Raw genomic sequence first — 281,153 nt, forward strand, 5'->3', positions numbered from 1 at the left:
AAGTGGAATTGTTTCCAGCTGTGGCTATAGCCTGACCAGGCTGTGCAGTGGCATAGTGCACATGATGCCAGAGAGGCCACTCCATTGCTGCCCTGGGGTATGAGATGTAACACCATGGGGGCACCTTGGGGATGCATGATCAGCTGCTCTATCACGACCTCGTGTGTGTCCCACTCCGCAGCCACCACAGCCTCTCCTCATCCCCCTCTCACCTTCTGAGCCCCTCCACAGTGCAGTTTTTTGCCTGAATTTTATCAACTCCTGATTGGCAACAAGACCAGCCTGTGCGAGGGCTCTGAGTCTGATTGTGTGCAGATCCGGGGGCTCTTTAGTACCCTCTCCGCTGTGCCCACCCGGGAGCAGGCAAGGGTTGTTCACCGCGGGGTTGTGCGGGTCTCGGGACGGGACTGGGGGGGATCCTTGACACTCTCTCGCCCCGCTGCTCCTGGGTGTGCGCACGGGGTGTTGCTCTGCGTGGGGGCCGGGGCTGGTGCCCGGGGCTGGTGCAGAGTGGCGGGGCGGGTGCGCGGCAGTGGGCGGTGCGGAGCCGGGGCCGCGATTAGGGGAGGTGCGGATGCGGGGCCAGAAAGGGCGCACGGCGGGGGATGGCGGCGGCGGAGCTGCAGGAGCTGTGGGCGCTGGTGGAGCGGGCGGGCGGGCGGCGGGCAGTGCTGCTGGTGGCCGAGGTGGCGGAGGGGGCCCCGGCGGCTCCCGCGCTCGTTGCCTTCGCCCGCGACCTCCTGGGCGACGAGACGCCGCGCGCACCGTGCCCGGGTCCGGTGCCGGGGTGCCGGGCGCGGCGGCGGGCGGGCGGCGGGCGGCGAGCGCTGGGAGCGCGGCTGCTGCTGGTGCTGTGCGGCGGCGGGGCGGCGCGGGGCCGCGGGGCGCGGACCCGCCTGCGGGAGGTGGTGCGGGACGTGTGCGGCCGCCTGCCCGCGGGGCCGCCGCCCGCCGTCGTGGGCGTCCTGCTGCCTGGAGGAGACGGCGAGGATGCGGCGGTGCTGGACGCGGCTCTGCGGCGGCATTTCCCGGCGCCCGGCACGGTGCAGGCGGCCCGGTACAGCCCGGGCAGCCCCGGCGATTGCCGCGCCGCCGCCTGCCGCGCCCTGCGGGCCGCCCTGCAGCACCCCGCAGGTACCAGGGTCGGGGGACCCCTCCCTCCCTCCCTCCCTCACCCGGGGGCCGGGGGTTTTTACAGTGGGATTTGCTCTGTTTTCTCGTGGGAGCTTCCCCTTCTCAGTGGGATCCTCCGCATCCTAATGGGTTCTGATCTCTCCTCATGGGATCTCCCATGCAATGGGGTCAGGCTTTTCCCATTAGGATCTGACCATTCCTTAGGGGATTTTCTCCTCACCCAATGGGATCTGACTTTTCCCATTGGGATTGGACCACTCACTACTGATGGGATCTTCCCACACACAATCAGATCTGCCTTTCCCCAATGAAATCTTTCATGCTAGTGGGATCAGAGCCTTTCCAATGGGATCAGCCTCTTTCTGATGAGGTTACCGGTCCTGGCAGCCGGGGAGGATAACTTCCCAGCAGTTTGGGAAACACTAGAATAGCTCATGGATAACACGGATGTGGCAGCTGATAGCTGTGACATTGTGGCTTTCCATGACACGGTGGCCTTCCCATGCCTATGGATGTGTGTTCTTGGGGGAGGCAGGACTGGGATGTGGCCTGTGCTGTAGGGTGCAGGCAGGACGTGACCTTCCTGAAGGAGGAAGATGCTTGTGCTGATTTTGCATAATGACTAAGTAACAACAGCAAGTCGTTGTTTGTGTGTAAAACTGTATGTCAGGGTGAGGATGGCAGGATGAAAGGTGCGTGTCAGCCAGGTCTGAGGAACAGCATTTGCCCTGGTGCAAGTTCAGGTTTGTGTGTCAACACAGGGTGATGGCAACTGGTGAGATGGTGCGAGCAGAGCCTGCCCAGCTGCCACACAAAACATTTCAATCTTTGGCACTGCTTGTCTTGGGCTGTTTCCCTTCCCTCCTCTCTTCTTTAATTTTTTCCCACTTTCACCTTGCTTCCCAGCATTTCCAGGGGCTTGACTGCTTTCCTGTCTCACTGCCTTTACCCTGAGAGATCCTGGCACTTGCCTTCAGCACCACATTGACAGGGTCCTCTGGGATCCCTGGGACATGGGGATGATTGGCTGCAGCTCAGGTGCTTTCCATCAGCTCAGCCTAGAATCCTGGATCTGAATGTTGAGGAGCTTCGAGATGGCTAGGACCCATTATGAAGGCACAGGGCTGTCTTCTCCCACCTCTGTACTAAGACACACACAATCGTCTTTCCAACTTCTCTCCTTTTGCATGCTTTTGTCTTCCTCGCATTGTTCCTGCTGCAAGAATTTCTGGTGTCCTCCCAGACTCCAGTGAATCCACCAGTTCTGGTCACAGCAGCCTGGAGGGACAGCAGCTGCAGAGGCAGAAAAGCATCCCTGCATACATGACCTTTTTCTCCTTTGGCACATTGCTGGTGCTTGGCTCAGTACGTGTATTTTTGTGGCTGGCTGTGGAGAATGAGGAGCAGGAGGAGGTGGATTGGGTGTTAGAGCCTGTTTGTGTGTGTGCTCATTCACTTCTGATGCTGTGCCTGGTGATCTGAGCCATTAAGTGTCCCAGGACCTGTGTGTGTAATGAGGACACTCATCAGCTGCAGGGTTCAGCCTCAGACAGGGACAGCTTCTTTCCATGCTTCTGTGAGCTTTGCCTTCCAAAATCTCCACGTGGACAGAGGGAGTCCAAGTGTAGCTGTGCCTCCAAAGAGCAGCTGAAACTCCAGGCAGTACACTGGAGATTTTGTTTGTTGACTGCCAGAAAGACACCGAGCCCTTTAGTGTTGCAATGGCTCAATAAACTGAAGGACACTGAAGGGGTTTATCATTTGTTATCTGATTAGGAGGTGAAAGGCTGGACGATATTTCAATGGAGTGCTGAACTGTTGCTGTTGGAGACCATATAAAATACGCTGCTGTAGTATTCTACAAGCTGCTGTAGTGTTTTACTATAATGGCTTGAAAGTCTGTAGTAACTTTCTTGTCTTCCAGAATAAATACCATACATCGACTACATGCTCTCTGCAATCTACAAGCAGTTACAGCTGCAGTTTTCAGTGTGCTGCTGTAAGACTGTGTGTCCAGCAGGTCTCCATGAGAGGGAGGAATTGCTTAATAAAGCGGGGAGCAGTAAACAGGTTGATGTGGTTGAAGCTAGGTGACAATGCAAAAGGAAAACTTCCTTCTGTGGGAATTCCCTGTGTCAGTCCCCGGCCTCACCTAGTGTGCCAGCTAAGCTCCTGCCAGATTTCTTGCTCACTCTCAGCTGCCGCATCCAGGTTGGTTTTAGCAGCAAGGTGGCAAAGAAGAAACTGACACCAGGGACAAACTTTCAGGGTAGCAGAGAGGTTTCAGCCAGATATAATGTACTAGTTTGAAAACAAACCAGTGGGAGGCACCAAGTCAGAATAACAATTTAACAGGAAAATTTTTAAAAAGGCAGAAAACACTGGTTCAAACGGACAGAGTCAGGATACAACCTGACACCCTCTTAGTCAGGGTGGTGGTAGCAGTCTGATAAGATGGTGGCTGCAGTCCTCCTGAAGTGGTGGATGTGGTTCTGTTGAAGCAGTGATCCTGTAGAAGGGGTCTGCTCTTCCTTGGAAGGTCCAGTGGTGGCTATGTAGCTCCTGTCCTCTGGGAATCTAGTGGAAAGGTTGTCTGTGGTGTTCGGAATCTCAGATTATATTCAGGATGGAATGCTTGGTTCCTCCTTCTGGGTGGAGCATCTCACAATGTGATGATGAGTCATGAGGCAAGGCATTGATTAGGCTCATTAACAGAAGACAGTTTGGAGGGAGTTATCTATGCAGGAAGGCATTGATGGGCCATTAACAGAAAGTCCCGAGGGAGGAGGCAAGGAAACACTGCCCCACCTGGTTTCAACAGCTCATGAGGATGGTAATAGAATACACTGCAGTCCAGGACATACAAGGATTGCCAGGAATTGCTCTGTACTTTCTAGTGGTGGGCTTCGTGGAGTGGACCTGGTTTTGTTGCAAGGCTCATGGAGGGAGAGGTGGGGAAGCAGCAGGGCTGACCTGCTACCAGTCTGAACTCATCTTCTCTGGTTTATTCAGAAGACATGAAAGACAGGGAGAGGTGGAGGCTCCCATCCTTCTTGCAGTGCATTTCTTGGAACCAGAGGAGCTGGAGAAAAGATTATAAAGCAAAAGCTGAAAACAACATTCATGAAGGTATGCCCAGCTTCCTCCCCTGTACTCTGCTGTGATTGTCAGAAATTCCTCATGATTCCCTGGTGTCCAAACCCCTTGCTGGTAACCTCTTTCAGCTATTTCCAGTTCTGCAGTTGACATCACCTCCCTTTAGCCCAAACCTGAAGACAACCAGCACATCTAGCTGCTTTGTTGCCATCTCCTTGTTTTCTGACCTTTTGCTTGTCTAAACAAAACCACACTGGGTCCAGTGCCCAAATACACCCCTGGAAGCACTGCTGAACTCAGCTGCATTTTGCTTGAGTGTTTGAAAGCAGAACTACTGTCTAAGCAATGAATTGGAAGCACCTTGATACTATGTGATGTTTTCTGCAAACATGGTTGGAAGGAGGGTTCCCAAACCATTTGCCGTTGAGGCTGGCAGAGAGAACGGAGAGGGCAGTCAGCTGTGGGGTCCTCGATTCTAAAGGAAATTGTTCAGGTAATGCATAGCACAGCATTCAGCCTTTGTGCACAGTTGGCACTTCGGCTTGCACTTCCCAGCAGTGATTTTCTTTTTGCAGAAGTGCCTCATGCAGGAGGCTTCAAGGAGTGTGGTGCGGAGATCCAGATTGTATTATGAAGCACAAAGAGGAGGGAAAGCTCCTTCACTGTAAAAATAATAGAATGTTATATTTTCACTTGAAACCAACTGCCTGACCACTTCAGGGCTGACCAGATGTTAAAGGATGTTATTAAGGGCCTTGTCCGAATGCCTCTTAAATACATACAATCCTTAAAGAGCATAAGAGTCAGACAAAACAACTGAAATGCCCAATTTATGCAGCTTTGAGACATGTGAGACCCACTCTCTGTGGTCAGAAAACCAAAGTGCCTGATATTGCTTGTCAGTGCCAGGCAGGTGATAGCCTGTGGCCATGGAACTTGTTCTGAGATTGCTGAGACTTCGGGAGGCCAGGAGCTGGGCCCTGTGCTCCTTTGCTCTATTTACTGAAGCAATGTTGAGTTTGTAAAACAAAATGAAAATCAGTTTTGAAAAAAAATCAGCTGTGCTTAGGTTGTGAGTATGTATCAATTGCTTCAGCCCATGCTTTCTTGTCGTCTTAAGTAGCATTTTCCAGGAGGAGGGGTTTTCTGTTCAGGTCTCCCTTGACCTCTCTCTGCTCCCTGCAGATGACCTGCAGGACCCTGAGGAAGAAGTGGCTCTGGCCAGCCTGTCCCCCAATGGAAACTGCGAAGAAGCTGCTGGAGGCACAGGCACCTAGAGGTGCTAGGCATCGAGCACAGTCCAAATTCCAGATCTGCACAGTGGATTTGGAGCAGTGGGAAGAGGAGCTGGTGCAGGCCCTTTCCTCCAAGGACCCACAGCTCCAGGGAAAAGCTGCTTGGCTGAACTCATCAGGGTCTTCTGCAGCTGCCAACAGCCCCTGGGGTCTGTGCCACAGAGCCATTCCCTGCTGTGCCCTGCTGCCCCGGGGCACCTGGAGCTGCTGCTGGCCACTTGGCTTCTGAGAAGCCCTTTGGGGATGTATCGCATATCCCATACCCTGACGTTGGGACTTTTGAGTGTGAAATGCAGCCACCTGTTTGAAGAATGCGGAATGTTTTCTAACTCTGAGCAAAGTTCCCTGCTGAGGCTGCTGGAGCTGGCCTCCCTGGCAGACTGATTCTGCTGCCTTGTTTTCCTGCTTCATTGGGGCTTGGAAGTTCCCACCCTCTTTGTGATCAGGAGAGGAAAAAAAAAAAAAAGACAAAAAAAAGTAACACAGTGGCTTGGAGACTGCAGTGGGACTGAATGTGAGCTCTCCGATCTACGAGCTACTGAAAAGCTTGAGTGTAACAGTGTAACATGAAGAATGCAGTAACAGCCCAGCTTGGGTAGCAAGAATAACATAAAAGATACTGATAGTAATGGCATCTAGAGCAGAGTGGGGTTTGGGAGCAGGGTCTGTCCCTTTGGCTTGTCCTGGTGCTCAAAGACTGACTGAAGGACTGCCTGGGTTGGAGGGGTGGCAGGTGGGCACTAAGGTGTGGCTGGTGCTAGATGGGGCTACAGGAGAGGGCCATCTTATCTGGGACATCTCCACAGGCATGGTGGCACACCTTGGAGTGGCCTGCAGCACAAGAAGATGTGCCCGTTTCATAAATAAATGTAAAAGTACAAAAATTATCTATTTAAGTATTTCCAAAGGGCTGCCTGTAGCCTGTGGGGAAACACAATTAACTACAAATCCTTGGTTTATGGGGAATATTACTCTAATGCTAAGAATATCTTTTAAATTCTTTATGCAACATAAAACAGGTCTTGTTTGAGCACAAGCTGCTGGGTTTTGTTTGGGGCTGGCTTTCCTTTAGGAGTTTCCTCCAGCTCAGATCAGAAACTTCAACCTGCCTACCTCGTCTCTGGGTTGATTGCCAAAGTACATCCTCAGTGCATGTCTGTCCTCTCTCTGGCTCCTTTTTTCCCACTGGCAGCTGAAGTGTCTGGAGTCCTGCCAGCTCCGGCCAGCACTCTCTCGGCAGTTTGCCTTTGGCATCCCTCTTGCTCTTACCTGGAGCAGAGGATGCTGCGCTGCAGAGAGGGCACTGACCCACTCTCCTTCCAGCCTCCAGGATTTCTGTAGGATTTCTGTGCTGATGACCTGAAAATACAAACGTAGCCAAGTGACTTGGTGTGGGTGGCTGTATTCCTGATCCCAGGTTTCAGCACCGAGCACTCAGTGCATCTTGGCAAGATGAAGGTTCCCTCCTGCTCCATCCCTGCACAGCCCAGGTCGCTGGGCAGGTCTGTATTTCCCAATAAAACCCTGGGTTAGGTGGGTCCAACAGGACTTGCCAGTAGGAATCTGTTTTCTTGCAACATTTGGCCTTTGCTGCCAGGAATTCACCAATGAAGAGGTCGCCCAAGAGCACAAATGGGCAGTTAAACCTCCCTGAGTGCTGCAAATCCACTGGATTTATTTTCTGGTAATTTTTAGGTAAATCATGCAAGTTTACCCTTGCAAGGAAATTTGTGAAAGTGGATCAACTGCCTGGGTTTTAGGAGGTGTGAGCAAGAATATATTTCACCAAAAGTGTTGTTTTTCTTTGACTGAGGAATAAAAGGGACTTAAATACTTTATTTTTCTCTTTTCTTTTTTCACTATCTGTGCACTTGGAGTTGTAAGCAGATAGTTTTACGTGTTTAATTGATTGAATAATCTAAGGGCACTGTTAGGTGCTTGTTGTAAAGAATAAAGACATTTAATTTCTTAATTGGAATGTGCTTATTTGTTTGCCATGGTGTTATCCTTAAAAAAACATTACGCATGGCTTACCTCATATTTATCTTGGTTTGAAAAAACTGGATATTGGGATGGGATGGGATGGAATTGAAGTGACCCCAGCGTCTGATATGCAGAAGATCAGCAGAACTGAGTGCAGCCCAGGTGGGGCAATGGAGAAGGCTGGAGATCTTCCCAGTTATCCAAGAGTGCAGCAGCCCCTCTCGGTGTTGTGGGTAGGGCTCTGATAAGCTTTCATTAATAACTTTAATTAATAACTTTCACTAACTGATACCATTATGCATCCTCAAGGAATTCAAGCCCTTCAGAGGAGTTTTTTCCTATTCAGTAGCAACAAGAAGTGAATCCTGCTGAGATCTGGGCACTTTGGTCTCTTGTGTAGCATCGTTGCTCCTGAGCTGGACTTTCCCTGGTGCAAGTCCACCAGCCTGTGTGTCCTGTCTGTCCATACCAGAACCAAAGCAGGAGCCAAAAAACTCCACACTCCTCCACAACTGGGGCACTGTCAGATCCGTGTCTGTGCGGATCTGGACACTGCCCTATGCTCTGACGTGATGGATGGGGTCTGTCAGACTCATCTGTACCTGTGCTTCCCTTTTAAGGGACAAATGGGGTTGGGTGGGTGAGGCCTTTCCCCATGGAAATGTGAGAGGAGTCGGGGCCCGCAGAGGCGTTAAATCCATGAGATAAAACCGCTGATGCCTGTACTGCCACGGGACACGCTGTGCCCCCAAAGATGCCCCTCTCCCCCCATTGCGGGCGGCCTGTCCGGGCGGGGGAAGCAGCCGCTTCTGTGGGCACGGCGCAAACGCGGGCACCGGCGGGGGCACTCGTGGGGAACTCACAGCTCCGGCCCCGCGGCCCCGCTCGCCCAGTGGTGTGGGGTTTGCGCCGTGGGAGGCCGTGAGGAGCCCGCGGGGGCTGTGGCGGAGCCGCGAGGCTCGCGGGGCGTCTGTGAGGGGCCGAGGACGGTACGAGGCCCCCGGCGGCAGGGCTGCCCCGCTCCTGCCTGCCTTTTTCTCCGCCGTCCCGCGCAGGCGATCACACGGGCACCTCTCCCGGGCGCAGCGCAGAGCCGCCGGAAGAGGCCCTTGGCAGCACTTCCGGGCCGGGCAGCGGCGGCAGCGGCGGCACCGCGGTTGGGCCGGACCGGATCCGACCCGACCCCCCCGGACCCTTCGGACCTTTCCGACCCCCCCTCCGAGGGCAGCCGGGTGGCATCATGATCACTTCGGCCGGTGAGGCAGCGGCGCGGGGCGGCGTTGTCAGCCGCGATTTCGCTGAGTCAGGGCCGTGACTGGGCACCGCCGCAGCTCCGCGGAGCCGCCCGTCACGGGGCTCCCCGGCCCCGCTTACCCCCGGACGGCAGAGAGAGGCCGCCCTGGTGCCCGGCGGACCGGCACGACCGGCTCTCGAAGCCCGCTGCCGTGTCCGTCTCGTGGCGCTGTCTCAGGAGGGCTCCGGTGGCTTTGGGGGTCCCCGGGCAGCGGTGCCGGGACCCCGCGGTGTGAGCGGGAGGGTTCAGCTGCGTTTTCGGTGTAAAACCAGAGGGCTCTCGGGAGGTGCAGCCGGGACTTGAGAGGGGGAAGAGGAAGGAGTCTGGAGTTCCGAAACGCAAATGCCTTGCAGAGGAAACGTCAGTCTAAGGAGTGCAGGATAATGAAGCGTGTGAGGAATTGGATGTTACGCAGTGTTTGTGCATCTGTGAGGAACTTGATAGTGTAAAAAAGTATGGGAAGTATTTCTAGAAATACTCAGGCCAGAAATTAACTTGCAGCTGGTTGTGGCTTGGCGAGAGAAATAGTGCAGAGGGTTACAGTGTCCAGGTAACTTTCTCTTCGTGAACGCTTTGCTTTGTTTAAGTCTTTATTTTGATGGAGGAAAAGTAGGAATTCATTTTAGAGGCATTAAAAAATGTAAAAAGGGTATGTTGGAGCAAGGTATGCAGGCAGTGTGTAAGAGTGAGATTGCTTCCTCCTCATAGATTAGGTAAATGGAGGAACTTATTTAAAATAATAATAGTAATAGTAATAATAAACAAAGCAAACATTTGGTGTAGAGATACAGAAAACAGCTGGAAGGAGCACAGTGGGATGGCTGCTGAATCTGCCTTCTTTGCCTAAGAGCCAGATTCATGTTCCTTCAATTCCTGTTACTGATGGATGTGTGTCTAACCTGTTTTTTAAAAACAATCCCTGATAAGGGAGGTTCTGCGACTTCATTAGGCAAAGAAATAAATGTGTTTCTGTGAGAAAACTTTTCATATCATCAAACCTGATTCTTTGAGGCTTCACTAAAGTTTAGTCTTACTGTTCCTGTTCATATCTGACACAAAGATCAGCTTATTCCCTTCCTGCTGGCAGCTGCCCTGAACTCTGCACCTTTCCCAGGTTTCTGTAGACCAGCCAGTTACAAGGCTCTAGTTCAGGAGCTGACTGCCAGAGCTCCCTGTTCTTTCTGCCCAGCTCTAAACACACTGGTTTGCTCGTGACTCAAACACAGTGCCCAGCACTGGGCACAGGGTCTGGCCAGTGGGTGCCAAGGAGAGGGAAGGTGCCTCATGGATCTGCCAAGAACTGCTCTCACTTACACGTCTGTGTGAGGTTTGGTTCTCTGCCTCCCACTGCAGCTAAAAGATATTATTGATGATATTTCATCTTAACCCTCTGTACTCTTCAGATTCTATATTTGTACATTTTGGTTTGGACCTGCACATGCACCTTTTAGATTTGTCAAGATCTTTTGGAAGCCCCATTCAGCCCTCCATAAGCTTGCTGGCCTTTCCAGTTTCATGTGGTTTTCTCAGATTTAAAGAGGTTGTCAAGCTGTACAACAGATAAAAGATTTGAAGCAGTGAATTGTGTTGGATTTTGATCAGATCATATTCCAACCCTTTCCGTTGCATCTTTGGAGTCTGACAGTGAAGCAACCTATCCTTGTGCTTCAGATTGAGCTCCTGTGAGCCTCTCAGTCGTGTCAGTTAAACAATATTTCTGTAGCTGTTTATACAAATGTTCTGGGACAGCATCAGGAGTTGCTGCTAAATCTGTGAGGTACAACATCTCCTATGCATGAGGCCAGTTTCCTTGGCATGAAAAAATTCTGTTTTCTCTAAGAATGATCATGTTTTATAAAGAATGTACTTTTTCAGTTATAAATTCTGAACTATTTTACATCATTTAATACAAACTTGAGTCTGATCTTTGAAGTTTTATACTTAAGATTTAAAATCAGCATTCCAGCCACAGCCTTCTTTCCTGTTCTGTTGGATTTGAACTAAATCACAAGCTTACTTTTGATACAGAGAGACCAGAATTAACTATGATTTTGTTTTTCAGCTGGAATTATCTCTCTTCTGGATGAAGAAGAGCCACAGCTCAAGGTAGGCTCTTACATCTGAGAGAAAATAACAGCAAATGCGTTACTTGGAGAGCTTAAAATCAAAAAGGAGCAGATCTCAGTAATTTATGGTTGGACAGCAACAGATGGGCACCAAATTGTGCCTGAAAGCTGAAAGAAAGGGCTTAAATAAATGGTAACAGATTGTAAACTTCCTTGTTTTGAACATGGATCAAACTGGAACTTCAAATGCAAAAATCTCTATTCATGAAAGCTCCCAGCTCTCTGATGATAATGGGGCTTTGTAACTTAAAATTATTCCAGAGACTGCATTTTGAAAATTCAAAGCTGAAGAACATCTCAAGCTTTTGGAATAATTTAATCAATGTAGAACAAAATCACAGTTACAGTTTTCACTTGGGAAAAAATCACAGTAGTAGTACGAGAAGAAAATAGCAACACAGTCTTTCCAGTGCACGGAGGGTGTGAATCCACAGAACACCGACACTCAAAGTGGTGGTGTGTTGATGGTTGCCAGTTATTTGAAAGGTGGCCCCTTTTAGGAGGGGAAGGTGCACTTTTTAATATTTGTAATCCCTAGTTGTTTTTCTTGGATACAGACATAGGTAGTGATGGATCCGAATGGTCCCTGCTTTTGCTGTGAACTGATTATAAGTGGGCTGATTCCACTCTGGTTTGTTTATCAGCTGAAGTACTGTGGCCATATAAATAGAGTTGGCTGGTGTAGACTGCAGGCTGATTCCATGTGCTACACAGAGGTCATCACAAAGACTTTGAAATCTCTGTATTTCGGGGAATTTAATCTATCAGACACTTCAGCCAGTCATTCATCAAAGAGAGGCCATGGGAAGGAATGCTAGAGTTGTCTTACCTGTTAAGTGAACAGCTCTTTATTTGCAAAGGACTTGCAAAGATTAGTGAATGCTCACAAAGATCTTTTAAAATAGAATTTGCTGTTGAAATGGGTCGGTGTTCATGATATCCATCCTAGAATGTACTTTATTTTTACTGAGGAAAGGTGGTAAATGCATTCTCAATGTAATATAACTTTTTTATTTTTTGGTAGGAGTTTGCTCTTCACAAGTTGAATGCTGTTGTCAATGACTTCTGGGCAGAGATCTCTGAGTCAGTGGACAAAATGTAAGAGAAGACACTTAATACTGCTTAAAAAGAACGTGACATACGAAGTGGATGTAGTTCTAGTTTCTTGACAATGGCTAGTACAGCATGTAGCTCCATATTTCCTAGAAAGCACTAATGTGTGTGGATGTGGGGTTGGAGCTGTGGTCCCAAAGATGCAAGTTCAGTCAAGCCTGTACTTGTCATGTGGTCTTAAAGAGATCTGAGCACACAGAGCTGATGCTCTTCTCTCTCTCCTCTGCAGTGAAGTTCTCTATGAAGATGAGGGCTTTCGGAGCCGCCAGTTTGCTGCTCTGGTTGCTTCTAAAGTTTTTTACCACCTGGGAGCCTTTGAGGAATCCCTGAACTATGCCCTGGGAGCTGGTGATCTCTTCAATGTCAATGACAACTCAGAATATGTGGAGACGATCATTGGTAAAGAACTTGCTGCGAAAAAGAAGCTCTTGTGTTGTCAAAGCTGCTGTAACTTTGAAATTTTACTTGGTGTAGTTTTTTCTCTGTATTTTTCTGGTGTCTTTGTGTTCATTTAGACTGACGCTGCAGCTAATTTTACCCAGTTTATTTGTGCTTTCTTTCTTATGATTTGGGATTCTGTGATGGAATTGACTTGGGAGTTCTGGAATTTTTTTCCTGTTCTTAACCCTTATTCTGTAGTGAATTCCTAATAAGAAAATTCCTTTGGTTGTTTATTGTCCTTTCTCTCATTTGTGTGCTGATGTTATTATCAATTTCAGCATGACTTTGAAAATAATTGGCTAGTAAGTGTAGCTACACACCTAACTGAGGGGGACAATTGTGCTTAAGCACCCACAACAGCAAGTCAGCTGTTGACTGCAGGTATAATTTGAATGCCTTTTAAAAATCTCATCTGCTGGATATGATTGACCTGGGCTGGCTTCCAGTCTCCCCAGCTGGTGCTTGCAGTGGAGCTAGGAAGTCTCCTACTGCTGTTTTCTAATTTATTTAACATGACCCTTGAACAGAGATCATATCCTTGGTTTAATTTTTAAAATACCTACTTGATTTCAGCACTAAAATCAGAGTTTATTAGGAGATAATAGAAGTATTTCCCCGTACTCTCTGTATACAACTACACAAATGTGTAATTTCCCATACACTGTACTTGCTGGTAGAACATGTTCATGCACATGCTGGTCTCTTCACCTGTACAAAACTGCAAAAATCTGGGAACTTGACTATTTCCCCCATATTTATTCATTATCTCTTCAGCAAAATGTATTGACCACTATACCAAGCAGTGTGTGGAGAATGCAGAGCTGCCAGAAGGGGAGAAGAAACCTGTGGATGAGAGGCTAGAAGGGATAGTGAACAAAATGTTCCAGCGGTGCTTGGATGACCACAAGTACAAGCAGGCCATTGGCATTGCTCTGGAGACACGCAGGCTGGACATCTTTGAGAAAACCATCCTTGAGTCGGTATGTGCAAGAGGCAGGAGGTGCCTGTAGCTAGGCTTTTCCAGGTATGGATCCAGAAGTCAAGTGCAAGATCCATGTTGCTGTGGAACTTGCCCTGTTTTGTATGAACAGAATAAAAGATCCATTTTATTTAAACTCGGGGGTGTTCAGTTTGACGTGTTCGTAGAAGGCAGAGCCACTCAGGGCTATCAAGTATAGGAAGATCCCCCCTACCTTTAGGAAATCTTTGAACTACAAGTTGATGGGAAAATATTCTCAGGAAGCTTGGCTATGTGCCCTCCTCTTAAGGTATTCCCTGTCAGCTACTGGCAGAGATACTATACTGGCATAATGTAAGAACAGCTCTTTTATTTAGTTGTACCTGTCATCTGCTGTAATTCACTGTGGGAAGGGATCCTTAGGGCTGGGTAAGTGATTTATTAGTGGCAAGCAAAAGAAGAAACTCCAGTAGCTGGGTGAGCTGCTCTAATTTTCAGTAGGTGTCTGTGTGCAGTCTTAGCTTGCCCTGACTCTGAGGCAGTGCAGCTTGGCTTTAACATCTTTCACTGAGGGTTTAAGGTAAGTCATGTTACTGTTAGTGGCAGTAAGAGAAGGCCTGTAGTCATTTGCAGCAGCTCAGCAGCTGTGTGCAGTCTTGTTATGCTGTAGTATCTCAATCATATGCCCAACACATCTCTTGAATCCTTTAAATTTTACTGCTTTTCAGTTTACATCTTCTACGTATGTTTGGATGTCTCCCATTTCTGTGTATGAGTGATAATCATAAGGCATCCATCTTGCTTTTTTTGTTCTCTTTGTTGTCCTAAACATTGCATTTACTGACTTGCCGATTATAGATCCCTCATTTTGAATTACCTTTCTGAGGTCTAGTAACCAAATCTTTTTCTTAGGCTTGATCTTTTCTTGGTGCATGGTTTGTTGTGCTGACATTTTATGTTAGTGCAGTGAATTTCACTGCATTCAAAACCTATTGTTTGAACAAGAAGGGTGAAGGGGAAATAGGTATTGTACTTTTAAGTTAATATTTTGTATGTTTTAACTTCTGAATTAAATATTGGTCCTGCATGTTTTTTATAGTGGTTTTTTTTTCTTTAAACTTCAATACACCTGTATATAAGCTTCTCAGGAAATGGGAAAGGAAACTGTGAAGATTTATATGCACATATTTGCTCTGCTTTTTTAAAATAGAAAAGGGGTAGCTTTATTTTCCTTTCTAAATCCTGCTTGTCAGTCTAAACCCATGTTTGATATCCCTGAATTCTATTTCAGAATGATGTTCCTGGGATGCTGGCCTACAGCTTGAAGCTCTGTATGTCTTTGATGCAGAATAAACAGTTTCGTAATAAAGTCTTGAGAGTTCTAGTTAAAATCTACATGAATCTGGAGAAACCAGATTTCATCAATGTGTGCCAGGTAAACTTTTCAAAGTCATGTTTAAAGATAATAAAGTTACTCTTCTTCAGGTATATTTGGCTTGACATCTACCTGTTCTCTGTCCTTTGTTCAGTTAAATGAAATATCTTTTCCTGGTTGCGTGCTTCCAACATATATCAGAGTGAGATCAGCTTGAAAAAGAGATGTAAATATTGCATATTTGGTCAATTTATAGAGAAAGAAATGCATTCAAAGGCAGCTTGAGGACACAGACAACTCTGACAGAATATTTTAAGCCTATGTAGGGAGTATCAGATGGTAGGTTCACAGCTTGGAATTTTATTTATTCGTCATAAGAACATTTCCAGTGCTTTGTTTTTTTTGGTAAGCCATTGTCTAAAAGTGTTTAGACAACCAGTTGTGAAGTTACTCAGATGTTCTCAGGTCTTTGCCAGTCTTGGTATGCCATGGACACGTGACTCAGTATTACGCCTGTTTCATTTCAGCTGAGACATCCCTACAGAATGACTGGTGCTTCTTCAATGTGCTTTCGAAATTTATGTGTTTAGTAGGACAAGTCTTGTTTTTCTATGAAAACTCTTCTGAGTTTTCTGTTGTCTTCAATGAAAGAGAAATTTTCTTTCTTTCAAGAGGACGTTCTGTGGAAGCAACAGATGTGAGGGATTTGGAGTGTGGCTTTGGGTAGTGTTGCTTTCTTGTTCTGAAGTGTCTCATGTTTTCTCCTGGTTTTTTTTTTCTGTTCTTCCCTTTCTCCTGCTCAGTGCCTGATATTCCTGGATGACCCACAGGCTGTGAGTGACATCCTGGAAAAACTGGTGAAGGATGATAACCTTCTCATGGCCTACCAAATTTGCTTTGACCTGTATGAAAGTGCGAGCCAGCAGTTCCTGTCTTCTGTCATCCAGAATCTCCGCACGGTTGGAACTCCCATTGCCTCCGTGCCTGGATCCACCAACACCGGCACTGTCCCTGGATCAGAGAAAGACAGGTGGGGGGATTGACTTGAGAGGAGGTGGAGTTGTTTGGCTCCAGTCCGGCTCTATTGGAGCCTCCTATTCCATGTATGGATGCTTTTTACAAGCTGTCAAGTTACTCCCTTTATTTAAGACAGAGTAATAGGCAAGACAGGCTATTTGCTCAAAATGAAATTGTGTATTACCAAAATCTACTGGTTTTTAAAGGGATTTTCCTTTGCAGTTGAGATAAGCACGGAGCAGTTATACTGTGGCTCAGCTAATGAGCAGTAATTCATTAAGCCATGGCATGAGTTGCTTGGGAATGCTGATGCTATGTGGTCTTTGCAGCAACATGCAAAGCTGAGGTGAGAGGGGAGTTCAGGGAAAAAGCTCATTACAGCTATGTGCAAGTTTGGTTTCACATCACAGCTTGTGGGAAGAGTGAGCTCAGATGATACTGTGGTGTCAACAGACCCTTTGTAGTTGCAGTTCAGAAGAGGTAGTTCAAATCTACTTTGAGTTTTTTAAAACATGTTCAGTGGTCAGTATCGTAGATCTTAGCTGCAGGAAACTGCTGTTTAGAAAAATCAAAGTTGGCACTAACCATTCCATCATCTTTATTTCTTCTTTTGGTGACTTACAGGAGAGTTGACCAATCTATGCTAAGGCTGCTGCTCAGCTCAGGGGCAGCATGGAAGAAGTTTGTTCTCCATCTGCTCTGTAATCACCATGGAATACTTACTGATAGTTTCACCAGAGCTCTTATGTCTGTGCACAACCTGCTCCCTGCACTGTCTTTGATAGTGTGTGGTGGAGAATCCCACCTAGATCCAGGCTGGTTAAATATAAGGGTTTATCCAGCTGTGGAGCTGAGTATAAATACTTTTGAATTGGTGACACAGGCATGGCAAACATTTTCCTCTTCCTCTCTTCTTTTCCGGTGAAATTAAGTGAAAGACACAGAAGAATTTATGTCAGCCTGTGTAGCATTAGAACAAGGTGCTAACAACATCTTAATATGTTTCATTTCCGTGTCAACACTGCAGTACCCATGCTAATAGCGACAAGCACAAGGCTTCTGGGGGAAGATAAAATTATCCTTGATGCCTTGTTTGTTGACCTTGTTTGCTCATCTGTGTCTGTTCATTCCCTACAAGCATCTTTATTTTTGTTGTCTCTCTAGATGGAATAAGAAAGTAGGATTTCCAGGCCTTTGTCCTCAAGTTCCCTGAAAATTGAGTGGGGGAGGAGTTTTCTGTTTAGCAGTGAGCTCCAGATAGTCAGCCCTTGTTCTATCAAAGTCCTCTTTTCCGGTCATCATCTCCAAATCCCAGGCTACTCCTTCAGGACAGTGTTCAGCCATAATTACAGTTCTTGACTAGTTGCAGGTGATGCATTTTTCATTTTTATTTTATTTCAGTGATGCTATGGAAGCAGAAGAGAAACCAGGAAGCACTTGTGCAGCAGGGAAGTCTGTGGAAATTGTGAGTGCTGTTTCCAAAATAGACCTTACTTAGTTTTTCTTATGTGTTCTCTTTGGATCTCTAGGATTGCTAAATTGGTTTGGCTAATAAAGAATGGACTTCCTTTTCTGTCTTGGAGACAGATGATGTCTGAGGGCCAAATATCTGACTTAAAGTCCAGCAGTTCAGATACTGAAAGCTGTGTGAGACTGGGAAATGGTCAGAGTTCAGCAGGAATTACTGAGTTCTGAAATAGGAAACAGAAGGATCTGGCTCATGTGTTTGCCTTTTGATATTGAAACAATTAATTCATTCCAGAAGAAAAGGCCTGAAATTTAACTGCTGCTGAGAACCTTAGGAAGTGAATTAGCTTGATGTATTTTTTTTTGTTCTTCAAAAATCCAACTGTAGTTCTGGTTGGATAGAACTGATGCTGTTCTGCAGGAGTGGCAGGAGGGGATGCTGATGTAACAGAGTTTCTTTTCCATAAAGCCCTAAAGTTGCCTCGGGCCTGCGTGGTGCTGTGTTGCTGGGCCAGTTGGTTGGAATCTCTTTGTTTAGTTTCTTTCCCCAAGTATTGGAGAAAGTGAGTTCACTTCTAACATGAGCATACAGTTGCATTTCAGCATGTAGAATAGAATAGTTGCATGCATGCATTTCAGCATGTAGAATAGTTAATGCAATTCTGACATTTCCAATGCTGAAGACAAGAAGTGCTACCAGAGAGGAAAGTAAAACCCAAGACAAGTTGTTGGTTTTTTTATTTCTTTTTCCCCATAGTAAATGTTTGCAAACAAAACTTGGGAATCTTTGAAAGATTCTTGAAGGTCACTTAAAAATTAATTAAGGGCAAATTGAAGTGTTTTCTTCAAATGATATTTCACAAGGAAAACAAAAGGGGTTGAGTTTCTTGCCCCAGCAAGGAACCTCGACAGTGGTTCTGTGCAGGAAAGGTGTCTTGAATCAGTTTCTGCTGCATTGGCTTTGCTGATTGTACCAAATACACAAAAACGATCTGTGTGGCCAGAAATGTTCTTTAGCTTAATCTTACACAGTTCAGAATGCTGGCTACAAAGAAATAATTGAGGGAATTAGTTTAAGGGCTGAACTACTCATGCTTGGCTAGTCTGTGAGCTGCTAACAATGTCAGGACAAAGAGCTGCACTGTACTTTTCACCCTGCTCAAAAGGAACTTGAGTTTCCACAGATCCATTTTCAGCTGTTCCATCATGAGGACGGAGACTTTTTCAAAGAGCTCTGTAAGATGAATGTATTAAAGTTTCCTAGTTCTACTAGCTGTTGTTCTAAATAAAGCTTGTAGCTCACAAGAATGATGCTGCAGCTCAGCAGGGTCTTGCAAAGTATTGTAACTTTGTGGCCCTGTCTATGAAACCTTCCATGGAAATACACGTTGAAATTTATAAAAGGGTTTGCCTCTAGCAGGAGACTTACTGTCTCTGTAAGGCCAAACAGCTGCTTGCAGAATGTCAGATGTCATCCACACCCTTTTGCTTTCAATGCAACAATACATTTCTTTTTGAAGAGTCTCTTCTACCACCTGCACTGCTGTGCACAAAAGGTTTGATTTCTGGGAGGTTTGGGCTTGTGCACCAAGGACAGAAACAATGTCTTTTTAGTCCTAAAACCTGATAGGTTTTGGAATATGGTGATGGAAACATACCAGAGAAGCTTCTCATGGATTGTATTTTAGCAGAGCTGTAGTTGGGTTCTCATGGAATTTTTTTCTCCTTTGCTTGTATGTGAAGAATCCAGAGCCTAAGGACCAGATCTCAAAAATGATTAAAATTTTAAGTGGGGAAATGGCCATTGAGTTACATCTGCAGTTTTTAATACGAAACAACAATACAGACCTCATGATCCTCAAAAACACAAAGGTAAGAGACTTTGTTAAATATAAAACCGTAGTCTTGGATTTATCTGATTCATTCTGTGTTTGTTTGGACCATGTTCTATTGTTTTTAATGATAGGCTGCTATTAGCGTGTTGATATTTTAATTGTTTTTTGTCTGATTGGTTATAGAAACTTATGTTTTTCTCACAGTTTTTTTGGGGTTTTTTTTTTTGGGTGGGTGTGTTTTTCATCTGTCCAGTAAGATGGGCAAAACTCACCCTCCAGCTCCCTGTCAGATCCATTGCAAATGCTGCTGGTTGGGAAGGGAGGAGTCAGCCAGGGCTATAGGTTACAGTATGTTGGTATCTTGATTGAGGTGTTATGTGAGCCCACACCTTCAGCTTGGCTAAGGGAATCCTGGTATGTAGTAAAAGACCAATATTTCCACGTTGGAGACAAAACCAATCAGATACCGTAATGTAGACAGTGCTAGTGAATGGCGTGACTGGTTTTATTTTGGGTGGTGTTACTCAAGAGTGGGTAAATTAAAACTTACAGGTAAACTGGACTCTTAAATGATTACTAGAAACCATAGGAGAAGTTTTTTATATGTGAAATAAGATGCACATCCTCAGTGTTAGTGGGTTCATCTATTTCAGACAACACTTCAAATGTATTGGAAAGTCTTTTCCATCTGCTGGTTAAGTGCTCAGGAGTGATTCTGCAATAGAGTTCTGGGAATGGCCTGGAAACAGCAGCAGCACACGCTGTGCAGTGCTCAGTTCTGGGAAACAGAGAGGGGGGGTTCTCCAGTTAAGTGGCAATTGGAGTAATCACATTTCTGAAAGAAACTCACAGAAAGGATCATTTTGCATGGGAAAGATGGCTTGAGGATATGTTAGAGTGTATTAGCAATCTATTAGCTGATTACAGGGAAATTGCTGGTTAAATTGAGGATCATTATAGTCCATTTTTCTAGTGTACTGGCAAGCATGTTAAGCGACCTTGGGCATATCTTTTGCTGAGTGATGATACTGATTGTTCTTGTTCTTCCAGGATGCAGTGAGGAATTCTGTGTGTCATACAGCAACTGTTATAGCAAACTCCTTTATGCATTGTGGGACAACCAGTGACCAGTTCCTCAGGTAAATCTATGGCAAGGAAGCTCCAATGTCATTTAGAGGTGTTTGAACAACATTGTTGCCCTCCTTTAACTTGATACTTCCAGAATGGTAGCTGCAGACTTCTAATGCTCTGAGAGAATTGTTTCCTTTTCTCTATCCTCACGAACTGGCTTTGTTTGACTGATAGCTATATGAGCAGCTTGGAGGGTGGAGATCTGGAGTTTCTCTTCTCTTTGTTTACCAGTTAGAGAGTTTCTGAAATGATGTATCTTTTTATGGTAGAGACTGACAGTACTGAATGACTCTTGTAAGGGAAATCCTAGGGCTGACCTTACCAGGGACTTAAGGAAAGCTGCAGAAACTCTTCTAAGTTTCTCCCAGAGTGTTGGTGGGCTGCATATTGAGCAGTTGTTCTCTCTCTTTCACTGAGATCCCCCATGTCTAGAAGCTTGACTACAACCAGGCAAAAGTCAGGACTAATGAAGGGGAGAGACATGTAAAGTGGAAATGTGTTTAGCTGCCTTCCTTTCTGGAGCTGCTTTCTAGTTTGAAGCAGTCTTCAGTGCTCTTAAATCCTGCTTGCAGGATGAGGAACAGGCTGTGTGAAAAACTTCGTATAACCTTTCTCTTTTCATCTAGAGACAATTTGGAATGGCTGGCCAGGGCCACTAACTGGGCTAAGTTTACTGCTACTGCCAGCTTGGGTGTTATACACAAGGTAACATTTCATTCATTTGCCTCTGCTCACTGTAAATGCTTGACTTGTGAACTTGGAAAACGTGGAAATGGGAATTCTGAATGGTGCCTGCACTTCAGTGTGCCTGGCACAGCTATAACATATTTTGTGGTTTTGCACTAAAAAGCTGTGCTTATATTATTTTGTCTGACATCCAATATAATTTATGGTACGTTCTGCTGAGAATCAAAAAGGTGCTAGAATAACATGGCTCAAGGAGAGAGTATTTTTTCTAACTCTTCCTTTGTGAGTTGAACAGATTTTATAACTTCTAGCTATTAAAATTGCAGGTGTTTCTTAAGTGATTTTGGGACATAGCGAAGTTCCCTACTGTAGTAAGTTTCAGTAAGTGTGAAAGGTGGCCTGTGTGGCACTGAAACACAGATTTTTTTTGAGAAAGTAATTGCTATAACACATTTAAATATTATTTTGCTGGTTTTTCACCTTTCCCTTCCCACTGTCTTCCCTTCCTGCTGGACACTGGACATCCAGGGCCATGAGAAAGAAGCATTACAGCTAATGGCAACTTACCTGCCCAAGGACACCTCTCCAGGGTCAGCGTACCAGGAGGGAGGAGGTCTCTACGCTTTGGGTCTCATCCATGCCAACCATGGCGGGGACATCATTGACTACTTACTGAACCAGCTGAAGAATGCCAGTAATGATGTGTGTACTGGGCTCAGCAATGAGCCTTTGTTTTGCTGGGGATATACAGGAGGATGCTGGCTGGTTTAGAAGTGGGGGGTAGAGATAATTAAGGTCATGGCAGCAGTGTGATACTTAGACCTCCTCTGGGCCTTAAAGATTGATTAAAGGTTGGTTTTAATAACCTGTTGCTCAAGGTTTAGGTAAGATTTTTAGGAAATTCTTGCATATTTGACAGTGACTGTAGCATCATCATATTTACTACTTGTTATATTTACTTCGTTTTGCTAGTGGACCTGCAGTATTCAGGCCCTGTTATTGTTTACAGCTTAATTGTCAAGGAAATAAGCCACAAAATGTTTCTGCTGACCTGTAGTTTTAATGCATCTTGCACAATAAGAAGTGTTTTTACTTCACCACTTAGTGTTTGTAGACCTCTATGAAAAATACGGTTTTAAGTTGGGAATAGATCATTGTCCCAGCGTGTTCCCTCTTTCTCCTTGTGGAAACTCAGATTACTTTTATTTAAAATTCTGTGAACAGATCCCACTTATCTTACTGCAAATGTATCCGTTGTTAGAGCAAAAGAGGTTATAGACTGTTTTTAAGTGGGTACTGATTTACCTTTTTATTTAAAAGCTCTTACTAGCCACCAGTTTTTACACATGGCGCAGATTTATGGTTTTACATAAATCATTCAGTGGGCGAAAAGATCTTGAAGTTGCTAGAAAGTCTTCTGTGCTATGTGTAAAGCTTCTGTTACTTATTGGTTATGGGCTTTTGAACTGTTTCTCTTCTATTTTCTGCCTTTTTCATTGGACCTGATGCTTGAGACTGTGAAAGTGGTATTTCTAACAGATCAGGAGATCATTTTGGGTTGGTTTGGGGCTAAAAGTCTGCAGATTTATATTGATGGAAAGATGTCTACTTCACCTGAAGCCATACTGTTCCCTGTTGTATGATGACTGAGCTTGCATATGCTTCTCTAGATTGTGCGACATGGTGGCAGCCTGGGCTTGGGGCTGGCTGCCATGGGGACGGCACGTCAAGATGTGTACGATCTGCTGAAAACAAATCTATACCAGGATGATGCAGTGACAGGTAAATGCTCTGCTTTCAAAGCAAATAACTATCTGAGGCCTTATCAGGCACCTGGAGGTTTTTGTTGTGGTTTTTTTCCCCGGGTTTTCTGTTAGCAGCATAGATTGTTTCTAGCTGTGTTTTATTTACTGAGCTTCTCCTGATCATTATGGTTCTTCAGTTGTGTCAGTAATGTTCAGAGGTCCTGTCATGACTGGCACTGTACCAAGTTTTGATAAGACTAGGTCTTTAAACAACCCCTTATTTTGCTCTGTTCTTTTCTTTGTCATGTGCTTTTTATTTAGTGTGGCTGATCTCCAGAGCCATGTGCTTCTTTGAGCTGAGAGATAGGCTTGGAGAAGCTTGTGGGAGCCACTGCTGCATTGGTAGGAGCTCCTAGGAAAATGATCTCAGCAGCTCTTGGCCCAAGGAAGTGATAATTGAACTTGGTAGAGAAAAGCACTAAATTGTGGTTACAAGCACATTTGGCCATGAATAATGGAGTTGCTGGGCATGGTGACGTCCAGAAGTGATCTGCTGGCCTACATCTGGCATGATTCTCTAGATACAATATTTACTACTTTTGGGAACAGAGTTGAGTTGACTTTTTTGCTTGTCTGTGCTTTTCAGGTGAGGCAGCTGGCTTGGCACTGGGGTTGGTTATGTTGGGATCTAAAAATGCCCAGGCTATTGAGGACATGGTTGGCTACGCACAGGAAACCCAGCATGAAAAGATCCTGCGAGGCCTTGCAGTTGGAATTGCTCTGGTCATGTATGGGAGGATGGAGGAGGCAGATGCTCTCATTGAGAGTCTCTGCAGAGATAAGGTAAATTAAGCTGTGACTTAATCCCTGACTCTTGTGTTACGTGGCTGACCTTTCTGTCTGTCTGTGGATCTCCAGCTATGGTGGGTTGGCTGTTTTGAACCAGAGAAGTTCTTACATAGCTCTGAAGTGGGACTGTTTCACAAATACGAATCAAAAATGCAAGAACAGCAGTGCTTAGTTGTGTATTTCTTTAGCCTTACACTTGGTCTTCATAGTCATGTGAGCAGCAACAGGGACTAGAACAGAGTGTAGTGTTTAAAAACAGATGAGGCTTGCTGTAGGTGGATCATCTCTAGGCTCTAGTAGTGGTCACAGCAGATAGCAAGTAAGAAGCAGAATGACACCTCTGCCCTATATCTTTGGCAGCCTGCAGCATAGCAACAGTGTCCCCCTGAAATTGGTAATGACAACCCTGCTTTGGTGGTTGTCCTGTTACTTGTCCCAAATAAACGATTAAGCAGTGAGGCTGACCTGTGACCTGTTTGCAGATTCAAGACACAAGTGTGGAACAAATTTAAAGCTAGAATTACTGAATCACTGTTTGAATGGATGTTAAATATTGATGATTTCTCTTCCAGGATCCTATTCTCCGTCGTTCTGGCATGTACACTGTGGCTATGGCATACTGTGGCTCAGGGAACAACAAGGCTATCAGGCGCCTACTGCATGTGGCTGTGAGTACTGAGGCCTTAGGAGCACATAGAAATTTGTGGTGAGGAAGCAAGCACGTCACTTTGCCAGGCTTTGTGTCTGTAGTGTTAATATTCTGGTCCAAATCAGAGATTATGAAGTGAAGAAAGCTTTTCTTAGTATTATGAATAGAACTAACAGGCCCTTCCGACATTAGGGTAAGTAGACTTTCAGACTTTCAACCTGGTATCACAGAAAAGGAACCTATTAAAAATTAAAATGTGAACCTTAACTACCTGGGTAACAGGTTTGCAGTGAGTAGTCTGTGTAATGATGGGCTGGAGAAAAAATAAATTAAGCTCTAAAGGATGAGGTCTGTCTGGTCAGTGTGTGAACACAAGTGAGGCTGTTTGGGCTAAGGCTGAACATGGTTTTAACTAACTTCCTCTATAATCCTGTCTTCTTGATTAACTGACACCTAGCCTGAAACATTGCAGAGTTGTCAAGTGCTTTAACTATATTCTTCTGAATGTCCTGTTTTCCCTTTTGTAGGTGAGTGATGTGAATGATGATGTGAGGCGGGCAGCTGTGGAGTCACTTGGTTTCATTCTGTTCAGGTAAGGTGTCTTCTTCCTTGGTCACTGCTGCAGCCTTCAAATTAATGTCTGTTACTTTTTCAGAAAATGAGTATGCTACTGCTTTCACAAAGTGACTGAACTGCTAATTGAATGGATTTTGAAAAGTTAAAAAACTGAGAGATTGGTTTAGAATTAGAAGCCTTCCTTAATTTTCAGCAGATGTTTAATGAGTCTTTCTGTTGGTTTCCAGACTTGTGGCTTAATTGTCTGAACGGAGGTAGAAGAAGTTGACAAATAGAATAAAAAATTAATATTTGCAGGATTGAGAGTTAATTAAAAATTAAATATATTGTGCTTGTGCCAAGCCTCTTAAGGGCAGCAGTACTCTGACATGATATAGCTGCCTAATGGCTGTCTAAAATGTTGTGACTTGGATTAAAAAAAGACTGAAGGAGGATCTTGAAATAATCTTTGTTTCTTAAGTATCCACTGTTAAACCCTGAGAAGTTACTGGGCTTACATTGTAACAGGAGTTAATCACAACATCCTCACAGTGTTTCCTTTGGGTGTCTAAAGTGAAACCTATGGCTGAAATGGTATTTTGTAGTGCCCCACAGTTCCTTGGCTAAGGGATGTTTGAAGTGGTTTTTTTCTTTTTAATTAGGTTGGGGCTTTAGAAGGCTCCCCAAGGACTACACCTGCATCTGTTAATACAATAATCTGTGTAATCTAAGCACTGAGCCAAACTGCAGCCTTTGAGTGTGGCTGAGAGAGGAGTTGGTGCATACTTGGGTCCATAACTGTAATTTAAAAATCGTTGTTCACATCTTCTTTGGGTTGGTAGCTGTCCTTAAAAGCAGGATGAGAGGTTCTTAAAGATGGGGTTAAAACTTGGGTTACTGAGCTCTTCTGTAACCGAGTTGTTCCCCACATGAAAGTGACTCTGTGCTGTTCCACTCTATCTGAAGGATAATTGAATGTGGTTTGCAAAGAGGACAGATTCTCACGGTGGGCAGCAGGCGTCTCCCAAGTGCTTCTGCTCTGTTACTTCCAAGCAGCACAGCTTGTTCCTTGCTGCATGGGGAGGGATCTGTGCCTCTCCTGAAGCCAAGGGGTCTGTTTAACTGACTTTTGTATATGTATACATAACAAAAATTCCATGCACTCCTTCCATAGTTTCAGGCATCTTTTTTCAAAACAGGTTGTGACAAAGCCCTTTTGTCTCAGATTTCAGTGTAATTTTTCTTTTCAACAAATGCAAAACACAATTGCACATGAAAGCTCCTACCAAAATGAGAAACTTTCAAGGATCTGAGCTAAACCATTTACCATGTGCTGGCATCTTGCTGGAGCAGCGTAGTTCAGGGCTTGTTTTCTCCATGTCCAGCAATGAGGAAATGAGTGACACCATCTTGGACTCTTTCACCTGCTGTGCAGTGGTTCAGATGTTATCCTGCCTCTTCCCTTCCCTTTCTGGAGACTTGCAGTCCAGAACCTACTTGTGCAATAAGGAGGTTCTTTGTAAATTCCAGTGTCCACCTTACTTGGTAGTCAAGGACTAAAACTTCTTAGCTGATTATCACTGGCTTCTGGAGGCAAAAGGTTTGTGTTAGGCTGTGGTAGTTGCCAGCACTTTTCACATGATAACTAGTTGTGTGCTCTGGCCTAGCTCAACAATGCTGATGTACAGAGACACAAAGACCAAGTGGGTTGTGAGTTTGTCAGATTTCACGGCTAAAATGACATTTCTTAGGACTGTTGTTTGTTGGTCTAACTGGATTTACTTGTAAAGGCCACTAACACATCATTGAATACTGGCAAGAGTCAGTGATTTGTCAGCTGCTGGGTATACAGAGCTTTTGAATGAAGTGTTTTGTGATGGGAGGTGGGCAGGTCTGGGACACAGTGGGCTAAACCCCAGAAATTAATCTCCTCTGAAATGAAGGAAACATGACTGAAGGTCCTATGAGAAGAGTTCTTATTGAATTCTTTGTATGTGGTTCCAGAAAGGGAACTGTGAAGTCAGGATTGAAATAAGAGAATACATTTGTTTAATGCAGTCTATGTTTTTCTTGGGGAGTTCATGGCATTCATGTAAGGTTGAATATGCTGGAGGTGTGAGTTTGTCTGCTGGATTGTACACTTTAGCAGGAGTATGCTCAGACTTGTGCTTCTGTCTGTTCCTCCTATAGGAATAGTAAAATCCAAATAAGGGTGGAGGTTACAGTCAGAGGATGGTAATTTCCTTAAAAGCACCATTGTTTGAACATGACAGAACTATAACCCACAAACTCAAGTTGTGTCATAAATATCCAGTTTGTTTTCTCCTGTTGTTACAATTATCTGTGAATAAATGTTCTTCTTCTTGGATTTGAACTAAAAGTGTCATAAACGTCACAAAACTGCTAATTTTAGGTAACGCATCTGCATAGCAGAACATTCTGTAGGGCTTTGCTGTCCTTGTTTTCCTCTGTGAGTCTTCCTTGCTATCACATACATACAACCCTGCATACACTCACTGAAGAGCACATCTTGACTTTTATGGCTGGTTAATGAAAACAGCACAGTATCAAAGTAAAATGTGATAGAACATCATGTAATAAAACGTGACATTTAATTTTTAGACCAGTAACATTTTGCTTGAATTTGAAGATTACCGCTTTTATATTTTTTTAAGCATGGAAATTCTTTTTTTTTTTAATTGCTCTTTTGAATTATTGCAAAAATCTACAAAAGAATATATGTGCGTTTTTTCATTATTCAGGATTCATGAATCAAGGTTTAGATAGAATGTTCTAGTCTTAAGTTTTACCTAAGAATTGCAAGATTAAATTTTCCAGTGTGTTATGAAATCACCCAGTTATTATCCCCCAAGGGATTGGGGGAGCAGGGGTTAGTGCTCCTGTAACAGTTTCACTCTGGGATGTTGGATGCACACTCGCCTGGCTGTGGGAATGTCTGCAGCCAAGCCACCCAAGGGAGCAGAGTAGTAGCAATCATACTGCTTGAGTGCAGAATACACTGCAGGTCCTATTCATATAGCACAAAACTTCCTTGTCCTGTTCTTGGGCTCCCCAAAGCTTTCCAGGGGACCCTGTATGTAGAACTGAACCTTGATCAGCAGTGTTGCTGCTGTTAATTCTGATTTTGCTGACTGTTAAAAGCAGTCCACAGGTTCAGACAGGGGATGGAAAGCACAGCCTGCTCGCTATAGGGCTTGGTGTGGCTTTTTTCCCCTCTTGGCTTAGTGCTGTACAAAAATTAGGCACTAGTTAAGTATTTTGGAGCAGATAATTTTCATGCCACTACATTAAATGATAAGAAAATGCTCCTGTGCAAGAGAATTGTTTCAAAAGTGCCTTCTCTTTTCTCCCTTTTCCCATCTAAAAAAACCAGTCAAAATTATGTGTGGTGCAAAAACCTGAGATTTACATCTTCTCTCTTTCTAAAAATGGCCACCTCTTACAGGAGGCACTTCTAAGTAAAATGTTGATTGTAAAGTGTTACAGAGGCATGAATAAAGCTTGGGATGTTTGGAGCTTGCAGTGTGGGTGCAGATACTGAAGCTGTATTGTGAAATAGGAGGAAGAGAAATGATGTATTGACTTGGCTGCTGTAAGGTGTCTCTGTTTTCCCAGTCCTGATCATTTTGCCGGTGATCACAGATAGCAAACTTACCTTATTGTTGATGTTTATATACTGGTGGTTCTTTATGCTGAAGTGGCTATGAAATATTTATGACTGTTGGAAAACAGCATTTAAGGCACTTGTGATTTCTGGTCAGCTTTTTTTAAAGACTATTATGATGAGATGGAAAGCATGATAAATTTAAAGTGTTTTACTTTATAAAAATGGAAAGACTTTATTTTAATCATAATTTTTACCACTTTAGATGATGAATTGATCTTTGTTGGTATTGCAGAGTGAGATGTGATTGGATTATGTAGTCAGCCTTATTTTTATATTGTTAGAGCAGTGCTGCAGGGTATCTAAACACTTTATTTTATATACAAAATAAGGAGGTAGATGTTTTATGGATAGAACAAATCTGGTTAGGGAGAAAGCTTCAATGTGGGATGCAGCAGTGCTTGCAAGCATGAACTAAAAAGGTTTAATGCTCTCATAGCAGTTGTTACATCCAGGGGAATGGGAGTCAGCAGGAAGTGGGACTTGAGTTGTAGGATGCTGTTTTTGTCTTCATGCAATACTGTTGGGAAAAGGCTGAGGGCAGGACAGGGAACAGTGCAGCCTCTAGAGAGTCCCAAAAGGAAGATGTAGTCTCAGCTGATAAGTGTAGGCTACCCAAACATGAAGAACTCTGCATGGCTTCTGTTCAGTTTGTCATTTTAGGGTGATGCAAGTGAAATAGTAATGTTTCCTGCTTTTGTATTCTTTGTGTTTTCATAGCCTTTGGTATTTTAAGGCTATGTATTTGTTTTAAGGCAAACAGATCAGATACTTGGATTTTATTCCAGGAAAGCTCAGACAGTTTGTTTCCTTAACATGCTCTAGCCTACCTTTATCCAGAAGGCAGATGGCAGATGATCTGGGTAATTGAGTATGAGGACAGTCACTCTAATGAGATCTGTGCCAGTGACTTTTTCAATGTTTTAACTGTGAAGAGGAATTTAGTGAAACATATCTGCTTGTTAATTGTTGCATAGGAAAGATTAAAAGGGTTTTGTTTACAATCCAGTACATTATATCTTTGTCTCGGTCTTCCTGGGAGAGGAGAATGAAGGTCTCTTTCAAAGAAATAGTAGCAGAAGTCTTACTATAATCAGGAGAAGCCTTAGACTTTCACTGAAGTTGTACAGGGTTTAGTGAATTCGAAAATGAGTTGCCATTATCTGTGTAGAGCTTTTGTAAAGAGGATCCATTAGGGAGTAAAAAGCTCTTCATTTTTAAGAGCATGGTGTTGTTTTTCAGAGGTTGGAAAGGACCTGAATACCTGGATGCAAGGAATCGTAGCTGTGGCTTGACAAATAGGATTGACATGAATTATAAAAAATAAGTAAAAATGGACACATCTTTCCTATTTTTGTACACAGATTCCCATTGCAAAATGAAAGGGCTTCTTCTCCTCTGCAGGGCAAAAGCCTTCCTTTTCCACTGGAGAAAACATTGTTTCTCATGGGAATGGAACTGATAGTAAACACCACGTTGTTATACCAAGGCAAAATTATGGAAGTTACTTCTCTCCTGACTGTTGTTTCTGCCATGTTAATGGTTGCCTAGAGAGCCAAAGGGGAAGTGAAACAAAGAAGGGCTTCTGAGCAGTTGTACATAGGCATCTTTTTCAATATGAAGAAAAAATCTAGTGCTTCATGGTAATATTAAGTTAGTGCTGAGAACTGTCCAGAATTCTGGGACTCCTGGCTCCAGCTTGCAAGGCAAAAAGCCAGAAGAGCTCTGGCAAATGTTCTGCCTCTTTGGGCTCCAGTGTCCCAGGTTGGTGAGTGTGCCTTTACCAGGTTTACTGAGCTTACATTGGTTTACTTTTTAAGTCTGATGTTACATACAGCAGCCTAGAAAAAGATTTAGGGGAATAATGCATTTGTTTTCCTATACCAGCTTGCAGTGATGTGGATTTTTTCCAAAGTATGAAAACAGTGTAGAAAAGCAACACTTTCTGTCAAGCACTATAAAAAAATTCCATGTGCCTCTTGTGTGCAGGTGATACAGCACCAGTTTATAGCATCAGCCTCTCTACTCAGTGCCTTCTGTTTAACTGTTGATTTTAACTGTATTTGCATTTGAAAATTGATACTAGTATGGTCTAGTGTGATATAGTTAGGAATATAACTGTATTTTGTACTTGTAGGATACAAGATAACTGAATAATACATTTTTCTAGCTACCTGTAAGTTTCTCGATAGCTAAAGGCTTGCAGCTTACAGAACCTCAGGTGGTTTAGGACTGGCTTTACAAAAAGCATTCTATATCACATCACTATAGCTGGGATTAGCTGAATTTCTTGCTTCTTTGTTTCTCAGAGTGACTTAAAGGTTGTGACTTTGGTTGATTTTTCTGGTTTTGTCTGTTTTGTGTGGGTTTTGTTGTTTTGTTTCGTTTTTTGTAAGGTAATCCCTTTATTTGCATTTCAATACACTTATTCTATTAGGCTTTGAACTCCATTATTTTCCTCTCTGCAAGACTGCTGAGTCCTTATGTCCATGTCTGTGCTGTAATTTTTAATTAGATAGGCAGACAGAGCACTGACTAAATATCTCCTAATGTATTTTAAATAATTAAACAACTAAACAACCACCATACTTGTCCATTGTTGTTCTAAAGTGTTCTTCCCATAGTGCTTGGATGTTGTGGGTCAGCTTTGACTTTTATCTTGCTTTTTGGTAGTTTAAAAAGAAATTAAATATGCCAGGTAAAGGTCTTTGTCATAATGAAAAAAGTTGAACTAGGTAACTCTTAAGTTATTATTTTATGGAGATTTTATTATTTTATGTGCAGAGACTATAGAGCTGGCCATGTGGCTGATTTGTTGTGGGTCAGATTCTGAAAGAATTGGGAATGTTTTGCTCCAGAGAAAGGAATCCCTCTATTTTTGTTTTGTGTGTTAAATGGGAAGTGCATGACCCCTTCCTTCTGTAAAAATGTCTTGTGTTCTACAGCCAAGTGACTGCAAAGCTTTATCAGTTATTATTTACGCTGCTATCTTTATGAAAAAGGTGGTAAAATATTATAATGCTATGAAAATACTCTCACTTTGCAGACAGCATATAAAAATATATTTTATAAATTTGTGTTACCTAAAGACAATGCTCAGGATATAGTCCTGAGTCTCCTGTCATGCTTGTTGATAGCTGACGAGCAGTGTTGTCCTTAGTAACCATACAACAAACTGGTGCTTTCTTACAGGAGCTTGCAGTGACTCTCTCCTCATGTCTTACTAATGAAGGTGATGTCTTTGTTCAGATCTGTTCTTGTAGATACAGTTGCTAAAACAAGAGCTCTGCTGTTCATGGTTTTTTATTTCATAGTTCTGCATCTTCATCTTTTTTCTTGCTCTGTCCTGCTTTCCAAGGCTGTTACCTGAATTCTCAGCTTTTTTGCTTTGTAAGTGGACAAGCAATGAGCAATGTCTTCTTACACTTAGCATGCTAAGTGGAATGTTTTCCACTTGGAGAGTGGAAGCATGGAATGTGCATGCTTTCTTGCTGGTGTGTTTCTGTCCATGGAGAAATTTTCTTTCCCTGTAGGAAGACTGGACTTTTAGTTAGGCACTAGTCCTTTAGATTGAGGTTTGTTGTTGCTGACTGAACTCAGTAACTGGAACATGCTGAGCTTCTGTTTACAGTTACTAAAATTCAGAAACCTGCATATTGGCTTGAGAAAATACATCTCTGTTGGGTGAGACTTTTTCAAAGACTGTTTCCTGTTGGTGGAGGTCAAAGTACTGATTACAAAGAGGCCTTGGAATCTTTCTTTGTGGGACATTTAGGGCAAATTACTTCTTGAGTAAGACAGATTTCAGACTTGACAGCTATACAAGAGCAGGATCAGACAGAAAAGAACTAAGTTACCTCTCAGTTTTTCTAGATGCTCTGAACCAGCTGTGATGTTTCTGCTGGAAAGGGAAAATTTAAATTGTGGCTGAAAGTAGATGATTGCTGCCTGCTGTATGAACATTTTTTTGTTTAATTAATATGGATTTATTTAAGTATCAAGAGAGTTTTCAAAGATGACTGCTTCTTGCTTTCTGACTGCTGGGCAATAACCCCTCAGGAATGGTGTTTGCCTTTTGGTGTTACTCCTTGTGAATGCCAGTTCCTGCATTGCAAGAGATGCTTTTAAGTTTTTTTGCTGTGATCACTCTGTGCATGGGTATGATTGCACCTGCACCTGGTTCCAGAGCTCTGGGTTAAATAAGGCACTGCTCTGGGATGATTTCAGTGACATAAATGGAAGTTTTTAGGGGGCTTGGGGTTTTTTTATTCCTATTCCCTTCCTGTTTGAGCTTTGAAGTAATCCAGGTCTTATTAAAAGCATTTGATTCTCAAATATTTTTTAGTGTAGATGTCTTTCACAGCTATTGCAGTCCATCCATTCTGGCTTTTAACTACAGAATCCTCTTAAACAAATTTTGGTTAAGGGAAGAGGAAGGAGAGCTGTTAGAATTTGCTCTAAGTGGCTAATGATCATCACCAAAAAGGGGAGGAAGGAGACAACTTACTGCAATTTACCACAGATGTATTTTTAATGCTTTCTCTTGAAACTCTTTGGCAGTTGTTATAGTAGGCTCTGTTTTGAGCTTGCATATGTTTTAAATTAAATATAGATAGATAAATCTTGGAAGGACATGTTATCTTTAGTACTTTCTGTTCTGCAGATGAAAAAATTCTAAGCCCTTTGCTGTACATAATTTTAGTGTAACTGAAGAATGCTGAAAACATTAAAAATGAAAACAAAGCCTAAGCTGAAAATTTTACTGTAAATGGAAACTGGAAAAAATAGTGAGCTGGGTGCTTGCTGTAAGAACTCCAGTACTTTGGGGAAATACAATTTCCTTTCCCAAGGAGTCTGGAGCTGTTGGAAGTTTCTAATTTCCCAAATGTCACTCTGATAGCTGTTATGGATTGTGAGGACCGATTCTTTCTGTTAATTTTGTGCTCATATGGAAGTCTTGAGCATGTTTGAGAGAGCGCAAATTGGGACCTGTAATTGGCCATTAGTCCAATTAAATAATTTTGAGTTAAGATAAACTGTGAATATGTGCAGGTGTAGGCAGTACTGTTGTCTCTGCTGTCTCTTAAATATTTGCTCTTGTTTTCATGTGAAGTAGCTGTTCTATCTGTGATTTCTCTACTTTCTGTGAACTACATTGGATGAGGGGAGGCTTTCACTGAAGTTCTCATGGTCTTTAAAAAGGAAGCTTGTTCATATATATTATAGGGATGTTCCAGGCTTTGTGTATCCTGTTTTGCTTATGATCATTGATTGTGTATTGTCCTGTTTTGATTAAATAATTCATTTTCTTAGTATGAAAAGAAAAAAGGACAGTTTTCTTTGAATAGTCTGGCAACACTGATCTCATGAGTATGTGAATGTAATGGAAGTGAAATTCAGGTGGGTGAGATATTCTCTCCACCCCTACAGGAAAGACATCATTTCCATACATGGAATTTTTAATCATGCCTTATGGAACGGGCATGTACATTGGTCTCTGGAGCGAGTGATTCTGTGATTTACACACCCTCAGAGAACAAGGAAAGCTCCTATGTGAGTACACAGTCTCAGCAGAGGAATGTGTCTGTAGGAGGGAAAGCAGTGAGCTTGTGTGCTGGTTCATTTACAGAGATTTAAATTAAAACCAATGAGCTTATATCCCTCTGCTGCTTCCACTGTAGAGCATCAACCTACAAAGTTTTGTCTTCTTGCCAGAGTAAATGTCAGAGTAGTGTTTGTACAGAAATGCTTTTCTTATAAAGATGTGCTTTGAAGAGACTGAAGGTGATGAGAACTGAAGTCAGATACTTAAACTGATTTAGCTTTTATTTATTTCCCTCTTCCTTAGGCTACAGTTCTGCACGAGTCATTTGTCATGGAATGAAGTTGTGTGCCACCATGGGGTTGGGGTTAAAGTAGAGGAGACTTTGAAGGAGAGGAATTAATAGAAATTTATAAGATATTGCTTGCTTAAATAACAGGAAACAATAGTATTTATACCTTCTTACAGCAGTTATCTAGAATAATACATACAGTAATGCTGTATGGACATGGCTGCCATTCCACTATACATAGCTGACTTGTTCTTCTGTTTTATCAACCTCATTCTCGGTGAGCAGCAACGTATCCAGCAGAATGGCTGATGATGCTTGGATGGGTGAGCTCCTCAGCCTCATTGGGCTCTGGTATATAATGGGGTTAATCCCATTTCTCATCCCATTCATGACAAAGAGCTTGGAATTTTCTGCCACAGAGCTTCTGAAAGAGATCCTGCTGGAGCGCTGCCGAAGGGCCTTGATACGCTTTGTGGTCTGATAGTTGCAAGTGATGTACCTGCTGAAAGCCTCCCTAAATGTTTTGTTGAAGAGTGTATATACAAGAGGGTTCACTCCTGAGGATACATACCCTATCCAAACAAATATCTCCAAAAGCTTTTGAAAAACCTCCTGGTTGCAGGAGTTGCACAGAACTGAGCTGATGTTTGTTATGAAGAATGGGCACCACATCAACAAGAAAAGAAAAAATACAATCCCCAGAACTTTTGACGCCCTTTGTTCATTGGTTATCGTTTGCATGGACTTCCTCCCGATGGTGGATGTCCTGCAGATAGGCATGTCACTGGACAAAGTCTGGTCCTTTCTGGAGCCATTTAGCATGGCCACCTTTTCTGGTGAGGAGGCAGGTGTTGTGTCACGCTGAAAGACTGTGGACACTGTTGACCAGGTGAAGCGCTGGGGCGGCTTGTTGATCAGATAGGCCTTTTTGCGCAGCACTTGGATTGTCAGGAAATAAGTGACGATCATGATAGCGAGGGGAATGAAGAAGGAAGCCACTGATCCGTACAGAATGAAGTCATGAAAACGATCAGGCATCAGTGCACACGTGATGTTTTTAGAGTTGCCATTTCCATCCTCAATGCCTCTGATAGGGATCGGAATTGCAATGCCTGCAGGAAAAAAAACAAGTGCTTCAGCAAAGGGTAATCGCTTGCAACCTCAGGGTTTCTAAAAGAAGGTAATTCCTGAGCTCTGGAGCACGCATGGAGTGACGGACACAATGTGAGTTATTGAGAGCATCACGTGGGTAATTGGGCAAACAGTACTTTGTAAGACTTGGCAAGCTGAGCTTTAACACAGTGCCCTTTCTAAGGAGATTGGGCCTAACCCATAGTGACTGAGGAAGCAGTATAAAGTAGCCAACTTTTCAAGTGTAAAACACATGAATTGCTTTGACTCTGGTTGTTAGAATTAGCATGGCTTTTCCTCCAGTGAAATGTGTTTCCCTAATGCCATCTGCCCTTTTTTTTTCTCTTCCCCAGGGTAACCTTTGCACTTTTTGAGGGGCAGTTTTGTAAATACCTAAGTCTTGTCTTTCCCTCTTCTGTTAACCACATCAAGTGACTGGACACAGCTGATTTTTTTCACCCTGCTTGACTCTTTCATATATACAAGTAGCTAAATAGTTGCCAGAATTATGCAGTGTGTGTTTGAGATGGATTTGTTGTTTAAAGTCTCCTGCATATTTAGGAGTGTTTAAATGAGGCTGGCTAGCTCTGTAATTCACCACTCGTTTAAAAAAAATGTTAGCAGTCTTGTCTTTTAAATGAATTTTTTATAACCACTAAATTACAGTCAGGACTTCATTTGCCAGCAGTCTGACATTACAACAAAAACAACAGGTTCCTTGCTGTCTGGTGAAGGTGATTTGTGCTGTTTTCTGATACCACTTAATGAGATACAGGGATTTACTGTATTCCTCTGCTACTCTGCCTACAAGTTGGTTGAAAGCAGCAAGAGCAAAATGGGTTACCCTTCAGCAACTCGACCCCTTTCGTAATTAGAAGCGCACCTTCAGATACAACAAGCATTTAAAATGAAGATTGAATCAAATTAACCTTTGATTTGGAGAACCTGGCTCAGCTGCAGAGTAGTCTTATGTTAGATAGAAAGAAATTGAAAAGTACAGTGCCGGTTAATGGCAATAAATCACATATTAAAAGGTCAACTTTTAAGTGTCTTATCATGCTAAGTTTTTTTTTGGGGGGGTGGGGGTGGTGATAGAATAGAGGTAGCATCTTTTCTCCTATGATCAAGGCTCTTCCAGAATTTTTTTGAAGTTGGAAATTCAGGGTTTAGGTGCGTTTGCTTCAGCCAAGAAGGTGGATGTACCCATTCTTCTATGCATAATGGTCTTAATAATGCAGAATAATTTTGTTTGGTCTTGCACACAATGCATACAGCACTATGGCTATCTGCAGCATGTATTAAGTTATTTGCATTAAATGTTTTCCCTTCCTTAGCTCATTTAACAGATTTATTTTTTTAAGCATTAAAGACAGGTGAGGTGCCACATGCACATCACAGAGATACTGATATCATAGAAGTTTGTATGTTGGTATCCTTTATATAAACTGTTCAGGGTTTGTTGTTTTGGTCGGGGTTTTTTTGGTTATATATTAGCCTTTCTATGTGCTGTCTTAGCCTTCAGTGTTAGCCTGGATGTTACCAGCCACTCATTTGTTTCTTTGCTATAAGTAATTAACTTTTTTATACTTCCTTCATGCAGCACAGAATTTACCAATATCTACTGAAGGCTTAAAATTGTGTTTGGGACAAAATATAGCACCACAGGAACATGAAATCTTGCTTTCCCAGGAGACATACTATGCATGCAGATACTGTCTTCTGTTTTTTGAACTTTTAGGAGCATGAAGAAGAGTGATGATTATCAGTCTGACTCAATCTTTGGCCTTTCTAGTGGGCCTAATAAGGAGCAGTGGTTCATGCAGATTTTTATGGTGTAGTTGTGTATGATCCAAGAGGTGGACTTCAGCCAGCCTGAGTGTTACGGTCTTCCAATCAATAGTACTTGGCCAAATTTTCCATTTTCCCCACCTGTCACCTATTTTGGACATAAAAAGCTTCTGTATTCCTTTTCTAGTCTCCAGGTCTCACATACCTATTGAAATGAGCCAAACCACGATGATTTTGATGATTGTTGTAGCCCATGAATTGTACTGACTGGCCTGGATTGGCTTTTTTATCGCAATGTAGCGGTCTAGTGAGATGGCACAGAGGTGCATGATGGAAGCTGTGGAAAAGAGGACATCAAGGAACAGCCACATAGGACACAAGGCAGTTGGTAAAGGCCAGGTATTGTCTGAAAGAGAACAAAAAATTCATTAGAATTTAAGCTTTTTGAGAACTTTCAGTGTGTGATTTTATTGTGGCGCCAGTATCTTTGAGAAATCCATAGTACTACAGGAGCTGAGCTTTGCCCTCAGATGGGTTCTGTCTTACATTTTAGTTAGCTCCTAACTGCTATGGTTGCTGCCATCACATTGATCAGGCTATTTGTGTACTGTAAACCTTACCCTGTCTTTTTGTCCTTTTGTGGCAAGGACTCTGGATTAAAAAGTTATAAGAAATGGACCATGGCTGTTTGGTTCTTGCAAGCCTGCTGTTAAATGATTATTTTCAGCTGTTTCTCCTTGATAGTACTATGATTCAAGATTATATTAAATGGAGGAGATAATGGGTCATAACCAAAGTATTAGTTTGTCATTGTAGAACCACTGTTGAATCTTAGGAGTGATATTGAAGAATCTCGTTCACACATCTTTAAAATGAGTTTGCTGCGTCATTTGGCCAGATACAGTTGAGCACTAATGTGACATAGGGCTGTTCTGTCTCAGTAAGGATTTTATAAAAATTGAAAATTTTTATGCGTGGCCTTTTTATTTTTGGTCTGTTTCCCCAGGAGCAATGGCTTGGATTTTAATTCTGGCATCCTGTTTCTTAGAGTAGTTACCTGTCCTTAATGTTAATCTTTATAGCAAACATAGGGCCTGTCAACTGCACTGTATCCAAGATGAAGGTTTTGTAGTGTTCAGATTTCCAAAAGGCTTGTATTTTTGAGAGCTGTGTCTCCCATATCAATGTCTACAATACCAAATGAACCTTAATGGAACTCTGATTATTTTTTTTCTAACTGGTGTATTTTCACTCGGAAGTAGCTTGTACTGCAATCCAGTGTAAGCAGTGCTCAGTTCGAGGTGCACTTAAGTGTTGTGTGTCTATAAGGATGTTCTGTAGTCTTGGGGAAGAATGTGTGAATGAGGAAGATTTTTCTGTTTCTAATGGTAGAAGTTGATCTACTAAATGTATTTTCCTCCCTTGTAAAATTCAGCTGTGCTCAATCAGTAGGTACATTAATGGTATTGCCAGGGAAATCCGTTCTTTGTTGAGTGACGATTAGGGGGGGAAAAGACATTTCTAATAAATCAGATTGGTTTTAATTTCCTTGGTCAGCATAAATAGACCTGCATGCTGAGAATGCCAAATGAGCTGGACTTTTGTAATGTCCAGTCTTATCAATGTGGTAACATTGCAGTCATTTGAGATTAAAACATTTTCTCGTAACATGACTGAGAGATGGAAATGATAATGGTGCAGCTTTGACTTGAATTGTAAACTGCAGAGGATGGAAAATTTTATGAAGACAAACATAGCAAGTACTTGTCTGCACTCTTACCTATGCTGGGAAACCTTCTGTGTTAAACAAAGAGAACGGATGGATGGAGCCCTGAACTGAACTTCAGCCATCCCCAAAGCAGAGGACTCCAGGTGAGGATATGATGTAGGCAGTGAGGCAGAAGGAATAGAGGCAGTCTGTTTTCAATTTATTAACCAGTAAATTTTAGTATCTACCATAATTATTTCCTAAAATAGGTTCTATGGTTGAAATTATGCTTCAAAAAAATTAGTCTGTCAGGCAGGTATGAAAAAGTTGTAATTAGTAGATTATGAAACATTTACTCATCTTTAATTTTCGTGCCTAGACTTTTAGCTGGCAGTAAGGTATGGTGCATTACTGAAATGGATCAGAAAAACCAAAATGTATTGTGGCTCATGTAACCAGCTGTAATTAAAAAAAGATATAGTAAAAGAAGTAACTGATTTGATGGGCTTGAAATGTTTTTGCTCACTCCAGAAAACTGACAGCTTCTTTTGACTTCATGATAAAGGATTAGTTCACATAAAACTTGAACAATAGAAAGTGTGTTCTACAACTTAAAGGATGGCAGGTAACACAGCTGGATTTCAAGTGAGCAGCTAATACTTCTTTTGGATAGTACTCACGTGCCATTCCCTGGATTATAACTGCTTTGCGTCCTGGAGAACCCCAGTGTAAAAAGTCTTTCCTTTTTTAGTTAATTTACTGTTGGCAGAAGAAAATACTTTGCAACAAAAGGCCCTTTTGCTTCTTTGAAATAAAGATACATTTAAACAGCGGCCTGATACAAAGCAATCTTGTACATTTTTGAGTTGTAAGAGCTTTTGTGAGTTGACAAGTGCAACTGAACAGAGAAAGCTTTATATTTTCTTTATTTTTGTCTAGCTTTGAACTGGGTGCAGAAGGCAGTAGGTTATCACATTCATGATTGTAGCATTATGTCCTGCTGTATTTGTGTGGAAGAGATGCTGGGTTTTGTCCAAACAAAATCAAAGTAAACTTCAAATGCAGTAACTGATAAGAACTGAAGATGATGGTTATTATTTAAATGAAACAAATATCATGAAACTGATACTTCAAAGTCCAGAAGAGTCACACAGTTGTCTAGGATTCATTCTGTAGTGTATTCTGCTATAACTTGGTGACCTGACAAAGGTGCCTGACTGAAAATTTGTCTGGTTTCTCCAGCTGTCAGGTGGTATAAGTTAAAAAGAAATTCTTTCTTCCTACAAACCTTGCCTCGGGTCCTCCCAGCACTGCAACAGTGCTGCTGTTGCAGATTTTGCTTATTTTGAGTCTAAACAAGACAGAGTACATGCTTTAAGATTTATCTTCAACCTTAAGAGAAGTAAAATGAGCTTTTACTGCAACTGTCTACCTTTGATTAATCTTTATTTAAGAAAAGCTTTATTTATAGGAAATACCTTGGAAATGTGTAATTCTTATAACAAAGTACAGTATAGAAGAGCTGCTCTTGCTGTAAGCCAAAATGTTTTTGGAAAGCTTAAGAGAAAGCACTGCTTGGGTACATGTCTGATTGCGAGAAATCTTTAAATAGACTTGGAAACCATTTGTTCTTCTGCTGTAAGGGCTGCAGAATGTGTTACCTGTAAAGGGCTTTGTTGCTGTTATATAATGATGCTTTTGCTGAGATGGAAATGGATATTTTCAGTCACCAGCCCATTTAACCCTGAGTTTCAGTCTTCACACTGATGTGTGTGTCTGTAGCTGCATGTGGGGTGTTCACTCTCATGGCAGTACTTGACTCTCTGGGCTGCCAAGGCCTGGTGTCTCCAGGCTGTTCTCTAGTTTTTTTTATTTAATCAAAGTTGGTTTTTTTTTAATTAGGCTTGCCTTCTGATAAATAAACCTTTGTTTTCTTACTTATCTTTAGATTTGAGATTTTGGAAGTAGTCCTTGATTAAAGTTTTCTCTCGCAGTTTGCACAGGCAAGAAGTGAAGATTTGTTGTGGTTCATCATCACTAATGGGAGAAGATTAAGACTGGTGGTTTGTGATAGGTTAAGATAATGGTTTGCAGCCTAGGATGATCAGCATTACTTTCTGATTTTAAGTGGATGATTATCCAGAGTAGAGAATATATTTTAAAAGATGGTACATGGGTTGTCTTCAGGTAGCCCATTGCCCACCAAGCTATGGACATCAGACTTCTTCCTGCTGCAGGCTTTGCAAATGGGAGGATTACTCAAGTTTGTTTGCTAATTTCACAACCCAATGAATTTCAGTAGTTCTGAGTGTTAGAAATTTGGGTAACTGTTTTGAAAGCTAGATTTCAGAGAATGCAGTTATCTCTTAGTGGGCCCTCCTTGGGTTTTTTTAAGAAATGAGAAGAATTTAGTAAGCTATAAAAGCTACAAAATGTTTATGTATTCTGACACACACTCCTAAATCAAAATTGCTGTGTATGCTTGTACCAGAGTACATTTTGGTTGCTCTGCTGAGAAAAAATCATGTGCTGCTCATGGTATTATACCTGGAAATGAGTTTACAGATTCATTTATTTACTTACATTTAAAAGGTGCAGCTCTTTATTACAGAAGCATTCCATTTCTGAAGATTTTTTGGTGAGTGTTCTGTCAGGGTGTGGAGCCAATGTCTGTAGCAGGTTTTGATTTTGAACACCCTGTGACACATTAGTTTGTACAGTCAGGATCTTAATGTGACTGCACTTCAGTTCACACCTTTTCCTCCAAATCTTCTCCGCATAATTAGATATCAATCCCAAATCGGAAGCATAATATTTGTACTCTGTATCTAGAAGCTGCACGCAGCTCTTTCATTATTATGGAAACATTCCTGTGTGGAAGTGCCAGAAGGCTGGATTTAGTTTGCTGTTTGGCTGTCAATGACTATTCTTTGTTCAAGTAGTTATCTGGCTAATGTAGCTTCAAGATTTAGACTTATGTATTTAAATGTCTGTTCTATATTCATTCCAGTAACTCTTCATGTTTTGCTCATTCTTTGAACTTCCATAAACACCTCAGCATCTTCTCCCAGTCAGTGAAGAGGCAAAGCAGTTTTTCTGGTTGGCTGCCAAAGAGAGTAGTTGTATGCAAGAAATTTCAGTTTTAACCACTGTTGTGTGGAAGGCAGGTTGTGGTCTTAATTAATTATAGCTGAATTTATTACTTTCTGGTAAATTTCCTGCACCATGAAAGATGTTTTTGTTTGATTTTTGAATTAAGATTCCTAGCATGCTTTAAACTGTTGTAACCAGGGTTTAGCTGTGGATTAATTGTGAGATTAAGGAGCAATAGACTCTTTATGAAGTTATAAAGAAAAGATTTGTTAGTCTAGTAGAATGAAAATAATAATAAAAAAAAAAATCGAAACAGGAAAACTCCATCACTGCACAAAACCTACTCCACAAAATCCAGAATTTGCCTTCCCTTTATATTAGTTGCTAGTCAATACTAGTACTTTTTATGGCTAGTAGTTTTTATTGTTGTTATTAATGAAACCTTTGGTAGGAACTAAGCAGTTACAGCATCTGTGTGTAAGTATGGAGATGCATATCTGTTTCTTGCCTCCACACACACATGTGCACATACATGACATACCAATGTATTCTATAATTGACTAGTTTTTTGAGTTAGAAATCACTGTCTCAGTTACGTATTCAGTTTTCTTTCTACAAACTGTTGCTTGAAAAAAAAGCTCTATTCTGTGATCTCAATGCTGAATTCTGACCTCCAGTTCACACTTCTGTATAGGGGCAAGTCTGTAACACACAGAAATTCACAAGGCATTTAATGAATAAACACATTTGTTAATAAAGTGATACCAGTTTTCTGCAGCAAACAGAAGCTACTGATGGCCTTTCTGAAATAAAGTTTATGATCGTGTTTGCTTGTTGCTCAGGCAACTTCTAGAGTCTAGCCTAGGAAAAGTGAAGTCCTGCAGCCCTTCATAGTACCCAGTGGTATCTGTACCTTAAAAATAATTATATAAATCTTTAAGTTTATTTAAAGATCTGTATCATTGATTTTTTCCATTTATGAGATGAAAATAAACAATTTAAAGTGTATTCTTACAAGTAAAAGAGACTTTCCCGTGGAGTTGCCTCTAATTAGTTGTCAGAAGCAGTATCTGAAATAAAGCTCGGCGTGAGAGACTGTGGAAAAATCCTGCTTGTTCTGTAAGGACTAATGAGACAGAAAATGCCACATCCAATGTTTGTTCATGTGAAAAAGACCTATTTTATTTCATATGAAGCAGACTAAATGACAAATCTGTATCTCAAACATGAGGTACATGGATTGAGGCTTCCTTGGCTTACAGATGATTTAATTCTTTGTGATGCATTATGAACCTGTGGCTTTCCCCAGGTGGGAGAAAATCAGTTTCTCTGAAACCAGTACTGGTAAAGTTTGTTGTCTCTGATGGTGCCAGGGACCAATTCTGACTGACCATATAAATATATGACTGCTCATGGAGTCAATACTCAGGTAAAATCAGGTGCACTAATCATAGAAAGTTCAAAAGATGTTCAGTGTACTGAACAGATATCTAGCCTTGATTTCAAGTTCTTTAAGAGAATACTGCTTGCAATTGGTGTAATATAATACAACAAATACCAGCATTGTGCTGAGGTTGTTAAAAATTGTATTACACTGTACAAAATGTAATTCCCTGTGCTTCAGCTCCTATTTGAATATTTTTAAGTCTTGGATGTTTTTTGAATGGTTTGTTTCAAAGGAAAGAATATCCACATGGTTGTACTTCCCATAAAGACATGAAGCTGTATTAAGGTGAGAGGGAGTGAAGATTTAGCAGCCCTGATCCAAGTGATTTTTAAAATTATAATGATGGAAAGCAAACAACTTTTCTGTTTAAATTAGACCTCCCAGAATTGTACCCCATATGCAAACCTGACGAAACAAACATGCTGCACTTACCAAATAATATTATGAGAAGGGCAATTGGCATCACAAACAGACCCACGAGCAAATCTGCCACCGCCAAGGATGTCAGAAAGTAGTTGGTAGCATATTGCAACTTCTTCTCCAGGGACACCGCCAGAATGACAAGTATGTTCCCCCCAATGGTGGGGATTATCACCAGGAGGATCAGCAATGCTGCCCAGTGCACTTTGCTTCCTTGTTCCTCACTTGGGTAGTCCTGCTTGGGTGCTCCTGTTACTGAGAGAGGCGACAAAGATCCATTGCCAGCTCCGGACCCGTTCAAGGACTGTAAAGGATGGGACATTTTTGTGTGCAGCGGAATGTATTCAGGAGCTGTGTTTTGCACAGGAGTTGCGTACGGCGTAAGAGTTCTCTGTTCCTCTCTGGTCCAGGATGGTCCTGAAGAAAGGCCAGCATGGTCAGTATAGTGAACTGGTCATCTGCTATTTTGAGATACTGTAACCATGTCCGAGCTGGTATCCAATTTTTTTATCCTGTGCCTTGCTGGGCGCAAAATAGTTTTAAAAATGAAAGTCCTGTCTTGTGTCCATCTCTGGTTGGTAGGGTTCAGTGATCTGGTCTCCTCTTTATAGCGACGTTCAGATTTCAGAAGATTATAAGAAAAAAATCAATAGCTGTCAAAAATAAGCAGTGCATTAGCTTCCTTTTATTTTTTTTTTTCTACAGCAGTAAAGAGTGATAGACAAATCTGAATGCCAAACGATTCCCTTTAGGTACAGTCTATGTAGATTTGCTCCTTCTGAGTACAAACTGATGCAGAGGCAGATGCTCGAGTTGTGTATGTGCAACTCCTCCTCTCCCGAGTGTCTAGTCTCCAGCAGTGTGTGCGTAGGCAGACAGCAGTTCCCATATTTCCCCTTATTAAGAATCCTATTTCTCCACAGAGGGTAACCCCAAAAATATCTTCAGAAATTATGTATGAGGTTTCCGTTTTAATCTCAGCACTTCCTAATTTATCAGGTGAGGGTCAGGAAGCTGCAGACAATAAAACACTGGTGACAGTCTCAAGGGGACTGTAGAGATTTATCGAACTGAGACATCTAAATTTACCCATTACTTGAAGAGGTAGAAGTGAGTAAAACGCTTGTTTTTGTAATCTGAGCAATGCTTTTAGTAGGCACAGCCTGTTCTCTCTCTCTTTCTTTCTCTGTCAACTCTGCTAAAGACTTAATGCTTGCATTTCCCACTTCAAGCAGAGACTCAAACAGCTGTCCCGGCATTAAGCTGATCAAATGCTCAGTTACTGAGAAGATTTGATGTGTTGCAGTTTTCAGGTGAAGAAAGCCTTACCTCTTTCTCGTGCATTTTGGTAGAGTTCACTTTGCATCCAGGAAGATCCTTTGTAATTTTCTTTTTGATCACTTGGTGAATGTTGAGATTTTTCACTACTTTCTGGAAAACAAGTTGTTCATTTGCTTTTGAGTTTTAAAATATTTCTGAAGCTTGTCTCTTTGCGTGCTTTTGTTTAGCACATTTCTTCTATCAACAAGATTAAGAATTTCTGTTTTGGGAAAACTGTATTTCTTCTCACCCTGGTATTTTCTCCAACTCTGAAATGAAGAATAATTCTCACCATATGTGAAAAAGGATAGAAATAAGGTTGTATTCTCTTTTGCTGTCCTTTCTCTTCCATTCTTTGTTGATTCCACTTAGGTGATCAGAGTCTGTATGCAGTTCTCTTTGTTCATAAGCAAAGCTTGCCGTTTGCTGCTACCCTTGTTCGTTGATCGACTCATTCCAGCATATTCAGCTCCAGTGTTTGAAAAGCAGGGAAGTGAGTGGGTGGGGGCTTTGGCTGGAAAAGAGACAGAGAGGGTTAATTGATTCACTGCTCCAGCACTATAAAGTGCACTCCCTGTAGCTGTATCAGGATGTGCGGGTCCTGGAAATGACCCTTCACGCTACAGCATTGTGTCTCTGTGCACCGTAGCGTGTCTGTCTGTCTGTCTGCTGCTTGCTCTCTGGGCTCTTTTGCTCACTTGCTTTCTGGACGGAAGCATAGTTAACCCTAAAAAGTTCTACAGCCCTGTAAACACTCCAGGTTTTTTCTTGCCTAACTTTATAAAAGTATTGTTTAGCACACTTAAAATAAGTGTGTGCACTGTTACTTTAAAACTTTCCTTCTGCAGCTGCTTTTTATTATCCTGAGTGTTCTCTTTTGTTACCTTCCAACTTTCAGTCAGATGTGTGTATAGCCTCAGTGTCATCTTACAGTTCTGCATTAAAATGGAAATAGAGTTCACTTCCAAGGACATTAGCGGCAAAATTGTGTAATAAGTCCTTGAGTAAAGCCCAGAAGAAACCATGAGATCATGGTCTGACCCTCTGTATGACACATTCCATGAATTGCTTCTGCTCACCAGCCTTGAGCTGGAAATCAGGTCGTCACTGAACTGGGCATCAATTTATATTTCTTTAAAAAAGAAAAAAAATCGTGTCTCTAGAATGCCAGTAATGTGGGGCCAAAGAGAGAAGGCTGCTGTCAGAAATTAACAGAAATACTCGAAGTGGATTCAGATCATACAATAGAATTTTCAGTAGTTTTCACTTGTTTCTTATTTTTCCTGTTTAAAGGAAACCTTCAATAAGATTCCATGCTGTATTCATTTACAATCGAGTGTTGATATCTTTATTCATCAGAGAAGTATATATTACAAAAATAGAGATTAATCCAGGTATGGTTATACTGTTTCCTTATCTGGCCACCTTCCTATTGTCACCCCTGATAGTACTGAGAAAGTAGAGCACATGAAAACATACAATTGAGACAGGACAATACTTTATTTGGTTAATGAGCATTTGGATTCACTTTTTCTTAAGATCCACTAAGTCTAATCAACTTCTGGTTTATATTTTATAAATCTTGAAGGATGTCCTGGCATTAATCTAGCTGTACTTGAAGTTTTTTCTGCAGATTGTTCTGATGAAAGCTAATGAATACATTTTTAACTAATTGAAAAGGAAATTATTTTTAAAATACAGATAAAACCAGTTATCTTAGGAACTTGCAGAAGATGATACAAGTTTAGTGGTATGTTGGCTTGCAAGTATTTTTACCTCTTTGGTGCATTTTTTAATTTCAGAGAGATAAAAAACGTATCTGCCCTTTGTGTTGTTTTCTGAACTTTGCCAGGTTTGAATCATTTGAGAAACACATCCTCCTCTGTATCTGTTACAGATCTGCAGCAGGTTCTTCACTATATGTTGTGGCCAGGCTTTTTCTGCAGGCCACTGTCCTGTCCCCACTTCCAGCTCTTCTCCTTTGTAAATGATGGTAAACCTTAAATATTGATAGACCCCACTCCTGGTCCACTGTAAACAGAATATTTGAGCCATACAAAGATATTATTTTTATTTCCCATCCCTTGCTGTTACTTCTGTTTTCAAATTGCCGGTGCTATTTTATAGAGCCGTGTCTCCGTCAGATCTGAGCTGTCTCTGGTGAGTGCTACTCAGTCAGTACATTTCCCTCAAGTTCACTTGCTGTGCTCTACATGACTTAGTTGCAGGAAATTCCTGGTTTGGGAATAGCTGGGATCATTTTTTTGTCCAGAGAGAGAGATGGGATGTTTAGTCTACACTGAATATATTGGTTTGTTGCATTTTTCTCTGCAGGTTTTCTGTTTTCTATATATTCCCCTTTCTGCTACACACCCCCCCTCCTCCAGAAATGACTGGAAATTGTGCAGTTAATATCTGCATTTCTCCTTTGTTAACTAATTCATGGATGAAATGAAACTTCTGTTAAACTTGGGGGGTTTTTTTAATTGCCACTACACTGCTAGAACAACTTGTGGAAATAGTTCTGTATAAAATGATGAATTAATGACCAATAGTTTAAAAAAGTTATAAATATTTAGAATAATTTGAAATATGACTGGGGACACTTAATGAGGAATTTAGAAGATGTATTTGACATTGTTCTTCCATTCTCTGACGTTTCAGTGAGTTGTATAGTCCTTAAATATTTAGACTGAAAAATAAGTGCAAATTAGTGATGCTTCAGATGCTTCCATTTTTAGTCTCAATCATGAGACCAAAGTGATGGGGTTTTTTATGTATATTCTGTATATTTACTTACTGAAGTTACCATATATATATATATATATATATATTAATGTGGGGTTTCATGTTTAAAAATTGCTGAAATATAAAGAAAAATGTCAGTAATGCATTAACCTTGAAAATGTGCAGCTTACAGGACTGGAGATAAACTGCTCAAAGGATGTGGTTTTAGCTGGTCTGTGATCTAAGACACTTGACGTGGAATGTGCTCCAAAATATGGCAGTCTGAGTTTTTAGTTTATCTTGTTGCATGCCTCTTGGGGAAAAAAAGATTACAGTGGATTGTTAAGAGCCAATGTACCTGTGATCCTCAACTTTCAGTAGCCCAATAAGGCTCTTGCAGGCAAAGCCTGCTAAGAACTATGATATCTGCAGATGTTGCAATTGTAATGACCTTCAGAAAAAAAAACAGTTTAGGTCAACACCATGGATAGAAAGGGAATCTGGCCACCTTCGGTGTCCAGCTGACCTGGGCGGTTTTTTCGTATTAGTCTGCGTTAACAATCAGTATCCTGGTTTTCATTCTGTTAATTTTTGCACTGGAGGCTTAAGAAAAATTTTCTTTCTTCTCTCTTTGGAAGTAATGAAGAATTCAAAATTATCTTTGGTTTCTCAGAAATTCTAGGCTACTTACAAGCTACGTATCAGCTTTTTATGGAGAGAATATGACATTTAGATCTATCTATCGATCTATAAGTGCCACGTATATTTAATTATATCCAATAAATGAACAGTCCCAGGAAGGAGTTCAGAGTTGAGGCTAAGGCAAGTGGGCAGGAGTCAGGCAGCTCCTCTCTGTTTTCCCTGGTTCTGGTTTCTGGGAAGATTCAAAATCCACAGTGCTGAGTGTTTGTTTCTTGTGGAGGTTTCAAGAGCAACCAGTTGGTGAGTAAAACTAATAAAATGCCAGCTATTATGTTTTGCTGAGAATCTCTTATTGCTGTCTTGATGCATCTTTGTTTTTCTTTATGATTTTGTTTGACTTCTGAAACAAACTGGATCTTGGAGGAAGTCCTTTATCTGCAGCCCATTTATCACAACAGTAAAACTTATCCTGATGTAGGGTGGAAACAAAGCTGTAGCTGACTACACTGTTGAAGTTCCATGGAAGAAACTTTCAGAGATTTTTGGCTTCTTTATTAATTTAGTTTCCTTGTAACAGACCAAAATTGAAGCTAGTTGTGATGTTGGGTTTTTTTGTGTACAGGTCTGAGTTCACTGACGTCTGTGGTTTCATGGCTTATGTAGGAGCAGCTGAGCAGTTTTCAGATGAAAATGAAGGAAATAATTGGGCCATTTTTTTGTCATCATTTTGCTGTTGTAGTAAAGTGTAATTGCAAAAGCAAACTGCTTGAGTAAAACCAGTGTTAGGAAAAAAGGAAGGAACCAGTGCATTAAAGATAATTTGGTTTTCAAAAACAGACATTGCCTAACTTTCTAAGATACACAGCCCAGTTTAGAGACATGCCTTAGGCTTTAATGTAGGAATTTTAAGATGAAATTACTGGATTGTGTTATGGGAAGGTCATGCTAGAGGACTATGGTACATTGCTTCTGTCCTCAAAATACATTAAATCTACGCCAGGTTTAGAATTTTTACTGTGACTTTAAAGAGGGGAGGAAAAATTTGTGTCTGGAGATAAAACTTCTGCCCACTGAATCTCCAAATGTTATTTTGGTATTTCATGTGATGTTGTTTTCTGTGTTTAACTTGCAGTAATGACAGATATCTGTATTAGGACTGAGTAGGAGCAGCCGGTTGCTGAGTGTGAATTGTGACAAACCACTTCTCTTTTTTAGTACTGTTTTTAAGTTTTCTCACACTCTTCATTATTTCTCTCCATCTCCCACCAGAGGTTTCTACTCTGTCACCACATTGATTCAGCCATCAGCAGTCAACAGAGCGGAGGAGGTCTCCAGCAGGGAGCCAGAGGGGTGGACTTGGTTTGGGAGCCTGTGTGGGTCTTGGTACCAGTGAAGTGGAACCTTCCTCCATCAGCAGGAGGACTGTCCCTCTGGATTGTGCTGAATGTCAAGTCAGCAGCTCGAGGGGCTGTGCTCTCAGTGAAGGGCCAGGGGAAGGAGGACATGGTCATGTTTTAAACATATTCCCCAACTGGAGTACCAGATGGAAGTAGTGCCATGGGAGCATGATTACAGCCTGTGACTGCTTATGAGGGCTTTTTAACTTCTCTTTTGATCACTTGACAGAATTGTTTTGGGTTTTATAAATTTTATGGAGTGTGGATTTGAGTTTATACTGACCTTTGGCAACACCATGTAGGACTTTGTAAAACATCTCAGCAATAAAGGAGTAAGCAAATGTTACTGCTTCAGCATTGATGCCAACAGTGCTCTTGTGCACTGAGGTCCTGTTCCTCTGATACACGCTTTAGCAAGACTCTTTCCCACTTGTTGATCTGCCTTCTGGATCTCTGTTATGTGAGAAGACACTTTTTGAAGATTAAGGGGTTGAGAGAACTGCATTACTGAGGAAAGTAGTGGGACCCGTTAAATTGCTTCAACTCCCAAAGTGAATTAATGGAAGGCCTGCTGTCAAAATGTTTCACCATTTTATGGATAGATTTGAGATAAAAGTATTTCAAATAATGGCCACAAATAACTTAAGTCTGGCCAAGAATTCCAAAATCAATTAATGTACATTCATCCTGATTTTATAATAAAAACTGTGGTATAACTTCTGAGCCTGCAGACACAAATATGTGTCCAAGTTAATGATTCTATAAAATCCAGCTTTCTGAACAGGAATTTAATGATTAATGCTTCAGAGTGCCTAATCACATCTTTGCCAGAAAGTGTTTTTCTCTTCTTTGGCTCACAATCTGCCTGTTTAACATTATCTGAAGTAAAGCAAACACAAAGGTGTTAAGGGTCTTTGTGCAAGAGCTGAAGTCTTCTGTGCAGCTGAATGCTTGGGCTCATTTATTATGAGATTTGTGTCTGCTAGTCTCCACATCAGTTCATTTTTAAAAAAACGTTGTCAGCATCTAAGCTGTTAGTTGAGCAACAGACTGATAGGTAGTTTTAAATGTGTCTTTTAGTTTGTCGTATTCACTCATAGGGCACGACAGAATTGTTCTGTTGCCCAGCTTGTCTCCCTTTCTTAACATTTGTTATCATGGCTGCATCTTGGAGGCAGCAGTTCCCAGCAGCTTTGTGTTTTCTTCTCTCTTGTGGCTTTTTCTTTTGCTGCTGTTGAAGGCCGGGGGGGTTGTAAAGTGATGTTGGTAGGTGGGATTCTTTCCCCATGTGGCTGCTTTGGGAAGACTCAGATGGAAGTGGTGTGGGGGGAGGAGGGCAGTGTGGGTGCTTGCTGCCATTACTGCTGAGGCGTTGAGTAGCCTCTGAAGCCTGGGTGCCTTTGGGTCCCTTCAGCAGTTCTGGAGGAGGACTGGAGCCTGTGTGGTAGTGCTGCCTGTCTGTGATCAGCTGGAGTAGGAGAGAGGAATGCAAAGAAGAGTTCAGGACTAGTTATTGGAGGAGAGCGTGGGAAAGTGTTGAAACGGGAATAGCTGGAGTAGAAATTAATTGATTATGTGTGTAGAGTATAACTGAAGTATGAGTGTGTCATTATATGAACATGTCTTCTGTCCCCTGTCACAATGAAAGAAGAGAATGAACTAGATTATTGCTAAAGTCTTTTTTATTACTATTTTCTATGATTCAGCTATTCATTTAAATAAAACCCATGCTGGAGTATACTCTGTAGTGTTTTTTCTCTCTCTTGAGTTGTTGAGTGCCTTGGCAGACAATGATCCTACATAATTCCTGTGTACAAACAGGTACTGCTGCCACCCTCCAACTTCCATCTTTCAGTGTAGCAAATGTAAGAAAGGAAGCTAAAACTAACATGCTCTTGGCTTCTTCCTGTGTAAATTTTAGTCTGAAATCAGTTTATAGTAGAAGTAAATGGCTTGCAAGACTGCTTTTAGGATTGTGAACGTGACAATTAAAATGCTAGTCTGGGCTGCAAGACACCATGAGATGGCATGAAGAGCCAGATGATGTTCACTCTATAAACAGATATAATGAAATCACAGTTTATAGTTTTACATCTTTCTTCTTCATGAGCATGTACTTACCAACTGCATTCCTGCATTGCTCTTGTGTTCGTGGTGTCATGAGACTGGATATGCTGAAACTGGCAGTGCTTGATATTATGAAGTGGTTTGTGTGGCATCAAAATTAAAGGAGGGATAAATATGACCATGAAGACAGGAAGGAAATTAATATATCAACACCTGTGAGTTCTGTCCTACTTTAGAAATACTCAATATTGACAAAGCTGTTTGCATTAGCAACATGTGCTTCTGGCTGTGGGAAATTAAGGCTCTCTTTCATCTTCCAGCACTGGGCTGGAAGTTTTGTTGCTGTAATGAGCAGCAGGACACTGGTTCCCAGCTGGCAAGGCATGGAGCATATACACCCATCTCAGATCTCTTAGAAGGCAGCAACAGTCACAGTATGACACTGTAAGGAGGCAGCAGTAGACATTGCTCATAAACTGATTGGAAGTGTGTGTTGTGTCAGCATTTCCTCTTGTGCTGTGATTTACAGCAGGAGATGGGGGTGAGGAGGAGTTGGCAGAAGCCATGATTGCAAAGGGGAGTTTGGGACCCACCAGCCTTGAAGGTTGATTGAGTACTGGTGGTGGGTTTTGTGTCTGCTGATGGGAAATTTATTACTCTGTGTCTTGTGGAGGGTAAACCTCTACTAGTGGAAAGCCTGTCAAAAAAGCGTGATTTCTAGATATAAAGACTTCAGCCTCAATAGATTTATCATTCTGCTGGGTGATCTTTTAAAGGCAGAAAATAAGCACTAAAAAGGAAGACTTCAGTAGTGGGAACTGTGTGTGATTATCTGCAGTGATAGGAAAGTTTATTAATTTGTGCACATCGCTGTTCTCTTAGCCCATTTGTTCCTCCCATCTGGTTAAGTTTTGAGAAATGCAAAAACATACAGCGTGGAAGAACAATTTTAAATTTTCGGGTATGAACAGAGTGAAGTCTCCACATTTTGAAGCACAATACCATATTTTGAAGAACAATATTAATAATAAACAACATTCTTTTTTTGCCTTTCTCTAGGACTCCAGAGCAGTGTCCGAGTGTGGTTTCTCTGCTGTCAGAGAGCTACAATCCCCACGTGCGTTATGGGGCTGCCATGGCTTTGGGAATCTGCTGTGCAGGCACTGGAAACAAGGTGAGGGCCAGAAGCATCTGTGGCCAAGACTGTTCCTGCTCCTTCCTGCCACAGACACATTTGTGTGCAAACATCACACGTGCAGATGGGTTTCTCACACATGTGCACTGCTGGCCAGCTGGAGTACAGCACTACTTTAAATTCTTTAACTGTTCTGGGCATAGAGTTTCTTTTCCTGCTTGTACAGAATAGATAAAATAAAAGAATGTTTTTATACATTATTGCCACATTCTTGGAATTTTGTCTTCAAAACTTTTCTTAGAGTTTTCTTACTGTCAAGTTGCCACTGAACTTTAAATGTATGTTCAGGACTCCAGAATCAATACTCCTTTGCCCTTGGAGTGCCAGTGACAGGAAAACAGCAGGTGTTTTGCTTAGCTTCTAGCTCTTTTCATCTTTCCTGCGCTACATGATTCATGGAAGATCCATGTAGTAAAGCCAAGTGCAATGAAATTTAATTAAATTTATTGTAGTTTCAGGAGTGTAAGTAACAACCAGTAAATTTTATTCTCACTTTACAAGTATCAGTGAAGGTTAATTCTCATGGATGGTAACAGACCTTTTATAGCAGAAGGATTCCCACTTCTTGCCATGGGAAGTGAGCACTCACTGGAACAAGCAGCAAGTAAACTTGGGAATAAGCTCCCTCTGCTTCTCCCACATGTGTATAATAATCTGTAGTGATACAGAATTGCAGTTTCAGAACAGGTGCACAGACAAAGCAATATGTCATGCTTCTGAATCTATGATAAATCTCTTGCTTATCTGTCTCATCTCTTCCAGTATTAAACACTTCGTGGCTCTTGCGTGAGCACTCCTGAGTGTCATTTGTGCTGCCAAAAGCACAGAATGCTGACGTGCACTGCCTGCCATCTTTAGTAGCTAAAGCATGCAGATCTGAAAGCAAATCTGAGAGTCCTATTTTTATCCAGGTCGCTTTATTCTCAAGTGGAAGGTGGAATCAAGGAGTTAGTTATTTTTAATCTGCTGCATCTGACAAGTTAATTTAAGTGGAAATGCTTTTAGTCGCAAAAATTAGTCTTGTTTTATTTCCAGATGCATTGTGTGTTGACCTAAACCATCTGATTACACAGACACATGCCTTCCAGAGCTTCTATTAGCAGGTTTTGAAGGCCCAAATATATTCAATTTTGGAGATCAAAAAGTTCAGCTTTTTGTCATAGTGAGTGTTTCATCCATGGTACTGAATGCTTGCCAAAGAGTGAATGAGTCACCTTCAGGTGAAGAAGCACAGCCTCCAACATAGCTCAGATGACAAAAGCAGTCTTAGTGAAGGCATAATGTTATTTTAGAAGTGGTTCTTTGAAATAATGTTCTGTATAAAATGAAGTTGTTTTTAAAAGCCTCACCGTAATGGAAGTAACACCAAGAGGGGTCTGAACTGGGAGTCTCTTGCACTCTGCACTCAACTACATTTGCTCATGTCCTCAGTTTAAGTATGGACACGAGAGCACTCTGAACGAGAGAGTACCTAAATGATGCTAAATGCTACAAGTTCTAACAATTAAGGCCAAGAATTTGAAATCTAATGTGATGAATGCATCTGTTGCTTATACCTATTGTTTAGCTGTTGCCCTGTTTCTGCAGGTAGATCTTGTTCCACCCATTCATCACTTGTTTTTAGTGTTTATTTTCTTTTTCTTCCCAATTTTTAGATTAAAATCTACAGAAATACAGGTTTCTGCTTCATTTGCCAAGATTAGGCAAAACATTATAAAAAGTGTATCTGATAGCATCAATCTGATAACCTTCCACTGGAGAATTGAAACCTGGCATACTAAAAATAGTAGTATTAACTGTGACTTTGTATTTCTTCATTTCTCTTAGGAAGCAATCAATTTGCTTGAGCCAATGACAAATGATCCCGTGAACTATGTGCGTCAAGGAGCTCTCATTGCATCTGCCCTTATCATGATCCAGCAGACTGAGATCACCTGCCCAAAGGTAGTGTGTCACACCTCACATACCAGCCTGTTAGGTGGGAAAATTGTCTTGGATGCCAAATCTTTAGTGCTTGGCACTGCATTTAAGCATTGGCAAGAGACTGCACATGTCTTGTAAAGAGCCAGAGCTGAATGTGCAGTGGAAAGCTCCTCCTTGGATCAGAGCATGTGCTCTGAATGATGGGAACATGCCTGGTGGATGGCAGCATTCTAACCCTGGGCACTACAAGAATAAATGCTCTTCCTTGAAAGCCCTCAAAGCATCTTGTAATGATAGGAAAGTGACTGTGAAGACATTGGTTTTGATGGTAGTAAGCTTAGTTTTGGATGTGGTCACCATGCAGAGAGGTCCAGTAAGAACAATGTTTCCTTTGTAGTTAGTCTTACATTTTTCAGGTGAAACAGCTTCAGAGCTGGCTTAGTGAGTTTATAGCAAATACTCCATTTTTAATGGAGTTTTCTGCTCATAAGGCGAAAAGGTTTGCATATGCTGTGTTTAGCTTTTAAAAGGAGGTTCCCTGTGAATGTGTGACAGGTGATGATATGCAAACATTTGTACAGACTGAAAGTCCACATTAGGAGAAGCTCTGAGGTTCCACATTTCACCTGCTCTGGTGAGTGGTGAGGCACAGCAGTAGATGGTACTTTGCTGCTCATCTGCTGTATATGGGTTGCTTTTATTGATGTCATTTTAGAAATTGAACTGTGATAAAAACAGCCACTTTTTACTTCATTTAGATGAGAAGAAGGAAAAAAACCCTCTGTGTCCAGTGGAAAATTTTACTTGGGAAAGTCAGAGAAGGAAATCTACAAATACAGGTGTTTGGCTATTTCCAAGTCATGGAACATGAAAATTTGCTGGCAGACAGTTTGTTCCTTCAAATTATTTAGAAAAAAAAAAGGAAGAAAAATGTTAGTTTTCACTGAGCAGATTCTGGGAATGTTGTTTATATTATCAGAATTGTAGTTCAAGTGAATAAGCCAAGAATAGTAGTTCACTTGAATAAGCCAGTGGAGGACACTAGACTTTTGTTGGATCCCCTTGTCTTCCAAAATACAGAGTTTCTGTAATGTGAAGTTGAATTTTCATCTCTCTGTGGAAAGAAATTAATTGTTGTTTTTATTGTTTGTTCCTTGGTCAGGTGATTGGAATGCCAGGCCTCAACATAGAAGATCAGATTTAATCATTCTGTGTCGCTCTAATACTGGACAAATTGTATAGCTCTGCCATGCCTCAGTTTCCTACCTGAAAGAATTAAGGATGATACTTCTATATATGAAAGAACATTATGAGAATCCATTCATTTTAGTTTTCAAAGCACCCTAATCCTCTTGGAATGGGCATTGCAATCTGCTCTGAATCAGTCAGACATCCTAAAATGTGGATCACTTGCTGAGGCTGCCTGTTGGAGTTTCTGGCTTTTTGAGATAATAGGTGAAAGACTCTGTTTGTCCTAAAGAAATATGTGAGTAGGAAAACAGCTAGTGAAAACACAGATTATTTGAGGTGTGTAATAAGGCAGATCTCTTTCCCCAAAGAGGCCTGGAAACCTTGGCTTCCAAGTTATGTGTGATGCTTCTGCTTGATAAAAGGGTAGTTAAAATAGTTGGCCAGCAAATACAGGAGGAGATGTATAGTGTTGGGGTCAGTGGCTTGTTTAAAAATGGGGCCAGAAACTGTAACGGCTTGATGCCAAATTGTTACCTGATATAGCTACAGAAGGCAATTCATTGTCTAGTCATAGAAGCACTACAGATATTACAAAACAAACAGAAACTACCCCCAGAATTCCAGATTACAAAATAATAAATAAAACCTGAAATATTCTGCCAATTTAAGAACTAAACACAGAATATACAAATTTTGCTTGTTATAAATACCCCAAAGTTGATTATAACCATTATGGTTTCTTGCTCAAAAGTAAAAGGAATATTTTGGGGGATATGCTGCCAATTAAGTTGTTTATTATCCATGGGAAACTTTTTTTGGAGCTCTCTGCCAGTCTGAAAAAAAAATTACTCAACTCTGATGTGAAAGGGTGGAGTTCAGAAAAGGAGCCATTTTTGGATTGCAGGGACATATTTTGATCGGATTAGATTCCTGAGTGACACGTTGGACACTGTGTGCCAAAGGGTCTCATGTGATGGATGTGGGTATTTGCATTGCTGAATAAGCAGCTAGGAAGCGGAGTGTGATGATTTTTGTATCCCACAAGCTGTATGGTCTTGATGGGTTACAAAGAAGCTAAATTACATGTATCATCATCTCACTGCTTGTAAATCTTTGGAGATGCTTTGCGTGTGAGAGATGGTGATTTTAATAAAGAGTGGGTCATAGAGCCTGGCCAGCTTCCTGTCATTGCTGCTCAGTTTTGTCTGTTCTGGGATTTTATATTTTCTTTTTAGTAAACTTCTTACTTGTGAGCCTTGGGTTAGAAATACTTTCAATCCTCTGCTGATCGTTTCGGGTGAAGACGGTAGCAAACAATCTTCCTTAAAGAGTTTAGGATTTTTTCGGGAATTAACTGCTATCAGAGTTTTGAGCATTGCAATGCTGAAATGCCAGGAATAAACAGAGATTTAAGAATCAAAGTATTTTGGTTTTAAAATAGCCATTTTTGTTGTGAGAAAAGGGTAAAAGTATGCCTTTGAAATAACTTCACTGTGATCTTCTCAATGTGTTTGTCCTCCTCTTTGTTGTGCTCAATCTTGTTTAAATAAATAATTCAAAGAGTTTAAATTTAAATTAAAAGTTTAAATAAAGAATTGTGAAATAAGGAATTGTAATTACATGAACGCTCCTTGAACTTGAAAGTTGTTTAAAGTCCATAAAGGGGGTAGCAGGTGTTGAGTAAAGGTGGTTTGGTCTCTTTGGAGTTGAAACAATTCCTCCATGTGCAGCCAACAAGATTTTTCCTGGCCTCTGTTGATACATTTAAGAACTGTATTAGTGCTGGATATAAAATATTAACAAGTTTATTTTGTGAAATGGAATCCTAAATTACAGATGTGATGAGGTCATCATAACAGAAATCAATGACAACTTCATTAAGTGTTTGTGACCTGCAGGGCAATTAAGTCAGCAGTTTTGGAGACAAAACTAAGTGTCGAACTACTTGAAAAAGTAAATCCAATTCCTGGTTTTGTGTTAGGATAGTCATCTTGGCAAAATGAGAAAATAATAAACAAGGTCAAGCCTTTTCTTCCATCCTCCTTCAGTCATATTGGCCTATTGTCTTCAAGATGTGAAGAAACCAGGACCAGATTGTTGTTGAGAATTTGTTTCTGTGGTTTAGATGAAATGCTAGGTCTTGCTAGGGTGCAAGAATGATTTTTGCAATATTCTAGTTGCACCTTTACTTTACAAAAGCCTGATACTGTGAGATGTTTCTGCACACTCCTTCAAGAGGGCAAGTGTATGCAGAATAACTTCATCTTTTGAAGAAGATAGATAGAACATGCAAACAGTTTAAAACCTTTTTTATTAGATTTTATTAATGCTCTTATTCTTAAGAGCTTGCATTTGCCAGAAGCATTGTGCACATCACCTGCCAATATTTCCTGTAATTAACTGTTTATAAAATCTTGTTCTTGACAATCTCCTGGGCTTTATGTGCATGAATATTGACTGGTGGAGGGAGAAGTGGTAAACAGCCTGATAAATGACAGGCTTTGAGGTAGGAAATGGTGTTGTATCATTCTTATATCTCAAAGTCTCTGTTGTTTCCTCACTGTTTCCAAGGTTCTGTGTTTGGCTTCATTTGAACTCAGTGCCATGTCATTTTGGCCAGCACAAATTATCAGAATGGGATGTGTGTTTTGTTAGAAAGATGAAATTAATCATTGTCTATATTTTAGTGTTCCTCCTGGAAGTTGCCCAAATAAATTTCTTGGTAGCATTTCCAAATGCTGTAGAATTTTTGAAGTGCTTGAAGATTTCAAGGGAGAAACAAAGCTTGTGGGTTTCATAGCATATGAAATAAACTTACACAGTACTTTGGGTTGTGCTTGTTGCTGTGGTTTCAAGGAAAAATAATAGGGGACAAAAGGGCTTTACTAGACAAACTCTGGCAGGTTTTGCTTCAACAGCTTAAGAAATGGCTGGCTGTTGACATCTTGCTCCATTTTGTGGGAGATGAGTTGCCCCATCACTTTCTCCAAAGAGATGGAGCATTGGCTCCATATGAGGTTAATACCTTCCTGAACCACTGCAGCCATAAGCAAAGATTTAGCAGTTTCCTTTACTGTGTACTTAAGATATTGCGGTGAACATACCATGGCATAAACTGTTACTGTATTAAATATTTTCTTTAATGATTCTCAGTTAAAAGGTAGGAGTACAGTAGCAAAATTTGCTGATGATGCTTCATAGGGGCGTTATCAATACAGCAGAAATATTGTACAGAAATAATGGAATAAGTTGGAGGTTTTCAGCAATAGGAAATGGAGGAAATTTATTAAAGTGCAGTGTCAGTCACCTAAGAACACAGAGTAGTTCTTGCTACAAACTCATCAATTGGTCTTTTATTCCAGTGACACTCCAGAGATTCTCAGGGTAGTCCTATAAGCTTTGCAAAATATGGTTTGGAAATGCACGTCCATCCTGAATATTTTAAAATCAGTATATGGATATCTTCAAGTGGGGAAAATCTCTGTAATTAATTATTAATGGAGTGACTTGTAACACCAGTGACTAAAGCTATTGAAAATGTAAATGTCATTGTAGGATGCAGAAATCGAGGATGCTTCCCTTAAAGATGGAATATTTGACTCATGCAGTCAGTTTTATAATCTCTCTCTCTTTTTCCTCCTTTTCATTATTTTTATCCAGGTCAGCCAGTTCAGGCAGCTCTATTCCAAAGTGATCAATGATAAGCATGATGATGTTATGGCAAAGTTTGGAGCAATCCTGGCACAAGGCATTTTGGATGCAGGTAATTCCCCAAACATTTAAAGCTGTCAAAATTTCTTAAACTTGTTTGGTTGCAATCACTGTAACAGCAAATTTCATTTGGGAGATGAGGTGCTGGTTTTATGCCTCTCATGTCATAGTAGCAAGAAATCTCAGATTTCAAGGAATTTCAGCTAATTAAAGAAATAAACCCTGTTTTGTAGTTTCAGCTTATATCAGCATGTTTCTGTTAGGAGAGACTCAGCCCAGTCATTGGGGCAGAATTCATGTCCAGAAGTCTGGACAAATACAATAGTTTTTCTTTAAGTCGTTTTGTCACCCTGAATGTTGATTTATTATAGCATGATAGGTTGCTTCTTTATTTTTTTAAATCATCACCTGCTCCAGAAATTTGGAAATCTGCTGAGGTAACACCTGTACAATGCTGTGTCTGTCAATGGCACCTCTTTTCCGAGTTTCCAATCACAGTTTTTCCCATCTGGTCTCTTGTGCTGAGGCCTTCTCTTGCCATGCACATCCTTATCCTCTGTGATAGGCAGAAACAAGCTGTTTTTTCCTGTACTCCTGAGATCAAGATTAGTCCTGCCATCCATAAGCAAAGGAGCCCCAAATTTGTCTCTGTGGCGTGGCTTAGGCGCAGCGCCCTGCAGTGTGGGTACAGTGTCTGTATGAAAGCTCTGCATCTCCAGGCTGTGTGGTGGGGGAGAACAGAGTGCTGCCTGCACCTGTCTGCATGAAAGCAGGTTCAAAAAGCTTTCCTAGTGGGCCTGTGACTGTCAGGCTCCTCTGTCACAGATGACCAGGCCTGCTCAGAGAGGAAAGTAACAGGCACTGCATTCTTGCCTGCTGGGTGCCCCTCCTGGAGCTCAGACTGAGCAATGTTCTTGGCATGAGACTGTTAGAATAATTTTGGTCATTCCCATACTCATACTCTTTTGCTGGGAAGGCAGACACTAGCTGCCTCTGGGATTTTTCTCAGCAGTGCAGACCTGTTCTGAGTTCTGACCCTTAAGATTAAATCATAAAAATGCAACTAAAACCTTATTTGCTTTCTGTGTCACTCATGTATTGTATAATGACTGGGAAACCAGAAATGTCCAGTTTTAATAAACTTCATGGGAATTTGTGCCAACTTTAACCTCTTTATTTCTTGCTGAGAGACTCCAGGAAGGCTGTGAACTCCTTTTCTTAACCTATTGCCACTTTCATTAGAGCCTCCTAAAAGAACAAATTCTTTTTATCTTTCCTATACAACTGGAAGTGCTTATCTGAAACAATGAGTTATAGAATTTAATTATCACTACCAGGAAGAAAAGGTTCTTTGTGTTATCTGCCACAGTTGGGGCAATTGAATTTAGTTTTTTGTTGGGTCTTTTTTGGGGGGGTAGGGGGGAAAGAAAAAAGTCCAATTCTCTTCCAATGACAGTGTTTTATTATAAGTGCAAGATTTCCAGTGCATGACTGGGAAATGAGGCACTGGAAGTGGGATTTTTGCTCTGACAATGAGGCAACCATTTATGCTGGTAGTTTAATGGAAGGAGTGGGGTACCTTGGGAGCACTAAAGTGGAAATGAAGAACTTGGTCATTGCCTAATTGATAAGCTTCAGCAGCTACATTTTTACTTTAATAAAATAAGAAAAAAGTAGACACTAAATTTAACTTAGGGTTTGGGGGGTTTCCCCAACCCCCCCTTGCCCCAGTGGCAGTGTGAATTTTGGGAGATTGACCTTATAGTACTACCCAAAGATCCCTGCATTTTTTTCTTTTGTGCTTTTTGAATTTTTTTTTCCAGGCATCGTGTCACAGCTTTTATTCATCCAGCCAAAGATCTGGAATGTGTTCCCTTTCAGGCAGTCAGGGATGTTATTTAATCATGAAGATAAATCACAATTGTGCAGTATTATGTCTCCCCACCTTTCCTGCTCCCTGCAAAATCCTGGGAGTGAGGGTGGGCTGTTTGTGGGTATAAAACAGCAGAAAGAAGTAGCATGACAGCATCTTTTGAATATTAAATCTGTTGCTTGTTCAGGAAATACCAGAGATTGGATAATTATAGGTTCTAATTCTGAATTATAGGTTAAAATTCTGAAAATTAAAGTGCAAAAGTTTGATAAAGCCCAGTTAAGCTGCTTGTGCAACATTCAGTCAGCTGCTTGATTCAGAATATCTGCAGATAATCAAGGCCTGGTCCTTAAACAGTGACGCAGTAAAATAAATTTCAAAGTGAAGATGGGGGAGAAGACCAGAAATTTGAGTGTGCTCACCATGTTTAAGGATAGCACAAGACCTCAGGCAATCCCTCCACAGTGCTGTGGCAAATTCAGGTGAAAGGGCAAGAGATTGCTATCAGCAGCAGAGCAGAGTAGCAGTAGAAAAAGACAAGACCTTATCTTTGTCTTTCTTCAGAGAAGTAGCAGGAAGGAGTTTTCCTGTCAAACAGCAGGAGATCTATTGCTACCACAAAAGGAAGAGGAAGGAGATAGAATGTATGCAGAGCATCCTACAGACTGGCATCAAAATGCCCCACTTTCCACTGCCTCTCCTGGGACTAACCCTGACAGATACCCAAGATGACAGTACTGCTTCAGTCAGGGCTTTCATTAGTTTTGGCAGGAAAAGAGAATTCTGTTTGTCTTTAAAACTCAGACAGCTCCATTGCTGCCTGGCCCTGCTGAGGTGGCTGTTTGTGTGAGGCAGGGAAAAGCTACTCCAGTTTGGGATTTTCAGCTACAAAGTGGCCTGACTTTGCAACCAGTGGGTGTTTGTATTTTAACAAAGTTAACCTCCCTGCCCCGGGTCTTGTCAGCGGTAATGGACTTGCCTGGTGCCCTCTTCAACTCAATTCACTGTGTTCATCAGAAGATGGAAGATCAGATTAACACTTTCTCAGTCTGTCTGCAAGTCCAGTCTTTCAATTTTGTTTCTAGCTGGATGTTTCTGCATTACATCAACATATGGAGCTGTTTTGGTCTCTGCTTTGCAAGTACAAATCTAAGACTTGGTTGTCTGGCAGAGATGTAATTTTGCTGCAAATACTGCAGGAGCTTGTCTCTGTGCAGCTTAGATTGATAATGTCTAGAAACAACTTCTGAAGTTGCTGCTGTTTACATTTTTTTCTACTGAGATGGTGTAGAATAAAAACCTAGGCATATTTCTTCTGCATAACTGATAGTTCAGGGAGGCAGTCACAGAAAGAAAAATCTCTATATGTTCTGCTGTATATGTACTGTGTTCCTCCTGAGCCTTGTCTTGAGCATCATTTATATGCCGTGTTTTAAAACTGTTGATGGCAAAGGTTTGCCTTTTTCTCCCCCACTCACTGCCTGTACTTTTGTCTAACCTGTGTCCTGGCAAAATGAGTGTGGAAGAAAGATTGTGTTTGGGTACTGTAGAGCACTGTGGTCTCTGTGCTGTACATCTGTTTTACTGAGTAAGCTGAGCTCACAATAAAGGAGGGAGGTGTGTTCCAGAGGAGGAAACTGGCAGCATTGTGGCCTGGCTTGCCACCCTTTGACAGCAACTGTTTGAGATGCATTGCTCAGGTATCTCTGTGGAGCACCCAGGAATGAATTCACTAACTTTTATGATTCCTTACAGGGGGCCATAACGTAACCATTTCACTGCAGTCAAGGACAGGACATACTCACATGCCTTCTGTGGTGGGGGTTCTGGTCTTCACCCAGTTTTGGTTTTGGTTCCCCCTGTCACACTTTTTGTCACTGGCGTTCACCCCAACTTGTGTCATTGGCCTTAACAAGGATCTTAAGGTACGTAACAAGAAGAGAGAAGAGACACTGAAAAGCTGCTTGGACTCCTTGAGTGGTCTGCAAGGCGTGTGCATGGATTTGTTGGTTTTCTTTGCATTTTCCACTTACTTGTGCCAGAAAAGGTACTAAATAGAAGAAATCTGAAAAACAGGCTTAAATTGCAGAGCTGATGGTGGGAATGGGGACAAGAAAAATGTAGAGAGCAGACACGGACCTCTTTACTTCAAAGTAGCTTAAAAAGAAAGGAACTCTGTTCAGAGTATTTGGGCAGAGACCGCCCCATTATCACTCTTGAAGGTCAGGGTTATTTAAAAAAAAAGCTTGTTGCCCCCCGGCCTCCCAGATAAATTATGTGATGTTCTCCCCTAGGAAAGCTAGCAGTGGGAAAAGAGGATTTGTTTGGATTCCTTGGGGAGTAAACATTAAACTGAGCGGCCATGGGTACTGGCACTTTTCTTACGCATCTGTTCTTCCAGCTGTCAGCTGTGGTACAGCCCCTCTAAGCTGTGTACTATGCTGGGTCTCCTGTGCTGAACAACTAAGATAGGAAGTTCCACAAAAAATCTTCTGGGTGTGGCAGCATGGGGGTGTTTAAGAACTTAGGTTGGCTGTCAAAAGATGCTTTCTACTCTTGCTTAAGTAGCTAAGAGTAAGAGAATGTGTGACACTGGTAACTCACCCCCAAATGTACAGTCCTTTGGCAGGAAGGGAATGTCAGTCCTTGGTTTGCCCTCGCGTGCATTGACAGAGCAGATCTTCACTTAGATCTTAAACCAATTTTTTGTTGATACACACAAACACAGCAACAACATCAAAACCACAAAAGCTTTGAAGCAATGGAAACAAAGCATGGTGTGAATAGGATGGAGTATATGGAGAGGGCTAGGAGAGCTTGCCAGAATCAAATTATAGAATAATTAAATAACATTGTTCTAGCTGAACCACTGCCACTGATAACAGTTTCTCAGCTTCCGGAGAGGGAGAAGGGGAAGCTTGTATTCTTTAGAGGATCTGTGTTTGTCTCTGCTGGAAGGAAAATGAAGCTGAAGTAATTATTCTGCTGTGGATTTTTCCCCACTTTTCTAATTTCTAACATCGTTTTAAACTCTTTGTCTTAGATGCCAAAAGTCCAGTACAAGTCCAACTGTAAGCCGTCCACATTTGCCTACCCCCCACCTCTTGAGGTACCAAAGGAAAAGGAGAAAGAAAAGGTATTTGAGCTGGTTTTCTGTGTAAAGACTAAACCCTTCTCCCTCCTAGTATAAACATTGACTTTGGTGGTACTACCAGGGAATCTAAAGAGCAAAGGAAAAATTGGCAGGTGCTGTAGTCTCTGAAAGAGAATTCTAAGTAAATTTTCCTGCTGTGCCTGGGACTGTTGCTGATTGTGGCATACAAGTGATTTGCTACTGAATTGCTGCAACCTCCCTTGTCTGAAGTGGTCAAGCAGACATATTGAATAAAAAACCGCTTTCCATGCCCTACTGACTTGTATGTGCAGCACCCAGAACAGCAGGGTCCTTGTCTGTGACTTGAGCTCCAAAGTGCTGCTCCAGTGCAGCCATTGAGAATATTAGGTGGGACACCTCTCAAATTGTCCCATATGGAAGGAGCAGTGGGCCCATGTGCTAGAATAATAGCTGTCAGCTCCATGGATTGCAAAAAGGTAAGTGTGGCACTGGGAATATCTCGGTATTGAAAAGGAGAACATAAGACCTGTGGGATCACAAGCAGGACAATAGTGGAAGCAATTTGTCTCCTGGCACAGGATGGTAAAAGCTGTTGAGCAGAGCGCAGCAGCGGGCAGAGCAGCTCTTAGGGAGCAATTGCAGCAGTGGGGACCTCAGGCATGTCATGCTGATGAATGACAGGGTGTGAAAACTGTAAAACATTTTACCAGAATTGAGTGCTGGGCAGGACAGATTTCCAAGCCACTGGGGAATCCAGAAATTAACTCTGATGAAAGGCAAAGCTCACTGCTCATAGCTGTTTTCTTGCCTTTGAATGGGATGTGAATTGGGCAAATCTTTTCTCTTTAAACTTCCCTGGCCAAAAGTTAAAATGTGCCAAGACCCCACATTTATTCTCACCAGCAACGTGACAAATGCTCTTGCTCCCTGACCCTCTCAGAAAGCTGCTGCCATTTGTTCCCAAAAGTCTCCAGCCTGGGGGGCTGAAGCTTAGTATACAGTGCTGGGTCACACTGAATGCCTCATCTCTTGCCATATCCAGGTTTCTACTGCTGTGCTGTCCATCACTGCAAAAGCCAAGAAGAAGGAAAAGGAAAAGGAGAAAGAGAAGAAAGAAGAGGAAAAGATGGAAGTGGTGGGTGCACACATTGAAACTTAAATTTCCTCTTCCCCCCCCCACCCTTATAAATGTGGAAGGTGTCTCATGAAAGTTGGCACCCACTCACCTCTGTCCTCTCGCCACCTGTGTTATGAGCAAAGCACTGACACACATTGCTGCAGACACTGGTTAGCACCTTTACTCTGTGTGTGTGCACTGTTAAAAGCAAGAGGTGCTACTAATTGTGAATCTGTTATTTCTGAGAAATAAATCTTCTTCAGTGTTGTTAAGTAACTGACTTCCTTAATGGCAAAAGCTTGTTTTGACAAGTTTTTGTGCCTTTAACTGCATGAACCTTATGAGTATTATTTCATTACTTGCTGTTTTTAGACCCAGAGGAATTTTATCTCTTATCCATGTAATTTTCTTACTAATGTAGAAAAAGTTGTAGTAATTTCATGTCCTTGGGACCTCTGGCCTTTTAAAAAGGAGTGTTGTAGCAGTTGCTTGATCATGTCTAATTCACCTTGAGAGCACTGGAGAGTTTAAACTTTCTGGTTTTGCACATGCTTAACCTCCTATTCTGAAATGTTCACCATTTGGCAGCAGTCTCTTATGTGCTTTGGCCATCTATCAAAATGCCAAACATTTATCCACACCCAGCTCAGAAGCAACTGAGGTTTGAGCACAGGTTCCATATGCTGCTCAGTAGTTCTGGTGATTGCTTTGGTCTTCTGATGATTTCTTTCAGCTCATAGACCTGACACTGGAAGTTGTCATCCTCATCTGCGAATAATGTGGCAACCTGGAGCAAGCTGAGTAATGGAGAAATGAATTTTTGGTGGTTGCTGTAATTTGGAAAACATATGCCAGCTAAAATTCTTTCAGTACTAACAGAAGACTCTTTCTTTTGTGCCCTGCTCATAAATGCAAATATTCCAAAAACAACTGTAAGCTGAAAGTGCATTATGGACCCATAGAATTCTTTAGGTTGGAAAGACCTCTAAGGCAAACTTAACCCCAGCAATGCCAAGGTCACCACCAAACCATGTCCCCGAGTGCCACATCTACACATCTTTTAAATACCACCAGGGATGGTGAGTCCACCACTCCCCTGGGAAGCCTCTTCAAGTGCCTGACAACCTTTTTGGAGTAGAAATTTTTTCTAATATTCAATCTAAACCTTCCCTGGCACGACTTGAGGTCATTTCCTCTTGTCCTGTGTCTTGTTACCTGGGAGAATGACCCCCACCTATCTCCACCCTCCTATCAGGGAGTTGTAGAGAGTGATAAAGTCCCTGTTGAGCTGCCTTTTCTCCAGGCTGAGCCCCTCCAGCTCCCTCAGCTGCTCCTCACAGGACTTGTGCTCCAGACCCTTCCCCAGTTCTGTTGCCCTTTCCTGGACATGCTCCAGCATCTCAGTGTCTGTCTTGTAGTGAGGGGCCCAAAACTGAACACAGGCTTTGAGGTGTGACCTCACCAGTCCCAAGTACAGGGGACAGTCACTGCCCTGGTCCTGATGGCCACACTATTGCTGACACAAGGCAGGATGCCACTGACTTTCTTGGCCACCTGAGTACATGCGGGCTCATGGTCAGCCAGCACCCCCAGGTCCTTTCCCTTCTGGCCTCTTCAATTTAAATTTTAGTCTAACAAACCCCACACATGTTGTGTAAGATCAAAGGTTTATGTGTAAAATAACCTTCCTAGACCTACATAGGTGTGGCCATGTTGTAGGCACTGAGTGTCATGCAGCTGGCCCAGAAAATTAATCATCTCATGCAAGCAAGGTATAATCTCTGGGTTTTGGGGTTTTTCTCCTTTGTCAAGTTTCCTTGTCACCAAACATTGCCTTTTCTTTGAATTATTCTTACAGTTCTATGTACTAAGCAAAATGTGTTGAACATATGCATATTTCTTCTAAAATTGCTACAAACTATAGTTAAATGCAGGTGTTGAAGCAATATATTAGAAAGGGTTCGCGTGTTGTGTCCATGTGTGTCCAGACTTTTTAAAAGTTTCCTTGGCTGAATCAAGCAGAAAAACAAGGATAGCAAAAAAGGAGCTTGCTGCCACCTGCTGTGGTTGAATTGAGTGTTTTGTCATTGTCCTTATGTTTTAGAGGTATCATTGCTTTCCTGTTTTTCTCTTATGGCTGTTATATGACTAGTAATCCATAGCTTCCAAGGGATCTGCACAGCAACAAGCAGCTGCTGTGCCAGACAAAGTCCTGTCTGCTGTTACAGGATGTGCCATGCATTCAGTGGTGTTCCCGATAGTTTCCTATTGGTGGTTCCCATCTTTTCTGTGGTTTTGTTTGTTACTCAGATGTTTCTGAGCAAGAGGGAAAACATGATCCACCTTCTTAAGTATGTAAAGGATACTGGGTTTTTTCCTTCTGCTTTTTCCCTCTAGCTGCTGAGTCATTGGTAAGGGAGGGATTCACTGCAATTCCCTATGGAGATGCTGAGGTCAAGGCATTTTGGGTGAACTGCTGTCACTATCAGTAGTGTGAAATGTCAGTGATAGCTTTATAGCTGCAAAAATACAAGGGCAGCTTTTGGCAATTTTCATATGCTCGGTAATGATATTAAAGAATCTTCAGTTGTTACAAAAAGTGGTGAGTGAGTTTACAGAAAATGTATGAGAAAGGGAAAGCAAAGGTTAAACTGTTCCACTGCCACCTCTCGCTGAACTTGCTTTCATCTGCAGCTGAGAGTGAGGCATTGCCTTGCTGAGAGCACTTAGATCCACGCTGGCATTTTCTGTGCCAGCTGATAGATAAATATTAGCATGTTCCTCAGCAGAAGAATGGTTTCTCACCACACTTTGGAATTGCTGCCTGACTGTACCTTACCCTACTAACTGTGAAAGGTTAGAGGTTACTGCTAAAATCAGGTTGATCTTCTCTTCTCCCTCCACAGGATGAGAATGAAAAGAAGGATGAAAAAGAAAAGAAAAAAGAGCCTGAACCCAACTTCCAGCTTTTGGACAACCCAGCCAGAGTCATGCCTGCTCAGCTCAAAGTTCTCACTATGACAGAGAGCTGCCGGTACCAGCCTTTCAAACCAGTAAGTGTCACCTTCCCAGTCCATATGCTTGGCAGAGCCTTCCTAGTGCTGGGCTTGTGTGTAAGGGCCCAGAAGTTCTGTGTGTTCATGAGAACTCACAGCTGGTGCAGCACTGGAATGTGTTGCAGAGATTTGCAGCTTTGCTGTTGTCATATTTCCTTTTTTAATGTCCCTCTCTCCAAATGATCCCATGCAGTTCTAGTTGGGGGAAAGTCAGAGCCACTGCTAACCTTTTCACCATGTTAATGCTGCTTTAATTTTGTTTCTTCTTGTACATATGTCAAATGCACATCATGAAAACCAATCAGACATACTCTGTGTATTAATGATGTTGCTGGGAACATAAAGACTGAGCCATGATCTTTAAAATAGGCTGAGAAGTTGTATAGCTTCATTGTCAAAGCAGTGAAATACATTAGGGCTTGTGCTGTAGCTTTATTATCCTGCAGTGGGATTTATACCTAAATAGAGGGGTTTTTCATTGAACATATTTCCTATTAAGTTATATCTGGCCTTAGAAAAGTGCCTTCAGCTGTGATTGTCAGATGGAAAATGAAGAAGTTCTGTTAGCACTAAGCCCAAGGGGTAACTAACTTCTTGGTGAGATGCTCAGATATATTGCAAATCTGATAAGCTGGCTCCTGAACTGTAAATCTCCTGAGTCAAAGTCTTCTGCCTTTTATTTTTGTTCAAGAAATAACACCCTTGATTTATCCCATTTCCAGGATTATGCATGGGAAAATGCTGTTCAGTAGTTGTAATACTTTTTCCAGGAAAACAGTAATGTTTTTAATAAATGGATTTCCTGGAATTCCATCAGCACATTGGAATTCTCTGTGCACCATTGCCTTTTGAAACATCTCCTTTAGCAAAGCTGTGGAAGGGTTTTTTAGTTTCTACCCTTCAAAAGGGGGTGACCCAACTGCTGTTTGGGTTGGGACGATCTGCTGTGTGTTCCAGAAGTGTCCACTCACTGAAATGTGGACATACACAGCTCTTTGCCTCAGTTTCAGAAGAAGCTGAGTCCTTGGGGGGGTTCAGTTTCCTGCCTTAAGCCCCATAAATAGGTTTTGAAGAGAACAGAACAGTGCAGTTTTTGCTGGGATTAGGGTGTGAACCAAGGAACCTCTTGGAATGGAGCCGTTCTGGACCTTTGCTCTGCTTTGGGGAATGCCAGAGTAAAAGACCTCTTTGAAATGCTGTTTATAGCCTGAAATCCTGCTGTGGCCAAAGCCCTGATCCCAGCCAGGCGTGACACAGCACTGCCTCTTTGCGCCTTGTGTTTCAGTCCCAGAGGTGCTTCAGCCTGCCAAGATGTTTGGTTGTGATCTTTGTAATTAATTCCCCTTTGTTTTTGTGAGGTTCTGCTAATGGGATTCCTCACTCGGTGGAAGCTGGTGATCAGATTAGTCTCTGTTTCAGAGAATCTCCTGGGAAGCAGCTACACAGAGAGGCTTCACTAAGCATTGTAAACCTGAAAAGATGAGCCTTAGAAAGCAATTACAGTTCAATTAGTTTTCATGTGGAAAGCCCCAGAATGGGACTGGGGTAAAGCTGTGAATCCAGATGTCACCTTCTATTGAACTGAGACCTAGACAGAAGAAATAAAAAAAGTAACCTGGATAGACTCTGCCTGTTCCATGCCCTTATCAGACAGAGATCCAGGTGAGTGTCAGATGCTTTGCTCTCTGACACTCACTCCTGCCGAGGAGTCTCATATGGCCTAGGATAGACTCTGTGGCCACAAACACTCCATCATGAGGCAGAGACAAGCAGCTCGAAATGCTCATGGCACTTGTCTTGCAGCTTTCCATTGGAGGCATCATCATCCTGAAGGACACCAGTGAGGATATGGAGGAGCTGGTTGAACCCGTGGCAGCTCATGGTCCGAAGATCGAGGAAGAGGAGCAGGAACCTGAACCACCAGAGCCCTTTGAGTACATTGATGATTAAGACCTGAGGTACAGTGTAGTGTGCAGAATCACCTTTTTTAATCCCAATAAAGGAATAACCTCTTTGTACCAACTGAAGCAGTTACCAGCACCCAGCACTCTTGGTTTAGCTCTTTGACAGCTTGTGTGTCAGATTTAGAAACATACTCTGTTCTAATTTTAAGCGTTTGGCAGCTTAGGAGAAGTTCACAAGTTCACCCTTTTGGGTCAGGCCTGACCCAGTTGTTCTGGATCTACTCTCTAATCTGGCAGGCTTGACTACTCTTGAGTAGAGCTTGGCTGGGCAGAGAGCAGTGCAGGGGTCACAGGGACTAGTCAGCTCCTGAAAGATGGTTCCAGAGGGGCAAGTAGTTTACATAACAAAGCTATCATCTACTTGACCTCAGGGTGCCAGGATTTGTCAAAACAGAGCTACTGCTCTGCTTCCTAAAGTTGTCTTGTCTTCCCAGCAGTTCTTAGCAGAATTTAAAGACACTCTAGTTATGGGCTCTGTGGTGCCCTCTGAGCCCAACACAATGATAGTAGTAGATCTGTTCCAGGCAATAAATGGTGAAGTTCTCAGGTTCCTTGGTTAAAGTGCCTGAATGGATGTACAAGTTTCTCACTGAGAGGCAGAAATCCAGTTGCTGTATTTCCTAATATGGCCTGGCATGTCCCAGGGCTCCCATGAGCAAAGATTATGCACTTGAATTGGTGGATGGGCAGGAAAACAAACTCCTTGCTGAAAACTATAAATGTTGCGTCAGTGACAGGCTCGGGGGAGTGTGTGGGGCCAGCCACAGGAAGCCTTAGTTAAACACATTTGATTTTCTGGTTTCTCTCTCTCCCTCCTCCAGGGTCATGTCATCTAAAGAAGACATTATGTTTGACATCAGAAAGACAGACATGACGACCTTCCTATTGAGATCTGATGTTCAGTGCATGCAGCCCCAATCTGTGCTGAGCTAAAGCTGACAGTCCATGTTTTATGGCTGAAGAACAGATATATGCTATTTAGTGTACTCTTTCACAAAACCTTGTTTTCAAATAAATATATTAAAAACTCTTGACAGAAAACTTGCTGCTTAACAAAAAAAAAGGAAACCTAACAACTTTTGCTCCCCGCAGATGTTAAAAACTAGACTCAAATTGTGCATCTTTGTTCAGCAGAGCTTGATTGACTGCTCCTCTGTACAGTCATTGGGATCTGTGCACACCTCTGCACTTGTTGAGGCCGAGCAGGGTCACAACTGCAGCCTGGCCCAGCCATAGCAGTGATGCCACAGAGGGCAGGTCGCTGCTTGCCAGCAGCTGCACAGATGAGGTCTGCTTCCAGATTACCTCTGTGATCTTCCCCCTTGCTTATCCTGGTATTCATGTGCTGGTGTGGGGCTGACAGAAGGGCTCTGGGTGTTAATGATGGGAAAGTGGGGGCATGTTTCTCCTCGTTTCACAGAAACCTTTTCTTTTGTGTGTGTGCTGTTTTCACCAAATATGAGCAAAATAGCTGATACGAGCAGGTTACATTGCAGGCCTGGATGGGGTGGACCCAGACATGTAACTTGTCTCACTGATGTGCATCATTAGCTGAGGGGAAATTTTAGTCAGGGATACGGAATAAGGAGAAGTCAGAAGGAAGGAATGGTGCTCCACCGTGCACTATCCAGCTGGCCCTTCACCTTTTGGGCTGTAACGCTTCAAAGGGTTTGCCAGAAGCAAGCCAGAGCCCTGGTCTGCTGCCAACAAATGTTGGGTGAAGCTTCATCGTTTGAAACAGCACATAAATGGAATGAGGTTTTTATTGTATGTGTGTGTGTGGAGAGTATTTGCTCCACATGAACATAGCACAATCTCATGTGCATCAGTAATAATGGAAGACGAATCTTGTATGTAGTGCCTGGGAGCTTCTCCAGCAGATGGTTTATTTTGGTTATTGTTACTATAGCAGTAGGATAGTCTGCCTTTGTTCTCTGCAAAGCTAAGGAATATTGAGCAGAGATGAGGGACTGAAAACCAGTTTTGAGTCCTAGGCTTCAATCAGAAGTCCCTCAAGTTGAAATGTCTCAGTAAGGTTGCTGGTCAGAGCTTGCAGTTCTCAGCATGATCCAGATCTGTTCTCTGCTGGAGTGGAGCCAAGAATGAACCTGAAAAGGCTACAGACAGTTATTGTCAGTAAAGCTGGAAACAAAGAGGGAACCACTGCTTCAATCCCATGGTCAAGGACCTGGTATTGTGGTGCAAGAAACAGAAGCTGGACAAATGTACATTGTGTGAGTCTTCTGGTGCTGCAGTTCCTTCCCTCTGAATGTATCCCTTACTCCAGCATGTTCTGCCAATGCTGACCAATATGGTGTGTGGTGTGATTCAGGTAATTTGACACAATGGCTTGTGTCATAAAATACAGTGGAGAGGGGAGAACACTGGGAGGAGAAGAAAACTCTCAGGTTGTTCAGCAACCTGCCAGAGGCCAGATATTGGTGGAGGATTTCTAGAGTCCAAGTAGAAATGCTGGGAATAGCTGGCTGAGAAGGACCTAAAGTCCTGCATTGGTGCTTTGGCCAAGCTGTGAATGCTCTGCTGCTTTTCACAGGACTTTTGGCCGCACTTTTCATATTGCAACAGATTTTTCAGGGTAACCAAAACAACCTGATGCTTGCTACAGGTTCTCAGTGAGGCTGTGTAAATCTCTATGTGTAGAGCAGCTCCCACCAGCGACTGGGTACTGCCTGGGGCACCACGGAGGAGTCCTGATTCTTGTGCTAAATTATTCTCTTGTGCCTTCGAGATCCCTACTGCCTCTGGCAGTGATGTTTCCCGGGAGCTCCCTTAGCACAAGCAAATGTAAAAACCTCAGCCCCAAACTGATTTTTCAGCTGCTATTCTGGGTCCATGTAGTAAGGTTACACACAGGCAGCCAGACTCTTAGAAGAGGTTTTGGTGGCTGTGGAAGAAAAAGGCCATGTGTGCCAGGCTGGGGACACCAGGAGGGAACTGGGAATTGGCCTGTCCTCACTTCCCCATCTCTGCCACTCATTGTGTTTTCTCTCCACTGTGTAAACGCATGTGGGAAGTGTGGCTTAGGTTTGAGAACACTTACAGAAAAGCATCCACTGTTTTTGCTTTCTCCTCCAGCTGCTGTTTTTTCCTCCTTGGACAGGAGGATGCTAGTCTGTGCCTCATGAGACACATGTGTAGCTCAGGCTGTTTTCTTGCAGGACACTGCTCAAAAGACTCCAGACAGGATGAGAAATGCTCCTACAAGGTGCTTTTGAGAGCTTGTGTCACAAAACATGTTCAGACTATAGAATGATCCCATACATGCAATAATTTTTTCTGATGTCTACATAATTCTTCAGTTCACTAATCAGGCTGCTGAGGGTGCTGCTCTGTGACCACTTGAGGTGTCACACGGTGCTTGAATGAGGTGCTGAGCTTTGCTCAATTTCCAGGGTTCCACTTGGGAAATTTGGAAATGGCCAACCTGTGAGTGTCAAAAACAAAACGTGAAGAGGCTTATCCAGCCCTAGAGGATTCCAGTAAACCTTTAGGAAGAGTCTAGGAATGTTCTGGAGATACAACAGGAAACCTCCAGAAAGACTAGAAAAACATCAAGGGAATGGCCAGGAAATGTCTAGAAATCTTCTGGAAAGGTGCTAGAAAACCTGAGAAGGTTCTGGAAACCTGTGGGATCCTGCCCCCATACTAAGGGGTCTGACCAGTTTCTCTCAGGCAGATGAGGCCAATAACCTCAGGACTGACTCAGTGCTTTGAATAATGTCATTTCGTTTCAGTGACTCATTAGTGCTGATTTCTGAGGAAGTGCTGCTCTCCTGGGCCTGTCTGGGGATGCTGTGGAGGGACCCACCCTGATTGCTTGCCAGGGGCTAATTGGACCTAATACTCCTGGCTTTGCTAGAGGGAGAGGCCGGGGTGGCAGGAAGCGTCCCTCCTGACTAATGGGTTTCATCTCAATTAACCTCGGTGGGAGTTAAATCACTTCTAAAGCATGCTGCTTTGACAGATCCCAGAGTCCCTCCAGGAGGCCCTGGATATTTCTTTAGCCTCCCCTTTCTACTCCTTAACTCAGGTGCAAGCCCCCTGCTTGGCATCATGCTGTGGACTGAAGTGGTGATGGAGATGTTGCAGGTAAAGCTCCCAAGGCGAGCAGTCTTCAAGGAGGGGCCTGACAGCCCTACAACCCCCAGCATTGCTATTCCTCCCCTGCAGGCATTCAGTGGCCTCATCCTCTCACCTCTCCCCATCACAGCAGTGTCACCCTCCCTATCTCTCCCCTTCCTTCCGGGGCCAGGCAAAGCTCTTCCTCCTCGCCTTTCAATGCAAAGGGTGGGCACCGCTGATAATGGTGATGGTGTTGGCCATTTTTCTCCTGCATCCTGGTGGCTGGAGCACCCTCCACCCTCACTCCTGCCAGATGCCAGCCTGCCCCAGGCTCTTCCCTTGCTTGCTGCTCTTGGCGTTGGTGATGGGTTGGGTTTTCAGCCCAGCTCTGGGGCCACCTTGAGCCTGCAGCAGTGGCAGGATGGGAGAGTTCATAATCACGGACATTTCAGGAGTGTGCAAGGCTTGTGATGTTTACTTGTAACCTCCAATGGGACCAATGGGCGTGAAGGCCATCACCCAAGTGTGCTGATCTTTCCTCAGGGTGGTTTCATGTGGAAGCAAGCGTCTTTGGTCCCTCAGTGAAAGTAACTGGTTGGGCAGACCTGGTTCAATGTGTTTCTCCAGCACCTGTGGGATTAGGCTGGCCCATGCTCTGTGTCTTGGGAGGAGATGCTGTCCCAGCCTCTGAAATCCTGTTCTGTGTGAGCAAATGTTCCAGCTGGCAGCAACCCAGGTCTGGAGTTTTGTTTTGAGGTCCATACTCCAGTTCCAGGCATTGGCTGCACAGCTAAAGCTCGGGGTTTTGCTCAGAAGAAATACTCATGCAGGTGCTCAGGTGAGCCATCAGTGTCTCTGCCACTGGGGAATCAGTGTTACCCACATATGGCAGAGAGGTGACTCAAGGCAGAATCTGTTTCTGCCCAAGCCCTTTGGAGATCAGTTTATCAGAGATTCTGGAGACCATAATCGCAGACATCTCGACCCTGTGCATTTGGTCTGATGGGCCCTGCTGCCTGACAGGGTTTGGTTAAGCAACGTGTATGTCTGGGTTTTTTCTTTGTGTTTGCAGAGCATGAGCAGAAAATGGGCACAGGAGGGTCTACACTGTAAGGGTCCAGGTGAAACAGGTCCTGGGGAGCAGGGCAGGGTGCTTGGGGGGCACCCTGGGGCTGTCTGCCCACTGCCTTGGTGCAGGGTTGGCCAAGGGGCAGGACAGTGGCAACAGCATCCCTGGCCAAGGGTATAAATAGCTGCTCTGGTGACCCAGGGAAGAATGGCTGCACAGGCGAGGTTAATTGTCAGCAAAAATTATGGGGACATTGTTCTTCCCAAGATAACCTACAAGGAATGAAGCATGGAGCAAATTTTTCCCCTTCAGAGTGAAGGAAGAAGGACCTGAAATATTGGTGCAGTGTCTTTGTTCTCAGTTTTAGGGTGGCTCTCCCATTTCATTGTGTTTTTCTATTTTGTGTCAATGAGAACCAAGATAGATTAACTTTTTGTTTCCCCACCATGCCCTCCCAGAGGAGGAACTGAGATAGCTCCTGCAGGGCTGGGCAAATTCTCTGTTTACTTTAACCTCACATGAAGATCTTTTTTATTTTTAGCTTAAGCATGAAATCTGGGGTTCAGGGATGGACAAGAAGCAGCTGAAAATAATTTGCTGGAAACACTTGCATTGGACAGTAGCATTCATGGGCTCCTTCACAGATGAAACCTGATGCTTGCTCCTCTTGCAGGCCTGGAGGTTTTGCAATTTGTCCCTGAGTAGTCAGGCAGGTGGCCATTGGCCTGTGTTGGTGGCAGCACCAAAGCTGTGCTGATGTGATGAGGGCAGTGAGGGTCACTGGGACTGGGGATGTTTCTCCTGATGATGAAGCTCTCTGTCCTGCTGTTTCTGTGCATCCAGTTCCCAAACTATTTTCTCCATATTCTTTTTTTCTAATGGACCATCTCTAGCTCTTCCTTTCCCCCAGCTCCCTGCCATTTTTGCTGGAATGCCTCGCTGTTACTGCAAACCAGCCCTCTCACACACTGGTATTTGCCTTGGTTGGGAGTTTAATGACCCATGTGTGAGGTGGGCACATGTCAGGAGGCCCAGCTGGGGCCCCTTTTGGGCCCAGGGCACTGAGCTGATGTCATTCTCCACAGAGGCACCCCCAGCCTCAAAAAAGCAGTCCATCTCCCCTGGATGTCAGCTCTTTTCCTGTAAGGAATCTCTGAAGGGTGATCTCTGCTGGAGAGGTACCATCAGCTATTTTGTTGGGAAGAAGGAACAGAGAAAGTGCTGGAGAACTCCCTCCTTCCAGACCAGGGTGGTGGCACCAGCAAGGTTTTGCAGAGGTTGGAGAAAGCAGCATCTCCTCCAGGGGGGCAGCTGAGATACCCAGGGGGCTGATATTGTAGGGGAATAGGCTGAGCCCTGGATGCTCCTGTCCTCATCTGTGAAGTCCTGCTGGGAGAAGAAAGCTCTGGCTCCTTCAGCACTGGGCTGCAAGTGCCTGGGGCCTCCTTCATTGTTTTGCAGTGGAGCTGAAAGGAGCTTTTTGGGGACCCACCAGCCGGTCCCTCCTCCCTCTCTGCTCTTCATTGAGCAGGCCAAGAGCTTTCTGGATCTTAAGAAGAGCTGGGTTGACCCTGTCACCTCCTTCATGCATCCCAGGACACAAAATCAAAGTTTCTGTTGTGCCTCTCCTGGTCAGGACTTGGACAGGAAATTACTGAAGAACGGTGGGATATAAATAGCCTGAGTGGGCTCACCGAATCCTCCTGGGGAGAGAGAGGAGAGCTGAAACCTGAGGCTCAGCAGCAGCTGAACAAGCCCTATCCAATGGAGACAAAACAGCTTTATGGCAGCCTGATACTGGGGAGAGCAGAGAGGTTTTGCAATTCCATTGCCTTGGTTTTCTGTGCAGAGGGCCCTGGGGAAGCGTTGCTGTGTAATTCAGTGTGTGAGCAGCATCTCAGCTGCATCAGCACAGGACATTGGTCCAAGCAAACCCCTCTGCGCCTGAGCCAGTCCCAGTAGGGGCCAGTTTGTGCTCCAACAGAACCAACAGTGTGTCATCAACTAAAATCTCAAATAACTTCTTATTTATTTATTGCCCCAAAGCTCATTCAAAGTATTCTTTGAAAATCCAAACTAAAATCTTTTTTGGCAAGTAAGGGTTGAAGTTTGACACAGAAAATACGAGGATGCTTAAGCTTTGAAAAATATTCCTCTCTTCCCTGACTGCTTTTGTTTTTAATGCAACCACTTGGAAAGGCTATTGCAAGAAGAAATTTCCTGCAAAATCTTCCACTTGGGCACAGAGAACAGCCTCCTCTTTTCAAATCAAGCAACAGATTATGATCCAGTCTGGGATCTGCAGCTGACAGAGCCAGTGGCCCAGCCCCAGGAATGCTCAACCCCTGGCAGAGATGGCAGTGACACCTGCCCCAAGGAAAACCTAAACTGTGGAGCTGGGGTGATGCCCCAGGTGATGGTGAGTGTCCTTCTTTGGATACACAGGACAGTGGAGTCCTGCTTTTCAGGTTTGAGGCACAAGCTTTGCATTTTCCTGAGCAGCCCAGGTGCTGGCCAGTGGGTGGATGTCCCCCTCCTTGGGCAGCACCTCCCTGAAAAAGTGTCCCTCCCCAAGAACCCCAGGAGTGTGACACGAGGCACAAGAGCCTTGCCTGCTCACTGGAGGAGAAATTCTGCCAGAATGTGAGGAGAAAAAACAAAAAAACGTGATCAAGCAAAGCCCGGATCCCACACAGCCCTTCCCACCATCCTGCCGAGGGCACGACATCAGTTCTGTTTGGCTTCTCAGAGGAGAAAGCCAGCTGGATGCACATCAGGCTGAAAATGAGAATTTCTGTAAATCCCTCTTTCGCCATGGACAGTGCCTGATCAACACTAAAGCAGGGGAGAGGGAACACAGGGGAAAGCGCAGCTGCCTTTACGGAGAAGGGCAGCTGCAGCTGGTCTGCTTCAAATCCTTGGAGCCACTCTCTAAGGTGAGTCTCACTCCTTAAAAAAGTTAGAGGGACAGGTGACAAACAGGAGGAGGAGTTTACAGGGTTATGGCATTTCTTCAGCTGGAGCAAGGATCCCAAAGGCTGCACTCACACTGGAGGTGAGGGGGCTATAAATGGCCAAGGGACCCAGTCCTTCCTCCTGCAGGGATGAGCCAGGAGTCTGATGGGCTCAAGCAGGGAAAACCTCAACGTTAATAGTTAAAGTTTGCTATTGTGGGATCTCTGGAAGAGAAGAGGGAACAGAAAGAGGAAAACTCTGGTGTAGAGATACTCTCTAGATGCAGAGTATATCCACTGTTTATGTTGTTAGAAGTTCAGTGTGTATAAATGCTATGCTTGTTTATAAACATATAAATTTGGTATTTAGTATAGAAATTTCCAAACCCAGAAATCCCAGTAGCCAGCTCAATCACCACCATCCTGACCACTTAAGAGTACCCGCAGCAGCTCCAAAGCTAATTTGAATGCTAATTGTCACACACCCAGGGAGCATGAGAACACAAACTAATGCTTAGAATAGAAATTTCCTGTTGCTTCCTAGGAATTCCCTGGTGCTCTCTTTAAAATATCCATGGGTTTTCTAGAAATTTCAATGAGCTTTCTGTGGCTTTTCAGTGAGCATTCTAGAAATTCAGAGTGGACTCTACGAGCTTTCCATTACTTTTGGGGTATTTTTTTGTGCTTCCCAGGACTATCCTTGTTCTTTCTAGGAATTGCAGAGAGATTTGCAGAGATTATGGACAGGAATTCCAGGGTGCTTCTTGAACAGTTTGATATGCTTCCCAGAAATTCCAGCCAGCTTTCACACTCTTTCCTTCCAGCACTTCCTAGGCCTTTTCCTCTGCTTTCTGGAAGTGCTGGGGAAGGAGGGAGACCAAAGAAAACTGGCGATGTTTCTCCTAATTTCCTGGAGAAATTCCTTCCACAGCAGGATTTCTTTAACTGAGGACACCTCTGATGGATGATAAATTGGGGAATTAGATGTTATCATGGGCAAAGATGCAAGCCTCTGTGTTCAGCGGCTCACTTTAGGAGAGTTTTAAAGGAAGCAAGATGGTGCTGCACTGTGTCTGGTTGTGGAAGATGCAGAGGAATGGGTCTTTCTGGTGGAAAACAAGACTGTATGAAGTGGGACCGAGACCCTGGGCAGGACATAACTGATCATTCGGTGTTGTTTCACAGTGTGGAGCTGATGTTTGCTGGAGACTTGATGTTAAAGGGAAGAGGTTCATTAGCACTGTTAACTGGGAAAGGGACAACGACTCGATAAGGGGCTTGGCCAATCCTCCCCTTTGCTTCGGTGGGGCTTCCATCAGGCAACGACTTGTCGGACCCGTGCGTTCCTGGCATGGCTCTCCCCGGCCGTGCCAGGGCTGGGGTTCAGCCTCCTCCCGCCGTGCTGCGTCCCAGCAAATCTCCGCCCCCGTCCCCCGACATCTCTTCCAAACGAGCCTCCCAAGCTGGGAGGTTTCAAACGAACTTCCAAGCGAGAAGGCTTTTCCCTGCCCAAGGCGGAGAGGCGGCACAAGAGCCCCTCTTAAGGCAGTTCTTCATTTAAAAACCCGAACTCACCCCAGACCCTCCCGGAGCCTCCTCAGGGCGCTGCAGCTCCGCCCGCCGCGCGACAGGGGGCGCTCTCCACCCGGCAGCCGCGGGCGCGCCCCCGCCACGTGATGCGCCGGTCCCGGGCGGCGATTGGCTGAGAGCGGTCACGTGCACGCGGCGCGGGGGAGGGGCCGCGGTTGCCGGGGCGACACCGGCGGCGGCCGAGGGGAGATCGGGACCGCGGGGAGTGGGGGACAGGTGGGAATGGGGGACAGGGGAGCGTGTGGGGCAGGAGGGACTGGGACAGGTGGGATTGGAGCAGGGGGGTTGTGAGGCAGTGCGATGTGGTGCAGGTGGGAGTGGGGCAGGTAGACTTTGGCGCCTGTATGTATCTGTGTGTGTGTGTGTGTGTATCTGTGTGTGTGTATCTGTGTGTGTGTGTATCTATATGTGTGTGTGTGTATCTATATGTGTGTGTGTGTATCTATATGTGTGTGTGTGTATATCTGTGTGTGTGTGTGTGTATCTGTGTGTGTGTGTATCTGTGTGTGTGTGTCTCTCTGTGTGTATCTGTGTGTGTGTGTGTATCTGTGTGTGTGTGTGTATATCTGTGTGTGTATGTGTGTATCTGTGTGTGTGTGTGTATCTGTGTGTGTGTATATCTGTGTGTATATCTGTGTGTGTATATCTGTGTGTGTGTATATATGTGTGTGTATCTCTGTGTGTGTGTGTGTGTATCTGTGTATCTCTGTGTGTGTGTGCCTATGTGTGTGTGTGTGTATATCTGTGTGTGTGTATCTGTGTGTGTGTATCTGTGTGTGTGTATCTCTTTGTGTGTATCTCTGTGTGTGTGTGTGTGTGTATCTGTGTATCTCTGTGTGTGTGTATCTATGTGTGTGTGTGCCTATGTGTGTGTGTGTATATCTGTGTGTGTGTGTCTCTCCTCCTCATGCCCTCTGGAGATGCTGTGGCTGATGGGCTGTGCTGTGTGAGTCCTGTGCTGTACACTAACACCTCCCTTCTTTGCCATTTCCCAGCTTTATCAGCGATGAGAAGTAGCAGCAGCCCTTAGCGATGGGTGATGTTTTAGCGTACGAAGCTGAGTTACTTGGACTAGTGAAAGAGGTTGGTTTTCTCTCTCTTTGTTGTTGTTGTTGTTGTTGTTGTTGCAATGAGCAAGCAAGATTTCACAGTGTTTGTATTCAGAGTCAGGCATTGTAACTGAGGTCTAAATTCTGGAGTTACTTATCTGGCTAATGTTGCTGCACTCGGAAATCTTGCTGACTCCTGTCATGCTCTGTAGGTTCAAAAGGCTCAGTGTCCATTAAATGCCAGCAGTAAAATTTTCTTGTTTGGTTGAACAAAATTACTGGCTAAACCAAGGGGCATCATTCTTTCAGAGAGGGTGTACTCAGTTGTCTCTAGGATGCAGGAGGAATTGTAGATGTTATTTTCCTACCACAAGGTATCAGTTCGTGGTTTATCACTTTGCATTTATGGACCATCCTACAGAGAAACTTTGGCATTTCATGGGTCATTCATTGAAGCATTAATAATAAAGGATTAATCACTTATTGAAGTATTAATCATTTAACAAATGTCATTCCTCTATGTTTTTGTCTTGTAGTATTTGGATTTTGCCGGATTTCAAGAAACGGTGAAAGTACTTAAAAAGGAATGTAAAATAAAAGGGAAGCCACTGCCTCAGCCAGCAGATGTTTCCTCAAAAGATTCATTGCCTGTTCAGGTAATGCATCATTTACACTTATTTTGAGTAATAATGAAAATAGAGGCCACTAACCACCCTGTGAGTTACTACAACAGTGAACTGTCTGAACAGATTCTTGATTATTTGGAGAAATCTCCTAGCAGTCTTCTTCCAGCACAGGAACCTTCAAGTTTGGGGTTGGGGTTATTTTTTTTTTCCAGAACTCCAGTCATTTTGAACTCAAGACACTAGTTTTGATTTACACTACTTTAAGTTTTTACTGATATGCTTGAAAATTTGGGCTTTGCTTCTTGTATTGATGGTTGATACAGGCTCTCAAAGATATTAAAGATACGTGAAGAAAGAATATTTGGGTGGTCATTGAATGGTGGGAGATTTTTGAATGAAACTTTTAATTCTAAGTGTTCAGATGGCACTGGAATTCTGCATTCACTAACTTACTGCTGAGAAAATGTGGCTCTTCTGTGTTTGGGTTTTCACTTGATGCTTTTCCCTTTCACAGGAAGATCTACTCACAGCATTTGAAAATGGTGATCAGAAAGTTTTCTTCCAGCTCTGGGAGGAGCATATTTTTTCTTCAGTCCATGACAGTGATCCAGCTGCTCAGAACCTGGAGTTCTATCTTCACATCTACTTTGCCACCTTCCTCTTGAAACAAACTATGGGAAAGCCTGTAAGTTTAGTTCACAATTCACCTCACATTGCTGTTTGTTTTACTTCATTTATTTGTCTTTAGTGTGGATGAGGATGGGGTGTTCTCTAAGAATCATTCCAAGAATATGTTTCCAGTTTTGGGCACAGTCTGCATTTTAGATCAACCAGATCCTTTGTATTGTGAAGTACAGAGATGGAAGTTGGAACTGTCCTTAGCCTGCAGTTCCTGAAGTATTTCAAGTTGGAAAATACCCACATGGCAATACTTTCACACTTGTAATTGTAGATCATAGCAGATTCTTAAAACACTTATTTTGCTTTGAGTTTGGACTGAAGCTGTGAGTTGAAATATAATAATTTCTGATGAAATGGCAAAGCTCAGTTTTGACCAGCTCCGTATATAATGTTGAGAAATATAATCCCAAGATGTTAAAAATTAAAATCTCTGTTACATGGAACTTTTATGATGAAGAGACATTTAAGTAGCCTGGACTGAGCCAGATCAGCCAGGGCTTAATAGCTCCTGCCCTTCACCTGTCAGCTGCTGCAGGAGTATTTGGATGCCTGCAGTCTGTTTTCCAGCCTCTAAGGAGCTTTTGTTCTATTCTGTGTGCCAGCTCCACTTCCCAGTGCTGTGCAGGTGGATTTTTTTGTTTCTGCACTTACCACTGGAATAAAGCATGTCTACAGTAGGTGTTTCCTCTCTGCCCTGGGTGTAGAAATGGCATTTTTCTTTAAAAATCTAGCCTGAAGTGAGCAGGAATAATTTACATGCAAAAAGCAATTGTCTGTCTCTTCTTTCTTTGGACCTGGATGACAGAAACAACAATATTGGTTAACATTTTCCTTTATGACTGGTGAAAACATACAATATGTTCTCTAGTTAAATAAATACTGTTCTTTAGATAACAAATATTCTGGAATTTCAAACTTGATATTAATATACTTGGGTCTCTTCTTTTATTTGCCAGCTTTACAGTGCATTCAGAATGGTAGTTTTCTAAATTAAAGCTGCTGCTTTATTTCCTAGGACAAAGCTGAATTTGAGGATAGGATTTCTTATTTTAAGGCATACCTGGAAACAAAAGGAACTGCACTGAGCCAGACTACAGAGTTTCTTCCCTTCTATGCTTTGCCTTTTGTTCCGAACCCCATGGTGCATCCTTCATTTAAAGAACTTTTCCAGGTAAGTATCTGTGTTGCAGAGATGGTGCTTATGATGACTTACACTGAGCACCCTCTGCATACCGTGCAGGTGGCAGGTTAGGTGATGACTTCCAGAGCTGTGGTTTGGTGTTCTAAAGTATTGTTGGCAATTCCTGTGGGGAAGGTACAGCCACCATTTCATGTGCTGATGGCTTGCTCCTGCAGTGCAAAACTGCACCTTCACTTCTCTGTTGTGCTGGAAATGTCTGGTTGTGTAGCTGCACTTGGGCTGGATCAAGAAGTTGCTTTCTTGTCTGTGAATGTGTGTGTAAACAGTTCCCACGTACATATACCTACACAAATTTGTTTGTAAAGCCTGTACAGTATTTTTTAGAGTTATTTGCTCTGAATGCTTCCCTGTCTGACCACGTGGGCAGTTATGCTGGCCTGGCTGAGCAGCTGTGGGCAGCCACTCCAGTGCAAGGAGATGCCTTCAGCCTCCATTGCTGCCACACTGCTTTTGATATCAAACCAAAGCTGAAGTGATAGTTGCCCTAGGGCTGACTTCGGAAGTACCAACTGAAGAGGAGCTCCAGTTTAACACCAAAAAAAGGCATATCCTGCCATTTTCCTTCAGGACTGGCTATAAATAATGAGACAGACTGGTTGACCTCAGAGATGGAATATGACTACTCTTTTTAAATTATACTTAGCAGCATTTTTTTATAATGCCTTATCTAAGACGAGATCCTCAGGTTTATTCAGAGTAACCCAGTGTCCAAGCTCTTAGTCCACACTCACTCATATTTTCTTGTGGGAATTATACAACTCATTCCATGGTAGTGTTGAAACACAGATTGTTTTATGTTTGAGAAAGAGCAGCAGTGAGTCACTGGTTTACTAAGCAGTGTTCTTATGGCATATATTTTTCTCAGGCATCTGATGCTTTATATAGCTGGAGTTCCTGTTGGTTTGTGTAATAACGTCTTGAAAAATAATATGCACTCCTCTCTGTAGGAGGCAAGGTTCCTTTGGTAATACACAGCATGCTGTGGTACACCACTGTCTGGATACTGAGTTGGTAAATGCAACAAGTCAATTCTCTACACTCTCCAGCATGGTGAAATAAGGGCAAATCCGAGCTGTGAGGACAGCTTGCAACATATATGTATACAGCAGTAAATTTAGGAAGCTCCTGCTGCTTGTTGGAAGACAGAGCTTTTTCTAATGTTGGCTGGCTCTTCTTCAAGGAGAAACCAGCTTCACTGAAGGCTTGAAATAGAAGACATGAGTATTTGGTGGATTCCTAGGTGTAGTTTGACTTTTTTCCTTAACTGTTATTTTCCTATGCATATGAGACACTACGTCAGGCAGAGGACAACATTCCAGTTAATGCTGTTGGTCTGTTCTGCTGGTATGTTTTTCCTGCATGAGCTGTTTTCCTCCAAATCCTTATTTTAGAAACATTGTACCCTGATCACCAATGTCATGTCATGACACTTGCCATAGTTATTGACAAAACTTACCATTCCCAGATCTTGTTAGGAGCAAAAGATGAAAACTGAGCAGTGCAAAATTATTAATTTTGTACTCTATTTAATACATGTGAAATTAATTTTTTATCTTTTTCTCAAGTTGCTTGTATTTTAAAGGTACTTCTACTTTTGGGGCAGTTGTTGCATGTGCACATGAGGCACACTGTGTGATAGTTTTGTACTTTAAATAAAGCTACACTGTGTTTCTAGAACTCTTGTCTAGGAATAATACTGAACTCCCCTCTGACTTCAGTATGCTTTTATGGGGAGTGAGCAAACACATTCACTTCAGTAACAGTGAAGGGAATATCTTTTCAATCTAATGCTGGCTGCCTTGTTTACTAGTGGGAAGTTGCTGTGATCCAAGCAGTACTTTCTGCAGAGTGTACATATTTGGTGAACAACTGTCATTATTTGTTTTTCTTTTCAAGGATTCTTGGACATTGGATTTAAGGACAAGATTGGAAAAGTTCCTGTCTCTGACTCTCAAAGCCAGACAGACCCCTCGGCTTCTCACTATATTTGTATCCTTCTAGGAAAACACTTTGCAGATAATTAGAAACGCTGTAAAGAGGCAGAATAATTTATTGCAAGACTGTGCTGCTAATATTTATTGCAGAATTGCAGTAATGTTGCACTTCAGTGTTTCTATGATAGGAAACACTGTTTATATACCACATTCAAAAATAAGCTTTTGAAAAAGTCATGTACAGACCATGTACAGATCCACATGAACCTACATGTTTATCAAATGATCATTCTTTGCTTCCATGTATGAAGTACAGGATACTCAAAGGCACCAACCTGACCTGGCTTCTTTCTTAGCATTTCTAAAGCTGTTAGTATTATTTTAAATTAGCCATTTCAGGGACTAGCTGAAAGTTTTTCAGGGGTTTTAAGGGTTCTAGAAATTATTTGGTCACTCAAAGGTCAGCAAAAGGTCTCAAGTCTCTATGCAACATTGTGAGTTGTGCGCTTACGAGATTTTTATGTATTTGTTGTTGATTTATGTATTCTGGGGCACATCAGGCAGTGCCTGTTGGCTGGGACAGTAGGAATATTTGGCTTGGTCAAGTTTCTCATTCTGTGTCTCTGGAACAAATGCTGAAAAGATGCACATTTTCCTGAACTACTCCTACTCGTGCAACAGAAGGAGAGTGGACAGTGCAACAAAGGTAAATGCTGGGCTGTGGTAAGGATGTTCTGTAAGATTGTCATGGGCTGTGAGAGTAGTGGGAGGTTCTCCTGCAGGGGTGGGGAAACCAGTGATGCATGGCAGAAGGTCCTTGGAAATCCAGATCCCAGCCTTGGCCATAGCTATTGATAGACTTTTTGAGCTCAGTCAAGTTCAAGCAGTCAATAAGTATCAGTAAGTATGACTAGAAATGGGAAAGGGCCTAGTAGTGGGATTTTTATTCAACATCTGTTCTGTCCTGAAATATGTAAAAAGAAGTGGAGAACTCCATAAAAAGTGCATACCAGCTCTCATTTTTTAGTTCTGATGAAAGTAAGTTGCCTCAGATTCCTTTCCCTTACCTGCTTAGGCCTATCTGCATCTTCCAGATTTCAAATGTCATTCAGTTGTTCTGATGACTGTCTGATGATCTTAGACAAAGCTGATTTTTGTTCCTGTTTAGTCATTCTGTTTAAATAGTACCTCCTAAAATAGAGTATATTAGTACCTCCTGAATAATAATGTGTTCATTTAAATGTGACTGGCTGATGTGTCGCATTTTGAGGTAAGCTGCTTCTACACACTTAAGTGTGTGTGTGTGTCTTGGGACCTTTAGAAATAATAATTTCAGCACAGAATCCTGTTAGATGCTGATAACACTTGAAATATGTGCCTTTTAAAAATCAGTTCAATGAATGGAGCTTGGGTTTCCAAATACCTTGCATTAATTTTTTCACTTGACTTTCTGCATACACTTTCTCATATAGGGATCTGTATGAGACCAGTTGGATTCTTAAAATTACTTTTCCTCTTGAGTTATTTTAATCTGTCAATTTATCCTGAGGATTTACTCTTTGTAGATTGAAGTAAGGAGAAAGTTAGGTTTTCTCCCAGTGTGAGTTCCATGTATTTTTTTTGTTATTTTGTGCTTTGTGTTGTTGCATTAGACTTTCACTGAATAATAGAAAGGTCTTCTGGATTTTTATTTTCCAGAAGTTACACTTTTTCCTTGTGGAGGACTTTCCTGAAGGCAATAATTCCATGCTCTTATTAAAAAGAAACAGCTACGCAGTTGGGCCTGACTTACTTGGGGCCTGATTATTTTTAATTTGGGGAGGTTCTGTGCTTTTTACAGGGACTGTCATGGAATTGAATTCATGCAGGTCATCCTTAATTTGCAGATCTGTTACGTGCCCTGGAGGTTGAGTCAGTTTGGACTTTTCATAAAGGTTACTTGAGGGCTGTCTCATATGAAAGTTTTGGATCTAAGAGGTTATTTTTGCAGTGTCCTGCTCACATCACATGGGATCCACAGCACTTACTCGCTGCTGGAGAATATTTACTTTATCAGTGAAGGGGAAATGCAAAGAAAATTTATAGACAACACATGAATGAAGAGCAGTGTGGCAGAGTCCTGAAAACAGCCTTTTGTAGATAGTTGCCAGTCATCAGTCTGACATGCTGAAGTACTTCAGGTTTGGGTGGGGTGGTTGTAAATGCTCTTGAGGGTGTCCTGGAGTGTTCAGTGTGTTTACCTTGCCTGATTTACCTGCTACAGTCTGGCTTTTCACCCATTTGCTAAAAAATTTCAGTTCCTATATGACTTCCAAAGCTATTTGTGTGGCAGTTGTGCTTAACTTACAGTTCTCCCATATGTTTTCAGTTTGGCTGGAAAGGAAAAAATTGCAGAATGGTTGGCATCTTGCACAGGGAGCTTCAGACCTTCTTTGTGTCCTCTCTGCTAACAGGAACTGAGGGAATGAAGTCTTTGGAACTGTGTTCAGCTGCTGTTCCCTTCACTGCCTCATTACAAATCTGTGGATGAGTTCACAGCCACTCTTCCACCGTTTTGGGGAGGGGGAGAGTGGAAGAAGCGTGTCAGGCTGCTGCACTAGAGAAGGTGGAGTGTGACCTACCTGTCTGTCAAGATTTGCCAAAGTCTAAATGACTATGTATGTGGAAAAGTGTCCATTTAGAATATGGATAGTCATTTTTAAGCAAGAAGGAGACTGCATTGAGTTTTGGTTATGTAGTTTTTTCCTGCTGACTGCAGTTGGAAGACGTATTTTCAACATTGGAAATTTTGCCCACTGGGCTATGAAAAGCAAGCAAACTCTGAGAAGGTTTATGCTTTGTGATTTGATGCTTCCAACTTTCCTCTGAGTGAAAGTCACGCTCTACATACATCCATTGGAAATTTTTGAATTGAATGTGTTGTGTCACAGTTAAATAAAAATTCCCATTTGCTCATCTAGGCAATAGAATAAAGTGCTGGAGTGGCTAGTTTTGTGCAATGGTTGCTCTCAGAATCTTTGTTAGTTTAGAAAAATGTTCTTGTTTTGAAGCTGTATCATATTAAAGCTGTGGTCGCAGTTTAACAGTAATGGCTGTGAAATAAAAACAAGATCAAAGTTGAACTACTGTAATCAAGGCTGAATAATTTGGTTGTCTTTGGAAGTTATCTTAACTCCTCTGATTTTTAAGTTAATGTTGATTGGAGTTATTTTAACAGCTTACAGAATTGTAAAAAGCTTAGGACTTTCAGCAGGGTTGCTTAATGTTACTGTTCTAGTGGTGTTTTGTTTATTGGTCTGGGTTTTTTTAAGTGCGTTTTGCTGGGTTTGAACAGGATCTGTGGCTTGTCACAGCTTCTGTTGTTTCACACCAGGTTTAGCTCCCTCCTAGGAAGTGTAAGAGAAATATCATTAAGGTGGCTTGGTTTGCAGCCTGGTATGAGTTGTCAGTCACAAACCCTGCAGGTGAAGAATGCTGTGGTTCATGAATGGTTCTCAGAAAGGAGCCATCCTTAGGGGGGAAGAGTCTTTGAGAGTAAAATAACTGTCTTTTTTTTTTACTTAACTTGTAGAAGTAAGAAAATGTGTCTTCCTGTACTCCGTGTTTTATTTTAAGACTGTCAGTTTATAGCTGTCTTATAGCTAAAGTCTACCAATGCACATATTCTCTAAAAGATCCCATTAAAAAGATCATTTTGTTATATTTTCTGAAAGCAAAAATAAGCTGTTCTGCCACCTACTGCTTTAAATATCAATGAGATAAACTGTGTTGTATTGGGCTGTTTAGAATGCTTCCTTTAACCCAGAAAGATTTTAGATCTGTGAGAGGGAATCCTACTTTTGTCTGAAACTCCATAGTGAAGCTGATTCCTTCCCACTGTTTATCAGAAAGTCCTATGGTAAATATTCCATCTGTTCACAGATGGGCCCAATGCCATTTTCACAACACTAAAGCAGTACTGGCTTCTCAGCAAACTAATTTAAAACATAATATTCTAGCAAAATACAAAACATCAGCCGTAACAATGGAATTATTGTGCCTTCCTTCATGGTTTTGTCTGGTCACAGATATGCACACTGTTGTCCACTGCTCCAGGTTCTGTGCCCAGTTCCATGCAGAACACGGGCTTGGCTAGGTCTGAGAATGGGGGGAAGGATGCAGATTCTGGTACTCAGTTTGCTTTTGTCTCTAAAGTAATTGAACCTGAAGGAGCAAAATGTATCAGAAATGTAACTTTTTTATTATTCAGATAGAAGTGAAAGACAAATTTGAGTTATTTTCAGAAACTGAGGATATTAAAAGTAAGCAATATAGTTTACCATCAACCAGTAAATGATGGATTATCCTCTTCACAAATGTATTCAGTGATGTTTACTGCCTTATAGTTGTGCTGCTACTGTAGCTGTGAAGCAGTTGGTTCTTTGGACAATTAAGGCATAATAAATACTCATAGGTATTGGAATGAAATGGAATCATGCTAGGATTCGTTATCCTTGTAGGCAAATTCCACACCTCAGAAATGGAGGTTGTCCCTTCAGAGCAGTAAAAATGCTTGTGGGTTCTTTTGTCCTTTAGTTTGAATAGGTGATGCTATTTCTTTTTTTATTATTCTCTTGACAGAAATGATGCAACATCTTCATCAACAGTTAGTGAAGTGCGAGCACAGGTACATGACCCACCTGAAACGATTTCACAAATTGCAGGTGGACTACCATAACCTCCTTGGAGTCACTGCAGAGCTGGTGGATTCTCTGGAGGCCACAGTCATTGGCAAGACGGTAAGAGATGATTCAGATGTGCACTTTCTTCCACACCCCCCCCAGAAAATGGAGACCAAAGGGTGAATTAAGCTTCATAGTTAAGAGCATTTCTGTTAGAACTGTGGCTCTTTACTAATGAAACACAGCACTCTGGGATGAACAGTTCTCCCATTGCTCTGGTGAAGGAGGATAAAAGAAGTGCAAAAAATGTGTTGAACTGTGCTGCCTCAGAAATCTTGAAAAAATGATCACCCTCTCACAAGACACCTCAGATCTCTTGTGAGAGTCCCCTTTTGAGCTCTGCTCTCTCTAATCAGCAGTGATTAGAGGGTATTTCTGTGATTACTGACTGCAGTCCAGCCCATCAACAACTGTCATATATTTAAAACTTCAGTTAGGTCTGTTTTAAATTCCATGGTACTGGAAACAATTGTCTTACCCAAAATTTTGGTTAGGGAAAGCTTTGCTCTCTGTTCTGCTAAACTGGACTTGTTAATTTAATTGGTAAAGGGAGCAGGGATAGGAGTGAATGAGCTATTCATCATGTGAAATGGGCCACATGTATGTGACTGAAGAAGGTACCACTTTCTTAGGAGTATTTTTTATAGGAAGTTGATTGTCTGTTTCGTGTGTTGTGCTGTCTCCTCCGGGAGCATAACTTCTGTGTACACTGAAAGCTGTTCTTAAAGCAGATGTTAGTGGCCTCTGGGTGCTTTTAAGAAACTGTGAATTTATAGCAGGGAAAATGACCTGGCATTTCCTGTGCTGCCTGCTGAGAAGCCAGTGTGTACCTTCCTCCTGTCATCAGCATGAACACCCTGTGGTTTGTTACTGCGTCTGGGATCACTGCTCTGTATTACTACAAGGAAGAATTTGCCCATAGGGGTGGATTATGCTTTACAGCAGATTAGGGAAGGTATCTGCTTACAGGAGCTTCGGTAACAATAAAAACCACAGTCAGTGGTTTTCTGCTTCCCATTTCACACCTCCGTGCTCTCCAGGCGATATCCAGTTACCCTCTGTGGTTGGGAACCGGACGCTGGTTCTCTTCTGTTTGGATATTGTTCCGTTTCCTTTGTGAGCCTTGTGTGGGGCGCTCGTTTGATCCTTCCCAAGTGTGTCCAGCTGAGGGTGCTCTTCTGTTACGGATCCTGGATTCTGTCATTTCTGAATCCAAAGTGGAGCTGGGTACTGAATAAAGTGATATTGAAGTTAAGGTGTTCTGAATTTGAAGGGGTTTATTGTCCTGCTGAAGGTCTGGGAATATCAGAAGTGTCCTCAGTTGCATTTCTGTAATCTTGGTCCTCTCGTCTCTCTTCTGGGGAAGGTACTAACTCTCCTGAAATTAAGCTGTTCTGTTGTGGTGTAGACTTCCCAAAACAAAAAAAACTAAACCCACTGAGATGTTTTGCATTGAAAAACAAAGTGCTGTAATGTGTAATTCTTATTTATTCTTTCTGCTGTACAAGACAGTTGTGTAAGTTCTGCTCTTTAGGTAAACAATACATCAGCATTGTTTAAAGCTCAGAACTGCTTCATTTTTAAATTTGATTTTGAACCTTTTGATTCATGAAAATCTGTATGCAAAGAGAGGGGTGACAAAATCTGTTTTTCTTCGAGACTCTCTGAAAGTGTTTAGCACTAGTCTTGTGAATACCATAACAATTCCCAGATAAAGAGAATTTACAATTTTTAAAATTTCTGAACAGAATGATAGTTACAGTATATACCTTGTGCTTGTGTCAGTGAGCCTCAGGTGTGTGATTCCTTACTCTTTAAAAAAACCAAACAAACAACCTTTAATATAGAAACACTTGTCTAGTAGAAAGTGTGAGTTTTATGTAATCCTGTTCTCACTTTGTTTCCTAATTTTTAGATTACACCAGAGTATCTTCAAAGTGTTTGTGCTTGCTTGTTTAGCAGTCGTACGAAGCAAATGGTAGCACACGGCATTGACTTCACAAGACCTGGAACTGTAAGTATAAATGTTTGGGATTTTTACAGTAACTATCTTAAAAGACAATACTATTTTAGCTGTATATAGAACAATAAATGTTCTATAATGGGAAAGATAAAACTTCATGTGTTCAAGCTTGTATAAGAATATGGCAGTACATTGTTTTGTTGATCTCAGGTGCTGGTCAATGACATGGTTGTGCAGTTGTAGCTGCATAAGTATGGTTAATTCTGTTATTGTGAGGACAGTAAGATTTGTATCTCTTAAAATGCTAATAAAATGCTTTTAAAAACCCCAAACCAAATCCTAAAACTAATGTTCTGAGTGTGGTTTGATGGTACATCTTAGCCAGTTTAGTTTAGCTAAAAAAAGGGAGTGGTGTTGCTCAGCTCTTGACTCATACTCTGTTCCTTTCTGTTGTCAGTGATGCTCCTATAACTCTACAGAGAATTGGCTTAGCCAGCTGAAGGAGAAGCATCACACAGGATCATGAGAACAAATGTGGAAAAGAGGAGGAAGAGCCAGTTTTAGATGAGCAGTTAGCTGATACACCTAAGCTACCTTACTGATTTATGTGATGGTCTTTTAACATCCTATCTAAGAAACTTTGATCTTATGGATAAGCAGCTGAGGATCCCTAGGGTTGGTTTTTGCCCACTTGACCATTCTCTGGTTTCTTTTCAGCTGACTGCAGTACACCTTGCTCATTTATGTTCTGCTCAATCTCTTCTGCCTAAGTGGAGAGAGAGTTTTGGGGTTATTTTTCAGCAGCAAAAACAGCTTAGGATAGTTTCTAGTGTCTATGAAACTATTCCTGTGAGATTTTAAATGACTTAATGATAGTACAAAAGCTGTTTTAAAACCTAGCTTGCTCAAGTTTTTCAAATAAGCATTAATCTTAAAACTACATCAAAACATTTTACTAAGAAAATATTGTGTGCCACTGTTTTACAAAGACAAGCCAAAATCATGAACTGTGCTTATTGTTTTTGCCATGGCAGGGATTCATGTGTACTTAACTTGGTAGCAGGAGAACTTAGTGAAGTGTCAAAAGAAAAGCAGAAGAAAATAAAATTCCTGCTCCTTATTCTAGCCAAGGTTTTTAATAACAAGGATGCTATGGGTACATTTTGTTCCTCTTGAAAATTTGCTACAGAAAGATAAGGAGAAAATAAAAATGCTTCATTTTCTTTTCTATGTACTAATATTTTCAGAGATAAGTGTAATTCCTAATTGCTCTTCAAGCTGTTTTAAATGCCCTCACTTTCTGTTAATGGTCAGAACTCCTTTCTCTGACCTGCTATGAATTTAGGAGGTGCACTGTTACGCAGCCTACAAAAGCTGCTATTTTAGGGTTTCAGGAAGGAACCAAGATCTGTTTGTCTGCTACCTCAATATTAGGTGCTGTCTGCTCCCCTCAGATTTACACCATGTCCATAGCTTATGTCATCTGCCATCCCGTAATGTCCCTCCTCCTGCCCCATCTTTCTTCCAACCAACAACTTTCAGAGGTCTTTCCTCGCCAGTGGCTTTTTTAGATAATGCTTTAGGTACCCCAGTAGTTTTCTGTAATTTTGCCATCTGATGTTGAGGTTGTGTGTGTTTCTCCTTCCCTGTACTGAGATCATCCATTCTGTACAGCCACATGCCATTTTGTTTCTGTTCCTGCTCTCTGATTGCATCAAGACTTCTCTTTTTCTGCTGTGCTTTCAAGGTTTTCCATTTGCCCAGGGTTTTGCTCATTATTTCTATTCTTCCTATCATACATTGATCCTCTGGTCTCTTGAACCCTTTTAGGAATGGGGCAGAGGGAAGAGCGTCATCTTTATGCAAGGTTCTGATTTCTGCTTCCCTAAAAGTGTCTCTAAAAGCATTTCTGCTCCAAAAGTGTCTTTGCTGCTATGCTTATGGCACTGTGGCCATTTTGACAGTCTCGAGCTGTGCAGATAGGTTAGAGAAAGAGAATGTGTTGGTGGTGGATTTTTTTCCCTGCTGCAAGTAAATTTTTGTCTCCCTTAACTGAGTAAAGCTGTGTATTTCTGGCACAGTTGTATCTATTTTTATACTAGGCTTTACTAGCATAACTATTTCTGTGTGACTTTGTGGCTCATTTATCCACACTATTTGAGGTAGTTGCTGTGACAGCCAAGCTCTCTAGTGAAGGACCAGTCCAGTTACAGCCCTGAGACTGTTTAGATTAAGGGTTTCTTGACTGGTTTAGGTCACGCCTTGACATTGAGGTTCTAGCAGCTACTGTGGTTGAACTCTCATGTTGTTTCTAGAAGCAGATTCACACAGGCTCTGTGAGGCATTAGCCAAGTTTTGGAGGGCTAATCAAGTTTGTATGTAGACATTCACTACATCTTAATCAGGTTTCCTCATCTTCTCCTTTTGTCCCCTCTTGATTGATCATATTTTCTTGTTTAATTCCCATGTAAAGAGTTCTGTTTTTATATATGAATAGCAAACATGTAGAAACACAAATAAATGTTAGAAGGAAAATAGAGATTATCTTCTGAAAAGAAAAATGAGACTCCTTTCCCATCATCCCAAAATATTTCTAACCACTCCCTGGCTTTTTTGATGCAGGAAGCCAGAGGAGATGGACTAAAATTCTGACTGTTTGCCACTAGGCCATTCAGGCATGCCATTACTTTTTCTTAAGGATTCATCTACTTCATTGTTATACACTCAGATGTTATTGTTCTACCCTTAAGTGGTTTCAGGTTTTGCATAAGCTTTGGAATAAAGCTGGAGGCACTGTGACCCAGACTAAGTAGTAGCACGAGTTCACAGCATCTGTGCTGGATTTGTGTTGGAAGGTTCCTTCACTTTTTGCTCATAACCACTTAGAGGCACTAGAGTGTGGTCTTTCCAGCTACTCCACAAACCTGCTGTAAGGGGCAGCCACCTGCGTAGTTGCAGAGGGAAGAGACTAGCAGAGGGGCAGCTACTTTGTTCATCCTTACCTTTAGGTCTCTTTGTAGGCAAGATAAGTGAGAGGTTTAAAAAAACCCAGTTGTTGTCTAAAGGGTTTTATCAGGCATTAAATATGGTGGTTTGTTGGTCATTGGTTTTTGGGGTTTTTTTTCCCCCACCTCACCTTAACTGTTTAGGATGATCCTATCTCACTGACATCACCAACGTCAGGACAAGACCCTGAAATAAATTGGTTCTGCTGGATCAATATCTCTAAATAAATTAGCAGAAAAAGAAAATCATTAGCAAGGAAATCACTTTTTTGTTGAACTGTCATGCAACTTTAAATTTCTGTTATTTAGGGTATGAGTGGATGTGCGTTACATAGTTTGGAAAGAGGAGGTTCTTGAGTTCACAGCCAGTTATACTGATGCAACTCGGGACAATCCAGGTTTTGGGTCAGGTTCTGAGGGCAGAAAATGCTAAAACTGCATCATTCTCTGAGATCTGCACTTGGGCTTTACAGTATATTTTGTTACATCAGCTACACTATACTGGTAGGTTTTAGTTATGCTGGGAAGGAGGATTATATGAGTACTGAACCAAAATGAAGTATGGCCCAAGGACATTAAGGACTATACCTTGGATTATATCCTTGGTAGCATTATTTGTATGCAAACTTGATTTTGTTCCCAGTACATTGTGCTCAAATTTTAATGTTGGGGAAAGTCGTATTGTGTAGTAGAAAGCTGTGAGGTCTCAGGCTTTGAAATTACAGTGAGGGTGACCTGTATCTGTTGTTAATGTGCAAACATCAGCTTCTGGGCTTGCCCCCCACCATAGTTGAAGGCCTGTCCTTTTAAACTGGAAGAAATTTGTATCAGGACAAATCCCAGAAGCAACTCTTACTTACCAAACTGGCTTTGAGACCTGAGGCAATAACACCCAAAAGAGTTTTCCATTGTAATCATACCCTGAAATCTTACTTAGCAAGGGCTTCTGATGTCAGCTTTGTGTTCTCTGGTGAGCTGGATTGGATATCATTCTTTTGCAGAGCAACTCCATGTCTCTTGCCAGCTCTGTGACCTCCTGGGTCAGCTCATGAGCCTGATGTACAATCCATTAACAGGATGCATCTGCTGCATGCAGTGGGAGAGAGGCCACACTACTGTGTTACAGTTGGGAGATGTTTCCAAAGCCTCTCTGAAGTCCTGTTTTACCGTAAGGTTTTTCTCTTAGCTGCCAGTTGAATGTTATCTTCCATCATGTCATTTGACATGTGTGGTACTGAACTGGGAGATAAGAAACCTGAGAGGATTGTCAGAGCAAAAGGTCTGGATTTAAGAATAGAAGGTCAGAGCAGCAGGTCTGACAAGCTGAGGAAACATTTATTTGAAGATTTAATCAATGCCTGACTATCTAGTGTTCATTTGGATAGGGATCTGATGTGGGTAATGGTACATTTGAAAAGTGTAGTTTCAACTACAGTAATCTACTACAGGACCATAGTCCCTTATATTTTTAACACTCCTGATATAAGTTTTACCTTTTTTTACCATTTTCCTTTTCTAGTAGTGATTTGTCTGGTGGATAAGAAGCAGGGGTTGTAGTTTTTGATGCCTGCAATTTTCTGCTCAATACACATCCTGAAGCCAAGACGATTCTGGCTTTGTATCACAAACACAATACATTCACTCTCCATCAAAAGTAGCACAGGCTCAAGTCTGAAACCCACAAATAGGTTTTTTGGATTGAAGTAAGGTGTACACCTTCCTGGAATATTTTGGATTAGGGATAAGGTAATAAGATTCTCTAAATTTTGGATTTGGGGTAAACCAGAAACTACTTCAGATGTGCAGTTTCTGTCAGTAGTAGAGATGGGTGTTAACCACTGGAGAATCTTTCTGTGACCTGAAAGCTGTGAAGTTGTTTGCATGTCTTATATACGTTTGCATATACTGCACCTGTGTAGTGAAATAGAATAAATACCCATTATGTTTTTATTGCTATTCAGTCTGATTATATCCACCTGTGGCTACAATTAGGTGAATTGATGTCCCTCGCAAATTTTAGGTCTCCACCTAAAATGAGTGACACCACTCTTGAAGCTGTAGAAAAGTAGTGGGTTAAGTTCTGTCACTGGACAAAATTACCAGCTCCTCTGTAAAGTTAAACTGTCATTTACAAACTGTGAACAGGGAAGAATTTTTTTGGGGGGATAGCTGTAATGACGACCACAGGCTCCTATTTTTTTTGTACTCTGTGCTTTTTTCCCTCAAACATGCTTTTTCCTGCAACTGTGCATGTGCCATCAACCTGTAATAGTTGGTGGCAAGTATTCCACTTCTTACTTGTGAAATTTCTGCACCAGCAGACTGCATGAAACCTAACATCAGGGTAATAGAAGGTTTTTAGTTTGGTTTTTTAAATCAGTCTCTAAACCATTCAGAGTGGATTCACCAGGCATTATGTGGATGTTTGCTCTTCCATTTAAAAGTAAAGTGCTCATTGCAGCAAACAGCATCTACCCTAAGTGAGCTTTGCTTTGGATGAAATATATCAGTTTTCTGCATCTCTGTCCATGGGATGATTTTTGTATTTTTCCATTTATGTATGGAAAAGAAGAAACAAGCCTACCTCTTCATGTAAGTGAGGAGAAGTTTTTCTTTTCCTGCTGATACAGTATATAATGCCCTTTACACAAGTTGCTGCAGGTTTTTTGTTTACATGAGCTCTTTAAGGGTAAGGTGTTGCTTTCTATAGGGGTTTCCACAAACTTTTCCTGTTACTGTCCTCAAATCATAGAATAGCCCAGTTTGGAAGGACTTTGAAAGGTTGTCTGGTCCAACCTTTTGTGATTTCCTTTAATGTTAAAACTTTCCTTCAGTGTCATCTTTTGTCTTGATGCCTACATCCATTTTCACTGGCTCAGGTCATGCATGTGTTGAAATGTCTCTCATCATGATAAAGGTTATCTGCTGGTTTCTTTTGCTCACTTTTTGGTGTCTATCAATGTCATCCTTTGTCTTTAATTTTAAATTGTCTTTGCCAGGACCTGTGTGTATAGCACTGTTAAAGTAATCATTCACATCAGGGAATTCTAAGTGTCATGGTAATAAAAACAAGAATGTCAGATTTGTAAAACTGGTTAAAGAATAAAAAGAACTTTATTTTCTACTCACAGTGAAGAGTGGCAAGTTTCTTATGTCTTCTGTGTAAGGCTGTATATTTCTGTTAAAGAGCAGCCTGCTAAATAGGGTATTTATGTGCTTATTCATCTGTACAAATATGTCCTCTAAAGTAAGTACTGGCACGTTTGCACAAAAAGATTGGAAACAGAATAATTAATGTTGGTCTTATTTCATTGTGTTGAACTGTGTACTTTTATTTTAAATTAAGACTGTTCTTTTTAGATACAAAGCTGTTCCAAGTATTTTCGTCTACTTAAAGAGAACATGGCATATTTTGTACTAAACTACTCAAACCGTGAATTACCACCGTTCTTTACTTTAGTAACTACATCCTAGGTTTCCCTTCAGAAACTTTCTTAGTTTATCCCCTGGAGCCTTTTGGGATGAAGAATTGATAACATTGCTGAAACACCTTAAATTGTCTCTCTCAGCCTTTGTTATGCTGTGGTCAGAAACTCCAGTCGAAGTAAGTGTGGAGAATAGTGGCAGGTGCTTTCTCAGAAGCTGAGGGCTTCTGATCCACACCATGTTCAGGGTATCTCTCTTAGCTGCCTCAGTGGAGTGAGCAGTACAGGTCATATATTCCTGTAAATTTGTCAGTGCTTTGTGTGTAGCTGTTCTGACAGTGACAGTGTGGAACAATGTGCAGACTAGGTGTGTTTGCCAGGTGTTGAGAGGAGAACTTCCAAATACATCACAAGAGAGACACAGCAATTTCAGTTCTAAGATATACAAGTATGAGGATTGGGAGAACATGTTTATACTTTTCTTTTCAAAGCTAATAGTCTGTTAATTTTTAGCAAATTTTTATTGGTTTGTTTTTTAGAACTGTGCATTTCTCTGTGATTTATTTCTGTTAACTTATTTTTTTTAATCTTCTTTATTTTAATGTGTGCCTGTTTGCCTATAAAGGGATATTACTCTATGAGCCCTTGTGATGACGGATATGTAAGTGTCTCTCTTTATTTCCTTTCACGTTGCCTGCTCAGTCTGTCACAGTCTGTATTTCTCTTCATTTCACAACGTGCAGCAATTTTCTCTGCATTTTAACTTGTCACACCATTAACTGTGTGGTTTATGAAGAGCCAACAAATGTGCAGGGCTTGGAAATTGCATGGGGAATGGAATAGATGTTCTGGCTAACCTTATGGCTTCATAATGCACATAACACAGCATGTCAACATGAGAGCAGCTTTGTCCACAACTTCTACATGAAACACAGCTTCTTATAGCATGCAGGAAGCAATTGTTTCTTCCATGGAATCATCTGTATATAGTATACATTCTCTCTGAAGTGTGCCAAAACCAGCTGACCCCACAACACCTTTGACAAAGCAAATAAATATTATTGCTCAAGATAATTCAGCAAGTTGAGTTGTGCTCTTCAGAGGGGTGTTGTATTCTGTGTATTTGTATTTTTCATTCCTAAAGTCAAACTTCCTTTCGGTAGTAAAGATTCTAAAATTCTTTCACACAGTTAAAATGATCCTCTCTCACTGAAAACACAAAATTATATTTTGTGTAGTGCCTGTAACTTGTGTAACCCAGATGGAAGTTTGTATTCTGGCAATACTACAAGTGCACCATAAGTATCTAATTTTGCCCATAGTCAGTGCATTCTTTGTGAAGAAAGGAAATGAGTCTACTTCTAAGTAACTCAGTATGTAATCAATTCATAAAAGTCATTGACACAAATTCTGAAAAATGCCAGTCAATTTAAAATAATACATACTTATATTTTTATCGCTTTCTTTAGGTAAAACAAGATTTTGCCTTTCAAGAAAAGCTGCCTAAATTTCAAACATATATATCACCTGGAATTACAGTACACCCTTGTGGGCATTCAACTTTCCACTTAAAACAACATTTTATTTTGAGAAATAGTCATAGAAGTATTGAATGCAATGGACTATTCCTTACATACTTCTTTTTATCTTGATGTAGAGAACACTACCCACATCCACCTATGGTGAAAGATCACCTGTATCAATCAACCTATTCCCTTTGATGACATGAATGTTCATAATGGACACTTTTTGCTTGATGTTAAGCATTTTGTTCCCTCACATAATGCTCTATTTTGAGATTGAGAAAGGTTGATTACAGATGAGCAATTATGAATCAAATGATTTTTGCTAAGGAAGAACTTTTTTCTTACAGAGATTAGTATAAAGCATTAGTTAAATGTAACTTTATACAATGTAGAATGTAAAAACTTACTGTGCAGAGTTGTTTATAAAATTTTTGTAAAGCTGTCTGACTTGATTCTGAGGTATTTCTTGAATACATGGGTAACTTTCAGCTCCCCTCACTGTTTATGTATAGTATTTTATACTTTTTTCTGACATTTGTGTTGTCATTACATTATCACACAGTATTGCTGTGTGACTTTTTAATGTACACATCAGATGTCTTAGAGAATCTGTTTTATATGTCAAGTGGGAAGTTTTCATAACAGCATATCTCTAGTATAAGTAAGAAAAAAACATAATTTAAAACATTTGCAGATCTTCTTATGAAATAATACTTTGCATAGCGCCAGTAAACCTGCCTGGTTACACAAGCTCAGGGTCTAATCCCTCACAGGCTGCATGGAGCAGTCTTCTTGTTATTAGTGTGTAGCAAATGAACTCAACATAGATTTGTGAGTTCTAATGATTTGTAGAAATCTGCTCAAATTTTGGTTTTACTCTTCACATATTCATCACATATCTTTGATTATTGATTCTGAATCTGCATTGGATTTACACTGAATTCTTACAGCACATTTTCAGAGTGGGAACTGAGGACAGAATCTGGCTTTCAGCTTTGCCTTCAGCATATTATGAATATATACATCAAACAGCAAAGGGGATATGGCTTGAATATAGGGCTGCAGTATTTGATAAAAACAGTTGTGGTTTTGGCTTGCACATGAAGTGCATCTGTTTTCTTTTATAAATATTGATTTTTTTTTTTTCCCTTTGAACTTCTTTGGTTTATTCCATGCTGTTTGTATTCATGCCTGTCTTTGTTCAAAAATAAAGGGATGCCATCTGTGGCTAATGTGCACTGTGACAGAATTATTTGACTTAATGTGGCACCTGGTTTGGCTTTGGCAAGAACCAGCACAAACATAAGTCTACCCCATGATCCTACCGGAATGAGCTATGCTTGGGCTGTTTTTCTTCTTGTGTTTCTTTTTCTTTCCTTAAGACACTGAGATTCTGTATGCCTTTCAATTATGACAAATGATCCTCTCTCAAGATAGGCTTTGCATGAAATAAATTTTTTTCAAGATGAAGTCTGTGGGTGTTGGGACATAGGAACATGTTCACCCTGGCTTCTTCACACTCTATTTTTCATAGGCAATCTAAGGTATACCGTTACTCAAACAGTTACAATTATGTTTAACCTGTTTCAGGAAAGGTGAGACTGGGGAAAGGACTTGGGAGAAAATGCTGAGGAAATAAATCTTGTAATCAAAGAAAAATTATAGTGAAGAGGAGCTACTAAATCATTTCTATTTATGGTGTTTGTGCCATAAGTATTCGATTGTTTAATAGCAAAATAACTTTTAGCTCTTGCACTCTGCCATTCATTGCTAGATCTCAAACCCCAGCTTGTTCAAGAGATTGATGCCTGTATCTGCTTTCCAGATGAGAAAAATTGAGGCCCAGAGATGTGAAATGACATTTGGATTCTGTCTGCAGTTGTTGGCTGAATCAGGACAATAAGTGTGTCTCCTGAGCCAGTGCCTTACTCACCATGCCACAGTTAAAGATACAGATTAGCTTACTTATGACTAATTGCAATAATGCATATGTAAAGGAAGAAAGGAAACCTCTGCCTGTGACATGGTTGCATTCTTTCTGCTTATCAGTGGTGCTGACCATAGATTGAGAAATGACAGTGCAGTGAAGAACAAACCAGCCCCCCAAAACTTTCTCCATTCCTGTTTAGCTTTGATGATTGAACCTGATGTAATAGGAACTTTATCCTTACTGTTTTCCCAGAAAGACCAAAAGCCTGAAAGAGCTTCCTTCCTCCTGTGCAGGTTCTAGACTGATAAACTGGGTCTGATCAGCAAAGTGACCAGAAGTCTTTCCAGCTCAGTGTTTCTGCCCTCAGAGCCCCAGTGTAGGGCCTGCCTCGCTCTCTGGTGCCTTTTTGGTGTAGGTGGAGTGCAGAAGGAAACCATACTAAATACTTTGCTGTGCTCCATCTGCTGGCTTAAAAAGTAATTTGGGAATTAGTAGGACCTTGTCCTGTTTGATATGAATGTTTTTCCAGTTGAAGTTTCTGTAGTTTGAAATTTATAAAAGCTTGCAAAATCCTACACTTGCCAAGAAGTTTTACTTGTGCAGAAGAGTGATATGTGTATCTTAACCAGTTATCCTCTGGTTAGATTTTGGTTGGAGCATGTTTTTCTTTCTTAGACAGCAAAGAGGTGTGTAAAAAAGACTTTGTTGAGAAGCAGAGAATCCTTATATACATCTATATATCCCTAGTGCCCTGCTCTGTTTCTTTTCTCACTGCTATTCTCTGTTTGACCTTCTCATCTCCAAGGGCTCTGTAATTTTTTTGCATTCAAGTGCTATAGTCACTTTCTTCCATTTTCTCTAATGGAGAAAGGAGAAAGGTGCTGACAGAGGCAACGAAAGTGATTTGTGATTTCATTGCACATTCAGCTACAAGGTGTTAGGCTTTGACTGGGAAAACAGCTGTGTTTAAACAAAATTAAGTCTTTATACTTATCAAAAATGCTAAGGAAAATGAACGAGGGCAAAACAGTCTAGGGGCAGATACGATACTTTGAAAGACTTTTGTTCTGTGTAAGATAAACTATGGTATGAGAACTGCTGGTCAAGACAGGTTACTTTTGAAGTGTATGACTTGTTAATTGTGTATTGTGTACAAGTCATTCATTGACAAAATATAAAACGCTTTCCAGTGTGCATATAAGCTTATTTCACATCTAAGAGAGCAGTTCCTTGTATTGCAAGGATACCCACCAAGTTGTGTTTTCAAGAATATGTCGGTTGGTGTAATTCAATATTCTCTATGGTATTTCATGCTTTTTATCTCCTAAATCCCACAGTTTTACATCTGACAATAGACATTGATTATATAGCTCCCACTGAAAGAGGCTTGGTTAGGAGAGAAGACCAGTTTTACAGGATAAGTGGTAACAAGAGATTTTTAGCAGAGAGATCAGCACAAAGAGATGACATTGAATATTCTGCAAATACAGCATGTAGTTGACATCAGAATGCATGACATGAAGCACTCTTATGCCAGAATTGCTGCTTCTTTGCTCACCTACAATTAACTCCAGCAAAAACTATTTACTGAGGCAGACAACTTTCATGTGGAACTTTTATATGGTTGCTGTTCCATGCTGTGTAGTGGTGCCTGTATATTCACTGTGTCACCCTGCATCAGAGAAGAAATATCCAGGATTTAATTATAATATCCTAGGCAGAACCACTGAGAAATGGCATGCTATTTCATATTGGTTTTATCCATACTAGAATACATAGTCCCGTCTTTACATATTAATAATTATACAAAGGGGTATATTTTGGTAGCAGCAGGCACTTGATAACTTTAGTGTTGAAACAAAGAATTACAATAAATTTATATGTAGGAATGCATGCTGGGTCTCCAGTGAAATATTATTGCAATTTCAAAGGTATGAAAATTTATGAAGTCAATGAATGTGCTTAGCAAGTTCTTCATCTTCCTCAGTGGGCTTCAGATAGTTGTTTCTATTCATTTTTTATTATTACTTTTTTAAGTGCTTCAAGCATAGGTAATTTGTGGACTATGTGGGTGAGGATAATATAGCCAGATCATAACAAAAGAGATTTTTACCTGTGAAACACTTTAAGGGAAAAGAAAGATAAACACTGAAGTGCTTTTTCTTTAGCTGTGTTTCTGATTTACAGCACAGGCTTTATAGGAAAAGAACTGCAGAACCTCAGTGAAAAAATTCACTTTGGACCTCATTGGGAACATTATGTGAAATTTGGACTAATCTGCTGTAATTTCTTTTTTTCTTTATTTTTGTGATCCAGGCTTCCACACTGTTAAGAGCATCTTTAGCCTCTATGTAAGTATTTGTTGCTGAGCTTCATTTCTATCTGTAAAGAGGAGGAGGGGTTTGTAAACTAAAGTACACACTGCCTGTTGTGTGCAAATGGGAATCACTCCTCCTCTGTGCTTCCTCTGACCTGAGTGAATGTTGATGCAAATATTGTGTGGTCTGTGTTCTTCTGCTGAGCAGCTTCAGTAACATTCTAATTTCAACAGAATGTTGTTAATCTAGTAAATTTGCCATTCCACACCTGTGAGGTTGTTGCTGTATTTTTACTGTTTCCACATATTTCAGTCCTGTTGTTGTAATTGGTTTGATTCTCACAAATCCAGGAAAAAGGGAAGTCACTAATATGGATTTTTGGGTGCTTTGACTTTAATTTTTTTGTGTCTGACTTAATAAATTTTGGTTTATAGTATTGAATAGAGATGGTATATTCAAGGTGAAGTTTTATTACAGTTTTTGAGACACTGTTTTTATCCTGTTGTTTACAAGATAATGGGACAATTAGGATTAAAGTTTGTTTTGAAAAGTGGTAGGATGGGAAGATATTAAAATATTTTAGTGGATTGTATTTAAATATTAAGATTAAAACATTGACTGGAACCAGTTTTCTTAAGGGAAACTTCTATTAAATTTCATAATAGCAAGATAGTATTGATGCATAGAAAGTAGTCCTGTATTAAGTCTCATGTTAAGCCAGCATACTCCAGCCTGTAAAAATCCACCTTTGCCTGGGAGAAGACATTTCTGTGTGCCTGAGGGCTCAGAGGTGGAGTTGGAGCTGCAGCTTTTTACTGCATCTGTTTCTAATTGTGTCAAGAGCCACGAGTGCTGCCCTCATGCCCTTGTGGTCCAGTAGGGGAGGGGAAAAAAAGGATGTTGCTGTACTGCTTTGTACCAGTAAAAATCTCAGATGATCAGCTGGCTGGTTGTCAGTTTACTTTCTGCAAGTTATGATGGTAAGTGAGCTGCATGTATAATTAAAAAACAACCCTGAATTTAACAAGTCTGTTGCCCTAACACTATAATGGTAATAAAAGTGTGAAAACGTGGAAATTCTTTTCCTGAAGCAGACTTCCTGTTTTTGCTCTTCTCACCTCAGTAATATCAGCTGCACTGAACAAGGAGAGAGTTTTGATGAATGTCTTTTCCGTTTGCATTTAGGAAGACACAGGAGGTGCCATTGTTGCCCTCTTTGGATTATGAGAAGTTGAAGAAAGATTTGATTACAGGGAGTGACCGTCTCAAGGCCCTCTTACTGCAGGCTCTGCGCTGGGTAAGGACAGGGCCTCTGGAGGCATCCAGAGCTAAGATCCATTTTGCAAACAAGATGGTTGTTCTGGTGATGAGTTCAACATCACAGGCAGCTTCACTGTTGGTGAGGCTTGCTAAGGCTGTTGAGATGATGAAGGTAGCCCAGGCAGGAGGTGTCTGTTTGTAGTGTAGCAGTGCTCTTCTCATCTGAGGAGAGACAGATTCCTCACATGAGGAATTCCCAGATTTCTGAGATATTCAGTGGAAATAATTTCTGATGTGTTTTCAAATAAATTGTTGTTTTAGGCAGTTCCTTTTTCCATATATCTTTTTTTGTTTACATTTATATAAATACTGCTGTATCCAAGACATACCTGACTCTAATCACCAGTTTTCCTTTATAATCAAGGTATTTTACAGGAACCTACTTTTTGGTTGACTTGGATCATGTAATGACATTTCAGAAAAATTACAGGTGACAACAGGAAGTTACATTTTCCTGCTGAAAAGGAAGCTGATGTGTTCAAAGTGACAAACATGAAAGATGATAATAGTGGAATTCTGATCAAGTTTCAGTGTCCATTTTCACATAAAAAACAATCCGTTTGTTCTGACCAGTGCTAGTTTCTAGTCCAGTGCTCTGTCTCAGATGTTTAAGAAAAGCACCACATCTGTAGGTTTTTTAACTTTATGGGAAGTAATGCTGTATCCTTCCTGTATGGGCAATGATGACAGCTCCCAAGTAACAGTTTTGTAATGGATCACAGAGCTGAGGTCAGGTCAGTTCATTTCATCTCTTTCCCTTAGATGAATTACCGCTCCCCATGAAAGAGGATTCTCAGCTACAGAGTATCAGCACCTTTAAAATCTCCAGGAATCATCAATCCACAGTTTTGGCTTTTTGGGGTTTTTTTTGACTTGTTTATTTATGTTGTTTTTTATTTTAGCGCTTGACAACATCATATCCTGGAGAACAGAGAGACACTGTCATGCAAGCCTACATCAGTAATGACCTCCTAGATTGCCACAGCAACTGTCAGGTCAGCTGAAACTGAGAGTTGTCAGTTGTCCAACTTCTGTGTGATACTGCTCATTTGCGTCTATAAAGTGCTGATCATAAAATTTTATTGCTGTCTAGAAGGGGAGAAGAAAATAAAGGTAGTAGTGGCAAAATGGGGTGATACATTTAGCTTCTGCATCCCAGTCTTTAAATGTTGATGGCAAAGGTTTGCATTACAAGAGCTCTTAATGTAGACACAGTTCTTGTAGACAAATGGAAGTTTATCACCTCTCTGTGTTTCACTTCTGTGAGTTGAACCGAAGCTTGGGGCCCTTTGCCTTCCTTATCAGATACTATGTCTCCTTTTGAGTGATTGTGTATTGTTAAATAATACACTCAATTCATTTCGCTGATCTAAGATAAGAACTAAATTAGGACTTCAGTCCCAATGCCGCTATGGAATGTGTCATTGTGCACCTGTAATAGCGTAGTCAACAGTGTTTCTGTGAGTTTGAGGTGAATTGGCACCTTTCTTTAGAAAGGGGAATTGCTGGTGTGTTGATTTTGAGTTGTTGTTTCAGCCCCTAATAATTCTGTACTGTTGCTAACAAAAGCACAACTTTTTTCATTGGTTGTAGTGACTTTTGTGCATAATTGAGTTCCCCAGGGGTTCGAGGCACTGAGCCTACTTGGTTTATTGTGGCTTCATTGTCTTTGCAACAGTCACTTGTACCACTAGGAAACGTAAGGGATTATTAAATCAACCATCAGTTTTTCTCCCTATAAGTTTCTGTAAGAGGGAAGTTATAGGTAATGCCTGAAATAAAACAGATTAGAAATAATTGCAATGTGGTGGTGTTCATAAGTTACTGAGCTGCTTCCCACGCTCTTCGTTGTCAAAGAAAAGCATTCCTGTTCAGGTAATATTACTGCACTTTAGTTCATCAACAAAACTAAGCTGTTTGGTTTGTGGGGTTTTTTGTCACTGACTGAATATTAATTTTAGGTACCAGCTTTAAATGGACTGTGTTGGCTCATTATAACTTCCACTCTACACCATAGAGCTTAATGGTGTTTTAACAGACTCAGCTGGGAAGCTGTAATTTGCCTAGTTGTTCATTTTCCATCTCTTCTTCAGCCCCCTGGCAATAAAAAAAGAAATTGTACATCATATTGACAAATCAATATGCATTCAAAGGGGGGTTTTTTTCTGTGTAAGTTTAATGAAGCTTTTAAAACATTATGGAAGACTAACTTTTGTGTTTTCCTTCTTTGTGGTTTATTAACATTTGCTTTCTTTTCCAGAGAAGCGTCCTCCAATTGTTATATTCTAAGAGTGAGGTAGTCAGACAGTATATGGCAAGGCTCATCAATGCTTTTGCTTCACTGATGGAAGGTAAAAGATTCACTGCAAAAAATAAGATAGCATTTTCATATAATGCTGTCTTACAGGTGCTTCACCAGTGCGTGTCTGTGCATGTAGAAATTTAGAGCCTTATTTGCACCCTTTTTCTAGGGATTCACTATCTTTTGTTACATGCATTCAAAACAGCTTTTCAGTATCTGGAAAGTTTTCATTTTGACACTGTATATTCAGCATTTCTGACTTGTTTTGATGGTTTGTGATCTGTGTGGGAACTTACTCAGATACTGCCTTTAATATAGTCTTCAGTCTCTTCATGAGGGTTAATGAGAGAAAAATCCCAATTAATTAGGGGTCGTGGGCAGACCTGCTACCAGGCTGTGCAAGAGTAGCTACTGTGGCTCCTGCAATTTCCTGATCCTCACCTGAAGAAATCTTTGTGTGCAGTGCTAACAATCTAGATGCATATAAATCCAGCTTTGTATCTCTGCCTGTCCCAAATTAGCTCTTGGTTTGCTGCTATTTTTGGAGCTAAGTATTGCTAGGAGATGAAATCTCATTTGAAGTCAGTAGCAGGAGGGCATCTGATTTTCCCAAGCTCCTTGGACATCTCTGTTCTTTTCCTTAATTGTACAAAACTGATAGATCAGAAAGCATATACTCACAGTGGATTCTGTGTGGTACTAATTTGGCAAGTGTGCACCTCTCATACCCCAAGCGTCTGGATTGAATGCAACTGGTCTGCTACATGACTTTGTGCAGGTTTGTTTGGCTCTTGGCACAAGATTGTGGCTTGTAAAGAGGAAACTAAGGTCAATCCTGCTTACTTTTCCAAAGAGAGGGTGCTTTTCTGTCATAGCCGCTATCTCAGCATCTGTTCTTTCATCGCTTTTTGCACCAGGTCGTGCCTACCTTTCTCAGAACCCAACATTGCTGCAAATGCTGGAGGACAGACTGAAAGCTGAAGACAAGGATTCCTTTACATGGGAGAATGTTCTGGGGGCTCTGCAGAAATTCAGCCTCAGGTGATGAAAGCACAGCGTGTGGTGGTGACAGCAGGAGAGGAAATGCAGGCTAGTTAGGCTCTGTTCAGGGAGGAAAGAAGAGCACTTGATTTCCCCATAACAATCATCAGAACCCCTGATGGCTGATGAAAGCAATGTCACTTATTATGGAGGAGAACTCAGTTTTGCTGACTGAATTAACCTGACTTCCTACCAGCTGTCAAGGCTCAAGTAAATGTACATCTCCTGCCACAGCCTCGTGTGCTTTGTATGTGTTCCTTAACTGAAGAAAGTGAAAATCTTAATGTAGAAAGCTCTGATGATCCTACATTGAAAGAAATAGTTGTGTTACATTCCAAAGCATAAGGTTTTCATTTTCCTTTCTGCAAACATTTTTCAGGGATTTCGTCTTCATTCTGTTGACCCTCTTTCCTGGAGCTGTCTATGCATGGACTGTCTTGTTTGTTACTTTTGCATTAGCAGTCTGATTCAAATGCCCACCACAGAAGAAATAATGCAAATGCAGTAAAGGGCATGATGTTGCTCTATTTTTCAAATAAATATGATCTTAGGAATTCTGTTTTCACAGTAGTCAGGAGGAATACTGAAAATTTGGAAGTTTTTTATTTTCTAGAAAGTAACAATCTTATAGAAGGTTAATTCCAGGTACTTGACATAAGGAAAACTTTTTTAATACGTGGTCAGATCTCCCTTGGTTTCCTTAGTCCATGCCATAGACTTGCTGCAATATCCAGCACTGAGAAACATATGAGCTATCAGGACCAAAGCCAGGAAAACACCTGCTTTGATGTTTGCAATTTAAATTTAAATCCTCTTGGAAATAATGTTATTAAAAATGCTATTCTTCGCTAAGACTTTTCTACCAGTATATACTTCTTTTTTTGTACTGTAAAGTGTGGAATTTCTATTGTAGATCACAGTTGGCCACCTGGCACTTTATTCAGCATAGTCTTTAAGGGCAGCTACAAGTTGAGTTAAAAGAGCATGAGATTTAAGAATGTCTAGAGAAAACTGCAAATAGGTTCAAGCAAAAAACCTCATTTGTCAAATCAACAGTACAAAAGTGCTACAGTGCTATGGCTACCTATGACAGAAGAAGTAATTAATTTGTTTTCTGGATCTGTTGTGTGTAGCTGGCTTTTTAAACTAATTTTAAAAGACAATTGAAAATGCCATTTTAGCTGGAGTAAGAAGCCTTAGAAAACAATGAAGAAACTTACCTCAGCAGTTCACATGTTTAAAAAGAACAAAATAAAACAAAAGACAAAACCCCCCAATCTATCCAACAATGTTTTAGTCCTCTAACGATATGGGAATCTGCATCTTCAGTTTCTTCAGGCTTTGTTAATTACTTCATTTAATGATTCTGCCAAAATGGGTAGTTTAGGGATTTTTTTTTTTTGCAGGCTAGTGTATTTTTAATGTGCTTATACTGGCTATAAATATATTTGAATGCTGTTTGTGTTGTGATCTGACATTTGTGATTTGTGATCTGATTTTGGTTTTTAATCCTAGGCGTTCACTGCAGTCGGCAATGATCAAAGATGGGCTCATTTTCTGGCTGGTTGATGTTCTAATAGACCCAGATTGCCTGTCTGATTACAACCTGGAGTATTGTGTTGCCTTGCTCATGAATCTTTGTCTGCGGAGTGCAGGTGTCTTACATTTTGAATTACAACTTTGTTCCAAGAAGTAGATAGGGAAGATTGTGAATCTTTTTTTCTTGTTATACCAGGATTCTTTCAAGTGGCTACAATCAGAAGCAGGGACCACAACCAGAGATATTTGAGTGTTGTAACCAATGCTGTTGGGCACATCTCTTTTCCCAAGAATCCCAATTATGGGAGGTTAGCTTCACCAAATTTTAAAGAATTCGCAAGGAAATAAGCAATGGCACCCTATAAGATTTGATTCTTTTTCACATTAGTTTGTGAAGGCTGCCACTGCTACATTCCAGGCCCACTTTTCAAAGGACACGGTGTGTCCACTTACACACTGTGTGTAAGAGATTTCTTTGTAAACAGAAAGAACTGGGTTGAGGAGTAATGGTGAGGAGCTTAACCTTCACCTTGCCTTCACTTCTAGAATGCAGAAATTCTCCCCAAGAGACTTAAAAAGAGCTTAAAGTAAATTTCCTTTTAAAAAGGAAAGTAAGGCAACGGTGAAAAATCGTCTGCTTGTTGTAAGCAAAAAAATGCCTTTGTTAAAATTTTTAATCCCCTTTGTGTTGTATCCTGTCCAAAATTACAACTGCATAAATCCAGAGTAACTTCACTGATTTCAATTCAGTTATGCTGAGCAGCATTTGTCAGGAACAAGGAACAGTATTGCTCTGTGCAAACTATATTTAATACTGATTCTAAAAGGTAAGAAAGAAACTTGCTCTGACCTGTTCTATTTTTTCAAGCATATTTATGTGTTCTGCCTTTGCAGGGAAGAAAATATGTGCAAGTATCCCAAACCACATGCTCAGAGTTCTTTCTAGTCTTCTTGGCCATGAGAATCTTAAGGTATTTGTACAGCAAACTTTGGGTTAATGAAAAGATGGAAAGAAAAATTAAAGAAACAAGAAAGGAAAAATTGGGAAAAGTAAATTGGTTTTGTTTCCTTTATTAGACCCTCATGTAATTAAGTTGCATGAATTTTTCCTAAAATTCACAAATGTGTATATTTTATTTTGTTGAGTGGTGATTTTTCTAGACAGAAGTATGTCTTCCTTTAACAAATGTTGGCAGCTAAGAATGGAAGCTTTTGGATGCAGTTACCATGCAGTCCATGTGCCTTGATTGCAGTTTCTGATGCTGCTTAAATGTCACCTCAAGCTTAACTCGTTCATGAGATGAACAATGTGTGATGCAAATCCATTCTGCAAAACATCGGGTGCAGGGAAACACATTTGCTGTAGTTTTAAGGAATACTATAAAAAAGCTGTAGACTTGTGACATTCAAGCCTTAATATCTTTTTATCTTCCACTTCGTTTGACCTGTCACTTTAACCTTTTGTGGTTCCTTTCTTTTCTGTCTCAGGGCACACATGCATCTTAGATGCTAAATTGAACTACCCCAGAGGAAAATGCTAAAAATTATTAGTTATTTCTACCTGATACTTGTCAGCACATCACTCTGATACCTGCTGTCTGATATATAAAGCATTGCTTCAGCTGTCCCTGCAGAGGGGCGTTTCTTTAACCATGGAGTAAAATTTAAGGCAGAAAGAAATGCAGACAAATATTGTACAAAGCTGAACTCGTGGAGGCAGATTTTTTACCAGGATATTCTAGAATAATTCCGTTACAATTGTGCAAGGTGTTAGGAGACTTCTAATAAAAATGAAATAGAAATTCTGGTGTCTTGATTTATATGCAGTGACTGTATCATCAAGGGGTTTTGTTTATAACTTAAACTAAAAATAGAGAATATACTTCAATGAAGTGCTTTGTCCACGTGTTATGAATTCATTAAAAGATGCAGATCAGTTCTTCACTAGCATTGTTTTGATTAATTTGACATACCTTTATTGGATTCTTTCACTACCTTTATTTAGTGATTGATGAAAGTTTAAGACAATACATACTAATACAAGGCAAAATACTAACCCCTAGAGCTATACACTTAGAAAATGCTACCATATTGTTGAAGTCTCTGCCATAAAATTACTTTGAAATTTCTCTCAGAGGGTGCATTCTTACAATGTACTTTACACTTAGTTTGGCAGAAGTTTTATTATCAAAGTCAAAAGTGGACTACAGTGCTCTTGGGTGTGAGGAGAGCTTCCTGAGAAGCTATGGAATCCTTGTGTGAATCCCAGTCCCTTACTTTCCCTGGCTTCCTCTGCTCCCAGGCCTGCTCATTGTCCACTTTTCCAAAGGTACAGACAGAGGATGACTGAAAATCTTAGTGCTCCAAAAGTAACTGGCCCATAGAAAGGGTCACATAAGTGTTGGTAAAACTAGTTTGACTGATCTGGTGGCTTTCACTAGCCATAATTCAGAGCTTTTATGCTGGCAGGTTTTGCCTCTCCTGAGGGACAGTAACAGGCAACAGAGTGAGAGGATGTTTGAAGCTACTTTGGCTTTATCACCCTGCCTAAGGCTAGAATGCTTGAAGCCTGTCTTGAGTTCATGCTGGCAGGGTCTTTTCCCTGTTCTTTGGTTTTTGTACTGCTATTAGTGTTTGTCAGAAACTAGCCTTCTTTTTCTGCTTTTCTCTCTTAATTTTTTTTTTTTTCCCCTCTTGTGGCTAGGTCAATCTGCAAGAATACCTTAGCAGAAGCAGTGGGGCTGTTTGGGAAATTGGCATGCAGCACACTGGTTTAGATCCAGTTTAGAATCATATCACAGTATATTTGCATCCTAAAAGTTCTCTGCTTCCCATGTGAGAATTTTTGCAAGTCCAGTCTAGCCTGGTTAAACTCTTTGAAGTATAGTTGTTCTACACTTTCCCTCTTATATTTTGCTGATAGTCCGCTGGGATGAATGTAAGAGTTTTTCTTCATGGTATGACAATTTCTTCCTCTTAGATCCAGTCATATGTGCATGGAGCACTGTACAGTATTCTGGCCATCCCTTCTGTCCGAGAAGAAGCCAAAGAAATGGTAAGAAGTGCTGCTTTGCATAGCATGAAAATCAACAGCTCTGCCAGAGATGGCCCAGACAGGGACCTGCTGAGCAGGGCACAGCAGGGCTGTGAGGTGGGAGCCAGGGCACTTTGAGAAGCAAACCCACAAGAGGCCCTCCCACTTTGATCCTCAGGGAAGTATGAATGTATGTGTCAAACACTTCTGCCATATTTTCAGGTCTTTTTCCCAGGAGTGGAGCCTCAGTAGTGTGAAGGATTCTGTCTGAATTATAAATTAAACGGGTTATTTTAGAACTGTGTGTCCTTCCAGCATTTTGTAGATTCCTTGTGGCCCAGGAGATGCTTTCATCTCACCTGCTACTTCTTCCCCTTATGTAGCTCATTCTGCACCAGTGAGTAGCTACTAAAAAGAAGAGTTCTTCTTGCTGCTTTTCCTTCTGCCTGGTATAGACATGGTTATTTGGGAAGGCAGCAGGAGGAAGGTTTCAGAACTTGGAACTGATCTCCTGTGAAAGTGTAATGGTAATGACTGTGTTTCAACTTCTGTGTTTGAGGAAGCTGCTCCTGGGATAGCAGCACATCTTTGTATCTTAAGAACTAACCCAGAGAGTTATGCAGACGTGATTGTTGTCAGATGTTCCACCTCACAGAGCACAGAGGATTGAAAGTGATCTTAAATGGTTAAAGACACAACATCAAGCCTGTAAGGAGCCATAAAGAGAGAGACCAGGTTTAAAGTCAAAGCTGGTTCTGCTTTTTGCTTTCCTGCTCTGAACCTTGCACTGTTGTCTCTGTGGATGTAAATTTTACCCTGTTCTGATGACTATTGGTTACTGAATTCAGAAGGCAAAAACAACAGATCTATTGTAAAAATTTGGTGTTCATCATGGACATGTCTCTGTTTAAGCCTCGAAGCAATGTAGAGAGTGTATTTCTTTTGTCTGTGCAACACTTGGAGCTGGATACCATGGTTTGCTTCACACTGCCTGATTTTCCTGACCAAAAAAATATATATTTTAGCTAACAGATCTCTGTCACTGTGGTCACATGAAATACTGATCTACCAGTGTTTTCTGCTACATCCAGGGCATGGAAGAAATTCTGCGCTGCTTTATCAAGGAAAGAAGTGAAGAGATGGTTCGACAGATTGAATATGTTATCAAGCAACTCAATTCAGGTCAGAACACATGCAGCTATCAGAGCTTTAAATCTTTCACAAAAGCCATAAAAAAGTTCATGTATTTACTTGGCATTGGAACCTTCAAAGAATAACAATAGTGTGATGGTCTGAGAGAGGGTGAATAGGATTTGAAAGTCATGTGTTTTAAAATTTCATTTATGTTGTAGTAAGAAAGAAGAAGTTAAAGGCTGAGTAAATCTCAATTCCAAAGTTTTGGGACCGTAAATAAAATTACCTTGGCTGTTTTCTTTCATACCAGGGATGAGAGACTGCTGCCAACTGCAAAAATGCAGTAGAAATTTGTAAAACAGGATTTAGGGACTAGGTCTGTCTGTGCTCATCTCTTGCTCCATTGAGGTGTAGTTTTATGTGAAATGGTTTATCCTGAATACAGAGCAGAGACCATTCTTTTTGGAGAGTATGTTGATGGGTCACAGGAGGTGTAGATGCTGTGAATACAGACAGAGAAGGTGGAATATTTATTCCATTTTCTGTTGCCTGTGACTGAAAGGAAGACTGAAGAAAGAGAAAGCAAATATTAAAAAGGAGATTAATTCTGGTTGAATCTTTCTGTGCAGTAAACATAAAAAGAGTTGAACTGCTCTCTTTGGCTTTTGGGAAGAGAACACAGCCTATCTTACAGTTCTAGCTTGTAAAAGAACAAATAAAGTATTCAAGCACTGTATTGCCACTATGTCATATTTGTTCTTCAAGGTTATAGAATCTCCTCTTCTACCTGAGAATGTAATTTTTAAGAGGTTTTGTCTGAGTTGATGAGTACAAGTTGTGTTTTCAGATTTCCAACATAAGCCTGGCCACTTTTTCGTGAGGAAATAATTTTGTCTGAAAGTTAAAATAAGTATTCTGCATGAGTACTAATGTTTTATGTACAAAAGCAGTATAATATTAAAGTATGTGTAGGGAGAAGTAGAGTTTCTTATTAAAAAATGTTTGAAAAATAGACAAAGTTGCTAGTGCACACACTTTCATTCAAGTCTTGTCAGTAAATACAGTGAGATGTCACCGTGGATTTTATGGGAATGTAACTATTCCAGAATGTTTCTATTTCTGCCATTTCCCAAAATATGAATTGATTTCAGTGATTTCTAGAATGATTATAGGATCAAATTATTTCAATAGTTGCCCTGAAAAGGACATGTCTATATGAGAGGCATGTTATCTTTCTTGCTCTTGTAAAAGTGAGGTGATAATGAGATTCTGTTAAGTTGTACATGTGCAGCTTAACTGACACCATTTTGTTTTGCTTCTTTCTAGAAGAGCCATTCAATGACAGTATTGTGTCTGATGATGAAGATGAAGAGGAGTATGAGCAAGTAAGTGTAAAGGCTTTCTGATGCCTTTTAGAAAAATTCTTAACCTTCTAGGAAGAAAATATTTGTGTCAATAAACCAGACTTCGTTTTTTGGTGGGTTTTGCTTTTACTTTTACTTAATTATTCTTGCATTAACAAGAAAATTGGATCTGTTTCCATTACCTTTTCTTCATTTCTTCTTTAATTTTGGCAACTCACCACCTTTGTGATAACTAAAGGAATTATAGCTTGGTGTAAGTGAAGAGATGAGGAGTTGCTGTAGCAGTAGAAATCTTGCTTTCAAGCAGACCCATTGGGTGCAGTTAAAAAAAAAAGGAAGCAAATGAACCAGTATGTTACCAGAATAGTTTATAAACAGGTTGTCACTTTTTCTTAAGGTATCATTATCTATTCAGGGTATGACTTTATTTGCGGTTTAGAAACTTTGAAATGTATTAATAAATTGCTGGAGTGTAAGAAAGGGAAACAGCTATTACAAATAAGGAATAAATCCCATGAGCAAATAAAATAAGCATGAGAAACTATGTCATAGTAAATATAAGCTGATTAGCTGTGTATTTCCTTCTTTGCTAATAAGTGCATTTTATACTAGTATTTCAACATCTTTTAAGAAGCTGTTTTCATAGAGCCATGGGTGTAGACAACACAACATACTTGATCACCTAAATTAACAATCAAAGCAAGATGTAAATCATGTGGGGGAAATGTCATACCCAGTCTTCACTGGTGGTGTTGCCATTTCTGCATTGCCATAAATGCATGGTGGGGGCTTGAAAATACAGTGTCAGCAGTTATGTTGGAGTTTTTTCTTAAGGAAATCTACCCCATTGCATTTTTATTTTATTGAGAAGCCTTGCTTGAGAAGTTTAAAAGAACAGCTATGGTAGATGTCCTGGAAGCAGTATTTGTGCATACTTAGGTGTATGTATGTGGGCACATACATTCATAGTATGTGTTTTGCCCTGAAGAAGTCAGTGACATGGAGAGTTAGTGAACTGCAAAATGTTCTTGTATTGGAAGTGTTACTGCAGAACATATTTAGTGAAAACCATGTTTTTAGACAAGATACAAGGTTTTTGTCCTGAACCAACAAAGAGTAAGACACATAAAACTTAAGTCATTTGTGTCCACATTCTAGTAGCTCATTGCACAGTAATGGGAATGACAGTGACTGGGGAAAACCAGGTCTAAGATTTGTCCTGTTACTGCAGCCTGAGAGAGTGCATTTTCTAGTGCATGTTGAACTTCTGATGTTTTGAGAGCAGATAAAAATGCAAATATTGTGACTGTGTAACAGGTGTGGTGTGCTCTCAGTCGCTGTGGGGTGCAGCACCTTGCAGGATCCAGCCTTTTCCTGGCAGTGTCCAGGGAAGCCTTGCACTGGTTGCATTATTTATCCAGTTGTTGCGTTGTGTATACCTTTGTCTTGTGGCACAATAGGTGGTGAACTAATCATCCCTTTGCCTAAAATTAGAGCTATGTGGAAATTCTAAGTTTAGCGCTACAAAGAAGTTTTATTTAATGATCAGCTCTCCCCTTTTTATTTTAAGGGAATACAGTAAACCTCTTTTTCTAATAAGATTAGATTATTGTAATTGTTTCACCTCCTACAGTCTTGAAGTCAGTTTTTGGTAATCTTTCCACTCCTCCAACCCAAAATCAATGCTTGTGGGCTTCCTGGAGATTAACCATTAAAACTTACCTTTGCTTAAAATGGTACTTTAACACCTTTTAACTAGTGTTTCAAGGCTTCAAGTGTCTTGGGTGTATGGTGAGAATCCATGGTGATAATACTTTTACTTGAATTTCAGTATACTTTTTTAAAGGATAGTGTGTTTGGTTGGGAAAACACATAGATAAGGAACTCCTTCCTGAAAGGTGTGGCACTGAGTTGCATGATAATGTTGAACACTTCCATCACTTTACCTGTTCCTGGAAATGAAAGGAAGGTGAATTCTGTTCAGTCCTACCCCCTAGATATGTTGCTGCTGCTCACCATCAAGGACAAGGCTCTAGGTCAAGTAATTTTGAAATGCATTTTTGCCACTGGGCCATAATGTGATTAAAATGGACTTCTGACATTTCTTATTATTTCACTCAAAAAGTAACAGTAGGCTTTGAAACAGAGAACTGTCCAATTCCAGTTTTTCATTAGTTTTGCCATTATATTAAAAAGAAAAGCCAAGTTTGAAACTTTTTAGTGTAACGTTAATTGCAGCACATTCTGAATCCTTATTGCTGCTGGGAACTGTAATTCTGTTCTGCTACAAGGACATCTGGTTTCTTAGTCCCTCAGTTTAGAAAATATAGTTTACAAATATCAGGGCCATAATGCATAATGTTGTTACTTTGTTAAATAAACAAAGATTTGTTGACTCACTACCTCAATGCTTGGAACCCTTTTGTATTTTGGAATTGCAGTGAGGTATTGTTCTCAATGGTGTTCTGTGATAACATCTGATGTTGTGATCATTTCCAAAACAGAAAGTTTTGGAAAATTTTATCGAAAGTCTTGCTTTTATGTAACTTTTAAACTACTACAGACTGAATGCATTTCAGGATATGCCCATATATTGCCAGTTTTGCCAATTTAGTGACATGCTTTCAGACTGCTTGCTGATGTTAGAATTTGTTGCTCAATACGTTTATTTATACCTTTATAACTTAAGAAACAATAGAAAGACACTCTCATGCAGCCTCAGTTTGCAGGTTTTGCTCAAGCTTTTATTGTTTACAAGAGCATGCAAATATTCCCAGTGCTGTTACAATTATCTTTCATGGGGCTTTTTTTGCTTTTATCTGTGTTTAATTTAGAGTTGATGGATTCTCTCCTGGCTTTGAGCAGATCTTGTGGTAATGACTACTTTCTCCTAAACACTGTGGCCAAGATGCAGTTGAGCCTGTTGGAGGAAAATTCTGGAATTTCTAAGGGCATCTTACATTCAGAAATTTAAGATTCTGTACTGTGCGACTCTGGAGCATATAACCATCTGAAAAATGCCTCTGTGTGTACTGTTATTCAGAAATAAATTGGCTTTTGTGTTTGTCTGGTGAGCTTTAAATTAACTAGTGTAGAGCTTAGGATACACTGGCTCCTGGAGTACATACCCAGCCTTGAGATGTCAGCCTTCTGGGGTGTGTTGACACCCACAGTCACAGTGTGTGTTTCCTGGTGCTCAGTATTCTCTTGACTGGTCTGTTAAATACTAACTTAATTTATCTTCAGTATTTGATCTTTGCGTTTGCTTTTTATTTGACTTGGACCATCTTGAAAAGCTGCTTGTAAAAGTGAATATGTGATATTGTAGCTCTGATTTAAAAGTTTAGTTACAAGCTGGAGCTGTGTGCGGTGACTGTACAGTGACGATTTATCAGACACCCTCTGATCCACTGTCACTCAGCACCTGGCAATAAAATCAGAGAGCTGTGGTGTGAAAATACACTTCAGCCACAGAGTACATCAAAGGAAAGAGCTTAATCACAGGGCTTCAAGCCATTACATTACAGGGCTTTGCTGCCAACATCTGCTGCAGCCTGGGAGCAGTGGGGAACAGGGCACCTATTGTGTTATTTCAGCACTGGAGTGATGGCACATCGGGAAAAGTCCTTATTTCGTACAAGGAGACAGATGAGGGACACTTTCAGGCTCGGTTACCTGGTAGTAAGTAATGTCAGGGAGCAGGATTGGCTACATTAACAAATCATGTAAAAAAAATCCCACCAGACCTGTTTATGGAGCTCATCTTTGCAACTTTGTCTGCTCCCCCATCAAAATACAGTATATTGTGGACTTTGGAGTGTGGTTTCTTGGTGGTGAGGGAGTTTATTTTTTGCTTGATACAGGTGATCGTTGCCCAGTCTACAAGTGTTCATCCTTTTGCCATTATCTGGGTTGTTTTTCACACATACCCAGCTTTCCAGGTAATTAAGAGCTGATTGTGACTATTTAAAACTGAGTCTAAATCTTACTACAGTGAAACTGCTTTTCATTTTCCTTGTGCTCTGGAGTTCATCAGAGTCCAGTGGCCATTGTTTTTAATGGAGTTTATGCCAGGCTCTCTACATAACTTTACAATGTACCTTTTTAGAATGATTCCTTTACTTTTTCTCATTTACTGTTTTTGACAGTCATTTACATTTACTGTCACAACCTGTTTCAAAAGCAAATAATGTTTTCTTCATCTGTAGTGGGTCTGTCTTAGGATATCTTGTGCAGGACAGAAGAGTATTCTTTTTAGTAGTAAAACACAAGCAAAAATACTGTCTTGTTCTTGTACTACTGGTTTTGGTTTGCTGGAGGAATCCCTTAAACTTCAAAATTTCCTGGCTTTTTGATCTGTAGAAGCTGCAGAGCTTCCATGAAAGATGAATCATCCATAGTTATTCTAGAAATAGGCACAGGAGAGTGAACTCTTGGTAGTTTTTACTTGGTTACATTTGAGGTTTGTGGAATAAAATGAACAGAGGATTGTTGCCTTGTTGTATGCTATTTTTATCCTGAAATATTGATTCCAATCTTTTTGTACCAGCCTCATATTACCAGCTTTAAAGCTTCCTTGCACACCTGAGTTTCTTGTTGCCTTGCAGGAGGACCGTGACATCCTGGAACCTGATCTGGACAAAGATGAGGTTTTGCTGCCTCAGCTGGGGGAGCTTTCAGGAGAGAAGCTGCTAACAACCGAGTACTTGGGAGTGAGTACCACTCCTTAGAATCTTGAAACAAATTAATTCCTGGGTTAAGTGTTTCGCTTCAGTAGTTTCACCACTTTCTTCAGTTTGTTGCTTGAAGAGGCAGGTGCTACCTGCAGAGCAGTCTGAATCTTTCACAGTCTGTGTATGAGCTGCTGCTCAGGAGAAGCAGAGGCAGTGTGAGAAGGGAGCGGTCAGGCTGTGGCTTAATAATCAGCTACAGGCAGCCTTAGGGTTCTAGTGCTACACCAGTGACTCTGTGAGCACACAAAGCAAAGTGCTGAGCAGGTTAATACTGGAACATTCTGCTGGTCTGAAATTATTTTAGAAAAAAAGAAAAGTTGAAAAGTCAACTGCTCCTGCAGGCGTTGTGCCGGATCAAGTATTGTCTGTCTTACTTCAAGCAGCAAAAAGCTATTAAGTAAAAAACCATGAAGTTTGTATGAGTGCCATTTAGTGTGCTGTGACTAATTTGAGATATCCAGAGGGCTGGAGCACCTCTCCTGTGAAAACAGGCTTAGAGAGTTGGGTTATGCAGCCTGGAGAAGAGAATGCTCCAGGGAGACCTTGTTGTGGGCTTTGAGTCCTAAAAGGGGCTACAAGAAAGCTGGAGAGGAGCTTTTTCACAGGAGTATGTCATGATAGGACAAGGAGGAATGGCTTCAAACTGAAAGAGAGTAGGTTAGGTTAGATATAAGGAAAAAATTCTTCCCTGTGAGGGTGATGAGACACTGGCACTGGTTGTCCAGAGAAGCTGTGGCTGCCCCAATGTTTGAGGCCAGATTGGATGAGGCTTTGAGCAACCTGATGAAGTGGAAGGTGGCCCTGCCCATGGCAGGAGGGTTGGAGCTGGATGGTCTTTAAGAACTTTTCCAACCCAACCCATTCTGTTGTAAATGTGACTTATGCCTTCTGGATTCAAGAGTCCAGAATCCTGATGATGAAAAAGTGATGTGAGAGAAGATGTCATGAAAGAGCCTACAGTGATTCCAGTCAGTTTTATCCAGTGACACCAGAATGCGATTTAGTTTCTGCTGCAATGTTTCAATAGAATTTTCTCTATGGTTTCAGATACTTGTTTTTCCACTGCATTATTTTTTTTCCTTTGTTTCCTGTGTATCAGATAATGACTCACACTCCAAAAACTAAGAAGAAGCAATTTGCTGGTGTCCATCAGAGTACAGATGAGCCTGTCCAGAGACCTGTGACACCAGGTTATCACAGAGCTGCATATCTAATGTAAGTCCAAACAAATGAGACCAAGTTGGATTTTTTAAGCTCTTTTAAAAAGCATAACAACAACAAAGAAAAGAAACCCACAACAGTGCCTAATAACTAAACCTTCCCTACCTAAAAGTGCATTGCCATTGTCATTCATTATGGATAATTTCAAAAAAAGGAGTGGAATATTGCAGGCAGAGAAAGGTCCATTGGCTGAGGTCACATACGCGAAGTAGTTGAATAAATATTTACTGATCAGGTTGATTTAAATTTGCATTATATCCCACATGTTCTTGCATCTTCTTGTATATATTCCATTGGAAAGTTGCACAAAGCATCCACAATGCTCCACTTCACAAGCAACAAAGGATATTGCTCTGGGGAGGTTTGTTAGCCACCCATAAGAGACAGATGAAAAAGAAAATGGGAAAGATAAAAATCTTGTTATGTTGGGTTTTCCTGCTTTGGAAGAAACACATCTTTCATCAGAAGTGTGTGTGACACTTTGCTCTTGGTGTGATTTGGGTCAGAGTAGAAGGCGTATTGTAAATGGAATAAAGGAGTCTTACACTGTAGAGCTCCTTGAATATTCTCTGCCTTCTGTTAGAGCAAGTATATCTTAATTTCTGAGATGAGATTTCTCCTGTTCACTGTCCTGACTGAGGAAGTAAAATATCAATGAGATCCCAAATTTAAATGATTATTTTACTTTCAGTTGCATAGTTTTGGATTTGATCAAGTCTGGGTAGCTATGAGACAGGCATGTTCATTGTGAGGATTTAATGTTTTCATTTCTGTGGATACTTAATCTGAGAGACTACAAGACTAACAAAGTATAATAATAATACTCAAAACTCACAGGGTTGGTATAGGCAAGTATGTTAAAAGGAACGGGCACCCTGAAACACAACAGTGTAGTGAAATTACACATCAGTCCTGAAGATTGTCTCATGTCATCCCCTGCCACTCTTTGCTTTCCTGTTCATATTTTCTATTTCTTAACATACATTTCTTCCTCATTTTAGTGTGGAAAATGGGTACAGAAGACAGTGAGAACTGATTTGGGCTGTAGTTGCACAGGTGTAGTTGACTCTGAGTGAAGTCTGTTGTTTTGGACACGGAGTGGTCGCAGCTGTATCTTGCCTCCCACTGTCTCATGCTGGCATTAGCATTCCTACAAGCAAGTGACCCAACTGGGAGCCCTCCTGAGTCATCCAAACACACCTTTTTGGCAGGTGTACCATTCATATGGGATTATACATATCACATTACCAGGGTGTTAGAACAGACAAGTGTAACATATCAGATCTGGGCATGGACAAAGCCCCAGAAGACATTTATTTTTTTAAAAAGCAAGATGAAGGAAACACACACTTGCAAAGCAGAAGAATTTTTGGCTATCCCAGGGCAGAATTTGCCTTGCAATCTTATTTTTTCTTCTGAGTACTGGCCTGAATGAAATGGCATTTGGGTGAATATGGCACCTACTTTGTCTGCCAGAATGTGGATTTGGAGTTCTGACTTTGTGTCCTTTCTTACAGTGGCCAACTTTTTGCACCATCATAACATCCACACTATATCTCTCCCTATATATATAATGTGTGTGTTTGTGTGTCAGAAGAAAGCAGCAACTAATTAATATATTAGCTCTTATTAGTAAAATAGTGATTATCTAATCATTTTCATGCAGTTCTCTAAAAGAACTGCAGGCCTTAAAAATCTAGACTGGCTAATGTATGTCTAAATATACATTACCACTTTACTGTGGAGTCAGTGTTAGAATTCAAGGTCCCACTTCACCTGCACAGTATTTTACCCGTGGTGGGCTTGGAGAGCTGTACTGGTTGTGTGGAATTGGCTGTTAGGGCAGTATTACGGTCTGTTTTATAAAGTTATTAGAAATGCCTCTGCCCCAATTAAGGTGCTAAAGAGACCATATGCCAAAGTCAATAGTATGGATTTTATTTGATTGTAAATATGAGAGAAAGAGAGAGAAAAAGGAAGAGAAAGAAATAGAAAAGAGGTGGGAGTACAGAAAGAGAGTGACAGAGACAGACTAAAGAAAATATCACCACTCCGTGGATCCCAGGGACGTTCCATTGATCCTCTCCAGCTCTGGTCTTCTGGGTGGTGAGGGTCCCCTGAAAAGCACAGAATCCAATGGATTAATACAGGCTCAGGCCAGGTGGGAATGCCCAGATACCTCCCCCCGGGTGTGGGGGCAGTTTGACACAGTCTCTAGCAGCAGACTCTAGGTCTGTTGCATCACTTTGCATCGCGTGCAGTGCTGTGCTGCAAGGCCTCAGGAATGAGTCTGGGGAGCACTTTGGGGGGTCTTTGATGGATTATGACACCCCCTCAGCTGCCTCCCACATCAGTGTCCTGTGGATGTGGCCTGTGGGGTTTCACAGCTGGGCCGGTTTGTGTAAGGGAGGATGGATGTTCACTGCCTCTGACCAGAGCTTACACCACAAACTCAGAACCTCCTCCTCCCTCCTCGGTTGTGGGGGAGTCTGTGTAAACCTGGCCTCTGAGGTCTGTGGTCTCCCCCACCCCAGACCCAGGCAGGGATGATTCTCTGCTGCGTTTGGCTTTCTTGTGGATGCATTTGTTTGCCTCAGCCTTGTTTGCTTCTCCCTAGACCTGAGAGATTGAACAATAGTGTCCCCTTTATCTTATCTAGGTGGCTTAGCTCACAGCCCAAAGTTCCAGTCAAGCATCTTCAAGGAGGGGTGGGCTTCTGTGCTAGTAGCTTCTTTATACAGTTTTTACCATAATGGGCAAAACTTCTTCCTTCTTCCTGAACCATTTCAGTCCCTGATGGGCAGCCTTGCAGCCTATTTAGAAGATATATTTTCAGGAATAAATTGTCATTACCACTGGGGTGTCTAAGCATTACATTCTTGCTTTATAAGTGGAGAGAAAACCAAGCTTGTGAAAATGAAGTGACTTTCCTATGGGAAGTAAAAAAAATGGTGTTAAACCTGTGGGAGTGGTACTGCACTGCAATTCTTGCATCAGAAATAATCTCTGGAAGCAATTGCTGCCTCTCTTTAGCACCATCTACCCAGGCAGGGTGTTTGCTTAAGTGTCCTGGGATCCTGGAGTGACGCGAGTCTCGTATTTTGGCACAACTTGAATCTTCTCAGTTGTGCAGCTTGTGCCCTCTACAAGATGGCTTCACGTCACTGCTGGATACAAATTAAAAACACATTTCCATCATGCTGGTTCTGGTAGCTCTTGGTCTAAGAGAAGTGTTAGTTTGATGGTGTGAAGGAGCCTTTACAGATTGCCTTGCTATGCAAACTACAGAGGAGAAATGTAAACAGCAGAAATCTAACACTGTGAAAATATGTGAAAATTAATTTCCCTCCTGCTCTGCCCAAGTGGTAGAAATAATATAAATGTTTGGTGCTCCCATGTTTTAAGCAGGAAACAAGCGGTACCACCCTGAATGAGAAGTTTGTCCTTTGTATCTAACTAATTTGTGTGCAGGAAACTGCAGTGAGTAGATGAAGACATTCTTAAACTACATTTTGCAGCAGAAAAGGACAAGCTTTGATGGCTTTTATGCTGTTCTAATTTTAGTACAAAATCATTTACTAAATAAGGAAATACTTGCTTGGAAATTATTGCAAGAGGAAGACAATAAAAGCTTAGCTAACTTAATTTGAAAGCAGTATCTGAACTGGATGTATTCCATACTTTAAATAATTTAAGTGGCTTGTATCATATGAAATGTCATGAAAAATGTTATATACTTTTGCCCTGGATACAGCTTGTCTACAGGATACAGTCCAGGACAGTTCATCTGAATTATCTGAAGTCTTGTATTCAGCAGAGTGGTTAAAATATATAAAAATTTTTGTAAATGCTTCCATTCAAAATTGAAGTGAATATAACTTGTTTGAAGTTCTTCATGTGAGACTCAATGTAATATATTCCATTTAAAAACATGAAAGAGGAAGCAGTTGATGAGATACTGTAACATATCTCTTTGAGTTGTTGGTTCATACCTCCAAAAGGAGGGGGGAGTGTGGAGATCTCTAGTGCTGAATAGAAGTATTCACACAGAAAATTAATGCAGAATAGCCACTGCCCATGTAGCAGCCATTCCATGCTAATTTTTGTATGACTTCCCAGTGCAGACAAGGCTCTAGTTACTTCAGATGAATTGTCATGGGATCCCTGTATGGACAAGCTCTTGCTGTATGGAGCTGAGAGAGTCAGGAAATACTGGAAAGCTGCCTTCTTTTTCTTTTTTTCGTTTTTCCCTCCTTCTTTAAAGACTCACTGGCTGAGTTCACTCAGGGGGGGCCTAAACTGCTTAATATTCTGCTAGCTATTTCCTTAGAAACTGATTTAGCTGTGAAATCATTAACTGCTTCCTTGGACTGCATCCTTTTTACTAGAAGTATAGTTTAGTTACCTTAACCTGATATTGGGCAGGGAAGCTTTCCAGATCTGCCAACTTCTTTTCACCCACTTTTCACACCCCTCTCACTTCTGTTGTGTTTTATTGCTTACTACTAAGCAATTGTGTCCCTGCCCTGTTCTTCAACTGCTTCAGTCTCCCATTGATCCACTTCACTTGTGAAATCAAGAGTTCTATTTGTTGCCTACTTTGTTTAAATTTGTGTTGCATATTGCTCTTTAAAGTGAAATCCTTGTAATATTCAGAAGCAAATCTTAAATCCTTGGACAAGCTAAGTATTGAAGACCTCTCAGGCCCATTTTTACAGTCTTTTTCTCTAAGTTTCATGGTGGTATTTTGAGTCTTCAGACTGCAGGGAGTTATGGTTTCCTTTCCTTGGTTCTTTTATTGCAGTAGGAAAAAAAGTTAATTTCAAATAGGTCTGATGTCAGCTGGTTTGGGGGAGCTACAGTCAAGCAGTTAAATTATGCCCTTAGTACTGGTTTCCAATGTGAAATATAAAATAATTTCAGTGTGTACTGTCTCATTACAGGCAATTAGAAGAAATTAGAATTTACTCTGATGCAACTTTTTATACTGTAAGCATTCACCCTGCATTCTCCTTTCTCCTCCAGGCAAAAAACCAGTACTAATTCTTGTCACAATAGGGATGAGAAGCTGCAGTCTCCACCGAGTGGTCCTTCTTCTGTTTGTGGTGGGAGCCAGTCCAGCATTTCTGACCTCTGCATTTCCCCTTCATGTAAGGATGGTCTGTGGATGCTGTTCTTAATTGCTGATGTCTTCCTTGACTGGGGCAGGTGTTGGGGGCCTGGATTGTGTGTTGTAGACTGGGGATTTTTTAAGTGCAGTGTGGAAATGGCCCTCTGTTTATAGAGCCCGTGTCAATCTGCAGGACCTTGGGGCACATGGCTGACTTTGGCTTGAGCTGAAGGAATGGCCACAGAAGGTAACATGTGGTCAGCAGACACCAATGGTCTCACTTGCCTTGCTCCATCTTGCTTCCTGTGGAAGTGCCAAGGATCAAGCCCAGGGCTTCCGATGTGTGAAGGATACTCTGCAATGTCCCCTGCCCAGGGAAGGAACTGCAGCCAGAGACAGTGCACTTCCCAACAGGCAAAGCCCCTTGCTTGATCAAATATACCCTTGTTTGGATCTAAATGAATCACTGTCTGCTGGCACCTGCAGGCTCTGTTGGCTGTATCTCTGTGGTAGAGCTGGAAGCAGCTGCAGTTATCTGCTGAGATTTGCAACTGCATTCAGACCATCCAGGGCTGTGGAGGATGGGCAGCCCGGTACTGTGTGGCTGCATTGTGGGTGATGCTGCTAAAGATTCTGCCCTTGCAGCTTCAGCTGAAATTAATGCAAACTCAGCTGGGCCCGAGAGCTCGGAAACATGTGATGGAATTTGAAAGGTTATAGCCTTCTGAAATACTTGATTGCTGAACTTCTGATATCCACGAGATCATGGAACTTTGGATGTGGGAGTTTGAATCTTCCTGCAGGGATTCATTAACATTTCCAATTACGGTTCTAAGGCAAAATGTTCAGCAGTCTTAGATAAAGGATCTTGCAGCATATCCGGGACAGAATTATTAATAAGTTCAGGCAAAGTGTGCCTTTTCTTTTCTGAAAAATATGCTTTGAAGCAGTAAAGGAATAGCATACTTTTTACTTTCTCTTCTACTTTTTTGAATTTCCTAAAGGAAATGAAAAGGATTCTGAGAAGAGTAACCGAGGTCTTTCAGACAGGAATTCGCTTGCGTAATGCCCAGAACTGATAAATGTAACATTCTGAAGGAGAGAAGCTGTGGGATAGGAGCAGGAGAAGCTCCTGTCCAGGATGGGCACTTGGGTTCTTGCTGTTGTGGAGCAATGAGAGCTGCTGTTCTCAGCCTCGCTGTGCACTCTAACACCTTGAGTACAGCTCAGGGGGTTTGGCTGGCCAAGGGCAACAACTCACACCAGCAAAGGTTGCAAATCAAGCAAAAGCATACTGACTTGGCAGTTTTCCTGTAGAGAGGGGAAAAAGAACGGATTTTTACATAGCCATGCTTTGTAAAGGAAATCAAGCCAAGCACGTATCAAAGGTGTACCTATTTGGTGTTTTCAAGTGTAATTGGATGCAATTTCTAAGGCGTTATGCAGCCATCCAAAGCCCAAGTGAACCAGATTTTTATATCTTTCCAGTGAGATGCATAAACTCACTTCTGTCACTTTTGCTATGCTGCTGATGCTCTGATAGTTTGCTTTGTAGAGATTTGTGAAGAGGTTTAAACAGGCAGCCTGAGTCCGTCAGCAAAGTAAATGTTGTTAATTTTTGATGAATATTGATTTAAAGCCTTCGTGCTGAAGAAATTTCTGCCAGCTTAAATGTTTCATTTTATCAGAACTTCGCTTGTAGCCTCTGTTTAAAACAGTCTTTTAACTGTATTCAGTCAAAATTATGTAGCAGGTGGCTACTAATAAGACTACTAGATTATATTCTTTTCCTGTAGAAAAATCTTTGAGATCAGAATATACAGCATATTGCAAGTTCATATGCATTATACATGAAAAAAGACAAATAATTTTTGTGTGTGAAGGAGGAAATTCTTCCTAGCATTAATCCGGTCTATAAAATAACACTGAGCTACTTGAAAGATGGCCTGAGGTTTGTTTCAGGCTTTTGCAAGTAGCTAGTGGCATATGTACTTGTCTTTCTTATCTTTTGGGATTTAGAAATGAGGTATAGGAGAAGAGAAGAGAAAAGAGAGACTGCCCTGCTGGACCCCCTGGTTGTTATGTCAGTGACAGGACTTTTATTCTGCAGGATGATAATTGAGCTGGGTCTTTGAACATCTCATCTTCTCCAAAAGGTGGTGGGGATTGTAATATTTAAATTGAAAAGGCTTTAATTTATAGCAGTGGAAAATGAGCCCTTTCTCTTCTATTGCCTTCTAAGATACAGCAGGGAACAGAAATGTGTAAAAATAATGGTACTGCTTCTAGAGACTCTCATGATGCTCTGCCAAACATCTCTGCTGTGCAATAAATATGCTATTTAATGACTTCTGATTTTGGTGTTATGGTCATCCTGCAGTACCAGGAACCTGCTTATTTCAGAATATGTGTTTTCCAGTATCCCATGAGTACTTTGGGACTCAGTTTCATGGAGCCAAGTTGTGAAACGAACAGTAAGAGACAAAGAGTGGAAAAAAGAGAATAAAAGCTTCATGTGAGCAATTAGCCTCGTCAAGGTCATATCTATCTCAAGGAGGCTAAGTTTAGCCTCTAGAAAACTTGATCCTCTTTTGTTTTCTAAAAATGAGCATCGTTCTAATGTCTTCCTGGAAATATTTGGTTGTTCTTAAATTGGTCTGACTTTGTCTGGGTCCATCCTCTTCCCCTTTATCACTTTGGTTAAGAATCAATAATTCTTGCACTCTTATTTTTTGTCTCCTGTGAGCAGAAAACTTGTAGACCAGAGATGAACCCTGGTCATCTTACTACGCTTATTATGCTGAATGCCAGACAGAACATGTGCTGGGCAGCAAAATGCCTGTCTGAGAGTGACCTGATCTGCATTCTTAACAGCATGAGAGAGCAAACAAGGACAGCAGCCTCTCCTGAGCATGGCAGGAATGGAGCTAAGGATTTTCCCTAAACTTTCATTGAACTTGCACATCTCAGTAGCCTTGTGATTCTAAGCAAACTGAGTGTCCTTCACTTCCGTATTAGTGTAAGGCAGAAAGTGAGTCTGACAGAAGTGTAAACCACTGCTTTTTGTGTGCAGTGGCCCTGTTACTGTGGATATGTACAGACAGCTGCAAGGGCTTGTGTTTAATGAGATATTGGACACAGCTCATGTGCATTTACTGGGAGTCTACATGCTCCTATCCCACTGCAAGTGCAAAGTGTAGTCAGTTTTATTTTCCACCTGCAAGGGGCTGGAGTTATCACAACTTGCAGTTGTTCTGTGCAGGTGATGAGCCATAATACACTCTGCCACATGAACTCAGTAGCCTGGCAAAACCTCATGGTTTCCTTCACACAGCAGGAACTGTGACTTGATTGTATTTCTAATAAAACTGTAAAGAGACAGCTCACTGAACTGTGTTTCTTTTTTAAACAGCAGTTGAAATGAAGCCATCTGAAGTATTCTCATCAGGCCATAGAATGGACCAACACATCCCAGCTGGTGATACTTTGTCTTCTCGATCTGCTGACTTCACTGAGGACAAAGTAAATGGTCAATCACACAGGTAAGATCTATCCAGAGGATACCTAAAATTGTGAGAGGAGTCTGACAGGATTTACCAGCTAATTCCATGCTGCTGTAAAGACAATCTGTGAAGTCATTTGATGTATGATGTAGTCTGGCCTGAGACAGCTGTAGTGGCGCTTGCCAAACAAAATACCCTTTGCTGTGCCAGAGGCAGCTGTTCAATTTCTAAGCATCTGGTTCAGAATGGGAGAAGTCTCAAGCAAGGCATTATTAATGAACTTCACATGCATGCTCAATGCAGTCTTCTGAAAATAAAACTTCCTGATTGCTTCCTTAGATGACTCAACACTAGCCCATGAAAAATAATTTATTAGTAAAGAAATAGGTAGGACTGTGGGAACAGGACAGGAATTAACGTGCAGAAGGAAGAAAAATGAAGCATTTAAGTGGGTTAAGAGTGTTTAAACATGCTGAGTTGCTAGCACTGCTGACCAGAGTCCCTCATTTATCCACTAGATAGGTGTAGCAAAGGAGGCAAAGTTATGAGATCACCCAGCAATGGGTTTCAACTCTTCCTTGAAATTATTCCTGTAAAATTAAAGGTCTTGCTCTCCTTCCTGCTCATAGCTTGAGCCCACTGTGAAGCCTTTGTCATGTGTACAACTGTGATGTTATATCTTGGATGAGAACTAGGAATTCATTAGCAATTGGACCAAAGTCTACCAAAGTTTTCAGGGCCTGCATGTGTCCTTCAGACATTAACAGCTTTTTCCTACAGCTAATTAGATTGGGCCAAGTTTTAAACAGTTAGTGTAGACAAATTTTAAAAGCAAAAACGTTCCAGAACTAAAACACAGAATGGGTGGAGATGTGTTAAAGAAAAGGTTTTAGCAGCTCTCTATGCACCTGATTTTTCAGAAGTGCTTGGTTATTTGTGTCAATTACAGCTCTAGCACTTCTGGAAGATTCTAAGCCTAGAACTTTGTTTCCTTCAGGCCTACACATGCCAGTGTGTGGTTTTGGGGTTTTTTGGGGGGTTGGTGTGGCTTTGGTGGTCGGTTTGGGTTTTTTCTCCAGTTGTGCTGTTTCCATGGTGAGATCTGAGAAATTATACATTGCCAACAAATTATCACTGGTTTCAGCTGAAGTGCTTAGTAGTCATACCTCTGGCCCAGCATTAATGGTTTATTTCTGTTGTCTGTTGTAAGTAGCTAAGCACATAATAGAAATACAAATAGACCATAAAAATTTATGGCCAAATTGTTTGCTTTGTGGTGGAGAGAGGGATATGATTTTTCAGGCTTTCCTTCCAAGAAGCAAGTCAAATTGGCAGCACCTTGTCCCCCACCTTAGTGAGATGCTTTGATTCTCTACATAACCTATTATTAAAAAGGTGTGTTCCCAGTAATTTTTAATATTTGTTCACAAATGTATGTCTGAATCTCAGGATGGATTTTATAGAAGTGAAGGCACAGGTGCAGTATCCTGCAGAGGAAGATCATATCTTTTCATCACGTGTTTCCTCAGCGTGCATGTAATAATTTGGATTTCCAAATGCAGCTTCGAGTTACAGATATGGGAATGCAGCCATTCACAGTCAAAGAGAGCACAGGGTTTTCTGTGTCAAGGGTCTTTTGTTAATATGTTGGTGTTGCAATAGCTAGACCTGCCTTTTCATTCTTTCACTCTTGGATGCAGACTATAATTTGTTTGCAAAACAAACAGGACTAATAAATCACTGCTTTGCTCATAGTTTTGTCCACTGTAAGAAATGTCTCCTTCCTGGAGGCAAAAACTATTAGGCAAATACCAAGACCTTCCTGGAAGAGGTATGTATGAGAAAAAGAGGGCTGAGTTGGGCTGTGGAAGTGGTCACTTCTCTTTCCCCTCTTTATTAGTAGTATAAATTGGGAATTTAACTGCACAGAGATGAGCGAAATGATGCAAAATCAATCTGAGAGCAGAATGAGACCCTAGTGGTGACATTTCTGCTGCAGTTGTTTTATTTCCACAGGAACAAACAATTGTTCCAGCTGATGCAAGTCAGACTGGCAGCTGGTCTTATCTTGATATTCCCTGTTGCATTTTGGTCATGTGAGAATATAGCTCTGTTGTGCTTTTTAGCCAGTCGAGGATGAATTTGTAACAGACTTCAGTCTACAATTGTGACTGACTGAAAAAGCAGGCTTTTTTGTATTGTGACTATGTCCAGTATCGTCATGATAAAAAAGAGTTTAAACTCTGCAGGACATTCTTATGTCTCTATTAGCCTTGCTTTTCTGATAATCTGGTAAAAATGGCCAAAAGTCCAAGTGTATTCTTGGAGAAAACGGTCTAATTCATCATTATATGTTCAAGTCCTCTCATCTCCTGGTTGATTACCTGAATCCCAGTCTGTGGTGCACTTTTTTATAGACAATTATTTCAGTTTTTCCAAGTGAACAGTTTTCTTTCTTCTCAATTGTGTGAGTTTGTTGTGGGTTTGGGTATTTTTGTTTGGTTGTTTTTTGTTTTGTTTTTTCTTTGAGCACACCTTGTCATCAATGACTCCTTTACCAAATGCTGAAGAACATTTCTCACACTAGAGTTTGCTTCTTCTTTCTTCAACTCATCAACTTTTAAAGGATAACAAATAGGAGTTTTAGGGGTTATCCTGAGGATTAGTTATTTTCTGTTGATCTTAACCTATTTATTGATGCAGTAAAAGATGAAGTGGTTCTGTGATACTTGGACACATGGGGAGCAAGATCTGCTCCGCATCCTCTCAGAAAAACAACTGAATTTTTTCAACTTTATATTTTTTGCTACCAGCCTATTTCATATAATCCTTTCCTGAAGAGTTTGCACAGATGTGAACCATTTTGGGTGACCACTGTGTGTCTCTTTCCTTGGTAAAGTGATGTGACTCTGGTTGCATTGCTTTGCTCTGTCACCAGTCTGGCTGCCGAGGTTACTGCCCTGAAACTGTGGAGATGGCTGAATGGCTATAAGAACACTTTTTAGTGTATGGAAATACAGATCCAAGGTTTTGTTATCTATTGTTGAAGAAGGAAGAAAAAACCTCTCAATTGTGGCTCAAAAACTGCCTTGAGGCTGGTGAATCTTTCTTTTTAATCTGCCTAAGAAACACATAAGATTATGAAGAGCACTAGTGAATTGAAAACCCAATTCACTTGAACTAACTCACTTTACCAAAGTGAGTAAAATAACAAAAAAAAGCAGTAACAATGAGACTACTTTATGGAAACAAAGACGTTTAAATATCTCTGTGGTCCACGCCTTGAGGTTTTATCTAGCCAGTCTTATTTTTTGGTGTTGTTTTACCAGTATGTTTCTGCTGCCATCTGCCACCTCCTCCTTTGAAGCTGAGACAAGTGTTAACATTTGTAATATTCCAGGTAGAGGGCTGCAGAGATAGTTCTTAGCAGAGCAGTTAGCATGTCTCTGCCCTTAATAGTTAGCATATACATATGCAAAATACAGACAATAATGCTATTTAAAATACAAAAGGAACACTTGCTCAAATCTCCCTGCAAGGTGAAGCAGGGCTATCGAAGGGCTAATCACACTGACTCAGCAGCATTCCCAGGGAAGGAGGGGAGATTAAATATCTTGAAAATCCTCCTAATCACCCATTCTGATGGTCACAAAGGGTTCTTTTGATGGAGCTAATAACACGGACTTTCCATTTTAATCGCTGATTTTTAGAGGGCACCTATTTTTTCGAAGTCCTGCCTTTGGCTCTTTTATTTCCCTTTTTAAATATGATGACGTTTTCACGTAGCTGTTACTTTAGTTTAACCTTTTCTTCTTTTAAGAGAAAATCGACTCACTAGTGCAAACATTAGTATAGATTCAGAATTATTTTAGAGATTTGCTATTTCTTGGTAGCATCCATTTTTGTACCTGGGAAAAACTGTATTTATGCTGGGGGCAAGGAAGGACAGTGTAGCCTCACACAGTTATTGACTAAATTTTAAAGAATGGTGTTTTTGCAGCACATGCAGGCTGTGAAATAGCAGCACCTGGTTTATGTTCTCAGTGTGAAAAAGGAACCTGTGTGTTTAGGGAATTTATTTTATAGATGCCATCACAGCTTTTTGCTCTTTTGACAAAGCCTTCAGGGAGTTCTACAAATCTTATCTCAGACAGGAGCCAGGGAGGGTGCCCATGTCTTCCAAGATTGACCTATACCTGGAAGAAATTATGGTGTCAGTGCCCTAGAAGGATGTATTCCTGTGCTGTAGCATATCTCTGTAATTTTTGCACCCCAGAATGAGTCACTGCATGTGATAAACACAACGGAAAACAAGCTAAAGATCAATTACTGGTTTGCAGGGAATTTAACTGTACCTGTTCAGTTATGTTGCACAGAGAGTGAGGTTTGAGTAGGATCACAGGTCACTAGAGCCAGGTTAGAGGCTGTGCAGTGAGCACACGTCCCAGGCAGTACCTGTGGTGCCTTGTTCCTTTCTATTTGCAGTCTCTCCCTGAGTTTGGAGCACTGGCTGTGCTGTCACAGCACATACTGCAGGTCTCACTTGGTTGCAGACTTACTATGCATACATATTTCTCCATGCATTGCTAACCCTTTCCCTCTCCTCCTACAGTGAGTTTGCCTCAGCCTTCACCAGCAAACCTAAGATCCCTCGTACTCCTGACGGGCAGAGCACCAGCCCTAGAAAGGGAAAGGTCCCAGCCATTGCCCCCCAGTTCTCTCAATCTGAACCCCAACAGACAAGCCATCCAAGCTCCTCAGGATCATCCACAAGGAGCAGACAGAGTAAGTGGAAAAAGTCATCGTTCTGTTTGTCATTCCTTGGGGTGGGAAAGGAAGGAGCATTGTAGAAAGTCTTCAGGAATGAAGCCGTAGGCTACAAATGTGCCAGGAGTATATGACATTGTGCTTGTCATCTGCAGGATGTACAACCATGTAGTTATATCCTGCTGAACATTGCTCCTATTTCCAGGCTGTCATGTGAGCAGTTAAAAGACATGCTTTTTCCTGTCCCTGGGTGGAGAAAAGCGGCCCAAATTCTCAGAAGTTTTTGGGGAAGCTTATGAGTCTCAGATTAGACTTTCTCTAGATGTCATCAGAGTTTTTCCTTTTCTTTAGACACTTGCTCATCCCACTGTGTAACTTGAAGTCGGATCCCTGTGTGTGTCTACACTGCAGCTGAATGTAGAGCAGATGTCAGGCAGCTCAGGAGATGGCTCAGGGCAGCCTGGTAAGCAGAGAGCCAAGCATGGTGTGCTGCTTTTAGCAGTCTCCTTTCTCCTGGAGACTGGTACTCAAGAACCATATGGCCATGCTGTGGCCTGCAAAAGCTTATAAGAAGTACTTCATCTGCGGGGGGGGGGGTGGTTCAGAAGAGAGGATGGCTTTGACTTGAGGATGGAGGAAAAGGATGGACACTTGTTTTAAGCCAGGCAACACAAGCTCAATATAGTGGAAAAATTGATCTTGGATGCTCACACATCAGTAAACGTGTGGTGTGTCAGCTGTGGAGGTTTTTTGGGGTGGAGAGGGAAGAAAGGTGCATTCTTTAGTAATGAAAAAACTTTTTCCCGGGAGTGTGGATAGGAAAAGCTGGATTCAAATACAACTCTGTGTCCATCATCAGTGAAAATGGCAGGAGCAAATGCATCCTAACAAGTTTAGTGATGATTATTTGATCACAATGTAACAGCTCTATTCTTTAGCTGTAACTGTTACCTTGAAACATTTGACAAAAACATAGTATGTCTTAATACCTTCCCAAGAAACTTGAAATATGTGTATATCATTAGCTACTCATTACAGATGCAAAAAGTGAAATGGAGAGAATTTAAATACCCCAGTAAATCAGTAACAGAGCTGGAAAGAGCATTCCGAGCCTTCTGTGTTGCTCACTCATTGTTCCCCACAGTTGCATGTGTAGGGAAGTGGTGTGGTTTCATTGGTGAGGCACTGGAAGGGAATGTTCTTGGTGGTGAAGGGAGGTTTTGACCTGGGGGCTCCTTGCTTCAGCACTCCTGTGCCGAGGTAATACAGCTCTTTCATCTTTACCTTTGCTGTGTGTGCCCCGAGTTTTACCTCTGACATCAGCACGCTCTGTTTCCTGTACCAGCAGCACTGTTCTGCCCTGACTGGATGTGGTGTTAACACCCAAGAGTCTGTCCCTGGTTCCTGTTTCGATTCATTTCCAAAAGCACTGGCCCATTGAAAAGAAGCCCTAGTGAAGAAAGGAAAAGCATAATGTGTGTGTGTTTGTGTACACAAAAAATCTTCTGCATGTTCTAGTTTCTCCAGGGCAGCTTTGTATTCCTGGCAGGGAGTGTCATAGGAAAGATGTGACATACCAGTGTGTCTTTCAGGAGGCTCTGGAGCAAGATCCTTTTCCAGTGGCACAATGTTAAATGTCTTTCATTTTTAAATTGCTTTAAAGTAGATCACATGGGGTTCTCCGTGGATATGTGATCTGTTAGTCCAGATACCTGAGCTCTTCTAACTTTTATTGTTTTATTTGTTCTACACTTTGCCTCTTCTCTTTGCTGTGTCTGTGCATCCTAAAGCTGAATGTATAACAGGCATCCCAACTTGCTCTGTGTCCATTTACAGTTTCTCCCAGTTTTTCTCTTGGGGTTCCAGGTTATCATTTTCTATCTGTCCACATGTGCCACGAGACAGTGTCAGCAATTGAATGTTAAACTCTTCCTGCTAAAAATAGCAAAGAAATTATTTTGCAAACAAGTCATCTTCCACTTACTCTGTGTACATGTATCCAGCCTTGTTGTCTGCTCTCACAGAGCACCTATTAGTTCTTGTCAATCCTGCAGGGCCTCTCACACAGGTATTTGCAGGTGGGAAGAGTTACATGAAGGTTGTCGGGACCAGATTTTTAAAAGACTAAAAAGGGCTTTAGGCACCTACACTGAAACTTGAGGTTCTCAAAGGTAATTCTCAGCTGTTACTTAAAGAAGCAGTCTGAACTGCTCCTTTAATTTCCTAGCTGACTCATCTGTAGGTCAAAAATGGTATCAGATGCACAGATACCAGCAATCAGTAGATTCCAGCAGTTGCTGCCTCCCATTTGCTTGCTGCATAGGTATATAGGTTTTTACATATCAAGAGACTCTGTTCCAGTGGAAGACTAATTTTTGGGTTTCTTGATATTTCTGGAGAAATGCAAGTTTTTATAGCTGATGGACATGATGAGAAAAAGCTGACTTTCTGATTTTGCTTGATGCATTCACTTACTTTAGAGGCACATTTTTAGCTTGATTTTAGTATTTATTATAGGTGTGTTTTCTGGAAACAAGTTGATTTTATGTAAACGTACCTGAACTAGCTGGACTGCTCCTCTTGGAGCATGGAGTGTGTGGAATGCCTGAGGAATGCAGAGGGAGCCCAGGTACTTAGTGCAGCTACAGGCCTGGGGCCAGATTCCTGCCTGAGATGCAGCCCCTGCTGTTAAGCTGAACTCTAGAGCAGAACCAAGCCCTTCCAAATAAAACCAGCAATGCTGGGATCTTCTGTGACTCCCACTTCCAACCTGGCACAGGGATGACACTGGCAGCATGGCTGAAACATAGGGTTCTGTAGGGAGCATAGGCACCTCCAAATTTAGACCTTTTCAACTGGGCTCCCTGTGGACATGGTTGCATGGTTTAATCCACTCTGATCCTCATTCTCTATCTGTTCCAGGCAACTCTGCATGGGCGTGCTGAAGCTGTTTGCAGTGTACCAAGTTCTGTCTAAGGCACACTGGAGCTAGGGCAGTACAAAAATCTCTACCAGAAGAATGGGGAATGTTTTTTGTCAGGAGTGCAACTGGACCCTGGTGACTCCCTTTCAGTTCTTTCAATATCCCCTGAAAAGGGATTGCCACAAATACATTCTGCATTTTTAAGTTGCAGCATCAGGAGTTAAAGTGCCTTTCTGCATGTTTTTTGTGATGTTTGTGTCCCTGTACAAGTTGAACAAGTGTTGCCCTCAGGCAGCTTCTATCTTGTAATAAATCCTGCCTTCAGCTGACAGACCCTTTCTTGCTGTTTTTCTGCAGGCAGCCAGTCCTACAGGAAGTGAGAACAGTTCCTTTCCTCAAGAATCACCTGTCACATTGCTGAAGGACAGAGCCAGCTTCCTGCAATGAGCTTTACTGGTGACCTACAGAGGAGAGTGGGGTTGTTGACATCGCAGGCCTTGCACGGGGATTCGGGATTATCTGATGGGATGCGTCTGTGGTCTCTAAAGCTGCCTAAGACAAGGGCCTTGTTATTACAATTCAAGGTCTCAGCAGCAGCCCAGGACAACATGGGAGATGGATATTCTCTGATAGTTTACTCTAAAGTGACATTGCCACCTTGACAAGAAACTCTTGCTCTCTGCCTTCCTTGCCAGAGTAAATGGCCTTTGGAGACAGAATGTAGGCTCAGCCCAGGAGTCTTACCAAGCAACTGTCTTTTTTACATATTGCTTGCTGAAGCAGCCTGCCAATTGCTTTTTTAAATTTTGCCTTTATGACTGGGTTGGAGGTATCTGTGTTGAAAGGATCTGCACGAGGAGGGACAGTGTCTGCCACATGTGCAGAGCCTTCCTGCCCGGAGCAGTGGGGGCGAGATCTGTCTGGCCTCCAGACCCTGGAGAGGAGGTATTTTATCAATTTCTGGTTGACCTGTAGCAGATGAAAAACACTGTTACAGTGCCCAAGGCGGTATCCAGGCTCACCTCTGAGGTCTTTACCTGCAGCAATTACTCCTATTCCTTCTTTCTGCATTTTTTTCTTAATTCTACTGTTAAACATTTGTGGAATGAAAAATCTATTTTTTTTCCACTGGAATGAAGAGCTTTGCTTCTTCTTCATAGAAGAAACCATGAGAATGTGAACAGATCAGAAGCAGCTTTCTCTTTACGTGTAATTGTGTTCCGTCTTCTTTGGTCTTTGTTGCTTTTTTTATGATCTTCAGGGCAATGGCTGTTTATGTCTTTATGGAATTTGTGCTGGTCTTTGGTGCATATGAAGTGCGGGCTAGGCAAGAGAGATCAGGAATACTTCCACTAAATAAAAACCAGCAGTTAGTTCTGCGAGTGAATTACAAAGCTAGTGCTGTTTGTTGTTTTTTCTCTCAACAGTAAGTGACCAGGAAACACTAAAGCCTTCACTGGGGGCTGGCTTTTCAGTAACACCCCCTCATGTGACAGTTGTTAGGACACATAAATGCAGTTTACATTGGAACTTGGCTGCTGCTGAGGCAGAGATGCACAAAAAAGCAGAGTGTATTGGCATAGGCTTCAGAAACAAATGCTTTAATGAGTACGAAAAGGGGGAAGGTAAGGCTTTGCTTTTGGAGTTTCACCTTGAGAAACAAACAAGTGGAACACAGCCTGAAAGGTAAAGCAACTCCTATAGTGACACTGCCTTCCCCTAAAGTAGAGTTGTAAAGCCATTTCCATACAGCCAGAAGAAAGCTTTGTGCTTGTGACAAGACCTTGAATTGGGCCTCTTGCTATGTGGTGGCAACTGAAGAGCCCAAGGCCACTGATGTCGTTGCTTCAGACCCACTGAGATCAGTGATGCTGTGTCAGATGTTTGCAGAAAGGGCTCCCGCACACAAGTTCAGGAAAGCCTTTTGGATAGACTTTAAATTGGAATGGGGGTGTTTTGCAGGAGAAGACCTCCTGTCGCTTAAAACCCAGTCAATTAATACGGAAGTTACAATTTACTGCTCAGTAACACCGACCTAACACCAAGCAGGCAGAGTACAGGTGCTGCTTTAACTCCCAAACTACCCAGGACATGAAGTGACTACAGACACTTGATAGCCCCTGTCACACAGATCCCCATGCCAGACAAAGAAGTCACAGAAAATCTCTGACTTGTGCTTAGATTCATCTGCCCTCTCTCAGAGCTGATAAACACAACTAATGGGAAAATGTCCTCTGGTTCACCAAAGGGCAGTACTGGCAAACAGCCATAAAAGCTCACCAAGAGGCTTTCCAGGGTAGGCAGAATTTCCTCTGAAATTCTGGTTTTTTTCCAGCATGTAACTTCAACGGCCAGGTTGTTAACACTGAAGTGCTAAGCAGTTCATTTGCATACATGGATATCAGAGAATGCTCCAGCAGCTGAGTTTTATTTATCTTACAGCAGTGCTGAGTTTCGTGTTGGATCTATGCTATGTTCATGCTAGATCTGATTCTGTAAGATGGAGAGCAGCTTTTGAAAAGTGTTGAGTGCAGACTAATTTTTTTGGGTGTGTCGAGGGGGGGGGGAACAACAACCCCAAAACCTCACTGATTTTATGAGTTGAGGTAAAAACTTGTTCACCCCTTGCCAGACACCCAGAGGTGGTTGGTAGGTGTGGCTACAGCTGCTCCAGCAGATCAAGATTCATGAAAACCAGAATGCATCTTGCTGAGTTGGACTGAAAGGAACAAACTGAAGTGTGTGTGCTTGTGTGTTTCTTACTCAGGCCTGTTGCAATGCAGAACTCTGTATTTTCCCATGTTCAACTCTTAGCTGTGTGAGTATGGAGTTGGAAATCCAAGACTATTTTTATATTAATGCATGAGAATCTTAATTTTCCAAATACCTGAGAGAAACTATGAATATGCTTAGGCTGAGGCAGTAACATATCCTCCTTTCCTCTGTGTTACTCACAAAAAAGCCCCTGTGATGCCAGTCAGAAGATTTGAAGCTAATGAAAAATGTCAGTTCTGCCTTTGTTCATAGAACTCCACTGTTCGGGGTGGAAGGGTCCCTGAATGGAGGTCGGTAGCACACACATAGCAAATTTGGCACCTTGCTCTGAAAAGTTGTTGGGTATCTTTTGTATGTGCAATGAAGAGGCAGCTGCTAGATTCAGCAGCCCCCTGGGGAATTCATAACAGGAGCAGTGGAAATTGCTGCCTCGGTGGGGAGGGGTGTGATTGCACTTAGAGTGGCCGTAATTTCTTTCACAGAAAGCAGATACAATTATTGCAAATGACACACGGATCTGCAAGGAAAGTTTTTCTGCGACCAAAGTCCTAAGTGGTGCTACCATAACTTCTGTATCTTCAGTGTAATTTTGTTTATGCACAGTGTTATTTGAGACTAACTGCATAAGTCTATTGAAGTTTGCATAGAGGGCTCATTCTGTACAAGTGATATAAAATTATCTGTCAGTGACTAGATAAAAATGCTCCTGAAGAGTTTTTCTTCTTTCTCCTTTTGGTATATTTGTTTGGAGCGTCATGCAACTTCTTTGTGTGCGTCTCTTTACATTTCACTCTGGTTTATTGTTGACAAATTCTGTCCGCAGCAGTTTTTATCTCCATCTAAGTGGAAAACACAGCTCCCTTCAGTTCAACCTGGCCTGCCTCTGCAGAGGTAACGTTGTTTACTCAGAAGTGTTGCAAAGCAGGCATGAACCACTCATTGTTTGTGGTCTCTCATGAGGAGAGCCCAGGCATGTGGGATGCCGCCAGCGACACTGGGTTGGTGTCAAAAGTATTATTTGTTGTACAGTTTAGGTGTGTAAGGGAAGATAAGCAAGGAAGTCCTCTGGAGGGAAAATACTGCTGTGATGGGGAGGGACAGTGGTTGCGTGGTTTGACTTTGAGTTGTTTCCTTTAAACAAAGTTTCACTAATCTTTATCAATCATGGTGGAGATAGCAGTTCAGAGATACAGAGCTCTGCATGGTGTTCATGCATGTCTTGGCACAGTGGTAGCAGAAAAGCAAACCTGCTGCCTTCCTTGCAGGTGTTTAAGTACATCCAGACTTACTCTTTAGCTGGGGGCTTGAATATATCTTTGAGACACAACTTCTTGGCAGTTTGGACCATCCTCACACTTGCTTTCAGTCTGACTGAATATTGGAACAAGCCCTTTCCCAAGAGAGGAGATGTGGGAGAGTTGGGGGGGTGCTCCTTGCTTGAATCTAAGGAAGGAGTGTGTGAGCCCTGCCAGTCACCCTGGACATCTCCTGCGCTGTGTGGCCCCCTGAGCTCAGGAGGTGTGTGGGCATGGCAAGCAGAGAGGATTTATGTAATTATAGCCTTGCAAACCTCCACTGATCCTGTGGGAACCCAGTACCAAAATACCTCTGTGACTGAGCCATGTGGACTTCTCTGGGCTATGCTGCACTTTCCCACCCTATTCATAGAAACTTGTGAAAGGAGGGAGACTCTTGAGAGTTCATTGACAGGTGAGAAATAGCAACGTGTTTCAAGACAAACAAAAAAAACAGACTAAGACCAGACTGTTCTGGCCAAGCCATGGGAATCTGTTGCTAATGGACTTTAAAAAGAAGTCAGCTTCTGGGTGCAGAACATAGAACATTGTCCTGCTATGTTATCAGACCAGTAATTCTGTAGCCTGACATCTTGTCAGGAGTTGGGATCTGGTATTTCAAAGCAAGTTTCTTCCCAACTCCAGGCTGCTTTCTACCCTGCAGTGACATTGTATTCAGTTACAGGATCATGATCCAAATTTCCACTTTTTGAGGACCTGGTGCTTTCTGAACAACAGGCTCAGTGGCACACCCTAGGACATCTAATAACTTTCTGGAACATGTCCTCCTTTTAGTACAAGTTCTCTCAGCAATCCTTGGCATATGGTCCAAGTTTCCAAGAAACTAGGGCAGTAATTGATTGCAGTGAAAGTGAGAATGCTTCACATAAGCAGTAAGAAATCCAGGTGACAACTTTAGTGTTTTGTTCTTATCTTCTTCAAATATGGGAAATGCTGTTCTGATATAATTTTAAGTCAACAGATTTGAGGAGTATTAGTTATTTTTTTTCACTCTGCATGTGAGTGACCTAGCACTGCATTTAATTTCAAAAATGGTTTTCAGTATGCCTTGCTGGTTTTCATCTTAAAAGACTTTTAAAGTGTTACTTTATTTGTTTTTCTTTTAATAATACTGAGAGCTAATTCTTCTGAGTAAGCAAATAAACAGGACAAATAAAAAGTAGTGGAAACCTGAAAAAATAAGGTTTATTCTGTAGATGTTTAAGGTGCCTTTTACATTAGGCTGTAACCGACAGCTACAAATACTGAGGCCTTTTGAAAATCAGACCACCTGCAGAGGGATTTTAGGAGTTTGAGGACTCCTCCCTCTACTGATGTCAAGGGAAAGTTCTGGCCTTTGTAGATCCAGATTTAGTTCTCCTCCTCTGAAGAGTGAAAAAGTTGAGCTGGAGTGAGGATGGGATGAAAGTGCTGGAAATAGCAGCTGTGTGCCAAGTGATACAGTTCCTCCTCCGGGCTGCCGTGTGCCGGTCTGACCGTCCGAGCCCTTGCCTGGATCCGGCTGACTGCTGGCAGAGGTTGAATCCTTCCTGAGAACAAATCACTTTATTGTTCGTGTCTGCTCATGCACTGCCTTTTGGGAGCATGGTTCATGTTGTTGCAAGAAGCAGGACCATTAGCACCAAATGAATTCTTTGTCAAGCAGTACAGTCTCCCTGAAATTTTTACCCTTTCCTCCAGCAGCTTTCCCCCAGGATCGAATTTGCAGTATTGTAGGGGACTGGCTCCTGTTAAGCAGATGACTTTTTTTTGTTAATTCTGCAGATCGTGGCCTACCACGATTTTCCATGAAACTGGCTCCTTTCTATTTCTCCTCTTCCAAGTGAGCAGCTGGGAAATGAAATGTGGCAGCTCTGGGACTTGAGGAAAACAGTTGTGTTTCGATTAAGCCCCTTTCACCCTCAAGGACTGTGGAAACTGGGCTGTTTGAAACAGCCAGAATTTCCACCCTGACTAACTGTACCAAAAGCTCTGTGCCAGGGAGCTCCTAGTCATGACCCACCAGCTCAGGGGATGATCCCCTGGCAAAGCACAAGGCAGTTCTCAAGGGTCCCGTCATTCCATGCTGCAGCAGCCATTGCTGTCCTGTTCCTGCCCAGATCCAGGGATTGGGTCTGTCCAGAGCAGCTGCATTAGTGTAACCACACTGCAGCTGGGGGCAAATCATGGGTTGTGAGCCATCAAAACTGGTCCCCTGGCTCATAGTCAGCCTCAGTGCTTGTGTGACACAAGGCCCTGAGCAGCTTGGCCCACAATTAAGGCTTTTAGCCCCTAACACAGTACACAGTAACAGCAAGAAGAATTTGGCTTGCTTCTCCCAAAATTTAAAAATTGGGCCAGTTGAGTCCTTAGTCATGCATGCCTGGAGCTGACCTGACATTTAGTGTCATCATCTTGCTCAAACTCAGGACGTGGCCATTGCAGAGAGAAATAACTGACTTTTGGTTTGTTTTCCACATAGATTAAAAACTTTGAGTGGCTGAATGGCTCTTTCCTGTGCTGTAGTTTAAAACCTCAGTGTGTTTTGGGCAGGGGCAAGGAGAGACCATGGTAAGGCTGTTTCTTCTCTAACCCTTGTTATCCTCGTGACTCTGAGGTGGTGAGGATGCAGGTTTTCACAAAGCTGTGCTGAGCATCGCAGAAAGGTGGGTCTGAGCCACTGTGAGCTTCCACAAATCTCAAACCTTGTTGAGGCTCCCAAGGTTCTCTGAAACCACATTTACAGCAACTAAAGCAGTGTTAGCAATTGCGTCACTGCCCAAGTCACCCAGAAATGGCAGCAGTGAGAACCAATTTCATCTCAAGTGATTTGGCTCCTGGGTCATGTCCATGAACAGGGCAGAGACCAAGGCTTTTAAACCAAAACCAATCCAGGTGATCTGACACCTTTCTGGTGACAGTAACACATCTGTATCTGTAAAGTCCAATCTGAAAAAGATATTTCCTTGCTCTACATCTCATTAGCTTCATTATTTGTTCCTAATGAGATGGAAATATCTCCTGTGTTTCAACCCAGTCCAGCTTCCCCCAGGCAGCTCTGAAGAGGCAGCTACTTTTCTACAACACTTGCTCCTTGCTGGCAGCAGGGGATTGTTTGAACTTTTGTGCAAAGCTGCTAAGTTTTGTTCAGGTCCCTAAAATAAGTTTCAGAGGGAACCTCAGCACATTCATAAAACTCTGTCCCTTTATCCTGCAGCACTGGCCTCTCTGAAGAGCGTCCTTGTAGTTTCCTGTGTCTGCTTCCTTCCCTCCCTCTTTTTGTTTTGTTTGGAGGGGGGGTTGCCTTACTTTTTCCTGCAATTGGAATTATTCCGTAGGGCTGGATCATGTTCATGCATTACAGAGGCAAAGGAGGCTTTGAAAGATGCTTGTCCCAGGTTGGAACTCTGTGAAAACTGGCTGGATGTTTGGTGTTTGCTGGTTGTAGCCCCTTTCCTTTCATCTGTACCACAGCCTCTTCCTGCAAACAGATCATAAAAAGATCCCAAATTAGAGTCTCTGGTACTACGCAGGAATCGCCTTCGTTTTGTGCTGGGCCTGATTAAAATCTCTCATTACCTTTACCTTCTAACGTCAGTACTTTATGCAAAGCCATTTCCTAGTAAGAAAAGTTCAGGGCAACTCAGCCCTGAAGTGTTACTTGTCCAGAGGTGAGGCCTCTGGTCTTCATTAGATGCCCCTCAGACCATTCCTGGGCAGTGGGAATGGGACAGTGTGATGACAGATGAGCTGGCATGTTTTGCTTCTTTCTCCCAACATGGACAGTTGCTCTGGGCAGAGAAGTAAGTCTCAAGCTGCCTTATCTTCTGCAAAGCTGACTGGTCCTGCAGCTTGGCACAGTGACTGGTGTGACCCACGTGCTGCCTTGAATTAATTTTCTCTGGGCTATGAGTGTGGTTTGTACCGGGAATACCCTGTCCTTGCTAGGAAATCAGCTCCTGGGGAAATATGTCCTTGCTTAGGCATGTGGGAGATGATGGAGGGGGCGTTACCAGCACAACCTTTGGGGTGTGTGGTGAGTTAACCCCTGGGGGGCAGCTCAGCCACACACAGCCCTCATCCACTCCCCCCCCAGAGCAATGGGGGAGAGAAACAGAAAGGTGAAAGTGAGAAAATCTGTGGATTAAGATAAAGATAATTCAATAGGTACAGCAAAAGTTGTGTGCAAAGCAAAATAAGGCATCAGTTCTGTGCTTCCCATGGGCAGGCAGGTGTTCAGCCATTTCCAGGAAAGCCAGAACAGTTACTTCATCATGCATAACTCTTATTTGGGAAGACAAACATTGTAACTCATTCTTTCTCCCAGTTATTGCTGGGCACTTTGGCACGCGGTCTGGGATATCCCTTTGATCAGCTGGGGTCAGCTGCCTGTGCTCTGCCCCTCCCATTGTCTTGTGCACCCCCAGCCTGCTCACTGGTGGGGCAGCGTGAGAAACAGATCTGGCCTTCGTGCTGTGTAAGCAACAGCTAAAACATCCCTGCCTTATCAGCACTGTTTTGGTCCCAGATCCAAAACACAGCACCACACCAGCTACTGGAGAGAAAACGAGCTCTGTCCTGGCCCCAGCCACGGCAGGTGTGTCTGTTTGTTGTGCTTTGCATGGGACTGGCCACAGCATGTGAGAAGTGGAAGCACAGTACAACTTTGGAGAGGGAAAAGCTCCTCTGAGCTCAGCTGGGCACCACAGGAACTGGGTGGGTGGCAGCAGGGGCTGGTGTGGGGCTGGCACCCAGTTACTGGACACAGACCAGTTGGAGAGTAGAAACTGAGGGTTCCTGAGCACTTGTGGGGAGATCTGAGAGGATGTGCCATACAACCCTGAAAGGAGAGAGGGCTCTTGGTCATCTGCTCCGTCTCCAGGGAATTGCTGGCAGGGACCTTTAGACTCCCAGTTGAACAGGATGGAGGAGAGCAATACTGCACTGGGAGCTGGTGCTCGCTTCTCACTGCAGCAAAGGTTCAAGCTACTGCAGCAGCTCTTCCAAGTCAGGATGTCACTGCCTGACTGTGCCGGAGCTGTTGCAGGCTCCTTTTCAGCCCTATGGATTAAGATATCAGTTTTTTAATCACGAAGAGCTTTTCTTCTGTGTCTCATCATGAATTGATGCGGTAGAGCTGTAACTGCCCCAAACGGCTGCTGCTGCTGTGCCTGGCTTTCTGTGCAGATCTGGGCTCTGAAACAAAAGGGTGGAGAAACCAAAGAAGCTAAAAGCTCTGGTTTGCTAAAGTAGCACCAAATCAATAAGGAAGCTGCATTTCAGCCTGGTTGATTATTCAGAGCCTTTTGTATGCAGGATTCTCTCACAGCAGCTCAAACCTGGAGTTTGACCTACGTTCAGGTGTGTATGTACCTATTAGTTTGTGTTAGGCTTAACCGTGGAGAAGGTCACACAATAGTCTTGGTGCAGGAAAGGCTGAATCAATATGAAATTGAAGTTGTTCCTGTAAAGATTCAGGAATGGAAGCTTTACCACCACCCCACCTACTTTCGGAACTTGCACATCACAAAGAAGTTGAGAATTCCCTTTGTGGCGGGTGGTTGTCTCAAATGCAAATGTAATAGTTTAAAAGTGTCTCCTTATTTTAACTCCTTCCAGCGAGAGAGAGCTTTGCACCTGCCTCAGGGGAGATGGGGAGATTGCAAGAGAGAAGGAGGGCAGATGTGGGGCTTCCCCCTGAGCCTCGCTGGGGTATGGGCAGCAGGACTGGGCAGCTGCTGGGGACCAGCACCCCAAAAAGGTAGAGTGAGTTTTAGGATCAGTCCTGTTTTAATCCTTTTAATCCTTATTATTTAAATCTTATTATTTAATTTATTTTTCATGTTGGTAGGGGTGATTCTTATGATCCCTTTAGTGCTGTCTTGTGTTCCTGCAGCAAAGTGAAATTATTTGGGCAGGGTGAGGGTGCAAGGACTGCTCTGTGCATCGGGAGGGTGCAGCTGGGGGAACAGCAGCAGTGTTGTGCTTATGGAGATTGTCTGGAGACTTAAAATGTTAACATGATCAGTACTAGCTTCTTATTATTTTCTTCTCCACGCACAGTTTAAAGCTAACGTGTATGACCCTGAGGGTGACAAATAGGTGGTGTTTGTCTGGACAACCACCTGTCTCCCTCACTGGTGTGGTTCAGGAGGGAAACTCTTACATACTATTAATTTTACAGTGAAATTGAAACAGTTTTGATCCTGCTTCTACATAAACTTGGCCCATGCTGCGCCCTCATCAGCTGAGAGCTTTTATGTGGGATCTGACTTTTCCTCCACATCCACTGAACAACGTGCAACCTACGCCAAAGACTGGGGCTGTGCACACCCAGCCCAGGTTTTTCTTTGCTGTGCCACCCCCAGTTAATAGGGTGCAAAGTGCCAGTGCTACACATCTCCTCAAGCACCTTCCTTTTGCTCTAAACTTGAATTTTACATTTCCTGCCGCATTGTTTTGCATAGGCAGCATCTGGTCAGGTTTCTGTTGCATCAGTGAGTTTGCTGGTATTGGGTTTTACTCAAACAATATATTCTGCCGCAAAGGAGCGGGTTCAAGCAGGTTTGAGCTGTCCAGCCTGGCCGTGCAGGAGCCAGTGACGAATAAAAGCTCCATAAATACCTTCTTCTGCCTCTCCCCTTCCTCCACACATATATCAATTGCTTTTCCAGATTATTGAGAAAAGAATCTCTGTGTTTCCTGGGTGTGAAATATGTTGGTTCTCCCTTTGCAAGCAATGAAGATAATGTTGCTGGCAGCGCTGCAGCTTGGCCCAAGGCTCTGCTGCTGGATGGGTGACCCCACAGCCAACAGGAGCAGTGGAGATGTTTGCGTCAGCCCTGTGAGCAGATTGCTCCAGTGGACGAGGACCCACCTGGGATTTGGGACCAGCCCAGAACAGAGCTGCCTGCAGGGGCAGGGCTCCTCTCCTTCCCTGCTGACCCCAGCACACAGTGCCCTGCAGGGCTTGGGCATGGGAAATGTTCACTGGCCCTTCCTCCACTTCAGCAACACTGAGCCTGGGAAATGGGGTCCCTGTGGGCTCTAGGAATCTCAGGGATCCATATATATTTCAACCTCATCTGGGAACTGTCCCCTGTGGCTGCCACCACGCCCCTTCAGCATCATAGTATCTGGCACAGCTGCCATTGCCCTGAAAGCTGGGTCTTGTCCTCCCCACACACTCCTTGGGCTGTGTTAAGGGGTTCATAGGATCCATCCCCCCGATCCTTAACAAAACCAGGCCATGTTGGAAGGATATCTGAGGAGAGAAGGAGTGGAAAAGGTTTCTGCAGCCTGATGCAGCAGCACTTGCTCTCTGCTCCAAGGCAGTTGGAGTCCATTGGCTGTGCTCACCACAGCATCGTGCAGTGTCTGGTGATGAGACACGTCCTTCCCCTGGGGCAGCCAGTGCTGGTGTCCACACATACATGGCTTCACCCCACAGGCAGGAGTGCAGTTTCCAGGTGACCTTTCCCAGGTTAAGCACAGCTTGCAAAACCCTCATGCCTCTTCCCAGGCTTATAAAACTCACTCATTTGTTGTGGTGGTTTCATTTGCGATAGGAGCTGAAGAGGGACTTCACTGCTACCGAAACCTGGCGAATGCCCAGAGGGGAGGGCAGCTGCGATGCCATCTCAGCCCTTCAGCTACCGCATTCCTCCCACCAAGGTTTTGAGATTTCCCTTCTCTGGCCCTACTTGTGGAAGAGAACAAAAAACCCCTCCAAGGAGAAACACCTGGGCAAGAGCGGAGGTTTGTCTGACCGTCAGTAGCAAAACCCTGGTGGAGATTCCCCTTGAGCCTGTTCAGCTGCCTCTTGCAGTGTAGCACAGTCAGGGTTGTAGGTTTTTCCCGTGAACCCTGTTCCCAAACCCAGAGCTGAGCTTGGTGTGGGTCCAAATGCTCCACAGGTGTAAATCAGCACAGCTTCAGCTACACTGGTGACTCTGCCATGCTGCCCACAGTGTGAGGGTGAAGTGAGACCCCTTAGTCCCCTGCACTGAGAGCTGATCTCCCTGGACAGATGGATGAGAATGTTTTATCAGGTATTTTGGGCGTTCTGGCAAACTGAGCAGAAAATGACAGATGAAAAACAAAGCAAGAGGCAGGAAGGAAAGAGGCAGAAGATCCTCATGCAGTCTCATGCCCGGAGTTTGACGCTGTGTTTGTGCACATCCCACTGTATCACCCAGGGTCACAAGAGTTCACCTTGCTCTTTGTGTCCCCTGAGGCATGCATGCTTTGCTGGAGAGGCCATACTGCTGAAAAGCCCTGGTGTTAAGCTGTGATGAGGCTCTTTTATGGGTACACCTGAGCACAACCCTCCCCTACAACTCCATGCATGGACTTTCCCAGCCTCCAGCACCTCACCCCTGGCCATTAGACACAAGACTCTGGGGAGGGCAGCAAGTCCCCTTGCACAAGCAGGACCCAGAGCAGCGCAGGGGTTGGTGCTGCCCTGCAGCAGTGTGGCTCCAGCCCGCTCTCTGCACAGCCCTGGCCCTGAGAAAGTGCAAGTGGCTTTTCCAGCAGCTCCTCTGATGGAGGATTTTGAAAGGTTTCCACGTGAGGGGGCAGTCTGGATGGTGGTGTTCACCCCCCTGCTAGTTTGGGAGCTGGGGAACAGAGTAGCCCCTTCTGTGGCCCCATCCCCACACAGCAGACAGAGCCCTGCTGTTGGTCAGAGGAAGTTTGGTGAAGGTAGAAAGGAGGAAAAGATTCCTGACAGGTTTCATCTGTCCAAGCCAAGAATGATCCCATTAGAAGCTTGTAAACCTTTTTCTTCTCAAATACATCTATTTATTTTTTTTAACTGCTGGCTGTTGCTCAAAGCGACCCAGGCTGCGTGTCCATCCCATTCGGTCGAGCTCTTGCCTGTGCCTCATCCTGGCCTCGATTACTCCGGGAAGGTCTTAGGCTTCGGAGCCATGAAAGGCTCTCTCTCAGGGAGGGCGTGGATGTCTCCCCTTGGCCAGGAGCCTGTGCCGGCAGCGGGCGCTGGGGGGGGGGGCTCGGCTCGGCGGCGCTGGAAGACTGGGACAGTGTTCGGGCCGAGGGCTGCTGAAAGGGCTCAGTGTGTGCTGAGCGTGAGTCACCCGGGCCGGAGGGCAGCTGGGAGCCGGCGAGGAGGGCAGCGGAGAGCCGCCGCAGGAGGGGCCGGCTTCCCAGGGAAAGGTGGCGAAATGGATATCATTAGCGTGGAGTGGAGGCAGAAGGGCCTGAGGAAGGAGAGAGGCTGGGAGGTGCTGTTTCCAGGGGTGGAGGGATTTGAGGGAGCCTTGTGTCACCCACATCACCTGGGTGTCTGTGTGGGGTCAGGGATGAGAACAGGAAGGGGACAGTGGAGGCTGGGTCTGTCTGCACCCATCACTGGACCTTCATGTGACTTTGGGTGCCAAACAAAGCGTGGGGAAGGGCTGGGAAAGCCCTGAAAAGATTCGTGGGGACCTCGAAACAGGGAGCTGACTTGTGTCACATTTTGGTGCTCCAAGCACTGGCTTGCAGGGCTGAGGCTCCATCCTGGCTGGTATAAAACATCCCTGGAGCTGCCGGTTTTCTTTGGCTCACTTTGACTGTGCACTTCCCAGTCTGGCTGACACACACCCAGGCGGCTGCTGGGCTGTGCCAGCGCCTTACACATCCTCAGCATCAACTCCTGGTCCCCGGGGATGTAACCTGCAGTGGCAGACACAGAGAGTGGCTTGTCACTTCCTGGAGCAGGCAGCATTGCTCATAGCTCTGGGGCAGTCCCAAAGGGAGAGTGGCTTCCTGGTGGTCCCAGTTAGGACCTCTGTGCCTGGCTGCATGTGAGATGAGAAGCAAGGAGGGTTTTCTGGTTTAAATTGAACACAGGCATGTGTGGGAAGGTCTGGTTTTATCTCAAAAGTAAACAGCTCTGCACATAGTGGTGTCACCACCCAGAGAGGTCCCCCATGATGTGTCTGAGGATTAGGCATGTCCTACTGTCTTCTGGAGGCATCATATGCTCATGTAAGACACCAGCAAGAGAAGAGTAGAAGCCCCTTGGGGTTCAGCTTTCCCCTGTCCTGGAGCCCACAGCTGCTGGGGAGAGCAGGAGGGTGCCACTGGTGCAGAGGGTGTGCAGAAAGCGCTGCAGTGGTGGTTGATCAGGAGATGCATCCTAAAGAGATATGCTTTTTGATGGGGATTTAGCTGACTGGACTGTGAGGGAGTTGATCTTTGACGAAAAGTCACACTAAGATTTCCCTTTAGCACAAATAGCCACAGCCCAAAAGCAGAGGGTTTCACCAGTGAGCAAATGGGAAGGGCAGCTGATGGCTCTGGGCAGCCCGGCCACATCCCTGTGCCTCCAGACCTGCAGAAAAGCACCCCAGAGGCTGGGAATAATCCTATCAATTTACTAGCTGACATTACAGGGCCAGTTCACCCACCACACCTCTGCTTTGTTGATCTGTGGAGCCCCATTGCTGAACCCTGCAGCCACGTGCTTGGTGTTGGCACCGTGAGCTGCTTGTGCCAGGGAGTGTCCCTGCCACCTCGACCAGAGGACTAATGGGCTTTCCATCCTGCTCCTTCCATGCTGCCCAGTTCTCTATCCTTCCTCACCTCTCTCTAGTGTTGGGCAGATCCTCAAAGCTTTGGCCTTGCAGGAATGACCTCTTCGGGTGGTGCATTTCTGTCCTGCTGTCACCAGTGACAGCAGGAGGATGAAGGGAAAGTAAAACATGGGAGCACAGTGTGATGATACAAATGGGCTGGAAGGACCCAGGAGAGCCATCAGTTTGTCCTCCACCCTGTGCAGGAGCTGGTTTCCCATGGTGAGGCAGGGATCAATGCAGTGGTGTCTGGAGCCTCCCTGCACCAAGACACTGGAAATACCAGAGCCACATAAGAACAGCCCAATGGATGGCACAGGGCTGTGGCTGCGCCTGCTGTGAATCAGGGAAGGAGCTGGATCCATGCATTAACTCACTGGCCATCTCAGCCCACAGCATAGAATGACTTCACCGTCGGGTGAACATCCCACCATGGAAACCAAACCTCAGGAATGCGTCTGGGTGTGCCGACTCTCTTCTCCTCTCCGGAGGGCTCTCTTATGTCTCAACTACTCCCAGGCTAGCAAATTGCTGTTGTCACCTCTCCCACCAGCTCCTTGAGCTGGGCTGGGGAGCAGTGCCCATGCAAGGGTCATCCCCTGTGCCCAGCAGGTGCCTGCCCAGGGGTGGCACTGCGGGTGCTGCCCTCCCTTAGTGTGCATGCAGAAGCAGGGAGCTTTGCCATGGCTGCAGTCCAGTAGCCCCAGCCAAAGAGGGGAAGTCTGCACTCCACATGCCCTCCTTCTCCCTCTCTCCATCTCTTGCTGGAGACAGATCCACCAGTGGCTGTAGCAGAGCCCAGGTTTTGGCGATGAGCAGCAGCAGCGTGATGATTAATGCTGTGCAGAGCCACAGAGCCAGGGATGTCTGAGTTGTCTCTGCCTCTCTCCTAAACCAATTTGGCCAAAAAAGGCTAATGTGAGCATTTCTGCATCTGCCAGCCTGGGAGGGGGCCCAGCCAGGGCTCGGGGTCTCAGCAGGCATGTATGGGGCTGTACGTTTTTCCACTTGGGCTGGAGAGGGGCCGTGGGCAGGCAGCCGCCGGGCTCAGGTGATTCCTGAGCCGCCCTTTCCATCTGACTCATGAGAGACGCCGCGAGTGCTCCCCTGCCCAATGGAAAACACGTCTCCATGCAGCTCATGGCTTCTGGGTCCATGCCAGTCCCCAGGCAGCACAGCTTCCCAGGGCTGTGCTGGCACCCTGAGCCCGGCTCTTCCCAGGCTGGAGCTGGGAGAGTGGCTCCATGGGCTAATGCCCAACCAGGGCTTTACCTTCAGGCTGTGCCCATAGCTGGCATGGCAGAACAGTCAGGGTGGCAAGGGCTGGGCAGGACAGGCCCATGGTCCCTGCGATGGGCAGGAGCATCTCTGTGGGCAGGGCTCCTGATTTCACTGTTGGCATGACACTGCTTTCCCAACACTCCTGGTTTCCTCTCCTCCACCTCTTTGGAGGGTCCAGGGTGGAAGTGGTGAGTCCTTCAGCATCAGGACAAGTCTTTCCCTTCCCAAGGCCAAGCACCCCATCCTTCTCCTTCCTTTCTGGCTTTGGGCAGCATGAGAGTGTCTCCCTCCTCAAATCCCACATTCACATCCCCTAAGCTTTTTCCATCTCATGTCCTCATGGGTTTGGTTTTTTCAGTGCCTGGATGCCATCCTACCACAGGTTCTCAGGAAAAACGCAGACCCTGGGGCTTTCTGCACAAGGGAAACTGAGGCACGCTGAGGTCAGCACTTCTTGCTGGGGCACACTGGGCTGGGAGAGACAAGCTAGGGCCTGTGGCTCGATGTGCCCAGCCTCAGGCTGTTTGCATCACGTACAGAGGCAGCCCCAGAGCCTGCCCCCTCTGTGCCCGCTGCCCAAGCCACAGCATTGGGCTCCCCCTGTTCCTCTGGGAAGGGAAATGTTTTCCCTTTCCCCTCCCATCCCTGCTTGCCAGCAGCGAGTGAGTCCGGTTTCCCCTGCGCGCTGCCGCCAAGCGCCTCTGGAACCACTGGAAAATGCATAAAAGGCCTGGGCAAGGCTGCGGTGAGGGTTACTTGCAGTCACAGCTGGATCCAGCTGCTGCTTTAAAGCAACAGCACAGCCACACAGGGCTCCCCAGGAGACCCAGGTGTCCCAGGATTTAAATCCCGTGGGAAGAGAAGGCAGCATCCTCACTGGGCAGCAGCCCCGAGGCTGGAGGGGGCCTTTTCACTGGGGAAAATGAGGAAGGGGCAGCCCAAGGACACAAACTCTTGGGTGGGTCTGGGCCTGGGGTTTGCTCATGCAGGTTTGCAGAGTGCTTTCCCCTGCCCTGCTCCTGTGGCTCTTGGCACAATGACCAGGAAAGCGCTTCCCTGCCAGCCCCAGCTGCATCCCACAGTTGTGTCTGCAAAGGGCAACAGTAGCCTGGGGACTCCGGAGCAACGGGGGCTGGCCCAGCTATCACTCTACAAAGCAGTTTACACTTCTCCCCTATTTTTAGAAGAAATCATGCAAATCCCACAGTGTTTGATTCTAGGGAGGACAGTGGGTGTGGCCTTCAGCTGTGGCTCAAGGTGTTTTGGCAGTCCCCAGTGTTTCAGTGTGTGAGATGCCGAGGCTGATGGAGTGGATTGGAGCAGCCAGCTTTGGGAAGGCAGAAAACCTCCTCCTGCATCCTGGGAGCCAGCATGGTCCCAGTCTGGCAGAGGCACTGGGATGGAAACAGCCCCGGGGCACTGGGGTTAATGAGTAAAATAACTCACCCCCCGCCCGGGGTCTGGTTTATGGCCCTGTTAACGTGGGCAAGTAGAGGCAGCTTTCTGTGGGGGTGGAGGTCTTTCCTGGTGTCCCACGTCAGACTGGTCAGTCCATGACGTCTGCTTCACCTTCCAAGATGCAGCAATAAATCAGGTTAATAATTAATCCCAACTGCCTGGGGGACCTTCCCTGGGACTGAGGCAGAGCCGGTCCTGATCACAGCTCCCAGCATCCCACGTGAGAGCCATGGTGATGGGAGTGTCCACAGGGTTGCTCTTTACCGCAGCATCATGAAAAGTGCTTAGAAAACAAATGTGGAAGGAGAAAGGAACATTCCCTGTCCTATCACATCCAGGATGTTTGCTCCTGAGTGTGTGCAAAGTCTTGATGTGGTGCGAGTCTGGCTCAGCCAAACACATTGCAGCCTTGACCTCCCTCCCTGCTCCAGGGTACACCACACGTGAGTGGTTTAACAAGGAAAAACCTAAAAGTGTGGCCACCCTGTGCAGCTGGTCTTGGGTCAGGCTGAGCCCCTTGGTCCTGCTCCAGGCACTTAGAGGTCTGGGGAGGAGAGGGCTGGTTTGTGTGTCTCTGCAGGGCAACAGGACCTTGGCTTGTGTGGGAAACCCAGCCCAGGGACCACAGTGTTGGCACAAGTGGTCAGGAGGGGTGAGAGTTCCTGGAAGAAGTGAGAGTTTTTTCTGTGTATGTATAATTTGCTGGAATGAAAATAAATCAGAAAACAACACACACATCCCCCAAAAAAGAACCATATCAAAGAAACCCGTGCAGCTTTCCCCAGTGAAACAAACTCCAAACCATCAGTGGGAAAATGCTGGCTGGGTCAATCTGCCACTAGCCAGTCTTCTGGGATTACATAAACTTCATAAGAAAAGCTCACTTCTTTCTTTGTACTATTTTTTCTAAAAAAAACCCATTTTTGTTCAGGTCCACTTTGAAATTAAAAGAGGATTCTTGAAACAAAAAAAGTATTGTGGTTCACTTTGAGAACATCTAAATGAACCACTTGGGCATCACCCCCGTCCTTGTCCTTTCCCTTAACCCAGATAATGCCCTGGAGCCCTGTTTGATGCCAGCTCCAAAGCCTTGTGACCCCACAGGTTGCTCCTCTCCATCTCCAGTGGTGTCACCAGTTGGCATAATGCTGGGGTGGGGGGGGCGAGGGGGGGTGAGTGTGTGGCACAGGGACTGGCTCTCTCCAAATGGGTCCCAGGAGCCATCAGATGCCACCAGGAGCTGGCGTCACCCTGGCTGTGACTTGGGTGTCACCCAGGAAGGTCTGTGCATTGTCTTCCCTTCTGCATCCCCATCCAATGCAAAGACAGTGTGTTCAAGTGCTACTCCTCACAGGTGCCCTGCCAGCTCTCCCAGGGCTGCAGTGGCCTGGTACACCTCAAATGCCACTGGTGTTGTGCAAGGCAGAGGAACTCGGCTTTTCCATGCCCAAGCAGCACCTGCCACCCAAGAGCACTTATCCAGAAATCCTCAGCTCCGCCCACAGTGCCAAAAAGGCACCTGGTGCCTCCAAATTTCAGTCTAATGGCTCACACCTAAGAAATACAGGTGATGGGTGCTGCAGAGAAGGAGGGGCAGGGCTACAGATCCAACTGCTTTGCCGAAGGCCAGGCTGGGCAGAAATGGCAGGGATACGCTGCTGGCTGAGTCTGCTGGGGTGAACACAAATATTCAGGTTTCTCTTTTTCATGTTTCATTCTCAGAGTGGTTGTGGCTGCTCATGTAAAACCTGTTCTTGCTGGGTGCTGGAAAGAGGCAAAGGGAATGTGTGTGGAGTAAGACTTTTTTAAAGAAATACGCTTTCAGTTGCATTTTGTTCTTCCTGCTGCCTTTCTGCTTTCCCAGGGCAAATCTGAAGAGCGTGAAAACTTAGTTTTGTCCTAAACTTTTCTATGTAATGATGAAAAAAATCATAAACAATTCTGCTTCATTTTCAGATTCATCCTTGGAACAGGAGCTGGCGGTGCCACAGATGCCCAAGACAGCGCTTATCCCAGGCATCAGGAGCCCCAGACCTGACAGGATTTGAGTCTTTAATCAGAGGTAAAGCTTTGTGCAGCCATCACACCCCAGGCCTGCAGTGCTCTCATGCAGTAGGATGTGCATCTTTCCCACACAGGGGGGGTTATTTGAGCCAAAACTCTGCAGAGCAGCATGGAATCATCCGGGAAGTCCTGTGCTTGCAGCCCTACAGCTTTCCTGCACGGAAGCAGCTGTCAGAGAGGCGGGAGGCTGGGAGCAGGGCTGGCAGAGCTCCCTGCCCCAGGCTGCCAGGAGGCCTCCTTGCCCTGCAGCAGTGCCACTTCCATGCTGGAGCAAGCACAGCCCTCAGGCTGCAGCACAGCCAGCCCTGGGCTTGCCAGCTGGATGTGCTGATGCCAGGGGATCCACAGAGCCCTGGAAGACTGTCACGCACCCACAGCTGCTGGGTGCCCTGGAATGGCAGCAGTCACCCCAGGGTTGTGTTTTGGGATTTGCTGCAGCTCCCCATGAGCGGATGCTTCCATCTCTGTCCCCATCATGGTCCCAGGGCAAGTTGCAAGGATCTAATGGTGGTTGCACTCTCAGGGCTTTCCTGTTCGCATCCCTTTGTGCCTGTTTGTGCAAGGGCCATTCTCCAGTGGGGTCCTCCTCCACTGTGAACCCCTCTTTGCAGAGTGAGGTGAATTCCCAGCCATGGGCTGGCATGCATCTACCATCCCTGTGCTTCAGGGATGAGGTGAGTCCTTACAACCTGTTCTGGTCAAGATGATGCTCAGTGAATCTCATGGCCATGATTTGCTTGGGGCCATGGGCGCAACAAGTACAAACTTTCCTATAGGCACTGGGAGTAGGCTAAAAAGGTATCAGGGAAGGTATGTAGGGACTTTCGGTGGTGATAAGGACATGGGATGCTGTAGAGCTGGTACAGCCTGTTTGGGCAATGTTTCCTGGGGAGCTTTCACAGCCCCCAGGACAGAGAGCTGCAGGGCACCTGGGAAAGCGATAAGCTGAGATAAGGACAGAGAAACAGATCTGGAGAAAGCAATGTAATCTTGCTCTCCAAACTGAGCTGGATTTGGAGTTTTCTTGGTGCTGTTTGAGTAGCAGAGGTTGTGTGGGTTCCTCTGCATGTCCAGCCTGGGAAAGAAGAGCCTTTCCCATGAGAAGCTCAGTGTATCCAGGGGGTTGTGAGAGCTGTAGGAGACCCTGACCCTCATCACTTACAAAAAATGCAGAGGAACTGTTCAGAAGGGGACTGGGATATCTCTGCTGGGCAGGAAAGAAAATATTGCAAATTTCCTGCAGGCTTCCCAGGCTGGCTTCATGGTGGACATGAGCAGCTGGTGGGATTGGGAGGGTGACACAAAAGGGAGATATCAGAAATTACAGGGACTGATTTTTATGGCTGAAGAAGACCTCCAATTGAAATGATACATTTAAAGGGAAAGGAACATCTTAAATCTGCTTCTTAATGGGCAATGGGATGTCTCATACTGATATGGCTGTAGCAGGAATACTGGTGAAACTGCATCTGAACCAGGACTAAAGGAACGGTTTGGAAGGACACCTCACCTGCCTGTGGTGTTGTTGGAAATTTGACCCATGAGAGGTCCTAGCATGCCGAGCAGGCACCTTCCTGCTGCAGCAACTCCCTGCCAACTCCCTACACCCCCGTGAGCTGTGGGTCACAGGAGATGTGTGAGTCCTGGACAGAGCATGGATGCCTGGTGAGACTGGAGTCCTGGGCAGACTGTTGGTCCTTGACAAGGTGCGGACCCTAAGTGAGATGTGGGTCGTGGGAGAAGGGTGGGTCCCAGGAGAGGTGGGGATCCGAGGAGGTGCATTAAAGGCTCTGGGGCAGAGCTAATGCACCCCAGAAAGGGCACGGTGCACGAGGAGTTGGGCTAGGACACCGCCGAGTTCCCAGATCCTGGTGAGTGTCCCATCAGCAGCGGGGAGGGTCCTCAGGGGAACGTGTGGGGTGTCACCTTTAAACTCCTTGCCCTGGGAGCACTGGGGAGGTCTCTGCCTGCTGGGGCGGGCGGGGGGACGGGACGGAGGGGCAGGGCAAGAGTTAACCTACCTGCTCTGCTATCCATCTCTAGGCTCCACCTCGGAGAGAGAGGGGAGGGAAAAGAGAAAAAGTAGGGGAAAAAAAAAGAAAAAAGAAGAGGAGGAGGAGGAGGAAGAGCGCAGAGAGAAGCGCCCGGACCGCGGGCAGCCCGGCCAGCAGCGGAGCGGCCGCCCCGTCCCACTCCCAGCATGTTCCAGTGGTGAGTGATCTCCGGAGAGCGCGGAGCCCGAGCCCTGCTCCTGCCCCGCTCCCTTACCGAGTCCCGGTGTCCCCTGCTCCGCCGTCCCGTGTCCTCCGCTCTTGCTGCCTGGCACTGCCGTCCCGGCACTGCGTCCTGCCCGGAGCCGGGGGACTGCGAGCTCCCTTCCCCGCCGGGTCCCTTTCGAGAGTCGCCTCGGGGGTGGCTGGCCGGGAAAGGGCAGCTCTGGTGGGGAGGGTGGGCATGGGGAAGCGACTAAGGACGGAGTTTGTCATTTGTCCCGTCCGTCTGCCCCCACCCCAGGAGCGACCCTCCTGCCGCCCCGGCTCTGCGGGGCTCCCAGGCGGGGTCTCCCTGGCCGCGGTACCCCGGGCAAGGCTCTCTGGGGGTCCACTCCCGACAGAAATTTCTCTCCATCCCGGGCACCGGAGCTCCGACCCGGTGGGAGGCAGGATGGGGGCAACGGGCAGGGGCGGCCGGTTGGTGGCCCCCATCCCTGGGGATGCCTTTCCCAGCTTTTCCCTGAAAAGGGCTGGTTTCTGTGGTGGGGCCGGGGAGAGCAGGGCCTCTAGCCCTGCCCGGTGGGGTCCCTGTCCCACGGCGGCGCCAGCCCGGGGGCAGATGCCCTCGGCGGGGGCAACACCCGAGCTTTCAGCTCTTGCCTCTTCCCCAGAACCGTGTTTTTACCGCCTTGTATTTAAACCAGACAGCTTTTATGAGGAGGGGACGCGTCTCCGGGCACCCCCATCGCGAGCTGCGGCCCCACTTGGTGCTTGCACCCAGTTAATGTACAGGCTATTTCTGGGGTCATTTGGGTGCTTTCTGCCCAGCATCTGCCCCTTTATAGGATCCCTTCTCCAAATCCTTGGCACTACCAACAGACGGGATTCTATATTGGCCGTACTTCCAGTGACTGGGTCTAACTGAGGGACCAGAAAAAACCCATTCACATAAATAGACAGCGCTGACGGATCAAAGAGGTTTTCACGTGAATCCAAAGTGAATGGGATGGGGGTAGAGAGCCCCTGTCTCCCGGGGCCTCATCTGCCCTCGAGCATCAACACCTGAAAGGGATACTGCCCACCTCTAATTAGGAGTTTATGTTTAACTGCCTGGTGGCGCAGCCACCTCACAGGAAGGCTTTTGAAGGCTTTTTTGAAGTTTCCTTGGTGGATAAAAGGGAGGAGAAGGAGCAGGTTAAGACCCTTTCAAAGCTCTCTTGATGGCACCAACACCAGCAGTTGGGGCAGTCAGTCCTGGTTGGTACCGATGGGAGCCCCACCCCAGTGGCTGCCACCCTTGGACCCTGCAGTGCTGGGTGTCCCCAGTTCCGGGGGTTGCTATGGAAACTGGCCGGGGGCTGTGCCCCAAATGTCCTGGGGCTTGGCAGGGTGACTTCTCTGTGATGGCAACAAACCCAAAGCACCTCCCTTGCCAATGCATCCCCAGAAAGCAGGAGCTACTTTTACACCTGAAGTACTTCCCAGCTGAGGAGACCACAGAGCAAAAAGACTCACGACCCAAAAAGATGCACGAACAACTGTTGCTCTTTTGCCCCCCAAACCCTTGATGTGGGAATTGCCTGCAGTTGTGACTCAGGGTCCTCCCAGTCCCCAGCAATTTCCTGGCAGTGCAGGGTCAGGGTTTCTGCAGGGCAGAGGCGGCTGTGGGGCTCCTGGTTCCTGCTGGACCTGGTGGGGCCCCGTGGTTTGCAGCCAGACCAGTAGGAAAAGTCCCAAATAGGTTCTTATAACAAAGCAGGAGTTGCACTGGTAAGAGCTGGGAAACTGAAGGGAGAAGGAATAAGTTTCTGTGCTGTTGTGCAACACCTCACCTATAAACATACCCAGGCCACTCGACACTCCACGTCTTAATAAAAGCTGGAGTTCTCCCCTCAGCCGTGGGTCAGTCTTCTGTCTGGACCCAAGGAGAGTAATGGGAGTCGGTGCACCCATGCAGCTCCTCTCTGTTAAGCTGAGTCTGCCAAGGCTGGGACCCATCTGTGCCAGTTAGTGACAGCCCTACCTATGCAAATTTTAAAAAATTATATCAGTAATTGCCTGCCCTTTGGCTTTTGGGGAACATTTGGCTATCCCTCAGGCTGGGTATTTTATCACTTGTTGTCCTTGTGTGGTGGGGAGTGTAAGATTGTGGTGGGATGGGATTGATGCAAATGGAATTACTACACAGGGGGTGACAGGGGTCATTTCTGCGGCAGTGCCGGGTATGGATGAGAGCTTTTAAACATTGCTTGGCTGTGCTTGGAGTAAAGTTGTATTGGAACGGAAGGATTTGTAAGAATAAGCTCAAAGCTGTGCAGGCAGGGCAGGAGAGGGTTAAGGGAATGGTGAGATCTAATCAGAACTGCTCCCTCATCAGTCTCAGATGAGTGGCCACATATAAAACCGGATGGGGAATATCTATCCATTTACCCGTAATTACTTATTTCCACGCTCGCTCCCACAGTCCACACTAGTGATCACAGTTTTCCCATGAAAACATTGGGCTCAAAACTTCTTTGTGCTTCAGGGTGAAGCCAGAGATAGGAGCTCCTGAAAGCTCCTGGTTCCCATCTGGGGGTTCCTGCATTTCAGGGTGAGTGAAATCGCTGAGCACAATGTTGTCCCCTGCCCCAGGGGGTCTGAGGGCCTATGGGGTGTCCCACCAAGCAGGTGTTTTGGTGCAGTCTGAGGCCCGAAACTCCAGCAGCTTCCTGGTGGTTCTGATCACAATCCAGCCCCCGGGTCTAGGAGAGTTTCATGGCTTTTTTGGGTTTTTTTGTCTGTCTGGAAAATACTTGGGTTAAATATTTCAGATTTCAGCACCAAGCTCCTTCTCTGGACTGTCCTGAAGTGAAGGTGCCATCTGCCTGCTAGAGTTGATTCTGGATCTTTCTGTCTCTGATGGGAGCAGGGGCCTGAGGGCTGTCCCCGTGGGTGTCACCTAGGCTGGGATGTGCTTCTGACATTAAGAGGACAGGCACAGGGGCATCCCGAGACCAGTGCCACATCTGTCTCCTTCAGCTCCACAACACAGTGGTAGGAAAAAGGGGCCTACAGACTGCCAAGCAGCTTGTGTCGGAGCAGATAGAGATAGGGCTGCCCTTGGGAAGCTGTTGGAGTGGACATGAGGAGCTCAGCTTCCATCGTCCCGTGCCCAGTGCTCATTTGCACAGGGAGATGGCCCAAGGCAGCTGGAACACGCAGGACTGAGGCAGGAGGGAGTTGGTGCAGGTGTGCAAGCTGTGGAGAAGCCAAGCGCTCAGGAGCTACATTGTGCAGCTGGGCAGAGAGGGCAGCCCCCCTCCTCTGTGGCAGTGGGATGAGAAACCCTTTAGCTGTGTGGAAAAGCAGGCTGGGGAGGAATTGTGCACAATAATCTCCAAGTGCAGCCTTCCCGCAGTCCCAAGGACCTCAGAAGGATCCTGCTCAACGCCCCCATGAGCTCCATCCAGGGTTTGTCCCATGAGCCAGCAGCTTCCCAGGACTATAGGTCTGCAGCAGAGGAGAGCAGCAAGACAGCCCTGGGAAGGACTAGATTTGATCTACTCATCCCCTGCACACCCTGGACATGCAGACACCTGGTTTGTCACAGGCTGGGAAAATCTGCCCACCCAATCTGCCCTGCATCCACTGCTCCTTATTACCACAAAGGAAGGAACAGGACCCAAGAGCTGCCAAAATGCCCAGGAGTGCCCCCAGAAATACTGGTTCCCAAGGTGGTTGTAGGGTTAGCGATGTCTTTTTCCTACTGAACCTTGAAATTTGACTCAAATGACTTTTTTTTTTTGTCCTGATGTGCCATTTTGAAATGAAACAGCAGTGCCAGTTTCCTGTTGACTCTTATGGTCTTCCCAGCTCTGGTTTCTCAGTGCTGTGTAACCCATAATGCCAGTCTAGGCCATGGACAGTATGTCTGTCTTGGAGCTAAGGCTTCCATGGAAGAGATAATTCCCTCCTGCTCTTGTCCTAAACTGCAATTTTCAGATGGCTGAAACAGCGGTTTCCCTTGGGACTTTCCTCTGAAACAGCTGCCTTGCTGAAACTCTCACCCTGATTTCTCTCTCTCAGCCCATTTTCATCTTTCCTGTGAACCCTTCCCTGGCCCTAGCACTGGGGTTACCAGATGACACTGCAGCCACCCCCACATGCCTTGTGCCTGTTCCTACAGTTAAGTGTGGCCCCAGAGTCACCCCACAAGCAGGATGCAGCTGGGAAGAACGCATGGAGGTGTCCCGCAGCTCTTCCCATGAGGTTTCTACTCCTCAAAAGGTGATGGAACACAGATTATGAGCATCTTATGACCTCTTGAGGAAGTGCTTTTGTAGACAAACTTCTTGCAGCCTGTAGCTTCTCTTTAACCCCTTGTCTCTTCCCTTTAGGAAGAAGACCATCTACAAAACAGTTTGTCTCTCCTTCTTGCTGATCATTACGGTGACGGTGCTGCAGCGCGGAATGGCCCCCAACCAGTTCATGCAGGGCCAGCAGCAAAAAGAACTCCCCCCTTCAGAGCCCTTGAAATCGCAGAAGAGAGACAATGCCTTCTCCATCAGCAGCACTTTCTGGAAGACCAAGAAGGAGAAAGCTCCTGTGAAGGAGGAGAGCGTGACGGCAAAGCAAACAAAATCCTGGGATGTCACCACTACCAACTGCTCAGCCAACCAGAACTTCAGCAAGGTGGATTGGTTCAAAGGGCTGGAGCCCAACTTCCAGCAGTTCCTGCTCTATAGGCACTGCCGCTACTTCCCCATGCTGATCAACCACCCGGAGAAGTGCAGCGGGGATGTCTACCTGCTCATCGTGGTCAAGTCCATCATCACGCAGCATGACCGCCGTGAGGCCATCCGGAGGACCTGGGGCCAGGAGAAGGAGGTGGAGGGCAAGAGGATCAGGACGCTGTTCTTGCTGGGCACGGCCTCCAAGGAGGAGGAGAGAGCCAACTACCAGAAACTGCTGGATTATGAGAACCACATCTATGGGGACATTCTGCAGTGGGATTTCCTGGACAGCTTCTTCAACCTCACCCTCAAAGAGGTCCATTTCCTGAAGTGGTTCGACATCTACTGTGACAACGTTCGCTTCATCTTCAAAGGTGACGACGATGTGTTTGTGAGTCCCAGCAACATCCTGGAGTTCCTGGAGGATAAGAAGGAGGGAGAGGACCTCTTTGTGGGGGATGTCCTCTACAAGGCCAGGCCGATTCGTAAGAAGGAGAACAAGTACTACATCCCCAGTGCCCTCTACAACAAAAACATCTACCCACCCTATGCAGGGGGTGGGGGCTTCATCATGGATGGAGCCCTGGCCAAGAGGCTGCATAAGACCTCTGAGACACTGGAGCTGTACCCCATTGATGACGTCTTCCTAGGGATGTGTTTGGAGGTCCTTAAAGTATCACCTGTTGGCCATGAGGGCTTCAAAACTTTTGGCATTGTGAAAAACAAGAACAGCAAGATGAACAAGGAGCCATGTTTTTACCGAAGTATGTTGGTGGTTCATAAACTGCTGCCTCCAGAATTGCTCCAAATGTGGGACTTGGTCCACAGTAATTTGACATGCTCAAGAAAACTCAATGTCCTTTAGTTCAGTCTCTCTGGAGAGCTAGGCCTGCAGGAGCTGGGACAACTGATCCCTGCTCTGGGGTGGGGTGAGCCTCTGCTGGTGGCACATGAATCCTTCAGGGGCACTGCCCTCCGGGGCAAGGAGGGCAGAGATGCTGTGCTCGCGGGCAGGGTTTGTGATAGTGTTTGTTCCTGTACTGTATTGTGGTTCACTTATCTCCAGCTGGGTTGGGGGTTGCTGAAAAAGAGAAAAAACCCAACAGAACATGACAAGTCTAGCATAAAATGGAGAGAGGGCAAAGAGGTTTGTGCTCTGCTTTAGGTACCTCCTCCACACCTGCATGAGTGGAGCAGTGGAGGGAGGCAGGAAGGGATGTGGCACTGGCATTTTTTGGAGGTGTTCAGGGTCTGGCTATCCAGGGAAGCTGCTCCAAGGGAGTTCGGCCAATTTTAAGTGCATCAGCCCCTTCTGACTAAAAAATCATGGGATTTTATTTGTTATCTCAAATTTCTTCTCCGTGTATGGTTTTGGTAACATTGACCCTGTGTGCATTGGGTTCACCCCCACCAAAGTCCTCTGTGTCCCCATATGTAGCTGGGGAAAGAGCTCTTCTCTGAGGTTGGCCCTCAACAGCCCTGAGTCCCCACTAAGGTTTTAGCCTGGCAGTCGGGGGACTGGAGTCCTTGTCCCTGTCAGAGGGTCCCAGGCAACGGTGGCTCCCAGCACCAGCCTGGGCTGTGCTTGGTTCTCCAGCCCCTCTGCAGCCTTACTGCACATGAGAGGAATGCACCCAGCTGAAATTCCTCAGGGATTTGTTCCTCCTGGCAGGAAAGAGACTAGGCCAGCTGCCCTTGCCTGCAGCAAAGGAAGCAGTGGAGAAAACTGGTGGCCCCCTTGGAGTGCCCCAGGGATTTGTCACTTCTGGGACCCTACCTCCTGGGCATCCCAGGGGAGACCCTCTGCTTGCTGCACAGCTGCCCTCACGGCTTTGCCTTGCAGGGGACAACAGTCCCAAAGGCCCTGTGTGTGGCTGCTTCAGGTTCAGCCCTGGTTTGTCTGCAGCTGTGATGCTCCAGGGTAGGTTTGGAAACATTGGTCCTGCTCCAGCATGAGAAGCAGGGTCCAAGGGGACAAAGTGAAGGAAGGCTGGTGTTTCACATATCTGCTCCTCTCAGGGTTGTTGCAGTGTTTATTCTACAGGCTGAGATGAAGGAGCATGACAGGGAATGGTGTCATGAAACATGGCCTTTTTTCTTTGAGCTGAAAGGGCCACAAGCTCTCAAGGGGAGCCCTGGGCTGGCTGCTGTGATAGAAACCCCCCAACAGAGACACGTGGCCATGCAATGACCACGGATGCTCTGCAGCCACTGACTGCAGGCATGAGCAAAGCCACAGGAATGTGCAAAGTCACACATGTTCACACACGTGATCCCAGGCACAGGCTCTGCACACAAAGATGTCCCTGTGTGTAGGGCTGGCATGCCCAGATGTCCCTGCAGGGGGTGGACACACACAGCCACATCCATGGCCCTGACCATGCACAGCGAAACATGGGCACATATGCCCTTACTCCCTTCTCCCTCTCTGGTGCCAGACATTGAAAGGAAAAAAATTTTACTACCTCAAAGGTTCCCCTGTGCAGTGCCTTTTTTTTTTTCCTTTCTTTTTCTTAATGCATTTTGGAAACGGGCCTGTTTCATTTACTCCAAGTACATTCCCCAGGTTAGAAAATAAATTTTAAAAGGGCATAAACCTGTCTAAAAGGGCACCCACATGCCAAGCCACACCACTCAACATGACCCTGCTCAGATGAGACGCAGATTTGAAGAGGAGGAAGAGCCAGTGCTGCCCAGGACTCAGCTGGTGGTGATACTGTGAAATTGGATGTACAATGCACCGGGTCCCTGGAGCAACAGGGCAGAGTCCTGAGGGCATTTTTGGTACCCACTGGGCTTCGGCAGCACACAACTCTTTCCTTTTCCCTCCCCTCCCTCCTTCCAACAGGAGTGAGTTCAGAAACACTTTCCAAATTGATACCTCCATAATTTATGTCAGGTACAGTACTTTGGGCTGTACATTTATCCTGGATGCAGGGTCAGCTCTTGTTCTCCGTAGCGATGTGTACGGTGAGCTGGGGCTGTGTGCAGACATCTCTCAGTGTTGTTCTTCACCTGGTGGGACCTGTACAGAGAAACCTTGTAGATTTTGGTGAATATTCTAGTTTCTAAATAAAGGTTAAAAGAAAAAGAAAACAATCCTACAAGCCTTCGTCTCTAGTGAGTTTCTGCTGGGAACAAAACCTAGCAATGGGCTACAGTGACAAAACTACTTCTTGGAGTGGGCAGCTGGGGGCTGTAGCTGCCCCGTTCCATTCTGGCACAGCTTCCTTATGGAGACTGGCACGGTAACAAGCCTGGTGGGTATTTTCTCTCTTTCATGCACTCCTCCACCTCCATTTCAAACTAAACTTCAGATCCTCCTGGTGCCCTGCAGGGAGGAGCTTCCCCTCTCAACCTCTGTGGCAAAAGCCACTCAGCAGGGTTGGAAACTCACTGGTTTTGTTGAACACTCTCTCCTTGTGCAGAAGGAGATGGGCAGCTCCAGTCCCTGTCACCCTCTCCCCACAGCAGGACCTTGCTCACTTCCACAGCCAAAGCACCAGCATGGGGTAACACAAGCCCTGGCCATCAGGTTTGAACCTGGCTGGGCTGAAGAAGAGGAAAGCCACAGATGAGCCCTTGGGTCTCACCATGGTGTGTGGGTACCTGGGCCTCAGTTTCCAGGGCTGGCACCTGGCCCGATCACTCCCGGTGCTGGGGAGCAGAGAGGCCAGCAAAGGGGACCAGGACATACTGTATTTGGCAGGCAGGGCCATCTGCCGCTGGGGCTGGCTTCTCCAGGGCACCAAAAATTTCATATGCATGGACAAAATGCAAATGGTGAGTGAATGATTCCACTGCAGGGTACTGGAGTGCGAGCAAATGTGCCAGGCAGGATCCCAGGGTCCGGGAGTGGGATTAGGGCCGTGCACTGTTGTGAAACAGGTCAGGCCCGAGGGCTCCCCCGGCCGCGCCCCTCAGGCAGAACCCGGCCAGGAACGGCGGGAAGGACGCGCGGCGCGGGCGGTGCTGCCCCCTGGCGGGCGGGCCCACCCCTCCGACCATTTGCCGCCGGGCCGCGGCTCCAAAATGGCCGATGGCGAAGGGCTGGGAAAACCCTGGGTGAGAGCCGGGGGCGATGAGACACGGCACACAAACCCCACAACCCTCCAGCTAAAGCGGCCCCAGCCACCACTGGTTTAGTTTTAGCCACAGGGAATTGCCTTTCGCGCAGGACTCGATGTTGGGAAGCCAGGGAGAATCAGCCACAGCAGCATGAGGGGCTGCAAAGGCACGGCAGGGCAGGGAAGGTCCCAGCACTGGCCCAGTGTGCCGGGAGGGGGGAACGGTCCATGACCGGAGCCAGAGCTGGAGGTCACTGGTGCAGGCCCAAGGCCAAAAGCCAGGGCTGGACCCTTCAGCAGGACACTGGTAGATGACACTGTGGGTCCCTGCACCCAGGAAGGCTCAGCTACACAGCCCTGCTTTCTGGGCCCATGTTTTCTGCACCCACAGATCTGGAAAAGCCATGTACTCAAACAGCTACCACTGCAGGACAGCACCCTGTGCCTGGCTAGTAAAACCAGCCAGTGACCACTGCCACAGGACTGGCCAGGACTGAGTCCCTTCATCCCCAGGTTGGTGCCTGACCCCAGATGAGGAAGGGCAGCAGGCCTGAGTTTGGTTACAAACAAGCAGCCACTTATCCCAAACTCCTGTTCATGTATTTGCTTCACATTTAGGGACAAGAGTCGTCAATTAGAATGAAGCACAAGAGAAAATGCCTGTAGGAGAGAGCAACTGAACTGCAGGGCCTTAGTACAAGGTCTGATTTACTTTGTTTAAAAAGAAAGTAGAAAAGCAATTGGCTAGCAAGCACCATGACAGTTAAAAAAAAAAAAAGAAAGAAATACAATATGGTCTTGGTTACAGAGCTTACCTTGTCCATCATACTCTTCTCCCCTCCTTCCTGCTAACACAGCACACATACAACACTGCTGGGAGCTGACACAGGCTAGAGCAAAGCAGGACAGAAGCTGCTGCTGTGACACCAATGACCTTAACCCAAGAGAGGGAAGGTTGCAGACAGCCTGTTTCTCACAGCCTGGCTTCATTTAGTGGCACAGAAGTAACACGAACCAGTTTAGGTCCTTTAATCTGTCCAAGACAGGATGCTAAAGCACAAATGATAAAACATTCTGCATTTTTACAGCAAAAATGCTACAGAAGTTTATAGGAAAAAAAAAAAAATTTGTACATGGGTAAAACATTATAAATTCAAGACAACTCACAGACAAGGGGTAAATTCCCACATCTATCACTCTTTGTTTTAAAAAGTTCATTTGAACAGGCAAGCAGTCAAAATGGCTTGCTCTCTCTTCCTTGAAATGAGAATTTTATCTTCCAAGTGGCTCACAGTACTGCTTCGCTTCTTGGAATGTCCTCCGAAGGCTCCGCCAAGATCAAAGGAAAATAAAAACCCCCGGAGTCCTTTCAGATAGTCTCGGAGAGCAGGACAAGGGAAAGGAAAGGGGAAGTTTATTCAAACTTGATTTTCTTCCCCTGTGGCTTGTGATCTCCACCTCCTCCTCTGCCTCCTCGGAAGCCACCTCCTCTACCTAGAAAGAAAATTATTGCAAAAAACAGAGTTACCGGTATAGTATCTATGATATATACCATATATATATATACACACACACAAATATATTGCAGTGGTATATATATATACCACTACCCTTCCAAACCCAACCTGGCACAGGACAGAAAATAAATTCACATCTAGTGCTCTGTGGTAGCCCCACACCATAACCCCAAGAATGGTTTTGGGTTCATTTCTAAGCACACCCCCTCCAAACAGCAGCATTTGCTTCCTTTTACCTCCAAATCCACCTCTGCCACCACCTCTGCCACCAAATCCACCTCTTCCTCCTCGGCCGCCTCCTCTGCCACCACGACCACCAAATCCACCTCCACGCTGAAAGTCACCCTTTGGCTTGGCAAAATCGAGGATCACTTTGTTTCCATCTATCTCTCCATCCTCCATGGCTTCTTTAGCTGCTTTGGCATCTTCTGCAGAGCTAAAGTCCACAAACCCAAACCTAGGAAACAGGTTACAAGAGTGACAGTCAGTCACATTCCATGAGCTGCAGCACCACCTTCAGGTTCCTGACAGAAATCCTTTCGGAATCAAATGCGAGCACTTCTGCATCCCACAGGACATGTGACTTGTAGGACAGCAGTGGCTAATCACAATCGATGGAGGCCCACTGTGAGTTTGCCAGTACTGAACAGTTAATTTTCTTCTCGTGCGAATCCATTGGCTGCCACGGATTTGTTGGCAGGAAGGAGCTCATTGAGAAGAGGTGTGAAGTGAGCACATGCTGCCCTCCACCACTGGACCCCAGGCTGTGTTCTCTGCTCCCAGCCCATTTACCAGTTTCACAGAACCACCCACATGAGCATGAGAAACACCCTGCATTGCAGAGATCAGCTAAAATGAGGTGCTCTGTAGCACCTGAACCTATCCCAGGTGATGCTTAGCCTACCCTTTAGATGATCCAGTGTCTCTGTCTGTGACTATTCTCGCGCTTATTGAGCCTTCAAACGATTCTCTTAACGTCTCCTCCGTGGTGTCCTCAGAAAGGCCTCTGACAAACAGTGTTTTGCTTTGCTCTGTGGAAAGGGAGTACATTCAGAAGTCAATCAGCCTGAGCAAGGCAACCTTCAGCTTCAGCTTCATAACATCACATCCACTACTGGCTCCCAGAACAGTTCTCAGGGATAAAGGGGTTGTTTTCAAGGAACAGTTCAGGCACCTGAAGTCCATGAAAACTTTTTCAGGACTGCAGTTAGAGCCTGACATCAAAGGACTTCCATCAGCCAACCTGATACTGCCAGATTAAGTTTGCCCAGCTCCCTTTTTTAAAATAGATGCTTGCACCTTATCAACAGTGATAATAACTAACTGTACAGACACTGCTGGATCAGCACTTGACTATCTAGAGGAATTTGACAACAGTTTCATCAGCATTTCAGATAATCAGTCATCATATCCAGCACACTTGCTTACAATGCAAGTATTTCACTCCACTGGCATGTTTAATTTTTTTTAAAAGCAGCCCCAGATTTGCCTGGATGGTGCCCTCCTGCCACAGCTGGAGATCAAACATGAAACACTTACGATTGAATCCTCCTCCTCCTCCTCCTCCTCCACCTCGTGCGTTCGTGTTCCCTTTCTGCCATGATGGTGAACTGAATTCCAGTCTGATTGTTCTGCCTTCAATCTCTGTGTTGTTACAGGAATTCAATGCCTCTCTGGCATCCTCAGCTGTGGCAAAATCTACAAATGCATACCTACATGGAGAGGAAGATTCCAGTCAGCCTGGGAGTAACAAGGGATACCTGGAGGCAAGTCATTTGCAATGCCAGCTTGGGGGTCAGAAGAAAGGCACCACATACCCTTTAGGCCTGCCCTGGTTGTTCTGTGGCACCTTGATGGAAGAAGCTTTCTTAAACACTTCTTGGAGAGTCTCTTCTGTAGCAGCATACGAGAGGTTGTTGACAATTAGGGTCTTCGACTCTCCTCCTATTGGGAAAAGTCAGTGCTGTTAAGTGCAAGTCTGGAGAAGGAGAGCCTTTTTCTTCTAGTTATCCAACCCTGACTAGGGGTAAGTATACTTGTTGCCCCCTTCCTCGCCTCAAGGTGAGGCACAAAGCCAAATCCAACCCTGTTTTTGTCACCTAGACCAGTTGCCCTCCCCCCCCATCTGAAACATGCAGTAGAGACATGAAATGCACAGGATGCACTGCACAAGTCAGGCAAAAAGGCCTGGTATCTTAGTTTTCTTGCAGTGTTTTCAGTTGCCATATCTCCAGGAACTTCTGAAACAAGTGGATATGAATCCTGAATGTCATCTATATGCATGTTATCAGTACAAAAAGTACCTTTCTGATGTTCTTGCTGGCTCTTCTCACCAGTGAAGTCAATGACCACGGCACGACCCTCAATCTCTGTGCCCTGCTTCTCCTCCAGAGCTTTGTTTGCCTCAGCTTCTGTTTTAAATTCAACATAGGCCATCCTACAGCACAGAAAAGAATGTAAGCTTACACCCCCTTCCAGGAGCAACTAAGTTCATGAATGAGGGAGTGAAAGACGTAGAAGAAAAATGCTGCAGAAAGTAGTACAGCTAATTCAGCAGGTTCCTTAAGGCAGCCAAAGGACACGTAAGCTTATCAGAATATGCCAAGTGCTGAAGGAACAGCAAACACACAACAGTCCTCTCAGCTACACACCCTTTGCTGCTGCCATCCTTGTTCATCACTATCCGGACTTCCAGTGCATTTTCAAACACCTCCCTGATCTCATCCTCAGTTAAGCGGTAGGGCAGGTTCTTCAAAAACAGCGTTCTGGCATCTCTCTCTGCAAAGACAGAAAGGTTACTTTCATGTTACCAGCTAAAAATCCCTCCTCATCTACACTGCCAATTCAGTGAGACTCAGCAAGTGGATCCAGCAGAAATTAACAGCATGCATTCACATTTTTCAGAAACTGCAAAAGCAACTATAACAAAAGTTAATGAAACTATTGTACTTCTCCTTATGGGCATGAAGTTCAAAAAACGGGTCTTAAAGTTTCAGAAAGAAACACATTTCTTCCTCAGCCCTCCCAATATGCACTTTTTCTTGGGATCACTTTTGCAGATATTCCAGTCTAAACTTGCATATCTGTATGTCAGCGTTTTAGAAACTGTTTATTACACAGAGCCCAAAGCAGGCAGATCTGCCATGAGAGAGCAGAAGAGCAGCCATCAGTAACACTTCAAGCCCCCATTGTGACTCTTCTTTGACATCCACAGGTATTCAGAGTTACGAGCCATACCTTTTTTGTTTTCTTTAATAGTTTCCTTGCTCTTTGCTTTTTCCAGTTTGATTTCCAAACCCATTAACTTCTTTCCATTCATTTGGAGAGCTTTTTCCAGATCCTCGGCAGATGAGAAGTCCACATAGCCAAACCGCCTGAAAGAACAGCATCCTTAAGATCTCAGCTGATCCATCTCTGGCAGCAGAAACCATGAACAGAAACCCAACAGCAGAGAGATACCCACTGGTCAAGTTCCAGGCAAAGTTAAACCCTCATCAGTACCGTGGCTCTTCCATTACTACCAAGCAACCACCGCAGCATCTTGGGGGAACCAGCACACTTGCACCCCTCCAAACAAATTACTGCAAATTAAAAGAAATAAGCAGTAAAATTCTACTGATAAACTCACTTGGAAGCACCGATTCTGACATCTAAAACTTCAATATTCTTCTTCCCAAAGAATTCTCTGAGGCCAGTCTTCAGCTCGTCATACTCCTTGGTGCAGACCAAATTTCCAACAAATACGGAGAAAGCTGATGTGGGCCCTTTAAATGAAAAGATAAGACAACAGAGGTTTTTTAAGGCTGCTTTTTAAACTGGGAGCCAGACTCCAGACAGCTTTAGCACATCAGGTTTTACTCAAAAGTGACATCATATTTCAGTATTAAGTCCCTTATAATCATCATTTGTGCTGGGAAACCCCACCCCTGACATCACAGACCTTCACAGTTAACACTCCTCACGCAACAGAGTCCAATCACAGTCCATCAAACAAGCATCTTTTGATGATCCCACACCACTTACCATCTGTTTTCTTTTTCTTGGCCTCTGGTGCGCTTTTATTGGCCATTTCTTTCTTTCTCTTTCCAGGTGCTTCCTTGACAGGTTCTGTGACAGAAAACAAAACAACACTGAAAAATACAGACCTTTTCCTACACTGAATCAAAACAGGAGCAATTATCTTTACACCAGTCACACACAAGACCTTCTCTTGTCACTCAGCAACTGCTCCTCAGCCCAAAAAACCATTACAGGACAACATTTTTGCCCAGGCATCTTTCCTGTTATTAAAGAATTATGGTCTCAAAAACATTTAAACTCACTTTCATCCTCACTTTCCTCCTCAGCATCCTCTTCATCCTCCTCCTCTTCATCGTCCTCTTCATCGTCATCCTCTTCATCATCTTCCTCATCTTCAGATTCTGCTGCCTTGGCTTTCACTGGTGCAGCCTTGGCTGGAGTGGTTTTCTTCACTGGAACAGGGGCTGTGTCCATGGCCTCATCTTCAGACTCTGAAACAGTATTCAGATAATTCCACATTAAGCTCCTTTTGAAACTAAGAAAACAAAATGCTGTTAAGCAAAATGTTTCTCACACCCCCTTAAGATTGTATGTTCTCAGGAAAAGTTTGATACAGTTAGTTTTTACAAAAGCTGTATCTCTCTCCCTCGAGTTTTACTACGTTAAAAAAAAACTAATACCTGTTCACCAAGAGTAAGAACTTTTACTAACAGTAGGGAAATTAGCATCCATTCAGCAACATGGACAATAGCAACCAGCTAAAACCAGCTGGGCACACACTGCATCACTCCCACTATCCACTAAGTTACCCCCCTCCCCCAGCTTCCTTTTAAGTGTTTAATAATTAAGCATCTTATACCATCCTCTTCATCATCCTCCTCATCATCCTCTTCATCCTCATCCTCCTCCTCAGATTCCTGCTTTGCTGGCACAACTGCAGGCTTTTTGGCTGGTACTGCTGCAGGCTTTTTGGCTGCAGGCTTCACAGGCATTGGTGGTTCCTCTTCCTCATCTGCACCAACAGTACAACAAGTCTTTACTAGTAAGGTTCAAAGGACGAGTGGTATAAGTAAAAAAAGTACTTAAGAGCTTCCCAAAATTTTGCCCAAAAGTTCAAGAAAGAGCAATCAAGAAACTAGGAGATGCTTTACAGGCTGTGTGTGAGGCAGCTGCAGCCCAGTTCTCCTCCAAACTCCACCCACTGCCCGCCTCTCCTTCATAACCCCTTTTTACTCAATGAAACCCACCCCCCAAGTATTAAACCATACAATGAGACTTGATTGAACCAGCTTTAGTCAATGTATATTTCAAAAGTAACTTACCAGAATCATCATCTTCATCCTCCTCCTCGTCTTCCTCCTCTTCCTCATCATCTTCGTCATCATCTTCATCTTCATCTTCACTCTCCTCCTTCTTAGCATTCTTTCCATTTTTTGCTCCTTTGGTTAGGACTGCAGCCTTTTTAGGAGTTGGAGCAACAGCCTTTTTGGGCTGTGGGGTAGCCACAACCTTCTTTGCAGGTGTAATTGCCTTTTTCACAGGAGTAGCAACTTTTTTTGCAGGAGTTGCAGCCTTCTTGGCTGGAGTAACAGCAACTTTCTGTGGTTTCTTCTGGGGGATCATCTGAAAGACACATTAGTGTGAAACTCATGCCGGCCTTTTTAAGCTACCATTACATCACTATCAGACAAACATACAGCAACTGCAGTCTAAAGCATATCCTTTTGACAGTTTCTGTTAAGGTACCTTAACTGCCCATCCTGATGAATCAATAAAGTTCAGCTTGTTTACGCTTTTAAGAGCCTACTTATGGAACACCAAAATACCACCAAATTCCCTGGTCCTGAAGCAAGACCAGTGATCTTTTAATAGCATTCAGAGTTTCGAAAATTTACACTTGCACATTATCTGCATGTGACAAATCTCATATTGCTCATTCATTACTAGAATAATTAAGTACCCACTTGCTTATCAGCTTTACGACTTTAAGACCCCAGAAGTACTTCCAAAAGCCTGGAAGTACAAACTTAGCAGCTGAGCTAGTTTTCCCCACGCTGCTTTGGTCTTAGGAAATGCAGTTTATTCTTTAGCCAGTTTAGTGAGGAACACCGACTGTTTATTAATGTGCTGTTACAGTGTAACCCACAACCCTCTTGGCACTTCGGTAACACGTGCATCCTTCTGACTCCATCTCTAGATCAATCACCTCTTCTCCGCTGCTTTCCTCTAGGTCAGAAGACTCCTCTTCCTCGCTTTCCTCAAACTTTTTCGGGGGAGGAGCCATTTTTTTCTGTTTGACCTGATTCTTCGGGGTCTGAAAGAGAGGGCGAGCACCACGTTTAGCTCCCGTGCATACCCGGGTCGCCTGCGAGCGCTCGCTCCGGCAGACAATTGTCCCAACCACGTGGCCGCCCTCCCGCCCCCGCGGCGTTCAAGAGCCCGTCCGGGGGCTGCGGGGCCTTGCCCGCCGGTGTGCGGGGCCTTTGCAGGGGCGCGGGGGCCGCCCCGGGAGCCCGGCGCGCTCCCATGTGCTTGCTGTCCCCGCGCCCCACGTGGCCGCACTGTGACGTAGCCCCGCCCCCCATCCCGCGCGCGCTCGGACGCGGGGCCCACCCGCGTCCCTCACACACACGGACCCTCACCCCGCACCCCTCTCCCCTCCCGCCCCGCGCCCCCCGTCCGCGGCCGGCGCACGGAGCAGAGCGGGACGGGGCCGCTTGAAACCGCTGCGTCCGGGCCCGCGGCCCCTCCCCTCGCCGCCATCTTCACGGCGAGGGAGACCAGGCCTGGAGCCACCGCGCGGCCCGAGCGCAAGCGGCGAGAAGGCGGCCCGGCTCCCTCCCAGATAGGCCGCCATCCGCACCCTCCCGCCCCGGCATGGCGGCGTCCGCCCGCCGCCCGCCCGGCGGCTGCGCTCCGGGACCCTTACCTTGGTGATCTTCACCATGATGGCGGCGGTGCCTGGCGGCGCAGGGGCGGCGGCCGGGCTGTGTCGGGAGCGGGGCGGGCGCGTCCGGCGCGGCGGCGGCGCGGCGGGGATCGGGCCGCGGGCGGGCGGCGGGAGCGGCGGGGACGCGCGGGCGGCCGGGCCGGGCACTGACACGAAAGAGCGAGCGCGCGCCCCTTCCGCCCCCTTTCCTAGCCCCGCGCCAGACCCCGCCCCCACCGCCCCCGCCGCGGCCAATCGCCGCTCGCGCCGCGCCGCCCGGCCAATCGCAGCCCCCGCCCCTCGAGCCGCTGCGCCAATCGCCGGCGCTCTGCCGTCAGCCAACCGGAGGGCGCGTTACAGCCCCGGGGCCGTGCGGCGGGGGGCGAGCGCGGGGGGACTCGGCGCCCGCCCGGGAGGACTCGGCGTCAGCCAATGGGAGGGAAGCAGCTCGGCGCCTGCGCGCTGATTGGGCGGCGTGGCCGGGCCTAGGCAGAGCACGTGGCGGGCGGCGGCCACGTGGTGGGGCCGGGCGGGGGCCCCGGGGGTCCCGCGGCCGGGAGGGGCCCTGCCATTCCCCCGCAATCCCCCCGCAATCCCCCCGCAATCCCGGCTGCCCCGGACGGACCTGCGGCACCTCGGCGCGGAACTCTGCCCGAGCACGCGTTTGCCTTACGTTTTGGGACTGGATTTGCCCCAGCACACTCTCTGCCCCAGTGCTTTCTTCACCTCACCCGGCATCCCCTCCGCGACCCTCGGGAGGCACTAAGCACGCGTGGACAGTTTGAGGAAGCATCCTTAGGAGCCGGTCAGCCTGCTGCTGCTGAGGTTGCAGTTGGCACAGGAGCACTCTGTAGTTGCCGCCCTCTTCTGCTTCAGGCTGGGAGAAAAGGTCCAAAGCAGAAGAAAAAAATAAGCCCGTGCTTGCCTGGTGGATGCTTTTGAATTCAGTCACTGCAAGAAGACATCACCTTTCTCCCTGTGGAATTTTTCCGCGGCGGCCATAAAGTCGGGGTAGGAATAACCCCAGGGCAGAATGCAGCACCCCTGTTTCACTTGCCACTCTGCTGGCAGGGCTGAGTGCTGCCTTGCCCCTACCTGTCACAGAGTGGCCTTCATTGCTGGGGTTTCCCCGCTGCCCTATACCTCCTACCACTTGAAACTGGGCAGCCAGCCAGCTCCTTGGGACTCCTGACTCAGGCATGTGTGACTCTTAGCAGTTTGCCCTTCCAAGGCCTACTTGACATAAGCACCTGACTTGGGGAACACAAGATCCTAGTGAGCCCTAAAGAAAAAATGCAGACTCTCAATGAAAGCCATCCTGCAGGGCCCTGATGTCCTTGAGGGGACACCCCAGGATTGTTCAGTGTCACCTGAAGCAAGGGACATACTGTGGGTGAGGCAATATACCTGGCTCCTAGGCTGTCCTAGTGCCTCTTTCTCCTCTGCTGGGTAAGGAGAGGCAGTTTCCAGGCAAGCTGAGCCATGGCTAAGAGCACCTGCTCAGTGAGAGGTGATGGGATCAATCAGCTTCTCCAGGAGTAAGCCAAGCCTGTGGAGAGCCTGCCACCATCAGCCAGTATGGGGAGGGAAGGAGCTGCAACATAGTGGGTTACTGCCCATGTCCTGGTCACGTACATGCAGGCAGATGGGGCTCCCAACTGGGAAAACCCTTGTTTAGGACAGCTGGACTCCTGTGAAATAGCAATGTCTGGCTCATGTCCCACTGTGTGCTGCAGAAGCTGTCCCCAGGTGCATGGGGGACAGTGACACAGACCAAGTGTGGCCCAAGGGGGGGCAGAGTGATGGAATGGAGGACAGAGAGACCTGAAAGGGATTTTTAACTGTCCTGTCTGAAGCAAGAGCTGATTGCATTCTCCTTACCATGCATGTGGTGCAACAAAATCATCTGCTATGATTGCCTGAACAGCTCTGCTGACTGTGCTGGGGCTGGCCTTGGTTCCTCTCCGTGCTGTGGAAGGCTGGTTTGCCATGAGAAAGGGACAACTGTTGCTTCAGCCAGGGGCAGTTTTGGCAGGTGGGACACTGCATGTGTCCAATAACACAGTGCCAGCAGTGGGATCTGCAAAGGGCTGGGCTGGCAGCTGGCCAGTCTTGGTTCCCAGCCCTGGCAGGGGACTTCTCAGTATGGCCTGTGTTCCGTCTCTTTTCTCAGCAGTGTGTTGGAAGGTTGTCCTCACCTCTGGCATCTCTAAGACTGCAGCAGAACCCAGCATTTGGGGAAAGGAGCACAGCACCCTGTGCAGAGGAGTGAGAACCAACACTGCCCACGGGGATCTCATTCACTGTGTTAATCCATGCTCCGTGTCAATCCGTGCTCCGTGTCAATCCATGCACTGTGTTAATCCATGCTCCGTGTCAATCTGTGCTCCCTGTCAATCCATGCACTGTGTTATCCTTGCACTGTGTTAATCCATGCTCTGTGTCAATCTGTGCTCCATGTCAATCCATCCACTGTGTTATCCACGCACCTTTGAACAGGTTTGGATATGGCCCAACCCTGCCAGCTGCTGTTGTGGCCAAAAGGGCCCAGGATGCTGCAGGGAGGAAAGTAGCCAGGGCGTTGCAGATGCCAGTAATTAGGTTGGGCTGTTCCTTGCATCCCATGTGTGGCCAGGATTTCCAGTCAGCCTTAGCAGTGGGCAGGAGGATGCCAGAGTGGAGCAAGGCCAGCCTTTTCTGGGACACCCCACATTGCAGGGCTGTGCCAGTGGCACAGCACAGCTCAGCTCCTCTGCAGGCAGCACCAGGAATTTCAAGGCCGAGGCAAGTCTCACAGAGAAGCATCAGTGAGAAGGGTAATTTGGCCAAAAGAGCAGGTTTAACAGGTCTATTTATGCAATAAATATACTTTTGGTCCTTTTAGGGCTGTCTCTTGTTGTAGCATGTCTGTGGCTTGGGAGTGTTGATCTAATTCCACAGTTAAAGGGAATTTAGCTGGTTCAATGGAGACCCCAGGAGGGATTTGCCATGGATTCCCAGTTTCTGGCATAGCAGACACTCACCCCTGTGCTTTCCCGAGCCTCGCAGCGCTGGGAACACCTTACCTGGCTGCTGCTGCCCAGGGCTGGGCGGGGGGTGGAACTGGGCTGCGAGGCCCCCACGGGAACCACAGATGAGGTGAGTGGGTGTCCCTAAACGCCCTGTTCAGCCTGTGGCCGGTCGCAGCTGCGTGTTTCCACTAGATGGTGACAAAAGGCTGTCTGTCCCGAGTGGGAGCCCACGGGGACACCCGGCTCCCCCCAGCTCGCCTCCGTGGGTGCAGCTGAGCGGGACATCCTGCCCTGCCTCCTTCGTCGCTCCCTGGAGATTCCGGGATGCATTTGATACTCGCCGGGTTTAAGCGGCAGCCAAGTCCAGTCGGAAGACAAAAAGTTTTACCTGTGGCTCGTGCAGGCGTCCGCTGCCAAAAACCTGTCAGGGATCTCCAGCAAACACCCAGTGGGTCCTCAGGGAAGGGGGAAGCAAGCTAGAAAAGCAATCAAATGTGTCCTCGAGCTCCCCAGCCCCAGCCTGACATCACCCGTTATGTGCTCTGAGCAGCGGCCGATGGGGGTATGGCATGGCAAAGGTGACAGCAAAAAAGAAACCACTAAAAAAAGCAAATTTCCTAATCCCAGGTCTCGGTGCTTCTCAAAACCTCTTGAACAGCCCCATGTCCCACTGGCAAATCCTTTTCTCCTTTTGGAGAATCCTTACCCCATCATGCTGCTCCTATGCCAGCAGGTGCTACAGCTAATGGATGGTAACCCAGCAGGGCCAGGCACACAGGGCCTGTCCTGTCTCCTCCCAGCTGCACAACTCCCCAGGCCCTGATTAATGCAGGACAGCAAATGCATTGGGACTGTGTAGTAGTGTCTGTGCCAAAAGGAGAGTCCTCAAGGATGACGAGTATGAAGTGGGTGCAGGGCTTGCTGTGCCAAATGGCACTTAATTCAAGTAGCCACAGACAAGTGCACATCCTGTGCCTTGAAATGGGCAGCTCGGAACACACTGGCCTGCAGGGATGAAAGTCAACAGTGCCTGTCTGAGTATGGGATTTCTTCTCTGGGGAGCATCCTTTCTTGGGGTGGGATGCTGCAGGAACTGGCATGGGCCCCTGGAGCCAGGCATACCCATTGTCACTCTGGCAGATGATGAGTGATAACCCAGCACATCCCTGTGCCATTTCCTGGGGTTCGTGGATAAGGAAGCGTACGGGTGGCTCCCACAGGGAATTTTGTATGTGCAGATTTAGTTTCCACATGACCTCCAAGTATTCCTTGTAGTGATCATTTCTGGTACAAAAGGGGGTTTCTATTTCCAGAAGGAGCCAATTCCCCTAAGATGTCCCTTCTGGCAGTCCAGTTCCTCTCCCTAGCACCCTTGCCTGGAGTTGGCAGCAGGACCTTTTGGTCTGCCTGTGAGCCCCCAGCAAGCCCACACAGCCACTCAGAGCCTCCCAGCCAGGTGGACTCCCCTCTGGATCTGCTCAGCAGGAGGAAAAAGTGCAGCCCTGGAAAAAAGGATGTGTAAGAAAAAAGTGGGAGCAGAAGAGGACTTGCAGTAGGCGTGACAAAAGACAAACCAGGACTGGGACATGTGGAGCAATTTGGGTGGTGAGAGAAGAGCTTGGGAGCACCCTTCTCTCTCCATTGGAGTAGAGAAACTCTAAGTGGAGAAAGTCAGTGAGATGGGAACAGGGGGGCATTTTGAAGCAGTGCATGCTAATTGTTTATAACCCAGGGGAAGGCAATCTGGAGAGAAGCTACAGGTGATCCCAATTCAGCAATGCCAGGCCTGCAGCCAGAGCACGTCACCATCCCATGCAACCGCACATCTTCCTGCATTGCCCTGCAGCATTTGGGAAGGCTTTCCAGGACCTTTGTGGAGACAGTCCAGAGGGGGAAGTTCCTCTTTGCACAGGCATTTCTGTGCATCCTATTCCTCTCCCAGAGCTGAGGCAATAGGGAATAGGATCCAGACAAGCACTGGGTCTCCAGGGGTGACTGTCAAGACATTAAAGTAAAACATCTGTACACTGTTGTGGCTCAGCACATCTGCCCCTTGGTACAGCCCCATGGAGCAGTGAGCTGGGGCTTTGTCTCAGTTTGTTCACATTTTACCTGCTAGAAGCTCCCTCTGCTCCCAGGCCTGTGTTGGGCTATTTCCATTTCACAGCGGCTCCTGGGCTCAAGGCCAGCAGAAGGCAGACGCTCTGCCTGGAACAAACCCAAACCAGAGGGTTTTTTCCTTTTTTTACGCTCTCCATCAAAAAAAATTGAATCTTTGTTGAGTCCAAACTGGAAAAGCAGGAGTTTCTCTCCACTCCCCTGATAAGGTCACAGGTTTGACTCCTATACGGGCCATTCACTTAAGAATTTAACTCAGTGATCCTTGTGGGTCCCTTCCAACTCAGAAGATTCTGTGATATCAATGTTTATTTTTGTGTTTGTGTCTGAGCAAGGGGGGGAGTTCATCCCTGCTTGGGAGCCACATGCACCCATCACTCAGCGAAGGCAGTGAGCAACATGGCATGGTGAACCTGGGGCTGCCCCATGTCCTTACCTCTAGAACCAGAACAGAGCCAAATAACATCAGGGAGAGCAGAGCCACACACACACACACGTGTCCCCAGTATAACGTGTCCCAGCCTCTGCCAGGGAGTAGGAGCCAAAACTGCTCTAGGAGACAGGCATCAGTGCCAGTGGAAAGTGCTGGCTGGCTTCTTAAGCTCTGTGGGAAATGTTCTATGGTTTCCCCAGAGAGCTTCTGTCCTATGTTCTCCCAGCTAAAGTTGCCCACTGGGCCCCATCCATGCTGTTTGCAAAGCTCCTGTCCCAGCTTGCTGCTGTGAGGGAACAGCCACCCCAAGGGCTCTCATGGTTCCATGGGGAGGTCCAGCCATGGGCTGAGCTTTTTGGAAAGGGTTACTTTGCCTGTGACTGTTGCCTGCAGAGCTGAAGCTACCTGGGCAGGTGTACAGACCACCTGAGAGCCTGGGAGAGGTCAGAGCTTGGGAGTCAGGGAGACTGAGCCCATCCAGATTTCACCATCCATCTGCCCCCCTGCAGCAAGCTCCATCAAAAGGAGGTTAAAAGTAAGAGCTGAAAGTACTTTTCCAGCCCAGACCACTCTCAGGCTGTTTGTGCCTCATCCCAGCAGCACACTGGGCTGTTTCACTTTCCAGCTCTCACCACAGAAATTCCCACTTGCAGGATGTGAGATGAAACCACTGCTTTGAAACTTCCTACAACCATAGTTAAAAATAAGACTCAGAGAAATAATTTTCCCACTGTTGGTGCCTCAGACCTGAAACCTAGTCCTGAACGACCCCATGGTGTCTCATTTAGCTTGGCAAGCTGTGATCATGATGTCTGCATCCTGGGAGGGAGGCGAGAACATGGTTTCTTGGGGAAAAGCCCTCTCCTTCCCATCCTGAACAAGCCATCAGCTCATCTCTCTGTGTATGAAATGGCAGAGGAAGCTTAAAGCAGACTGAAAATTACACTGAAAATTACACAGCATCTCTCCTGCTCGGTTTTAATTGTAGAGCAAAGAAAGAAGCCCATCGATTCATCCCGCTGGGTAATTAAATGCTTAATGCTATTGACTATAAAGACATTATGGTTCAGCAGCCCAACACTAATGCATTAATAATTGCTTATATCATGGCAAGGAAGGGGTACGAGCTGCTCCTGAGGAACACGATAGTTATGTGGGATGGGAGCGCGCAGTGAAAAACCTCAGGGACTGAATTAGTGCCTTGACAACCTGCAGGAGCGAGAGCTTGTCCCACGGAGCAGGGGAACAGGGAAGGGCTAGAAGGACCATGGAGGAGGGGGCAGCCCCTACCCCAGGGAAGCCCCCCTGGCCATGGCAGTGGAAGGGGAGTCTGGGCTCTGAGCATCAGCACAGCTCTAGGATGTTGTCAGCCGTGGGATAAGGAAGATAAATCTGGGCAGTACAACCCCTTTATAACAAGCCATGGCAAAGGCATGGGAAGGTCTGCCCACCTTCTGCTGGGCTCTATATTCCCAATAATGAGCTGTCTGCTTTAGCATATTTGTTATGCACATGATGTGGAGCACAGGGCAGAGTCTATACATTGCCTGGGATTAACCACATAAAAGTGAGCTGGGTGAGCACTGCTCCAAGCTGGAGAGGCCGATTTGCTTGCTGGGAAGAGCAGAGTCAACCCTCAGAACGTGGTGTGCCAGTGGCTACTGTGCCCTTCCCGAGGGGAGTGTCACCCAGTGAAGGGTGGAGGCTGCACAGCCTCCCACCTGAAGGGACTTCAGAGCCCAGCACATGGCAGGAATCCCATGTCCCATGGACAGGAGAGATGCTTAAGGGCCGTTTATAGAAGATGGAGGAAGGACCTGCAGCATAATGGGGAGAGCAACCCTTTTCAAGACTATCCTCTGCTGAGTTCTTTTCCACCTCCCCAGGATCGAGGCATTGCCCCTCCAGCCATGGCACACTGAATTACCCCACCTGCAACCACTTCAGGGACAGAGCAGACATGGCCTAAAAAGCCACCAGAGGCACAGATTCCACCTAAGCTCTCAAACCCCTGCCCAAGGGTAAGGGGAGCCCACACAGCCCTTCCTGACCTCCAGCATGAAAACCAAAAGCACTTGCAATTTTATCTGAGCAAATCCAAGTACAGATCATGCTGTCAAACCCTTATTTGATTTGTCTTTCTGGTGGCTCTGCACTGTTTGCCTTCATTACTTTCTCTGCCCTGTGCCATAGTCCAATAATGCAGCATCTGCCCAATAAAAGGTCCATGAATATAATTTACAAGTAGTTGGCACCTTCTGCCCTGTCTGGAAGGGCAGGCTCCCTGGGTACACTGCTGGTTGGAAAAAGTGTGGATTTTACAGTCATTCTCAGTGGGGTAAGTAACCTCTGAGCACTGTTTGTAGGTTGATTTATCTTCATGAGGTTGCAATTCTCCCGAACACTTGATTCATGGCTTGAAATTGAACCTCTTTGAGTATATTTCTTTAGAGTCTTTAAAAAAAAGTAAGTCTGGAAAGAAAGAGAAGGGAAGGTACTTTCTTACAGCCCCAGGGATGAGGAAGAAGGTGCCTCTGGTGCTTTGGATATGTCTGAAGGGGGACACTGAGACAGAGGAGAAGGAGCACTGGTGCTCCCAGTGTCCCACCTCCCCAGGTAAGGCAGCCCTGACTGGGTGAGCTGCTGCATTTACTCTAGGAAAGCCTTTCTGAGACTGAGGTGAGCCTAAATACACACCTGTGTTGGTACATATGGGTGTATAACAGCCCCAGTAAGGGTTTGTTGGGTTATTAGGAAAGAAACATATTTCCTGAGGATGCTGTGAGGGTAAGGGAACACACTGCTGTGTCTCCACACTCCTTTGCTCTGAGGCTTTGGGATATGCCTGTGCAGCCATGGGCAGAGGTTGGGGGCTGTGCTGTGGAGCAGTGCTTGCTCTGCACCCTTTTTCAGGAGCAAAATGAATCATCACCACTATGGGTGCTAAACCCTGCAGCCTCCGGGCTGGAAGCCTCATAGCCTTGTGCCTAAACTTGCTGAAATTGGTGCAGGTGGCATCACCCTGTGCCTTTGGACTGAGAAGCGCCCAAACCGGTCCTGCTGCCTTGCTGTGGCTCATCCTGTGCCAGCATCCTCACCCTGGCTCCGGGCATCACTTCCAGGGAAACTGGAGCTCCTCCACACTAAGTGCTTCCTGCATCACCCAGACACCTTTTATCACCCTTGAAGGTGATAAAAGTTCCCCAGTGGATGAGCCATAGCCTGGGAGGGAGCAAACCTGTTTGCAAAAGGAGATCTCACTGGGAGAAAGGTCCAGAAGGAAAAGGGGAAATTAAAGGGAAAGTACAAATATTTCCAGTCACAGTGGTGCCAGATTTCTCTATTTTAGTGGGTTTTCTTTGGCCCCATCACACTGTGGGTGAAGGCTGCCTGTGCAGGCAGGAGAAAGGCAGCTTCTGTTCAGGGCTGCCCGGAGCCCTCATGAATGCCTGCAGCAGTGGCAGGGCTTGACACAGAGCCTGGTCTCACCAACCATCTCCTGCCAAAGCCTTGGCCAAAAACCAGGTTGGGGTGATTGTAAAGATCCTGCAGACTGGCCAAGTGCGGGGGACCAGGAGCTGTTCCCACCTTTAACACAGACAGGGGAGACAAGTGCATCCCCAGGTCCCTGTGCCCACACCAGCTTTGCAGGAAAACCAGCTAAAGGCAAACCTTGGTGAGTCTAAAAGAGCACTGAGCTGAACTTGCACTGTCATTACTGCAGGATTAGTGCAGTGCTGCACAGTCTGTGCTTCACCCTCTTGGGACTGAAAGGTGCATTTAGCACAGAAACGACAGGAGGGTGCAGAAATGCATGGAGCAGGAAGAGTCACACTTTGCTTACTCATATTGAGCCATCTCTCTTTTGCCCAGTGCCTCAGACCAAAGGGGCACAAAAGCAGGACCCATTTTTCTACCTCTGCTGCCCTTGCTCTCAGCTGCAGAAAGGAGATCCTGCTCCTGCCACCACTGATTCTGGAGTGAAGGCAGTTAACAGGGGGGGTCAGAGGTACAGCAGCAATGTGGGGGCTCACAGCAAAATGCCTGGCTGTTTTCTGGGAAAAAAAGTTAAATCCTTCACCTGTGGGATAAGCCTGGTTTTGTGGGGCACGGAACAGCCTCCTGGAGGAGGGAAAATTAAAGCAGAAGGTCCTGAAGATGCCAACAAGTGCCCTCTGGCCACATCACACTCATGAGTGTCCCAGCTGCCAGAAGCTGATACTGTGAGGCCACCGGTGAATTCACACCCACTGGTGCTGCAGCACCGGAGGGGACCTGCCCTCACCGGCAGGGAGGGGACACAGCTGAAGCAAATCCCCTGGCAGAGCAGGACTGCAGAGGGACCATGTCACCCTGCAGTCTGTGCTTGGAGATGCCCCAGCTCCCTCTGAGCACTAAATCGAAAGGATATCAGATTGCTTGGCCTGGTCTTTCCTGTTGTTTTAAATTGTTCTCCCAATTCCTGGCTCGAGCACAGTCAGGCTTTGTGACCAAAATCATCATTGGCACAGAAAAGCTGAGTGTTGGGACATCCTGAATGGGGCTGAAGATCCCCAAACCTGTTTCTAGTAGGTTTGGAAGGGAAACCATGGACGATGCAGAGGGTGCCTCACTGCTGACCCCAGCCTCTCCCAACACACACCTGCAGAATAAAATTGCACCAGTGTCAGCCAAAGGACCTGTTCAGCTCTAAAGCTGTTGGGCTGGGGAGACACTAAACTTCTGGGGCAAGGAAGCAGGCCAGGAGCTGGCAGGAACAGCAAAAAGACACAGAGAATTCCTCCCAAAAACGGAGGAAATGCTCACATACACAGCCCATCAGACCAATCTCAGCTCCAAGGGTAGGTGGTTTCCTACTGCAACCACTGGCTTTTGGAACAGAGTTAAACTGTTACATCTCCCAGCTATGTCTGCACAGAGACAATCAGCAGAGGGACAAAAATCATACTTCTAGGAAGAAAAACCTTTAAATGCTTCTATTGTCACACTCACCCCACCCCACTGGGTTCAAATGGATGTTTTCAGTCCAATTATCACCACTTACTGTGTTTTCTTTTAGCTTTTTGCTGCTGCATATCTAATTCAACCATCCATGACTGAATCAGTAGAAATGCTTCTTATCTATCTCCCTTCTTCCATGGGAAGGGCCTGAAGGACCCAGCCCTCATCTTGCCAATGATGCTTGAGCACCGCACTTGCTGCTGTGTTTCAGGTTCCTGCCAGATGGACTCACCGCCTGTCAGCCAGGATTGCCACAGAAAAATAAGAACGAAACCCAGCTCAAACCATTTGCTTTTCCATCTGTGCAAAGCGGTTGTTTAAATCAGCGCCGGCAGAGAGGTTTGGAGCTGACACCAGAATAAGTTTGGAGAAGTGAAGAGCTGTAGAGAGATGTGGATCTTCCTTTAGCCAGAGCAGAAATCACTGGAGAACATCAGAGGAGCAAAGAGCTCACAAACCACGATGCAAAAGTCAGCTTGAGCCTGGCATTGCTAGCAGGCTCCCAGGATGGCTTGGGGCTGTAGGTGTGGGAGAGAAGAGCAGGCAGCAACAGCAATATCCTCCCTGCTCCTTATTAATACAGCGGTGAGGCTTGATGGGTCTCCTAAATTATAATGTCTTTCTTGTCATTAACTTGATTTCTTTCTGGTGACAGCAGCAGCAAATTAGTCCCAGCTGTTCTGAGCAAGGGGTGAGAAATTAAAAGGAATTAAACAAGCCAAGTGCTGGAGGGGTTGGTGTGCAGGGGAGGGGGGATGGGATGGGATGGGATGGGATGGGATGGGATGGGATGGGATGGGATGGGATGGGATGGGATGGGATGGGATGGGATGCAGTCATGGGGGTAGTGGGAGATGTCAGGAAGGGAGAAATGGGCTCAGGGCTCACGCTTCTCCCTGCAAGTAGGACACTGAAAAGCAGGTGTCTGCCACAGTGAGGTCTGTCTGCGGAGGGGACAGCCCTGTGTATGCTGAGGCTGGTGCCACACAAGAGGACACATGGAAGCCCCTCAGGGATTCCCTCCTTCGAGGAACATCCCCTGCCTGGGGACAAAGGAGGGCAGTGCTGCTGAGCTTCTTTACAAGCCAGTACAAGAAAGTGTCAGGCAGCAAGGAATTTTTATCAGCTGTCCTGGAAGAGGCCAGGCACAGGAGCTGGGAAAAACCAGATTTATGTCTGTGTCTTTATTTTCTGCTGCCTGTTGGCAGCTCTTGCCCCTGAGGAACTGCCTGCCCTGCCAGGGCATGGAGAGGGTCTTGGAGAACCCCTCCATCAGTCTCTGCCAAATACCTGCTGGGAACCTGTGTCCTCCCCTCCTGGCAGCCCTAGGCTGATTCCAGCTTTTGACCTGGCTTGTAGCCCCAGGGCCAGCTGGAACCATCCTGTGCCTGATGCAAGCTCCGGGGGGGCAGGCAGGGATGTCTCATGCTCAGTCTCAGCATCGTTAATGTGAGATGGTCATTAATGTGAGACAGTCACTCCGCCCGCCCAGGAAAGATAACAAGAAAGATGAGTTTGGCCTCCGAATCCTCTCAGACAGCTTTCTCCAATGTGCCACATTAAATAGTCCTGAACTGAGAAGACAAACTCGCCCTGTCTGCCATGATAAGCACAAAGAGTGATAAACCCACGTAATTAAAGTCTGCCGCTGTAATAACGTTTCAGCAGAGACTGCTGGAATCTAGCCCTGAGCCTGGGTCCATATCTTGGGTTTTAGTTATTTTCATTCAGAGTTATTTTGGAGAGATTCAGCCCAGAGACTGCCAGGTGCCGGGAGGGAGGGGAAAATGCCATCTGGGCATGGTGGAGTGGAGGAGCAAGGGCTGTTGTTCCCTTCCTGACTAATGCAGAGAAGTCCTTAGCAGAAGCAAATACCTTCAAAACCATATTTGAAGAGGAGCTGACCTTATAGAAAAGCACATGGTTCATAAGGAGGGATTTCCCCTTGAGGTACTGTACCATTGCCCTTAGGAACCTGGTCAGGGACAGCAGGGACTGGTCAGGGACCAGTTTCACTGATCCTAAATATATATAACACTAGAAAAAAGCTAGCTTTTTCCAGTCAGGGCATCCCAGCCTTCCTCTTCTTGCTGGAATTTGCTTCACGCCAATGAGACCCAGAGAGGTGGTGCCCCCTCATCCACCACATCCCACACAGGAGACCAGGGCAGACCCTGGGACGTGTATGCTGGGGACCCTAAGCACAGCTTGAGGGGCTGTAGGAAAGCCCTTTGGAGACTGTTGTCCTCCAGGTCAGTCTCAGGGCCCTGAGTCCAATCCCCCCAGTGCTGCCAGCAATCTCAGCCAGTTGTTAGGAGTACCCGCTTGCCTCAGAGCTCTGCCATCCAGACGGCTTTAATCCACTTACTGCTGCGCTAATTATCTTTCATCACTTTCATTTCTTAACCAAAGTGTCCCCATGAACAAAATTAAGCATCACACAGGCTTCTCTGATATAAATTCTGCCATCTTTAGCAACCACACAGTTGCTACAGGAGAAGGTGTGGGCTAACCAGTCTCTCTCTTCTAACCCATTGTGGTGGGGTTTTAACCGTGCCCCAGGGGATGCCTGTGAAGGTGCCCAGTGGCTTTAATGGGTTGTCCCTGCTAGACTGTGGGGAAGGTGCATTGCACCTCTGTCCTTGCCCTCACCCTGCCAGCAGGATGATGGGACTTCAGACACGGAACAACACAGCCCTTCACTTCTTAGAGATGTCCTTTGTCTCCCCAGCCCTAGTGTTTTCCCTCCCTATGTCCCCTAAGGTGGGGAGAGGTGGGGTACAAGGGCCCCATCACTTCCCTGCACATGGCCTCATCCCTCCAGGGCTGTTGGGTTTGCTGTGACATAGAAGGGACTGTCCCCAGTGCAGGTGACAGTCACAGTGCACTACAGCTGAGTCAGCCTGAGCACTCAGAGCTGCACCTGAGCTCCTCCATCCAGGCCCTTGGCTGGGCTGTGCTCCCCATGCTGCCTCTTCCCAGCCTCCCTGCAGCACATGGCTTCCTTCCTGGAAGATGATTTCTGTGAGAATCCGGGCTCTTGGGGAAGCCACTGAAGAGCCAGGCAGGAAGATGGGCTGCCTCTGGTATGGGCCTAAAAACTGAGCCCAGAGGTATCCCTGAGGAGCAGAATCAAATTCTATATATATACATTAGGGGCTGAACTAGATGACATTCAAAGGTCCCTTCCAACCTGAACTATTCCATGATTCTGTGATTTCTTGCTGTTTGTTTGTCTCCCTGCCTATCTCGTGCTGCCCATCACCATCTCTAGGCACTATGTGTTGGCTTTTCACCACCACCACTAGCCTGGAATAAGAGAAATAAATGAAATATGGTTCAAAAAGCACCCTAAGCTCAAACCCAGCACAGTTTCCTGACGTCTACATTTTCCTGTTTCCCTCCTCCCCTAACAAAGGCTGGGATCTCGGTGGGAAAGGCTGGTATGCTGCATCCATGGCTGGGTTTGCATCCAAACCTGCCCCCCTGGCTAGCCCTAGACAGGGACTGTTCATTCCCAGGGTCACAAGGGCTTTGCCAAATTCATGCTGTACAAGTTTTCCCCATCCCATGGCTGTGTGAAGGAAAGGAAAAACAACCCTTCCCTTGAAACCATTTTCCCTTGCAAAGGGGCGGCAAAAAATCCGCTGGCACACTCTGGAGCCATTTATCATGGTTACAAATATACAAGGCAATTGCTGTAAAACTTGAGTTTGGCTCCGTAAAGGAAAAAAAAAAACCCACCCCATGCTTGTTGCAGACAATCATAGCACAAAAAAAAGCCTTACAAGGCTGGGGCAGCCTCATAGATGGATTGCTTTTTAATCCCCAAAGCTAGGGTGATAAATCTTTTCACTGGGAGCTCTGGAGATGCTGTGTCACTCAGGGCATGCAGCAGCGTGGGGGGAAAACAGCTCCAGGAGCTGAGCAGGCATGGGGGGGCAGGAGGGTTCTCCTGCAGCCAGGAGCAGGTGATTAGGCAGGAGCTGGCAGCTGGACAGAAGCTACACTAAGTTTGGGAGGACAGATGGACAAGTTTGGGGGAACAGCTCTTCAGAAACAAAGTGTTTGGAGAGGAGATGGTGGCATGGAGCCCAACCTGACCACGTGCTCCGTATTGCAGGGACAGAGAGATGCTTCTCCCAGCTCCGAGCAAAGACACGGAGCAATGGCATCCACACACTCCCTGCATCTCCTGGCCCCTCAATGTACCTCTACTCTGTCCTATCTGGGGTCCCTTGTGCCCTGAAATATTTATTTGGCTCTCAGACAGCGTTTTGGAATGCTCCTTCTGCCCAACCATCCTGAAGCACCAGCCATTGCCCCTGGCCAGTTACATGGGTGGGAGCAGTGGGAACACTTGCCCATCCTTGGCTTCTGCATTTCCCTGTCCCACAGGGCCCTTTTCTTCTAAAACCACCTCCCTGGTAGGAATAATCCTTCTAATTTATACTGAGAAGGTGGCAGGGGCAAGACTGATCCTGAGGGCTCAGGGCAGTGGGGAACATCGTCCTTGGAGCAAAGAGTTCCACAATTCCCTTCCTGAGGGCTGCAATGAACCCAAGGCAGGAAGGAGTCATCAACCAGTGCCTTCCCCAGTGATAATGGAGAGGTATAAAATGCTCCATGAAACCATTCTCCCTGAGGAGATCAGTTCCTTTTTTATTAGGTTTCATGCAGATTTTACTATTAATTATAGGATTAAAGGACTTGCCCAGCAGCCTTTGATTCCAGCATCTCTTGGGAGCCTGGCTGGCATGTAGTACCTGGGAAGTCTCCACATCATCAAAACCCAGCCAGGGGAGCAAAGTTTGCCCGTACATCTCCACCCAGGAATTGCCACCAGCTGTGCTGCAGCTACATTTCTGCCAAGCTTTTGGGATGTTTTCCGGGGTGATCCTGGCCCAGCTGTGCATGTGGAGCGGGTGGTGGGGCAGCCCCAGCATCACCACCCAATATATCAGGGCTTGAGCAGCGCATTCTCCTCCTGCATCTCAGAGAGGAGAATTTGGGGTCACCAAGGAGGATGGGGAGTCCCAGGTCAGAAGATGTCTGGGCTGCTGGGAACACAAGGCTGGATGAAGCCAAAGCCAATGCCTCACCTTTCTGGCTGCTCTGGACTCCATCCCAGCTGTGCTGAGACCGAGAGCCCTGTAAAAAAACCCTGGGAACACACATTCTGACACTGACCAAGGAGCTTGAGCTGCAGCAGCCACAGCTGTATCCCTGTTCTCCCAATGTGCAGCACGAGGGACCCCAAAGCTCCATGCGGGCGTTTGTCACTACATTGTAAAATACTATCGACTGCCTATTAAAAAGCCATTCCCTGGAGATTTGTGGCTGAGGAAGCAGCTGGGTGAAGTGAGATGGGGCAATAATGGCCATCAAGGAGGCATCAGTCACATCCGCCCACGCAGTGGTGATGAGGGGCCCCACGTGGCTGCCAGGGTGCTGTCCCCTGCCAGGACCATCACTGACAGGAGCGAGAGAGGATGAAATAGACGGAGCTCAATGCCCTTGGCCACACTGACATCCTCCAGAGAGAGGCTGCAAGCAGTCAGCAGGACCCCAAAGTGCAGAGTTACTGCAGCCCAATGCCCACCCTCACCCAGTAGCACCCAACAGGACCCCTCAAGGGCTTAGGAAGGGTTTTGCCCATGTCAGATCCAGCTGTGGGATGGGGAGCAGGGGAAGCCAGCTGCACTGCCCCTGAGCCAGGGACAGGATAGTTGGGAGCAGGAGGGAGTGTGCCAGCCCCAAACCCTGCCTGTTCTTGGTCACTGGTCTGGCTGTGGTCCCATGCAATGTGCTTAGGAGGGGCTGGAAGCAAAGCAGCAGCTGCCAGTGCTCTGCCTGGGGCTTGCTCATCCAGTATTTCTGCTCAAGCAAGCCCCAGGCAAGCCCAAGCTGACCAGAGGCATGACCATGTGATGCTGAGTGAGGGGAGCCTCCAGAGCTGGCCGGGAGGGAGTTGGGGCTGAGTAAGTAGTGCAAAACAAGAGCTCAAACTGCTTGGGCAGTCCCTCAGCTCCTATTTCAGATCCTCAATATTTCATCCTGCAGGACCTGGTGTACACAGGGAAGGCAGCAGCATTGATCTCAGACAGCAAATCAATGGGTCCTTCCAGCCCGGGAGAGCATGACCAGTCAGCCCACGCTCCCTGGCATTTTCGTGACATTTTCCGAGCCGTGTGTCTGGGGAAGGACTGATGGCCACAGCTCCAGAGGCAGCTGTCCCTCTGCAAAGGCCCCAGCCCCAGCTCAGCCTGAGAGACCAGGAAGGGTGCAGGCATCCCACTTGTGCCCTCCCTCTTGTGTCCTCAGTGTGCCTGGACCCACAGACCCATGACAGCAGCAGAGCCCCCAGGGAGATCCGGTGAAACACCCCTGGTGTCCATCACCCTGGCATGTGGCCCATCCATCACCCTCCCCAGGAGCATGGCCTGGGTTCAGCCCCATGCAGGGAGCAGACCTGGCTGTTGGGAGACACAACCAGTGCACAACGCAGGCCAATGTTTTTTTTTAATTCTCAGTGAGGCTCAGCCCATGCAGGGCAGGGATGGAGGAGGGCTCCCCACATTCCCCACAAGTACAGGTGACCACAGTGGGCAGAGGAAGAGGAGATTGGCACCCACCATATGCTGGTCAGAGACGGGAGAGGGGAGCATATTCATGCGACACAGTCACGAAGCCTTGGCACAACAGGCAGTCTGGAGATCCCTTTGTCCCGTATTTTCCCCCCACAGACTCCAGCTCTGGAGGGAGCAGCCATGCTCCTTCCCTTGCCCTCAAAGGGCTGGGAATGCAGGGCATGAGAAAGGCTGGGAGCAAGGAGCTGTACCAGCACCCTGCAGCCAGGCACCACTGAAGAGATGTGCCAGAAAAATCAGGGTCACATTGGTGCCAGACAGCCCTGAAGAAGTCTTCAAGGGAAAAGGCACCCACAGACCATTTTTTCCCCACTCCATCCCATGTAAACCTCTCCCAGTCCCTTGGGTCTCAGCCCAGGTGCAAGCACCTCTCAGGGCACCCATCCATCTCTGTGTCCCAAAACAGCCTGGGGTGCCTGAACCCCTGACTCCAGCACCTGGGGGCTCACCCCACTGGGCCAGGAGGGATGGAATGTTTTTGGGGATTGCTGGCATATCCCTGACATAGAAGTCAGCTGTCCCCACACCACAAAGGATGCCCTGGCCTTGGCCAGGCCTGGTGCTGAGGACCGTAGGATGCATTACAATGCATGCAGACCACAGCAAGGCCACTGCCACTGTGTCCCTGGAGCAGTGCTGTTGATACAACCAGCCTTTCCATCCCAGTGGGACAGCACAGAGAGGCAGCGATCCCTCCATCACTCCTGCCTCGCTCCCTACCACAGGATGAGTGCCACAGTCAGATGGATGCTGGTGGTGAGGAAGGCTGGTCGCAGTCCTTCCCTGTCCTCCCACTCTTCAGCAGAGGGACACTGCGTGGGTGGTGGCCTGGCCCCTGTCCATGTCCTCCAGCTCGTACTCCTTGGCATCAGAGAGGGGCAGCCCGCTGGTGCCGGGCAGGGGCTCGCACTCGGTGCTGCGGGTGGTCGTGCGGGTGACGCTGGGCGAGTACTTCCGTGCCCACGGCGGGCGGTGGCCGGGGCGGCACATCACCTCCTTGAACATCTCCCGGAAGCGGGTGGACATCAGGTTGTAGAGGATGGGGTTGGCAGCCGAGCTCAGGTAGAAGAAGACACCTGAGATGATGTGGACATACTGGAACATGTGGAGCATGTTGCTGGTCCAGGTGGAGACAAAACTCCAGACAAGGCGGTCAGTGTGGAAGGGAGCCCAGCAGATCCCAAACACCACCACCAGCACAACTGTGGGGAGACAAGGAGCTGGTGTTACTGGGGGGATAGGGATTACCAACCCCACGGAGACCCCCAGTCCCTGGCCAAGCACCGCCCTGTTTCAGCTTTGGCCATAGCAAAGAAGCATTAGAGAGAGGAAGAACGAGAGGGGAAAGGTCCCCTCAGTGCCTTCTGGAGTTGCCATGGAAGGGCTGGAGGTCTGGACAGGATCTCCTCCCTCCATCTCCTGCCAGTGCTACTCCAGGTATTTCTGTGCTGCGCCTCTCCACTCCTCATGAGGCAGGCAGCTGGCTCTGTCCCAGCCATGCAGCACAGCTGGGGGACTCCCCTGTTTGCATCCAGCCTCTGGGAACCTGCCTCCTTCACCAGCAAAGTCCAAGGAGCAAGAGCTATTTGAGACCTTTCCTTGTGCTCTGGTTTTGGTTTTGTTTTTTTATAACCCAGCTCTGCTGATGGAAAGGAAAGGGTGTAGGTATGTATATGTACAGGTAGTCCTGGGGTCCTCTGCCATACCCATGCCACAATGCATCCCTGTGGCACATGGGGACAGGTCCCCCCTTTGTCCCCAGCCCAGCCCAAGTGCCATGGAAAGCAGAGTTACCACTTGTCTGGGATGTGGCAGAAAAGCAGCCCTGGCCCTGCCGTTGGACTGGGCTGGGCAATCTGCCATTGCTGTGCTGTCATGGGACTAGGAGCGTGTAGAGGTCAGCATGCTGGGAGAGGCAGCTACCCATGGGCAGCCAGTTCCCACTCCTGGGAAGGGGGCCAGAGGCTCTGGGAGCTGTGCTGGGGAGGGGAGCAAGAGTGAAGAGCAGTGGGAAAGAGGATGTTTCAATCCAGCCTTGGGTCATTGCCCACAAAGGCTGTGAGGCTGGGCAGAAGTGCTGCCCTTCTGGGAAACCCCACCACTGCCACCAGCATTTGAGGTCTGGGTGGAGGGACAGGGAGTGAGTTCCCCCATCCCAGCCCACCTCCCTTCCCTTTCTCACCCTGCACTTCATTCAAGGAGGGCTTGGTGGGAGCTGACACAAGCAATCCTCACCGCTGGACCAGAATCACCAGATCTGCCTTTGCCCCAACTCCCCCCAAGCCAGACCCACAACCTCGGGGATGACCCAGCCTCAGTGTTCTGGACTGTCCATGACTCAGTTTCCCCCCAGCACCCTCCCAAAACAGCCTTGGGAGATAGTCCCTGGCTCTGCCATCCCCAGCACTGACTCACACAGCATCTTCGTGACCTGCCTCCTCTTGACTTTCTTCTGCCCCTGGGTGTTGTGGCAGCTGCGGCTGCTGCTGGTCTTGGCTCCCAAGGCTTCCAGCATCTTTTCTTTCTTGAGCTGCAGGCCAATAAGAAGGTAGAGGACACTGATGGTCCCCATGGGCAGGAAGAAGAAGATGATGGTGGTGATCTGGATGACGAGATTGTAGGTCAAGCGTGGCTTCACCAGGGTGCAGATCTCTGAATCAGGCACCCACCCCCGTCCTGGCACATAGAGAGGCTGCAGCCCATGGAGGCTGGTGTTGGGGATGGAGCAGACGACTGACAAGACCCAGATGGTGACAATGACCCTCTTGGCGTGGTTTCTGGTCACCACGTACTTGGCTTTGAGCGGGTGTACCACAGCGATGTAGCGCTCCACGCTCAGGGCCGTGACGTTGAGGATGGAGGCAAAGCAGACGGCCTCAAAGAGCAGCGTCTTGAAGTAGCAGCCGCTGGCCCCCAGCAGGAAGGGGTAGTTGCTCCACATGTCATACAGCTCCAGTGGCATCCCCAGCAGCAGCACCAGCAGGTCAGACACGGCCAGGCTGAACAGGTAGTAGTTGGTGGGTGTCCTCATGAACCGGTGCCGGAGGATGACGATGCAGGTGAGCGTGTTGCCCACAGCCCCCACCAAGAAGATCAGCAGGTAGATGACACAGACTGGCACAAAGAAGTTGGACCGTCGAGGTCCCAGGTACTTATCCCGCAGCTGCTCCTCTGTCAGGTTGGCATCCTTAGGGTCGAACAAGGTCTCTGGGTGAGTCCTGTTGCTGAGATCAGGGCTGATAGGCTCCACAGGGAAGTCTTGCTGGGGCAGGGAGAACTCAGAACTGGAGCAGTTGACATAGGGATTCATGGCTGTGGAGAGATGGAGAGGTTTGCGGGATGCTTTCCCAACTTCTCTGCTCCCCCTGCTCCCACTGTCTCTCTCCCCACTGATGCCAGGATGCTGCTGATCACCAGGGCTCTGCACTCTCGTATCCATCCTGCCCCAGCCACAGCCTTTCCTTTGGGAAACCACACAAAATCTCCACCTAACCTCCCTCCAGGGCTCCCAAGTGCTTCTTACCCCATTTCCCATCTGAAAATAACCCTGGCAGCTCCCCAGTCCACCTTAGGCCCTTTGCCCCATCATCAGGGGAATGTCAGCAGGGCTGTCCTCTTTTCCTGCTCTGTAAGCAGAGCAGGATACAGCCCCAAAAAGCCAGCCCCAAAAATCACTCCTGGCCGCAATTCTACCAGCTATGTAGAAGGGCTGGCAGGGCAACCATAAAACAACCAGAGGGAAAATTGATTTTCCAGCAGGATAAGGACTTACAGCTTGTTGGGAAACTCCAGATGAACGCTGAGGTCCCACCACCCCTGCGCCGGACAGGGTCAGGCTGGGGAGGGAGCGTGGGAGGGTATGGAGACTTCACTGCCTTAAGAGGCAGGCAAATGAAATCCTGCCGCTGCTTTCCCCTCGGAGCTCAGCTCGGAGAAGCCGCCTGCCTTTATTCACCTTCTCCCTCTTGTCCGCTGTCAGCTGAGAGGCTGGAGGGTGAGCCGGGGGTGTGCCAGGGGCTTCCTTTCCCGCCGCTGGCCAAGCAAATCGCGGTGCCGAGACCCTGCCCCTGCCAGGGGCTGGCTCCTTATCTACAAAACAGCACTGCCAAAAAGCTGCCCTTCAGAGAGAGGAAATAACGTTAAGGTAATAAACTATTGACTCTGAGAGTCCCAGGGGAGGGCGGCACAGGCGTCTCCTGCCCTCCGGCAGCCTTCGCAACTCCGGCATTTGTCATTTGCGTGGCCTCGGTGGTGAGTAAAGCATCGATCAGCCCCGCGGCCGCCCCAGCACTGGCCGGCACGGGAGCCTGTGCTGCACCCGCTTGTCCGGGATCATCTCGGGAAATGCAAGATGGACCCAGCGGCTTCCTGAGGTCTCCCCACTTATAGATGTGCAATCCCTGGGTCCGTGAAGCAGGTGGCTCCCGCCGGCTCCTGTCACACTTGGGTGCGGGGAAGTTGTTGAGCTCGCAGCATCGCCCCGTGCTCCGCGTCCGGCTCAGCTCCCTGCCCGTGTCCCGTCTCTGTCCGCGCTCCCGCCTGCCCTCCGTGCTGGCAACCTGTGCTGACACCCCCGTCCCAGGGGACGCTCCTGCTTTGCGCAGACCCGCGCACACACGCACAGAAATGCACACACACAGACCCACTCACGGTTCCTGAGCCCCTCGGACGCGTGTCAAGGCTGCGTGTCCCCGCTCCGCCCGCGGCTCCTCTCTCCTCCACGCGCTGGACCGGTCCGAGACCCGCCCGGAGCCCAGGAGCTCCCGTTCCGCCTGCGGTGGCCAAGGGCTGGCGGCTGCGGGGCGGGGGCTCCCCGGCTCCGGGCTCTCCAGCCCCGCAGGTGAGGAGGAGGCGGAGGAGGATGCGGGGTCGGCTGCGCATCGTTCCCCCGCTCCGTGCGACGGCGGCGGGCACTGCCAGCCGGCGGGACGGGACGGGGAGGCACCCCTGGGCACACGGACACGCGCCGGTCCCTTCATCCCCTCCGAGGGTGGCAGGGCGCAGGTGGACCCGGTCCCCCCCAGGGATGACACCTTGAAGGGCTCCGGCATCCCGGGACCCACCTACTTCAGCCTGTCCCAGCAGCATCCCACCCTGCACAGAGTCCGAGCTGAGCAGGATGGAGCTGAAAGAGCCCCAGCAGGGCTGAATTCGAGCAGGCAGTACAGGGATCTTGGAGAAGGAGCCTGGAGAGACCTGCCAGGAGAGACCTACCGCAAGTCCCACACTCCCCGCTCCCACCTGGGCTGAGCCCCAGCACAGCTCACTGCACTGCAGAGCCCGGTGCTTGTGGCCAGGATGTGAGGAGCTACCTGGATCTGGTGACCGCCAGCACCAGGACACAGCCCCTGGGGTCCTGCACGCCCCAATCCTCCTCCTGATGCCAGAGCACGCAGCAGACAGAGCAGTACCCCTCACTCCTCGATGATTTTGCTCAAAGAAATTCCAGAGCAGGCAAGGGATGACAGGACAAGACCAGCAAAGCCCTGACCTGGCCCTACCTCTGCTGCCTGCAGCAAACAAGCACCAAGCAGAGGGGAGCTGGCAGAGCGAACATGCCAAGGGCAGGTCAATAGCTGCCCTGAGCCTTGACTTTCCTCAGGAGACCATCTTTTTCCCCAGAGGAGAAGAACTGCTGAAGCCAAAGGCCTGGAGGGTAAATGACTGTAAACAAGACATTACTCAAGGGAAGAAATCAACAAGCTGGAAACAGTGTCTGAAACTGGGAGGGAGAAGGAGAAGAGTTGCTGCCTGCTCCTATGGAAGTCAGGAAATGAAACTCCATCCCCGGAGGGGATGGAGACACAGTAAAACAGGGGATTATGGCAAAGTGCTGGTGACAGCTGGGACAGGACACAGGGACAGCAGCCGGATGATGCTGGCAGGGGCTCAGCAGGGCAGTTTCGGCAGATGCCAGGATGGGTCACAGTGCCAGGGAACTGGCACGTTGCAGGTCACAGCCCCTGGGTGGCAGAGCCACAAACAGTAAGCGATGAGGCAGGGACTGCTGTCCGTGCCTCCAGATTGTGCGCAGGCTGTTTTCCCTGAGGGATGCCCGAGGCAGGGAACAGATCTGTGCCATTGCAGACGCAGGTTGGGCTGCACCACTGAGGCACAAGGAGCCTCAGCATGAGCCCACTTCGGGGATTGCAACATGGAAAGAAGCATCCCAGGAAATCTCGCTCCCTTCCGTTCCTCATTTGTCTCCCTCTGTTTTCTGACTGCCCTGATGAGCACAGTCACACACAGTCAGCTCCCAGCACAGTGCCAGGTGCTCTCAGAGCTCTCTGCACTTACACAGCCATCTCCCCATCCTTGGGGCAGAGGCTGTTCCCTGCATGCAGCCACAATCCTCCCACCCAGCTTGCTCCTCATCCCTGTCTAGGCTTTGCCTCAAGGCAGTCCCTGGGGAGCCTCCTGAGCTCTGCACCTCTGTCCTTGTCCCTGTAGGGATCCCCATGGCTCACATGTCCTGCCCTCCTGGGAGGATGAGGGGATGTCTGCTGGAACTGGGGTGTTTGGAGGTTGCTTGGATTGGAGCAAAGCAATGGAGATGTTGCTGAGCTCTTGACAAACTTCAACATCTGTTTCCCTGAAACCTCCTTTCCTTCCTGAGGACAACAGGCATGTAGGAAGGATGGTTTGCAAGGAGCAAAGACAAGACAAAGCTTTATTCAGTCAGAGCTGAACCACGAGTCCATCCATTACCACCAGGCTGTCAGATCCTGGCCTCCAGGTGGTGGCAGACCTCTCTCTCCCATTCACAGCCCCAGTTTTTCTGGGACACCAGAACCACAGGACATGGGATCCTTCTCCCTTTGCTCCCTATTTCCTTCATCATTCACATCAGCCTGTTGGAGCATCCCACATAACTGGGGCCTCAACAGCTGCTCCCACACCACCTGCAGTCATATCTCTCTGGGAAGAGTTGGCAGCTCTCAGGGACTGACTGGGCATCACTTCTTTCCCTTGGATCTGTCTCTTCCTGCATCCCACCTCTAAGTCCTCACAAATCTAACAGTCCTTTAGAATGATCCATTCTCTCTTTCAAATTTCTCATAAACCAAATGACCAGGAGGTGACAACCCCTCTTCCTCTACTGCTCCCCCACTGCTTAGAAGAGGGTAAACTGCACATAGGAACATGATCCTTCAGCCTGTTCCCCTTATCAGGCATTTTATTATATTAACCCTACCTGGGAAGGTAGTGGGGGATGGCCAGCTGCACACCAAAATCTGCTCCTCCTCATGGTCTGTCAGCCACAGCTCAGTCCTCTCTGTGGCCAGAGCACCTCTGGGTTAGGCTGGAAGAAGACAAGCCATGGCACCCATGAGGCTCCCTTTGTAACCCCAATTCCAGTCTTCCTCCTGCTCCCTGCTCTACACCCATCCCTCCCAGAGGGCCAGCCAGGGCAGAGGTTGTCCCTGCTGGCAGCTGGGTCCCCCCATGAGTGGGTTAAGGCTGCCACACAGAAGCTGAGCAAGGCCAAACTCTGAGGAGAACTAAGAAGCCAAAAGAGAAGAAAAACCTCAGTTTCAAAGCTCAAGAGGCACAGCCCTAATAACCAACTGCATCCACTTCTGGCTCTTTTCAAGAGGGCATCACAGAGGAATTGTAGGACAGCCCAGCACAGCCTTGTAGAGCTGCCTGTGCTCCATCCCCATTTCTTCCCACGCTTTGCAGATTTAATTAACACCCTCTAGTTCCAAACACAAAAAGCCACCAAGCCACAGAGTGACATTGCATCCAAGAGGGAAACTGAGGCACAGACAGTCCCTTGTCCGTGCCATCCTGCATCAGGCAAGAGCCCCTGGGGTGCATTCTTCTGTCACAGAAGGAAGCAGATAAGCAGCCCCTTCTCAGTGTATTGCTGCAGCAAATTTTCCAGGGCAGGGATAGCCAGCACTGACAGAACAGGGCCATTAAGCTTTTGGGCAAGAATGAATGCTCTCCCCTTGGACAGTAAGCAAATCTTTTAGCCATGCAGATGTAAAAGGGGCTTCTCTTCCTGCTGGGACCTGCCTACTCAAAGTTGCCCCTCTCTGGTCACCTGGAGATTACATGCCTAGAGGATGCATTTCAGAGAGCAGAATGCTTTTTTCAGACCTCAAGGCCAGGAAGGGCCACTCAAACTCACAGGGCACCAAACAGGCCCACATCTGAATAATTTTGCACAGACAGGTCAGTGAGGTGGCCTTTTCAAAGCAGCCCTGCTGTGATTTACCCAGCAGAGCCCACCCACCCATCCTTGTCTGCGTTGGACACTCTCCCATAATAATTTTTTAGCCATCACTATCCTGTGTATTTCTACTCACTAACTCTCCAGAGGGCTTTTTCACTGTGTAACAGATGTACCCATTCCCAAAAATCTCACCTCAGCATTTTAGCCTCCTCCTCCCCTCTCACACAGCCTAAGCAGGTGACATCTTAAGCTCTCACAATAGTGGCAGCTGTTTCTAGATCTCCAACTCCCATTTTCTGAGCTGGTCATAAACTGGCCAGCACCTTTTCCAGAGTGCAGGCATCTGGTAAAGGAACAGCAAGGAGCCTTTGCTCCCCTGGGACAGCTAGCCATGTTCCTATGGGATGCAGGGCTGGTGCCCTACTCACAGCCTGGAGTTTCTCCCTGCAACAACTTCTGTTATTAGAGCCCCACAGCTCATCTGAGAAGTAGCTGGGGAGGGACATTTCTCCTCCACCTCAAACAAAGCTGAAAGAAGGAAGAACAAAGAAAAAAAAAAAAAAAAAGACCATTTCAATATTCACTGGGATAAAAGCAATCAGCTTTCTAAGGAACAGCTTATGTCCCCTGGGTCTGCTGAGGGGACAGGGAAGGCAGGCACTCTATGAGCAGGTATTCAGGCTCCATGGCAACCATAATTTTGCTAATCAGGGCCAGCACAGACTTGAAGTACCTTTTCACCTGGCAGGAGCACTGGGCTTTTGCCATTAGGCTGAGTTATCCAGGGGTGCTGCCTTGGCCGTGTCCTCTGGGCAGTGATGGAATTGGATGAGGGCTGGCTGCAGCCCAAGGCATCCTGAGAACAATCTGCACAGTTCCAGCTCTGTGCCCTCCATCCAGCAGGAGGCTGGGGACCATGTTTTTCTACTGAGGTCAGAATGAATCACCCAAGATCAAAAAAGAATCGGGTTATTTCACCCCAGGTTGTGGATGTGTCTCTTGGCCAGGGCTTTGCTAATAGCACACTGTTTTCCTGTCTCCCCCTCGCCACCTCTTTCAGCTCCTGTTTGATGCTGCTCCATGGCACCACACAGGGTCAGAGGTGGCAGAGCCAACACTGGCATTGCAACCAGTAATAGAGATGGCATTTTGTACCTGGAGATGACAAATGCAGCTGCAAGAAGAAGGGGGTGTCTTGTGGCCCTCAGTCTCACAGAAAGGACACAGTAAGCTACCACGATGTTTTCCTTAACCTGAACAATCCAGGCTTGGGGAGGAGGAGAAGTAGACCAGGGCAGCTCCCAGGGCTGCAGCAGAGTGCTCTGGCAGCCCCAGGAGCAATAAGCAAGCTGTGATGGAAATCCCTCGTCCTGGCTGAAATCTGCTCTATGACAAAGCTGTGGCACACTCGCTGGGCAGGAGGGACTCGGCACCTGGCCAAACCAGCTCTGCCTTTCTTCAGCAGCAGAGCCAAGCCAGGGGACACCCAAAGGAGCATTTTTCCAGCTGAAAACATCCTGGCCAACACATAATGATCTTAGGACCACCTCAGCTACAGCAAGTCCATCTCTAAAATACATTTAAATGGAGCACTGGTCTAGGGCATTTTACCAAGCACCAAGAAGTCAATTTATGGCTTTGTTACTTTCTAAGTCTCCTCCTTTTTGAGTTATCAAAAATATGTAACTACATGGCACAGCACAGGGATGGCCTCTCTCCCCTCCCCTTGGTTCAGAGCCACTTGGCACAGGTTGATTTATGGTGCCCCCCAGGTCTCCCAGGGACTGATTGCCAGGACTTGTTACATCTCCCACTGGGCCATGGTAGATATTAATTCCCTGCCTATACACAGCTCTCAGCACCCAATTCATGTCTTTAAATGTGTCTGGGAAGAGGCTTTCAGCTGGAAGGAAAAAGAGCTGCTCAAGCTCTGCAAAACCTCATTTGCAAAGAGCACCGGGTGAGGAAATGACATCTCTGTGGTGGGATCCCATTTGCCACGTCGTGACTCACTCTCCAAGTCAAGATCAAAACTTCCAGTCATAAAGAAACCCCTATCAGCTACAACAGTATCCCAATGAAACACAAGCATGGCAGCAAATGGAGATGCAGGATAGAGAGGGAAACTCACCACAGGGTCTGCAGCACTTTCACATGAATTTATTTGCAAATGAGCATCTCTGGCATGGAATAGGGCTGAGGGGCAGCACCATGGGGATGGCAGGGATGAGGGCTGCTATGACAGCCTTGTTCTTCATGCTGACACCCCCAGATGCCAATTTAATCATCACATTAATGACACCATTAATTTATGGTGACAAATAGTTCTTTGCAGTGCAACAGCTGGTAACTGGGGAGGGTGGGAGCATCTTACACTGGTTGCTGGCACTTTTGCTGCTTCACTGGGAGAAAAAAGGGCTGGAGTGCATCTTCCCTAAGCAAGGATACCACACTCTGCTCCATGTCCTGTGACAGGATTTTACTCTAAGCCTCAACTTCCAGATACCAATAAACTTCAGGGCTGTACTTTTCCACTCTTGTTTTGCACCTAAAAAAAAAATCAACTAAAAAAAAGTGGGACACGTGCACAGACTTTCATTTTTTCTGCCAGAAAGTTTATGCTGCACATAGAGAGAATTAAAGCTCAAAGAACATCATGAGCTCTCAGAGGTGACAATGTGGAAACTTCAGCATGAATGAAAGTTTCCTGAGCCCCAGGAGGAAGAAAACATGCCACAAATGTGAGTAAACAGCCTGAAATACTCTGCCCACTGAAAGAAGAAATCTAGCAAATTGGTGGCAAGGCTCATCCCCAGGCAGAGACAGCAAATGGCACCTGAATTTGTGAGACAGCTGCCAGCAGTGCCGCTGTGTCAGAGAACAGGGGATGCACAGGCTCCGGTGGATCCAGCCCCTCCAGAAACTTGTGGTGTTTTGGTGCCAGCAAATTGGAGCTGGATACGAGGAGAGCTCCCCAGTGAGCTCCCAGTTCCTTGTGTAACCTGCCTGACCATCCCTTTGGTCCAGGGAAAAGGGACCATCACAGAGGCCAGGGAGACTGAAGCACCAGGAGTCTGATTTTTGCTGTGGGATGAATCAGATATATGACACCAGATGGGCAAGAAGCAGAAATGTGAGAAATGCCACAGACTGGCCTTTCCAGAGGGCTCACCTGTGCTTCCCAGGGCTGTTGACATCCCTCACCCCCTCCAGCAGTGAGCAGAGGTCACTCAGTGTGGCATGTGATGGGCTGAACAAGAAGCCACAAGGCCAAGTCGTATCAGCCTAGTTATGGTGTGATAGGCAGTGATGGGGACACGGGCACTAACAGGTTAACCAGACAGATGCAGGGTGGCAGGTCCAAATGACACCCACCCTGGGGGACCAGCAAGACTCCAGAGTCATCCTGCCATTAATTGAGACCAGGGGATGGAACACAATAAGGGATGGCATTTTTCTCTAAGTGCAGGGATAGAGACAAGAGACTCTCAGCCTGATTTTCACACTCTGCAGGAAACAGGAAGGAATAATTAAACATCCCACCAGCACCCACTAAGGATAATCCCAAACCCACATCTCACAAGCATAGCAGGTCCAGCCAGTCCAGTTGCCCTCTCCAGCAGGATGGTGGTGACTGGGTGAATGCCATGAGGCTGGCACAGTCATACTGTAGGAAAACTCCAGTGCTGTCCAGTACAACATGCTCCCAAACCAGGGAACAGGCTCTGGCATGGCAGCACAGCTCTGCTGCCACCACCTTTCAAGCCTGGAGATGGAACTATCTCCTCCCTACCCCATTAGCTCTTTGTCCAGGCTTCCCACAGCCCTTTTATAGTCCTGGCACCACCCACACCTGGGCCAGGCTGGACAGCACCTGGGAAGGGATGGGCTGGGTTAACCCTATGCTTGCCAGCCACCTAATGCCACCCTCACCAGCAGCTCTAGAGGAGAGGGTTGGGGACAGCTGTGCATCCACATGTTTAAACTGTCCTGTCCTACACCATCCCACCAGTTCACTCTCCTATGCCTCAGTTTCCCTTTGCATTCCTGCCTGCCACAGCAGTTCTAAGGAAATTCCTGTTTTCTCCTCTCTTCCCTCCTTGGGGTGTTTCCCAGATGGACAGGCAACTTTCCCCATCTCAGCTGTCTCACCACAAGGCTTGGCACATGCACACCCTGCTTCCAGCATCTCTGGGACTGCTGTGAAGAGTCTGGGGCACAAACTCAACCCATAGAAGTGTTTTCCCCCTGATGGCCACAATGGGATTTCCCAGCCAGGCTTGGTGGCCTCCCACAAGTGTCTTGGCCTCTGGTTGCTTCTATGCCCCAAAGTCCCGAAGAGCTGAACATTTTCAGCCACTTCACCAGGAAGTCCCAATTAAATGCCAGGTCTGGCTGGGATTTCCTCTCCTTGTCTGTGCCAGACTGCTCTGGCAGCAGTGCTGAGTAGTAGCCTGGCACTGTCTGCCTGGATTTGGCCCAGATCCACTTATTCCATGATTTTCCCTGGCCCACAGCCTCTCTACTTCTTGTTGACACTGAGGCAGCCTCCTGCTTTCAGCCCCAGCCTCTGACGTGCCCAAAATTTCCCTCATGCAGGACAAGAGCTGGAGCCCCCAGACCTCCTGGCTGATGCAGAAAGCAGCAGCTTTCAGTGGAAAGCAGGAATTGGAGAGGACTTTGGTAGATTAGACACATGGTCAAAATGTGGCACCTAATTCACTCAGGACAGGTTTAAATCCCCTTCCACATGCCTGCCACTAATGATGGGCTTCAAATAAATGCGCAAATGCTGGGCAAATGGGAGGGACTTTCCTCTGACATCATGCAGCATTGCCTGCGATATTTCTTCTCTCTCTCTCCACCCATCTCCCATCCCCATCTGGCAGGTTATTTCCATCCTGCTCCCTTTTCCCACCAACAATGTGTCCAACAGTACCCGCACCTGTGGAACGACGAGGTGTGAACGGGAAATCTTCTGGTGCAATGCCACGAGCTCCATTCCAAAAGCACCAGGAGCATCTTTTCAAACCCTCCTTTTCTGGTGCTTTGTGTCTGCATTAATTTAGGGTAATTACATCCACCACAAAGTGATCACAGCAGAGAGGCTTCACCCTGCTCTGAGTTTGGACGTGGTGTTGGGTGATGGTTTGAACTGGGCGACATCCACTTGCCAGAGCGGTGATTCGGGGCTGCCCCAAGCTCTGGGAACACCCTCTTTGTTGCCACAGTCGCTGTTTTCCGACATATCCGGTCTTAAATTACCTGCACAGGCGCCTGGGCTGGGGGAGAGCTCTAGCAGGCGGTGCAGCCCTCCGGGACAGGGATGGCCCATGGAGGGACAGACACGCAGGGTTTCTCCCCGGGGTGTGTGGCGGCTGGAAGAAGATTTCGGGGCATTTGCAAAGCGCTCGGAGGGGCGGCAGTCCCCGTTTGCCTCCCCGGGCTGTGGCGTGTCCGGGCGGCCGCGCCCGCGATTCGCGTCCTTTGGGCTCCCTCTGGTGGGAACGCGTGGGAGCTCCGGAGCGTCCCGCAGCCGCGGGGCCACCGCGGGCCACCCCCAGGCCCCGCCGGCGTGGGGCTCCCGGGCAGGGCAGGCATTCGCCCGCACCCCCGTGCTGGGCCGGAGCGGTGGGGATCGCTGCTCACTGCAGCCCCCCGGGACACCCAAGGCTGGGCGCGGTGATGGGGCACCCATGAGATGTGCTGGGATGGTGATTCCCTGGGGAAAAGGGAGGCCTGGAGCACACCTGGGCTTGTCCATGGAGAGGTGTGCGGGATTTCCTGGAAAATGGGCAAGAAGGAATATGAAATGGGTGTAAAATGTGGAGAGAGGTTTGCATGTGGCAGAGAGCCTCCATTGAGACTTGGGGGACAGAGCAGGTTCCCCCCCAGTCCCTTCATTCTTTCAATGTCTGGCCACTTGTGGTCATTTATTTTCCCCCTTTCCCTTGCCCAGGGGGCTTGGGGGATTCCTCATCAGATCAGCACGTATTTGACCCCTCAATGTAGTCACAATTTGGGGGTCCCCAGAGCAGGTGGGGTACAGCAATGGCGTTGATGGGTTGGGGAGGGAGGGCGCAGCACTGATGGCTGAGCAGGAGATCCAGACAGTGGGCAGGATTTTGGGAGACTTGGGGCGGTGGGAGTGGGGCATTAAACCCTTCAGTGTTCGAGACAGCTTGGGAGAGCAGTGCTGCCAAGCTTGGTCTGTCCACCAGGGAAGGGGACAAGGGGTTCGTGCAAGTGTCGTGTGTCCACACGATGGCACCAGACCCGGAGCAGTGTCCCCAGCCACGGTGGCATGGCAGGACCTTGTCCCCGAGCCTTAGAGCTGTGTGATCCTGCACCTGGGAGCAATGATGGCTTTTTTGGCTGTGCCCCACTCGAGGGTAAGGGCTGTGCAACAGCTCCCTGCCAGCAGCTCCTCTCAGCATCCCTCCAGCTTTGGATGTTCCTGCTTTTGCTCCAGGTGTAAAACAGGAGAGAGGTGTCTAAAACTTGATCCTTGTTTCTCTGCTTCATCCCCCGGTTTCATCTTGTGTCTCCTCTCTACAAGCCTCCCTGGCTCAGGTGTGCACAGAGCTGCCCTGCCTGGCAGGGAATCCCTGTTCCAGGGGCAGAGCTTCCCACCTGTCCACCCTCCAGACAAACCACAGCCCCCCACCCTGGGAAAGAGGGAGGCAGGGGGTGGAGGAGGCGGATGCAGGGAAGATGGAGCTTGAGGGTCCTGCCTTGTCCTCAAGCAGCTGACAGGGCACCTGGGGGCTGCTCACTGGGGACCAGGATTCCTTGCTTGGGGTCTGGCAGATGAGGGCTTTGACCATCCTGTCCTGTCCCACAATAGTCCGAGTGAGGAGCAGGAGCCAGGCTGGAGCCCCACAGAGGGCTTGGGAGTGTAAGGACTGCAATAATTGTGACCCTACAAATACCTGGGTTAAATCACAGGCTCTGTGAGGGTCCCAGTGGATCCTGCACAGGCTCAGTGCCAGCAGGACTAACCCCCAAACCTCTCAGTGGGCAGTCAGGTTCTCCTCAATCCCCAGTGCAACCCTTTGCTCTGGACTGGCTGCTGCAGGCCAGGATTCCCTTGGCTACTTTACCTGATGACCTCTTCCCTAGGGAAACAGGATATCCTTCCTGTCCCTTCATTGCAGCCAGATTTTCCCCTGAGCCTCTCCCTGTAAGGTATCTGAGGATCCTATTAGCAGAGGATAAGGTCACCAGAGCCCAGAGTTGGCTCAGGGTCCCTCAGATGGAGCTCCTGCTCCTGCTTTGCCTACGTGCTTTGGCAGGGTGGGTGGGGGCTTTCTGCTGCTCTCAGCTTCACCTGCTGCCAGGTTTACACAGGCTTGGTGTGGAGTTTTCCTTGTGGTCTCTGCAGTGATCCAGGAGGTCCAACAGAGCAGCAGTGCACACAGTGCTCCCCTGCCATCGGCAGGACAGGAACGTGTCCCAGATATGGCTCTGAGCCCCCTCCACCCTCTGCTCCATCCCCCAGCCACAGCTCCAGCCACATCCCTCATCTCCACAACTTCAGCCGAAAGCCTTTGCCTGTTCTTTCCCCAGCTGCCCCTTTCCCTGGGGAGTCACCCAAGCTCCCCATCCCCATGTCCTCCATCCCTCCGGAGTTCTGCAGCCCCCCAGCCCTGGGAAGCTCAGCAGCTGTTGAACCAGCAGCGAGCCAAGATCCCATCACAGCAAAGAGCCTCTTGGTGCAGCCTCACACTCCTCCATCTGCCTGCCTCCATCTGCCAGCTCTTGTCCTGCATCTTGGCTGGCAGCACCATGTGAGCAGCATCTGCCCCTTCCCATCCCTCTGTCCTCTCCATCCAGCCTGCACAGGATGGACATTTGGCTCAAAGGTCTCCACAAAGCTTTGGAAACAACACAGAGGCTGAGGGCTCACCAGGGTAAGGGAAGGCACTGCAGGACACACAGTCTGGCCAAACCCAGGGTTTCACCAAGAGATGCTGAGCTATTAACCCTGGGAAACCCCTTTCCCACTCGGCATTCTTAAGAGGGCTCAGGCCGCATGTCCTGGCTTTCCCCATCTCCCTCTCTCCAACCAAGCTGGCTGCTGCCTGCCTGGCGTGGCTCTAAGTGGCTTTGGCTAAATCCCTGTCTGGAGGAAGCTGCTAATCCCTGTGGCTTCATGGCCAGCAGGATCACCTGAGTGGTCAGCAGCCTTGGGGGTGGCAGGGTGGAGGGATGGGACAGGTCCCCAGGGAAAAGGGGCAGTGAGTGGACATGCCTGCAGGAGCATGAGCAAAGCCACTGGCTGTGATGGTGCCTGGCCTGGCCGGGGTCCCAGAGCCAGTGGCAGGACAGGAGCAGGGATTTGTGCCTCGGAAGGAGCAGCTCCATCGCTTTCCACGGAGCAGATGTCAGGGCTTAGGAATAAATCGCCTCCAGCAGGAACGCAAGCTGGGGAGACGTAAGACCCACGGCCTCCCAGTAGTGGCAGGGACTGGGACCAGAGAAGAAAACGGGCTGCAGCACCGGGACGTGGCTGAGCCCCCCCATCGCCCCCGTCCCTCCTGTGCCCACTCCCCACGGAGCCCAGCCCCACTGCGCCGGTTTCCACGGGGAAGCGCGTTTCCTGTGGAACGAGAGGACATTCCCGATGCAGGCAGCTTTTCCGCCAGGATTTCTAAAAATAAGATCTCGGGACAAGCCAAAAAAAAAAAAAAAAAAAAAAAGCTTTATTTTCCTTTTTTCACTGTTTTAATGCGAAGCTTTTGCTGTTCCCCTTGGGAGGACGCCACTCTCCCGGCCTTCGTGCCCGCCTCCCGCCCGGGGGTACGTGGGGGGAGCTCCGCGGCCCCGGCCTCCAGACCGCCCCCCGGCCCCGGGGGAGGCCCCGCTTCCCCCCCGCCGCACCGGCCGTCGCCATAGCGACAGTGACCTCACACGGGGATGGATGGTCGCGTAGCAACAGTCCCGGTGACATCAGAAGCCCGGTGCTGTTCCCACGGCAACCCGCGGGGCAGGGAGGGAGGCAAGGGCCGTTCGCGGGGGGACCACGGGCCGGAGGGGCCGGGGCAGAGGCGGGGTACCCTCGCCCCACTGCCACCGCCTCCCCGAGAGCCCCCGAGCCCCGCGGGAAAAGGGTTAACGTGAATAAATCAGCATATCTTAGGGACGTCACTCCCGGTGCAGACAACGGCGTGGGGGGGGGGGGGGGGGGGGGGCAGAGAGGGAAATGAGACCCGGCCGGACCTCACCGGGGTCTCGGGGGGCAAAAAAGAGGCAGCGTACCCCCCTCGCCCCCAAAACTCTCAGCATCGCTCAGCAGCACCTCAACCCTGTCCGGGGCACCAGCCCCGCCCCAGGTCCGTCCCCCCCCCCCCCCCCCAATGCTGGGCAGGGGACAGAGCTGAGGTACTGTGGGAGATACGGCACTAGCGGCTCTTGATGGAGAAACACGGAAAGGTTTAGGCTGGGTGCTCCTGGGGTGCAGCCGGGTGAGTGCATGTCCTGGGGGAAGCACCTGAGTGAGATGCTTCCTGCCCCCCAGGCAAGACCACGAGCACCCTTCATCCCCGGGACCTGCATCCTTCCCTCTGCCACTGAGGGCACCTCTCACCTTGGCGAACACGCTCCCAGACCCTAAACACACTCTGCCGTGGCTCGCAGCCCTGGATGTCCCTCCAGCCTCAAGTGGGGACAGGAAAAAGGACAGCGTTTTTGGAGTCTCGATAAACCTCTCACCACCCTGGGCCACCAGTGCCCGAGCTGGGATGGTAAGGTGACGCTCAGAGAGGTGCCCGGTGTCACGGGAGGCTTTTGCAGAAGTTAATCCCCAGCGTCACCGGTGTCCCCAGTGGGATTAGCCACTAGATTGCACTCTTGCTCTGCGCACGGGCGAGGGAGCTGGCAGGTACTTGGCAGCAGGGAGCGGGATGCTGGAGCCAGCCTGTTCACCCAAGCGCTACCCACCACGCAAGACGCAATTCCAAACGGGGCGCGCTGCAGCGGCTGGGAGAGAGCCAGCTCCTCCGGCCCCGCCGGCAGCCAAAAATAACCACGGCGGGGTGACTTTCAGCGGGGAAATGATCTGCATGGCTCTACGGGCAGGGTGCTGCGTGCTGAAATGCTGCTGCCTCCAGGGCAGCAACTGCTCATCCCTTGGAATGAAAGTGGCAAGGATCAGGGGAGGCTTTCGGTGGGGGAGGAGGGCTGGATCTCTTCTGCAGCTCGTCTGGACACATTCCCATCAGTGGGATAAATACCCCTTCCTGGGACAGCTGGCTCCACAGGAGAGCACCTACGTGCCAGCCACTCACCATCACTGGGAGAGGCTGGATTCATCCCCATGACCCAGCGCATGCTGCAAATTCCCCTCATGCATTTATTTCCCTCTCGGTCACTGTGACTCACGCTCTCCATCTGCCTGTTTACAGGCTGTTTTCCCAATGTCCCTGTGGAGGCAACGACTGGTTGGGAGGAACTGGGCTATTTGCCCAGATCCTTGAGGGAAAGCCCCCAGAAGTCTGGGAGCAGGAGGGAAGGGCTGGAAGCCTGCATGCTGGGACCTCTCTTGAAGGGACAGAGGCCACTGTGTATCCCACAGCCTGGCTACACCCACGAGCCCAGGGCAAGGCTGGGTCTGGCACCACCAGCCCTGCCTGGCATTGCCCTGGCAGCTGGGTGCCTGCAGGGAAGGGGTGGGTACCACCCACATGGCTCCAGCTCCAAAAGGTCGTCACCAGCCTGGAAATGGTGCCTACGCTGCCTCCCTTCATCTCCCATCCCTCTTGGGACAGGGATGAGGGGAAGGCTCTCAACAGAGTCACAAAGGAATGGAGAGCTGATGACAAGGGAAGGGCAGGAAGAAGGAGGGAGCTCCCAAGGGCTGGCAGGTCACCCTTGAAATAGCTCCAAAGGAAGGTTCCCAGTGTGAGCATCCCCTCTGTTCATCCCAGCTCTGCTTCCCTGGGGATGCTGAGGCACAGGGGAGGGGGAGCAGTGAGTGGGGAGGCTGTGCTTTGTGGTTTCATGGTGCATCTGTGCCCTTTGAATCCCCATGAGAATGTGGAGGTGGTAAAATGTCACCAGCTGGGCTGCGGGGAAGGGGGCCGGACGCATAAAACCCCAACAAAGGGCGGCCATTGTCTGGGGAGAGGCAGTGGGGGGCTGGCGGGGGAGCCCGCTGAGTGCCCCTCGCTCCCCAGCCCCCACTGCCCCACAGCTCAGGTGCCAATAAAAAGGCAGCTTTATCCCTCCAAGCCCTTCATGGGAGGTGATGCAGATCCCCGGCATCCCGGGCCATGGTCCAAATGTGCCCCCGAGGGAAGCAAGGGGAGGTGGAGGGGAGCACGGTGTGCCCCAGCCTCCTGAACCCACTCCGAGCTGCTAGGGCTGCTCTCCTCCATCCAGCCTCCCATTCCCACTTCCTGGCAAGCCTGACCTGAGTGGGCAGACGGGAAGATCCCATTCAGGCTCGAGGAGCAGCCAGGCCCCCCTCCCAGCTCCTCCATTTCAGCGCCTTTTATGGCCATTGGCTCCGGCAGGGCACTGGGTCCCTGCCAGGCAGGGGGAAGGGACTCTGGTGGGAGTCACCTGGGGATGCCCAGAAGGCGGCTCACCCTCTGCAGTCCCTGCACTGGGTCCTTCTGTAGAACAGCAGTGTTTGTGGGGGCACTGCATCCTGTACACTTCCAAGTTTACTTTGTGCCTGCTGCCGTGCACTGAGACAGATGGATCGAGGGCTACTCCCAAATACTTGGCAAGGGTGTTGCAAACTCCACAGTGGAGAAACTGTGTCACGAAAAGCCCCTTTCCCTGTCATGGAGCAGGGCTGAATAGCCCAGCCTGATTTTGGGGTGAGGTGTTGGAGAGCTGGTGAGCACAGGCTGGGTGGACATGGTGAGTCCTCACCTCCATCCCTGGTCTCTCGAGATCCCATGCTCTACCCTGGAACCAGCTGCACACACAGGCAGAGGCAAAGCAATCCCCCAGCCCTGGGATGAAAGGTGTTCCTGCAAACATCACCCATCATTTCCTCCTCTGTGGCGGGAGCTATGGAACAGGTTCTTCAGCAACCCTCTGACATGGCAACAGGACAGGGAGAGGCTGGGAAAGGAGCCAGCCAAGACTTGGCACTGCCGTCCAGAACCGCCCTGTGCGCCGTCGGGAAAGAGGCATTCCAAACCCTGGCTGTGCCAGAGGGAAGCCAAGCCGGATGGGTGCTGGAGGGTGCTGTGTGGGCCACTAATCTGAGCCAAAACCCCCAGGAGGCAGCTGATGGGGAAAATGTGGATTTTGTGTGTTCACAGTGTTGGAACCCAAATCTACCCAGCAGCTGAGCCAAGGGTGCATCCTACCCCGCTGGCTCAGCGGTGAGATCCTCCCAAGCTGTAAACCAGGGTCCCAGCCAGGGTCCCCATCCCTATTCCTGGGCCAGGGCCTGCTGGAAGCGGGGGGCAGACGTGCTGGCAGCTCTGCAGCACATGTATCCCAGTGTGAGCCCAAGTGTGGGAGTTTACGGGGCTTTTACGCAGGAGATGTGTGATGGGGGAATTGTTGCCAGGCTCGGGGAAGGATCCAATCACACCAGGGTGCTCTCGGCAGATTAAGGATTGGAAAGCTCTGGTAATTACTTTGCAGTATAAAAATAGGCCTGGCTTTATCCCTCACCCTGATCTCCCACTCCTGCCTCTCCCTTCCCCACTCCTTCCCCCCACCCAAGGGTGAGCAGATGCCACGCACCTAGCGAGCACGGCAGGAAGGCACAACACAGCTGCTGGCCTGGTGCTGGCGTTTCTGAGTGGAGGGGGTAAAAAAGATGGAGAGGGGGTCTGGGATGGGGCGGTGACAGCAGCACAGCAATGGCATCTGGCTGGCACGTGCAAACTATGTGGATCAGGAGGCTGGGAGAGGAGCTGGGGCACGCACAGAGGCGTCCCCACATACTGTGAGGCTTTGTGCCAGGGAGGGAAGAGCCTGGAGGCATCAGCAGAGCAGATGTCTGGTCAGGAGAGGACCATGTCTGTGGGACCATCTGACACAAAGAGGGAACATGGATCTGGCACTGGCCGTCACCATGTGCTGGTGGCTCCAGCAGGACCCAAGAGAAGGCTGCTCCACACACAGAGTGTAGAGCAGCATGGATTGACTTGGGGCAGTTCCTAGACCTCTCATTTCCCTTTGCTGGGGTCTGGGAACACGTGGTGGTTGGAATCATAGGGACAAAGCATGTAGAAAACACTCCTGCACATGCAATAGCTCTGGCCAATCTGCGTCTCACAGCAAAGTCAAAACATGAACTCTCCCTCTTGTCCCCATCTTTGCACAGAGCCTGGCTGGCCCAGGCCAAAGCAAAAGCTGCTCCCTGCACCCTTCTTGTGAGGCCTCCGCATGCAGGCAGCGTTGCAGGCAGCGTTGCAGGCAGCAGAGCACGCAGGAGCCTGTAGTCTGGCAGCGAGCCCCAGCATGTTCCATACAGCCCGTTCAGCCCTGCGGGTTCCACCCACCGCAGCCCCACCGGGGAAACGGCTCAGCTGCATCCAGAGGCTTCTGGATGGGGGGGCGGCAGCTGCCAGCCCCGTTCCAGGCCGTGCAAACCTCGGGCTAGTGGAGCAGTGCTATAAATATCTCCCATTGCGAGACCCGGTCATGCAGCCGAGATCACGTAAGGGGAAGCGCTGCCCTCCTGCAGGTCTCCGAGCCTCGGTGCCTGCGCAGCGCAGCCCCGTCGCCCCGAGTCCCCTCATGTCCTGGTTCATGGCCAGGGCACCGGGGTGCAGAGCCCAGAGGTGGCTGGTGCAGCAGTGGGCGGATCATGTGGGCAAGCACACGCGGCATTTCTGCCACCAGCACAGAAAGTGGCAAATGCCAGCCCCACGGATCCCTCATCTGCCCCCCAGCCACCCCCAACCCTCCTTTACAAGCACCTCTAAACCCACCTCGTACAAATCCCTTGCATGAGACCCCCACGTCCACCTACGCATTCACCCCTCCCTGTCGCACTCCGGGCACTCTGCTCCCCCCGACCCAGGTGCAAATCCTGCAGTCCCTCTGTACCATTAAACCTGCGGTAGGATGACTGGGGAGGGGGGGCGGGGGGCAGAAAGCCCTCAGACGTCGGGATGGCTGCAACCCCTGTTCCCTGCAGAGCCCCTGCCCTGGCACACCCAGCCCTCGCACCACGCACCGTCGCCCCCAGCCCGGTTTGCAGACGAACAACGCTCCCCTCCCGCCGGTACTTTTCCATACACACCCTCCTCGGTCCTTTGTTCTGCGCAAATCCCGGATCCGGCCCGCTCTCGGCACGGGGGTTGTATATACCCGCTGCCCTCCCCGGATTTACCCTCCAGCGGATCCCCCCTGGGTGCCCCGCTGCCCTCGGAGGGGCCGCGGGCGAGGGTCCCGGGACGCGGGGGGCTGAGTTCCGGCCCGGCCGCCCCCGCCCGCTTGCCTGGCTGCGGCCGCTGCCTCCTTCGCCTCTGCCCGGAGCCGGGACACCGGAGCCGGGACACCGGAGCCGCCGGGGTGCGCAGCCGCCACGGGGCACCGGAACCTCCCAAGGGTACCGGAGCCACCCGGGGCACCGGAGCCTCCCGGGAGTGCCGGAGCCGCCCGCGGGTACGGGAGGTGCTGAGCTGCCCGGGTGCGGAGCCGCTCAAAGGTACCGGAGCCGCCGCGGAGCGGGGGCCGCCGGAGCACGCCGGTACCGACCCACCGCGGTGCCCTGGCCGCCGGGGCTGGTCTCGGTGCCGCCGCTCTCCTCCGCTCCTCCCCGTCCCGCGCCGCTGCCTCCCGCTCCCCCGGGCCGCCACCGCGAGGCCCGGCCGGGGGGGCTGCGTGCTCCCCGCCCCGCTGCCGGGGAATGGGGACCAAGACTGCGGCTGAGGAAGGACCCCGATTTCCCCCCGCCCCTCAGTCCCCACTGCAGTGGTGGATCTGGTCTCACACACCCCACTTTGCTGCAGGTCTCCCCCACTCCCCGCCCCAAATAATCTGCTCCTTCAAGGTCTGCCTGGTCCCCCCACCTCCCCCCCCCCCCCCAATACTGCCATCTCCCCCCCCCAATACTGCCATCTCTCGTATTCCTGGTCTCCGTTCCCCAGCATCCTCCTGTACCTACGTGCAGAGTTCTGCTCTTACCAGACCCCTTTCTTCCACCCACTCTTCAATCTCTGCTTCCAGGGGTGCTGCTGGTGGGGTGGCCCACAGCTCTCGCCTTTCTGGGGTGTAGGTGACCCCCACACCCCCCAGCCACAGATGCCCCAGCAGCAGCATTCAGTCCCACCACAGACACAGCCCTATCCGTGTGTCTTCCCCCAGGGAAGTGGGGCCCCCTGCCTCTCCCAAAGCAGGTCTCACCTCCCTTTCCCCTTGCCATAGGGACCATCTGTGCTATGGGGAGAGGTTGCTCTGCCCCGGGCTCTGCAGCTGGAGCAAGCAAGACCGCAAGACAAGAGTGGGGCAGAACGCCAAGGGGGCACAGGGCAGGGGAGAGGGGTGCAGAGCCACCCCCCATGCAAACCAGAAAGATCTCCCCGTGTGCACTAAGGGACATGCCAGGGCTGTTATGAGGACAGGGGTTGAGCAGGTTGTTGAGGAGCAGACGGAAGGGGTGACCAGTCCCTCCTGCTTGGGCCCTGGTCCTCAGCTTCCCATACAGCGATGGAGGGGTGCAGCCGACTGGCTGGGGAGGGATCCCAGCAGGGCCACAGCACTCCCAGCTAAGGGCTGTGCTGAGAAATCCAAGTGCCACCAGACGGACTCTTTGCTTGCCTCAGCTGTGCCCCCTGCCCGGCAAAGCACCCATGGGCAGCCCCAGCCCACCCGTGATCAAACCTGTCTCTGGCCACCCACCTCCCGAGCCCAGTTCTGGGTCACTGCCACCACCCTGTCCCTGCCCCGAGCTTCTGTGGATGAGCTGATGCTGATCTGCTCTCTCCATGGTGGAGAAGGACTCGTTGGAAGGAAGGAAAGCCAAGCTGCTCTGGCAGGGAAAAGGCAAGTTAAATCCCCTTCACTCCCTGTTTTAGTGGGGAAATCTCACAAATCCAGGGTTATCCTGGTGGTTTGGGGCTGGGGCAGTGCTCAGCTGCTGGCAGTGCCTGCACGGCCTGGCACAGCCCTCCCTGGCCACCCGGTTGCTGTGCTGAGACCACGCCAACTCGCTTCACCCAGGGCGAGCAGTGACAGCTCCCTGCTGAGCATTGCTGGACCGGGCAGCTTAGCAGCCTTGTTGGCTTTGCCTGCTGGAATGAGCCGAGGAGGAGAGCTGGTGCCCCAGCAGGGAGGAGGGACTGTCACCAATCTCCTGGTGACACTTGGCCAACATTGCATCCAGTCTCTGCCGTCTCCTTCCAGCTGCCTGGGCTGGAGCTGCCTGGCTAGAGATGGCTGTCCTGTGAGCCATGTGTCCCCAGGCACTCATTAGGGGCAGGGAACACCGTGGATGTGAAGGGGATGAGTGTGGCAGCTCAGGGCTCTTTGTGGGGTAGAAGTTGGATGACAGCAGTGGGATCGGGAGTGGCACCATAGTACAGTGTGCAGGAGGGAAACTGAGACACAGTGGCTGCACCCAGGGGCAGGTGGTGCACTGCCCGGGTGGAGTGGGCACAGCACTTCCTGGGAGGGCGGCAGAGCTGATGGCGACCGAGATAATGCTGAAAATACGCCAGTGGCTTTGTTGCCGGTGACAATGGCCCGCAGTATTTTTAGCTGTTGTGGCCTTAGCGACAGAACGGCTTCTCCGGTCCAGCTGCTGCACCATCCCACCCTCAGTGTCGCCGGGCCCCCATGGCCCTCCAGGACTGCTCCCGGTGCTGTGGAAACCGTAACGTTAGAAACTAAACACAAACACTTCACCCGCTGCCACCCCCGGCTGAGTCACGGCACTGCCTGCTCCCCTCGCCCCTGCCTCCCCCTCCCTCCTGCCCACCCCCACCCCCAAAAGCAGTAGTTGGTGCCCCCCAAGCCAGCCCTGCTCTCACTTACAGGGTATTGCCTCTCCCAGGGCAAAGCTTGGGGTTGGCTTCACTTTCTCCCATCTCAGGACTTCAAGAGCTGGGGATTTATGGAGAAAACTGCAAGGTGGCATCACTGTCCCCAACCCCATGACATTGGGACGACCCCACTGCAAAGAGTCAGACCCTAAGCGGTGCCCAACTTGCCAGCATGACCCCAGCCCTTATCCTCAGACCTCAAGGATAAAAAGTCAGACAGGAACAGGCAGAGGCAGCAAATCCTGCTTTGCACCCTGTGTCAAGGGCCAGGCTGGGGTGCTGTGCCTGGCCCCCTTGTCCCATTGAAGGAGAATAGGGTGTAGGAGCAGGAGGAGTTTTGGGGGTCACAGTGGTGGTGGGACATGGGGAAATGAGGCAGCTCTGCTTGACCCTCAGGGGAGGTGTCAGCACTGGACTCATGCCAGACCCAGTATATTGATGCTCTCATTGCACTTTGGGGGGGAACAAGGGATGAGTGGGACCCCATCCAACCTCCCAGGGGTGATGGGGTGTCCCACTGCTGTGCTGTCCCAGCCCCCATGGGATTTTTGGGCTGGTGTTTGTGGAGCTGGCAGACTGCTTTAGGGCACATGAGGCTGTAGCCCCATAGTCAAGGCCACACACACTGGCAGGGCTGCCCTCCTTCCATGACCCACATCTCAAGGCCCTCAGCATCCATAGGTGTTCAAGGTCCAGGAGAGCAGCTGCACAACCTCTTCCCTAAAATAAGGCCGTGGCCAGCAGGGAGGCTGGGGTGGGCGGCCGTGGCTGTGACTATGTTAGGATGTTCTGGAGCCGAGGGCAGATCACGTTGCGAGGACGAATTAATTAACACTCGTCAGTTTTGGATGGTGTCCCAGGCTTTTTTTCTATTTTCATTTTAGCAAACTCCCAAGTCTGCTTGGCGCCTGCGGGGTCCCGAGTCTGGTGGCTGGGGGATGGGAGCACCTGCAGGTGCTGGGGAGGCATCAAGGGCACCCCACTGGCTCGATGCGTCCCCACTCCTCAAAATTTGGGTGCTCCCACTGACCCTGGGGGCCAGTGCAGTCAATAGCACTTTTCAGGGCCTGATGGAGCCCCTACTTTCCTGCTGTGGGTTTTCTTAACTCCCCACCCTGCTTGCAAGAGGCTCACACACGCGCCTCGTCCCTGGCTCACAGCCCTGAATATTATCTCAGAAAGGGATTTTTAAATAAAAGTTGTAAACACCCTCAAACACTACTTTTATTACCCCAAAATGGTGGGGATGAAGGATCAGGGCTGCAGGGTGCATGTGTGAGGGGCTGGCCCCAGGTGAAGGGGTCTGGGGGGTGTCAGTGTGTCCAGCTGTGTGCGTGTGTCCAGCTGTGCGAGCACATGTCTGGCAGGGTGTGAGCAGTACAGCTGCTGGACAGTGTCAGGGTCTGAGGGTGCTTGCACTGAACAGGTCAGGGCTGTCCAGGGGAAGGGATGTCCCCGCTGGGACACACAGCACTGTTCAAGCTCAGTCCTCAGCCTCATTTCCTGCTGATGAAGCCGGCGCTTCTCCCCGCCAGGCCTCTACCTCTCTGGTGAAAGAAAGGGTGCGGCGGCCGAAAACACACCCGTGCCTCCCGTGCAGGCGGCCAGAGAGAAGCCCCGCGCCAGGCAGCCTCACCCAGCCCCCCCCAACACCTTTAAATTTAGCTCTTCCGTCTCCAGCTGTGCGAGCCAGGCTGGCGGCCAAAACCTCTGCAGCCATACACACCCCTTGGAGAGCAGCCGCCTGCCTTGGCGGGCCTTGGAGTCCCGGGAAGTGCCCTGTCCTCACTCCCCATGGACTGCGATGTCCCACACCTGTGGTCACCCCGGCCTATGCCCTGGGCAAGTGGGAAGGGTTGAGAGGCCCAAGGTTCTCCCAGGGAAGTTGTGGCAGAGCTGAAAATTACTTCCCAGGCTCAAGGAGGGAGATCCCTGCTAGAAATAAAAGCCAGTCCAGCTCTGCTACCCCAGAGGAGCAGGGAAACCGGCAGGCATGCCCTGTGCTCACCTTCTCAGTGCTGCCTGCCCGGCTGAAACACAGAGAGCACAGCACCACTCACCTGCGTGCACACACATCGCCTACACGAGTGTGCGTGCTCAGACGTGGCACAAGCGTGGCACAGGTGTCCTGCCCAGCCTCACACTAGCCCCGTGGCTGTGTGAGCACCCGCGGGCTCACCTGGGCACCCGTGGGCTCAGCTGAGCACCCACCTGCGGGTGCCTGCAGGCATGCGCAGCCGTGCACACGTGCAAACAGGGAGGTGTGCATTAACACACGGGGTCATGTGTACGTGTGTGTGCCCCGTGCACGTGTGTGTGCACACACGAGTTCTGGGCAGGGGGGTGCACACACGTGCGTGCACAGCGCATGGGGCCTCACGGCGAGGGCGTGTGGGTGGGCAGCACGCGTGTGGGCTGGCATGTGCTGTGCCCAGGCACCACCAGATGGTGCCCTGGCTCCGTGTCACCTTTTGGGGACATAAACCTGCACCCTGCACAGGGACATGGGGGGATTCATGAGGAGACACCGTCCTCTGTGCCAGGCAGAGCCCCCTACCACAGCCAGGGGAGAACGACAGCCACGGCGACACCTGCCTGTGCCAACGCTTTCTTGGAGAAGATCAAGGTGGTGGATCAGGACCTTGGTGGCACTGGAGGAGGGGGTTTTGCTGCAGGGGGTGTGCTGGTGGCAAGGAAACAGGCACAGCTTGGGGAAGCTGCGGGGTCTGTGTATGGTTTCGGTGGGCGGGCGGCTCCCCCCTGCCCTACTGTGTCCATATATTTTTGGGTGTCAATGGCCTCCAGCCTGCAGCGACCATAAACCTGCCCAGAATAAGAGATGCTCGACTCACACCTGCAGGCATGGGGTGGGGGCTGCAGCGTGTTCCCATCCTCACTTCATGAGGCTGAGACCTGAACAAACTCACCACACGCAGGCGCGGCGAAGAGCAGAGTAAAGAGTGGGGGAGCCGCAATTTCTGGTCCATCCCTCTCCCAGCTCTATGGGCATCTGTCCCCACACCCCCTGCCCGTCTGCCCCGTGTGCGTGGGTCACTCCCAGGCTCCCAACCAGTTCCCTGTGGGTGCCGTGTGCCCCGGGGAGCTGCCATTGGGCCGGGCGGGAGGGTTGGGAGCCTCCCCAGCCCCGCAGCTCCTCCAAACCGGCTCTACCTGCCGCGGAGCCCAGACCTGCTGGGGAACCCCGGCGGGTCCCCTCCCCGCCGCCAGCCTCTGCCCCAGGAACGGCCCCATCCCCACAGGCAAAGGGACCAGGCCCAGCAGTGCCACGCGTCCTCCTGACACGCGGCTGGGGAAGCCTCTCGCTGCCCGGGAGGTACCAGCCGTGGGGTGCCAGTGTTTGGCCGTGTCACCCCTTCACACAAAGAGCCCGGCACAAAACCGCCCTGTGCCCGGACTCACCGCGTGTTCCCGCCCGCCGCAGCGCGGCTCTGTCCCAGGAGATCCCGGGGCACGCACGGCCGGGAGTCCCGCTACCGGGGGCCCCCGATCGACGGCTGAGCTCGGCGGTGCCGTGAGCTGGGCTGTGCTGAGCCGAACTGAGCCGTCCCGACGCGCCGGCACTGGGCGCGCACCCCCGGCTCCCACCCGAACTGGGAAGGGGCCGCGGGCACGGGGATGCGGTGTGGGACACGGGGATGCGGTGCTGGGCACGGGGACCCCCCGAGCGTGTGCGGACAGCGGGCCGCACACAGCTGCGAGGGCAGGGGCGGGCAAGAGGTGCCCGGCGAGGCCGCTCCGCACCCCCCGCTGCCCTCCGTGTTTTCCCTGCAGCCTTTTGTGTACGCAGCGCCGAGCACAGGGAGGGCGCCCGCCCTTCCCCTTCCCCCTCCTCCTCCTCCTCCCCCGATCCCGCCCCCCGGCCGCCATTTCGCAGCGCCGGCCTCGCCCGCGCTCTCTGCACATCATGGAGGACCGGCGGAGGGAGGAACAAAGAGACCCCGTCCGCCCCTGCCCTGCGTGTTCCCCGGTCCCCCCGCCCCGCGGGCATCCCGCGCCCCGCGGGCACCCCCCGCTACTCTCGGGCTGTGTCTGACCAGGGGCGTCATTCCAGACCTATCCCGAATCCATGTGTGATGAGTTTGCGGGGGTCTCAGCCCGGTTGAAGCAGCACCTTCCGTGGAGTCTCCTGTATCCTGGGGCTCAGCCGGCCTGCAGTGGTCCCCAAGGCACCTGTGCAGGCGAGGCTCGGAGAGGGGCTGTGTGTGCACCCGTGTGTGCGGGTGTGACCGTGTGTGCACATGAGTGGGGCTCTGGTGTGACAGTCTGTGCACATGTGATGGGGCGCACAGGAGAGCACACAGCACATGTGATGGGCGTGTGGGTGTGTGATGATTCGACAGCCGGCACAGGTGGCCATGTGCTCAGGTGTGACAGTGCAGGTGTGTCTCTGCACATGTGGCACCGGCTGTGCTGGCATGGCTGTGAGTGTGCCAGGCTGTGGGGGTGTGACTGCAAGAGCGTGTGCGAGTGTGCACGAGTGTGCACATCAGCATGGGGGGGTGGACGTGAGAGTCTGTGTGTGGCTCAGGGGCGTGTGAGTGTGCATGTGGGGGCACACACATCTGGCACACACGTTGTAGCTCCAGGTTGTGCCTCCCATTTCTTCCCTCAGTGTGTGGGCACAGGGGTGAGTCAGGGGGCAACTACAGGGGACTGCGGTGCACGGTGGGGGCACAGCCCTGGCCCATGGGCAGGCTGGACCGGACCCCCCATGGGCACTGGCAGTGGGGTCCACAGGTAGAGTGGTTCTGCTCTTTCTCCTGTTCCTCTCCCCAACAGTTCAGTCCCAACCATGCCCCCAGTCACTGATCACACTGAAACCAACATCAGGGCTGGGAGGAGAGCCTGGGGTCCCCGCTGCCCTGTCCTGCCCCCTCTGCCCATGGGTATGGCCCCAGGCACCCCAGGCAGGGGAAATGGAGGGAACGGTGGCACTGGAAGTTATGTATGGCTGGGAACACAGGAAGCAAATGGGATGCTGCTCCCTGGCCCTGCCCAGCCCTCCTTGCCATGGCCCCATGCAAGGGCCTCGTCCTGTCCTCTGAAGCTCTGTTGCATGTGGTGTTTCTGGCTCCTTCCCTCCTATTCCACCTGGTTTTCATTCTGTCTCCCCCTTTCAGGTTTATCTTGTCCTGGCACTTCCTGTCTGTCCTTCCCAGCTGACCTTGGCTTTGGGCACCACTCATTCTTTAAGCTGGGTGCAACCAAAACATCTCCCCTTGCATAGGGCTTGTATTGCCCCCCACTCCATATCCTTCCAAGGAGAAACCAAACCAAGCAGCAGTGCAGGGCACAGCTCACCTGCAAACTGTCTGAGACCAGTGCCTGGTGCCATCCTTAGCCCCACAGCCCCACTTTTGTGTGCATGAGTGCCCAGCCCCTGTTGTGCCCCACTCCTCTACTCCATGGTGCTCTTGCTGAGTGGCAAGCAGGGCTGTCAACACATAATCTGCCTTCATCAGCTGAGGGGACAAAACACCAGGGCAGAGAACATGGCGGGTGCGCTGGTGCCACCCTGCCCTGCACGAGCTGCTCGCGGTGAGCAGTACCCTGATCACGGCTCCCGTCCCTCCCTGGTGCCTTCCAGCCACCAGCATCAAGGCACTTTGTCAGCATTAAATATTCAGTTCCTTTCTCCATCCCCTCCCTGCGAAGGAGTTCAGCATTGCAATGAACCCGCTGGCCTGCCCATGCCCTGCGCCGCCGGGATGTGTCTGGGCGGATGCTGCGTGCCAGCCTCCTGCAGCAGCACCTGGGAACAGAGGAGAGGAGAGCCACATCCCCCAGCACACGGTCGAGTGGTGGCCCTGGGGACCAGGGTCACCTTGCCCCCTCTCCAGCTGCTCTCTTGTGCATCCACCTGCTGCAACACAGGGTTTACCTTTCTGTGCATCTCTACCCCTGGTTTGCATCTTCCCAGGAACAGCTCCCTCTTCGCTACCCTCATTCCCCTCCACCCCTCAAGTACCAGCTGGCCCGTTCACCCAGTGACCTGTTAAGCAGGGATTAATACCCATCAGGCCCCCAAAAATGTCACCCGAGGGCAGTGGGAGCTCCCTGGGTGCTGCAGCAGGAGCGGGCTGGGTAGCGGGTAGCTGTGCCTATGTGGAAATCACACGGGATGGTCAGCAGACACAGGCAGCAGAGCTAATGGGTCTGCAAGGAGAGAAATATGATTGGAGGGGGTCAGCCCTGAGTGCTAGACAAGTGCTGGGGCTTGAGGGCCCTTCTGTGAAGCAGAGCAACAGCAAACCCTGACCCAGAGCCAAAGCTGGAGAGAGATATGGAGCAGGTGACCATGCATGGAGGGAAAAGTGTGAGCACCCCAGCTTTGGGAGCCCAAGCCAGCACCCTGTTCTGTGAGGGAGGGAAGCTCGCCAAAAGATTTGGGACCCCCCACGAGAGCTGGGAGAACCGGACACAGGGCACGGCTGAATGAGCCCAGTCCCAGCCTGGCGGCTCGCGGGAGCCCCAGGAGCAGAGGCAAGCCGCCCCGCCATTCCTGCAGCGTGGCATCATCGCTGCGCACGATGCCGCTGGAGTAATTGCCGCCGGGCTGGGTGCCAGCGCAGCGCCCGCCCTCGGCCGCCCGGCACAGGAGATAACTCAATCTGCCTCTCCTGCCTCCTCCATGCAACAGGGGGGCCACCGAGCTCGTCCCCTGCTCAGCCCAGGGGACCCCCCCCAGGGTAGGTGAGTGGGGAGGGAGGCAATGTGGAGCACTGGGGCAGCCTTGTGGTACTCAAAGGCCATTCCTTGCATCCCCCTATCCTAATCTGAGGCATCTGCTTGGCAAAGCCCGAGGGCTTCCCGTTGCAAAGGCCACCGGAGCATTTTAATAGCCTGCTTTTGCCTGGCTTCCTTCCTGGAAATAAACCACGTCCTGGTGATACGGAGCATAAAACCCCAGCGTTAACGGCCAGCGGCCAAAGCTGGGAGTGGGCAGAGCTGCACCCACCCCCCACCCTGGCTCAGCCTGTCCTGCCGGCACTGGGGGGACATGACCTGCCAGAGCCCTGCTGCGGGCGTCCCCGCTGCTGCTGCCACTGCCGTTGCAAAACAGGATGCAATAAAACCCCGTTTGGAGCCCGAGTGACAGTAGGGAAGGGCGGAGGGATGGCTGGCTCGTGCTGGGTGGCTGCTGTGGGCAGCACGCATGTCAGCTGTGCTGCAGAGCAGCGTGGCACCTGCCTGCACTGTGGAGAGGCGTGTTTGGGGGGGCCATCTCCCTGTGCCTGGCAGCCCTTGCTTGCCCAGGAGTGGGGGCACAGCCCCAGAGGAGTCACATCCCAGGAAGGGGAGCTTGACCCCCATCAAGTGCCTCTGTGCCCCTCCAGAGCACTGCCTCCATCCTGGGGACAGAAAGGGACACTTGTCCCAAGCCGTGTCCAGAAGTCACACCTTCACCAAACAGTGAAGGTGCTTTGAGCCCCCAGACTCATCATTGCCATAGAGTCTGGGAGGGTTTTGTCCTTGGCCTGTTCAACCTAAAGCTCTTCCCAGAGTGTATTTTAATAATTAAACTACATTTTAGACTGAACAAAGTGAAGGAAGAGTGTCCCACAGGGCATTGTGAGTTACCCACTCATTGTCCCCAGCCCGTGGGCAGCTCCAGTGCTGCCCCAAGGTCTCCAGTACAGGCTGGAGCCCCCATCCCCCCAGGCACCCCACTGCTGAAAGAGCATGGAAACACAGCAATAACACCAAGGCCAGAGGGGATGTTTCTGGAAAACTGTGTTGGATAAGTCACTGCAACCCCTGTGTTCTCAACCTGAATACTGACGGGTGGATTCTGCGGGGGGTTTTGGGCAGTTGTGGCTTTTTTGGAAGGAAAATAGAGTGGGGGAGCTGTGGGATGAGCACATTTGATGGCAGCTTGCTGCCTCTGGGTTGGTGGGATTTGGCTCCTCTGGGGTGTGTGGAGTACAGGCTGTAGCTGACAGGAGTTCAGTGGCCAGCCTGTGGCATAGGCACAGCACTCAGAGCCCCGCAGCTGTGGAATGAGTCTGTCAGGGCTCATCCCAGGTGAGGGGGCTGGCAGTCCTGCTGTGGGTCCCCAGGGAGCTCCCACAGCAGCACAGCTCAGGTGTGAACCCAGATCAAAGCCCTTCCTGCAGGTGGGCTGTGCTGGGTGCGCCACGTGTGGCTTTTCCGCTGTCTAATAAGGAGTTGAGCTGTGGAGCAGCCCGCCTCTGTGCTAGAGGAAGGGAAGTCCTCTCTCTCCCTCCCCCAGCTGCACATTTTTTGCCAGCCCCGTTGACCTCAGCATGTTTGCAGGTTGCTGCCTCTCTGTCCACAAGGATGGAAATGTAGTCAAAGTTTATTAGAAGGGCGCCAGCCACACAAACACGTGTGTGTGTGTTTGTGTGCATGTTTGTGTGTGTATATATAGGCAAAGCGTGACGGTGTGACCTTTGTTTCCTTAGGAAGCCACGCTGAAAGGCAAAGCCAGGAGGGGAGGAAGCAAACAGGCAGGAAGGGGGGATGCAGTAGGTGTATTTTCAGCTGTGCTCTGCTTCCCCACAGTGCGGGAAGGCAGCTGGGAAGGAGGGCACAGGGACAAATGGTGGCAGCAGGAGCCAGAGCCCAGAGAGCAGCACAGGGGATCAGCCTGTGCACCGTACTGGAGGAGCAAAACCAATCACCGTGTCCCACTGGAGCAACGTTTTGCCAGTCTGTGTCATGGGCACCTGGCCTCTGTCACCCAAAGGTGCTTTCAGGATCATTACGGGGCATTTTTCCTGCAGAGAACAACCTGGGGGCTGTGCACGTCCCATCCTGCTGGGATTCCCATCTTCCTGGCACAAAGGGCATTTACTCCCTGGTGCTTCGCTTGTGCCAGAGGAAATCTGCCTGCTGGGGCACTTGCAGCAGGCACTGAGGCAGAGTGTGTAGTGATGGGGACCTTCAGCTGCTATGACTAATTTTCTTCCCCATGCCAGGCCAGGCTCTGGCCAGGCTTTTCCCCTTCCACCATAGCAGAGGCTGCTCTGAGGACTGGGATCTGCTCCTCTGTGTTAGGCAGGTGACATCCCACTCACCTGTGGCTTGGTCTGCAGGAAGGAGGGATGCTACCAAGCTGGCTACACTGCTGTGCTTGGTGGTGGCTGTCACTGAGAGCAGGGCCATCGTGTCCCTCCTGTGGAGCAAGGAAATGGCAGAAGCCTGGGTGTGCTCTGCCACAGGTGCTGGCCTCTCTTGCCCACACATACACGTTCCTCCTTTGTAGCAGGCAAGGCCTTTTGTATCTGACAGGAGGCTGCTGTCTCCAGCCTGGCCACTGGCATGTGAAATCACAGGGTTCACAGCCACTGCCCGTGCCCATCACTTGGGTCACCAGGGTGCAAAGAGCAGGGCAGAGCATCTCAGTGCTTCTGTGATGGTACCTGGGGATGTGCGGGGCTGTGGTGTTTCTCTGGCACACCTGGGCAGGGAAGGACATCATTCCCTGCTGCTGCCAAGAGGGCTGTGACAAAGGACACTGTGCAAGAGGACTCTCCTGGGATAGAGCAGAGGCAACCAGCCCCTGGCCTCCTGGGGGATGGCAGTGTCCCCAAACCCACTGCTAACCCCCAGTACCCCAGGCATGTGCCAAGAGGAAGACACCAGGATGACTTTCAAGAGACCATACCAGGGCCACATTCTTAGACATTTCATGCTTGCAGCCACAGTGCCACTTTTCCAGGGCAAAGGGGAGTCCCCTCCATCCAAGCCCTGTAGCAGTCCCTCTGTCCCTGGAGGCTGTTATGAAGCCATACATGGAAGAACCCTGGGAACAGAGATTGAGCTGAGAACAGCCAGAACTGGTTCTTTCCCAAAACTGCACATACTCTGTCCCACCACCATCCCACCCCAGTCACCACCGCATATTGCTCCCATCCCCTTCCCAGAACAGCTGTAGGTGCTGGCTGTGGCGCCAGAGGTTGCAGAGCCAGTGTGGAGACCACGAGGCTGTGCCGTTCCTGGGGGGCAAGCCTGGGAGCAGAGGGACACTCAGTGCCCAGCCCTGCCCACACACGGGGACAAGGACCAGCCGGTGCCCAGGTGCCAGAGCAATGCCATGCTGGAAGGATGCCGGCCAAGGCTCTCATCACGCACCACCACAGCATCTTGGAGCCAGGTAAGTCAGCCCTGGTGACTCAGAGGAGAGAGGAGAAATTCAGACTTCTCTGCCCTCCGACTGGCTTCCTGTCTCCTCTAAATTTGCATAACAGCCCCTCAGCTGTTCCCTGGGGCCAATGGGACCCCTGTAGCAGCCAGGCCCCCTGCGGCAGCCGCGAGTTCCTGCGGTCAGCCCCAGCTCTCGCTCTTGCTCATGCAAACAACTGCACCAACGGCTCCCGCCCTGCACGTGGGGGCTGGCGAGCGCCCGCCCTTGGTCCGCAGCCAGGGCTCGTCCCCATCGCAAGTGCCGCGGGGACTGCAAGCCCAGCCGGAGTGCCTTGCGCTGCGTGGCTGCTCAGTCATGCTCCAGGCTGCAGTCGGGGCAGTTGCAGCCCTCTAACAACAGGGGTGAGGAACGGTGTCTCCGTGGGTGGCTGTGACCGATGTCTCTTCCATATTCTGCTCACGCAAGGCTGGTGGCTTTGGCACAGAAGCGCCACGCTGGCATCCAAGTTCACCAACGGTTCGCTGGGTGACTTCCCACGGTGCAAAGGTCGAGGCTCCTCGTGCTTCCCAGTCACGCCTGATGCTTCCCCAGCACTGCTGCGAACCCACCGGGAGCAAAGAGCACGCCCAGGTGGGATAGCTAACCACCACATACCTGAGCCCTCTCCCGTCTCCCAGCTCCAGGCTGAGCCACCAGTGTATCCCCTCCCAGCCCAGCCCAGGGGCCAGGGAGTCAGGGACAAGGAGGGAAAATGACAGCCCAGATCCAGTGTCTGTGGTGCTGTTGGCCGGCTCCAACCGTCACTGCTCAGCCCAGGAGGGAACCTTTCTGCTTCCAAGGTCACGGCACAGCTTTGGGACTGCAGCAGAGCTTTGCCCGAAGTGCAGAAGTGGGGCAGGGCTGAGCTGGGGGCTGGAGGGATGCAGGCAGGTCCCACCGCAGCAGGGCTGGCTGGGGACAGAGCAGGGCTGCAGCTGCTGCCTGGGGCCACTGCTTGTGGTACTACTTGGTGACAGGGCAGCTGCAGGGACATCCCAGGCCAGTCCCCCTAAAGCTGGTAGCTGAGCTGTAGGACTGTTTAGGGCCAAATTTCAAAGGGTTTGGGAGAGGTCTGCCCGTAGGCACCGGGAAGAGAGTCTGGAGATGCCCATAGAGCAGCCAGTGCGTGGCAGCAGCAACCCGTAGGGCTGATCCCACCCCTCGAGAGACCGTACAATAACAGACTCCACGGAGCCGCTCTGTGCTCACCCCACCCTCAGCAGCGGTGACACCGAGCTGTCCCCAGCGAGCCCCGGCTTATCCACCAGTGGGCAGCACCCCGGCTCCAGCAGCCCTGTCACCTCAGCCTGCTCCAGTGCCACCAGCACAACACCTTCAGCCCCACCATCCCAAACCAGCGGGTGCGAGGGAGGGAAGAAGGAAGGCGGTATAGAAGAAAAAAAAAAAAAAAAAAAGTGAAAAAAAAATAAAAGCCGACCAGCCCAGACCCGGCAAAACGGCGAGCGGGGCAAGCGGGGCTGACACACGTTTATTGGGGTGCAGGGGGAGAGGATGAAATACCTGCGGAGGGGGATGCTCGGGTCCCGGGGCTGCCGGTGCAGCGTGGTCCGGGGCTCCTCCCGCCGACGGCGGCGGCTGCCGGTGGCACGGCACGGTACATCCCGGTACGGCACATCCCGGTACGGCACATCCCGGTCCGGCCCCGGCGGCTGCCGGTGCGAGGCTCCGCCGGGCTCCGACGCACAAAGGGCTCCGCTTTTAAAGCCGCTGCCGGAGCCCCCATCCCCGGAGGGCCCGGATTGGCGGGGCGGGCAGCGCTGCGGGGGGAGCCGCGCCGCGGGGGGAGCAGAATTAAACAAAAAAAAAAAAAAAAAAAGAAGAAGGAAGAAAAGAAAAGCAAACACTGGAGGGGAAAGTGCAATCCAGCTGCAAATATCGGAAAAAACAGCCCCGGGGATGCCCCGGGCACGGCCCCGCCAGCCCCTCCCGTCTGCGGGGCTGGGGGGGGCTCAGAGGAGTCCCGGGTGCTGCGCGGAGGGGCCGGGCGGGAAAGGCTGGAAACCGCAAACCTCCTGTGGAAAAAACTTGTTAATGCCGGGCCTGGCGAGACGGGGGTGGGCGGGTGTTTCACTCGTGTTGTGGGCGACTCCCGGCTCCAACCCCTTGCCGGCGCCCGGCCCCTCTCCAGCCGCCGGCCTTGGCCTCGGGGCTGCCCCGGCCCCCCCGGTTCTATCCCGTGGTTGCAGCTGGTTTGGGTTTGGTTGGGGTTTTTTTTCGGGGGGAGGGTATGTTGTCCGGGGAGCTGTGTTTTTCCAGCTCGTCGGCAGGGGGTATGCTTGTACCGAATAATCCAGCTCTTTTGTCCGGGATGCTGGCCCCCATCCCCGTCCCCGTCCCCGTCGCCGTCCCGCTTGGGGCTGCAGACAGGCAGGGGCCCCGCGTGCTGCCAGACCCCGAGGCCAGCGGAGAACCTGCCCTTGCCGACACCAGCCCTGGCACGGCGGAGAGAGCTGCGGCTGGGTGCACTCCACGGGGTGATGGATGAGAGAACGCCTCTCTTCACCCTGTCCCACCCGTTGGAAGGTGTTTCCAGCCCCACTAGAGCTGCTGTAAAGGGCACTGGCAGGAGGGGGAACTTCTGGGACTCAGTGGCTCTGATGGAGTGTTTAGGGTGGCAGGACAGCCCTGGTGTCCTGCTCTATAGGCCAGGGATGCTCTATAGTAGTGTGTCACACCTTTTTCAGTAGCTGCATGTTAGGGTTATCTTGCCTTCACAGGCTCTGGGCATGTGATTGACCCAGCTACAGAGAGGAAAACTTTGCTAAATCCCACCCTGATGGGAAAAATTTCCAGCCTCATCATGCTTCAGCCGTGGCACTTGTTGTCCCAGTCTTGAGTCCGAAGCGTTCCTGACCAGTTTTCTTTTAATAATTTCTGGGGTTTGCATGTGAAGCATCACCCCTTGGTCCTGGGTACACCTTCTGTCAGGAGCAAAGCTACAGGGGTAGGACAGCAAGCAGTGTCCATATGCAGCTGGGAGTTGTGCAGGTATACATGCAGGGCAGGGCAGCTCCAAGGCCCTGCTCAGAGAGGATGGATGCTCTGGGGATGGCTGCATGAAGGGGAGGACTCAGTGGGGAAGTGAGGGGTCCTGGTACAGGCAGGAGAGCGAGTGCCTCTGGGAACACCAATCCAAATCCCCTTGTTTGCTGTGAATTTCTGCTTGCACTGGGCTTTGTTCACAGGGCAGGGGGCAAATGCCTCACCAGGGCCCCCAGCCCGTCCTCTTTGCTCCACTGCCAAGCTCCAGGCCCTGGGCAACAACGTGTCAGAACAGAGAGCCATGAGCAGTTCAGTAATGACCTCCCTTGTTGTTAATTGGAAAGCCAAATTAACTCGGTGACTCCACTCTCAATGCCGTGCTGTGTGGCTGCCGTCTCATGTCCTCAGGAAGAATTTCCCCTGACAATACCAATGGATATGGAGTTGGATGCTGTGGCCTCTTCTCCTCTCTACACATCTTCTGTTGGAATCATCTGACTGCCTGGGAAGCTGGTATCATCTGGTGGGGGGGGGGGGGGGGTGGGAACTGAGGCATGGAAGTCAGTCTGGCACCTGTGTCAAGATTGCTCACCTACCAAAAAAAAGTTCTAGTTCAAAGCCAGGATCCAGGAGGCCTCAGCACTGCTCTTGCCCTCCAACCCCTGTACTGGTTTCCAAAGGGCTCATCCGCACACTGTGAGTGACCCACACCAAGGGCAAGCTGGATCCTGAGGCTGTTGACAGAGGGGCAGACCCAGTTGTGGTGAGTCCACCTTGAAGATCAGTGGGTGTATAGAAAAAAATAAGGCTACATCACACACAGGCTGCATCCAGGCTTGGTTTCTTTGATTTATCTTTTCTTTTCTTAGAGGGAACCTGACCTGACTCTGGATTTCTGCTGTTCCTTTGCAGATAGGTAAAACCATAGAGGGATTGTGATCAGGCTGGCTTTGGAATTAACACCAGAGCTGAACAGTCTAGGTTAGCAGTGCTCGGGGCTCCTCGACAGACAGTGCTAATGATGACACAGCATTGTGCTCACGACTCGTTAAAACCCAGACTTTAACGAGATCGCCGTGTATTTAAACCCACACAGCCCTATCACAGTGCCCATGTGTGGAACCAGACCTGCTCAGAAGTGCATCTGAGAACTCCTCGTGGCTACACAGGTCTCCAGGCTGCCAGCACTGGCACAAGTGGGACAAGGCATGGTGGGTACTGGGTGTTTGAAGCGTTCTGGGCTCTGCTTGGGTAGGGATGCAGGCAGGGAAGCATGGCACATTGCTTTGGGATGCCCTGTCCACCCCCATGGCTCACCTTACTGCTTAAACCTTCCCAAAGCTGTTGGAAGTCGCTGCTCAGCTCAGGCTGTGCACATTAAGTTCTCCTTATCCATGCATGGCCCAAAATGGGCTGGATCCTGAAGGAGACATATGCCACCAAATCCAGCTGCCTTTTCTCTCTTGGAATCTCTTTTATCCCCAGGCAACGGGGATAAAACAAACACAAATATTGAGCAGGGAAAGTTTGGCTGCTCAAACTTTTTGCCTGGAGCTGGCTGGAGCATCCTGGCAAAGTAAACGCTCCCACTAGTGTTTGTTCCAGTTTTCCTCTGAAGCCCCCTTTTTTATTGAACAGGGTCCTGGCGAGTTTGCTTCACCGCCCATCAGAGCAGCCCTGCGGGGCCAGGCTGGCTGCGGGAGGGAGATGTGGAGCCAGAAATGCCTGACCCCACCCCAGCCCTTATTTCTTCTTTCAGCGAGAAGTGTAACAGCATCACGATCCTTGGTGGCATTGAGGGACTATTTGTCATTGGGAGAAATGCACTGGCAGGCAGCAGGAAGAGAGCCAAAGGCTGCAGCAAAGCATGAGGCAGGCATAGCTCCAGCATCCCAGCACCACGTGCTGCCAGTGCTCGGGATCCTGCCTTTGCTGCCCTCATGGGCTTGGGCATGTGTCGGGCGAGGCTCTGCCTGCACGCAGTGCCATACACGCACGTGCCCCGCCTCCATTGGGACACCACGGGTGAATCCGGCAGTCTGGCTGCTTGTCCTCAGCTGAGAGGGGGAACTAAACCAGAGCTGTTGGACCATGGGAATGCAGTGATGCAGCAAGGAGCTGGGGCTGGCATCATGTTTGAAACAGGCTTCTCTGTAGTACCAGCTCAGCTCTTCCTCTGCCTGCAGCGATGCCTTCCCAGGGACCGCAGCTTCGCAGATGTTGCACTGATGGAGTGAGATTCCTCCTCTTCAACACACTGCAGCCAGGTGCTTGTTCAGGCAGCCCTGGCTTGCAATAAATTTGAAGCAGGGATTCAAAGCTGAAATAGCTCTTCTGAAATCCTCCCTAAACAATGGGAGAAAGAGTCAGGTCTGATCAGGGATTTTCAGTCAGACCCTGGACTCCACCAACTCCACCCACTGTTCTGAGGGATTACAAGGCTGAGGCAGCCAGGAAATCAGCTTCAAGATGGTCTTTCATGTCCCATGCACTCCTGGGACTGGGTTCAAGAAGCCATGACAAAAATTCAATAGGAAGGGGTTGGTTTGAAGTTTGGGGTGGGAGATAAGCAATAGCTGGAGTCCAGGAGGGAGCCTGGCCACAAGCCCTGGTCCTGCCCATCCCTAGTGCAGCCCCTCTGGGATAAGCTCTCTTCTCTGCTCTTAGCCTGACAGCTGTCTTGCAGATCACTTAGCAACAAGCATGTGTGAAGCATTTGTCACATTGCAGGTGTGCATCCCAGTCTGGACACAAGATCCAGTCACTGCTCCTGCTTGTTCCCTGGCATCGCTCTCCTCCTGTTGTTTTTGAAGCAGTGTGGATGAGGCCACTCACCAGCCTCTCTGTAATGTGCACACGTGTTCCTGTGCCTTCAGCAGCTCCTCCTGGGCTTTCCTCCTGCTCCACTTAATTAGGCACCGAGGGAGAGGGACAGTAACCAACAATTAGGTGAGCTGGAGAAGTGCCCTGGTTTTCTGGCCTCGCTGCTTTGAGCACCTTGGGAACTACTTTCCCCCGAGACAGAAGGAGAGAGAGGGAGCCAAAGAAAGACGGAGTAAAGCAGCATCAGCTGGGAAGAGCAGGCAGTGGGTTAAATTGTGCAGGCATGATGGGATGAGGCAGGAGAGTCCCTGGGAAGGAGTGAGGCAATGGGTTTTGATCCTGGCTCTGAATCAGTGGGGTTATAGGATCGTCATTGGACATCTGGATGGAGGAATGTCCTCACGCAACATTTATTACATGGGAAGTGCTCAGGAGTGACAGGTCAGTGTGGCTGCCCAAACTTGGCTCTGTGGTCCCTTGTGACTGGCATGGTCAGCTTATGTGGCTGTGATGTCCTGAGAACTGGCTCTCACCCCTGGAGCTTGTGAGGTTTGTCCATTCATAACTGTTCTGTGATCACAGTGGCATCCCTGGGGAGGGATTACATCCTCTGCCGACTGTGTGCCTGGCCCAGTTGGAAACAGTTCCGAGCAGCCTCTCCTTCTCTTTTTGTTGCCAATTCAAGGCCTTGGAGCTAATCTCCAGTGTCGCCAAGAGATCAGGTCTTGGCCCTGCTGGTAATGGTGTGATCCCAAAACATTCCAGGAACAGAGAATTTGAGATGCTGAGCCAGATGCTGACCTGGAGAAGATAAAAGGGGATGGGGAATCTGACTGCATCCAGGTGAGTCTGCAATTCAGTGCAGGCTGTGTGGGTGATAATCAGAGGTGACACTGCCCCAAAGCAACCTGGAAATGCAATGGGAACCAGATAAAGTGCAGCAGTCTAAGGCTTGGGAGCATCCAGCTGCTCTCCTTGCTGGCTGGGAGCTACCCGAGAGGTGCTGCAGGAGCCCCACAAACGGGCTGCTGCAGGAGAGGAGAAGGGTGCTTGGAGCCCTGGTACCCACACCCCACTGGAAGTCTAAGTATCAGAGACTTTCTTGGTCCTGGTCTCTCTGAAAGGTTCAGTGTTGGCCTTGCCAAGGCCAGAGCTGTCTCTACATCTTACCAGGAAATTCCTGCCAAGACATTATTTGGCCAACGTCCTGGAGGCAGGATAAATCAGTTTGGATTTGCAAACCCCAGGCAAGTGGCTGTGTGTGTGCTCAGACACACCCCCAAGAGCAGCCGTTCCTTATCTGCATCCGCCTCTGCCAATCCCCCTTTGCTCAAGGTTGTCTCAGCCCTTACTCCTGCTCCTGGCTCAGCTCCCTTAGCTTCAAATTCCATTAGGCTTCCATGGCGTCCTCTCAAGGCAAGGGGCTTTCAAGAAGGTTTGTGCCCCATTTCCACTCAACTGGGGAGCTCTGGCAAGTGACAGAGCATCCAAGGAGTGCATGCAATAAAAATCACTCATTTGTCCCCATGGCAAATGGCCTGGCAGTGGCAAGAAACTGCTCTCCCATCCACAAAGCACATGCAGCTCCTCATGGGCTGACTCTGCCTTCTCTTTCTCCTAAACTGGTTGTGCATCCCCAGGTCCATATTCCCTCCAGCTGAGGTCACTGGATATGAAACTCTCATCCCTGCTGCTGTGGAGGGGAGAGTTACCGATTGCTGCTGCTGAGCTCTGCCTCGCAGGGAAACCCCTGGTAGGGTGGAAGATCCTGTACCTGCCAAATTTTTCCCTGGAAATGTGATATGAAATGATCCACGGAACTGGTCCTGTGCTTGGCTGTCACTGCTGGCGCCTCTGACTCCACTCATCTGCTGGGCTGAGTCCCAACTGTCCGTGCATGATGCCACCAGCAAATGAGTGACAAGGGGCGCAGGTCCAGCCGTGCAGAATGAGAGAGGCGCTGGGGGAAGGCTGGAGGAGAGGAGTCTGTCCGGGTGAGCTGCATCGATCGCCTGTTATCTGATACATTATTCATAACCAACCTGGGCTGCAGCTCAGGAGAAAGTGGTGAGCACGCACTTCTCCTTGGGAAATATGCCTGTGAGAGATGAAGAGCCCTCAGCTCCAGCTCATCAAATACCCTGCTAGGCAGTCGCAACATACCTCCTTTTGCTTTTCATGCCCACATCCACCGGTGCTCATGGCACCAAAGACTGGCCAGTGAGTCTTGGCACCCACTGTCACATCATACCAGGGAGTGTTTCTATCCAGGATTGCTCTCTCTAAGGGCTGAGCATCTTCTCTTTGCTGGGACACCCCAGTCCTTGTCACAAACATATGTGACTCCACCTTGACCAGCAAGTTAAGCATGTTCCGCTTCCCAGCCTGGACATGAGCACAGCACTGAGCAGCAAGGGATGTGGGCCCCATCATACTTCCCCAGGGTGAGGTAATGGTGACAGAGAGGAAGGCAGAGGCACACAACGAGGACGTGGCTTCGCGTCGGGTGTCATTCAGTGTAGGAGTCCCAGCCTGGATGGATGGAGTCCCAGGGCTGACCACATCTGGAAGACTTTGGAGAGGATACTAAGGAAGGGACCTTCCTCCCAAAATGTCCAAGCAACCAATGCACCTGGAAAACCCATTCCTGGCCAGCTGGGGTTCCTCTGAGAACTTGGTCCTGTTCCAGTGGGGTGCAACATTCACATGGACTTCAGCCCAGCTGTCCAGGTCAGGGCGGTGAGGCACAGTGGTGTGACAGCAGCATCACCCGTGCGACCTGCTCCCCACCACTGCAGGATTCCCTTGGGAAGCAAGGCAGTTGCATGTTCCATGGGACAATCCACTCGCTGTGGCACTTGGCATGATGCCACCACACTGCGGAGGGACTGTGGCTGGGAAGAGACACTGGGCTGGGGTGTGTCAGGCTGGAAGTGCTCTGGCATTTGGGCTAGGGAGGGGTTCTAATGGGGAAAAAGGAGGTTGTGAGGCATTGAGGACAGCCACACTCTACATTTTGAGAGGAGCCCTTAGAGATGCCTGGTTCCGGGTTTTACACCCTTCTGCCCACAGCAGCAGGCCCATGAGGTGGAGCGGGCTCACAGCCACCCATCCAGCCCCACAAGCATCCTCTGTGGTGCTGCTTCTCTCCCTGAACCCATTTCTTCCCCTCCCCTGCATCCGGGGATGCGCTGCCTTGCCTCTCTGGAGGCTGCAAATAAACCAGCCAGGCCTGGGACACCGGCTTTCTCCCTGGAAATAGCACTGCTGTAATTCCCAGCAGATCCAAGGTCGGTTCCATATGGCTGTGGGCTCCCTGCTGCCCGGCTCGCAGCCTGCCCAGCCCGGCTGCCTTGCCGCTTCTCCCTGGTGCAATATGGCGCCTCAAAGCCCAGCGCCAGCACTCAGGGATTAGCTCTCTTTTTTCTCTTGTTGTTATTGCTTTATTAGCTAAACCTAACGAGGCAGCATTTGTGCTGGCCCTTGAGGGCAGGTGGCCAGGATTTATGACTGCAGCGCTGCTGGGTGACCTGGAGTAGAAACGGGCATTCAGTGCCGGGGAAAAGAGACCAGCGCCCGCATCCCTGGGGATGCCGGGAGGACCAGGACAGCTGCGCTGCCCAGTGACTTTTGCCGTGTTTGCACCGAGGGAGAGCTCCCGCGGTCCAGGGGCATTCGCTGGCATCGCTCACGCCGGAGCTGGCAAGGACGCTGTGCCATGCTGAGAGAGCACCCGCATTGCGAGAGTCACAGCTGGCACGGGCACGGCGTGGCTCTGAAGGGGCATTTCACTGCTCAGACGGCCGCTGCGCATGAAAAGGGCATTGTAGGGGACCGTGTGTGGCTGGGGAGCAGCTGGCGTTGGCAAAGCATCGCCGCATCTTAAAGGGACACAAAGACCACTGCCTCCTTCCCCAAAGGGCATTTTGAAGCTGGGTTGGGGGATGGGGGAAAGGGCAAGAGATTGCTGGGGGGGGGGGGGGGGGGGCGGGGGCAGTGGACATCACTTTGGGGCTGTGAGCACAAAGGGGACAGACACACAAGTCCCGTCTGTGATTTGGGGCAGATGGGTCCGTGCTCCAAGCACCCAGTGTGTGGCATGAACAGGGGAGGTGCTGCCCTGTGCCACTTCCCACCAGGTTCCTGAGGTGCTGCACCCCGAGAGTGGTGACCCCAGATCTGCCCAGATGGTGAGGACTTACTAAAAACCCCTTCACTCCCCTTCTTCTAAGCCAGCCACAGGGAGCCCCTGGCCATGGTCCCTTGCAGAATCAGGGCATCTGCCCTCACAGCTGCCCCCATCCATGCTGTGCCCGTGCTGTGAACACCCCCCCACATGCCCTGCCCAGGGGTGCAGCATTCCCCCGTACCTGTCTGCCTAGGCCTGGTTCACACCAAGGGATCACAGAAGTTTCGTCCTGAAACTGGTTTTTGAACGGGCTCGGCTCACCCAGCGTGAAGAGCAGGACGGGCAACGCTTTATTTCAGGCGGCGGCATAAATCAGCCCATGGCTGGTGTCGGGCTCTGCCAGACGTTCCCCTGGGGAAGTGGAGGCAGCCGCAGGGGATGTTTCTCCGAGCCCGAGTTTGCAGCTTGGGGCCTGGTACAAATCCACGGCCACGTTTGGGTTCAAAACAGGGACCAGGGACACACAAGGGACATGCAGGACCCTCCGGCAGCAGAGAGCAGCTAGCTGGATGCTGTGATGGCTCAGCTCACCGCTGCCAGCTTTGCTGGAGCCAGTTTGCCAAAACAGGGTGCATAAAGCGGCTTGGAAATGCTTGGAAGGAGGCACGACTTCCTCTGAGAAAGGACCAGAATGAGACAGAGACTGCAGGAGAGTCAGGAGGCAGTGGGGTGCAAGGGAAGGAGCCACAAAGACAAAAAGCACTTGGAAAAGTCCTCAGCAGCCAAACCCACGAGCCCAGACATGCCGCAAAGCACCTCTCACTTGGGAGCCACTGCTTGAAAAGAGCCTTTGAGGAAAAGCTGGGGAGCACAAACACGTTTCTCCTCCTTCCCCTGGAGGGAAAGCTCCTTCTCCACAGCAGGGTGCTGCACCCTACATGGAGGAGGACAGTAGTTGGGGGGCTTGTCACAGCATCCTCGGTTGGGAAGGGGGCGCTGGGCGTGAGCATGAGAAGTAGGATCCAGACTTTCCAAGCAGAGGGAAGGGGGGATTCTGCCTTGCTGCCTACCCTGCTGTCGTAGCGGGGCTGCCGGAAGCGGGGCGAGAGGCTCGGGGTGGCCGCGTCGCCCCCTCCCCGCCCGCCCGCTCCCGGCAGTGCCGCTCTCTCGCGGCAGAGGGCGCCCCGCTCCACGCTTGCGAGCGGCGGCACGGGGCGGGAGGGGGGACACGGGGACACAGGGGGACACAGGGGGACACAGGGGGACACAGGGGGACACAGGGGGACAGGGGAGCCGGTTCCCAAAGCCCAGAGAAAACCTCACTGCCTCCCGAAACAGGAACCCTGCCACTGCTCCACCAAGTGTGAGGCGGTTTGCATCCCTGCTTCCCTGCATCCCTGCTTCTCTGCTTCCCTGCATCCTTGCATCCCTGCCCCGTGAAGAGTGAGGTGGCTGGCAGCTTGCATCCTTGCTTCCCTGCATCCCTGCCCCATGAAGGACAAGGTAGTTTGCAGCTGGCATTCCTGCCCTTGGCAGGTCCTGCCCCTGCCACTCCAGCCTTCATATTTCCTAAGGACCTTCCAGAGCTGGAGGAGGCTCAGAGTGGCGCTTCAAGGATGTTCTGTGGAGGGAACAGCTGTGATGTCCACATGGATGAAGAGACACCAAGGGGAGATGATAGAGGTTAAACTACTATCCCAAGTGTCGGGGGAAAGATGAGGAAGGGTGACAGTTCCTGCTGCCTCCAACAGAAAAGCCATTGGGGCAGCAAATGAAGACTGAAGGTGAAGAAGCAAAATGGGTGGTGTAGGTCACTCAAGGACTCCAAGGTGAGGAAGGGTGACAGTTCCTGCTGCCTCCAACAGAAAAGCCATTGGGGCAGCAAATGAAGACTGAAGGTGGAGAAGCGAAATGGGTGGTGTAGGTCACTCAAGGACTCCCTGAAGGACTCCCCACTGCAGGAAGAAAAATCCATGGAAGTCTGTTAGACACAAAAGCTCAGACATCTCTGTGCTGACAGTGGTCAGAGGTGAGAGGACCATGGTCCATCCTGTGGTTCCTGCTCCTGCACTGCTCCCTGCACATCTGAGAGACATCCAGGCAGGCTACTATGGGGTAGTGGTGGAGACAGACCTCTGGGCTGTCCTTCTTTACCTCTCTTCCCTTCTTGCTCAGTCCGGAGTAAGAAAAATTAAAAGTGAACATGATTTTCTGTTTTGTTTTTCTTTTTGTTCCTAAAAGAGAGCAGTTGCTCCTACCCGGGAATACCTGTCCCATCTGGCTTCCGAGTTGCTCATTTTCATTGCATGAGCAAAGGACCAAGAAATAGACCATAAAAATAACTGCCTACAGCTGAACCTCTCTGGGAAGCTGGGATACACAAAGGAGGTAGATTTAGGGGAAGCTGGTGACATAGGATCTAGGCTATAAACCACCTCCTTCTGCTGCAGGGACAGAGGCTGCGTTCGTGCAGAGGAATGATCAGTGCTGTAATTCAGATGCTCCTGCAATTGTAGAGTGTGTCAGCTGGGAAGTCCCCAAAGCTCGTCGCCAGATTAAGAATTAGCTGCAGATTGTAGTGAGATGGATTGGTGTCATGGCATGGTACCCTCCGGCAGTCCCTCAGAGCTGCTCCTGGTGCTTTCTGATGCCATCGATCCCTGCTGCCTACGGGAAGGAGACACTGGGGAAGGAACCAAAACAAGCAGATGAGGAGCTGGCCCTGTGCCCTCAGCCTCTGTCCTGATCCCAATGGTCTGAGCCCTGAGCTGATTACCAGCAGCTTGATCTCTCCTCTAATGCCACAGCCTGGTGCCCATGCAGGGCTGCCCGGGGGGAGCTGGTACACCTGGCTGCCAGCTTCTATGGATGCAGTTGTTTCCAGCCTGGCTTTGCTGGCTCTGCATTGTGTTTCTCACCTTCCCCAGCAAAGAAGTGCACAGGGCAGGGAGAGAGAAAGCTTCATGCTAAGCCACCCTCCCCTGCCAGCCAGTGTGCCCAGGCAGCCTGGCAAGCCTTTGGCTGGCAGCCTGAAGGACAGGAGTTACCAGCATTGCTCAGGAGTGAGAAAGGTCTCCTGGGGACAGCACTGGGGTGACAGAGGACACCATGGGAAAAGCCACTTTGCAGAAGGCAGAGCTGGAGGACAAGGGCTGGTGTCACAGGAAGAGAGTGGCACACTTGAATGCAGGTTGTGTGTCCCCTCCAAATGAGAGCCCTCTCAGCTCTGTGATCCCCTTCATCCTCCTGTCCCTCTCCCAGGGTTGGGACACAGAAAAGATCTTTTGCATTTTTCCTTGCACTACTGCTGGCAGAAAATTTTTCTGTACAGGAAACTTTGCAAAAGTCCTTGGGGACACACTGGATGGGTAGGGAGGGCTGTTTGACCCCAAAGCAGAAGGACCCCAAAGAAGGACAAGCAGAGTATCCCATATGTAGGCTCTGGAGCCCCAAACTACCATCTCTGTTTGCAGAAGACAACCCTCAGCCCTGGGCTGCCAGCATTTCCTGACAAGCCAAGGCACACCAAGTGTAGCCAGGCTGGGATCTAAGTCACAAGGGCTTCCCAACTGCCTGCACACAAGGGAAGAGTGGAGGATGCTGCTCTGCTCCTCTCTGTGCTCCCCTGGTCTCCCTGAGCTGCCAGGAGATACCCTGGGCTTTTCCTCTCCCTAGTCTTTATCCCCCCAGCTGATTTGCCTGTAACTCCAGGGGAGAGCCCATCACCTTGGCCTCTTGGCTGCAGGGTTGTGAGTTTCCCACACATCCTTTGCCAGCTGAATGATTTCTCCTGGAAATAACGCCTTTTTCTTGACCCTTTTGTTGTCCCACAGTCTGGCCAGGTGGGTGTTAAACACCACACACAGTTCATGCTCCCTGTGCCATAAGGTGCCCAGGGTGTCTGGTCCAGCACTGAGACACCCCGGGGACCTCATGGATTTGAGACCCTCTGGGCACTCAGACAAATGGTGTCACAGGCACTTGGAGAAGAAAGATTACAGAAGGAGAATTAAAGTCTGGGGATGAGAGTTAAAAACTAAACAGAGATACTTAAATAACCCAGGAGCTATAGGACATGCTGTGGTTTCTCCTGGAGGAAAGGATGTAGTTGTGAGGCCAGGTGGAATTTTGAAGTCGTCTGATAAGTCTTTGTTGATGCTAACACATAGCAGAATGGTGAACAACCTACTGGATTGTTCAGAGAAATTACACCAGGGTGAAGACCATTCTGAAGATCTGGCACATCCACTAGTTAAAAAAACAAAGGATGAAGGTTGCTGAAACTGTAGGTAATAATCTCACATGAAAGGAACCACACAGGACACAAAATAACATGACTTTGGACCTCATTATGACAGATACAGATGAATTAATTGCTGGGCTGAAAGGCAGTGGTTGTCCTGATTGGTTGACCTGATTCTGCTTGTTCTGGGGAAAAAAAAAAAGCTGTTCTGTCTCATTTAAATGTGCTGATCCATAGGGTTAATTTTTCCAAAGATGAAAGTAGAAGAGGAATTCAGATTGGGAGGAATAATTTAGGAAAAATGTGAGAAAATATTGCGAGCTCTTCAGAAAGAGTTTTTCATAGGTGGCAGGTCATGGTGCAAACAGAGAGGAAATGGGTTTGGCTACAAGCCCATTGTGATTCAGTGGCAAATTGGAAACCAAAGAGCTACAGATGACAACTGGAAGGGAAGGAGGACACTAAAAATCAGTCAATAAAATAGAAACTCAAGATATTGATTACAAATGCTAAAAAAAAGCAAGTAAAAAAACCTATACTGGGCAGGAAGGAGGACAACAAGAGAAGTGCAGGTAGATGGAGAAGAAAATAAGTGACAGCACTGATATAGTCTCCACCTAACATCATGGAGATGGTAAAACTGACAGTCTAAAAGCTTTTGTGCTCAGTAAGTAATTCTAGGAGGGGATATACTTGTATCAGATGAGATACCATACAGACCACTGGAATCTTTGACAGATATTACAGCACATACAGGAGTAAACTCACAAGCCCAGAAGAGTCCTTTGAGAGCTGGCAGAGGTGTCCTGCCCTACTAATCCTTATTTGCAAGAAGATCAGAGAAATGCTAATGTTTTACCAGAATTTCTAAAAAAGGCAAATGAGATCACTGGATAAATCAGACCTGTTAACCTGGCATCATGCAAAAGAGTGGAAGAGAATCTGAGCATTAACCAACATGGAGCTAACAAAGTAGAAATAATGAATTGCCCGTTTTTTGTGGCAATGTTTGGGTTTGGTGCGTGAAGGTCACTGCATGACCACAACCTTGTTATTGTGAACATTTTGCCTGAGAACTCTGAGATACAATAGGATAAAGTATTTCCTACAGGAGTTAGCTGCAGGTGAGCCTCAGGAATAGATGACCTCTGTTGACACGTGGGAATCTTCCCCACAGAAAGGTGGATGCTCCTGAACCCTTCTCACGGCTGATAATGCTGGCGCATGGCGGAAGGACGGGTAATGAGATAAGGACATCACAGTCCTGCTCACTGGTTTGTTACTTTGGTGAACTCAACCTATTCAAACAAAATATCTTAGCAAATCAAATGCAAGGAGGAAGGAGCAAATTGTGGACTTCAGTTACTGAGTGGGAGGATGGAAATGGTCAGAGCAAACAACTCAACCAGAGCTCTCACTGTGATACGGGAGTACAAGGAGTAGCACAGGTTTTGCATATTTAAATGGAGAGTAATGACATGGCTGATGCAAGTCCTGCCTATGATTCTCAGTTCAATTCAGTTTTGTTTTGTTTTGTCTTGTTTTGTTTTTAATGGAGATGAAACATGGGAGAAGAGGCAGAAAAGAATCACTCCAAGGAAGCCTGAGCATGGGAGAGAACGAGAGCACACATGCCTGGTCTGGTTATCTAAATGAAACAGAGATTAAGAGGTGTATGAGTGCTTTCCTAAGGCCACGGGAAATCTAATTTCAGTTGTAGACAACACCGAACATTTACAGAGAAACCAACAAGAAAAACTCCTCAGCCTGCTGATGACATGAGGGGCGCGTTCTAACAAAGTTAAACCTCCAGCCTTTTCTCATCGTGTTCCCAATCTCTCTGGCTTGGCAGAGGAAGGATCCACCACAGGTGTCAGAGACCTCACCCTGGGAAACAAAACCCTCAGACACGCCCTTCAATCCCCTACAGCAATCCAAACGTACATATTCATCTCAACATACTCCAAGCAGGTATCCCACAGCACATACCTGGCATACCTAGCTCTGCTGGCTAACTTAACGCTCATATCAGTTCCGCATTAGTCGAAGCATTAGAGCCACTTAGCGTACTGTTATTGGTGCTTGATCTCACAAGTGTCTTAAGGAAGTTGGTGTTCATACAGCCTGACTTTGTTAACATCTTAGGAGAATAGGCAATGCTAAAATATCCTTATTGCTCCTTCTACACCCATTTTAATCTAGCACCTTTACACATTGAGAGATTTATCATTTTATTGCTCCATTAACAAAATTGTCCACCATCGTCTTCATCTGAGGTCCTATGACCCTTTTCTCTATGCTGACAAAATCCTTAACTAGGAGTTAAAGGTTTTTAAATTAAAACTCCCTCAGGAGCCTAATTACCACTATTTCAATGCTAAATGCTTTAATACAGGCAACAAACCAAAGGCCAAATTCCAAAGCCAGGGTAAACCCACATGAGAAATGATCAGGCTTCCTCCACAAGAAGCATGATTAATCACCAGAACCAACCAGCTAATGAGAGAGTCTATGGGTTTATCTTCAGATCAAGACTTGGTTCCCTCCCGGAAGAGGTGTTTGCTTTGGCATCCATTGTAGCAGTAAGTGGGCAAAATACAATGGCTTGTGGTGCAAAGGAAGCCACATGGGAGGGGTGGCCATTTTTTCTGGTCTGATCCTCCCAAATGCACTGCACCTCCACCTGCTTCACCAAGAGCTGGAGGTGAGCAAATTGGCTCCCTGAAATCAAGGTTGGGGAGACAGCTCATCCAGCCTGCCCTCCTCTCTGCCTTCAAGGGATCCCTTGTTATGCAGTGTAAAGCAGTGAAGGGCAGAGAGCCAAAGTGTGGCTAACCCCAGCCAGAGTCACTAAAGGCCTGGGAGCCTCTCTGATACATAAATCTTTGACACGTGTCTGGAACTGTCACCAACCCAAAAGACCAAACAGGGCCTTCCTTGGAGGTCACAACTTGGGGAACGTGTTCCCAATCAAAATCCTCACCCCCAGCCTGAGGCTGATCATGGTGCTTGAGGGAAGTCCCATTAGATCAGTGCTGCTCTGGTGCTTTATGGCAGCTATGCCAGCATAGTCCTCTCAGAAGCGACCCAAGAGGTTGTCTTGAGATATCTTATTAACTGAGAGGTGCCTCTGGACACAGAGCACCTCCTTTTCCTTGTTACTTGGTGGAAGGTCGCTAACCCAATGGGATGGGTGAAAGGTGGGAGGACGAACTGTACACTGAAGGTGGTTCTCCCTCCTGCTTGATGATAGTGGGCATCCCAGTAATGGATGGGTATTTTAGGGGTGGCAAAATCTCACCTTCTGTTATTACCTTGATGCATCCCTCACAAAGCTTTGGTCCAGCTGGCAGACTCCATCTTGCCCTTCCGGACATGGCCACATCTCAGGCATGTCCTCCCTTTCCCACCACCATTTCTGGCTGCCCCAGCAACACAGTACCCTGGGCAAGAGGACTTTTGCTCTGAGGAGACAGCAGTGAGCACAGAGTTTTGCCACATTTATCTCCAGCAGCCCATGCCAAGCATGTCCTATGCTCCCCATACCAGCATCTCTGAGCAGGAGGCCGCAGGGGCTGATGAGGGTGAATGCTTTGCCCTCGAGGCTGTTCTGGAAATGATTGTTGAATCTTTGAAATGGATGCAAGCCCTTGACTTCCAAAAGCATGGACTTTTGATACCTTTACGGAGGTGAGTTCAAGCTCTCCTTGTCTTTGGGTGCTCCATGGTGTGAGGCTGTGGTAGAGCCTGAAAGCCAAAGTTAGGACCATTATTTGTTCCTTTGACCCAGAACATTTGAGGGCAACCATAATGCCCCTGCGACCTCTTCAGAAGACAGTCCAAATGGTGCAACCAACTTCTCCAAGAGGGACAGGCTGCTCCAAATCTCCCTGAAACCCTCTCTGTTTCTGTGGTCATTTATTTCTTGCTCACATGCACAGAGTAAGGGGCATTGCTGGGAAACGTGGGCAGGTGTGGAGTCAAAATATGATTCCACGGACTTGCCACTCCTGGGGAGCACGTGGGAATGAAACCAAAGCCATAGCACTTTGGGGAAAGTCTCCCACATCCCAGTTGGCTGCCAGGCAGGGGAGTCTGGATGGGAGCAGTAGTGCAAGGTGGGGGTGGGTCAGTCTGTAGTGCTTGGGAGCAGAGCTGCCCCATGCTCTTGGAGCTGCAGCCCCACACACTTAATGAGCACCAAATGTGCATAAAGTGAACAGAGGAAAAGCCTTTGTCAGGCAACAGCGGCAACTGCCATTGCGGAAACAGTCAGAAAAGCCTTTCCCCTTAAAGTTTACTACTTTTACTACTAGCCTGGCCTGGAAGCCTTTATTGCTCCAGACAAAGCTGGGACTTTGCTCTTGAGCCAGCCAATGAGAAGCATCAGAAAACCTGCATCCATGTATTTAAGCCTGGTGCACCTTTGTGTGCATTCTTCAGCGTGTGGGTGCCCGTGTGTGTGCACATGCCAAGGGCTCTGAGCGTGGGTTTGGGTGGGGCAGGAGCTCACCTCGCCCTCCTGGGTGCTGCTGTGGGGAGCCAGGCGGGGGGCAGCCAGAGGCTCCAGGTTCCCTCCCGCTGCTGGGAGGCTCGGGGGGGAAGTTCAGCAGTTCTGCAAACAGAGGCCTCTCTCAGAAACACCGACAGCCACTTCAGGGGCAGGTTTGCAGAGGAGCTCGTTGCCCCTTTGCAGAGCTGGAAGGAAGCAAGCTTCTGCAGGGAGCTTGTCACCTCGAGGCCCCCTCCAGGCTCTTTGGAGGGTCTGCCCCCACTGTGCCACACACCTGCCTGTGCAACTCAGAAACACTGCTGGAGCTTTTTGGAGAGCCCTGGTGAACCTGTGCACATGGATGTGGATCCTGTGGGTGCAGAGTGGGACAGGGTTGGTGCTTGAGCTGCCCCTGGCAAACCCCCAGCAGAAACCATGCTCTTGGTTTCCACTGAGCTCCAGCCAAGATCAGGGTCTTCCAACAACAGGGAGGTGTGAAAGGTGCTGAGGCCATCTAGAAGGGACATGATCTTTGCTGATGTGGGTGGCAAAGGCCTCCCAGCTCCAGAGGAGCTGCCAGGAGCCATGGAAGCCAGAGTATCGTGACTGTCCTCCTCCACATTCTGGCTACCAGACCCCTGCCAGCAGCAGGGCAGGTGCCTGATGACTCCTGGCTGAATGGTCACTCCTGCAACTTGAGACCTCAGTCAAGCCATGCATCCCATGCTCTTGTGGGATACCAAATGCTGGAGTACCCTGTGGTCTGCACCACCCGATGGGCACTTCTGCATCGCCTGACTCCTGTCCACAGGGTGCTTCTCCCAGGACTGACATCAACCTACGTGTGCCCATGGCAGGTGGAGGCCCTCAACCACATTTCATCTGCTGGTCCAGGATGGCAAGAGAATGCTGAATCCTGGCCTCCTCTGCTGCTCCTGGCCCTCCCACGGCCCGCAGTGTCTGGGAGCTGTGGCAGGCATGCCTGCTGCACCATGCGGCGTTTCTGCAGGCGAGGAGGCCTTTGAGAGGCCAGGATAATGGCTAATAGTGCTGTTTTCCTCTGCTCTGCTTTCCTTCAAGTGAATTACCAGGGTCTTGCTGGGAATTATCCTGCCATTACCCAGCACTCTGGGGAGCTGCCAGTGATTTACTTAACAGCAAACAACACAAAGAGCCGGACACGGCGGGAGCTACACAACTGAGCAAGCTGGGGAACGTACAAGTGGAAGAAAAATGCTGTAACAGCAGCCAGGGTGCAGGGATCCGGCCAGGGCTGCCAGCCACAGATGGGCACGAGGATATCCCCAGGATCTGCCCTCAGTTTGCACGTTCCAGGGAGCCGTTCCCTGCAAGGGTAGATTTGGTCCATGGAAATGTCAAAGGGTGGAGGCCCCATGGTTCTGTGCCCAGCTGGCCAGGGGGAAGCCCAGGGCTGCGGCACAGAGAAAAATCCAGCTCTCCCTGTTCCTGGAGAGGTATTGGACTCAGAGATGGTGGGGAAGGCTGTGAGCAGGCTGGCAGCAGAGCCAGGACTGACCCCCTGCTCTACACCAAGACCTACCAGTGCCTGCATAAGGGGTGCAGAAGGGACAAAAGAGTCCTGACCTCTCCCATTGCCTCTTTGCATCTTCCAGATTTTGTCCTTGTCACCCTTTATTATCCCATGGGTGAGCAGGGCCCTCAGACACCCATGGCCTGCCTCGCCCCAGCCACACTGATGCCTGTGACAGCCTTGGCTCCAGCAGATCACCACAATGCCAGGCTGCCCCAGGCTGCTCCCGCCTTCCTCCGGGAACTGCCCTCTGCGCACAAAAGGGTATGGACACCCCCACAGACACGTGCCTCCCATATGTGTCCCCAGCATTTGTGCTGCATCCACCCCACAGGCTCTCATGCTTGCCATGTGTCCCCTCTCCTCTCACAGGCTGCCCCTGCACAGCCACCACGTGGTCCCCCAAGCACCCACACAGACCCCCTTGTCCTCCTGCCCTGTGCACAGCTCTGCACACACACACACACTCTCCTCTTGACACTTCACAGGCGCCGGGCAAAGGAGGGGCGAAGGAGGGGCTCCTCGAGTGCTAGAAAGTTGTTCCTACTCTGCGCTGGGAGAAACCACATTACTCACGAGTCCTTTTTTAGCGCGCCTATGTGTTTCCCCCTTCCATCTCCAGTCCATTAGCTACTATGGAAACAACATGTCATTGCCCGGAGGTGGAGTTCAGCCACAGCCAAAACAGCCGCGGATAAATTCCAGCACCCAAATTCACATCCTGGGGCAAAGCCCGTGCAGTTCAGCCGGTGAATGGGAGCAGAGTCCTGGCTGTGCTAAAGGAGCAGATCTCAGTCAGGGCATGCTTGCTGCAGGATGTGGGGGGTGCAGAAAGCACTGGTGGGAGCCCCATTCTCCCAGTCAGAGTGGACATGGCATCGCTGGGGAAGGCCAGGATGACGTACTCTTCCAGAGCTGACCAAGGGCATGCGAGTGGAGATAAACAGCAGATCCACAGGGCCTTGGCTGCGTCATGTCTGCTGCATCCTGCAGCACCCACTGCCCAGCCTGTGACAGCTCTCAGCTGTGGATTTTTGGTGTCCGGCCTGAACATTTCGTGCATCTCACCCAGGCCCCTACTGCGGGGCAGAAGAAGCCGGGAGTCCTCAGTGCACCAGGGCAGCCAAAGTGCTTGAGCTGAGCTGCTGCAGGTGAGCAGTGGGGAGCACTGTGGGATGTTCTCCTCAAACTCTGTCCCCATACCCTGAGTCACCTGGATCTGAGGAGGGACTATCATTGTCCCAAAGCCTGCCTGGCTCTGCATGGGTAAATACACTGAAGGTGGGGCAGAAGCTGAAGGGACCCAAGGGAGTCACAGTTTAAGTGTGGCTGCTCCTTGTCATATCCCCTCGGGACCCTGGGAGGAGGAGGGCAGGCAGGGATGGTGGCATGTCCTGCCTGGAGGCTTTCATAGCAAGGGTGAGTCCTGACTCCAGTCTTCCCTCAAAGATGGGAAATACTGGGGATAGGAAGCAAAGCCCTTAGAAAGAGGAACTTCCCTCAGTGGCAGGTAGCAGTCCATGATGGAGCTGTGACATCCAGCAATGGTTCTGCCCAGCTGCCTGCTGCTGTCTGTGGGCACCCTCCCATCCTGGGCTGCCCAGGAGCTGCCATGTCCCACTCTGGTGGATTTGCTACCCTGCAGTGCCAGTGCCTGGGGACAGCAGTGCCACATAGGGTAGGCAGTAACTACCCCAGCACTTCCAACAGCTCACACAGAGACAGGCACCAGAGCCAGCTCTGGCCTAGCTTGGACACCCCCTCCCTTCCCCAGCTTCCTCAGGAGATGGAGCAGGAAAACCTGTTAGTCCCCAGGGCAGCCTGGGAGTGATCCACTGGCTTTCGAGTTGGAGCAGTGACCTGTGTAAGTGCCTGCCTGGATCAGGGCCAGTGAGAGCAAACTCTGGCCATGAGGCTCCCTCAGAGGAGGGAGGGAGAGACCAGAGGCAAGCAGAGATGCCTTTCCAAAGCAGGCAGAGGAACTGCCCATCAGCAAGGCTTCTCTGCAAAGAGGTGAGCACCATCTCTGAAAACAACAGAACAAACATAGTGAGGCAGAAAAAAATAATACTGGTTTCTAGAGCAGGGATTTTCAACCTGTTCTGCTTTGCTGATCTCCAAAAATATCCCACCAGAGATGCAAGTTCCTTTGTAGCAAACCCACACCACCTGGCATGATGCTTCCTGGCCTCAGTTACTCTTCCTTAAAAGCAGCCACGGAGCCATGGGGATCCCCCGGCCACAAAAGCTGCAGCTCCTGAGAGCACTGGAAACACAAATCAGGCTTGCTTACTCTCATGGGAGCCCCATGAAGTTGATTGCAGCCCCAAAACCCCAGGGCATGGTGCTGCAAGAGCAATGCTTACCCCACACCCACTAAGGAAGGAGCAGGAGGGCACCCAGTGAAGCTGGGAAAAGCTGAGGTGCTGGGAAGCACTGGGGACATTGCAGTTTCAAAGCCATGCTTCTGACGGGGTGCTTGGTGTGGATTCTCTGGTGACTAATAAAAGGCCTGAGATTGCAGTGGCAGGTCTCTTGGGGTGGGTGCTAGTGAGTGTCCCCCATCTGCTCAGCCACTTGTTTCCAAGACATTGCAAGAAGATATAGAATCTCCCCCTCACATCACCACTAAATTTGTTTAAAATTGGTCCCATGGGTTTGCAACAACTAGAAAGGAACGAGCAGCAAAAATGGGAGAAAGGCTCCTTTTCTTTGGAAACCAATGTGAACAGCAGCTAAAATAAATGCTAAGGGATGCAGAAAGGTGGAAAGGAAAGAAGTAAGAAGAGAATGATTCTGCTAAAATATCTCTTCTCTCCAAAATCCTGCCTATCACAGGTGTCTCCACTGAAGTAGGATGCCTGAGCATCCTTAACAAGTGGGGGACAGTCCTGAGATACAGATTGGTCCCAATGTCCCCAGTCACATCCTTGTCCAGAATCTCAGAAATGCCACCCAAGAAAATTTCTTCCAGGCAGGGATCTTCCCTGTGTTCCTGTCCTGGGGTTATGGGTGTGAACACAGACCCCATCAGCTCTGCAGCTGAGCTGAATGACACAGGGGACACACATCCACAGGGATGGCATTTCCCCCCATATCCCCTTTGCTTTTAGCCACTGATGTAAGGACCAGAGGAGCTTCTCTCAAGCCTACACAGCCATGAGACAAGTTGGCCAAATAACCTGGGTGAAAATAAAAAAAAAAAGAAAAAGAAAAAAGGCAGAGTCCATTCCCTAATTCCCTCTCATTGCACAAGCAGTGAGGGAGGCCGCACACCGGCAGAGCTGGACGGCTCCTTTGGCAGCGGCACAGATTTCGATCGGCTTGAAGCAATCATGAAAATGCAGCCTGAACTTCCAGTGACTCACCCAGAGAAGGGAAACTTCCTGGCTTGTGTGTTTGAGCATTTCTGGAAAAACTGCTATATTTGGCATGGAAAATAGGAAGGATTCCTCCAGTTGCTTGAAACAGGAGCAGCAGAAATGAGTCAATGGGCAGTTGAAGAACGTTGAACAAGGGCGCTCTCTAAATTATTCATTGTGATTGTCCACATTGTGTATTTTCCCCACAACAGGCTCAACAGTGACAGCCCAGGATGGCCCAGGCTTCACCAGGAAGATCCTCGATTTATTGCTCCGACAGCCACCCCAGCACTGCACATTGGCTGTGTATCATTGGCTATGGACATTACAGGCTGCTTCCCATCTGTTTACCAACAAATACTGCTCCTAAAGGTACGGCATTGTGCTTATCGCTACACGTTGACCCAGCGTGAAAAATCTGCCAATTTATATTTTCATGACATCAGTAGCTAGAAATGCAGTTCTTGCCAGCTTCAAACACTCTCAAATGTTTCATCTAGTATGCTGGGGGAAAAAATGAAGGAACTGCTCTTCTGCACATTACTGAAGTTGGTGGAGGGGGGAGCTATTTTGAGGATTTGAAATGCATTCTTCTCTCCCTTTTTTTTTTTTCAATAGTTGTCCAAATGGTTATTCAAACAGCTTGTTCATTAAACTCCTGAGTCGGTAAATGAAAATTGTCATTTTCAGATCATATTGTTATTACCTAAAGGAAAAAAAAGATATGAATAAATTACAAGAAAAAAAAAATCAACAACATTTCATGAAAAATCTGCTAAAAAGAGAGAGAGAGGGCAGCAAACATTTTCCATTGGGTGCAATGCCAACCAGCTCCTGGTTAGCGTACACTGAATTAAATATTCAATTTGGTCATGCACTGCTTTTATTGGTGGATTAAGTATCAACAAATATGTCTAATGCAGAGAGATGCTTCATGCTGCAGCCTGGCAAATCCCATTGCAGCTCTGGATCAGTGCTTCAGGTGGGAAAACTTCTTCCTCCTGCCACTGTGACCCTGCAAGGCTGATGCCCGGAATCCACAGCCATTGCAAGGGGGCCCTTTCACCTTGTGACCTGCTGGTGTCCCTCATGGCTGGCCCAGCAGTGGGTGACCAGCACCTCTGCCATGATGCTGAGGGCAGGAAGCAGGAAAGGGACTGTTAGGCAGTGACCCTCTCCCAGCCACTGAGGCTTTGGAGCTGATGGACCTCTAGAACAGAGAGCGGGACCATTGGATTTAACTTCTTCCAATTTGTCTGCTGAATTTATCCAGTTGCTTTTTGCCTGTGAATTTTTAAGCCATTTTCCATGTTCCCACAGCAAGAAGGCCACAGCTTGGCCATGGCAGGAGAGCTCTCTCTTTCACTGGAGTGAGCTTGCAGCTTTCTGGTGGCCCCACATTCTTGTACAAGGAAGAGCCAAGCACCCACCTTGATTTGGCAGACTTCTTTCCTCTTCCCTGCTCAGCCTGCTCTTTCCAAAGGTGCTGTTCAGTGGGAACCACCTGAAGCAGGAGGGTTTCAGCCTGGAAGCAGTGGCCTCCTACCCCTGGCTCCTCCCTGCTGGGCTCGAACATGGCCAGTCCCTCCAGAGCTCCAGCAGCACGGGGGGTGAGCTGGGAGACGAGTGGAGGAGCACTCCTATCCCCACATCTTCAGCCCACCAGAGGCCCCAGGCAGGAATGAGATATGTTGGAATCATATCAGAGAGAAGGGTCTTGTCTGGGGCTCTGCTTTGCCTCTCAAATGCTGCCCCTGGAGATTCGGTATCTGCTTGAGACTTCTGGTCCATCAATTATTTAATTCCCTCCAGCCATGTGGTCTCCAGCCCTGAGTGCTCTTCTCCTCCAAGCGCACAGGCCTGCCTGTGGGGGGAGAGGGGTTGGGCGGAGGGATGCAGAGCTGGGGCTGGGCAGAGGACTCCCACTGGGAAGGAAAGCAGAGGCACAGGGGACAGGTCCCACCAGCCGAAATCTTGAGCTGAGCAGTTGGGCCGGCACCTTCTTTCCCAGCCACTCATTGGTTGAAGGAGTGGGTTCTTCTTCCGATCTCTGGGGATGACCCTGCGGAAATCACCTCCCTGCTCCATGCCTCACTTTCCCCACCTGTAAAATGGGGCCAAGGATTTCACAAGTGGTGTGAGCTCCAGTGGCACCCCAAACGTGCGTGCTAGACAGTGTTTTGCAATAAGCAAGAGTGTGACTCTTGCCCCTGCTCAGGGGGGTTACACCACCACGGATGTGCCTTTAGTGGCTCATGTAAGGCTGGTGGTCCCTGTTTGCTGCTGCTGCCCGTGCTGCCTCAAGCTAAAGCAGCACGGCACGGCACAGCACAGCAGGCACTGCTGGGTAGGCACGACAAGCTGCGACACGCGGGCAGGCAGGCGGCTGGAGCTGGGTAGGTGTGTCCCTGTTACCCAATAAATAACTCAAGCCCTAAAGCAGCCCATTGTAATTACTGGGGCCCCGCGCAGATTGAAAACGAAGAAGAAGGAGGGGAAAAAAGGAAATCAAGGTTCAGTTCTTCCCCAGGAGGTAGCGCTCCACGGGGAAAGCAATAGAGGGGAGCAGTGATTTATATCTCTCCAGAGGAATTCTCCTTTGCAGGGCCGCCCAAGGCGCCGCCAGGTTCAGCTGAGTTTCTCATCTGAATATGCATGAGCCAGTAATTAATTCTCTCTGATACTGATCCAGATTTGGGGTTGGTTTTGTGAGTGTGTGCGTGCGCGTTGTGTGTCCGTCTTCTCCCAGGTGTGCCAATGCACCAAGGAGGGATGAGACGAAGGAGTGGTGGTTCTCCACAGTTGTCCCTGCAGGATAATGGCCATTGACACTCCATGGCCAGCTTGGGGCAGACGGGTGGCCCTGGTTGGGTGGGCACTCCTGTGGAGTGGCTCTGGGTGGTGTCCTGCTGGGGACAGCATGAGGAACAGGGAGAGAGAGCAGGGCAAAATCGGGGTCATGTGCCTGGGGCTGGCCACACCATGGGGCAATCCCTGCCCAAACAAAAAAACATCCAGCCTTGGGCATGTTGCAGGAGGTGTTTGCAAAGTGCTGGGAAGAGGCAGGGAGAGAAGAGAATCTGGACTCACCTCCTCACTCCCACCTTCCTCTCTCTCTCCTTTTAAATCTCTTCCATGCATCATTTGAGCAGTGGGATGGGAAGGAACCCTGAGGAGCAAAACCCTGTCTCTGGCCCAAGGCCCAGGCCTGGGGCAGGATGTGGGTATGTAAATGCCGTGCCATGGGCCATTGCTCTGGGTCTGATCCATGGCTTGCAGTCACAACCAGCCTTCAAAACAGGGGGAAACCAGAAAACATTAATGAGAGAGAAACAACTGTTTTCCAGCTTTGCTTAGTCCACACCCCAGAACACAGGTCTCTTGCTCGGGCCTCAGAAGCAGGTTGCCCCAATGGCCTCCTCGCCCTTTCCTTGAGAGAAAGGCAATGATCAGCTTTCCTGCCTTTAAACCTTGCTGTGGGGCTCTGGCCATCTCTCAGGGATGAGTTGAGATTGTTCAAACACACAGGCAGGGAAGGACAGGGATGTGAATACTGGTGCCTGGGTCATGGATCAGCATCCCAAACTGGAGGCTTCCCTGGTCCCCCCACCATGTCCCCACTCTGCCTGTAGCCAGGAGCAGGATTAGTAGCAGTGCTGGGGTAAATTGCTCCCCTCCACCTGGCCCTGGCTCCTGACAGCATCCATCAACATGAGGCAGAAAAGGGGCTGCCTCGGCACCACATCTCAACCAGACAGGGCAGTGGCTTCCCAGAGCCACAGAGAAGCCAGTGAACATCAAGGGATCATGGTGTCATTACCTGCTGGGGTCAGAGGATCTGGAGAGGTCACACTCCTTTTCCCACATCCTCCAGTCACGGGGCATAACTCCTCTAGAATGCTGTCCTCACTCTGGAGCTCCATGCAGAGGCCCAAGGACTGTGCCATGTCCTATCTACCACATCCAGCTCTGGATGCGGACTGGAGTGCAGAGGAGACAGACTCCCTAAATCCATCTGAAGGATCCCTGCAATGTCTCCAGGCTTGGGAAGCAGCGGGCTGGGAACGGCCGGTGAGTCAGAGCCCTGTGTTGTAACATAGGGGGCAGAGCGCGTGTCAGAGCAGGGATGGCCGTGAGCTGCAGTGCGGGACCCGCCTGGGCCTTTTGCAATCCTCTGGGGAAAGGCGAAGTTAGTGTCTCCATCCCTTAATTAAAGTGTGCCACAGGGCCCCGCTCCCGCCTGTTTACGTGGTTCGTGGGGATGGACGGAGGAGCAGCAGCCCGAGACATGGGGAAGAGGGTGGCCTCATCAGCCCTTCCCTGCTCTCGAACGCAGTCTCTGGCTCCTGCAGCCAGGTCTCAGCCTTGGCCCCACGGTCTCTCAAAGACACTTTTTGGACCCATGAGCCGACTCCAGTTCTCTACACACCTCCCCTCCCTCCTGTGAGCGCACATGAAGCTCCTTCCCACCTCCTCATCGCCCTCCATCCCCCCAGTACTGCTCCTCCTGAGAAAACATCCACCAAGCCCCGGCCCCCATGTGCAACCCTTGCCCATCGAGGAACAGAAGGTGACACAGCCAGGATGTCATCTCTGCTGGCTTCACGTCCCGCATCACCAGCCTGACCTAGAAACACTACCACGTCTCGTGCGCCGGAGCCCGGGGATGCTGCAGGCTCATCCCTCTGTTTTTTCCAGAGCAGCTGAGTGACAGTCGCCCCTCCCTTGCCTCTCCGAAGAGCGTAATGAGAATTTCCTCCGAGGAGCAGCTTGCCGCGATGAAATAATCGCCCGAGCAGCATGATCTTCACCGGGGATTAGAGAGGCTGCTACTTGCTGAGCTAGGGAAACGGCCGGTGAGGAGGGAAAACTCCTACCTCCTCCTCCAGCACCTCGGCTCCTTTGCCAAAGCAATCGCCTGCCGCAGACGGAGCGAGGTCCGAGGCAGAGAGCTCAGCCCTGGAAACTTCTGTCCCCGATGCTCGGGTACTTTTGGAAAGTCCCCTTCCACCCTCCTCCTCCTGTCTCTGCTCCCTGCGGAGCCGCTCCCCAGCCCCGGCAGTCGGGAGGGGTGGAGAAGAGGTAAAGAAGCAGCTGCCTTTTGCAGGCAACAGTTTCTGTTGTTGTTTCTTTTTGGACTGCTGAGGCATACAGCGCCGGGCTGAGCCTGCTTCTCCCTGCCTTCCGCACACAGGCACTCGCCAGCCGGTTATTCCGCTGCACGGAGGGACGGCAGCAAGGGCTATACATGGATTTCCGACGCGGAGTGGTTTAAGGCAGTTTTGCTTCCACTGCAGGCTTGGTTGTTTTTTTTATCTCCAACCCTCCCACCACCACCCCCCCGCTCCCTGTCCTCTGTGAGATCCTGGTTGTGACCATCCCTTGAGGATTCCTAGATTCCGAATTTTCTTCCTGAAATATCCCACATCTCATTTTCTTTTTTTTTTAACTCTTCCTGAAACGTGGGAACCCCAAGCTCAAAGGAACATCCCTAGTTTGAGCAGAAGGCACACATGAAAGACAAGTTATAGCAGAAGTGATTTTTTCAGAGGGGCTGGGCTTGGGTGGGTATTTTTTCTTTCCTCTTTCGGACACATTTCGAGACTCGCTGGCCGCCAGCTCCCGGCTGGGCTGTGGCAGAGGGCGCTCCTGCCTCCAGCATTGCGAGCAACCTGCCCCAGACCCAGAGTCGTGTCTCCGGGAATAGCAGCTGCCCTTGTCTCGAACACTCCAAGCAAGAGGCGTAGCCAGCAGCGACCAGAAATCCCGGTTTCCACAGCCCTCTCCTTCCCCTGAGTGCATGGAGAAGCTGTCGCCCTGCTCCCGCCCAGTTCTGCCACCAGGTCAGAGCGGGACATCCAACGTAAGAAATCCATCATCCTCGAAAGGTCCCAATGCGAGAAATCCGTCGTCCCTAAAGGTCCCTCCTGACAAAACGCCGGCAGTGCCCGACAGTCATGAGCGGGGGCACTGCTGTGTCGACAGCGTCTGTGATCCAAAGCGAGAGTTGCTCGTGGGGCCGCAGCCCCTGGGGCCAGGGGGCAGCCAGGGCAGGGGGTGGCTTGGCCCTGGCACGAGGTCAGTCCAAGGGTCAGCGGCCACCGTGAAGTCTCAGCCGCCGTGGTGCTTCCCGCTCCCGCCACAGCTCTGCGGCCCTAACCCCCATCCGCACACCGCCATCCCCTCAGTGCCGGTCCCACGAGGGGCAGGACACGCAGACTGAGGAGAAAAGCACTCCATGGTGCGCCCAGGCACAGACCAGCCTGTTTGCGGTGATACTGCGCTGAGTGGGAGGGACATTTTGTCCTGGAAGCGTGGCCCTGTCTCTGTGTCCAGCCGCCGAGAGCGTGTGGGGATGGGGCAAGGGATGCCGGCGCCATGACGCCTCGTGCCGCGACGCCTGGTACCAGGCGGTGTGGGGGCTACCGTGGCTTCTCTGCAGCTCTCCTGAAGCCGTAGAGGGAACAGCCCCGGGTCAGCGCGGCTCCCAGCAGCCAGGAGCAGTGCTCCCAGCAGCCAGGAGCAGTGCTCCCCCGCCAGCGGCAGCCCCCCCGAGCCCCCGGCCGACCAGCCCCAACTCCGCTCCACAGCTCCGCCCCGAGCGGCCTCCGGGTTTTCAAAATCACTTCGCCGCAGACAGACAGGCGTTTCAGCCAACAAAAAGCCGCAAAGCGTCAGCACAGCGTTCGCCTGGCGCTGCTGGCCAATCCACATCGCTCGATCCCTATATCCCGCCCTCCGAGGACAAGTTCTGCCTCGGTCCGGCGGCCATGCTGAGTGTGGCAGCCTCTCTGCTCCGTCTGGAGGGGCGTTTTTCGCACTCCTTCACCCCTTGCTTCGCGCTTTCCGCACCGGGAGCCATTCACGCGCGGCGCTGTCTCACCCTCGGGGCTGTTGCGGGCGGCGGAGCGGCTCCCCGGGGGTGGTAACACCGTGTGGTTGCCCCACGAAGGGCTCTCGGCGCCATCTTGAGTGTGGCAGAGCCCACTCACCCGCCGCGTCGGTGCCCCGTTACCCCTGGTGTGAGGGGGGACAGAGGTGGCCCTGGTGCCCGCGGGCGCGGTGCGAGGGCCATGGTCGTATATAACGGGAAGCTGAGGAATGGGGAGCACGGGGAAGCTCCTGGTGCGCCTCAAGCCCTGAACTCGCACAAGGTTGGGGAGCGGGGGGGGGAAGTAGAAGCAGCTTGGCTACGTTTTTTTACTGTAAAATAAGCAAACGGGTGGGAATCCCGCATTTCTGCGCGGCAGGCTGGGCGGGCCGCCCCTCCCCGCTCGCCCCAGGGGCGGCCGCGGTTGTTATTGTGGCCAAAGTTTCCGCGGGGCGCCGAAAACACAGTGAGCGAGGGGGGCTAGCGGGGTACCGAAGGGACGGGGATGCCCCGAGACCAGCGGCGGCCCCGTGGGAGCGGGGTGGGGGAGGGCAGCGCCGGTTCTCCCGCATTACTGTTATTATTCTTATTTTTAACTCTTATTATTTCCCCTCCGCCCCTCCTCAGGCGCGGCGGGAGCTTCCCACCCCCCCCCCTCCCCCGTCCCGCCGCCTCACACGGCGGGAGGGGCGGGGCGGAGGCGGCGGGGGCGGAGGTAGTGCGGGGGGCGTGGCCCTGTTCCCCTCCGCGCCCGCCACGCTGAGACCGGACCCCACTCATCGCCGCAGTGGCGGCGCTCGCCGGCTCCTTTAAGCGGCCGTGCCCCATTGTTTGCGCCGCGGCCAATGGGCGCCCGGCGGCCGCGGCGCGCGCGTCCAATGGGGCGCGGCGCGGGGCAGCGCGCGCGCCGCCCCCCGGCTCTATAAGAGGGCCGGCGGCGCCGCGTGAGTTCCCACTGGCTCGCGCAAAGCCATCTTGGCATTGTTCTGCCCGCCCGCCCGCGCCGCCGCAGCCCCGCGCGACACAGCCCCGCACGCCCCCGCCATGTCCGACGCGGCCGTGGACACCAGCGCCGAGATCTCCGCCAAGGTGAGCGACCCGCCGCCTCGCGCTGCGCTCTACGGCTTTCATCCCCCTGTTTTAATTTTTTTTTGCTCGAACGATTTCTGGCTTTTTTTTTTTTCCTCTTGTGTTTTTTTTTTTTTTAAATTTTTTGTGCTCCCCGCCCGTCCCGCGTCCTGTTTTCTCCCCTTTTACCCTCCGTTTCTCGCGTTGAAGTTGGTGGCGCGGCGCGGAGTGGAGCCGGCGCCGCCGCGCTCGCCGTGCGGGGCTGCCAGCGCTGTTCCTTTGTCTACAGCGTGCGGGAAACGTGCTCGCCGCCTTTGCCGGTGCTGCCGAGCCCCGCCGCTCCGCGCCCCGCTCCCTCCCGTCTTTCCTGGGGACAGCAGCTGGCCGTCCCGCTGCGGAGGGACTCGGGGAGCCGGGGGGGGGACACGCACGGCAGCGCCTCGGCACCCGGCAGCGCTCGCTCATTCACTCCGCGTTGCGGGAGCTTGACAGCCCCGTCAAACTTGTGTCCCGCTCGGCCCCGTCCCTGCGGGGGGGGTGTGGGGGGAAGCGCTCCGGAACACGCACTGGAGGGTTGGGGGGGGGGGGGGGCGGCAGTGACTGTTTGTGGAGTTGCTGCTGAAAAGCGGGGTGGGCGGGCGGTTGCTGTTTCGGAGTTGCACCCGGTTGATGCGGGAGGGGCGTCTGCTGTGGCGGTGTTACCCCTGGAGTGTGTGTGTGTGGTGGCGGGGCAGTTGCTTTTTCGGCGTTGCCCCCCCGGAAGGAGGGGGGCCATTTGCGGTATAGGAACTGCCCCGAATTGGGGGTTGCTATTTCAGAGGTGGGAGGGAGTAGAAGGTGCTCCGGAGCTGTCCCGGGGGGGCTTTTACTATTTTTGGAGTTACCCCGATGGGGGCACCCCCACAGTGGAGATGCCCCGGTGCGCTGGGGCGGCGGGGCTGAGGGCGCCGGCCCTGGCCCGAGCTCCTTGCAGCGGGATAACTTCACGAGTCGCTGCTAGAGGTGATGGGAAGCGGTTGGGGAGCGCCGGTACCAGCCGGGAGAGGCTCTCCCGGGAGTCCCCGCTGCGGCTCCCGGTGCACGCCTTTGTCTGCGAGCCGCGGCGGAGCGTTCCCTGGAGGGACTGCGCTCCCCGAGCGGCTGCGGTGCACCCTGCTGAGCCCGGGGCCGCGGCCGGAAAAGTTGCGGGGGGACTCGGCCCGGGCCGGTGCGTGGGAAGGCGGTGGGGATGTGCCCGGCGGCCTCCTCACCCTGTGCCCCGGCCGGCCCCAGGTCGCACCGCTCCCGGGGGCAGCGCGGCTGGAGGGAAAAAAAAACCTGACGGGGAGGAGGGTTTATTAAAAACAACCAACAAAACGCCGTTTATGGCAGATTTCGATTTCACTTCTGTTTCCCGCTCCCGCAGCCATGCCCCCATCCCGCCTGCCCTGCCTCCGTTCCGGGGCCGCGGCTTGGTCCGCGCCGCCTCCGGCTCTCCCGCTGCCGGGAAGCGGCGAGGCGGGTCGATCCCCATCCTTCCCCCGGGGAACGGGGCCAAGTTTGCCGTTAACCTTCCCCTGCCCTTTACCGCGTGCGGGAAGGGGCCTCGTCTCTGGCTCGCCCTCCTGGGAGCGGACAAGGGTCCGCGCTGCAGGGCGGGCGGAGGCACGCACGGCGGCAAGGTGACCCCCCCCCCCCCCCGCCCCCGAGAAACGCGGAGGCACCGGGGCCGTTCGCCCTCGTCCCGCCTCGCCGTCCGGAGCGCTCCCGGGAGGCGGGGATGGGGGGGAGGGGGTTCCCGCCCCGCCCGGGCGCCGCCCCCGGCCGGTGCCGCGGGGCGCCCACCACGTGCAGGCCTGAGAGCCGGAGGCCGCCTCGCCGCCTCCGCCGGGACTACAGTTCCCGGCAGCCCGCGGGGCGCCGCGCTGGCCGCCGGCCAATCAGCGGGGCGCGGAGAGTGGCGCGCAGTTTGAATGGCGGCCGCGCGCGTGGCGGCGTGGGTGAGCCCCCTGCCGGCGGGAGGCGCGGGCTGCGGCGGCGCCTCTGTCGTCCCCGGGTCCTGATTCCCCCCCCCCCCCCTTCCCCACCGGATCCAGCCGAGAGCAGGGCCAGGGAGAAGGTAGAGCTTTCGGGACTGGTGGTGTGTGACTGTACACCGCTGCTATTCTTTCCATAGACAAACAGCCCTGACACACCTATAATTAGAGGCTGTGTCCCAGTCTTGGTGCCAGAGCAGCGCTGCTGCTGCACTGGCCTTTGGTCTGGAGGCTTCTGTGCATATCTGTTTGTGTTGGACTGGGAAAGGAAAAGGGAGAATCCGTGATGCTCTCTGCAACCCCGTTGCTAGCACAAACTTTATAACCTGGCATCGTGATGCTGGTTAAATTGAGAGCATTTTCAGTGATGCAGGAAAGGTCAAAGGCTGGAGATCTGTCCAGCTAAAATGTCCAAGAATAAGTTGTTCCTTCACTGGGAGAATTGCTTGTATTTTGTGAACAACTCGTTTTAAAAAGAAATGTTGGGCAGGGTGAGATGTGGAAATTTTGACTACTTGACTTGCTCTGTGTTTAACTTGGGAACTGCTTTGTCGCCCTCGTGCTCATGTGCCTGGTGTGAGGCAGCAGTGATGCACGAGAGGCCAAATGGTTGTGATCAGTCTCCAGGAAACAGGGCAGTGGAAGCCACTGAGAGTGTAAAACTGTGGTGGAACTGGGCAGTGTGGAGGAAGTGGCCTGGGATTTGTGTGTGAGCAGTGAAAGGAGGAGGGAGCTTGTGTGTTTGTTTTAACCCAAACTCCTGGGTTGGTTTGCATAGGTGAGGTTTGATCAACAGGTATTGTCCCCTCAAAGGTTTCTTCCAGAGAAAGTATTTTCTCAGTGCACTGGCAACCTGTGGGTGCCTCTGGAAACAGCATCTGTGTGTTTAAGTAACCTGTTAGTCTAAAATGCCTTTGCTGCCTCCCCTGAGCAGCCTGCAGGGCAGTAGAAACCCTCCCAGAAGGGAGCAGTGATCGCACCCTAGCAGGGCCAGGGCCATGCTCTTCCCTGCTGTGTTCCCACGAGGCAGTGGCTCCTGGGAGTGAAAGTGCCCGCTCGCTGTCCGTGGGCGGCGCAGCAGCCGCAAAGGGCAGGCGGGGGGAGGGAGAAGCCACCACAGCGGAGCAGGAGCTTCCAGCAACTTTTAAACACCTCATGGTCGCTGCCGAAGCCGGCTGTGGCTGTGCTGCTGGCCCTGGGGAAGGGCCTCCCTGCTTTCCTTGGCTGGGGTAGTGCTCACTGTGCTGAAGGATCTCGCTCCAGCTGATGGAGGAACAGAAGGGGAGGAGGATGCAAGCAGAGATGCCAGTGTTAAATCCAAGTGTTCTTTATGCGGGAACATAAAGTTGGATCCTTTCAGACTGTTTGCTGAGTGACTTGGCATGACATTTTGACAGTGATCAATAGCAAAAACACACAAGCTCCCCCTCTGCTTGCGGTGGAGGCTTGAACCGAACTAGCCAGGCACTGCTCTTGGAGCAGTGTAAAAATAGACTTCTTCCCCCACCCCATCCTGTTACACTTTAAGCTGCGAGCTGGATGCTGGAGCCTCCTCTCTGCTGCTGTGAGAAAGACCAGGCATGTAATATTTGCTGTATGATTTTCCCAGGCAGGGCAGAGACCACAGCCTCTGCTAATGAGTCCCTGGGATTTGTTCCTGCTGCGAAGGTACCAAGCAGCTGTGGATGTCCGCAGCCCTGGGGTGGCAGAGCCCATCCTTTGGATGGGGCTGCCGGCTGTCCATGGCATTGCAGGAGCTTGTGTGGACTGTGCTAAGATGGGCAATCAGCCAGCTCTGCTGCTGTTGAGCATATGCAGGCGGCCAGCTCTGTCTGTTTGGGAGCTCAGAGGTGAAACAGAGCAGTCTCTTTTTTAGATGGCTGCTCTGGCAAGGCTGACTTGGATTGAGATTCGCCCCCATGTTTTCCCGTTCCCAAGGAGGAGCCAGAACGTGGCGACCAAATCGCAGAACAAATCTGTGTGAAGAGAAACCAGCTCCTGCTCTCGCTCTCAAACTGTGTTTTTCACACCTGATCTGCAGCTTCTCTGACCCAGACACCTGGAATCGGGGTGACTTCTCTGCTTTTCTGCTCCTTCCAGGATCTAAAAGAGAAGAAGGAAGTTGTTGAAGAAACAGAAAATGGCAGAGATGCACCGGCCAACGGCAATGCTGTGAGTAGGGTTGCAATCTGCTGGGGGAGGCAGTCCTTATACCAATGCCTTTTTGTTTTCCTCTGTCTTCTTGCTTTTGCTGCAAGTTTGTCCCTAGCCCTGCTGAGAGGGGACCTCTGTAAATGGCAGCACTGAGTGCTGCAGAGCCCTCCAGCCTTTGGCGCTTCATGTTATGCAGACACTCCCAGCCTGTGGGCTGTTGTGTGTGCAGAAGAGAAGGGCTGGGCTCGGATTCCCTTCCTGACAGCCGTGTGAGGCTGTCCAGTACCACCTCTTCCCTAGACAGGGATAGAGGAGAAAAATTTTAAAAGCCACTAGGATTTACAATGTTACAACCAGTCGAGCTGGGAAACACATCTTGTACATGTTAACTGGTTGGTTTTCTAATTTTAACATGCTGGGGGAAAATTGTGCCACATTTCAACGTGTCATGAAAGCCATTGCAGGTTTTGTCTCAAAGCTGCAGCCCCAAGTTACTGTAGGCTTGATCCTTTGTGCCTGGGCTGTCTGGGTTGTGTGGAGGCAGGTAGGAAGCAGGATGTGTGCCCGGGGCTCCGGTGGGCTGGTGCTTTGCTTTCGGCAGGAAAGGTGGGAACACACACTTGTGCTGAATGTCTCTTCCACCTTCTCCCTTCCCCAGTGCATTTTTTTTAAGTGATGTTTTGTCTTGCCAAGGAGAACGAGGAAAACGGAGAGCAGGAGGCTGACAATGAAGTAGACGAAGAGGAGGAGGAAGGTGGTGAAGAAGAGGATGAGGAGGAAGAGGGTGATGGTAACTTTGTTTGTTCCCCCCCCACTCCCATCCCACGGCAGTGTCCTGCTCCGGATACCAGGCTCCCGGGACGCGGAGGCGAGCGGAGAGCAGCATCTCCCCCTCGCGGCTGCGGCCAGGGAGCTCCCGCCAGCCAGGCTCGCTTCTTCCTTGCTTGCCCGAGCCACCAATGCTGGGAGTGAAGTCAGCCTTGAATCCTTTCCAGCAGGTTGAGGGCAGATTCCTTCCTCCCTCCCTCTGGCCAGACGGCACCGTACCGCGGCGCTGAATAAGCGCATTAGCCCTTCCGTGCGAGTAGTAAAATCTGCCCTTGACTCCTGTGAGCACAGCGGCTGCTGCAGACACCAGTGCCGGCCAGTGGGACAGGGACAGCCCTGGGTGGCTATGGCTTGGCACAGAGGGCAAGTCACCATCCTTGTTCATGGAGCAGTGTGCTGAGAGGCCCATGCAGCCCTCATTCCCAGCCCTTTCCCAGGCTGGATGCCATATGGAAATGAGCAGAGGAACCTGTGGCTCTCCCCTGCTCCTCCAGCTGGAGTAGATAGGCTTCCTTTGAACCTTCTCTGTCTGTAATGTCCTGTGTTTCCCTGCCCTCCTCTGCTTCCTGACCTGACCCAGCCTGGAAGTGGGTTTTGGCAGCAGTGACTAGAAATCCAGCAGTGACTTGCCGAATCACTTCTCACCCTCCCTGCTATTATTTTTTTCCCAAGAACTGCTTGGATGAATAACATTGTTTATTTTTATCGCTTGTTAAGGCTGGGAGAAAACCTTTCTTGTTATGCTGAAATGAACTCAGGGCCCCTGATTATCTGTTACTAGGTTAATCCCCTGTCAATTTTTGGTTTACGTGCTGACCTACTAACCTGATGGCTAGTTTTGGGAGATAGGGACAGGGCTGGAAATTTAATGACCATTAAACCAATGTTTATTCAGAGTGTGAGCTGGGAAAGCCACCTCCTTCGGGGGTAGCACTTTCTCACCAGCTGCTATGCCCTTCTGTAGGAACTGGCTCACTAGGAAAACTGGGAATTGTGACCCTCTTTAACTTGTGGTTTTAACTCCTGGGGACAGGTGCAGCGCTGCTTTGTGCTGTCCTGAGCCCATTTACCCCCAACCTTACTTTAGGGTGGAAGAGAAGGGGAATACTTGGCTCTCCCTGCTCCTCTTGGGCAGGAGCAGGGAGGATATGTGTGCTGCAGGCGTGTGTGTGGGGTGGAAGTGTTGCTTGGATACTGCTGTGACAAACCTGGGGAGATTTGGTCCCGCAGTGCCAGCCCAGCTCTTCTCAGCTCACCGAGTGCAGGCATGATTTGGCACACGGTGCCTGGAGACGCCGATGCCTTGCGGGAATCCGGCACAGGCTCTGACCACTGGCACGGGCTCTGTCCGTGCTTGCTGCCCTCGGGCGATCCCTGCCTGAGAGCTGCACCTGAGCACTGCAGGAGAGAGATTTAAAGGCAGCAAGTCCAGCTTGCATCAGCTTTTTTAGCCAAGACTTGCAGCCAAACTCCCGGAGTTTGACAGTAGAGGAGAGCTTGAGGGTATATTTTCCTCTCGCATCTCTCCATCCCATCTCATTATTTGCTTTGCTTAAAGCAGCTCAAAGAACTAAAAATGCTCCCAATCAGCTTGGCAATGTCACCTGACCTGCTGGCCGACCCAGTGCATGTGATGGCTGCTGGGGTGTTGATCCATTGCTGGGAGCTAATCTTGGCCCTTCCCACTGCATGGGCCATGCCACAGCTTGGGCACACACTGGGAGAGGAGAGGGGAAGGGAGGATGGGCTGACCTTAATCCCCCCGGCTGTCCATACGTGTGGCTCGTGGCAGTGATTTAAAGCCAGCTTACTGGCCTTAACACTCTCTAAGTTTTAGTAGGGTCTCCTGTTACACAAGAGACTCGTCTCAGCAGCTGAGAAGCTGTTCTGCCTCTGGGCTTGCCCCTGAGCCCCCAAAAGTGGCCAAAGGTGATTGACTCAGTTGTTCTGATCCACTGGCCTATTTGAGCTCAAAGTGGGTCAAAGCCCAGAGCTCGCTGCTCATTCTACTGGCTGGCTGTAAGATAAGTTGGAAGCATTTGTCTGCTGTTCTGATAATTAGAAAGTGTTCTGACTCAGAACTAATGCGTTCTGGCTCTCTTAACTCATTAAAGATGGACTAATAGCTGCGAAGGGAAGCAGAAGTAATCTGGAGTGGTTAGGCAGAGCAGCCACTAGAAAGAGTTTTTTCCTCTCCCTTTTTTTCCCCCATTTTTACTGTGATTTCGGCACTTGTGGTAGGTAGTGGTTTTGCCATCCCATTGTCTGTGTTACAAATGCAGTGTGAACCAGACTCGAGGCTGCCAATCCTTATTTCCCCTTTGGTGGGTCAGGTCAGTGGGGGATGCCCAGAAAGCCAATGTGTCCTCTGTCACCTCTTGTCCTGAGCAGAGTCTGTGCCACCTGGGGAGATGGGACATGACGTCGCAGTGTGGGGGTGAGCCAGGATTATACCCAGAGGGGAGGTGTGTGGTACTGGAACTCTCCTAGAGGGTCTCACATTTCCTCCCTTTGTCTTCCCTGCAGGTGAGGAAGAGGATGGTGATGATGACGATGAAGCTGAGGGAGCCACAGGCAAACGGGCAGCTGAGGATGATGAGGTAGAAAGAGTAGGCAGCCATACATGTCCCCAGAGGGCTTGGGAGGGGGGAGGGTGTCAGTGGGGCCAGAGGGGCTGGGCTGGGCTTAGCTCTGGGGCTGGAATGCTCTGCCTGTGTGCTCCCCATGTCTCCCCAGGGACACAGCCCAATTCCGTTTATACACTGGCCTGGTTAGGGGGGTGTCTGCTCCTGCTGAGTGAAGCCCTGGGCTAGGGAGCCCTGGCATGCTCATGGCAGACTGAGGTGGGGGCACCCAAGGGGCTCCCTGAGAAGAGAGGATTTTGCCTGGGGGGTGGGGGGACAATACCTGTGGTGCTCTGACCTTGCCCCCAAGGCAGGAGAGGGACCTGAAACTCTTGCCTGCCCCCAGCAGCTCCACTCCCCATTCCCTCTCCTGATGGCTTTGCTTTCCCCTCAGGATGACGACGTCGATCCCAAGAAGCAGAAAACCGATGAAGATGACTAGGCAGCAAATTTTTTTTTTTTTTTTTTTTTTTAAATAAGGAGGAAAACAAACCAACAAAAAAGGCCAGCGCGTCCTCTTCACCCTTGGGTCCCCCCTTGGGACTCCTGTTGCAGCCCCCTTTCCCACACACAGCCCCTTCCTCCCCCCTCCGCCGTGGTCATCCTCACCAAGTAGAGTGAACCCCATCCCCGCCCCCCAGCGCGGCGCTGCCACTCAACGAACATGGAAATGATTCGCCCGTTAGCGGGGAGAGAAAAACCCCCCTTCCCCCACAGACCCCCTCCCCCCAAGCACCAAAACTTCAAGGCCCTGCTTTCTTTCTTAAAAGTACTTTAAAGGAGAATTTGTTTGTATTTTTTATTTACATTTTATATTTTTGTACATATTGTTAGGAGGTCCGCCATTTTTAAGTGATCTCGGATTGACCAAAAGGGGGGCTTTGAAGTGTATATCTCTCTTGTTACCTATCTCTGACTTTACTTGTGGTGTGACCAGGCCCAAACCATTATCTCAAAGGAGAATAAAACAAAACCTTGTAAAAAAAAAAAATTAAAAAAAGACAAAAATGCAAAAAAAAAAATTTACAATCTTATTCTGAGCATTCCAGTAACTTTTTTTGTGTATGTACTTTAGCTGTACCATAGATCGTGGTTTGTATGAGGTGGCAAGGCCAAAGATAAAAAAGTTTTCTTTTTTTTTTCTGTCTATGAAGTTGCTGTTTATTTTTATTTTTTCTTTTTTTTTTTGGCCTGTTTGATGTATGTGTGAAACAATGTTGTCCAACAATAAACCGGAATTTTATTTTGCTGAGTTGTCCTAACAAGGCTGCCTCCCAACTGCTGCTTTTTGTTTTAGTTTTCATTTGTTTTAGTTTTTTATTTCTTTCTTTCCCTTCTTTCTCTCCTTTTCTTTCTTTGCTTTGGACTTGGGCTGGGAAGACAGAGAGGGGTAGAGGGGTGCAGGGTGTTGATGGGGAGGGTCTGTGGGCCATCCTGTCCCCCTGCTGCTGTGAAGGTAGGGGAGGCAGAGTCTTTCCATGGTTCTATTCCTGTGGAGAGCTGCACCAGCATCCCCAGCATGGCCTCTGCATGGTCCTGCATGCTCTGGCTGCCCTTGGCAAGTGGTAGGGAGGGGTTGGACTGGGAAACTATCAGGGATATGGACAGTGAATGTGGGGCCCGGGTATGGGCTGCTCAGCATCTCTCCTGTCTGCAGCCAAATTCATTGGGGATTTGTTTGGCTTGTGTAGTGGGGAGGAGAAACCTATCCCCAAAATCCTTCCTTGCAGTGTCTGCTGCAGGTCATTGACCCTTGGCTGTGGGGTGGGGAGAGCTCAGGCTGCATAAATGCCTTCCCTCCCTTGGGGCTTGTTTAAGCTTTGCTGGCAGTGGGGCAGGAGCCAGTGTCAGCAGGGATTGGAGTCAGCCAGAACTGGTCCTGGGGGGATGCTCCAGACTGCATTGGTCGCCCAGCAACTTCTGGGGTACCAAGCTTAAGGTTTGGTGATGGGACTCCGGGGAGACAGGCTCAGATTTGTCTGTATGCTCTAACAAAACAAAAATGCTGTAACTTAGCCTAAGCCTCTGCTGCTTTGCTGCTAACCTTCCTCTAACTCGTTTTTCCTCCTTCCTCCAGGGTATTGGAGCTTGGAAAAGCTCAGCCTGCTCTGCCAGGTGTGTGGAGTTCGTTTGCAAGAACCTGCTTTGTATCTGTGCTCCCAAACCCTCACCCCAGCTCCGGGGAGTCCCCTTTCTCTTACTGATCCAGGCTGTGCCAAAGCCTCACCAGATGGTCTCATTTCCTCTTCTCACACTGCAATCCCAGCAGTCAGTGTTCAGATGCTGGGAGATGATTCCTATTTTACATTTTTTTTAAAAAAGAGGAACCAATGTGCAGTTAATGCACTGGGTGCGAGGGTCACGGCACCTCCTGATCCCTGAGACCAGCCAGGTTACTTTGTACTTACACCAGTGGCAAATAAGCTCAAAATCTGGCTTCTTGTCCTTAATTATCCAACTAATCGTGGTGCTGGCTGATAGCTTATCAGATTTACTGCCTTGATTTGCAGGCCCTATACAGCCCTGCCTGGGTGATGGGAGCTTGTGGCAGGGCTGGAGGCAGTGCTAGGTTTGGTTATCCGGTGCTCCCATGAGATGTGACATGGGAGTGGCAAATGGTGGTGCTGAGTGTCACCATGCTGCTGGGTGGGGCCTTGTTGTGTAGCGCTGGGAGTTGTATCCACATCCTTGTGTCCTCACCACGGCTGTCCCATGCCTGGCTCCTGCATCATGATGGGATGGGTGCCAACGGTGCAAGATTCAAGCTGGTACTTGTAGATTTGCAAGACAAATTATTCAAATAAGCTTCTGCAGCTGCGTAGACAAGAACTGGCTCCAGGTGTCCCTAAATGTGGGGACCCTGCACACACAAAGCTGATGTGAGGGCCCAGGGGGTGGAGATTTTGGGGGAGCAGTGGCCTTACTGTCCCCGTTGCAGAGAAGGACTTGCCTGCCCTGCAGCCCCCCAAAACCTGGTGGTCTCGGGTCATACCCCACACATTTTGGTGTGGGGTAAAACTGGAGGCTGCCCCCAGGCTCCCAGGTGGGCATACTGATGATGGTAGGGCATGGAGCAGCCAGGGGTGTGTGGGTAGGTCAGAGGGATCCCCAGCCCTACAGCTCCTGGTCTGCACCCGGCTGTATGAGCCCCCACAGCCACTGCTGATGGAGAGGGCAAACCCCACTCCCTTGTCCCCATGTGCCCTGGTGTTTCTGCACCCCATGTCTACCCTCTCATTGCTTGGTCCCAGTGGCTCTGGCTGCCCCTTCCACCCCGTGACCCCAGGGGTGCTCTGGTGTCGCCAGTGCCACCAGTGGGGCTGAGGCCAGGCACAGCTCAGTGCATGGACCCTCACCGGGATCCCAGCCCCAGCCAATCCCCATGTGGCAGCTCAGCCAACCGGCCAATCCTGCGCTGCCACCTGGCCCGTCCTGCTTTGTGCTGCCTCCACCAATCACAGCTAAGCAATGCCCTGGTCTGACCAATCATATGCTGCCACCTGGCGCTTCCCCACAGCCAACCACGTGCTGCCACTTGTCTCTGCTGCTGCCTCACCCCTTGCAGCAGCAGCCCACCAATCACAGTGCGAGGGGGGACTGTGCGGAGCCAATCAGGAGCTGCTGCCTGCCAGCTGTCCCAGCCAATCAGGAGCAGCCACACCCTGTCAGGAGCTATAAAAGCCCTTCAGCGCTGGTGCTGCCCTAGCATTCCGGGTCATGCCTGGCTGGAGGGCTGTGGTCCTTTGGAAGGTGGTTCCTTTGGAAAAGGCCCCCACTTGCAGGGTCCCAGAGGGATGTAGCTGGAACATGGTGCTTTTTTTGGTGCCCAGTGCTACAGGGGCCATCTGAGTGAATCCAAAACCCTACAGGGATTTCTCACCTGGATAATGTCTTGGGACAGGGACCATGAGCAGCAGGTCCTCCAAGCACGAGAGGGTTTACAGGAGTCATGCCAGCTGAAGGCACCTGTGAAGATCTTGGAGATGGTCTCCCTGAGAAGCTGGCCTTGTCCCACCTGCCTCGGGTGTGCAGGAGATGATCCCAGCCCTGCCTGGAGGCCAGAGCCTGGGCTCTGTGGGGGCTGATGCCACAGGATGGAAGGTGAAGAGCACACAGCCATCGTGTGCATTCAAGCATGGAGTGGTGCTGGAGCCCTCACCCAGAGCTGTGTCACAGTGCCACCCCTCGCCTGCAGACACCACCTGTCATGAGGGATCCGAATCCCACTTGGACTGCTGATCGCACTGGTCCTGGAGACTGCGGAGACAAGTGGCTGAAGCTGTTCTGAGGTGTGCTGGCTGGCAGCTGACCTCTGAAGATGGGTGAGGTAGCTCCCACATGAAGTATCAGGAGAGCTGCAGGAGGGAGCATCAGGAGAGCCTCGTATGCACTGGGAAGGACTTGGGCTGTGCCAATGTGCTCTGGTGGCCACTTAGACCAAGGGCAGCCCTTCCCAAGGACTACCTGCTGTGTTTGGACCTCAGCTGAAGCCACCTGTGTGCAGCTCAACAACCAGGTGGGCTGAGAGCAACTCCCACATCATGGTTGGCATGATGCACGTCCTTCCAGTGGAGCTGTCCTGCTGGAGGTCACAGCCAGCAGAACCAGTGGGGCTGAGCCCATGCCCTGTGGACAGCTGGACTGAGTCTGGGCCAGCACAGCTGCCTCCAGCCCTGACCTGCCTGTAGTGGGTTAGGACCTGTTTCATTAGCTTGAGCTTGTCCTGCACCAGCTGTAGCTTTTGGTTAGCCTCATCCAAAACTTCTTGTTGCATCTTGACAACCTTCATGAAATTTGGAGCACTTTAGGGGTTCAGTGGAGAACCTGCCTGTGGGGAATGCAGGGCTTGGACTGCAAGCAAGACACAGGCTGGGGTTGGTTAGTGGTGCAGTTTGTGTCTGGGCAAATAACTGGCATCTACTTAAGAGACTGATGAGTGAAACTGCCTTCCAGGTGTGATTCCTCAAGATCACAAACACAGAAGCAGTTTTGAGTGGCTGCTGTTGAAAATACACATGAAGAGCTGCTCCTGTGGTGGAGCAACTGCCGCCTGGCTCAGGATGTGAGGTGTACCATTGGAACGCACCCCTCAGGAGTGGGCTGTGGAAGCCCGGGGTCCTGGCCAACCCAACAAAGATGTGCCTTCTCAATGGCTCAGGAATATTTATGCACTTGCCTCAAGAGCTGCCTGGTGTGGGCAGGAAAGCCCAGCCCAGGCTGAAGAGCAGATGTGGGACATCTGGTTCCTGTCTTGTCCCTGGCTGCTGTGTCCCCACAGCCCTTCCCCCTCAGTGAGCCAGGGCAGCTCTGCCCCTGGCCCTGACTTGACTTGGCAGTCAAAGGGACCTGGCCGTCCCCAGCCCAGTGGAGGTCCTTGAGCTCTGAAACCCAGTTGGATGTTTACCCCCACTGCCAGGTCTTCCTGGGGCCACCACCCCAATCCTTTCCCCCTGTGGGGTGGAGGCCTTGGACAGGGAGCAGAGCTGGGGTGCCTGGGGCTCCTCCTGTGCAGACCTTTGGAATCCTCCATCCTTCCCTATGCCTGTGGCTGCTCCATCTTGTTTGGCTGAGCTGCTCCTCTCCAAAGGGCAGGAGAACAGAAGGAAGGGCTGAGGGGGACCCTCTGTTTTGCAAACCCCAGTGAGGGCTGTGGCTCCTGTTCATGGCTGACTGGGGAGCCCCAGAGGGAGGGGTGGTGGGCAGCCAGGGATTGGTGGGCTCAGAGGCCACTCCCCAGGGCTGTGCTTTGGGCCAGGAAGAGACCTGGGAGAAAGCGTCAAGTGCTGTCCTTCAGAGCAGATGTGGACCTGGAGAGGATCCTGCATTCCTTTTGTAAGAAAGCACGGTGCAAGGGGAACAGCTGGGGGTTGAGAAAGTGCAACCTGATTTGCCCTTGGAGAATCCACAGGGATGGGGTCTTTACATGTGTCCTTTCCTACCCAGGAGAGAGGCCTGAAGGTGAGGGGCTCTGCCTGGGTGTTGGGTGGGGATCTGTGTCCTCCAGCTCGCCCTGCCCTGGACTCTGTGGGCATCTCCCTGGGTTCCTCTCTTTTGCTGCAGGCAGAGCAGGCTCCTGACCCTGCTCCCTCAGGGAGCTGGGAAGCAGCACCCCTCCGTCAGGGCTTGGGGCAGGAGGTGTGAAAGGGGCTGCAGCTTGTGCCCAAAGCTGGAGATCCCAGTGCTCAGTGGGCACGCGACTCACGGGCCACATTGAGGAGGACAATGACCCATAGCAAGTACGAGGCACCTGCTCTGTGCCCAGCAGCCAGGGCACTGCCAGACCCTGGATCCACAGGCAGAGAAGGGCTGTGGCTCTAAATGGCCTGTCTGGAGTGGCAGGGAGTGTGGTCCTGCATGGGGCTGGACAGCCTGCACTGGGGTTGTCTCTGCCACCAAGTGAAGCCCCGAGGGCACACAAGGGCTCAGAGCAGCTGCCATGGGGTGCAGCCCCTGCAGGGATGGGGCAGTGCAGGGTGCAGAGCCAGTTTTGGTTAAACCAAACCCCAACAATTGCAGGGGCTGGCTGGTTTCCTATCTTGGGGCTAATTCCCCTTATCCCTGTTCCCAAGGTGAGGGAGGATGTGCTGCTTCTCTGGGGACAACCCCAGCCTAAAGCTCCATCCCTCGGATGGACTATGGGACAAGGCTGCAGCTCTGGAGCAGCGTCCTGGGAAGCAAGCAGCAGGCAGGAAGTGGAACTGTGGGACTCTGCCATGGGAAGGGATGAACATGGGACACCTGTCCCCAAGCAGGCACTGGAGCTGGTGCTCCTGCACCCCGTGCAGCTCTGTGAGATGGCCGTGGGCACCCCCCAGAGCTGGCAGATCCCCAGCAAAAGCCAGGGACTGTGTTTGGCCGTGGGGAGCCCCACCGGGCTGTTTGCTGCGGCCTAGGGCTCCAGGGACTTGTGCATCCCCAGCTTGGCAGGAACGTGGTCGCAAGAGGGATGAAGGCAGGCGTGAGGCACGGAGGTGTCGGTGCCTGTGGAGATGCCGGGACGGCTCATCCCAGCTCCGGGCTGGCACAAGGAACAGCATGTCCAGCCCAGCGCAAGGGCCGCTCCTCTCCTGGGGCACAGCTGGTGGCACGTCCCATCCCGGGTGGCCCGCCAGCCCGCCTGGTGTGCGGCCGGCCCGAGCTGGCTCTCGGTGGCTCTCGCGGGGCCCCGGCCGAGGCGGTGACCACAAGCAGCGTCCTGGCCGGCCGGGCACCGCGCTGTGCAGCGCGGGCAGCAGCGCTGTCTCGCAGCACCATCTAGCGCTGCGGCGTGGGCAAGCCCCGCGCTCGGCCCGAGAGCCGCGGCAGCGCCGTGGGGACCGGCCGTGGCTGTCCCGCGTCCTGGGTCGTGCTGCCAAGGCCGACCTGCCAGGAGAGCCAGCCAGGCTGGTGGTGATGGGGATGAACAGGCGGCACAGCGTGGCTGCTGGCCCGGGGCAGCCGGAATTACCTCCCCCGTGCTCCTGCTCTGTGCCAGGGAATTTCCTGCGAGGATTCCGGGAAACATCAAGGGGCGCAGACGTTCCCAGTTCCTGAGCCAAATGTATCTGGCCTCAGCTGCCGGTTTTGCCACCTCCTCCCATGGAAATTGGGCCTCTGCCCTCTCCTTGGAACACTTGCTTCTCTATCAGCCAGGTGGCTCCAGCTCTGTCAGTCCCTCACCCTCAGGGTCTTCACCTCACTCGTGTGGTTTCCTCTTGCATCCCCAGCGGTTTCTTGGGGCCCATCTTCCATACCTGGTGAAAGTGTGATCCCTTCCCGCAGCTTGTCACTGTTCCCCTTTTGCACATTCAGGGCAATGTCAGACCTTTCCAGTCTGGCTTTGGGGACACCAGCACTGTTACTCTGTCCTCTTGTCCCCTTGCTCTGTGTCCCCTGCTCGTCCCCTCTCAGCTTGTCACCCCTTCTGAGTGTCTGCCACTCTCCGCACCCTGCCTGGCACTGAGGTGCTGGGAGAGCAGGCAGGATTCTGTTGTGGGGAGGGTGGTGCAGGAAAGGCTTTGGCACAGAGCTGGATGCTGTAAGAACAGAATGCTCTTCCAAAGGGGCCATGGCAATGGCTGGTCCCACTCTTGGAGTGCTGCTGTGGATGGGGATGTCAGACCTGCAGTGGGGTGAGGCAGCTGCTGAGCCCCAACAGGGATTGCACCCAGGTCCTGTAGCACTGCGGGGCTGGTGACCAGAGGCTCCCTAGGGCAGGAAGAACTGGGCACCTTGGACTGAAAAAGGGTCCTTTGAATCCTATCTTTGCTGCAGCTGCCCTCCTCCTGTCCTTGGGGAGAGGTGGACCTGTGCCCATGTCACCTGGCAGTGAAATCCTTGTGTCCAAGTGGCTGAGTGCCTGCCTGCAGCTCTGCCTGCTCTGATTTGGCAATCTGGGGGTGGGATCTGTGCCCCCCAAAAGGGGCAGGGGGCTCAAACTTTCCCAGGCCTCCTGACTCCTCCCAGTGCTGCTGAACTGGATGGCACTGGCTGAGGTGGGACGAGATGTTGTTGACCCCGAAGGCTGCCCGCTGCCACCACGCTCTGCCCGCTGTCACCACGCCCTGCCCGCCGCCTGCCCGTGCCACCGGCACCTGCGGGGAGGTAAGAGTAGCAAAGCAGACACCGAACATAACGTGGCCCTGGGCTGTTTGTGCGCCTTTTGTTCGGCAGCAACTTCCATGAATCAGCTCATTAACCACATTAGGATGGCTCTGCTGCCCCGCCTGAGCCTTATCGGGCGGGGCAGATCTGGGGCACGCGCCAGCGGGAGCCCCGGTGGCTTTGCCAGGCAGGCGGGCAGCTGAGGGCTCCCACGGCAGCCGGGGAGGTGACAGCCCGGAGGGGTGCTGGCGATGGGCGCTGAGGGTGTTGAGAGCCTGGCGCTTGTCGTGGAGAGGAGGAGCTGGCCCTGTTCCCCTCACCCTCATGGCAGCACACCGGGAAGAGTCTCACACCCCCAGTGCAGGGTCCCGCACCACAGCCGGCCCTGCAGCCCATTCCGGGGTGGTTCCATTGCCATAAGCCGTACTTCAGGGAGCCTTATGGTGTGATGGGCGCCAGAACTATGCAGAGAGCTCCCCTGAAGCCAAAAGGGTGTTGAGCATCACCCTCCTCCCGAGATGCCGAGCAACAGCCCAGCTTGGAGGGCTCCCAGGCCAAGACATGGCTGGAGGGCAGTGAGGATGGAGCTTCACCCCAGATCTCTCTGTGCCAGCCCCCCAAAGCAGTGTACACTTCCCGATGTGGCCCCGACTGCGTGCCAGGCTCTGCAGGGCTGCCCTGCTCTCGCCACCAGGTTTCCACGGCTGCCAAGGCGGCTCACAGCCCTCCCGAGGTGGGTGACGAGTCCCCTGTGGCGACTTTCCAGCTGGCAGGGAGCGGCCTCTCGAGCACGTTCCCTGCCCCGAGGCTCTCGCAGAAACAAATGCCCCGTGTGTGCCGGCGGCCGGGAGGCACCGGTGCCCGCCGTGGCAGCTGCCGAGGCCAGAGCAGCCCGGCTGCAAACAAAGGGCCGGGAAAGTCGCGGCTGCTGGCTGGGATTCGCCCGCAGCGTTGGTTGCCGAGCTCGGCCGGTTCCTCTCCCCAGCGCTGCTTGGCCGGCCCGATGCCGAAGGCTCCTGGAGCAGCACTGGAGGCAGCAGCTCCAAGTGAGCCGGGGTTTTGTGAGTGGCTGGGCTTTGGGCAAGGTCCTGCGTAGCTCCTCAGGGGCCCGGCCAGGTCCTACCCTTGCCAGTGCTGCCTCCCTTCCACCACGGAGCCCTCCCCTCATGCAGAGCCTTGCACGTAGACCTGGCTGGGGGAAGTTTCGTAGCCCAGAGATGCCTGCCAAAGCTGTGAACGTCCAGGTGGGAACTTACTTGGTAAATAAGAGGAGGAATTATTGTGTTGGTCCTTGCACCCACTTCTCACCCCCAAACTTCGCACAGAGAGCGGCATAAGGCTGCCCTCAGGTTGCAGCCAGAACCACCACAGGGACATGGATGGTTGGTGGCAGTGGTGACATGTGCACACCTGACCTCCTGCTCTGCTCTTGTGCTTTCCAGCCCCATTTTTCTCTTCACTGGCACCTTTGCTGTCCCATGCAAGGGAGCCAAGATCTCACTGTGCCATGCTTGGGCCCTGGGCACGGGACATGCCCGTGTCTCCCGCCCCTTCTCCCAAGGCTCCCAAATCGTGGCAGCCCCACAGGGAAGGGGACCTGCAGCTGCCTGGGCCAAGAACGGGCTCCTGCTCTGAGCACCCCGGGGCCCTTTGCCTGGGTTTTGGGTGGTGGCTGCTCAGACCCCAGTGTCACCCCTACCTTGCCCTCCCGCGGTCCCGCCCTTTGCTCCTCCTGTTCTTCAGGGAGGTTGATCCGGGCACTATGGGGGTTCTGGGAGAGGCTGTTCCCGGACAGGAGCGGGTGAGCTGCTCCCGGCTATTTTCCTCGGAGCCACTGGAGGGCGGCAGTGACCCGCCGCAAGCGGGGCCGCCAGCTCCGACTGGGCAAACTGGGCCAGCCCGGGCCGGGCGGGCCCGGGGGGGAGGGAGGGGGCTCCGGAGGCCCCCCCGGGCCGTTTCAGGACCCGCGTGCCTCCGGGGCCCTCTCCCAGGGCTGCTCACCCGGCGGGAGCCTTAGCCACGTGTGTCGGGGGCCACTTGAAGCCCCGCGGAGCCTCCAGCATGAGCTTTCTGCAGGGAGCGCGCGTCCCGCAGGCGCCCGGGAGGTTAAATGGGTGTGGGAATTCACAGCTTGTTTCACAGAATGATGTGCGTTGGAAAGAACCTTTAAAGGTCACCTAGCTCAACCCCCCTGCCATGAGCAGGGACGTCTCCAACCAGGTCAGGTGCTGATCCACTGATCTGACCTGATCTGGGCAACCTGTTCCACCAGGTGTTTCACCACCCTCACCCTAAAACATTCATTCCTTAAATTTGGTTTAAACTGACTCTCCTTGAGTTTAAAGCCATCACCCCTTGTCCTATAGCTACAGACCCTACTAAAAAGTCTGTTCCCATCTCTTATAGGCCCCTTCAAGTACTGGAAGGCTGCAAAAAGTTCTCTCTGGAGCGCTCTCCAAGCTGAACAACCACAGCTGTTTCAGCCTGTCTTACTGATGAGCCGACCCTTCCCTCTGATCATTTTTGTGGCCTTCTCTGGACCCTCTCCACGAGGTCTGTGTGGTCTGTGTCTTTTCTGTACTGACACCCCAGGGCTGGATGCAGCACTCCAGGTGGGATCTCAAGAGAGTGGGGTAGAGGGGGAGAATCATCTCCTTTGACCTGCTGGCTGTGCTACTTTGGATGCAGCCCAGGATACGACTGGCCATTCAAAGAAAAGACACCAGGGTAGACTCA

The 281,153-nt window shown here is 48.3% G+C and overlaps 8 protein-coding genes across 11 annotated transcripts; 5 read left to right on the forward strand and 3 right to left on the reverse strand.

The window, feature by feature from the left end:
• Positions 1–605: 605 nt before the first annotated feature.
• LOC309576809 (uncharacterized protein C2orf72) lies at positions 606–5,507 on the forward strand (the record flags this gene model as incomplete). Its single annotated transcript, XM_082288354.1, has 3 exons — positions 606–1,134; positions 4,147–4,263; positions 5,416–5,507. The coding sequence occupies 3 exons, from the start codon at positions 606–608 to the stop codon at positions 5,505–5,507; spliced, it is 738 nt and encodes a 245-aa protein (XP_082144480.1).
• Positions 5,508–8,616: 3,109 nt separating this feature from the next.
• Positions 8,617–72,182, forward strand: PSMD1 (proteasome 26S subunit, non-ATPase 1). Its single transcript, XM_082287718.1, has 25 exons — positions 8,617–8,764; positions 10,865–10,908; positions 11,953–12,026; positions 12,271–12,440; positions 13,257–13,462; positions 14,732–14,875; positions 15,619–15,845; positions 17,234–17,297; positions 19,043–19,171; positions 20,185–20,273; positions 20,892–20,970; positions 21,481–21,654; positions 22,623–22,734; positions 23,344–23,540; positions 24,119–24,214; positions 24,723–24,787; positions 53,069–53,183; positions 55,032–55,148; positions 59,979–60,081; positions 63,658–63,827; positions 64,946–65,038; positions 66,060–66,152; positions 69,041–69,187; positions 70,994–71,148; positions 71,976–72,182. Exons 1-24 carry the CDS (start codon positions 8,749–8,751, stop codon positions 71,138–71,140), a joined length of 2,871 nt encoding a protein of 956 aa, XP_082143844.1. The 5' UTR covers positions 8,617–8,748; the 3' UTR covers positions 71,141–71,148; positions 71,976–72,182.
• On the reverse strand, positions 34,501–44,178 carry HTR2B (5-hydroxytryptamine receptor 2B; the record flags this gene model as incomplete). Its single annotated transcript, XM_082287853.1, has 3 exons — positions 34,501–35,381; positions 37,394–37,594; positions 43,869–44,178. 3 exons carry the CDS (start codon positions 44,176–44,178, stop codon positions 34,501–34,503), a joined length of 1,392 nt encoding a protein of 463 aa, XP_082143979.1.
• Positions 72,183–81,882: 9,700 nt separating the features above from the next.
• On the forward strand, positions 81,883–139,656 carry ARMC9 (armadillo repeat containing 9; the record flags this gene model as incomplete). The annotated part of the gene is made up of 25 exons (XM_082288197.1): positions 81,883–81,933; positions 82,436–82,555; positions 83,040–83,210; positions 84,222–84,377; positions 86,304–86,396; positions 87,023–87,047; positions 90,962–91,119; positions 92,978–93,076; positions 100,081–100,116; positions 105,228–105,262; positions 106,415–106,526; positions 107,452–107,544; positions 108,810–108,900; positions 109,769–109,892; positions 111,408–111,547; positions 112,326–112,402; positions 114,412–114,486; positions 115,557–115,647; positions 116,926–116,984; positions 121,571–121,675; positions 122,796–122,911; positions 127,943–128,067; positions 131,440–131,569; positions 136,143–136,315; positions 139,578–139,656. The coding sequence occupies 25 exons, from the start codon at positions 81,883–81,885 to the stop codon at positions 139,598–139,600; spliced, it is 2,478 nt and encodes an 825-aa protein (XP_082144323.1). The 3' UTR covers positions 139,601–139,656.
• A 20,575-nt stretch (positions 139,657–160,231) lies between these two features.
• B3GNT7 (UDP-GlcNAc:betaGal beta-1,3-N-acetylglucosaminyltransferase 7) lies at positions 160,232–166,469 on the forward strand (the record flags this gene model as incomplete). The annotated part of the gene is given in 4 exon segments (XM_082288266.1): positions 160,232–160,289; positions 160,720–160,761; positions 160,764–160,884; positions 165,320–166,469. Coding segments are annotated over 4 exon segments (1,371 nt in total).
• A 3,884-nt stretch (positions 166,470–170,353) lies between these two features.
• On the reverse strand, positions 170,354–178,286 carry NCL (nucleolin). The gene is made up of 15 exons (XM_082288387.1): positions 178,138–178,286; positions 177,415–177,522; positions 176,531–176,831; positions 176,068–176,220; positions 175,511–175,699; positions 175,212–175,295; positions 174,817–174,952; positions 174,426–174,562; positions 173,840–173,966; positions 173,492–173,625; positions 173,006–173,132; positions 172,728–172,900; positions 172,093–172,219; positions 171,425–171,645; positions 170,354–171,165 (listed from the first exon to the last, which is right to left on the reverse strand). Exons 1-15 carry the CDS (start codon positions 178,153–178,155, stop codon positions 171,086–171,088), a joined length of 2,115 nt encoding a protein of 704 aa, XP_082144513.1. The 5' UTR covers positions 178,156–178,286; the 3' UTR covers positions 170,354–171,085.
• A 17,862-nt stretch (positions 178,287–196,148) lies between these two features.
• Positions 196,149–198,660, reverse strand: NMUR1 (neuromedin U receptor 1; the record flags this gene model as incomplete). Its single annotated transcript, XM_082288094.1, has 2 exons — positions 196,149–196,552; positions 197,766–198,660. 2 exons carry the CDS (start codon positions 198,658–198,660, stop codon positions 196,149–196,151), a joined length of 1,299 nt encoding a protein of 432 aa, XP_082144220.1.
• Positions 198,661–262,110: 63,450 nt separating this feature from the next.
• On the forward strand, positions 262,111–271,099 carry PTMA (prothymosin alpha). 4 transcript variants are annotated; one of them, XM_082287965.1, is made up of 5 exons: positions 262,111–262,234; positions 266,329–266,400; positions 267,076–267,172; positions 269,737–269,810; positions 270,229–271,099. In XM_082287965.1, exons 1-5 carry the CDS (start codon positions 262,190–262,192, stop codon positions 270,274–270,276), a joined length of 336 nt encoding a protein of 111 aa, XP_082144091.1. In that variant the 5' UTR covers positions 262,111–262,189; the 3' UTR covers positions 270,277–271,099. The 4 variants fall into 4 exon arrangements, with proteins under 4 accessions (XP_082144091.1, XP_082144093.1, XP_082144092.1 ...); XM_082287967.1 differs by having other exon boundaries at positions 267,076–267,166; XM_082287966.1 differs by having other exon boundaries at positions 267,079–267,172.
• Positions 271,100–281,153: the final 10,054 nt, after the last annotated feature.

Source organism: Coloeus monedula (assembly GCF_965178545.1).
Source record: "Coloeus monedula genome assembly, chromosome: 10".
NCBI classification, from domain to species: domain Eukaryota; kingdom Metazoa; phylum Chordata; class Aves; order Passeriformes; family Corvidae; genus Coloeus; species Coloeus monedula.

Excerpts from the sequence above, each read along its gene's own strand:
- PSMD1 (XM_082287718.1), top strand. Across the intron at positions 17,298-19,042 it reads CAGGGAAGTCTGTGGAAATT|AATCCAGAGCCTAAGGACCA; the intron begins GTGAGTGCTGTT and ends TTGTATGTGAAG. Across the intron at positions 63,828-64,945 it reads GCCTTAACAAGGATCTTAAG|ATGCCAAAAGTCCAGTACAA; the intron begins GTACGTAACAAG and ends TCTTTGTCTTAG.
- PTMA (XM_082287965.1), top strand. The coding sequence starts at position 262,190 with ATGTCCGACGCGGCCGTGGACACCAGCGCCGAGATCTCCGCCAAG. Across the intron at positions 267,173-269,736 it reads TGAGGAGGAAGAGGGTGATG|GTGAGGAAGAGGATGGTGAT; the intron begins GTAACTTTGTTT and ends TCTTCCCTGCAG. Across the intron at positions 269,811-270,228 it reads GGGCAGCTGAGGATGATGAG|GATGACGACGTCGATCCCAA; the intron begins GTAGAAAGAGTA and ends CTTTCCCCTCAG.
- NCL (XM_082288387.1), bottom strand. Across the intron at positions 174,953-175,211 it reads CAAGAAAAAGAAAACAGATG|GGCCCACATCAGCTTTCTCC; the intron begins GTAAGTGGTGTG and ends TTTCATTTAAAG. Across the intron at positions 171,166-171,424 it reads TGGCAGAGGTGGATTTGGAG|GTAGAGGAGGTGGCTTCCGA; the intron begins GTAAAAGGAAGC and ends TTTTCTTTCTAG.